At 38.3% G+C, this 288358-nt stretch overlaps 5 protein-coding genes and 7 long non-coding RNA genes across 22 annotated transcripts; 6 read left to right on the plus strand and 6 right to left on the minus strand.

Moving 5' to 3' along the window:
- Nucleotides 1-29822: 29822 nt before the first annotated feature.
- LOC116411066 lies at nucleotides 29823-30793 on the minus strand. Its single transcript, XR_004222800.1, has 4 exons — nucleotides 30662-30793; nucleotides 30548-30579; nucleotides 30280-30345; nucleotides 29823-30048 (listed from the first exon to the last, which is right to left on the minus strand). It is a non-coding gene; the product is annotated as an uncharacterized LOC116411066 (long non-coding RNA).
- A 514-nt stretch (nucleotides 30794-31307) lies between these two features.
- On the minus strand, nucleotides 31308-33233 carry LOC116411067 (location of vulva defective 1-like). Its single transcript, XM_031902879.1, has 5 exons — nucleotides 33173-33233; nucleotides 32848-32916; nucleotides 32167-32235; nucleotides 31965-32027; nucleotides 31308-31443 (listed from the first exon to the last, which is right to left on the minus strand). Exons 2-5 carry the CDS (start codon nucleotides 32873-32875, stop codon nucleotides 31376-31378), a joined length of 228 nt encoding a protein of 75 aa, XP_031758739.1. The 5' UTR covers nucleotides 32876-32916; nucleotides 33173-33233; the 3' UTR covers nucleotides 31308-31375.
- A 520-nt stretch (nucleotides 33234-33753) lies between these two features.
- On the minus strand, nucleotides 33754-34418 carry LOC116410790. Its single transcript, XR_004222633.1, has 3 exons — nucleotides 34321-34418; nucleotides 34053-34118; nucleotides 33754-33821 (listed from the first exon to the last, which is right to left on the minus strand). It is a non-coding gene; the product is annotated as an uncharacterized LOC116410790 (long non-coding RNA).
- A 564-nt stretch (nucleotides 34419-34982) lies between these two features.
- Nucleotides 34983-36693, minus strand: LOC116410842. The gene is made up of 5 exons (XR_004222669.1): nucleotides 36620-36693; nucleotides 35941-36009; nucleotides 35739-35801; nucleotides 35158-35217; nucleotides 34983-35069 (listed from the first exon to the last, which is right to left on the minus strand). It is a non-coding gene; the product is annotated as an uncharacterized LOC116410842 (long non-coding RNA).
- A 15217-nt stretch (nucleotides 36694-51910) lies between these two features.
- LOC116410880 lies at nucleotides 51911-72469 on the plus strand. Its single transcript, XM_031902267.1, has 7 exons — nucleotides 51911-51966; nucleotides 70222-70304; nucleotides 70562-70630; nucleotides 71306-71374; nucleotides 71514-71576; nucleotides 72098-72157; nucleotides 72246-72469. The coding sequence occupies exons 1-7, from the start codon at nucleotides 51911-51913 to the stop codon at nucleotides 72467-72469; spliced, it is 624 nt and encodes a 207-aa protein (XP_031758127.1).
- Nucleotides 72470-72730: 261 nt separating this feature from the next.
- LOC116411096 lies at nucleotides 72731-74127 on the plus strand. Of its 2 annotated transcripts, none has more exons than XR_004222840.1 (4): nucleotides 72731-72865; nucleotides 72948-72979; nucleotides 73182-73247; nucleotides 74068-74127. It is a non-coding gene; the product is annotated as an uncharacterized LOC116411096 (long non-coding RNA). The 2 variants fall into 2 exon arrangements; XR_004222839.1 differs by lacking the exon at nucleotides 74068-74127 and adding an exon at nucleotides 73479-73546.
- Nucleotides 74128-74417: 290 nt separating this feature from the next.
- On the plus strand, nucleotides 74418-76703 carry LOC116410906. The gene is made up of 5 exons (XR_004222727.1): nucleotides 74418-74452; nucleotides 75389-75457; nucleotides 75591-75653; nucleotides 76469-76528; nucleotides 76617-76703. It is a non-coding gene; the product is annotated as an uncharacterized LOC116410906 (long non-coding RNA).
- Nucleotides 76704-77118: 415 nt separating this feature from the next.
- Nucleotides 77119-78168, plus strand: LOC116410905. Its single transcript, XR_004222726.1, has 4 exons — nucleotides 77119-77253; nucleotides 77336-77367; nucleotides 77570-77635; nucleotides 77937-78168. It is a non-coding gene; the product is annotated as an uncharacterized LOC116410905 (long non-coding RNA).
- Nucleotides 78169-81629: 3461 nt separating this feature from the next.
- kif16b (kinesin family member 16B) lies at nucleotides 81630-213572 on the minus strand. 4 transcript variants are annotated; one of them, XM_002931754.4, is made up of 26 exons: nucleotides 213036-213459; nucleotides 197482-197551; nucleotides 195693-195806; nucleotides 194755-194871; nucleotides 193927-194024; nucleotides 191591-191700; nucleotides 190548-190690; nucleotides 187912-188080; nucleotides 187546-187677; nucleotides 183024-183199; nucleotides 177972-178037; nucleotides 177459-177518; nucleotides 145828-145947; nucleotides 144799-144850; nucleotides 143087-143224; nucleotides 134058-134140; nucleotides 133175-133263; nucleotides 126375-126428; nucleotides 121730-123085; nucleotides 119963-120121; nucleotides 118382-118490; nucleotides 117896-117946; nucleotides 107229-107351; nucleotides 104859-104948; nucleotides 96338-96421; nucleotides 81630-85582 (listed from the first exon to the last, which is right to left on the minus strand). In XM_002931754.4, exons 1-26 carry the CDS (start codon nucleotides 213080-213082, stop codon nucleotides 85424-85426), a joined length of 3969 nt encoding a protein of 1322 aa, XP_002931800.1. In that variant the 5' UTR covers nucleotides 213083-213459; the 3' UTR covers nucleotides 81630-85423. The 4 variants fall into 4 exon arrangements, with proteins under 4 accessions (XP_002931800.1, XP_012819299.1, XP_012819298.1 ...); XM_012963845.3 differs by lacking the exons at nucleotides 81630-85582; nucleotides 96338-96421 and adding an exon at nucleotides 102620-103118; XM_012963844.3 differs by lacking the exons at nucleotides 81630-85582; nucleotides 96338-96421; nucleotides 104859-104948; nucleotides 107229-107351 and adding exons at nucleotides 113212-115791; nucleotides 213466-213572 and having other exon boundaries at nucleotides 213036-213174.
- A 10384-nt stretch (nucleotides 213573-223956) lies between these two features.
- Nucleotides 223957-227179, minus strand: LOC116410888. Its single transcript, XR_004222711.1, has 2 exons — nucleotides 227059-227179; nucleotides 223957-224140 (listed from the first exon to the last, which is right to left on the minus strand). It is a non-coding gene; the product is annotated as an uncharacterized LOC116410888 (long non-coding RNA).
- Nucleotides 227180-230213: 3034 nt separating this feature from the next.
- On the plus strand, nucleotides 230214-239243 carry snrpb2 (small nuclear ribonucleoprotein polypeptide B). 7 transcript variants are annotated; one of them, NM_001011120.1, is given in 7 exon segments: nucleotides 230214-230252; nucleotides 232134-232216; nucleotides 232970-233142; nucleotides 233823-233963; nucleotides 235804-235848; nucleotides 237231-237319; nucleotides 238757-239241. In NM_001011120.1, coding segments are annotated over 6 exon segments (672 nt in total). In that variant the 5' UTR covers nucleotides 230214-230252; nucleotides 232134-232152; the 3' UTR covers nucleotides 238917-239241.
- A 5815-nt stretch (nucleotides 239244-245058) lies between these two features.
- On the plus strand, nucleotides 245059-252432 carry otor (otoraplin). The gene is made up of 4 exons (XM_002931743.5): nucleotides 245059-245259; nucleotides 247041-247180; nucleotides 248827-248937; nucleotides 252023-252432. The coding sequence occupies exons 1-4, from the start codon at nucleotides 245136-245138 to the stop codon at nucleotides 252044-252046; spliced, it is 399 nt and encodes a 132-aa protein (XP_002931789.1). The 5' UTR covers nucleotides 245059-245135; the 3' UTR covers nucleotides 252047-252432.
- Nucleotides 252433-288358: the final 35926 nt, after the last annotated feature.

Here is a 288358-nt window from a genome sequence, read left to right on the forward strand (position 1 = left end):
TTAAAACACGTGTAGACTTATGTATAAACTTCCGTCACTTGCCTAGAAACTTACATAAGTTACATAGTTACGCTTCAGTAATTTAGGCATCAAGCTATGGCAATGCAGAACAGTGTGACGGGGCAGGCAGATGTGTAGGGTTTGAAAACACTGACACTGACAAACAATATACTGACTGACTTATTAGCACATTAATAAATGAAATTATTTATATTAACTACTTATTATAGACTATAGAGTATTATCAACTGTTTTCTGAGTTATTACCTAACATGAAGTTTTTAGCAGTGGGCCCCTAAACTTTGGGAACAAGGCATTTTCCATTAACCTACACATATATAACAGCTGCTTATCAGTCAAAGTCCTATAGAAGTCTCTTTCTATGATGCGTGCTAGCTTTTTACCTTTTCTTTAAATATACAGTGGCTTGCAAAAGTATTCGGCCCCCTTGAACTTTTCCACATTTTGTCACATTACAGCCACAAACATGAATCAATTTTATTGGAATTCCATGTGAAAGACCAATACAAAGTGGTGTACACGTGAGAAGTGGAACGAAAATCATACATGATTCCAAACATTTTTTACAAAAAAATAACTGCAAAGTGGGGTGTGCGTAATTATTCAGCCCCCTTTGGTCTGAGTGCAGTCAGTTGCCCATAGACATTGCCTGATGAGTGCTAATGACTAAATAGAGTGCACCTGTGTGTAATCTAATGTCAGTACAAATACAGCTGCTCTGTGACGGCCTCAGAGATTGTCTAAGAGAATATTGGGAGCAACAACACCATGAAGTCCAAAGAACACACCAGACAGGTCAGGGATAAAGTTATTGAGAAATTTAAAGCAGGCTTAGGCTACAAAAAGATTTCCAAAGCCTTGAACATCCCACAGAGCACTGTTCAAGCGTTCAGAAATGGAAGGAGTATGGCACAACTGTAAACCTACCAAGACAAGGCCGTCCACCTAAACTCACAGGCCGAACAAGGAGAGCGCTGATCAGAAATGCAGCCAAGAGGCCCATGGTGACTCTGGACGAAGCTGCAGAGATCTACAGCTCAGGTGGGGGAATCTGTCCATAGGACAACTATTAGTCGTGCATTGCACAAAGTTGGCCTTTATGGAAGAGTGGCAAGAAGAAAGCCATTGTTAACAGAAAACCATAAGACGTCCCGTTTGCAGTTTGCCACAAGCCATGTGGGGGACACAGCAAACATGTGGAAGAAGGTGCTCTGGTCAGATGAGACCAAAATGGAACTTTTTGGCCAAAATGCAAAACGCTATGTGTGGCGGAAAACTAACACTGCACATCACTCTGAACACATCATCCCCACTGTCAAATATGGTGGGGGCAGCATCATGCTCTGGGGGTGCTTCTCTTTAGCAGGGACAGGGAAGTTGGTCAGAGTTGATGGGAAGATGGATGGAGCCAAATACAGGGCAATCTTGGAAGAAAACCTCTTGGAGTCTGCAAAAGACTTGAGACTGGGGCGGAGGTTCACCTTCCAGCAGGACAACGACCCTAACATAAAGCCAGGGCAACAATGGAATGGTTTAAAACAAAACATATCCATGTGTTAGAATGGCCCAGTCAAAGTCCAGATCTATATCCAATCGAGAATCTGTGGCAAGATCTGAAAACTGCTGTTCACAAACGCTGTCCATCTAATCTGACTGAGCTGGAGCTGTTTTGCAAAGAAGAATGGGCAAGGATTTCAGTCTCTAGATGTGCAAAGCTGGTAGAGACATACCCTAAAAGACTGGCAGCTGTAATTGCAGCAAGAGGTGGTTCTACAAAGTATTGACTCAGGGGGCTGAATAATTACGCACACCCCACTTTGCAGTTATTTATTTGTAAAAAAATGTTTGGAATCATATATGATTTTTGTTCCACTTCTCACGTGTACACCACTTTGTATTGGTCTTTCACGTGGAATTCCAATAAAATTGATTTATGTTTGTGGCTGTAATGTGACAAAATGTGGAAAAGTTCAAGGGGGCCGAATACTTTTGCAAGCCACTGTAGGTGCAAGCATCTGGCTTCCAAACCAAAATTTATTAAAGTGCCCCACAGAACACAGAAACCCCTAATATACCTATCACAGTAATCTTTTCCTTCAAAAAGTATAAATAAATGCAATTATTATATGCTGAAACCCGGAAAACGGTTCTTCTCTTTCTGCATCATTTGAAATCCTGGCAGGAGAGGAGGGGCTAAAACATTGATGTTATAAATTGTAACAATTTCTCAACATTTTACAGACGGTATACAGGAACTACATAACCCACAGAGCACTGCACTGGGATGTTCCTTTCCTACATGTGTGGGGGATTTGGAGGATGCAGGCTGAAGGAAGTCTGAGGACAATTTACTACTGTTACATTTTTTTCGAGTCTCAAATTAGTAGCCACATCAGCAGGGGAACAAGGGCCAGGCTTAGGGAACTGTTCCAAACCATATACTATTACATATTATTAAATTAAACATCATGAAAAGGCTGCAGTTTCTTTAATTTATGTATATTGTAAAGTTGCTTTAAATTATGTTTACTTTTCGAAAAGGCAGAGTTGTGTTTGGTTGGAGTTCACCTTTAATAAGCACTGCATTATTGTGCAGTGTGTTTTCCAATTGTCTCCTTTTCATTTAGCATTCCTTTTTATTTTCTCTACACACCTCTTTCCTCTGGCTGCACAAGTGAGCTGGAGCCTGAATGAGAATTAGTAAATGAATCCCCTTAGGTTGAGATTGCCCTGTGTGGATAATGGAAAGTATCAAGCGCCTACTGTAAAGAAGAACAGCACTGGCAGTTTTATTTGAAAAGAATGAAGAAGGGAAGGTGGAATTACTGGGGGTGTCAATTTAGTTAGGCACCACCAATTATTCTAGTCACTTACCTCCAACCCTGGGCCACAAATAGCTGAAAGTCTAAACCATGATTTTTGCTGAAGCTTTAATGAGATTTTCCTCCAATACAGCATCAGGACATTTTTATGTTGAAGAGGAGACAACTGTGAAGACGGAAGTTGTGACAGGTAAAAGTCGGATCAGTTTAGTGTGTAGGGAGCACCTTAGTGTTACCATGCAGTATATTAAACACGGTTTAGAATGTATGTTTAGCAAATCATATTCCTATATCCCCTATATGTAGCTCTATGTCTGCTCTTAAGATTTGACAGAAACTATACATAGATCTCTATAACACTGACCCATGCAAATACACAGAACCTACCTTAATGAATGGATTTACATACGAATAAATGTTATAATGAAAAATAAGCAGAATATTTATTCTGTAACTAAGATTACAGGAGAAGTATATATAACGATACAAGCCCAGTATGTAAGAATTGATAAACATTAATATTAAATAAATATTAGTTTGGTTTTTTTTACATCATTAGAGATATCTCCATCTGCCTTTTGTTATTTAAAAAAATATATATATGTATTTTTTTGCAATTACTTTTTTTTACAGAATCAAGAGTTACCTTAGACATTAGATACAAGAGTATAGAGAACCTCAACATTGCAGCAGTTTCAGGCTTTTCAACATTTTAAATTATTGTTTATCAATAAAATATACTTGGAGGCCTATTTGTTAAAATTCAGATTTGTGTAATTTTCTGCCACAAATTAAAATTTAAACAGCACAAATGTTGACATTTACATTCCTGGTTACTTAAAATATACCTTGTTTTGACATCTTTAGAGATCTCTGCATAGAATATTTTTTTACAATAAATACTTAATTTGCATTATTTTTAATAGAAACAAATGTAACATCTGAGACATCTACTGTATCTTCGACAAGTACATTAGTGCCTGGTAGGTACAATCAGATGTTAAATACACTAGTGTGGAGAATCTCAGCATGGCAGCAGTTTTCAACTTACAGTATGTGTTTATTAATCCAATTTTCTACTCCTTTGCACTAATCTAATAGAATGGGCCCTATGTTCCATTTGGGATATCTAATCCAGAAGCCCAATATCCAGAAGTTTTGGAATTACAATAAGGCCCTGTCCCATAGAATTCATTTTATGCAAATAATTCTGATGTTTTTTGTTCCCCTTTGCTCTGTAAAAATAAAACTGTTCCTTGGTAAACATGCTAGATAAAACCATATTTTTTGCAAAACAATCCCTTTAAATCCCATTAAAATGTTTTTAGTAGCCTTAAGGTATTGTTATCTAAGAAACATAAATACCCAAGTCCCAAGCAATTAAAATAATAAATCCCATACCTGTATTGCAAATTCGCTTCAGCCAGTATCAAGTTAATTCAAAATTATTTTGATATTGAGAACATTAAAAATATCTGCATCTGCTTTTATTATTTTTGGGAATTTTTTTTACAATAAAATTTTAATTTTGCATTAATTTTTGTAGAAACAAGTGTTGCCTCTGAAACCAGTGTGGGACTGGCCCACCAGGATACCAGGAAAACTCCCGGTGGGCCCAGGTGTCAGTGGGCCCTCCTGTTCCTGACCAAGGCCTGTTTCATGGTCATTCACTATTTCTGAATGGGAACAAAGGAGAAATAGATGGAAAAATAGATAATAAATATAAATAAAAGAGACTAGGAGAATAAAGATGTTGGGTGGGGAAAGGAGGAAAAATAGTTTGGAGAGTGAGCCTATGGTCTAAGGTTTTCTGGTGGGCCCTGGGGTCCCAGTCCGACACTGTCTGAAACATTGACTGCATCCTCAACAATGGCAACATTATTAAAATCAGAGCCTGGTAAGTTAGAAATTCTATACACTAGTATGATGAAAAGTAGAACTATTACCATCATATTAAAGACAAATTTCACAACTTTGTACTGATCATCCCTCTTACATATAGAGGCAGATTAATCAAAATTTAATTTTATATCATAATATGTAGTTTTGTAAATTGTGATTCCATTATAGTTAACAAAATGTTTATTATAAATACAAAGTGATCAATGTAATTATAATTGGTGTATAATAAATTACTAGTAATTATACAAAAATTTAGCATAAAGGAGCAATATAAATTTCTATAAAAGGCCAATAGCTAAGGTTTAATACATATTACCTACTTTTTAAATTGTTTTTTTAAATCAAATTATGTGAGGAAGCATGGTTACAGTTTTTTTTTATCTAAAATTGAATTTGCCACAAACAGTCTGCAGATACTTAGCAACATAGTTTTACAAATGTTAAAGCTAAACATATTTTATTACATGTAGCCACCCCAGAAATACTCCATACTTTTAGTATGTTGATAATTAAGTTCAATTAGAATGAAATTTGAAAGACATGAAAGATATACACAAAAGGGACAAATCCCCTAAAGCACTAAGGGGCACAAAATGCATTGTTAGAAGAACACATACGAATAATGTGAACAGTGTTCCATATAAAATGTACTGTATAAGGATTTTGTTATTAGTAACTTTTGTTACACTCAAGTAAAGTAATAGACTTTAAAGACAGAAGTTTCCCCTTGGGCACTAGTGTATCTAATCCAGTTGACCTTATTCTTAACAAATAAGCCAAATGGTCTCTTTTAGAGTGTTCAGCAACTGGTCTCATTGTACTCTTCATCCTATAACACCTACCGTTAAACTCATGTCTGACCAGGTTAATCATAAAGGCAAACTAAAAGTCAACAAGAAATTAGGGGACAATCTGTGCACAATAATGTGATCTTGTGTAACTCCCCATTTATTTTTGCGCTTAGACACATTTAATACACTGCTTCAGGGCTGTTGAAAATTGTTAACTGCAATGGTTTTAGGGCAACTGTACAAAACTAAGCTGACTGCCAAATATCCTGCAGTTTGTGGGGGTTTTTTGGTTGTTAGGGATATAGGGATTTCCTAATGTAAAAGTGCTAAACTTAAGGGCAGATTTAATAACGTTCATATTTTCTGCGATTTGGATTTTTTGCACTTAGACTTACCAACTTGAATTATACATTCAGCTCAAGTATTTTTTAAGCTAAAAAAAACCTCAAATATAAAACTTTGTCATCTAAAAAGCTTTTGAGGTCATGTAGAAGTCAATGGGAGTTGTCCTAGGCAAAATGTAAACTATTCAATTAGAGTTTATCAAGGTTTTTTCCAAAATTTTGTTTTTTTTAGATTCATAATTCTTAATAAATGTGTGGAGTTCAATTACAAGCTTTTTGTGCTTATACACAACAGTGCTAATTTCATGCGATTTGTGATATTTGTAATACATGTTATATGCAATGTAAAGTCATACAAAAATGAAGAGTTGCAAGTGCAGTTGTATTTTTAGCATTTAACACACAATTTTCTTTAAGTTTGACACAATCATTAATTGTTGGGTCTATGTGAGTTTAAGAACATACCATTTATATAAATACAGTGGTAAAGAGTATATAAATACATTAGTGTTTGCTTTAATGATATTCACATACATGATAGACATGCAGACATTTTTCAGTTGGAAAACACATGTACACCTTCCATGTATTTATCCTAAATCAGCCACAGTACAGCATAATTGCTGATCAACAAGAGGCTGATTCATTCATTTTCAAGAGCACAGGAGATTAGGGGAGAGTGCTTATTTGCTTCACTTTTGTGGGTAGTGTTTTAACCCCATACATATAACTAGAGGAATTAGAGAGCACAAATACCTTAGCTTGCAGTCCTAAAAGTCGTTACATTCCTTGTAAGAGGTAAACACTTACAGGGAATGTAATAAGATTCTTTAATGGAAAAATAATAGAATGTCAATAATTTTTCTTTTGTGCAGTTTTTTTATGCTCATGCGAAACCTCATCGCACTTGATGCACCAAGAGAGAAAATTATGCTCATTTTATAGTTTGTGCCAGTGTACTGTGTATGTTATAAACCCCCCCTAGTGCAAAACGTATTTTAGCACCATCAATGTCCAGCATCTTCATGAAGGTCTTCAGAAATTAGCTATGTGCAATTTAAATTGTTAAAGTAAGAACTGTGTAATAATGCAAATTTCTTTTTTGTAATTGTTTTAAAACTTCTATTAAATATCACTTTTAAATCTCTTACATCTCAATTCAACTATATTCAATAACAACTCTCAGATCAGTGGACCATGGTCCTACCAAGGTAAATTTTAAGGGCAGGAACTATGTGAATGTGCTTTTCTCTTTTTACTAAACATTCTTCACAGTGCTATGATATCCTGTCTAAAATGTACTGGAGTTAGCACCTCTCCTCTACATTAAAGTCATATTATTTAAAGACCACTAGAGAACTAGGGTAATACAATATTATATATATATATATATAAATACACCAATAGGTCCGCACTCCCTTTAATTAATCCTTTAGGCAAAATGAGCGGGTGCTACATAGGGTTGTACCTTGTATATTTCTCCAAAAGTTATGTGCACTCCAGCGTAGATCAATTAGCTTTATTGATAACTTACATCATAGCTCAAACATCAACGTTTCGGTCCGGGTCTAGGACCTTGTTCACGATGTCAAACCCCACTAATGAATTCACTTCAATACATCCCATTTATACAAAACAAACCCACCCCCCTCCAAACATTTCGTAACCACCCGTTAGCTCCACCTCCCCCAACCACCACCCACTGGTTATAGTTAAAGGGACGTGGACTACTATATACACAAATGGAAGTATATTACAAGCATATTAAAAAACAATCTTAAAACATTATTAAAATTCATTATTTTCCCAGGTGCCCTCAGCCATTTGATGTGATTTGTGTTCTTATAAACTGCAGTCACTCTTTACTGTTGCATTGTAAATTGGAGTGATGACATCCCTCTTGTATTCCTCCTTAGCAGCAGCAGATTGGGAGAACAAAAGGAAGATAACAAAATAACAACTTTATGACACCTGCTTTGCTAAGAATGCGTCCATGCCCCAACTAGTGGTAGATATGAGAACACCACTCAAAACACAAGTCCAGCCATGACTCCTCCAGTTACATTGTGCAGGAGAAACAATAGCTTATCTGGAAGCAGTTCCATTGTAAAGTGCTGGCTCTTTCCAAAAGCCCAGAATCAGGCACAAAAACCTGAGACAGCTGCCTACACACCAGTATTGCAACTACATAAATACATTTATTGAATGAAGTATAAAATGCTAAATAGTAGAATGAATTGTTTGCAATGTACACAGTGTAACTTAGTAGTAAAAACACTATAAAATCATGACAGAATCCCTTTAATGTTAAATTGTCTTAAAAAGTGCTATTGACACACAAGGTGGGACTCTACACCATGGTATTTTCACAGATTGTGCCAGAAATTATTCAGTGAGAATCCTGGTTTAACACTAACCTACATAGAGTTAGTTATGGGTAGGGGTGCACCAAATCCACTATTTTAGGATCTGAGCGAATCCTAATTTGCATAGGAAAGGTTAAAGAGAACTGGCGGGTGAAAATTTTTCAACTTCTCTGTTTATATGACAAAAAGGATTCGGTTTAGCCAGAGACATGGATTCGGGCGAATCCAAATCCTGCTGATAAAGGCAGAATATTGGCCGAATCCTGGATTCAGTGCGTCATTAGTTATAGGGAATGGTTGCGTTTACTCTGAGCAAGGTAAAGGAGTAAAGTAAAGTAAAGTAAAAGTCAGAATTGGACAGGAGATTCAGTGTCCATCCCTCATTCTATGAAATCTCTTTTACACTTTCCTTAGACAATCTTCACATAAGTGATACTGACCTGTTAGATCTACTAAGGTAATATGTTATTAAACCAGCACAAAGTTCATTCCTTTTTCCTATTTGATTGGTGGGGCCCACATACTTGAGTATGGATTTTAAGTGTTGTATAGCTGCCTATGAGTTCTAGGAGTTTCTGAAGTATCTCCATTCAGGAGTATTTAGCAGGCTTGTTGGAAACAAACTAATCGGCCATTCTACATACATGATATACAGTGGTTGCCTTACTAACATTAAGTTTTTGGTGTATTGTCGGATTCGGTTTAGGGCATTTCACAACAGAATTAGTAAATGAGGCCTCTCTGAAAAGAAGAGCTCACGCGTGCTTATAGATATTATAACACTAAGCCTCACCAAATACAGAGGGTAAGATGGTCACACATCAGAGGCAGTATATACCAAGGCTTATTCAAAAGCATGTGACTGGATTTTAGGAACAGTGTAAAAGTGGTAATTGCAAACTATTAATAATATACAAATAGAGGTTGGAGACCGTAAAGGAATGGATTAAGTCCAATAGTAAAATAGAGCAGTGGTAAATAGATAAGAGAATCAGGATTAAAAAGGAACCAGGTAGAGAAAATGAATAAGGCAATAACAGTGAGAATATATCCCGAAACAGTAATGATAATATCAATTACATATGGAATTGCAATCCTTATAGCAAGGCAAATAATAGGATTTCAGTATCAATATAAAGAATCTTTATATAAGTTTCTAGCCTGGATAATAGAAGTGGATTTGAATTGAACCATAGCAAGACAGGCAACTGTAGTTTATTATTAAAGGAGAAGGAAAGGCTAAGTCACTTGTGGGTGCTAAAATGTTAGGCACCCCCAAGTGATTTTAATCGCTTACCTTGTACCCCAGGCTGGTGCCCCTGTTAGGAGAAAACAGCACCAGCCCGGGGCACCTGGAGCGATGCGCTTACTCCTTCCGGCTTCGTTTTGCTGCGACTACACAATAGGCGCATGCGCAGTAGAGTGAAAAGCCGACTTCTCTGTTAAAGTTCGGCTTTTCACTCTACTGTGCATGTGCGCGCGCAATACAGGAAGGAGGAAGCGCTGCAGGTACCCCGGGCTGGTGCTGTTCTCTCTGAACAGGGGCACCTGAATCTATGGGAAAACCTGGAATTTTATTAGATAAAATATGTCTATGAAGATTTTCATTCATCCAGGTCATGGTATATCTAGTATAAATAAATTTAAAGCAACTGGACTTGTTTGGTAATCATTGAATTGGTGGAGGAAATTAGCAAATTGCTAATTTCCTCCACCAATTCAATGATTACCAAACAAGTCCAGTTGCTTTAAATTTATTTATACTAGATTTATTAGATAAACTTTTCTAATTGAATTTAGCCCAATATAAGACTTTTCTGCTGCATCTACCTATAGGGCTATGGCCCATATGAAGATTAGTCACCAGTGGTTAAATCTCAGCTGCCACGGCCAACTATTTTCCCTGAAATGCCTTCCCACCAGCAATATAACGAATCACCAGTGGGAACAGGCCCGGATTTGTGGCAAAGCACAAATTTAGGGGCAGCATGCCGCACTGAAATTTTGCACATACAGAGCAATGTGGATCGGAACTTCAGCGCATCCTCTCCCCACTGCCCTGTATGTGAGTTAAATGGGTGTACATGAGTGGGGAGATGGGTGGTTGGGAGAAAGGGGGTGCGGTCTTATGAAATCCTGGGTGGGAAGGCATATGCAGTGCTTGATTTTCCAAAGTCGCCCGAAGTTTCCTCCTGTAGGAAACTTTAGAAAATGCCCCGTGGGCCATGGCCTTTACTATTTCATGGAATATTAAATGGTAAATACCGTATATACTCGAGTATAAGCCAATCCGAATATAAGCTGATCCGAATATAAGCCGAGGTACCTGATTTTACCTAAGAAAACTGGAAAAACTTGACTCGAGTATAAGCCTAGCGTGGGAAATGCAGCAGCTACTGATAAGTTTCAATAATCAATAAAATATTTAATAAAAGGACACTCAGCGTGACCCCCTGTGAATTCTACATAAATATATAATGTTGGCAGCTGCAGATTAATTCCTCTGTGCCTTTCCCTTTGCATGATGGGTAATGTCCCTTGCCCTGGTAGATGGATCCTTCCAGCTTTGTGTCTGCTTGTCAGGTACATTAAAGCTGGTCACAGAGCGTAGTCCTGTGTGTTAGGTCACAAGGGAAGCACATGCAGACCCATCAGATGAGAATCATCTGTGGCCTTATTAGGCCTTCACCAACACTAATCTCTTTGTGGCTTGCCCACCTATTGTATGCTGTAAATTTGTTACTATTTATGCTGACAAGCGATAATGTGGAGATGCAAGCAAGTAAAAAATGCAAAAAGTGACTGATAGATTTATCTGACTCTATGCAAAGGTTTCTCACAGAAAGTATATACTTGGCTGATTACCTGTCCCACCGGCGCATTTGATCTTTTGCAGAGATTCCGACTTGGATTCATTATCAGGACGTTGCTTTTATTAATGCTCCCCCTTACCTTTTCTCTCCGTGACTTGTAACAGCAATTAGAAGCTCCATCAGATCCACTGCTTGTTAGACATTTCAGTGCTATGAATAAATACCATAGCAATGTCTATAAATGTATACTATGATTAAGTGCCCTGAATTCGACATAATAGAAAGGACATTGGCTGATTACCTGTCCCACCGGCGCATCCGTAACGCGCGATGTGTGTGCGTGCTCGCGCTACGGATGCGCTGGTGGGACAGGTAATCAGCCAATGTCCTTTCTATCATGTCGAACAAGCAGTAGATCTGATTGAGCTTCTAATTGCTGGTACAAGTCACGGAGAGAAAAGCTAAGGGGGGGAACATTAATAAAAGCAACGTCCTGAGAATGAATCCAAGTCGGAATCTCTGCAAAAGATCAAATGCGCCGGTAGGACAGGTACTGCACTTACTACTTGACTCGAGTATAAGCCGAGGATTATACTCGGCTTATACTCGAGTATATAAGGTACCAATAGAATCACATTAATTGAGGCATCAGTTGGGTATATGTTTTTAAATATTTATTAAGAAAACCAGTTCAACTCCACTGTAAGTGGAGAAGAGCGTCAACAAAAACAATATGGTATCAACAATGACAGGAGCCTGATATATACCAGTACTGTATGTGTGCTGTAACTTTAAATTATGGTAATAAATAATAATTAACAGTATTCACCCATATTAGCAACGCTGATCACATGATATGGATATACCTGATCAGCATTGCTAATAATGAGAAATACTGTAATTAGGCACTAATTATAGGTAATTATTGATTAAATTAAGTTTAACACACATATGTGTTTAACTTCAGGCAATTATGATTAACTATAATTAGGATATATAGGCATCTAATATAAAGGAAAACTATACTGTAGATATATATCCTTATGGCAAGTAATGCAAGATTGCAACTTAGTTTTGCAGGAGATTGTGACTGTTCGTGCAGCACACGTTTGTGGGGCTTTATAGATGCTTGAGGGTAGCCTGCCGGGTTGTTGGGGGCAGTGAAAATCACCAGCAGAAGGTCTGGAGGGTCCGTGACTCAGGTATAAGCCGAGGGTAAGTTTTTCACCACATTTTGTGTGCCGAAAAACTCGGCTTATACTCGAGTATATACGGTATATATATTCTGTAATGTTAGGCCATATTTTGGTGAGAAGCGTGCTCAGCTCTCTATATGTTGTTTTTCCTCAACAGAAGTATATACATTTACAAGTAGATACAATTGCACTACATAATACCAACCCACATTTTGCTAGTAATACTCACGAGCTATAATGCTTGCTTCTTCTCCCACACAAATGACGTGAGTCATTGTAAAACAAAGCTTCTATATAAATCTTTTACTTCACTTGGTGCAACATTGTATTCAGCTGGAGAAATCAAGGAGAAAGAGGAATCTATCAATAGTAAATAAAATAATAGATTCATATTTTTTTAGGCTTTTTTTTTTTTAAAATAGAGATACGCTAGTGCTAGAGTACATACAGCGTGATTTATTTATACTTGAGCAATCAGTTATAGTGCGAATGAGTGCATTTTAAAAGAAACTAACAGGTTTCTTACATGGGTTGGGGAACACAGGTTTTAGGTGCCATCTTTTAATTTAATTCCAAAAAATGTAAAAATTCCAAAAAAAAATTAAAAATCCAGTTGGTAGCAAGCCAAAGTAATTATTATAAAAAATGCTAATAAGTTCAGGAATTAACTTGAGCTTCTATAACAAATCAGGCCCGAAGTGTAACAAATGCATTGTGGTAGTAACACACTTTAATAATGTGAAAGGTTCTATACCAGAACAAAATGGATCAAGTTTTCTTACTTGTAAATTACACTCAGCTAAGTAACAATAGGCTTTAAAGGCAGAGGTTTACCCTTTGGCACTTGTGTATCTATATAGAAAAACCAGTGGGCCTCAATCCTTAACAAATAAAACAAACATAAGGCAAGATTCAGTTTCATGAAAAAAACATTATTCTATGAATTATCAATCTGGTCTCATTGTATGTTCTTTCTATCGCTAACACCTACTTTTGGGACCCCTAAAGTAATCAGGTTAGTCTTAAACGCAAATCTAAAGGTCAAAAAGAAATAAGGCTAAAATCCCTACATTTGAATGTATTCAGATAAAGCTCCCCCTTTATTTTTGTGCTTATGCAAATCAATGCTTCCTCTGCTCTGGGGCAGCTCAACTAGGTGTAGTGTGCAACTTGCAATGCACAAATAAGTAAATGTTCTAAATCTGATCAGTTATTAATGTGCAGCTGATAATTTTAGGAGATAGCTATTATGCAGTATACTTTTGTGGTGATGCAAACTCTCAACTGCAATGGTTTTAAAGCAACTAACTGCTAATAAGCCCAGCAGTAGCTGTACTAGCTGGGGCTAGACAGGTTTATTTACTATCATATGTGCTATATGTAATTTGTTTAGTTGGCAGCATTTAGTTTTGCAACTGCAAATTTAGTGCATTTAGCAATAGATTTAATGCACCTTAAATGCAACATAAACGCTTGCAAACACAAGCACTGTTAAGTACAGTTTTATGTAGAAACAGATAAGCCCTGTCTACAGCCAATAAAGTAACTCCTCTGATAGCCAATATAGGTATCATTTCTACAATACTCTTGTATTTGTGTTTTGTTGTTTTTTTTTATTATTATTTTCCTCTGTTACTACACACTAAAAGGAACTTCCTGCTCTGACTTTCAGATTAATATTTGTTTGATGGGTATGGTTCAGTGTTGTAAATTTAGGCTGATGGCAGACATGGCATAGGGCTGATATTTTCGGCAAGCAGAAAAACGCTTGGCGAAAATACAGCCCTAGGCCTGCTACTTGTGCCTGCACCCGAATGAATGAGATACGCTCGGGTGCAGGCACATGTAGCCGATATACGCATGAAAACGCGAGAGAATGCAAAGAATGAGAGAATTCTTTTGTTTTAGAGCCTACATATATAAACAATCTTAACTATGACTCCTCGACTCTGATTTCCAAATTCTGTCTTCAGAGCAAAAAGAGCCTATTAATCCTAAATAAAATTACTAGAAACATATTTTCATTTTTTGTTTGGTTTTTGTAATTGAGGTATATAGTGAAAACAGGAAAAGTAATTTAATTTTTCAGGAGATTTATAACTCAGAGGCCTGCAGAACAAAAAGTTTAATGATTCAAAACTTACAAAAAAAAATACCTAATTGCCAACTGCTGCATAATAATGCAGTGATTTAACTTTTGGAGATTTAGACAGAGACTATCCATCAGATAATGGAGGGTAAACTAGAGAATTTCAGGTTTTAAGCAAGGAAAATAATCCTTTACAGCAAATCGGCATGGAAGAAATGTAAACTAAATCAAAGTACCCTGAATCCCAAAGATAAATATAGAATATAGCAATGGAAGCTCTTAGATCAGGACCAGACAAAAGATAAAGTTATTGTAAGATCTTGCACATATTTTTATTCTAGGATGGTATGGCTGTTGTTGTCCCTTAGAAAATAATTAGAAAGGAAAAAGGTGGAATTCTGATGGCATCTAAGTTGGATATACTTCTGCCAGAGATCTGCCCTGCAAAATAAAAAGTTCTCTGCTCCTCCCTGTGCAACCATGTGATACATTCACACTTCTGGAATAAGGGTCCTTATAGCAGTTTGTAGAGGAAAAAAAATATCACTGTGCATCAAAGAAAGAGGGAAACAAAATGTATAAATTTAAAATGCTTTGATTATTAAGTATCTTGAAAAATACAGAACATTACAGATAGCAAAAATAAAGAAACTGTGTGCTTAAAGCTTCCGAGGAAGTAGCCTCGGGGTATAAAAAAGAAAAAAAAGGTAAGAAAATGCAATTCCTTTTTTACTTCCCATGTAATGTGACATGTCTTTAAAGGGGATCAGTTAAAGCGTGTTTGAAATATATTTTTCTCTTACACATCATGATGTTTTTCTCCTGGGGACCTTCGTGTACTAGTCATGAACTAGGTCCTCAACTTAGGGTGACATAGGGTAACCAGATCACTTAAAAATTCAGGGACACATCTAAAAAATCCAGTTTGCAGGGCTGATCTGATTGCAGTATATTTTAAAATATATTAGCCATGTCCCTGAATTTATTAAATTTGGTCACCCTACCTAGATAAGATTGGTAGACTGAGGTGGGGCAATAAATTAAATCATACCTAAAGTGAAAACCAGTTACCACACTGGCCGCATAGAAAAGGGTACTAATTTTTGTATATTTCCCCTATATTTTCCAAGGCTTCATAGGTACATCAGGAAGAGGGGAATTATTCCTTAAAGTAACAATTAGCAGAAAAGACTAAATTAGAATATTAGGTAAAGATACAACATAGACTGGAGAAAGTCCCCACCAAACAGCAGGCCTCATTAATTTAAAATTAGATCAGTCCCTGTATCAACAAATCTCTGCACTTAGTAGAAACACTAGTTAGTAGCCTAATGTCACACGCTGCATCTCCAGTAAAAATAGAAAAACCGCTCCCTGACAACTGCAAACACTTGTGACAGGATGTATTTTCAACCTGTAAAAAATATGGTATATGTGCCATTCTGCTTCCACTGAGTTCCTTTCATCGTATAAAATGTAAAGCAATATGGTAGTTAGTACAGTGTGGCAGAGTACTAGGTTTTCAGCGAATAACCGCTACCACGTAATAAAAAAAATACTGAGCCTGCCTCTTTCTCTCTCGGGCGAATGCCTAATTTAGTTTAAGTCAAAACTAAACTAAATCAAAACTAAGCTAAATGAAATGCGCAGCTTATGCGAACAAAACCGCGCACTACCCATTTCAGTACGACGCACAAATAAAATGGCCGCTCTCCGCGCCTGTTGCTTAGAGCAACTACATACTGCGGCTTGTCAGCCAATCAGACGACGGCTTTTCATTAAGAGGAAAAAAAGGGGAAAGCCCGCCAATAACTGCGGCTGCTTCGTATCGGAGAGTTATATGCAAAGGCGGGAAAACACAGTATAGCGTTGCATAGGGGGGCGGGAGCTGGAATACTTGCACTTTCTCTGGCTTATCGTACTGTAAGCCCGCAATTATCAGAAGCGCCCGCCATGATGTAAATCCTGATATTGATTGGCAGGATGGTGTAGGCGCTGAGGGTAAAAAAAAACGGGAGCCGACGGGAGGTGGTTGTGTCATGACTCCTGCTTTGAAGAAAGTAAATGGGGCTATTGCATGTTAAAGTGCGACTGGTATACGGCAAATGGCGGGACGGGCAGTGCGGCAGAAAAGCAGGAGGAGAAATGAAGCCTGGAGCGCTGGGCTCACTCTGGCCGGGGGGTAGCATTATAGGCTCGGCGGGCTGAGGGCAGTCTGTGACACGATGAGCACTGCAGTGAAATCAAAGCGGACAGGCTACTCTCCTCGTAGACGTTTCGTCCTTGTAATTCAGCAGCCTCACCGTTTCCTGATCTGTTGGCTTTTAGCTTTACAGTGATCCGCCTATGGAGGATGCTTTTGGGTCGCCGTGTATATGAATTGCAGTGTTTGCGCTGGGGTTTTGTCCGACTGATTGTTGGGAGGGTTCCATATTTTTTACTGTCCCTCTTCATTAACCTGTAAAATCTCCACCCGTATTGCAATACATTCCCTCAGACCTTCCCTTAAGGACAATATACAAAGTGTGCCACAAATAGGGAGAGTAGGAAGCACATATAGATGTAAGTGCAGTAATAAAGTGAGAATAATGGCATTTTTATTACAAAATGTCTCGGCAAAAACTTCCCATTGGATTGTTCCCATGTCCACGCTATGATAATAAACAGTGGGAGGAAGACCTGGGTGCTGTTTCCTGAGCAGTTTGTGTTGTGCCGGGCATACTCCAAAGTACAAAGCTGCAAAGCTCTCCTAAAATTGGGGATTTTGATGAGATTTACAAAAATTACCTCAAAGCTTTTATTTTGCAGCATACTACCTCCAACATACTATTAGGTACCAAGATAAAACACCATAATTATGTACCCCAGGGGTCCACTGAACAGTTTAATGCCCAATGTGCATAGGTTTACCTAAGTATGTGGTATGTAGAGGTCCCTGAGGTGAAGATACTCCATACAGTCCATCATTTCTGTCTGTAATTTACTGGAAAAGCAACACATTTACTGCACTTAGGGGGGGCTATAAAAAGTACACATTCCCCCAAATCTAAAATAGGTTCCCATGTGTTACTCCAAAGTACAGTTTTATGCCCAATGTGCTTATGTTTACCTAGGTATGTGGCATGTAGGGGCCTCAAGCTGAAGATACCCCATATGATCTATCATTTTAGTCATTTCAGCTATTGCAAACCCAACACATTTGCTGCATTTTATGTTGGGTTAGGCTATGAAAAAGTACACTCGCCTCAGAAAAAATATATTTGGAAAGTACAAATTCCCCTGAATCTAAAATGGGTACCCATGTGTTTCTACTCCAAAGTACAGTTTGATGCCCAATGTACTTATGTTTACCTAAGTATGTGGCATGTAGGGGCCTCAAGCTGAGGATACCCCATATGATCTATCATTTTTGTCAATTCAGCTATTGCAAACCCAACATACTTGCTGCATTTTATGTTGGGTAAAGCTATAAAAAAAAAGTACACTCACCTCAGAAAAATAAATAGTTTTGGAAAATACACATTCCCCCAAATCTAAAATGGGTACCCATTTCTTTCTACTCCAAAGTACCGAACCGCCAAGCTTTCCTAAAATTGGCAATTTTGATGAGATTTCCAAAAGTCACCTCAAAGCTTTTACTTTGCAACATCTGATCTCCCACATACTATTAGGTACCAAGACTAAACATCCTAATTATGTACCCCAGGGGTCCACTGAACAGTTTGATGCCCAATGTGCATAGGTTTACCTAAGTATGTGGCATGTAGGGGCCCCAAGGTGAACATACCCCATAAGATCTACCCCATAAGATCTACCATTTCTATCATTTCAGATATTGCAAAATCAACATATTTACTGACTTTTATGTGAGGTAAAGCTATAAAAAAGTACATTCACTCCAGAAAACCATCTATGTTTTGGAAAGTAAAGTCCTAAAATCACATATGTTGCACATGTGATTGCAATTTGCCACATTTATCGCGCATAATTTTTTTACATACAATGGCAAATCACCCTAAATATGAACGTCTACTGAACACATTGATGCCAATATGCATAGATATACCAAAGTATGTGGATATGTACAGACCCCAAATTAAAGTAGTACATATGAATTTTTTCAACTGCCAACTCAGCCCGACTGCATATTATATGCTGTAACTTTCTGTAACTGTACAGAGACCTCCAGAAAACCATATATTTTTGGAAAGTACACATTCTGACAAATCTAACATGGTTAAGGACATCTTTCTTCACCAAACAACATAGCTTTCCTAAACTTGGCGGTTTTGATAACAGTTTTGAAAATCTTCTTAAAATGTTGCAATTTGCTGCATTTATCTCACAATTTTTTTACATGCAATAGCAAATCATCCTAAATATAAACGGCAGAGGTCTACTAAACAGTTTGAGGCAAATATGCATACATTTAACTTTTCACCTACCAATTCAGCTTTTGCAAACAAATCCCCTGACTGCATATTATGTGCCATAAGATCCCTTAACACATTCTGACAAATCCAAAATAGGTAAAGATGTCTTGCTACACCAGATGGCAAAGTTAAGCTAAAAGAAATGCAACAAACAACAATGCAAGTGTAAAACTGCAATAAAACCACAAAAATGAAATACAGTATTTTAAAGGGGGGGGGGGCATTAACAAAAAAAAATATACTCACCACAGAAAACAATATATTTTTGGATTAGGCTACTACCTCAGCATACTACCTCCAACATACTATTAAGTACAAAGATAAAACATCCTAATTATGTACCCCAGAGGTCAACTGAACAGTTTGATGCCCAATGTGCATAGGTTTACCTAAGTATGTGGCATGTAGGGGCCTGGAGCTAAAGATACCCCATATGATCTATCATTTCGGTCATTTCAGCTCTTGCAAACGCAACACATTTGCTGCATTTTATGTTGGGTAAAGCTATAAAAAAAAAAGTACGCTCACTGCAGAAAAATATATATTTTTTGGGAAAGTTCACATTCCCCCAAATCTAAAATGGGTACCCATGTCTTTCTACTCCAAAGCTGCAAAGCTTTCCTAAAATTGGGGATTTTGATTAGATTTCCGAAAATCACCTCACTTTTAATTTGCGGCTTACTACCTCTAACATACTATTGAGTACCAAGATAAAACATCCTAATTATGTACCCCAGAGGTCAACTGAACAGTTTGATGCCCAATGTGCATAGGTTTACCTAAGTAGGTGGTATGTAGGGGCCTCGAGCTGAAGATAAACCATATGATCTATGATTTTTGTTATTTCAGCTATTGCAAACTCAATACATTTGCTGCGTTTTATGTTGGGTATATATTTTTGGAAAGTACACATTCCCCCAAATCTAAAATGGGTACCCATGTCTTTCTACTCCAAAGTACAAAACTCCCCTAAAATTGGGGATTTTGATGAGATTTCCGAAAATCACCTCAAAGCTTTTATTTTGCAGCATACTACCTCCCACATACTAATAGGTACCAAGATAAAACACCATAATTATGTACCCCAGGGGTCCACTGAACAGTTAGCATGGTGGGTTTTATATTGATTTTGCAATGATTTACAATATATACATCTGCTTTTACATATGAATCAAAGCATGTTGCAGTTAGGGGCCTAAGGTGAAGATACCCCATAAAATCCATCATTTCTATCATTTAATTTACTGCAAAATCAACACATTTTATGGGGGGGGGGGTATAAAAAAAAAGTACACTAACCACAGGAAACAATATATTTTTGGAAAGTACACATTCCCCCAAATCTAAAATGGGTACTCATGTCTTTCTACTCCAAAGTACAAAGCTGCAAAAATTGTGAATCTTGATGAGCTTTCCGAAAATCACCTCAAAGTTTTTACTTTGCAGCATCCTACCTCCCACATATTATTAGGCACCAAGATAAAAAAAAAATCTTTATGTACCCCAGGGGTCCACTGAACAGTTTGATGCCCAATGTGCTTAGGTTTACCTATTTATGTTGCATGTAGGGGCCCCAAGTTGAAGATACCCCATAAGATTTACCATTTCTGTCAATTCAGATATTGCAAAATCAACACATTTACTGACTTTTATGTGAGGTAAAGCTATAAAAAAGAACATTCACTCCAGAAAACCATATATTTTTTGGAAAGTACACATTCTAACAAATCAAACATGGATAAGGCATCTTTCTGTAACAAAGGTTTCCTAAACATAGCAGTTTTGATTTCCATTTTTTTTTTTAATTTCATTTTGAAATCACGTAAAAATGTTGCAATTTGCTGCATTTATCTCACACATTTTTTTACATACAATGGCAAATCACCCTAAATATGAACGCCAGAGGTCTACTAAACAGTTTGATGCAAATATGCATACATATAAAAGAAGTGCATATGAACATTTCACCTACCAACTTAGCTTCTGCAAACACTAACATTCTGACAAACCCAAAATAGGTAAAGATGTCTTCCTACACCAGACGGCAAAGTTAAGCTAAAAGAAATGCAACAAACAACAATGCAAGTGTAAATTGCAATTAAATCACAAAAATAAATACAATTGGGCAAATCAATGAAATAACAAATTTAATTATTTTACAGCATGTGTGTATACTTGTGTGTAAACTCTAAAAAGTGTGTGAACGTGTATGTAAGTGTAAATATCTACAAAAGAAAAAAACAGAAAAATAAAAAAGGCAAAAAAGCTACATATAACAAAACATGTGTTGTGTGTGTATAAATGTAGGTTAAAAAGGCCACTTACCTTTTTTGTGAACAGGAGTGTCCTTGGCTGCACAGAGGGTCTCAGGATCGCTGAGTCTCTGCAGCAGGAAGTGGGAAAGGAAGTTCTAACAGCAGACACAATTGCAATCATGTCTGCTGTTAGAAGGTGGACCCTGTGACAATCGAGTGATAAAACACCTTTGGTAACAAAGATTTAGCGCAGGCGACTAATCTCCCCATGGGACATTAGCCTGAAGCATTTTTGCCTTTCTGTGCATTGCATCTATCACTGAAATATATAGAAATGTTTATATAATGATGGATTATGTAATAAAACGCTACACATAACCGAGTAATAGAACACTAAAAGGCATTTGTAAATACACTGCAGCTTCTTTAGGAGATGTTTTTTTCAGGTGCTTTTGGAATATAACTAGGGTTCTCACACCTCTATAGAAAGTGGTTGAACAATGGAGATTCATTTCCTGATAAAATTCATAATCTGATCAAATATATAAGCACTTTCTTTGATCTTATAGAAGCTGAATGAAGGAAAATATAAAGTTGGCCTGGGACTATTTCACAAAACTCAGTATTGCCTCTGGCTATATAAGGTTTATTCTATTCCGATGTCAATCTATTTCTCCTTACATAATATGCAATAATTTATTTGTATTTGTTTTTACAGCATGGAGAAGGGAAAAAAGCAATGTTTATTGTATTCTTTAATTATATTTGCATTGAAGAATAACAAAATGAGCGCCCATGAGCTAGCAGATGTCTTCACAGACATTTTTAACCTTTCCCTGCTCCAGTCTGCTGTTCCAACATGTTTTAAGAGGACCACCATCATCCCTGTCCCTAAGAAAATGAATGTGAGCTGCCTAAATGACTATCGCCCAGTAGCACTCACCTCCATTGCCATGAAGTGCTTTGAGCGTATAGTCAAGGCTCACATCACATCTTTACTCCCTGCTTCACTTGATCCACTCCAGTTTGCCTACAGGTCAAATAGATCTACAGACGATTCAATAGCAATTGCATTTCATACTGCTCTCTCCCACCTGGACCAGAGAAACACATAAGTGCGGATGCTGTTCATTGACTACAGCTCTGCTTTCAACACCATCGTACCATCCAGACTTGTCGCTTACAGGGCAGAGGTGAGAGCCCTGAAATCATGGTGCCGGGACAACAACCTGCTGCTCAACGTCAGCATAACTAAGGAAATCATTGTGGATTACAGGAGACTGCAGGGAGGAGGCCATACCCCCATTCACATTGAGGGAGCAGAGGTGGAGAGAGTCAGCGGCTTCAGATTCCTGGGCATCAATATCAGTGAGGATCTGAGTTGGTCTCACCATGTTGGTGTGATCACAAAAGCTGCAAGACAGCGGCTCTTCTTTCTGCGGCGCCTGCGAAGGTTCGGCATGGACTCCAGAATACTCACAAACTTCTATCGATGCACCATTGAGAATATTCTGTCTGGCTGTATCATGACCTGGTATGGCAGCTGTAATGCCTTGGACCGCAAAGCTCTGCAGAGGGTGGTGAGATCAGCAGAGCGCATCACCAGAACTTAACTGCCGGCCATGCAGGACCTGTACAGACAGCGCTGTAGGAGGAAGATGCAGCAGATCCTCTCTGACCCCAGCCACCCCAGCCACAGACTTTTCACGCTACTACCATCAGGCAGGCGGTACAGGCGCATCCAGACCCACACCAGCAGATACAGAGACAGTTTCTACCCACAAGCCATCAGGCTTCTGAACTGCTGACATTCTACCCAAACCAACACACACTCCCCATAACTACTGGACTCTTCCCAGTGTCACTTTAAGCAAAGTCACTTTAAATCCTCACTGCACAATTTCAAATATTGCATTGCATTTTATTATTGTAAATACTTGTACCTTTATTGCACACTTTTATTATATTTAATATTTGTATTTTTTTTTATTTTGTTTGTCTATCTAAAGTTGGGAGGAACACGGGTCAAAAAAATTTCATTACAGTAATGATGCTTCATTGTTATTTGTATATGACAATAAACTTGAAACTTGAAATTTGAACTTGAAAAGAAAAAAACAAAAACCTAAACACTTAGGGGCAGATTTATCAGTATGTAGTAGAAAGTGGGTAAGTTGTACTGTGGTGAGCTTGAATCTCACATTTTGAAAAATCTGTCCCTAAGTGATGACATTATGTGCTTGAGATGAAGCCAAATATTTCTTGTCTCAGGCCACATTGTGTGGTTCAGTGTTTGGTCATCTAAAACAAGGTTAGAACCAGACAAAGCCTTTGTTGTGACAGCCATCCTACTTGTCTTAGGAGTTATCTGAACAGCTAATACAACCCAACTCTTGCCTGTCTTTACATTGCCCCCATACACTGCTTTGGGTGCACCTAGGGAGGGCAGCCCTGCAGGTTGGGAACAATAGTGTAAGAGCTTCTGCATAACCTTGGGGTACAACCCTCTGAAACGGAATCCTTAGAACCAGGGACTCTTTATATCTCTTTGCTGATCCCTGCTCTGTATATATCTGCCCTGTACTGTACCTACTCCATATGGCCTGGAACATAAATGTTATAAAGTGAGGTTAAAGGAACAGTAACACCAAAAAACGAAAGAGCTTTAAAGTAATAAAAATTTAATGCACTGTTGCCCTGCACTGGTAAAACTGGTGTGTTTGCTACAGTAACACTACTATAATTTATATAATAAGCTGCTGTGTAGCCACGGGGGCAGCCATTCAAGCTGGAAAAAGGAGAAAAGGCACAGGTTACATAGCAGATAACAGATAAGTTCTGTAGAATACAATAGTGTTTTATCTGTTATCTGCTATGTGCCTGTGCCTTTTCTCCTTTGAATGGCTGCCTCCATGGCTACATAGCAGCTTATTTATATAAATTATAGTAGACTTTCTGAAGTAAACACACAACTTTTACCAGTGCGGGGCAGCAGTACATTATATTTGAGTTACTTTTATACACTTTCATTTTTTGGTGTTACTGTCCCTTTAATGGCCGAGATGTATTGTAAGGGTATGAGTATGGTAAAATAAAATATTGTGGGAGAACATAGAACTCCACTTCCATTTTTGCTTCATAAATCCTTGAAATAGAAAATTTGGCAAACCTAAACATAATTTGGAGACAAACAATGATCTGGTAATAACATTTGTTGATTTCCAAAATCAGTTCATATACTGGAGGTTTGCTAAAAATATTTCTACATTTTAATGGTGCAGTTGCATCATGCTTGCCCAAACCAGAAAATCAATTTAGCCGGGGACTGTAAAGATTTCTATAGGGTCTTCATCAAACTAGAAATAGACCATAGTAATCAGATCTATATTTGCCCATTCACAAAGTGCACAACTGATCTGCTAGAATATTGGTAGACTGTACTGAAAACTATCAATGAACAACTTTAGTCTCAAGTTTGCCTTGCACTGGCCACAGTGTCGGACTGGCCCACCAGGATACCAGGAAAACTCCCGGTGGGCCCAGGTGTCAGTGGGCCCTCCTGCTCCTGACCATTTGGCCTGTTTCATGGTCATTCCTTATTTCTGAATGGGAAGAAAGAGGAGAAATAGATGGAAGGATAGATACAAGCATGTAAATATAAGAGACTAGGAGAATAAAGAGGTTGGGTGAGGAAAGGAGGAAAAATAGTTTGGAACATTGGCCTAGGGTCTAAGGTTTTCTGGTGGGCCCCTTGGGTCCCAGTCCGACACTGACTGGCCAACTCTCAAGGTATCTGGCTTTCTACTCATGGGCCCATCCCATTGATACAGTATGATTAACCCTATACTTGGATGTTTATTCTTCTGAGCTATCCAGCAGGACAGTCGAATCTGCAGGAAGTGAAGGGGAGCTGGAATTCCTCAAATTCCTTGCCTGTTAAAGCACCATCCCCACCGATATGGCGTACAGCAAACTTGACCTTATCTGTGCATTAGTGGCCAGCAGTTAAAGTGAAAAGTAAAACCCAACTATGTAGCAGTTACTTAATGCAAAGGGATATTATTAATGTGACTAATAGATGAAAGAAGGCACTCAAATGACTGCACCTTCAAACTGACAATATTTAAATTGTGCTACGAGACCTACAGTTCATGGGCTACCAATAATAAATTATAAATGTGTCTCCATCCACTTACACCACCTCTCTCCATCCTTTGCCAACCACATCTCCTAATATAAGGAAAGGCAGAACTCCCACTTGCCCCTATGTGGTCACAAGGCAGAAATAAATGTGGAAGGGAAACAAATGCCAATAGGACTAATCTGCACAGACACTGAGCATTGTTTCAACAAACCATTTTATTTGTGTTTTCCCTTAATGTTCAACCAGTTGATTTTGTTATATTAAACCATCATAATAAGAAAAATGAAACAAAGTTGTCCCATCAAACACTACTGATATCTGCAAACTTAAGTGCCGAAGCAGAAAACCAAGAGAGAGTCAGCAGTTCTCTTGATAGATTTATATAAGAGACTGGTACCACTGGGCACGGACCATCAACCTTGGAGAAATGCTCATAAAACCATTTTTATGCCTGTTGTAATATAAAACTCGCTTGACACTTTTTAAAACCGCAATTAACTCTCACTACGATATTGACTCAAGCACATGTTGCCAATATCAAAAGTGGAACATCAAGCACTCCGGACTTAGAGAATCTGCTAAAAAACTCAGTCTTTATTTCTTCATGTTAAAACCAAAAATGCCTGATGCGTTTCGTGCGTTCACGCACTTAATCATTCAAGCACATGTTGGATCTCTATACACAAGGAATAACGGCAGCATTCGTCAACCACTAAAAACCCCAAAGCAGTCATAACCACCCGTCTATGGTTTCTCTAGTCCTGACATCATTAATGTTGCCCATTTATCTGCTTTGGCTTCTGAGCTACTGACACGATCCATGCAAGGACACGCTCCACCTCTGAAAGGTTTATATGCAAGTGAAACAGCGCTGCCAATAATCAGCCAACTCAACGCTTCCACATCTTACCTCAAATCCTAACGAATTGTGCCCTGACGTAGCTGCTCCATAGTAGGTTTTCTAATTTGTAAATAGTAAATGTGGTTTAAATCTGCTCACGGTGCAAATGAGATTTCTGTTTCTTTTTGCTTCAGCATTTTAGCATGTAATTAAAAACAAGAGTTTGTAACATATGTCTTTCGTGTAAATATCACAATATGAATGCAGATGTACGCATCGGGTACTATTGATCATCAAATCTATTTATAGCGATGTATGACTGCTTTTTTTTGACAATCAGTTTTCACTATATTTATATTACACATTTTACACTGCTTATGTACATGGGACTATTACAATAATGTATGCACCCGTTAATAATAGAGGAATATATATATTTCACTGTACTTTCAAAAAAAATAATAAATTATCTAAATCTATTTTAGTTTGTTCTTATTTATAACTTTAGAAGGAAAATAATAAAGGGCATTGATGTTCAAGAATTGCCTATGTAACATGGCATATCCCTGATTTGTTCCCCTTATGGTACAGGTATTGAATTATTATCCGGAATGCTTTTTTGGATAACAGGTCTCTGTAGTATGGAATGCCTTATTACAAATGGAATGTGCATTTATGCATAATGAGCTCATTTACAATGCCCCATGCCATCACTCACTTTTTGCAGTTCACCCACTGCATGGGGCATCGTGCAGAGTCGCAGGTTTCTGTGTTCTGTTTCTGCATCCCCCCCTCCCACCCTGTACCTTGCATGTCTATCTGGAGCGGAACAATGCAGAGCTTGCCTTGGGGCTCTATCCTTACCTCCTACCCAAGGGCAGGTCCTGACACTGTGTTTTTTATGGGGTTAGGGGTAGGCAGACAAGAGGTACATGCCTAGCGCCCCCCATTATTGTGCACGTGCCTCTTGTTCCTACCCCTAGTTCCGGCCCAAGGATATCTCAGCACTGTGACAGAATGTTTCATAGAAGAGAGACACCTGCACAGGCTTCCTTCCTATCAAACTGAAAGCTCAACAGGAGAAGGCAGGTAATTAAAAATGGAGATGAAAATAAACTTGCATTTCATAATGTAATATTCTTAATTACACAGTTATTACTTTGCCAATTTTAATTGCACATAACTCATTTTTTAGGACCTTTGTGAATAACTTTTTCACTAAGAGGTTGAACACACCCCGCGCGCACCATAATACGCTCCTTGCTTTTTTCCTGCTGGTGCATGAGGTGGCAATGAGGTTCCCAAAACAGAAGTGCATGTAGCCGATATCCACATAAAAACGTGAGAGAATGCAAAGTCTCACGTTTTTATGCGTATTTCAGCTACATGTGCCTGCACTTGAGCATATTCCATTCATTCCGGTGCAGGCACAAGTAGGAGGCGTAGGATGATTGTATTTTCGGCAAGCGCTTTTCTGCTTGCCGAAAATATCTGCCATCAGCCTAAAGCAATTATTGTGCAAATCCATGGCTGATTTAGGATAAATACACATAGAAGGGGAACCTGGTTCATTTGCTTTAATGTAAAAATGCCTGCATGGGGGGGAGGGGTATGATATTTCTCTTGGTTGTGCTTCCCATGTATTTGTGCTGCATTATAGGGATGCACTGCATCCAGGATTCAGTTTGGGATTTGGACGAATCCATGGTCCTGGCCAAACGGAATCCAAATTCTTAAAATCATGTGACTTTTTGTCACATAAAAACGGAAGTGGAACATTTGTCACTGCGCCTTACACGCAGTTGTTTTTACACCTTTTGTGGGTATGAGCACTAACATTGGTGCTAAATCACAAAACTTAAGGGCCGAAAACACATGGGGCGATTAGTCGCCGTGACTTTTTGAAAAATCTGTGCTGTGAAAACTCGCAAGTGATTAGTTGCAGCGGCTGCTATTGTAGTCTATGGAAGCAAAGTTGCTGCGACTGATTAAAAGTCGTGGCGACTAATCGCCCCTTGTGTCTTTGGCCTAAATCTGCTAATGGTAACTGCACAGATTCAGTTTAGCACATAGATATATATTAGGAAATGAACCCCTACTATCCCTTACAACAAGAAAACACACATTCTGCTGGCTAATTGGCGGTTGGTTTAGTTTTGTATTGAATTGTTGCACTAAAACCATTGCAGTTAATAGTTTGCAACGGCCCTGGAGCGTAACATATGGTATGTGTCTGCTTCTAATATAATCACTTGAATTAATGATCAGATATTTACTTATTTGTGCATTGCAAGTTGCATACACTGGGTCCTGGGTCATCTTGTGTCCTAATTCTACTTAATTATATAAATTCTAAATGTTAACTCAAAGGTGAATGTCTCCTTTAATAAACTTAGCATGAAACCTAGAGTTTGTCCAGATGAGTCTGGAGACTTTTTACATACATATTTATTAGTGGGTCAGGTCGTTAGGTTTAGCGAAATCTACCATCAGGCCCACTGGTAGTGACAACATAAAAAATGAATTGGATTAATATACTAAAAACTGAATAATCACTATACCCATAAATCTATTAGTGTTTAATGAATTACATACATTTTTTAAATATTGTATGTGGCCATACATTATGAAATATATTAATTATTGATGTATTTAAAGTTATATAGAATATTTGGTTTGGAGACATGTAGGGTAGGTGCCGTTAAGTATAAGTAAACCTGTGTTTGTTTTTCAAAATCCCCAATAGTACTCTGACATGCCTCTCTCCCTGCAATAAGTCTGATATTATTTAAAAGTTGAAATCGGTCACTTTCTTAAATGTCACAAAGCTAATCAACTTTTCAGTTGGTCATCATTATTTATAGTTTTTAAAATAGTTGCCTTTTTTTTTTCTAACTCTTTGCAGCTTTCAAATGGGGGTCACTGACCCCAACAGCCAGAACACTACTGCTCTGTGAGGCTACAGTATTATTGTTATTGTAACATTTTATAGATTATATTACTATTTAGAGCCTCTGTCATTCAAACCACCACCTGGTTGCTAATGTAATTTAGACCTTAGCAACCAGATAGCTGCTAAACAAAAAGTTAAATACCTAACAAACTACAAATAATAAAAAATGAAGACCAATTGCAAATTGTCTCAGAATTACTCTCTGCGTCATACTAAAAGGTGTCGGGAGGCGGGCCAAATTGAGTAACTCCTGATAAAATAGGGGTTGACAGCTCTTGGGCTGTTTGGGCCTTTGTGTACTTAAAAGGCCAAGGCCTATGTTGGATCCCAGTGCAGACCTGTGCCCCTTTAGTATACTGATCCTTCCTTCTCATTTGTATAGGCAGCAAATAAAGTGCAGCCTTCTGTGCATGCCTGATTGTTTCCTATTGGAGCAAACGCCATCAAGCATGCACAGTAGGCTGCACTTTCACCAACTTCCTATTTAAAAAAGAAGGTTCTGTATACTATAGGGGGTGCTTTATACTAGATAAGGAAGTGACTGATTTCTGCACAATGGTTTACATTCTGTTCCCAGAAGGCGGTCTCCTCAACCCTTTTGATTTATCTTAGAAAGGACTCAATGTAGGGAGAGAGGTATGTCACTTATAGGACTGTTTAGATAAAGATAAAAGGGACGTTCTTATCTTTTAAGAGAAATCTTGAGGACCAGCTGTGTATTTAATAAGGTAAGAAGTGGCAAATGTCTCTGCAATAACCTGAGTAATTTCATTGCGTTTCTGTTCTCTATGGATAACTCAATTGCAAAAACTCACAAAAACTAAAAAAAAATAAAAATATCTTCTAGTAATTTTATTTAGAATTGATAGATTATCTTCTAGTTGACCCAGAGAAAGGCGAAAAAACCCCTCTTAAGCTAAAGGGGAAAAATTCCTTCCTGACTCCAAAATGGCAGTCGGACTAGGCCCTGGATCAACATTATACTAAGAGCATTAACAGACTGCTGAAAAAGGTGATGTTAGGTTGACGGAAGTAGTGCAGTCATTGGTAGAGTAGCCAACAGGAACCCTGGAGAGGTCTATAAATTGGGCAAAAAAGAAAATGGTTTAATACTTAATCTACACAAATTGCAATAGTGAGCAAAATGAAAACAATATGCGAATCATTATACACACCAAGCAAATTTGACTATGAAGGTTGGGGGATGGCAGTAGTAATATAGTACAAGGAAGGGGGCAAAATATTTACTTGTACTCAAATCGTCATCAATTATGGCTTCTACGTCTTTAAACATATAATTGACACTTACCTTGATTCCAGGGTCTGTTTTACTTTGGTGCTGCAGGTTTAATCTTATTTTTCTTCAGTATTCTCCCTGTGGAAGGACACTTGGTTAGTTACACCATGAATTACTCCTGTTGAATGTAACATACACACTGTTCCCTATTTATTACAATATATCCCTCTCAAAAAACATCAGATGAACATATTGAGTGGTGAGTAAATACACGGATAGATTTAGGGCATGTCTGCAGGGTTAATGTTTACATACAATAATAATTTCATAAGACATTTACCTTCCTCTATTGCTACAGCTTCATCTTTCTCTCTGTAGTAAATACAAAAGTACAGTTATACATCTGATAGAGACAATAGATAATACAAAAAGACACAACTATAGCAATACTTACCCTTTTTTCCTAGTGGTACAAATGATGATAATGAGAGCTATAATGAAGAATACTAGGATGGCTGCGCAAATAATAATTGTTCTTTTCATCTCAAGATTTTTCATTCTATGGAATCCTTCCTCCATGATCTCTGCAAAAAGAAAAGAAATGTATATGTGATAATGTGAAGTAGAAACTTTTTGTGCAATATCTATGTCTGACACTGTATCTATTGTAAGGATATAACAGTCGGTTCATGTTTTTCATTGTAATCCCCCCCCAGGAAATGTCATATCAGGAGTTTTACTGTTTTTTTTAAAGCAGCATTAATAATATCACCTCCTCTACTGTCAATTATATTTGTGGTCATCAATAATGATCATTTTGGGTTTAAAGATGTTCAACTCCCAATAAATAAGAGTTGGATACTTTCATCCTTTCAGTAGAACCAAACTAACTGGATGGATGTGTGTAATGTGAATGAGAGCTAAGCAGTGTTGCTTTAGTAGGCAAACATTACAGCTGAGTAGATTACATGAGGGCAGTATTACATGTAGTAAATAGTACTTGCCTTCCATTTCTGCAAATTGATCAGATGGAACCAAGGTCTTCTTAATGGTGTCCTCATTCAAGTCACCATCATCTGTATTTGCTTCTGTTGAGGAAAAGCAACATTATAGAGAGCTCAGCAGGCTACTTGCCAAAATGTGGTGTAACGTCACAAAATATATATATTTACTTACCAGCAACTGATACCGTGGTTTTTTCTAAAACAGCTGGTCCTTCAGTTATAGTAGTTGTATCTATGGGAGATAATGCAAAAGGATTAACCTTTTTGAATGTGCCATGAAATTATATTGCAAACATGATTCCTGATTTGATTGAAAAGAAAAAAACTGAAAAGGCACATCAAGCAGAAATAGAAATATATATTGTCCTTTTATGGTAAATTGCATTATCATTACTGGCAAAATAGGGCACATCGAGGCCGCTCCCTTTCGCCACCCTCCCTACCTCGACCCCCCCTTCCCGCATGCATGCGTGCCACTTAACTCATACTGAGCATTGGGGAGAGGACGCACTAAAGTTTCTGCACGTCCGGTCCCCATTGTTCCGTATGCAAGCACAATGTCAGTGCATGCTGCCCCTAAATTTCTGCCACCCTAGGCCCGGGCCTGATTACTGGGGATTAATTTCATAATTGTTGTTTAAGGGATGAGCAGAAAGAAAGTTTATAAATCATTAGCGGATACCAGTTCTGAGTGCTCAGGTTATTTACAATTGGAGCAGTATTCTAGTTTATCCAGCGTCTGACTGTACTTACCAGGCACTGATGTCACTGATTCTGCTGTTGTCGATGATAGAGTGGATGTCTCAGATGTTGTTTCTATTAAAATAATGCAAAATAAAGGATTTATTGTAAAACTTGTTTACAAATTGATGAATGAAATAATAATAAAAATGATGAAACTGCTGTTATGCTGATGTTCCCCATACTAGTGTATCTAACATCTGTCTGTACTTACCGGGCACTGATGTCACTAACTCTGCTGTTGTTGATGACACAGTGGATGTTTCAAATGTAACACTTGTTTCTATAAGAAATAGAAAGCAAAATAAAGGATTAAACGTCAGATTAAAAATAATGTGACGTCTCAGTCCTCAACAGGACATTAAGAAAGGTCTTGTTGAGGACCAATACAGTGGGTTATTTTTATACAATGTGTTCGCAATAAACTTGTGATAATTTTACAGGTCGTGAAATATTTACTGTGAATAGTCAAACTTGGCTGTGCACCCCGTGAGGTATATATTTTTGCATTAGGTGCAGATACTGCAAGGACTGATATATATATATAGAGTAATGTCAATCAGCAGTATCAACTGTAAGAATGCTTCACTGCATGGATCGACTGAATAAACAAATCACAAATAAAAGTAGCATATCAAGTCTTACATCCTTGGCTTGTATGGGTATATATATATATTGCTCTCATAAGCTAATTTGCAGTATAATAATTGGGGACTTCTTTATTCTGCTTATTTATTATTATAATATTTATTCTTGTTGGGTTCTGGGTACAGCTAAATTGGATGGGTGAGTGTTATATAGATCAATGCATAGTTCAAGTGAAAGCATAGGTGTGTAATGTACTGCATGGTAACACTGAGGTGCTCTCTACACGCTAAACTGATTTGAATTTTACCTGTTACAACTTCCGGCACAAATTCCATTTTCGCAGTTGTCTCCTCTTCAACATAGAAATGTCTCGGTGCTGTATTGGGAAAAACATCTCATCAGAGATTCAGCAAAAACCATGGTTTAGACTTACAGCTATTTGTTGTCATGTGAAATAAATCCCATTATAAGTCTTTAAATACTTATTAGGGGAAGAGAGGGCGCTACATAGAGCGAGTGTTGGAACAGAATTTGCTCAACATCCGTTTTAAAATGTGTTTGATACCCAAGTGCCAGCTAGCAACACACAAATTAAATCTACACACACTGAACTGGCGCTAAAAAAATCTTACCTGTAACCTTTTCTACCTGTCTTTTATTGGTATCTTCTTCTGTATAGAAATTGCTTGCTCCTGTATTGGGGAAAATAGAAAATCTCTTTAGAACATGTAATATATACTACATATGTTATATATAGTAGTTTAGATTCTGTTCCCAGAAGGCAGTCTCCTCAACCCTTTTGATTTAATTTAGAAAGGACTCAATGTAGGGAGAGAGGTATGTCACTTATAGGACTGTTTAGATAAAGATAAAAGGGACTTTCTTATCTTTTAAGAGAAATCTTGAGGACCAGCTGTGTATTTAATAAGGTAAGAAGTGGCAAATGTCTCTGCAATAACCTGAGTAATTTCATTGCGTTTCTGTTCTCTATGGATAACTCAATTGCAAAAACTCTCACAAAAACTAAAAAAAAATAGAAATATCTTCTAGTAATTTTATTTAGAATTGATAGATTATCTTCTAGTTGACCCAGAGAAAGGCGAAAAAACCCCTCTTAAGCTAAAAGGAAAAGATTCCTTCCTGACTCCAAAATGGCAGTCGGACTAGGCCCTGGATCAACATTATACTAAGAGCATTAACAGACTGCTGAAAAAGGTGATGTTAGGTGGACGGAAGTAGTGCAGTCATTGGTAGAGTAGCCAACAGGAACCCTGGAGAGGTCTATAAATTGGGCAAAAAAGAAAATGGTTTAATACTTAATCTACACAAATTGCAATAGTGAGCAAAATGAAAACAATATGCGAATCATTATACACACCAAGCAAATTTGACTATGAAGGTTGGGGGATGGCAGTAGTAATATAGTACAAGGAAGGGGGCAAAGCATTTACTTGTACTCAAATCATCATCAATTATGGCTTCTACGTCTTTAAACATATAATTGACACTTACCTTGATTCCAGGGTCTGTTTTACTTTGGTGCTGCAGGTTTAATCTTATTTTTCTTCAGTATTCTCCCTGTGGAAGGACACTTGGTTAGTTACACCATGAATTACTCCTGTTGAATGTAACATACACACTGTTCCCTATTTATTACAATATGTCCCTCTCAAAAAACATCAGATGAACATATTGAGTGGTGAGTAAATACACGGATAGATTTAGGGCATGTCTGCAGGGTTAATGTTTACGTACAATAATAATTTCATAAGACATTTACCTTCCTCTATTGCTACAGCTTCATCTTTCTCTCTGTAGTAAATACAAAAGTACAGTTATACATCTGATAGAGACAATAGATAATACAAAAAGACACAACTATAGCAATACTTACCCTTTTTTCCTAGTGGTACAAATGATGGTAATGAGAGCTATAATGAAGAATACTAGGATGGCTGCGCAAATAATAATTGTTCTTTTCATCTCAAGATTTTTCATTCTATGGAATCCTTCCTCCATGATCTCTGCAAAAAGAAAAGAAATGTATATGTGAAAATGTGAAGTAGAAACTTTTTGTGCAATATCTATGTCTGACACTGTATCTATTGTAAGGATATAACAGTCGGTTCATGTTTTTCATTGTAATCCCCCCCAGGAAATGTCAGATCAGGGGTTTTACTGTTTTTTTAAAGCAGCATTAATAATATCACCTCCTCTACTGTCAATTATATTTGTGGTCATCAATAATGATCATTTTGGGTTTAAAGATGTTAAACTCCCAATAAATAAGAGTTGGATACTTTCATCCTTTCAGTAGAACCAAACTAACTGGATGGACGTGTGTAATGTGAATGAGAGCTAAGTAGTGTTGCTTTATTAGGCAAACATTACAGCTGAGTAGATTACATGAGGGCAGTATTACATGTAGTAAATAGTACTTGCCTTCCATTTCTGCAAATTGATCAGATGGAACCAAGGTCTTCTTAATGGTGTCCTCATTCAAGTCACCATCATCATCTGTATTTGCTTCTGTTGAGGAAAAGCAACATTATAGAGAGCTCAGCAGACTACTTGCCAAAATGTGGTGTAACGTCACAAAATATATATATTTACTTACCAGCAACTGATACCGTGGTTTTTTCTAAAACAGCTGGTCCTTCAGTTATAGTAGTTGTATCTATGGGAGATAATGCAAAAGGATTAACCTTTTTGAATGTGCCATGAAATTATATTGCAAACATGATTCCTGATTTGATTGAAAAGAAAAAAACTGAAAAGGCACATCAAGCAGAAATAGAAATATATATTGTCCTTTTATGGTAAATTGCATTATCATTACTGGCAAAATAGGGCACATCGAGGCCGCTCCCTTTCGCCACCCTCCCTACCTCGACCCCCCCTTCCCGCATGCATGCGTGCCACTTAACTCATACTGAGCATTGGGGAGAGGACGCACTAAAGTTTCTGCACGTCCGGTCCCCATTGTTCCGTATGCAAGCACAATGTCAGTGCATGCTGCCCCTAAATTTCTGCCACCCTAGGCCCGGGCCTGATTACTGGGGATTAATTTCATAATTGTTGTTTAAGGGATGATCAGAAAGAAAGTTTATAAATCATTAGCGGATACCAGTTCTGAGTGCTCAGGTTATTTACAATTGGAGCAGTATTCTAGTTTATCCAGCGTCTGACTGTACTTACCAGGCACTGATGTCACTGATTCTGCTGTTGTCGATGATAGAGTGGATGTCTCAGATGTTGTTTCTATTAAAATAATACAAAATAAAGGATTTATTGTAAAAATTGTTTACAAATTGATGAATGAAATAATAATAAAAATGATGAAACTGCTGTTATGCTGATGTTCCCCATACTAGTGTATCTAACATCTGTCTGTACTTACCGGGCACTGATGTCACTAACTCTGCTGTTGTTGATGACACAGTGGATGTTTCAAATGTAACACTTGTTTCTATAAGAAATAGAAAGCAAAATAAAGGATTAAACGTCAGATTAAAAATAATGTGACGTCTCAGTCCTCAACAGGACATTAAGAAAGGTCTTGTTGAGGACCAATACAGTGGGTTATTTTTATACAATGTGTTCGCAATAAACTTGTGATAATTTTACAGGTCGTGAAATATATACTGTGAATAGTCAAACTTGGCTGTGCACCCCGTGAGGTATATATTTTTGCATTAGGTGCAGATACTGCAAGGACTGATATATATATAGAGTAATGTCAATCAGCAGTATCAACTGTAAGAATGCTTCACTGCATGGATCGACTGAATAAACAAATCACAAATAAAAGTAGCATATCAAGTCTTACATCCTTGGCTTGTATGGGTATATATATATATTGCTCTCATAAGCTAATTTGCAGTATAATAATTGGGGACTTCTTTATTCTGCTTATTTATTATTATAATATTTATTCTTGTTGGGTTCTGGGTACAGCTAAATTGGATGGGTGAGTGTTATATAGATCAATGCATAGTTCAAGTGAAAGCATAGGTGTGTAATGTACTGCATGGTAACACTGAGGTGCTCTCTACACGCTAAACTGATTTGAATTTTACCTGTTACAACTTCCGGCACAAATTCCGTTTTCGTAGTTGTCTCCTCTTCAACATAGAAATGTCTCGATGCTGTATTGGGAAAAACATCTCATCAGAGATTCAGCAAAAACCATGGTTTAGACTTACAGCTATTTGTTGTCATGTGAAATAAATCCCATTATAAGTCTTTAAATACTTATTAGGGGAAGAGAGGGCGCTACATAGAGCGAGTTTTGGAACAGAATTTGCTCAACATCCATTTTAAAATGTGTTTGATACCCAAGTGCCAGCTAGCAACACACAAATTAAATCTACACACACTGAACTGGCGCTAAAAAAATCTTACCTGTAACCTTTTCTACCTGTCTTTTATTGGTATCTTCTTCTGTATAGAAATTGCTTGCTCCTGTATTGGGGAAAAAAGAAAATCTCTTTAGAACATGTAATATATTTTACAAATACTTTGCAAATAATAGCTTTAAATAGGGATAAAAATAAAGTAAATCAATTCTATTTTTATCTAAAATAAAGTAAAATAATATCAGTACCTGATTGTTTAGATATTAATAATAAAAAAATTAATACTGAGATAAAACAAGTCATGGATATCTCCATGGCTTGTCGTTCTCTAAATGAGCAGATCTCTGGGAAGCCCAGATAACCTTATCTCATAATCACACCATACACTGTGATGTCATAATGGTCGAATTCATTGTTGTGCCACTCACTGTAAGCTCCCCTCAAGATTCATTGTGATGTCATCCACTGTGAATTCATCAGTGTCACATGACCAGCTCAAGGTTCTTTGTGATTTCATTCACAATCATATTATTATGTTGGGTTGAAAACCCAACCTCCTGTTCTTTGACTTCAGCTTATCCTTCCGCTTGTTCTTATTATTCTTAGCGCCCCCCATTTTCTAAACGCTAGTCCTCCTACAGTTTTAGGGGTACAACACCCAAACTCTTAACACTTCTTCGCCCTATAGCGGAGCAGGTTGCTTGTGCTTTTCTAAGCGAGCCCACCCCCTGTATTTTTGTGGCGCCGCTCCGAACACCCCAATTCTCCCATTGACTTTGACAGGGAACATTTTCAAACTGCTGCCACCCTTACAGCTTTGAAGCTACACCCCCCAAACTTGAACAACATAACCATGGGGTCACCCCAAATGAAACAGCAACATTTGTTGGATGACCCCAACGTGGGAGGGGCCAACAACAGCAAATCAAATTTCACCCATTGACTTTTATGGGGAAATTGGAACTGTTGCTAATCTTACAGCTTTGAGGCTACACTCCCCAAACTTGAATTACATAGTCATGGGGTCAGCCTGAATTAAAATATGATGATTGTTGGATGCCCAAAAGTGGGCGGAGCTGTGAACAGCCAATCAGATTTTACCTATTGATGTGGCAGAAATTCAGCCTGCTGCCATTCTCACAGTAATAAAACCGGGGTCCCCAAACTTTGCAGGGTTAGGCACCAGGTAACTGCAGTTCAAGGTTACAAAAAGTGGGCGGAGCCACCAACAGCCAATCAGATTTTACCTATTGAATTCAACCTGCTGCCATTCTCACAGTATTAACACCAGGGTCCCCAAACTTTTCACAGTTGGTCACTAGGAGACTGCAGGTTTAGTTTTTAAAAGTGGGCGGAGCCAACAGCCAAACAAATTTTACCTATTGATTTTTATTGGTTTGATGCCAGAGTTCCAAAACTTTGCACAGTCCCCTATTTACTTTCAATGGCGAATTGTAAAATGCTGTCAGTCTCACAAACTTTGCAAAGTTGGTCACTGGGGGACTGCAGTTCAAAAATAGGAAAAGTGGGTTGGGCCAGTAACAGCAATCAGATTCCATCCATTGAATTTTATTGGTTTAAATATAAAATGCTGTCATTCTCACACTATGCCAGGGTGCCCACTGTTTGTCACAAAAGTGGACACACCAACCAACCACCAATCACAATTTACTTATTGACTTTTTTTGGTTTAAATCTAAACTGCTGCCATTCTTCAACTATTAATCCTAGGGTCCCTAAACTTTGCAGAGTTAGCCACTGGGTAACTGCAGTTTCAGGTTAGAAAAAGGGGCGGGGCCACTAACTACCAATCAGATATCACTCGTTGACTTTCAGTGGGGAAATTTAAATTGCTGCCATTCAGACACTATTAAAACCAGGGTCACCAAACTTTGCACAGTGGTTTTTACTATATAACTGTGGTCCAAGCTTAGAAAAAGTGGGTGGAGCCAACAACAGATCAGATTTCATTCAGTGACTTCACGTTTTTCAACCCAACATGAAGTTTGTTCTCAAACTTCCCTTTCTAGTTAGTACTGTACTCAAAGGGGGCATTTCTATAGACAGATCAGAGACCCATATAAAAATCTTTTTGACCATCTGATACTTCCTTTGGTGTGCCGTAACATTGCAAGAAGGAAGATCACCTATTACCACTCTGTGGAATATGTTGGTGCATTATAAATATGTGATGTAAAATAATAAAAATAACTTATTAAGGTATGAAAAGAGGTTGTCATGCGAAAGTAGCCAAAGCGGTCCCCGATCCGATTAGATTTTCTAATCTGCCCGATCGAGATCAGGCCAGATATCGGTAGGGCAGGCCCTTCGGAAGGGACCGATATCGGCAGCTACTATCGGCCTGTGTATGGGGACCTTAATGTGGTTCGGCCCCTCCACAGTTTTTTTTTTTTATTTGGTTTCCCACCTTTTTTTTACCCCTGAACATATAAACTCCAATCATCCTATGACCCTCTAGTTACTGACACGTGCCATCAGCCATGGGTTGGTGGGTGACCAGTGTACTCCCTTGCAAATGTATTGACTGTAGTTCCCTTGCTCTGGTCTGGATCTTTACTTTGTTCCTTTATTAACAGGTTTTTGTCTAGCAGTAAATAAAATGCTGGATTTGTATTATTCTACAGGTATAGGACCTGATATAAATAATGCTCGGATAAGGGAGCATTCTGTATATTAGGTCATAAGTCTACTAAAAAAATATTATTTAAACAATTAAACCAAATATGAGTGCTTTGCCACCAGTAAGGATTAATTATATCTTAGTTGGGATAAAGTACAAAGTACTGTTTTATTATTATAGGAATAAAGAAAATCATCTGCTAAAAATTAGAATTATTTGCTTAAAATAGAGTCTAAGAGGGATGGCCTTCCCATAATTTAGAACTTTCTGGATACTGCGTTTCCGGATAATGAATCCGATACCTCGGTACATCATGGAATCCATGTGAGTCCCATCAATATTTCTGTATTTTTATCCTTTGTTAAATATGCCCCTAAATATCCTACACAAGTCAAAAGAGCTCTGAAATTTCCCCCTCTTTTTTATCTCATTAATAAATAGGCCCTGTAGACAAGTATAAGCCATTCCATTACTAACCTATATAATCAGAATTAATGCAACCATGTAATTTTTTTCCACTCTCTTAAGGGTAAATGTTACACCAGATGGATTTTCACAGACAAATATCTGACACAATTTAGTACCTCTCATGAAAAACATGGTGCTATCAGATCTTGGCCTGAAAATGCACAAAAACATTTTTGGGCCAAACAACACAACGTTGCTGCTATTGTTGTTTGCCCCCAAAATTTTTTTTGCAATAAAGGCATCTTAATCTACAAAGACAAGAGGTGCTGTTCCTGTTCTTCTGTACCAGGATATGCCGATGGAAAGTGGCCAATGGGGAACCTGCACTACTTCTAACTAATCACAAGGCTTGGTGCTGACTACTACTCTCCAAACAACACCTTTGCCAAAGGTGACAATGTCCATTAAAATCTAAGGGACATGGCACGAATGGTTTCCCTCTCTGCCCACCCAGGCAGCCACCTCGCCCCACCCCTGCCCCCAGCATGAGTTCACACAAAGCAACAGGGTGGGGGTTGGAGAGATTAGCAAGCAGGAGCGTGAGGATTCAGGCGGGATGGGGATCTTGAGCAGGACTGGAGTGCTTGAGTTAGGGGTAGGCAGACAAGAGGTACATGCCTGGCGCCCCCCATAACTGTTTTATTACTATAGAGAAAAAGGAAATCAGTTTTAAAATTCTGAATTATTTGATTAAAATGGAGTCTATAAGGGGAAACTCTCCGTAATTCGGAGCTTTCTGGATAAAGGGTTACCGGATAAGGGATCCCATACCTGTACTGTATCTTGTATATATGCATTTCTGGACCTACATTTATTAGGTGTGGGTGCAAGTATATATGTGATGGGCTCCCTTACTTATATGGCAAAATGACCATTGGCTCACATCTCGACTACTCTCGGACTTAGGGGCCCATTTATCAATGTTCTTCGATGTTCAATCAATACACCGAATCCAGGATTCAGTTTGGGATTTGGACGAATCCATGGTCCTGGCCGAACTGAATCCAAATTCTTAAAAGCATTTGACTTTTTACCACATAAACACGGAAGTTGAAAATTTGTCACTGCGCATTACACACAGTTGTTTTTACACCTTTTGTGGGTATAAGCACTAACATTGGTGCAAAATCACAAATCTTAAAGCTGCTAATGGTAACTGCACAGATTCAGTTTAGAACATACTGTATATATATATATATAATAGGAAATCAACCCCTACTATCCCTTACAACAAGAAAACACACATACTGCTGGCTAATTGGCGGTTAGTTTAGTTTTGTATTGTACTGTTGCATTAAAACAGCCCTGGAGCGTAGCATATGGTGTATGTCTGCTTCTAATATAATCACTTTAATTAAAGGAGAAGGAAAGGCTAAGTCATTTGGGGGTGCCAAAATGTTAGACACCCCCAAGTGACTTAGATCACTTAACTTTTACCCCGGGCTGGTGCCCCTGTACAGAGAGAACAGCACCAGCCCGGGGTAGCAGCGAGCGCTTTCTACTTCCTATTCCCTTGCGTGCGCATGCGCAGTAGAGTGAAAAGCCGAACTTAAACAAGAAAGTCGGCTTTTCACTCTGCTGCGCATGCACCGGCCCACGGATTTCGCCGGCAGAAGAGAAAGGAAGGAGGAAGCGCATCGCTGCAGGTACCCAGGGCTGGTGCTGTTTTCTCCTAACAGGGGCACCAGCCCGGGGTACAAGGTAGGCGATTAAAGTCACTTGGGGGTGCCTAACATTTGGCACCCCCAAGTGACTTAGCCTTTCCTTCTCCTTTAATGATCAGACATTACTTATTTGTGCATTGCAAGTTGCATACACTTAGCTAAATAGCATCAACCGAGAGCTGGGTTCTGGGTCATCTTGTGTCCTAATTCTACTTAATCATAGAAATAATAAACGTTAACTCAAAGTTGAACTTCCCCTTTAATAAACTTAGCATGAAATCTAGAGTTTGTCCAGATGAGTCTGGAGACTTTTTACATAAATATTTATTAATGGTCAGGTCGTTCGGTTTAGAGAAATCTACCATCAGGCCCACTGGTATTGACAATATCAAAAGTTAATTTGATTAATATACTAAAAACTGAATAATCACTATACCTATAAATTAGTGTTTAATGAATTACATACTTTTTTTTAAAATTGTATGTGGCCATACATTATGAAATTTATTAATTATTGATGTATTTAAAGTTATATATAATATTTGGTTTGGAGACATGTAGGGTAGGTGCAGTTAAAAATAAGTAAACCTGTGTTTGTTTTTTAAAATCCCCAATAGTACTCTGACATGCCTCTCTCCCTGCACTAAGTCTTATATTATTAAAAAGCTGAAATCTGTCACTTTCTTAAATGTCACAAAGCTAATCAACTTTTCAGTTGGTCTTCATTATTTATAGTTTTTGAAATATTTGCCTTTTTTATTCTAACTCTTTGCAGCTATCAAATGGGGGTCACTGACCCCAACAGCCAGAACACTATTGCTCTGTGAGGCTACAGTGTTATTGTTATATTTTATAGATCAGGGATCCCCAAGCTTTCTTACTCATGAGCCAGTCAAATGTAAAAAGACTTGGAGAGAAACACAAGCACCATAACAGTTCATGGAGGTGCCAAATAAGGGCTACAACTGGCAGCCTCTATGCACACTATCAGCTTACAGGGGCTTTATTTGTAGTAAATCTTGTTTTTATTCAACCAAAACTTGCCCCCAAGTCAGGAATTCAAAAATAACTACCTGGTTTGGGGGCACTGAGAGCAACATCCAAGGGGTTCCACTGGTTGGGGATCGCTGTTATAGATTATTTTACTATTCAGGTCCTTCCCAATTCAAATACCAGTCTCTCATTCAAACCACTCCCTGGTTGCTAATGTAATTTAGACTCTAGCAACCAGATAGCTGCTAAAAGTATAAACTAGAGACCTCCTGAACAAAAAATTAAATACCTAACAAACTACAAATAATAAAAAATGAAGACCAATTGCAAATTGTCTCAGAATAGCTCTCTACGTCATACTAAAACTTACTCTAAGGCAAACAAACCCTTTAAGGTGTTGGGAGGCCAGGGGGAGGTGGGCCAAATCAAGTAACTCCTGATAAAATTGACAGCTCTTGGGCTGTTTGGGCCTTTGTGTACTTAAAAGGCCAAGGCCTATGTTGGCTTCCAGTGCAGACCTGTGCCCCTTTGGTATACTGATCCTTCCTTCTCATTTGTATAGGCTGCAAATAAAGTGCAGCCTACTGTGCATGCCTGATTGTTTCCTATTGGAGCAAACGCCATCAAGCATGCACAGTAAGCTGCACTTTCACCAACTTCCTATTTAAAGAAAAAGGTTCTGTATACTATAGGGGGTGCTTTAAACTAGATAAGGAAGTGACTGATTTCTGCACAATGGTTTAGATTCTGTTCCCAGAAGGCGGTCTCCTCAACCCTTTTGATTTATCTTTAAAAGGACTCAATGTAGGGAGGGAGGTATGTCACTTATAGGACTGTTTAGAGATTTCAAGATACAAAGGCTTTCTTATCTTTTAAGAGAACTCTTGAGGACCAGCTGTGTATTTAATAAGGTAAGAAGTGGCAAAATGTCTCTGCAATAATTTCATTGCTTTTCTGTTCTCAATAGATAACTCAAAAACGCTCACAAAAACTAAAAAAAAATCTTCTAATAATTTTTTTTAGAATTGATAGATTGACCCTACATTACATTCTAGTTTACCCAGAGAAAGGCGAAAAAACCCCTCTTAAGCTAAAAGGAAAAGATTCCTTCCTGACTCCAAAATGGCAGTCGGACTAGGCCCTGGATCAACATTATACTAAGAGCATTAACAGATGGCTGAAAAAGGTGATGTTAGGTGGACGGAAGTAGTGCAGTCATTGGTAGAGTAGCCAACAGGAACCCTGGAGAGGTCTATAAATTGGGCAAAAAAGAAAATGGTTTAATACTTATTCTACACATATTGCAATAGTGAGCAAAATGAAGACAATCTGTGAATCATTATACACACCAAGCAAATTTGACTATATAGGTTGGGGGATGGCAGAACAGTTATATAGGTGGACATGATATGTGAGTGCACTTGTAATTAGTGCTAGGGGCTTGTATTTATCCTGATAGCAAAAGGGGGCAAAGCATTTACTTGTACTCAATTCATCATCAATTATGGCTTCTAGGTCTTTAAACATATAATTGACACTTACCTTGATTCCAGGGTCTGTTTTACTTTGGTGCTGCAGGTTTAATCTTATTTTTCTTCAGTATTCTCCCTGTGGAAGGACACGTGGTTAGTTACACCATGAATTACTCCTGTTGAATGTAACATACACTGTTCCCTATTTATTACAATATGTCCCTCTAAATAAAAATCAGATGAACATATTAAGTGGTGAGTAAATACACAAATAGATTTAGGGCATGTCTGCAGGGTTAATGTTTACATTAAATTAAATAATATTGTCATATGACATTTACCTTCCTCTATTGCGGCAGCTTCATCTTTCTCTCTGTAGTAAATACTTAAGAACAGTTATACATCTGATAGAGACAAAAGATAATAAAAAAGACAAAACTATAGTAATACTTCCCCTTTTTACAATTATTTGTACAAATAATGATAATAAGAGCTATAACGAAAAGCACTATCTTTTCATCTCCAAATTTTTCAGTGTATGGAATCCTTCCTCCATGATCTCTGCAAAAAGAAAAGAAATGTATATGTGAAAATGTGAAGTAGAAACTTTTTGTGCAGCGTCTATGTCTGACACTGTATCTATTGTAAGGATATAACAGTCGGTTCACGTTTTGCATATTTTTCATTGTACAGGTATAGGACCCATTATCCAGAATACTCATATTGTAACATACTACATGAGGTGTAGTCCCACTACATACATAGGTGAAGAAAATGTTTTTGCTGTCATACATTTGTTCTCAAACTTCCCTTGTTATCTTGTATTACTGCACTTACATCTATATGTGCTTTCTACTTCTCTCCCTATTTTTGGCACACTTTGTTTTGCTACTAGCCTGCTAGTATTATTAACTTTTATTGGATGTATAAATTGAGAGCATAGTTCTTCACAATGATAACAATCCACACTGAAATGTCACATATATAGATGCACAAGAACTGATTCAAATGATTTAGATTTTTGCCTTAAGGATGCATTTTTTTAAATAGGGGTTATCTAGTGTCTATGTACATATTTTCTTAATGAAAAATATGACATAATTCTGAGTATTTTCCCCAAACAGTAGAGAAATGAACAAACGTTCAAAATTTATACAACTTTATGTGACTGCCGAGAACCATTGAGTCCTATAGAGGCTTAAAATAGTAATAGTACAAAAAAATAGTAATAGTACCAAAATGGGCGTGTGTCTACTTTTAATGAACAGCGCATGCGCACCAGCGTTTAATAGAACAGCACAATGTCACATAGTCATCAGCCCAACAGACAAGTAAGAAACGGGCAAAAGATGGAAAGGGGCACCTGAATGCTCATCAGGTCATTGCACACAAATGTTAAGGTGGTTTCAGTTCTAGAATAGAAATTTGCTCATCCCGCACTGGATGCGCATACACAGAACCATCTAAAGTGGAATGTCCAGTTGAAAGAGCCTTAATTGGTGCGTAAATAGCCGCATAGCCTTGAATGCGACCCAATATCTCTTGCCCCATAATACTCTTCCAAAAACATTGTTATACAGGTACAGGTATGGGATCCCTTATCCGGAAATCCGTTATCCAGAAAGCTCCGAATTACGGAATGCCCATCTCCCATAGACTCCATTTTAATCAAATAATTCAGAATTTTAAAACTGATTTCCTTTTTCTCTGTAGTAATAAAACAGTACCTTGTAATTGATCCCAACTAAGATATAAATAATCCTTATTGGATGCAAAACAATCCTATTGGATTTAATTACTGTTTTATTGATTCTTTTGTAGACTTAAGGTATAGAGATCCAAATTACAGAAAGACCCCTTATCCGGAATACCCTTGGTCCCGAGCATTCTGGATAACGGGTCCTATACCTGTACGATCATCAATGCAGTAATAGCAAGCCCACATACAAAAAAAATTACATGTATCCCATATATGAAAAACATATCTGTATATAAGTATATGCACGTTATATACATGCATAAACCTCATAATAATATGCATTACACAAAAATAAAAAATGGGGACCTTAGGTGGCATTAAAAATAAAAAAAACCCAGATAAAAATAACACATCATATAACTTCAAAATCTGAAATTCATATAGGCCAAATGGAGACAAAGATTGTAATCTGTAGATCCAAAAACTTTGTTTTCTTTGTAATTCTTTAATTAACTGCACTCACTTTGACAGGGTTTTATAAGTTCAGTACCCAATACCTGTATTTCTCTGGGAAATGCAAAAAAATGTTTAGTTAAACCTTGTGTTTTATCATCTTTTAAAAATCTTTAATATACGTTCTCTAAAATGATCTTCCTTTTTGTTTGTCCTACATATTGGAGTCCACATCTACACGTTAATAAGACCTTTCGACATGCATGACATGTGCTGTTTAATGAAGAACTTTTCTCCTGTTACTGAAGAGACAAAAACATCTTTTGTATGTGGAATATACTCACATGTAAGGCACCTCTGTTTTCCACATTTGAAAATTCTGCCTTTTGGCTGTAATAAAGGCGGCATACGTGTCGAGAAATTCCTCAGTTTACTCAGTGCTAACATATTCCACAAATTTTGAGTTTTCCGAAATATAACCTGGGGTCTAACATCTAAAATTGGTTTTAGATAGGGATCAGATCGAAGGATATTCCAATGTTTATTAAGACAAGCATTAATATCCTTATGCCAGGGATTGTAGGTGGAACAAAAGATGGGATTATTTCCTACCCCATCTACCCTAGTACCTCTGTTATATTGCAGTGTCTGTTTCAAAACCATATATGTTGTACATATCTTTGGGGTAAACTTTTCCCCATGTTTTTCTTTCAAGGGTGGATTGTAATCTCCGATTTTACTTTTCAAAAGTTGTTCCCTATCTCTTTTCCTAGACATAACTAGCTTTCCGGATAACTCAATCCTCATAGCCTTTAGCTTCTTTATCATATGCCTTTAATCCAGAACAATTTATCCTCACAACTGGCTTTAGGGAATATTTAGAAGCCATTTGGGATGATGGTTGCTGGCTATTCAAATAACTGTTAACAGCCACATCCTCGAGGTAAGTATACTACCATTTTCACCTCTCAGAATTAAGTCTAAGAAGTTGTACCCATTGCTGTATGGCAGACCTGAAGATAAATTTTGTCCATAAACTCAAAATAATTGTGCTTAAGTATATGTTTCATATAATAAATTAGAAACCAATTTTGTTCCAGGGACATATAAAAATCCTGATCAAGAAAAAATTTAACTGCACGAAGACCAAAATCATGACAAATATTCATATGTTAAGATTGGGCATCTACAGTTGCCCGCCAAAAATCAGTTTTCCATATGAATTAAGATTAATAATGTGTTTTTGTAAGTGAAGATCAATATAATGGGATAGGCGCACTGGGATAGAGTCCACACCTGCTATAATTGGACAACCAGGTGGCTCTATAACATTTTTGAGAATTTTTGGTAATTAATAGAAATACGGAATCTGAAAAGTAGTATCCATAATAAAGTCCCATTCTCCCTTAGAAATGGCCTCTTCTATAAACCCATTATGTACAAGCATTTTGAAAGACAAAATATTTCTTGTGGGATTGTGCTTTAAAACCAAATGATATGTGGTGTCTCCAAACAAGCGTAAAGACTCCTTCATATATGCTTCTCTATTTAATAACATAATACCCCCACCCTTGTCTGCAGCTTTAATAACAGTATCTGGATTCCTAGAGAAGTCTGCTAAAGCCATTTTCTCCCCTTTAGTCATATTAGATGGTACTTTTGTTAAACCCCTTGATTGTTTGGAATTTGCTGAGGATTTATTATTACCCAAAGTTTTAAAATCAGATACTACATTATTATAGAATGGATCTATCAAATCTCCCCTATCTTTCTTCAAAGGTTGTGTATGTTTACCTCATAAATCAGTGTGGATACTTTCCTCATATAATTTATGTAAAAAATCCTGAATTGATTGGAAACTCTTCATAAGATTATAGGCTGTTAAGATATTAATTTTGTCATGTGGGGTATCTAAAAGTGCAGGTACATTACCTACCATATTACACTGTTTCACTATAGCTGTTCCTTCTTACTGGTTAAATGCCTAATGTATCAAAAACCAATCAAAACCAATCATTTTATTTATGGGAGCATAATTTAAACCCATTTTCAAACATCTGATATGGTTGGTATTTAATTTAACATTACAGAGATTAAAAATATCTGCTTCTTTTTATAATTATCTCCTATTCTCAGCTTTTTTGGAGTTATACAATCTACCACCCCTGTTGCCCTGTCCAGTCCCCCCCCCCCCCCCCCCCCCTTTCCCTCTTTCTTGGGCCCTTTTCCTTTTTTCCAGATTCCCACCTCTAAAAAAGTATTATTACCACTATTAGACACTTTAGGTTTGGGTCCCAGTTTGATAAGATCTCATCTGACCCTCTCAAGGAGAGAAATGGACGTGGGAATAGAGGATATGTCCTCAGTATCTGAAAGTGGTGAATATCTGTTAGTACAATTAACCTCACCAGTATTCAACAAGGATGGACGTTCTTCACCAAAAGGCGTCCTCTCATTACAATTTCGCAAACCCACTCTTTCCACTGTATCTTTCAATGTATTTGAACGACGATTGGTGCTTATGAATAGGATGTTTATACATGTGGTATTATTAGCTACAAGTATTCTTTCTATCTGATTACTCATTCTGTCATTATACACATTCATCCCTTTCTGTCTAAATTTGTCTGTGGTTTTACTCCCTGTTCTTTTCTATTCCCTGTTCTTTTCCATACTCCACTTATATATTCTTCCTTTTTGGAAATCTGAATGGTCTCGTTCCAAGTTCTTCCTCTTATTCTCTACTAGATAACGTTCATATTTCTCCAGTCTCATATTCATATTATTTTCCCACTCTGCCACCTCAGTAGATCCACTTATTTTGGCTAGACATTCTCTAAGGGTTCTGGCTCTGCTTTGGCTCCATTTGAAGTGACAGCACCTCTGGTTAACTACTATGTTCCTGGACTTTTATTCTTTATCTGCTGAAGGACATTGTCCACAAGCCTGTTATTTTGGGATCTGCATATATAATATCATGAGCATTTAATGTGTTTTTTTTTTCTCTCTTCCTGTTTTTGAGTGCCCCATTTATTATAGAATTCTCACCAAATCTTCCTGACTCCCTGAGTGAGAACCAATGCTCCAAGTGTGTGACACTAGTGCAGCATTCACTTCGCCTCCCGCCTCTCTGACCTACTTGCTGTTCTGCAATCTGCCACATACCAATCACACTTCTTACCTACAACTACCCCATTCCCCCTCCTTACAGTTGGGAGTCATATATGCACTTCCTGCCGAGTTATGGGTTTGTTATTCAATGCCTGCATTCTGCCAATCAGTGCCAGGGAGAAGGAGGCAGAGCAGCGTACTTAAGTGTGGGCGAAGTGCATAATGACAGGCTTAAAGTAACATGATGAGGCAGAGAAACTGCTGGGGTATGCCAGCTCCCTACCCCTTTGTGATACTGTACTCATTTTTTCCCGCCTTAATGTATCACTCTCCAGTAATTTACATGCAGCAGCCGCATTATTATTGGCATTTCTGAAAGTCACCTAAAAATGCTGCTATTTGCCACATTTTCTTGCATATTTATTACTTACAAAGGAAACCACCTCAAATATGAACACCAGAGGTATACTGAACAGTTTTATGCCCCAAATCACAGATATACCAAAGAACTTGGTATGCACGGACCCTAAAAAAAAGTAGTGCATATGAATTTTTTTACCTGCTAACGTAACTTCTCCAAACAGAGCCCCCGGACTGTGTATTATAAGACCCCCTAACTGTACTAAGACCCCCAGAAAACATATACTTTTGGAAAGTACACATTCTGATGAATCGAACATGGGTAAAGGTGCCTTTCTACATCAAACTGTAAAGCTATGCTAAAAACACACAATGAACAATAATGCAGGGATACAAATGCAATAAAACAACAACAATTGTGCAAATCAACAAAATAAAAAATAATTGATCCAACTGCATAACTAGTGGTCAAAATATTTTATAAAATATATCACAATGCATTTTGTTACACATTTGCTAGAGCCCCTAGGCTCAAGCAATTGGTTACAGAAATGCCAGTGAGCAACTGAACTTACTTGCATTTTCTATAATTAATTACTTACGGATTGCTGCCGACAGAATCTTTATGAGTGGATTTTTGGAATTAAATAACAAATAATAAGTTTTTCTGATTTCCTATTAAACTTGGGATAACATTATTGAATTATACAAAATTAGTACACTGTCCCATTCCACCAGTGTGACCATATAGCTTAACTTGAATTTAAACCACTTTAGATTATTCCCCCCAACACGATCAATAAATCCAGTTGGAAACTGCACTTATGACTATTACATGAGGGTCCAAAATGAAGATTTATGTAAGCTAAATATTAATATTAGTTCTCTTTAGAAATAATTTTTACTGTGATGTAGATGTGAAATTCTAAGGGAAATTACAATTGGTCTGCATTTGATAATTGCAAAGAAGCAGAATTGGAAGACAAGTAAAATATAAAAAAAATAACTATAAAACAAAAATATGATCAATCTATGACATGCTAAAATTTAACTTAAAGGTGAACATTTAATGAAACTTAAAGGGGTGGTTATTTTATTACTTTATAGAATGCTTATTCCCTAGCTAATTTATAATTGGTTTCTAGTATTTTTTTTAAAAAATTTCTGAATTATTTGCCTCCATCTTCTGCCTCTTTCTGCTTTAAAATGAGGGTCATTGACCCCAGCAGCCAAATACTAAAGCTCTGTGAGTCTACATGTTTATTGCTATCATTATTTTTTTACTACTTCTTTTTCTATGCAGATCCTCACTATTCATATTTGTCTCTCATTCAATCCGCTGCCTGGTTGCTAGGACAATTAAGACACTAGCAAAAAAATAGCTGCTGATTTACCAAACTGGATAGATGTTGAACAAAAAGCTAAATAGCTGAAAAACCATAACAAATAAATATTGAAGACAAACTGCAAATTATCTAAGAATATCAATGTCTGCCTCATACTAAACATCAATTTAAAGCTGGACAACCCCTTTAAGTTTTCAGTCTAGAGTTTGTCCTGATAGGGGACATCTAGGGTATGTGACTTAGTACTTTTGGTGTCCACATTCAGTTGCATTTCTGTTTTCTATACAGCGTAAAAACCTCAATTAAAAAATATTATTCTAATAAATTAATTTAGTACTGATATATTCCTCATTAACTCCTTCCACCGATTATGATGTTGCACCAAGTAAAATTATAGATTTATAAAGAAGGTTTGTTTTACAAAGGCTTGCCTCCATCATATTCAGATCTGTACTCCAGTAAATGCTACTTCTATTTGTACTGGACATCACAGGATTAAATAAGATGTAATCCATGAAAAGTTGATTGGAGATGCCCATCTGGGACAGAGAGTGCCAGTGTGGAGTAGCAACAAAGTACAGAGTATGAAGAGAAGAGAGTGTGGTAGCATTGGGTACAGTGGTAGTGTGCAAAGCAATGTGAAAAGGACATTCAGTGTAGTAGCCACAGTATAGATGTGTTGGTCGCTGTGTGAAATTTAAAAAGTGTGAGTGAGGAAGAGTGTACTAAGGTGAAGAGCAGTCGTGTGCAGCAGTCTGATACTAGTATATAGAGCAAGGCGCTTTGTTCAGTGGGGAAGAGAGCGATGGAGGAATCACAGAATGATGGGAACAATGATAATCTAGACGAGGGAGCAGGAAAGTACAAAGCTGGGCATGATGAGCAGCAATTGATAGGGAAAAATAGAACATGGAACGGCAGAAAAGGTTTTATGTTACATATAATATGTTATTGTGTGGGACAGATGCCTCCAACACACACTGGAGTTTAGCGCTTTTACAATTGAGCAGATTGTCTCCCAATATGCCTACCTACAGTGGACGACATCAGGTTAATTCGATCGTTAAGCCCTCAGGTAAATAGTCGTAAACAGCAGGTATATGGGCCATCAGGCCGCATTAGTGAGCCAATGAGGTCCCCAATCCAACAGAAAAAACAAACTGCCCAATCAAAATTTGGATATTTTTAAAGGAGAAGGAAAGGCAAAGTCACTTAAGGGTGCCAAAATGTTAGGCACCCCCAAGTAACTTAGATCGCTTACCTTGTACCCCGGGCTGGTGCCCCTGTTAGGAAAAAACAGCCCCAGCCCGGGGTACCTGCAGCGCTTTCTTCTTCCTGCTTTGCGAGCGCTTCCTCCTTCCTGATCGCGCGCCCATGCGCAGTAGAGTGAAAAGTGTAGCTTTAACAGAGAAGTCGGCTTTTCACTCTACTGCGCATGCGCCTGTCCCGGACAATTGGCTGCAGCGCGAATAGGGAAGAAGGAAGCGCTCGCTCCAGGTGCCCTGGGCTGGTGCGGTTTTCTCCTAACAGGGGCACCAGCCTGGGGTACAAGGTAAGCGATTATAGTCACTTGGGGGTGCCTAACATTTTGGCTCCCCCGAATGACTTAGACTTTCCTTGTCCTTTAAATTTACATAATATACAAATAAACATCCCCCCAGGTCAGGTTATTAAGTTAATAAATTTGTGGGTACGGCTACCGTCCACTTATTCTGTATGATTAGTGCACTGCATGAAAGCTCAGTAATACCTGACAATGATTGTACATTGCTTGAGTTGGGTGATGAGTTTGGTAATATTTGCATATACATGTATAGTTCTTGTACAAGTGGCAGGAGTACCAAATATATGGATTCAGTTTCGCTGCATGCATGATAATTGCTTTGCTCTGAAGTAAATCCACTATGTTTTGTGCAACTTTGCTTCTTGTCCTGCAGACTGAAGAATCGCCACAAGTCTCTAATTTCTGTTTCAGAGTATAGAAACCTATGCCCAATTACTACAGAGATGCCCATGTTCAGCAGTGATGTATCCAGGAGGGGACAGACACGTAGTAACCCCCATGCCCTAACTCCTGCCCCATCCAGATGTGCAAGTTCTGGAGTAGTGACAGACACATGCTACCACCAGTGCTTGCTTATGTCTGCCAACACTTTCATCTGGTGCCAGGTTCAGAGTGCAGTTTGACCACAGCAGAGAGAAGTGTTGTTTGAGCTAGTAGGGAAGCCTTAGTGCTCATTCACTTACCTGGAATGTCCATAAGCTTCTATTGCTGTCCATAGTGGGCTGAGTCTTGTCATGCCAATATACAGAATGCTCCCTTATCTGAGCATTCCAAGCATAAGCTTCTATTGCTGTCCATAGTGGGCTGAGTCTTGTCATGCCAATATACAGAATGCTCCCTTATCTGAGCATTCCAAGCATAAGCTTCTATTGCTGTCCATAGTGGGCTGAGGCTTGTCATGCTGTATTTAGTGTCTAAATGAGGCAGTCTCCTCAACTCTAATGATTTGTTTGTGAATCCCCACTCTTGGCTCTACCAAAGCTGATCAGAAAACCCTGCGCTACACTGATGAGCCCCAAGAAGGGCGAAACCCGTCTGTAGTTGGGAATCTGATTGGCTATTATCCTGGCTTCTGCTTTAAAAACCCAGTGGGCGAGCATTAGCTATAGGATAAATCCATGTAAATGGGAATTTCTTAGAGTCCTTTGGAATTCATTCCCAGAATTCCTTTTGTTTAAAGTAATGACAGGAATTATATGATGCCAGAGAATGATTTGTGAAATTCAATGTTGAAATGTAAAATGGACTGAAACACTTTAAATCCATGTGAGCGCCATTCCTGTGTTGCTCAAAGACAGCGTTACATGATGATGCCCAGCCAGACACAGAAGTTGTAAGAGCAACACTAAAATTTTGGATAAATGATTGCAGTTAATTTTTTTCTACCTGCTGTATTCAGTGCATCCAGTTTGGTTGGATTACACAGGCGGATACTTAATTCTGTGACACTCACTGATTGCTATGCTAGGCTTTTGAGGAGTAAAGGAGAAGCCAGTAAAACATTGTGGAACAAGCAATGGACTAATACACCAATACAAAGTGCCCTTCTTGAAGTGACATGTTCTTGCTAGATTACACTCCATCACCTTCAGTCTCTCTGAAGTAACCTCAGAGAATATCATATTTTTATAATGTGCAGGTCTCTCTACTTGACCCAAGTGCTCAGAAACTGCCTTCATGTTTTGCATATCATGGTGGTAAAAAATGTAGGTGCTGCTGGGAACGATAGGGAGGCTCCTGGCTGTTAAATACGATTAAGGTACCAGCAGGTAAGCTGTGTGGCTAGAATGCTTACAAAGCAAAAGCTGGCTTGTTAGCCATTTACGAGGCCCATCATCATCAGAACACCACAGGGTGTCCTGCTCTTTTTTCTAATACTAATCCTAACATTACAGCATCTAGCAAGGGAAATCAGGCAAAGCTATTACTGGCATCAGAACAGATCCAGATATTATTGTACTGACATTTGTAGGCCCAGAAATATCCTTACAAACCATAACTGTATTCAGTGAAATATCCTACCAAGTGAACCAAAAGCAATCACAAGTATTACTGATTAAGAATTTGCCTTTTCTTCGGGAATCAAAACACCTACCTCTAATAACCTACCTTGGAGTGGAACAAGGAGATTCGTCTCAAAAAGCATTCAAAGTGACCTAGCCCAAACTGCTACATTAAAATACATTATATACATGGCATTTCAGTGTGGATTGTTATCATCGTGAAGAACTATGCTCTCAATTTATACATCCAATAAAAGTTAATAATACTAGCAGGCTAGGAGCAATACAAAGTGTGCCACAAATAGGGAGAGAAGTAGAAAGCACATATAGATGTAAGTGCAATAATACAAGATAACTAGAAAGGGAAGTTTGAGAACAAACTTCAAGTTGGTTTGAAAAAAAAAATCACTGAATGAAATCTGATCTGTTGTTGGCTCTGCCCAGTTTTTCTAACCTTGGACCACAGTTATATAGTAAAAATCACTGTGCAAATTTTGGGTTCCCTGGTTTAATAATGTGTCTGAATGGCAGCAATTTAAATTTCCCCACTGAAAGTCAATGAGTGACATCTGGTTGGTGGCTCTGCCCACTTTTTCTAACCTGGAACTGCAGTTACCCAGTGATTAACTCTGCAAAGTTTAGGGACCCTAGGATTAATAGTTGAAGAATGGCAGCAGTTTAATTTAAACCAATAAAAGTCAAAGTCAGCCAGTGACAAAAGTTTGGGCTCCCTGGCATAAATAGTGTGAGAATGACCTGAATGAAAATTTAATTGTTGAAATCTGATTGGCTGTTAGTGGCCCAACCCACTTTTTCTATTTGTTTTACTGCAGCCCCCCAGTGGCCAGCTGTAAAAAGTTTGGGGACATGTGTTTTGGAATGGTAGCAGTTAAAATGTCCCCACCGAAAGAAATGCAATTGACTGTTGGTGGCTCCGCCCATTTTGTTTAACCTTGAATAGGTAGTCACCCAGTGACTGACTGTGAAAAGTTTGGGAACCCTGACATAAATATTGTGAGAAAGGCAGCATTTTAAATTTAAACAAAAAAAAACCAATAGTTGAAGTCTGATTGGCTGTTGGTGGCTCCACCCACTTTTTCAAACCTAAAAATGCAGTTCCCTAGTGACACTGGTGTTAATACTGTTAAAATGGCAGGTTGAATTTCCCCCATTGAAAGTAGGTCAAATCTGATTGGCTGTTGGTGGCACCGCCCACGTTTTCTAACCACAGTTACCTGGTGACTAGCTTTGCAAAGTTTGTTGACCATAGTATTAATATTAAAAAAAATGTCAGCAGTTTACATTTAAATGAACGAGGCTATGGGTGAAATCTGATTGGCTATTGTTGGTTCTGCACACTTTTCTAAATGTGGAACATAGTCACCCAGTGACAAACTGCAAAGTTTGGGGACCCTGACATTAAGCAAGAATGGAAGCAGTTACAATTTCCCCATTTTTCAACAGTGACTGACTGTGCAAAGTTTGGGAACCCTGGCATCAAACCAATACAATTCAATAGGTGAAATCTGACCCCATGACTGTGTAATTCAAGTTTGGGGAGTGTAGCCTCAAAGCTGTAAGATTGGCAGCAGTTTCAATTTCCCCATTAAAGTCAATGGGTGAAATTTGATGTTGTTGATTGGTGTTGTACCCCTAAAACTGCAGGAGGAGTAGCGTTTAGAAAATGGGGGGCACTAAGAAGTTTAGAAAATGGGGGGCACTAAGAAGCGGAAGAATAAGCTGAAGTCGAAGAACAGTATGTAGGGTTTTTCAAACTAACATAATATGGTGAGAATAACAGCAGTTCTTAGAAAATCTCAGTTGTTCCCATGTACACGCTATGATAATAACAAACAATGGAGGGAGACCTGGGTGCTGTTCCCTGAGCAGTTTGTGCTGTGCCGGGCATAAAGATTTCCGCTATATACATTTTGCAGCCTTGAAAACACTTTACTAATTTTTGTGTATATGTGTTTTTTATTATTAACAAAATAAATTGTGATTTTACACTAGAACAATGGTGGTTTCTAGTTTTGGATAGTTTATAGTCAGTGAGCCAGTCACTATTGAACTCCAGTGTGTGTTGCAGGCACTCTGTCCCACACTATATAACATATTATATTATATGTTACATAAATCCTTTTCTGCTGTTCCATGTTCTTTTCTTCCCTACCAATTGCTGCTCATCATGCCCAGCTTTGTGCTTCCCTGTGACACTACCTCATCTACATTCACATTCTTCCCCCCATTCTGTGATCCCTCCATCGCACATGTCTGCTCTTCGCCTGGGCACACTCAACACTGGCTGCTACACTGAATGGCTTTTCCACATTGTTTTGCACTGTACCCAATGGTATCACTCCCTTCCCTTCATACTCTGTACTTTGTTGCTAATTCACACTGGCACTCTCTGTCCCGGATGGGCATCTCCAATCATCTTTTCATCTTATTTAATGCTGTGATGCCCGCTCTCTGCCCTACACTGTAACATTCTGCTTTACAACATTACTGTTTACCCCACAACCCTACTGCACCTCTTTCACACACTGCTTCACTCTGTATTACCCATCCACATACTCTCCAGTGCTACTGCAGTCTATGCCTTTTACACTCTCCCCATCACATTGTCCAACCCTTTGGCAAATTCTGATCCAGGCTGCCACACTTTGCACCATGTTCACACTTTGCTCATGCTTTCTGCTCCATGTTTAACACTTCTGTATCTGTTGCTGCATTCCTTATGGTAACATACCCTGTACTCTGCTCCACTTTTTTCTTTATGTTACCAAACTACTGTTTTCACATCACACTTAAATATTTGACTGCACCCCCTTTCTTTTTGTTTCTTCTCTCATAACCTGCTCTTCTGTTCTTGTGCCATCCTCTGCTCTCAGCTAGTTACTGATGCCTTTTGCCTCACACACTGTCCCTCCCTTGCACTATGTTATAGTAGGAAAAGTTATGCAGCCATGTAAATCCTCTGGTAATGAGGGATGGAACTGTTCTAGCCTATATAATGGAGGGATGATAATCACAAGCACTTTTAAGACCATACCCACAATGGTTGGTGCTCACTGCAGGGATATCACCTATCACTCACATGCAAAATGATGTCAGATTAAGCCACACTCTGAAATCCATATGGCTCCTCCTTCCCTGTGGATAGCACAGCAACTCCCAGCACACCTTAGGGACCATATAATGACTATTTACAAATGCTAACAAACTCCCAGAACAAACCCCTGCCAGGTTCATTTCCTACAAGCAGCATAAGTCAGGCAGAGTATGGCATACACAGGCAGCACAGGGTAGGCAAAGTATGGCACACACAGGCAGCGTAGGGCAGGCAGAGTATGGCACACACAGGCAGCATAGGGCAGGCAGAGTATGGCACACACAGGCAGCGTAGGGCAGGCAGAGTATTGCACACACAGGCAGCATAGGGCAGGCTGTTAGTGGCCCAACCCACTTTTTCTATTTTTGAACTGCAGCCCCCCAATGACCAACATTGCAAAGTTTGTGGACGCAGGAATAAAAATCGTGGGATTGACAGCATTTTTCATTTCACCATTGAAAGTAAATATGTGAGATGTGATTGGCTATTTCTAACGTTGAACCACAAATACCCGGTGACTAAATTTGCAGGGTTTAAACCCCTGGATTTCATACTTAAATAATGGCATCACTTTAAATATAAACCAATGAAATTTAATGGGTGGAAATGGATTGGCTGTTGGTGGCTCCACCCACTTTTTCTAACCTTTAACCTTAGTAACCTTATTAATATTTAAAGAATATCAGCAGTTTAAATTTAAACCAATGAAAGTCTATAGGTGAAATCTGATTTTCTGTTGTTGGCGCCGGCCACTTTTCTAAATTTGGGACATAGTCACCCAGTGACAAACTGTGCAAAGTTTGGGGACCCTGGCATTAAACCAGTAAAATTCAATAGGTAAAATCGGATTGGCTGTTGGTGGCTCCGCCCACTTTTTCTAACCTTGAACCGCAGTTACCTGGTGCCTAACTCTACAAGGTTTGGAGACCCCGGTGTTATTATTGTGAGAATGGCAGCAGGTTGAATTTCCGCCACTGAAAGTCAAAAGGTCAAAAATCTGAATGGCTGTTCATAGCTCCACCCACTTTTGGGCATGCAACAATCATCATATATTCATTCAGGCTGACCCCATGAGTAGGTGATTTAAGTTTGGGGAGTGTAGCCTCAAAGCTGTAAGATTGGCAGCACTTTTAATTTCCCCATAAAAGTCAATGGGTGAAATTTCATTGGCTGTTCACAGCTCCGCCCACTTTTGGGTATCCAACAATCATCATATTTTCATTCAGGCTGACCCCATGACTATGTGATTTAAGTTTGGGGAGTGTGGCCTCAAAGCTGTAAGATTTGCATCAGTTTCAATTTCCCCATTAAAGTCAATGGGTGACATTTGATTGGCTGTTGTTGGCCCCTCCCACTTTGGGTCATCCAATAAATGTCGCTGTTTCATTTGGGGTGACCCCATGATTATGTTATTCAAGTTTGGGGGGTGTAGCTTCTAAGCTATAAGTGTGGCAGCAGTTTGAAAACCTTCCCTGTCAAAGTCAATGGGAAAATTGGGGGGTTCAGAGCGGCGCCACAAAAATACGGGGGGGCCGGATTCCTTAGAAAAGCACAAGCAACCTGCTCCGCTATAGGGTGAAGATGTGTGGGGAGACAGCTAACACATTCTCTTCACCTTTGTATGTAGTGGGACTACACCTCATGTAGTAAGTTACAATATGTGCTATTAATACACAGTGATGCCAACCATGAGGGAGAACAGATAATCCTGTTCCCCATAAACCATTTTTTCCTAACCAGGGTACAGGGTAACCTTGATGGTATCATTAGGAAGCATATGCTTTTCTCATAGCAAATATAAAGGCTCATTTAAGAAAGTAGCAAATGGTGCACAGAGCATTTTTGTGACACTAATTGTGGGGTTTTTTGCTGATATTTTTTCACAAAATATTGCAGCCATGAAAGGGCACATTTGCATGTGTTCCACAATACTCACACTAATAAGCCACTAATCGGCCAACCTTTTCAATGGGTATGGTGTCGCTTCTGGCACCAATGTACTCTTGTGTGACGTGCAAACTACTTGGGGCAAGTCAGTAGTGGCTACCCTCAGTGAACCCTGAAACTACAGATAATGGCCCTGTTATCCAGAATGCTTGGGACCTGAGGGTTTCTGGATAAGGGATCTTTCTGTACAAGCTGTTTTATTATTACAGGGAAAAAAGGAAATCTTTTTTAATAATTAGAATTATTTGCTTATAATGGAGTCAATGGGAGATGGGCTTCCTTTAAATAGGAATGGGTTTCCGCAAAATGGATCCCATACTGGTACTGCCACATCCATGCTGACTGTAATTCCAGGGTTCCCTAGAGCAAATGCACACTATTCCCTATATATTCTGGTTTTATGGATCTGGTTTTGTAATCCATGCATTATGGGATGGTCCCTAAATGATCTCCCTGTACATCTTTATGTCTTCATCCCCTTCCATTGAACACAACCTCAAAGTCCTAGAAACTGTTATTTGTACCTTTGTACTCAGTACCCTGCTGGTATCTCTGAAAAGTTTCTTTGGCGTAAAGGTGCCCCATTAACCCTTTCAATGCTACAACATTGCTAATGTAGGGACCCATAGGGTTAAATGCCCTATGGAGTGAATCCCTACTTCTCACATAGCTTCCCTTTTTACTGGGCAGAAGCCTTTGTAACAATTTATAGTTTGCCTTATGCCCATAGGGTTAGGTAGGATGACCGCTCCCCTTGCAGACTGATAAAGTGTCTAGCAAGGAGGAGTGGCTCCCTGTTTGGCTGCCTTCTGACTCTCAAGGAACAACTCCATTGAGCCTGGGATCAGAATAGGCCCCAGTAAAGCCACCTGCCCTAAAGTAGCCCCTTGGTGCTCTAGTGAAGTCGGGGACAGGGCCCCGTGAATGAGGTGAAGTTAGTGATAGGATTAATCCTGTTATAGCATGCGCTAGGAAGTGTGATATAGTTAAGGTTATCTAGTAAGAGCAGCTGTGGCTCCAACATAGGAGAAAGTAAGGGTTTAGCATACCCCAGGCTCTGTTGCCTTGCTGTAGGGACCGCAGTTCAGACACAGGTATCAGGCTATTATCTACCCCTGAACCACCATTGGCTGTAGGGATCCGGCCCAGTAAAAGGTATTCATCCGTGGGATTCCAAGCTATCAGTCTTACCTATCTCCGCTGTGTTGCTGCACTGTTTCTGTGTTTCACAACTGCCACTAACCACTGTGATAATCTACCTCAACTATTGTGAGTATAACCCTGCTTCAACCTTGTCTGTGATAATAAACTGTTCTACAGTTATTCATTAAGAACCTTCTGGCATCCTATTTGACACATCTGCACCACACAGCCCTTGTGAGTTGTAGTTACACCACAACCTCAGCTCCATTACTATCTATTCTCTGCAGAATATATACCCTTCCTGCGAAAGAGAGTCCCAATGTGCCCCATACTCTATCCATAGCCTGGGATATAAGTGCTTTTTAGCCAAAAAGGGGTTACACTACTTTCGCATTACAACCTCTTTTCATACCTTAATAAGTTATTTTTATTATTATTACATCACATATTTATAATGCACCAACATATTCCACAGAGTGGTACGATAGGTGATCTTCCTTCTTGCAATGTTACGGCACACCAAAGGAAGTATCAGATGGTCAAAAAGATTTTTGTATGGGTCTCTGATCTGTCTATAGAAATGTCCCCTTTGAGTACAGTACTAACTAGAAAGGGAAGTTTGAGAACAAACTTCATGTCGGGTTGAAAAACGTGAAGTCACTGAATGAAATCTGATCTGTTGTTGGCTCCGCCTACTTTTTCTAACCTTGGACCACAGTTATATAGTAAAAAAACACTGCAAATTTGGTGACCCTGGTTTTAATAGTGTCTGAATAACAACATTTAACTTATATTTGCCTATTTGTGTCTGTAAGTTACCCATATAGATTGTAAGCTCTACGGGGCAGGGACCTCCATCCTCTTGTGCCTTTGACTCTTAACTTATTGCAACTGTATCTTGTATTTATTTGTATTTATTGTTATACTTTGTATTTATCTATTATCTTATTAACCCCCTGTTTGTATTAATGTATTCTACTGTATAGTGCTGCATACATAAGTAGCGCATTATAAATAAAAATATACATACATACATTTTAAATTTCCCCACTGAAAGTCAACAAGTGGCATCTGATTGGTAGTTAGTGGAACTGCAGTTACCCAGTGACTAACTCTGCAAAGTTCAGGGACCCTAGGATTAATAGTTTAAGAATGGCAGCAGTTTAGATTTAAACCAATAATAGTCAATAAGTAAATTGTGGTTGGTGGGTGTGCCCACTTTTGTGACAAACAGTGGGCACCGTGACATAGTGTGAGAATGACAGCATTTTATATTTAAACCAATAAAATTCAATGGATGGAATCTGATTGGCTGTTACTGGCCCAACCCACTTTTCCTATTTTTGAACTGCAGTCCCCCAGTGACCAGCTTTGCAAAGTTTGGGGACTCAGGCATAAAAGTTGTGAGACTGACTGCATTTTACACTTCACCATTGAAAGTAAATAGGTGAAATGTGATTGGTTGATGGTGGCAATGCCCACTTTTGTCTAGCTTTGAACGGCAAATACCCAGTGACTAACTCTGGAAAGTTTAACAACCCTGGAATTAATACTTAAATAAAGGCATCAGTTTAAATATAAACCAATGAAATGTAATGGGTGGAAATGGATTGGCTGTTGGTGGCTCCACCCACTTGTTATAACCCTGAATATGTAGTCATCCAGTGACTGACTGTGCAAAGTTTGGGAACCCTGACATAAATAGTGTGAGAAAGGCAGCAATTTAAATTTAAACAAAAAAAAATTCAATAGGTGAAGTTTGATTGGCTGTTGGTCTCTCCACCCACTTTTTAAAACCCAAAAATGCAGTCCCCTAGTGACCCTGGTGTTAATACTGTGAGAATGGCAGCAGGTTGAATTTTCCCATTGAAAATCTGTAACTCTGAAAATCTGTAACTCTGAATCGCAGTTACCTGGTGAGTAGTTCTGCAAAGTTTGGGGACCTTAGTATTAATATTTAAACAATGGCAGCAGAGTAAATGTAAACATATGAAGTCTATAGATGAGATCTGATTGGCTGTTGTTGGCCCCGCCCACTTTTCTAAACTTGGAACATAGTCACCCAGTGACAAACTGTGCAAAGGTTGGGGACCCTTACATTTGACTTTTGGTGGCCCTGCCCACTTTTTCTAACCTTGAGTACGAAATCACCCAGTTACTGACTGTGCAAAGTTTGGGAACCCCTGGCATCAAACCAATAAAATTCAGTAGGTGAAATCTGATTGGCTGTTGAAGGCTCCACCCACTTTTTAAAACCCAAAAATGCAGTCCTCTAGAGACCCTGGTGTTAATACTGTGAGAATGGCAGCAGCTTGAATTTTCCCAGTAAAAATCAATAGTTAAAATCTGATTGGCTGTTGGTGGCTTCACCTGCTTTAAAAAAATAAACAAAAAAAAAACTTGGATGTGTAGTCACCCAGTGACTGACTGTGCAAAGTTTTGGAACTCTGGCATCAAACCAATTAAAATCAATAGGTGAAATTTGTTTGGCTGTTGGCGCCGCCCACTTTTCAAACCTAAAATTGCAGTCCCCTAGTGACCAAGTGTGAAAAGTTTGGGGACCCTGGTGTTAATACTGGGAGAACGGCAGCAGTTTGAATTCAATAGGTAAAATCTGATTGGCTGTTGGTGGCTCCGCCCACTTTTTGTAACCTTGAACTGCAGTTACCTGGTGCCTAACCCTGCAAAGTTTGGGGACCCCAGTGTTATTACTGTGAGAATGGCAGCAGGCTGAATTTCTGCCAAGTCAATAGGTAAAATCTGATTGGCTGTTCACAGCTCCTCCCACTTTTGGGCATCCAACAATCATCATATTTTCATTTAGGCTGACGCCATGACTGTGTGATTCAAGTTTGGGGAGCGTAGCCTCAAAGCTATAAGATTGGCAGCAGTTTCAATTTGGGTGAAATTTGATTGGCCCCTCCCACGTTGGGGGTCATCAAAAAAATGTCGCTGTTTCATTCGGGGTGACCCCATGATTATGTTATTCAAGTTTGGGGGCTGTAGCTTCAAAGCTGTAAGTGTGGCAGCAGTTTGAAAATCTTCCCTGTCAAAGTTACCTGGCTCCGCCCACTTTCTCTAACCTTGGACCACAGTTATACAGTAAAAACCACTGTGCAAAGTTTGGGGACCCTGGTTTTAATAGTGTCTGAATGGCAGCAACTTAAATTTCCCCACTGAAAGTCAATGAGTGATATCTGATTGGCGGTTGGTGGCTCCACCCCCTTTTTCTAACCTGGAACTGCAGTTACCCAGTGACTAATTCTGCAAAGTTTAGGGACCCTAGGATTAATAGTTAAAGAACAGCAGCAGTTAAAATTTAAACCAATAAAAGTCAATAGGTGAATTGTGATTGGTGGTTTCGCCCCCTTTTTCTAACCTTGAGTGGAAGTCACCCAGTGACAAACAGTGGGCACTCTGGCATAAATAGTGTGAGAATGAGAGCATTTTAAATTTAAACCAATAAAATTCAATGGATGAAATCTTATTCGCTGTTAGTGGCCCAACCCACTTTTCCTATTTTTGAACTGCAGTTCCTTAGTGACCAACCCTGCAAAATTTGGGGATTCAGGCATAAAAATTGTGAGACTGACAGCATTTAACACTTCACCATTGAAAGTAAATAGGTGAAATGTGATTGGCTGTTGGTGGCTCCGCCCACTTTTTTTTTTTTTCCCCCCTCCAAACTTTGAACGGCAAATACCCAATGACTCTGGAAACTTTAACAACCCTGGAATTAATATTTAAATAATGGCATCAGTTTAAATATAAACCAATGAAATATAATAGGTGGAAATGGATTTGCTATTGGTGGCTCCTCCCACTTGTTCTAACCTTGAATATGTAGTCATCCAGTGAAGTTTGGGAACCCTGACATAAATAGTGTGAGAAAAGCAGCATTTTAAATTTAAACCAAAAAAATTCAATAGGTGAAGTCTGATTGGCTGTTGGTGGCTCCACCCACTTTTTAAAACCTAAAAATGCAGTCCCCTACTGACCCTGGTGTTAATACTGTCAGAATGCAGTAGGTTGAATTTCCGCATTGAAAATCAATAGTTAAAATCTGATTGACTGTTGGTGGCTCCACCCACTTTTTCTAACTCTGAACTGCAGTTACCAGGTGACTAGCTCTGCAACGTTTGGAGACATTAGTATTTAAGAATGGCAGCAGTTTAAATTTAAACATATGAAGTCTATAGGTGAAATCTAATTGGCTGTTGTTGGCCCCGCCCACTTTTTTAAACTTGGAACATAGTCACCCAGTGACAAACTGTGCAAAGTTTGGGGACCCTGACATTAAAGATGTGAGAATGGCAGCAGTTAAAATTTCCTTACTGAAATCAATGAAAGAAATGTGATTGGCTTTTTGGCGGCCCCTCCCACTTTTTCTAGCCTTGAGTACGAAGTCACGCAGTGAGTGTGCAAATTTTGCGAACCCTAGCATCAAACCAATAAAATTCAATAGGTGAAATCTGATTGGCTATTGGTGGCCCCGCCCACCTTTTCAAAACTAAAACTGCAGTCCCCTAGTGACCAACTGTGAAAAGTTTGGGGACCCTGGTGTTAATACTGTGAGAATGGCAGCAGGTTGATTTTCCCCATTTAGAGTCAATAGGCAAAATCTGATTGGCTGTTGGTGGCTCCACCCACTTACAAAAATACAAAAAACCTTAAATGCGTAGTCACCCAGTGTCTGACTATGCAAAGTTTGGGAACCCTGGCAACAAACCAATAAAAATCAGTAGGTAAAATCTGATTGGTTGTTGGTGGCTCTGCCCACTTTTCAAAACTAAAGCTGCAGTCCCCTAGTGACCAACTGTGAAAAGTTTGGGGACCCTGGTGTTAATTCTGTCAGAATGGTAGAAGATTGAATTTCCCCATTGAAAGTCAATAGGTAAACTCTGATTGGCTGTTGGTGGCTCCGCCCACTTTTGAGGATCCAGCACTCATCATATTTTCATTCAGGCTGAACCCATGACTGTGTGATTCAAGTTTGGGGAGTGTAGCCTCAAAGCTGTAAGATTGGCAGAAGTTTCAATTTCCCCATAAAAGTCAATGGGTAAAATTTGATTGGCTGTTGTTGGCCCCTCCCACTTTGTGGGTTTTTTTTGTTTTTTTTTTTAAACTTGAATGCGTAGTCACCCAGTGACTGACTGTGCAAAGTTTGGAAACCCTGGCATCAAACCAATAATAATCAATAAGTGAAATTTGATAGGCTGTTGGTGGCTCCGCCCACTTTTCAAAACTAAAACTGCAGTCCCCTAGTGACCAAGTGTAAAAAGTTTGGGGACCCTGGTGTTAATACTGTGAGACTGGCAGCAGGTTAAATTTCTGCCAAATCAATAGGTAAAATCTGATTGGCTGTTCACAGCCCCGCCCACTTTTGGGCATCCAATAATCATCCTATTTTCATTCAGGCTGAGCCCATGACTATGTGATTCAAGTTTGGGGAGTGTAGCCTCAAAGCTGTAAGTGCGGCAGCAGTTTCAATTTCCCCATTAAAGTCAATGATTAAAATTTGATTGGCTGTTGTTGGCCCCTCCCACTTTGGGGTCATCCAACAAATGTTGCTGCTTCATTCGGGGTGACCCCATGATTATGTTATTCAAGTTTGGGGGGTGTAGCTTTAAAGCTTTGAGTGTGGCAGTAGTTTGAAAATCTTCCCTGTCAAAGTCAATGGGAAAATTGGGGTGTTCGGAGGGGCGCCACAAAAAGACGGGGGGCGCAATCGCTTAGAAAAGCACAAGCAACCTGCTCCGCTATAGGGCGAAGAAGTGTGGGGAGTTTGGGTGTTGTACCCATAAACTGTAGGAGGAGTAGTGTTTAGAAAATGGGGGGCGCTAAGAAGAAGAAGAAGAAGCGGAAGAATAAGCTAAAGTCGAAGAACAGTCTGTTGGGGTTTTCAACCCAACATAACTAGAAAGGGAAGTTTGAGAACAAACTTCATGTTGGGTTGAAAAACATGAAGTCACTGAATGGGCTCTGCCCACTTTCTCTAGCCTTGGACCTTGGTTATACAGTAAAAACCACTGTGCAAAGTTTTGGGACTCTGGTTTTAATAGTGTCTGAATGGCAGCAACTTAAATTTCCCCACTGAAAGTCAACAACATCTGATTGGCGGTAGTGGCGGTGGTAACTCCACCCCCTTTTTCTAACCTGGAACTGCAGTTACCCAGTGACTAATTCTGCGAAGTTTAGGGGCCCTAGGATTAATAGTTACAGAACGGCACCAATTAAAATTTAAACCAATAAAAGTCAATAGGTGAATTGTGATTGGTGGTTCCGCCCACTTTTTCTAACCTTGAGTCAAAGTCACCCAGTGGCAAACAGTGGGCACCCTGGCATAAATAGTTTGAGAATGACAGCATTTTAAATTTAAACCAATAAAATTCAATGGATGAAATCTGATTGGCTGTTAGTGGCCCAACCCACTTTTCCTATTTTTGAACTGCAGTACCCCAGTGACCAACATTGCAAATTTTGGGGACTCAGGCATTCATTGTGAGACTGACAGCATTTTACACTTCACCATTGAAAGTAAATAGGTGAAATGTTATTGGCTGTTGGTGGCTCCGCCCACTTTTTTCTAACTTTGAATGGAAAATACCCAGTGACTAACTCTGGAAACTTTAACAACCCTGGAATTAATATTTAAATAACAGCATCAGTTTAAATATCAACCAATGAAATATAATGGGTGGAAATGGATTGGCTGTTGGTGGCTCCTCCCACTTGTTTGGGAACCCTGACATAAATAGTGTGAGCAAAGCAACATTTTAAATATAAACCAAAACAATTCAATAGGTGAAGTCTGATTGGCTGTTGGTGGCTCCACCCACTTTTTAAAACCTACAAATGCAGTTCCCTAGTAACCCTGGTGTTAATACTGTGAGAATGGCAGCAGGTTGAATTTCCCATTGAAAATCAATAGGTAAAATCTGATTGGCTGTTGTTGGCTCCACCCACTTTTTCTAACTCTGAACTGCAGTTACCAGGTGACTAGCTCTGCAAAGTTTGAAGACATTAGTATTAATATTAAAAGAATGGCCGCAGTTTAAATTTAAACATATGAAGTCTATAGGTGAAATCTAATTGGTTGTTGTTGGCCCCACCCACTTTTCTCAACTTGGAACATAGTCACCTAGTGACAAACTGTGCAAAGTTTGGGGACCCTGACATTAAACATGTGAGAATGGCAGCAGTTAAAGTTTTCCCACTGAAAACAATGAAAGAAATGTGATTGGCTTTTGGCGGCCCCGCCCACTTTTTCTAACCTTGAGTACAAAGTCCCGCAGTGACTGACTGTGCAAAGTTTGCGAACTCTGGCATCAAACCAATAAAATTCAATAGGTGAAATCTGATTGGCTGTTGGTGGCCCCGCCCACTTTTTCAAAACTAAAACTGTAGTACTCTAGCGACCAACTGGGGACCCTGGTGTTAATACTGTGAGAATGGCAGCAGGTTGAATTTCCCCATTTAGAGTCAATAGGTAAAATCTGATTGGCTGTTGGTGGCTCCACCCACTTACAAAAATACAAAAAACCTTAAATGCATAGTCACCCAGTGTCTGACTATGCAAAGTTTGGGAAGCCTGGCAACAAACCAATAAAAATCAGTAGGTGAAATCTGATTGGTTGTTGGTGGCTCCGCCCACTTTTCAAAACTAAAATTGCAGTCCCCTAGTGACCAACTGTGAAAAGTTTGGGGACCCTGGGGTTAATACTGTGAGAATGGCAGCAGGTTGGATTTCCCCATTGAAAGTCAATAGATAAACTCTGATTGGCTTTTGGTGGCTCCGCCCACTTTTTCTTACCTTGAACCACAGTTACCTGGTGCCTAACTCTGCAAAGTTTTGGGACCCCAGTGTTATTACTGTGAGAATGGCAGCAGGTTGGATTTCTGCCAAGTCAATAGGTAAAATCTGATTGGCTGTTCACATCTCCGCCCACTTTTGGGCATCCAACAATCATCATATTTTCATACAGGCTGAGCCCATGACTATGTGATTCAAGTTTGGGGAGTGTAGCCTCAAAGCTGTAAGTTTGGCAGCAGTTTCAATTTCCCCATAAAAGTCAATGGGTACAATATGATTGGCTGCTGTTGGCCCCTCCCACTTTGCAGGTTTAAAAAAAAAAACCTGAATGCGTAGTCACCCAGTGACTGACTGTGCAAAGTTTGGAAAATCTGGCATCAAACCAATAAAAATCAATAGGTGAAATTTGATTGGCTGTTGGTGGCTCCGCCCACTTTCCAAAACTTAAACTGCAGTCCCCTAGTGACCAAGTGTAAAAAGTTTGGGGTGAGAATGGCAGCAGGTTGAATTTCCGTCAAATCAATAGGTAAAATCTGATTGGTGGTTCACAGCTCCGCCCACTTTTGGGCATCCAATAATCATCCTATTTTCATTCAGGCTGACCCCATGACTATGTGATTCAAGTTTGGGGAGTGTCGCCTCAAAGCTGTAAGATTGGCAGCAGTTTCAATTTCCCCATTAAAGTCAATGATTAAAATTTGATTGGCTGTTGTTGGCCCCTCCCACATTGGGGTCATCAACAAATGTTGCTGCTTCATTCGGGGTGACCCCATGATTATGTTATTCAAGTTTGGGGGGTGTAGCTTTAAAGCTTTGAGTGTGGCAGCAGTTTGAAAATCTTCCCTGTCAAAGTCAATGGGAAAATTGTGGGGTTCGGAGCGGCGCCACAAAAAGACGGGGGGCCGGATCGCTTAGAAAAGCACAAGCAACCTGCTCCGCTATAGGGCGAAGATGTGTGGGGAGTTTGGGTGTTGTACCCCTAAAACTGTAGGAGGAGTAGCGTTTAGAAAATGGGGGGCGCTAAGAAGAAGAAGAAGAAGAAGCGGAAGGATAAGCTGAAGTCAAAGAACAGGAGGTTGGGTTTTCAACCCAACATAATAATATGATTGTGAATGAAATCACAAAGAACCTTGAGCTGGTCATGTGACACTGATGAATTCACAGTGGATGACATCACAATGAATCTTGAGGGGAGCTTACAGTGAGTGGCACAACAATGAATTCGACCATTATGACATCACAGTGTATGGTGTGATTATGAGATAAGGTTATCTGGGCTTCCCAGAGATCTGCTCATTTAGAGAACGACAAGCCATGGAGATATCCATGACTTGTTTTATCTCAGTATTAATTTTTTTATTATTAATATCTAAACAATCAGGTACTGATATTATTTTACTTTATTTTAGATAAAAATAGAATTGATTTACTGGTTATTTTTATCCTTATTTGTAAATGATGTTACACTGGGGTTGAATCATTCAATTTTAAAGGCAATGATGAATTTTTTAACCCTTGCCAAATTCTAAAGACATTTTTTTTTTCCCAATACAGGAGCTAGTAAATTTTATACAGAAGAGGATACCGATAAAAGACAGGTAGAAAAAGTTACAGGTAAGATTTATTTAGCGCCAGTTCAGTGTGTGTCGATTTACGTTGGTGTGTTGCTAGGTGGCACGTGTGTATCAAGCACATTTTAAAATGGATGTTGAGCAAATTCTGTTCCAACACTCGCTCTATGTAGCGCCCTCTCTTCCCCTAATGAGTATTTAAAGACTGATAATGGGATTTATTTCACATGACAACAAATAGCTGTAAGTCTAAACCATGGTTTTTGCTGAATCTCTGATGAGATGTTTTTCCCAATACAGAATCGAGACATTTCTATGTTGAGGAGGAGACAACTGTGAAAACGGAATTTGTGCCGGAAGTTGTGACAGGTAAAATTCAAATCAGTTTAGCGTGTAGAGAGCACCTCAGTGTTACCATGCAGTACATTACACACGTTTCAGATTGTGTGTTGAGCAAATCATAATCCTTTATTCACTACATGTAGATCTATGTCTGCTCCTATGCTTTCACTTGAACTATGCATTGATCTATATAACACTCACCCATCCAATTTAGCTGTACCCAGAACCCAACAAGAATAAATATTATAATAATAAATAAGCAGAATAAAGAATTCCCCAATTATTATACTGCAAATTAGCTTATGAGAGCAATATATATATATACCCATACAAGCCAAGGATGTAAGACTTGATATGCTACTTTTATTTGTGATTTGTTTATTCAGTCGATCCATGCAGTGAAGCATTCTTACAGTTGATACTGCTGATTGACATTACTCTATATATATATCAGTCCTTGCAGTATCTGCACCTAATGCAAAAATATATACCTCACGGGGTGCACAGCCAAGTTTGACTATTCACAGTAAATATTTCACGACCTGTAAAATTATCACAAGTTTATTGCGAACACATTGTATAAAAATAACCCACTGTATTGGTCCTCAACAAGACCTTTCTTAATGTCCTGTTGAGGACTGAGACGTCACATTATTTTTAATCTGACGTTTAATCCTTTATTTTGCTTTCTATTTCTTATAGAAACAAGTGTTACATTTGAAACATCCACTGTGTCATCAACAACAGCAGAGTTAGTGACATCAGTGCCCGGTAAGTACAGACAGATGTTAGATACACTAGTATGGGGAACATCAGCATAACAGCAGTTTCATCATTTTTATTATTATTTCATTCATCAATTTGTAAACAAGTTTTACAATAAATCCTTTATTTTGCATTATTTTAATAGAAACAACATCTGAGACATCCACTCTATCATCGACAACAGCAGAATCAGTGACATCAGTGCCTGGTAAGTACAGTCAGACGCTGGATAAACTAGAATACTGCTCCAATTGTAAATAACCTGAGCACTCAGAACTGGTATCCGCTAATGATTTATAAACTTTCTTTCTGCTCATCCCTTAAACAACAATTATGAAATTAATCCCCAGTAATCAGGCCCGGGCCTAGGGTGGCAGAAATTTAGGGGCAGCATGCACTGACATTGTGCTTGCATACGGAACAATGGGGACCGGACGTGCAGAAACTTTAGTGCGTCCTCTCCCCAATGCTCAGTATGAGTTAAGTGGCACGCATGCATGCGGGAAGGGGGGGTCGAGGTGGGGAGGGTGGCGAAAGGGAGCGGCCTCGATGTGCCCTATTTTGCCAGTAATGATAATGCAATTTACCATAAAAGGACAATATATATTTCTATTTCTGCTTGATGTGCCTTTTCAGTTTTTTTCTTTTCAATCAAATCAGGAATCATGTTTGCAATATAATTTCATGGCACATTCAAAAAGGTTAATCCTTTTGCATTATCTCCCATAGATACAACTACTATAACTGAAGGACCAGCTGTTTTAGAAAAAACCACGGTATCAGTTGCTGGTAAGTAAATATATATATTTTGTGACGTTACACCACATTTTGGCAAGTAGCCTGCTGAGCTCTCTATAATGTTGCTTTTCCTCAACAGAAGCAAATACAGATGATGGTGACTTGAATGAGGACACCATTAAGAAGACCTTGGTTCCATCTGATCAATTTGCAGAAATGGAAGGCAAGTACTATTTACTACATGTAATACTGCCCTCATGTAATCTACTCAGCTGTAATGTTTGCCTACTAAAGCAACACTACTTAGCTCTCATTCACATTACACACGTCCATCCAGTTAGTTTGGTTCTACTGAAAGGATGAAAGTATCCAACTCTTATTTATTGGGAGTTTAACATCTTTAAACCCAAAATGATCATTATTGATGACCACAAATATAATTGACAGTAGAGGAGGTGATATTATTAATGCTGCTTTAAAAAAACAGTAAAACCCCTGATCTGACATTTCCTGGGGGGGGATTACAATGAAAAACATGATCCTTACAATAGATACAGTGTCAGACATAGATATTGCACAAAAAGTTTCTACTTCACATTTTCACATATACATTTCTTTTCTTTTTGCAGAGATCATGGAGGAAGGATTCCATAGAATGAAAAATCTTGAGATGAAAAGAACAATTATTATTTGCGCAGCCATCCTAGTATTCTTCATTATAGCTCTCATTATCATCATTTGTACCACTAGGAAAAAAGGGTAAGTATTGCTATAGTTGTGTCTTTTTGTATTATCTATTGTCTCTATCAGATGTATAACTGTACTTTTGTATTTACTACAGAGAGAAAGATGAAGCTGTAGCAATAGAGGAAGGTAAATGTCTTATGAAATTATTATTGTACGTAAACATTAACCCTGCAGACATGCCCTAAATCTATCCGTGTATTTACTCACCACTCAATATGTTCATCTGATGTTTTTTGAGAGGGATATATTGTAATAAATAGGGAACAGTGTGTATGTTACATTCAACAGGAGTAATTCATGGTGTAACTAACCAAGTGTCCTTCCACAGGGAGAATACTGAAGAAAAATAAGATTAAACCTGCAGCACCAAAGTAAAACAGACCCTGGAATCAAGGTAAGTGTCAATTATATGTTTAAAGACGTAGAAGCCATAATTGATGACGATTTGAGTACAAGTAAATGCTTTGCCCCCTTCCTTGTACTATATTACTACTGCCATCCCCCAACCTTCATAGTCAAATTTGCTTGGTGTGTATAATGATTCGCATATTGTTTTCATTTTGCTCACTATTGCAATTTGTGTAGATTAAGTATTAAACCATTTTCTTTGTTGCCCAATTTATAGACCTCTCCAGGGTTCCTGTTGGCTACTCTACCAATGACTGCACTACTTCCGTCCACCTAACATCACCTTTTTCAGCAGTCTGTTAATGCTCTTAGTATAATGTTGATCCAGGGCCTAGTCCGACTGCCATTTTGGAGTCAGGAAGGAATCTTTTCCTTTTAGCTTAAGAGGGGTTTTTTCGCCTTTCTCTGGGTCAACTAGAAGATAATCTATCAATTCTAAATAAAATTACTAGAAGATATTTCTATTTTTTTTTAGTTTTTGTGAGAGTTTTTGCAATTGAGTTATCCATAGAGAACAGAAACGCAATGAAATTACTCAGGTTATTGCAGAGACATTTGCCACTTCTTACCTTATTAAATACACAGCTGGTCCTCAAGATTTCTCTTAAAAGATAAGAAAGTCCCTTTTATCTTTATCTAAACAGTCCTATAAGTGACATACCTCTCTCCCTACATTGAGTCCTTTCTAAGATAAATCAAAAGGGTTGAGAAGACCGCCTTCTGGGAACAGAATCTAAACTACTATATATAACATATGTAGTATATATTACATGTTCTAAAGAGATTTTCTATTTTCCCCAATACAGGAGCAAGCAATTTCTATACAGAAGAAGATACCAATAAAAGACAGGTAGAAAAGGTTACAGGTAAGATTTTTTTTAGCGCCAGTTCAGTGTGTGTAGATTTAATTTGTGTGTTGCTAGCTGGCACTTGGGTATCAAACACATTTTAAAATGGATGTTGAGCAAATTCTGTTCCAACACTCGCTCTATGTAGCGCCCTCTCTTCCCCTAATAAGTATTTAAAGACTTATAATGGGATTTATTTCACATGACAACAAATAGCTGTAAGTCTAAACCATGGTTTTTGCTGAATCTCTGATGAGATGTTTTTCCCAATACAGCATTGAGACATTTCTATGTTAAGAGGAGACAACTGCGAAAACGGAATTTGTGCCGGAAGTTGTAACAGGTAAAATTCAAATCAGTTTAGCGTGTAGAGAGCACCTCAGTGTTACCATGCAGTACATTACACACCTATGCTTTCACTTGAACTATGCATTGATCTATATAACACTCACCCATCCAATTTAGCTGTACCCAGAACCCAACAAGAAGAAATATTATAATAATAAATAAGCAGAATAAAGAAGTCCCCAATTATTATACAGGTATAGGACCCATTATCCAGAATGCTCGGGACCAAGGGTATCCCGGATAAGGGGTCTTTCTGTAATTTGGATCTCCATACCTTAAGTCTACTAAAAAATCAATAAAACATTAATTAAACCCAATAGGATTGTTTTGCATCCAATAAGGATTATTTATATCTTAGTTGGGATCAATTACAAGGTACTGTTTTATTTCTACATAAAGAAAATCAGTTTTAAAATTCTGAATTATTTGATTATAATGGAGTCTATGGGAGACGGGCTTTCCGTAATTCGGAGCTTTCTGGATAACGGGTTTCCGGATAAGGGGTCCGATACCTGTACTGCAAATTAGCTTATGAGAGCAATGTATATATATATCCATACAAGCCAAGGATGTAAGACTTGATATGCTACTTTTATTTGTGATTTGTTTATTCAGTCGATCCATGCAGTGAAGCATTCTTACAGTTGATACTGCTGATTGACATTACTCTATATATATATCAGTCCTTGCAGTATCTGCACCTAATGCAAAAATATATACCTCGCAGGGTGCACAGCCAAGTTTGACTATTCACAGTAAATATTTCATGACCTGTAAAATTATCACAAGTTTATTACGAACACATTGTATAAAAATAACCCACCGTTTTGGTCCTCAACAAGACCTTTCTTAATGTCCTGTTGAGGACTGAGACATCACATTATTTTTAATCTGACATTTAATCCTTTATTTTGCTTTCTATTTCTTATAGAAACAAGTGTTACATTTGAAACATCCACTGTGTCATCAACAACAGCAGAGTTAGTGACATCAGTGCCCGGTAAGTACAGACAGATGTTAGATACACTAGTATGGGGAACATCAGCATAACAGCAGTTTCATCATTTTTATTATTATTTCATTCATCATTTTGTAAACAATTTTTACAATAAATCCTTCTATTATTTTAATAGAAACAACATCTGAGACATCCACTCTATCATCAACAACAGCAGAATCAGTGACATCAGTGCCTGGTAAGTACAGTCAGACGCTGGATAAACTAGAATACTGCTCCAATTGCAAATAACCTGAGCACTCAGAACTGGTATCCGCTAATGATTTATAAACTTTCTTTCTGATCATCCCTTAAACAACAATTATGAAATTAATCCCCAGTAATTAGGCCCGGATTCGTGGCTAGGTCACAGAGTCTCAGGCCTAGGGTGGCAGAAATTTAGGGGCAGCATGCACTGACATCTTGCTTGTATACCCACTGTGACCTACAGCACTTATACTGCATTTGCCTATTTGTGTCTGTAAGTTACCCTCCCATATAGATTGTAAGCTCTACGGGGCAGGGACCTCCATCCTCTTGTGTCTTTGACTCTTAACTTATTGCAACTGTATTTATCTTGTATCTATCTGTATTTATTGTTGTACTTTGTATTTATCTATTATTATCTTAATAACCCCCTGTTTGTATTAATGTATTCTACTGTACAGCGCTGCATACATAAGTAGCACTTTATAAATAAAGATATACATACATACAGAACAATGAACAACTGCTTCGTATGAACTAAGTGGCACGCACACACGGGAAGGGGGGGGGGTCAAGGTGGGGAGGGTGGCGAAAGGGGGCGGCCTTGCTGTGCCCTATTCTGAAATCCGGCCCTGCCAGTAATGATAATGCAGTTTACCTTAAAAGGACAATATATATTTCTATATAAATCCAATACAAAGCTTGATGTGCCTTATCAACTTTTCAGTTTTTTTCTTTCCAATCAAATCAAGAATCATGGTTGCATCACATTCAAAAAGGTTAATCCTTTTGCATTATCTCCCATAGATACAACTACTATAACTGAAGGACCAGCTGTTTTAGAAAAAACCACGGTATCAGTTGCTGGTAAGTAAATATATATATTTTGTGACGTTACACCACATTTTGGCAAGTAGCCTGCTGAGCTCTCTATAATGTTGCTTTTCCTCAACAGAAGCAAATACAGATGATGATGGTGACTTGAATGAGGACACCATTAAGAAGACCTTGGTTCCATCTGATCAATTTGCAGAAATGGAAGGCAAGTACTATTTACTACATGTAATACTGCCCTCATGTAATCTACTCAGCTGTAATGTTTGCCTACTAAAGCAACACTACTTAGCTCTCATTCACATTACACACATCCATCCAGTTAGTTTGGTTCTACTGAAAGGATGAAAGTATCCAACTTTTATTTATTGGGAGTTTAACAACTTTAAACCCAAAATGATCATTATTGATGACCACAAATATAATTAACAGTAGAGGAGGTGATATTATTAATGCTGCTTTAAAAAAAACAGTAAAACCCCTGATCTGACATTTCCTGGGGGGGGATTACAATGAAAAACATGAACCGACTGTTATATCCTTACAATAGATACAGTGTCAGACATAGACGTTGCACAAAAAGTTTCTACTTCACATTTTCACATATACATTTCTTTTCTTTTTGCAGAGATCATGGAGGAAGGATTCCATAGAATGAAAAATCTTGAGATGAAAAGAACAATTATTATTTGCGCAGCCATCCTAGTATTCTTCATTATAGCTCTCATTATCATCATTTGTACCACTAGGAAAAAAGGGTAAGTATTGCTATAGTTGTGTCTTTTTGTATTATCTTTTGTCTCTATCAGATGTATAACTGTTCTTTTGTATTTACTACAGAGAGAAAGATGAAGCTGCAGCAATAGAGGAAGGTAAATGTCTTATGAAATTATTATTGTACGTAAACATTAACCCTGCAGACATGCCCTAAATCTATCCGTGTATTTACTCGCCACTCAGTATGTTCATCTGATGTTTTTTGAGAGGGACATATTGTAATAAATAGGGAACAGTGTGTATGTTACATTCAACAGGAGTAATTCATGGTGTAACTAACCAAGTGTCCTTCCACAGGGAGAATACTGAAGAAAAATAAGATTAAACCTGCAGCACCAAAGTAAAACAGACCCTGGAATCAAGGTAAGTGTCAATTATATGTTTAAAGACCTAGTAGCCATAATTGATGACGATTTGAGTACAAGTAAATGCTTTGCCCCCTTCCTTTTACTATCAGGATAAATACAAGCTACAAGCCCCTAGCGCTAATTACAAGTGCACTCACATATCATGTCCACCTATATAACTGTTCTGCCATCCCCCAACCTTCATAGTCAAATTTGCTTGGTGTGTATAATGATTCACAGATTGCTTTCATTTTGCTCACTATTGCAATATGTGTAGAATAAGTATTAATCCATTTTCTTTTTTGCCCAATTTATAGACCTCTCCAGGGTTCCTGTTGGCTACTCTACCAATGACTGCACTACTTCCGTCCACCTAACGTCACATGTTCCAGCAGTCTGTTAATGCTCTTAGTATAATGTTGATCCAGGGCCTAGTCCGACTGCCATTTTGGAGTCAGGAAGGAATTTTTCCCCTTTAGCTTAAGAGGGGTTTTTTCGCCTTTCTCTGGGTCAACTAGAAGATAATCTATCAATTCTAAATAAAATTACTAGAAGATATTTCTATTTTTTTTTAGTTTTTGTGAGAGTTTTTGCAATTGAGTTATCTATAGAGAACAGAAACACAATGAAATTACTCAGGTTATTGCAGAGACATTTGACACTTCTTACCTTATTAAATACACAGCTGGTCCTCAAGATTTCTCTTAAAAGATAAGAAAGTCCCTTTTATCTTTATCTAAACAGTCCTATGAGTGACATACCTCTCTCCCTACATTGAGTCCTTTCTAAGATAAATCAAAAGGGTTGAGGAGACTGCTTTCTGGGAACAGAATGTAAACCATTGTGCAGAAATCAGTCACTTCCTTCTCTAGTATAAAGCACCCCCTATAGTATACTGGACCTTCTTCTTCTTTAAATAGGAAGTTGGTGAAAGTGCAGCCTACTGTGCATGCTTGATGGCGTTTGCTCCAATAGGAAACAATCAGGCATGCACAGAAGGCTGCACTTTATTTGCTGCCTATACAAATGAGAAGGAAGGATCAGTATACTAAAGGGGCACAGGTCTGCACTGGGATCCAACATAGGCCTTGGCCTTTTAAGTACACAAAGGCCCAAACAGCCCAAGAGCTGTCAACCCCTATTTTATCAGGAGTTACTCAATTCGGCCCGCCTCCCGACACCTTTTAGTATGACGTAGAGAGTAATTCTGAGACAATTTGCAATTGGTCTTCATTTTTTATTATTTGTAGTTTGTTAGGTATTTAACTTTTTGTTTAGCAGCTATCTGGTTGCTAGGGTCTAAATTACATTAGCAACCAGGTGGTGGTTTGAATGACAGACTGGTATATGAATAGGGGAGGCTCTAAATAGTAAAATAAGCTATAAAATGTTACAATAACAATAATACTGTAGCCTCACAGAGCAGTAGTGTTCTGGCTGCTGGGGTCAGTGACCCCCATTTGAAAGCTGCAAAGAGTTAGAAAAAAAAGGCAAATATTTTAAAAACTATAAATAATGATGACCAACTGAAAAGTTGATTAGCTTTGTGACATTTAAGAAAGTGACCGATTTCAGCTTTTAAATAATATAAGACTTGGTGCAGGGAGAGAGGCATGTCAGAGTACTATTGGGGATTTTGAAAAACAAACACAGGTTTACACCTACCCTAGATATCTCCAAACTTAAAACCAAATATTCTATATAACTTTAAATACATCAATAATTAATTTATTTCATAATGTATGGCCACATACAATTAAAAAAAAAAATGTATGTAATTCATTAAACACTGATAGATTTATAGGTATAGTGATTATTCAGTTTTTAGTATATTAATCCAATTCATTTTTTATGTTGTCACTACCAGTGGGCCTGATGGTAGATTTCGCTAAACCGAACGACCTGACCCACTAATAAATATTTATGTAAAAAGTCTCCAGACTCATCTGGACAAACTCTAGGTTTCATGCTAAGTTTATTAAAGGGGAAGTTCACCTTTGAGTTAACGTTTAGAATTTCTATAATTAAATAGAATTAGGACACAAGATGACCCAGCTCTGGGTTGAAGCTGTTTAGCTAAGTGTATGCAACTTGCAATGCACAAATAAATAAATATCTGATCATTAATTAATGTGATTATTTTAGAAGCAGACACATAGGGCTGTTGCAAACTATTAACTGCAATGGTTTTAGTGCAACAATTCAATACAAAACTAAACCAACTGCCAATTAGGCAGCAATGTGTGTTTTCTTGTTGTAAGGGATAGTAGGGGTTGATTTCCTATTATATATATATATATATATATATATATATATATATATGTGCTAAACTGAATCTGTGCAGTTACCATTAGCAGCTTTAGGGCAAAGACACAAGGGGCAATTAGTCGCCACAACTTTAAATCAGTCACAGCGAGTTTTCTTCCATAGACTACAATAGTGGTCGCCATGACTAATCGCTCACGAGTTTTCGCAGCACAGATTAGTAGTCATGACTTTTCAAAAAGTCACGGCAACTAATCGCCCCATGTGTCTTCGCCCTTAAGTTTTGTGATTTAGCACCAATGATAGTGCTTATACCCACAAAAGGTGTAAAAACAACTGCGTGTAACGTGCAGGGAAAAATGTTCCACTTCCGTGTTTATGTGGCAAAAAGTCACATAATTTTAAGAATTTGGATTCAGTTCGGCCAGGACCATGGATTCATCCAAATCCCAAACTGAATCCTGGATGCGGTGCATCCCTATAATGCAGCACAAATACATGGGAAGCACAACCAAGAGAAATATCATACCCCTCCCCCCATGCAGGCATTTTTAAATTAAAGCAAATGAACCAGGTTCCCCTTCTATGTGTATTTATCCTAAATCAGCCATGGATTTGCAATAATGACAATAATTGCTTTAGGCTGATGCCAGACGAGGCGTAGGGGGATATTTTCGGCAAGCGGAAAAGCGCTTGCCGAAAATACCATCTTCCTACACCTCCTACTTGTGCATGCACCTGAATTAATGGAATATGCTCGGGTGCAGGCACATGTAGCTGAAATACGCATAAAAACGCAAGACTTTGCATTCTCTCACGTTTTTATGTGGATATCGGCTACATGCACTTCAGTTTTGGGAACCTCATTGCCACCTCATGCACCAGCAGGAAAAAAGCAATGAGCGTCTTATTGTGAGCGCAGGGTGTGTTCTAAAACCTTAGTGAAAAAGTTATTCACAAAGGTCCTAAACGAAATGAGTTATGTGCAATTAAAATTGGCAAAGTAATAACTGTGTAATTAAGAATATTACATTATGAAATGCAAGTTTCTTTTCTTAGTTTTTCAATATTTGATTCCATTTACAACTTTTATTAAACATCCCCATTAATCTCATCACATCTCCATTTTTAATTACCTGCCTTCTCCAGTTGAGCTTTCAGTTTGATGGGAAGGAAACCTGTGCAGGTGTCTCTCTTCTATGAAACATTCTGTCACAGTGCTGAGATATCCTTGGGCCGGAACTAGGGGTAGGCAGAAGAAACATGTGCACAATAATGGGGGGCGCTAGGCATGTATCTCTTGTCTGCCTACCCCTAACCCCATAAAAAACACAGTGTCAGGACCTGCCCTTGGGTAGGAGGCAAGGATAGAGCCCCAAGGCAAGCTCTGCATCCTTCCGCTCCAGATAGACACAAGGTACGGGGTGGGAGGGGGGGAAACTGAACACAGAAACCTGCGACTTTGCACAATGCCCCATGCAGTGGGTGAACTGATGGCATGGGGCATTGTAAATGAGCCCTGGTTCCTAAAGTGAACTCATTATGCATAAATGCACATTCCATTTGTAATAAGGCATTCCATACTACAGAGACCTGTTATCCAAAAAAGCATTCCGGAGAATAGATTCAATACCTGTACCATAAGGGGAACAAATCAGGGATATGCCATGTTACATAGGCAATTCTTGAACATCAATGCCCTTTATTATTTTCCTTCTAAAGTTATAAATAAGAACAAACTAAAATAGATTTAGATAATTTATTATTTTTTTTGAAAGTACAGTGAAATATATATATTCCTCTATTATTAACGGGTGCATACATTATTGTAATAGTCCTATGTACATAAGCAGTGTAAAATGTGTAATATAAATATAGTGATTGTCAAAAAAAAGCAGTCATACATCGCTATAAATAGATTCGATGATCAATAGCTACCCGACGCGTACATCTGCATTCATATTGTGATATTTACACGAAAGACATATGTTACAAACTCTTGTTTTTAATTACATGCTAAAATGCTGAAGCAAAAAGAAACCGAAATCTCATTTGCAATGTAAGCAGATTTTAATCAAATTTACTATTTACAAATTAGAAAACCTACTATTGAGCAGCTACGTCAGGGCACAATTCGTTAGGATTTGAGGTAAGATGTGGAAGCGATTAGTTGGCTGATTATTGGCAGCGCTGTTTCACTTGCATATAAACCTTTCAGAAAGGCAGAGGTGGAGCGTGTCCTTGCATGGAGCGTGTCAGTAGCACAGAAGCCAAAGCAGATAAATGGGCAACATTAATGATGTCAGGGCTAGAGAAACCATAGACGGGTGGTTATGACTGCTTTGGGGTTTTTAGTGGTTGACGAATGCTGCTGTTACTCCTTGTGTATAGAGATCCAACATGTGCTTGAGTCAATATCGTAGTGAGAGTTAATTGCGGTTTTAAAAAGTGTCAAGCGAGTTTTATATTACAACAGGCATAAAAATGGTTTTATGAGCATTTCTCCAGGGTTGATGGTCCGTGCCCAGTGGTACCAGACTTTTATATAAATCTATCAAGAGAACTGCTGACTCTCTCTTGGTTTTCTGCTTCGGCACTTAAGTTTGCAGATATCAGTAGTGTTTGATGGGACAACTTTGTTTCATTTTTCTTATTATGATGGTTTAATATAACAAACTCAACTGGTTGAACATTAAGGGAAATCACAAATAAATGGTTTGTTGAAACAATGCTCAGTGTCTGTGCAGATTAATCCTATTGGCATTTGTTTCCCTTCCACATTTATTTCTGCCTTGTGACCACATAGGGGCAAGTGGGAGTTCTGCCTTTCCTTATATTAGGAGATGGGGATGGCAAAGGATGGAGAGAGGTGGTGTAAGTGGATGGAGACATATCCTAGTAGGCTCATTCTAATTTATTATTTAGAAATGATTCCCAAACAATTTATTATTGGTAGCCCATGAACTGTAGCTCTCATAGCACAATCTGAATATTGTCAGTTAAAAGTTGCAGTCATTTGGGCAACTGTTTTTATTGCCTTGTTTCATCTATTGGTCACATTAATAATATCCCTCAGCATTAAGTAACTGCTACATAGTTGGGTTTTACTTTTCACTTTAACTGCTGAACGACTTCAGAAGCTCTTACATTTCCCAGCAAGATATTTTTCTATTGCAATGAATATGGAAGCAGACACCATATTGCTTCACCAGTGTAGAATACACAATTAAGGTGAATTCAGTGTTTCTGGCAGACATTTCAAGTTAAGCTGGCCACTAATGCACAGATTAGGTCAAGTTTGCTGTACACCATATTGGTGGGGATGGTGCTTTAACAGGCAAGGAAGTTGAGGAATTCCAGCTCCCCTTCACTTCCTGCAGATCCAACTGTCCCGCTGGATAGCTCAGAAGAGAAAACAACAGTATATTTGCCCATCCAGGTATAGGGTTAATCATACTGTATCAATGGGATGGGCCATGAGTAGACAGCCAGATACCTTGAGAGTTGGCCAGTGCAAGGCAAACTTGAGACTAAAGTTGTTCATTGATAGTTTTCAGTACGATCTACCAATATTCTAGCAGATCAGTTGTGCACTTTGTGAATGACCAACTATTGATCTGATTACTATGGTCTATTTCTAGTTTGATGAAGACTCTATATAAATCTTTACAGGCACCAGCTAAATTGATTTTCTGGTTTGGGCAAACATGATACAACTGCACCATTAGAATGTAGAAATATTTTTAGCAAACCTCCAGTATATGAACTGATTTTGGAAATCAACAAATGTTATTACCAGATCATTGTTTGTCTCCAAATTATGTTTAGGTTTGCCAAATTTTCTATTTCAAAGATGTATGAAGCAAAGATGGAATTGGAGTTCTATGTTCTCCCACAATATTTAATTTTACCATGCTCATACCCTTTTACTCATACCCTCTTACATTTTGGCCATTAACCTCACTTTATAAGTCCAGGCCATATGGAGTAGGTACAGTACAGGGCAGATATATACAGAGCAGGGATCAGCCAAGAGATATAAAGAGTCCCTGGTTCTAAGGATTCCGTTTCAGAGGGTTGTACCCCGAGGTTTTGCAAAAGCTATTACACTATTGTTTCCAAACTGCAGGGCTGCCCTCCCTAGGTGCACCCAAAGCAGTGTATGGGGGCAATGTAAAGACCTGTTAGGGAAGAGTTGGGGTATATTAGCTGTTCAGATAACTCCTAAGACAAGTAGGATGGCTGTCACAGCAATGGCTTTGCCTGGTTCTAACCTTGTTTTAGATGACCAAACACTGAACCACACAATGTGGCCTGAGACAAGAAATATTTGGCTTCATCTCAAGAACATAAAGTTTGAATGTGAGATTCAAGCTCACCACAGTACAACTTACCCAACTTACCCACTGATAAATATGCTTCAATAAATCCCCCAGGAATGAATAGAAAGTTGATGAGATTTGAGATTTTCTATGGTGAGCTCTAATTTCACATACTGATAAATCTGCCCCTAAGTGTTTAGGTTTTTTTCTTTCTGTTATTCTTCAATGCAAATATAATTAAAGAATGCAATAAACATTGCTTTTTTCCCTTCTCCATGCTGTAAAAACAAACACAAATAAATTATTGCATATTATGTAAGGAGAAATAGATTTGCTTGACATCAGAATAGAATAAACCTTATAGCCAGAGGCAATACTGAGTTTTGTGAAATAGTCCCAGGCTAACTTTATATTTTCCTTCATTCAGCTTCTATAAGATCAAAGAAAGTGCTTATGTATTTGATCAGATTATGAATTTTATCAGGAAATGAATCTCCATTGTTCAACCACTTTCTCTAGAGGTGTGAGAACCCAGAGCACCTGAAAAAACATCTCCTAAAGAAGCTGCAGTGTATTTACAAATGCCTTTTGGTGTTATATTACTCGGTTATGTGTAGCGTTTTATTACATAATCTATCATTATATAAACATTTCTATATATTTCAGTGATAGATGCAATGCACAGAAAGGCAAAAACGCTTCAGGCTAATGTCCCATGGGGAGATTAGTCGCCTGCGCTAAATCTTTGTTACCAAAGGTGTTTTATCACCCCGAGATTACTCACCCGTGGTAGCAAAGGAAACTTCGGGCGGCTTAGCGAGGCATACAGTATGCTGATGGGAAGGTATTTCGGGGAGATTTTCTGCCCACGGAAGCAGAGATTTAACTTCATTTTCCGGAGTATTGCCCTAAGGCTGACATGGATTTGGCTGAATCCGGGTCCTGCTGAAAAAGGCCGAATCTTGGCCAACTCCTGGATTCAGTGCATCCCTAACACAAACACAGAGATCAAATAGCTTCCCTTGTACTACAGCAATGACATTTGAATAACAGGGTAAATTGGTGACAATAACTAAGTTAGTTGGTGGCCAAACACATTTTGTTTGAAGTATTTAAATATATGCAGATTCAACTTCACTTGAGCCAAGGAAGAAATAGTTTTGTGAACTACACAGTAGTTTTAACTCCGTCCGTACATACACAAGGTAGGCCGTCCCTTAGCCAGTGCCGTGGCTGCTGTAGTCAAATACACCTTTCTTGAAGAAGGGAGAGAACTCGCAGATGGTGTGTTTGGAGAGGGTTTGGCCCACCTTATCGATGTGCAGAGGGGACGTAGGAGACTTCAGCATCACAGAGAAGAAGTTTCTAAGGTATTTCTAAAAAGGAAAAAAAAAAAAAAAGACATGAAGATCTGTTGTATTGGGAATAAATCAAAAGGAAAAATACTTTAACCTCTGTTTATACAGCAAGTTATGCTAAGACATGGAATCAGATAATTTTCCCACCGGAACTATTAAAGTTGTGGTTTTTCCATAGGTGAAGGTTTGGGGCTCTGCTCTAGAATTCTGCCATGCATTCTGTTTCACTGGAAAAAAGACAGCCACCATTATTATCCACTCATTGTCTTCCACATCAACCAATGGGATCTGAGTCCTCCAACTCTCCCCCATGAGTTCCTCTTCTTTATACCAGCCTCTGGCTTTAGGTTGCTACATTGCTGGAAGCAACGACTGATCAAGCAGAGCAATGATCTATTAATCTTTAGATATTTACACACTATAGCATCTACACATCTATAGCAAATGAACACTTTCATTCCCTATCTCTGCATATGCACGGCTGAACTAGTTTTTAAAATAAATGCCCATGGCAATACTCAGGGTGCAGTGGGGTTGCTGTACAGCAGACCAATAGAGGGTTACATACTCAAGGAGCTAATGCTTATATTGGCCAAGCTAAATAAAAAAAAAGCTACACAGGCAATAAATGTCATTATTTCATTTTGTAATAAAAATTCAGAGCCAAGTCCTATCAAAACCTATTCACCAACGACAACAAAAGACTTGGATTTCCCAAGCATTATGGCCCAGATGTGACAGCGTGTTATTCCTTGGAAGGGTTCTGGCAAGCAACAGCCAAAGTGTTTGATGTGAATTATCCTCATACTCGTCCCCAGGAACAAACCGTGGGATGAGTGATTAGCCTGCATTATAGCAGCACAGAGCTGAGCCACACAGGTATCTGGGGCTGGGGTGGCCTTTTTAGCGCACGGTCAGCCAGACATTAAATATGCCATTTGAGCACATTCTGAGAGAAGATCCAATGCCCAGTCCTAAGTAGGAACCAAACTCACATCAGCATGGAAAATATATAAACACAGACAGGGAGACTTTATCTCAGTGTTTATACTTAAAGGAGAACTAAAGCTTAGCTAAAAAAATAGGCTAGAAATGTTGTACATTATGTTTTGGGTTCTGTACCAGCCCAAGGCAATTACAGCCCTTTAGCAGGGAAGATCTGTGCCCCCAAAGATGCACCCAGTAGCCCCCCATCTTCTTTTCTGCTGATTCCCTGCACATGTCACAATATACTGTATATACAGAATATAAATGTCACAATATACTGTATATATATAATATAAATGTCACAATATTCTGTATATATAGAATATAAATGTCACAATATACTGTATATACAGAATATAAATGTCACAATATACTGTATATACAGAATATAAATGTCACAATATACTGTATGTATAGAATATAAATGGCACAATATACTGTATATATAGAATATAAATGGCACAATATACTGTATATATAGAATATAAATATCACAATATACTGTATATATAGAATATAAATGGCACACTATACTGTATATATAGAATATAAATGGCACAATATACTGTATATATAGAATATAAATGGCACAATATACTGTATAGAATATAAATGGCACACTATACTGTATATATAGAATATAAATGGCACAATATACTGTATATATAGAATATAAATATCACAATATACTGTATATATAGAATATAAATGGCACACTATACTGTATATATAGAATATAAATGGCACAATATACTGTATATATAGAATATAAATGGCACAATATACTGTATATACAGAATATAAATGGCACAATATACTGTATATATAGAATATAAATGGCACAATATACTGTATATACAGAATATAAATGGCACAATATACTGTATATATAGAATATAAATGTCACAATATTCTGTATATATAGAATATAAATGTCACAATATACTGTATATACAGAATATAAATGTCACAATATACTGTATATACAGAATATAAATGGCACAATATACTGTATATATAGAATATAAATGGCACAATATACTGTATATATAGAATATAAATGGCACAATATACTGTATATATAGAATATAAATGGCACAATATACTGTATATATAGAATATAAATATCACAATATACTGTATATATAGAATATAAATGGCACACTATACTGTATATATAGAATATAAATGGCACAATATACTGTATATATAGAATATAAATATCACAATATACTGTATATATAGAATATAAATGGCACACTATACTGTATATATAGAATATAAATGGCACAATATACTGTATATATAGAATATAAATGGCACAATATACTGTATATACAGAATATAAATGGCACAATATACTGTATATATAGAATATAAATGGCACAATATACTGTATATACAGAATATAAATGGCACAATATACTGTATATATAGAATATAAATGGCACAATATACTGTATATATAGAATATAAATGGCACAATATACTGTATATACAGAATATAAATGGCACAATATACTGTATATATAGAATATAAATGGCACACTATACTGTATATATAGAATATAAATCTCACAATATACTGTATATATAGAATATAAATCTCACAATATACTGTATATATAGAATATAAATGGCACAATATACTGTATATATAGAATATAAATGGCACACTATACTGTATATATAGAATATAAATCTCACAATATACTGTATATATAGAATATAAATCTCACAGTATAAGGCTGATTAGTAATTTATTTGGATTCACATAATGTGGCAGCTCTGAATCCATTGCAATTAGCATCAGAATTTAATAATCAGCCCTGTAGCATCAGCTTATACTACAGGCCAACCTAATTTTCTACTTGATATTTTGCCACAACCCCTAAGTTCAGCTTCTCACCCCACTGAGGATGTGCTCGAACAGAATCCAACATGGGAAGATAGTGTGACAACTATAAACACCTAAACCATTACTACTACAGAGATGCTGAAACTTTAGGCTGGTGCAGTCATTTCTAGCCATATTCAGCTTTTGGATTTAGTTCCCCTTTAATTATATGTTGCAATAAAAACATTCTCAACTTGGCATCTGTGGGAATTTTTGTCTGACATATTTATCGCACATGGGCACCTCCATGACAGCCAGAGAACATCGTGGACGTACTTTCTTCTCTAGTACAATCAATATTGCATCAATGCCCAGAGGATCCTCAACTGTTCCAAACACTGTCATCACTGCCATCATCCAGATGCTAGGTAAGGTATGTATTTTAGATAAAATATACGTAATTATATGTTCATTTGAATGCTGTAATATTAAGAAGCAAGACAATTTGCCTAGAGCAGTGATCCCCAACCAGTGGCTCGGGGGCAACATGTTGCTCACCAACCCCTTGGATGTTGCTCTCAGTGCCCCCAAACCAGGTAGTTTTTTTTTTGAATTCCTGACTTGGGGGCAAGTTTTGGTTGAATAAAAACAAGATTTCCTACCAAATAAAGCCCCTGTAAGCTGATAGTGTGCATAGAGACTGCCTAATAGCCAATCACAGCCCTTATTTGGCTCCTCCATGAACTTTTATGGTGCTTGTGTTGCTCTCCAAGTCTTTTGACTGTGGCTCACAAGTAAGAAAGGTTGGGGACCCCTGGTCTAGAGGGACCATCTCCCTCATGTCAGTAATAGTCAACTGTGGGCATGTGTTTATTTCCTCAGTTGTATTATGGAATCTAGAAGCCCCATCAAAAGATTCTCTGTATCAGTAACTGCTTATACAACTCTAGTTGTGCTACTAATGTAAACTGGATAACCCATCTATGTGATATCATGGGGTTAACAGAGCAGAATGATACACTTCTAAGGGGAGTCTAGGGGCACTTTACTGGGGCATATTACCATGGCTGAGGTACTGTCTATCTGCTGAGCATGTTATGCAATAAATATCTCTTAATTATGGAGCGCTGTAGAGTAGGGCAGACGCTGACACTAATTCTCTCGGTATAACACAGGTACTAATTAAGTATAATTGTGCTACTTGCAATAATCTTACACATGTAAAAAAGAAAATAAAGCCTCGGGCTCATCATGTTCCAGATGTCAAACTCTTCACTCTAAGCGGTGAGAGAACTAAACTATTCCTTATGGGTGAGCAGGATAAACACTGCTAAAAAATAACCATTAATGGCTATGCACCATGTCGTAGTGTAAAGGGGGTGGGGCAGATTTATTAAAACTGAAACTGGGGAATCCTAAAGAATCGGCAGCAATTAAAATTTAGCAACCTCATATATACTAAACACAGCCCTGACTGTCAGCAACACAAACATTATTAACAGATTGGACCCATTAAAGGGGTTGTTAACCTTTGAGTTAACTCTTAGTATGATGTAGAGAGTCATATTCTGAGACAATTTGCAGTTGGTCTTCATTTTCTATTATTTGGAGTTTTTTTTAATTATTTCATTTTCAGTTCAGGAGCCCTCCAGTTTGGAGTTTCAGCACCTGGTTGCTAGGGTCCAAGTTACCTTGGCAACCAGGGAGAGGTTTTGATGAGAGACTGGTATATGAATAGGAGAGGGCCTGAATAAAAATGAAAGTTACGAGACATAACAATAAAATTGTAGCCTCATGGAGCAATCAATTTTTCACTGTTGGAAGAAGAAGGCAAATAATTAAAAAACTAACCAATATTGAAGACCAATTGAAAAGTTGTTTAGAATAGGTCATTCTACAACAAACTAAAAGTTACCTTAAAGGTGAACCACCCCTTTAAGTGTCAGTTCATCAGAATGGGTTCATTGGCCTTGAGCAGCTAAATACTATTTGTTTTATATAGAGTTCTGCGGTGTCTCTGAGCTCTACCAATGGCCAAATCCCTAACCCCAGTCCAGACTGAGCTGCCATGAGCATTAATCCATATCTTGATCCTTAAATGGACCAATACCCCCTTTTTCAACATTGGTGCAATGAATCAAGCTTGTGCTGAACATATTCTTTTAATTAGGAAATATCTACAATGTATGTTAACAGGACAAAATTTTAAAATAAAACATTTTACTTCCTGGTGCCAAAGAGCAAAGTCAAACAAGCCAGCAGCCCTCTGAGAAGCCTCTCTATTGTAAGCTGCTGTTTAACTAAAAAGATAACAGGCTGTAGCTGGGGGAAGGGAGGGGTTTAATATACAAAGACTTCTCAGTGAAGAAACAGCCTCTCCCACTGTCAAAATGGCCTCTACTGCCCCCCGCAACTACATCACATTTATGCTTAGCCCTATTTACTGCACCAATGTTGAAAAAGAGGGTATTCTGTCCCTTGATTAATCTTGATTGATCTGTCCATGATTAATTTACCAGATGATAGGATTCAGCCAATTCTTTTCCGAACCACAACACAATTCCCAGTGTGGAAAAAAAAATATTACATTCAAAAACTAGAGTTAATAAATTAGGCCCTCAGGCCCATTACCTAGCAGCCAAGTATACATTGAGATAATGAGGCTGAACCATCCCAGTGCTTTTTTTGAGGCTTATGGCATATTCGGTTTCCTGAGAGCGCCATTGCCATATGCCTATGGCAGACTATAGAAGGCAGGGCAACAAAAAGCAAAGGCACTCAGGGCTACAAGGGAACAACCCTTTAAAAATTTATTGTGGAGGTGCAACGTTTTCGGAGCAAACCTAGCCCCTTTATTGCCTTTGCTTTTTGTTGCCTTGCAGTTTTGGGAGGGTGCTGATCCCTCTAGCAGTGTGCACCGGGCGTTCAAGTTTGGAGAGCCAGGGTGTGCGGAAACAGTCTCTGTTGTGCTAGACTATAGAAGGCAGACCATGGAAGTAACCGGTGAGCTTGCTTCAGCTTTCCCAAGTGGCGCCCCGTCAGTGCCAGTTCCTGCTATAGGCAAGGCGTTAACATTGATTTGACTTCCATTAGAGCATGGAGGTCGTGAAAGAACACCTTGTGCCATAGCTATAACACTGCTTCTCTAACAGCTTATCTGTATCATATTTTATGTCCAAAGCAGTGGAATGAATTCCATATCCTGGGAAGCTATGGGTTAACAATATAAGTAGATTATGGCTTTATAGATATCCAAGGTTTTTTTACTTGACTTTTGTTACAAAATCAACATATTTCCTTGTCAGTAGGAAATACATTTAAGGTGAGGAGTTCTTCTCTCAGCACGCAGATATAGATTGGTGGATAATCTTTTGTACTTTTCCAGTTCTTTTGGATTAAATGCAAGTCAATTTAGCCAGCACACTTAACATTTCATTTATGTGGATCCAAGGCTTTCCACCCTTCTGTGTAAATTTCACAAGAAGACAAATTGAACATTTTTTAAAGATATAAATTGTTCAATGTAACTCACTTTCTGAATTCCAAAACAACTTCCAAACAAACCAGGGTTTTGATGCTTTACTGGGATATGGTATATGTGAATTTGGTACAGTCCTCAAAGATTTTGCACTGCATAACCTCAGTCCAATGTGGGCTCCAGTCCTTAAGAAGGATATTAATGAGCTGGAGAGAGTGCAGAGACGTGCAACTAAACTGGTTAAGGGGATGGAAGATTTAAACTATGAGGTGAGACTGTCGAGGTTGGGGTAGTTTTCTCTGGAAAAGAGGCGCTTGCGAGGGGACATGATTACTCTGTACAAATACATGAGAGGGGATTATAGGCAGATAGCGGGGTTGTATTTATTTATAAAAAAAAAAAAAGTTCAAAAGGAACTTGAGAAACAGATTTTCTGCCTAAAAAAGCACAAATGAAGGGGGGGGGGGGGGGGTGATTCCATTACAGCCTTTAAAAGTTGCTTTTATGACTCTGGATAAGCACAAAATGCCGGGCTGTAGCGCTCTAAAGGGCGACAGTTAATTTTGTGTATGTATTTGTATGCGGTTATACATATATTGTACCAGACTATGGGGCACATTTACTAATGCATGAACTCTCCGGGTGTATTCTTGCCGTTTTTATTTTGCGCGGATACGCGACTTTTTCGTGTGAAAAATTCGGAAAGGCTCTGCCGTTGTTTACAACGGTTCGGTACGAAAATTTCGTGACTTTCGGATCGTCAATACAATATTATCGTGACTAATGTGATTTTTTCGTAAGAATTTTCGGGATATTTGCGATCTTTAGAAATTTTCGTTTCCAATCTGAATTTTTCCCATTCGGGATTCGGATTCATGGATTAGTAAATGTGCCCCTATGTTTTACACTGATACATTTAGGAGAATCAGTTCAAACTAGGATAGCAGAAAATTGACTTAAGTACAGGTATATCCAGAATGCTCGGGACCTGGGGTCTTTCTGTAATTCAGATCTCCTACCTTAAGTCCGGTAATAAAATTATTTAAACAGTAATTAAACCCAATAGGACAGTTCTGCCCCCAATAAGGATTAATTATATCTTAGTTGGGATCAAGTACAGGTACTGTTTTATTATTACAGAGAAAAGGGAATCATTTAACCATGAAATAAACCCAATAGGGCTGTTCTGCCCCCAATAAGGGGTAATTATATCTTAGTTGGGATTAAGTACAAGGTACTGTTTTATTATTACAGAGAAAAGGGAATCATTTAACCATTAAATAAACCCAATAGGGCTGTTCTGCCCCAATAAGGGGTAATTATATCTTAGTTGGGATCAAGTACAGGTACTGTTTTATTATTACAGAGAAAAGGGAATCATTTAACCATGAAATAAACCCAATAGGGCTGTTCTGCCTCCAATAAGGGGTAATTATATCTTAGTTGGGATCAAGTACAGGTACTGTTTTATTATTACAGAGAAAAGGGAATCATTTAACCATTAAATAAACCCAATAGGGCTGTTCTGCCCCCAATAAGGGGTAATTATATCTTAGTTGGGATCAAGTACAGGTACTGTTTTATTATTACAGAGAAAAGGGAATCATTTAACCATTAAATAAACCCAATAGGGCTGTTCTGCCCCCAATAAGGGGTAATTATATCTTAGTTGGGATCAAGTACAGGTACTGTTTTATTATTACAGAGAAAAGGGATATAATTCTTGATTAAAATGGAGCCTATGGCCATTCTAAGCAAAAAAAAAAAAAATAGTTTTTAAAAATATTTCCTTTATCTCTGTAATAATAAAACAGTGCCTTGTACTTAATCCCAGCTAAAATGAATACATCTATATTGGGTTTATTTAATGTTTAAAAGGTCTGTCAGTAGAATTAAGGTATGGCGATCCAAATTAGGTAAAGGCCCCTTATTCAGAAAATTGCAGGCTTTAATCTCTGCAATGTATGCTATGTATTCCACTACTGCAACTGCACATATCTAGCAATATATTGGCTTTCTGATTTATTTGTAATAAAAATTTGACTGCTTTTCACATACATTTCATATAGAGAGAAATATACAAATTACAGCAAGCAAATATACATTTCCCACCGTACCCAAGGGCACGCCTCTGTCCTACAATTATTATATGGGCAAGATAGAAAACTGCTAGATAGAAAATGATCTTGAAAAAAAATTGGTTGGAAATGGATGTGATAAATGCCTGTTTGAACTTGAAACATAAATGCCCTATTGATTAATCACTAAATGCCCCGTAACACGCAAGAGTAGAATCAGTGAAGAATTGCAGATGAAGCGGGTTCTGCCGTCACCATCATTAACAAATTCCCATTTTACAACTAGAATGCCATTCTGTCTGAACTCATTCCATTTCATCTTTAATGCATTAAGTCTCATATAAATAACCAGACCCACATTTCACAGTGTGGGCAAGAAATAACTACAGCACATCTGTACTACAACCTTTGCCTCAAATGAGTTTTTATTAGCGAGCGTTAATCAGCGGAACTCCAGTCTGATTAAGTGAACGTCAGATTTAATCAAACAAAGCTATCGCTAAACGAAATTACAGTCTTTACGTCTACTTCTGAATTAATACAAGGTCTCACCTTTTAGATCTGCCCTGACATCTTAATTGTACCAGGCTTTGCTTGTTGCCTTAAAGATTGCTGCTAATTTTAGTTTTTAAAATGTAAGTAATAAAATGGATTTTTCAGGTTTACACCCTCAAGATGATGGCAGTTACATTGCTTGGTATACTACTGGGAGTTGATATTGTTGATTTGTGGGAAGGCCAAAAAGGCCCAGGCCTAGGGTGGCAGGACCCAGACAAATCTAAAATTGGTTCCGGAGCACTAAGAACATGCAGGAGATTTCATAACTTATTTAGTCTCCTACATATTAACTCTCCAGTGACCCAATGAGAGGAAACTTGTGGGTGTGGCACCAGGGTGAGGAGTTTGTACAGGGTCCATCTTGCCTAGGGGTGTGCAATTTTTAAATCAGCGCCTATTTGCTAGGTTAAGTGAGTCTGAACTGTACTGGGACCTGCCTCAAACACCCAGCAGCCTTCACTACAGTTGACTTTGTTAAAAAGCAATAGGCAATGTGTAAATGATCCCTGCCCTGGTTTCAAAGATAAGTTGAAACTTGCAAGTTGCCTTAGCTAGCAGAAAAGTTTAGTAAAAATCATGCAGTTGCGACAATTATATTGTGATAACTGCAATTTCAATTTTTTTCTAATCTGACCTTAATAAAAAAAATGCGAAAGTGTTAATCACGATCACAGTCATTTTCATGAATCAGAGCACTTCATGCACTTTCAAGACATTGGAAAAGTAGGATATTCAAGTAGGAAAAAATAATATCCAGATAGCATCCACTTCCCATTTCTATAGTAGCTGACGACAAAACTGATCATTTTATATCCATTGTACGAATAGAAATCTCAAAAACTGCAATTACCTTGCATTAGCCTACATTATATATGATTAACTATGATTATAACTCAAGTATTAATAGATGCACATGAAAACATCATATATAAATAGCGAGTTTACAGAATATTTATCCTACCCTTGGTTACAGTAATGTTAACAGCCACACCAAAGTTAAAATGGTATTAGAATTAGAAATGAGCTGAATCCATAGTTTTTGGATTAGGCTGAATGCCAAATCCACCAAGAAACTGAACCCTAATGTTTATATTCAAATTCCTGAACATGTATGTTGCAATAACTCATGCAATTTAAATTCTGTTTGGCTGAACACTGAATTGTGCAAAAATGTGTAGGGTTTGGCCAAATCTGGAACCAAATACAGGTATAGGACCGGTTATCCAGAATGCCCGGGACCAAGGGTATTCCAGATAAGGGGTCTTTCCGTAATTTGGATCTTCATATCTTAAGTCTACTAAGAAATCAATAAAACATTAATTAAACCCAATAGGATTATTTTACATACAGTAAGGATTAATTATATCTTAGTTGAGATCAAATACAAAGCACTTATCTTATTTTTACAGTGAAAAAGGAAATCAATTAAAAAAATCTGAATTAATTGATTAAAATGGGGTCTATGGGAGACAGGCTTTCCGTAATTCGGAGCTTTCTGGATATCGGGTTTCTGGATAAGGGATCCCATACCTGTACTGGATTAGGTCAGACATTTACAGTTTGTCTAATTCAGATTTTGGTTCGAGATTTGACCAAATCCTGCAAATTCTAAACACAGAAAAACTTTCTACAGACCAGATCAATCAGATTATAATAGTCAACTAAATGTTATAGTTTTCTATAGCAGAGATCTTTATTTATGCTACACTCGTGTTCTATGGTATCTCTTTGTACAGGAAATGTGCCAACACAGAATATTTAAGGCTTTGCTTAGTACTGCCTATGACTGGTTGCTGTTTGCCAGAATGTAAGTGAAACTCTTGGCAATAGCTTACCTCTAAGTGAGTTCTACGTTCAGCAATAACTCGTTCATCTTTGTTTCCAAACAGCTTCTTTGGGGGAAATTCTAAGGCAATGAGCTGGAAAAGACAAAGAGTAAATGAATCACTTAGCAGCACTTGCTACCATTCGACAGAGAGATAACGGTGCTTCAGTACATGAAAGTACTCCTTTGTTACACAATTTGAGTTATTTCAATAACCCGATATCACATTTTTTAAATGCATCAATCAAAAAAATTGAAACATTTTACTTGAACAATTTGGCATTTAAAAGTTCTTATGTAGAAGCTTTCAATTTTTTTTAGAATTTAAACGCTTTTCAACATTGACCTTTTAAAAAAAAAAATAAATTGTGATTTTAGTGCAGTCAAGTTTTTTTTCCGTGATAACACAATTCAAGGTTTTTCTTTGAATTTCAGAAAATCTACCCCCCAAGACTGAAATATTATGGATCTCACTAGAGAATCCAGAAGGATTTCCAGCAGGACAATCTATTTTACATTTTAGCAAAATGAAACATTTTAAAGTCTTAAATTGGTCTGAATGGGGCGTCAGAATGTGGTGGTAATGCTGATTAACTATCTGAATATTTGCTCCCCGATGCAGATCACATGAGAAATTCAGACAATGATTTTCCTGTGCAGAAGCTAAAGGTGGCCATACACGGGCCGATTGTAGCTGCCGATATCGGTCCCTTGGACCGATTCGGCAACTTATCGCCCCGTGTAGGGGCATTAACAACTGGCCTGCCCGACCGACATCTGGCCTGAAATCAGACAGATATCGATCGGGCAGGTTAAAAGATTTAGTCAGATTGGGGACCGCATTGGCTCGTTGATGCAGTCCCCGAACAGACTGCCCCCTGGGGCCAAACGATTGAATTAGCCTACATTTTCCCCAATATTGCCCACCCGTAGGTGGGGATATAGGGAGAAGATCCGCTTGCTTGGCGACCTTCACGTGTATGGACACCTCAACTCCTAAACAAGTGGGTAATGATTTACTGAGCAGTAACTATGACAAGATTTCCAACACAAACTTTTTTTTGGTCGGCCTGACATATATATTTATATTTCACAAAGCTGATGATAATCTACTTTATAAGTAGTGCAGAAATCAAATTCCATGTCATTTCCCTTCTAATGATGAAGTGAGGCTACATTTCATGTACTGTAAAAGAACAAAAGCAACCAAACGAAAGGGTAAAAAAATTAACGTTTCAGACTAAGGAGCATTAAGTCAATTAAATGCATTTGTGATGGGTCTGTAATCTAGAACAAATAAAATTAATACCAGAAAATGTGAAATTCTGACTTTCGCACAAAATAATTAGAAATGGAAACAAAGAGGCGCCCGAAATACCTTTAAGCCATAAAATATGAATTGCTAATTAAATCTTCAAATAAGCCAGAGGTACGCATCACTACTCAGCACTGCTAATAGAGCACAAATTATATACCTCCTTATTGTTTTAAATGCAAATGGCTCATAAATGCCGACAGATAAGAACAGGACCAAGCGTTACCTGTGAAACATCATTTTAAATAAGGAACACAGAAATAAAAATGTACAGTAAATGTGATACAGTGCCTCGGTTCATAAGGGCTTGTGGCTGCTGACAATTAGAACAGATAATATATTACCTTTAGGCAGGGATCCCCAACCAGTGCCTCGGGGGTAACCTGTTGCTCACCAACCCCTTGGATGTTGCTCTCAGTGCCCCCAAACCAGGTAGTTATTTTTGAATTCCTGACTTGGGGGCAAGTTTTGGTTGAATAAAATCAAGATTTCCTACCAAATAAAGCCCCCTGTAAGCTGATAGTGTGCATAGAGGCTGCCTAATAAATTTAATTTACATTAAATCGAAACAAAAGGGGAGCACTCACCAGGATAGCAGACTGTAAAAAGTTTAACCGTGCTACCACGCTTCTTGCTGCCCCCGATCAGGCCAAAAACTTCCAGCAAAAGAATACAATACATTTGCATATCTGTAATCTGATAGGCTGGCGTGAATCAGCCAATTACATTAATTAAGCATTAAGGGGCGTGCACAGTGGTGAGCATTGCCTGCCCCTACCTGCAATATGAGTCCCCTGGCTGGCGCAGTAACAATACTTTATGCAGCACAAACTTTGCAGGTAGCTATTTTGAAAACAATCCATTATTTTTTTTTTTTGTTTGATTAAAACTAATTGTAAATATGATTTAAATGACTGTATGTATTTATATATTTCCAAACTTTAATGAAGGTGAACCATCCCAGTTATCAGTCTGTCTTCCTTTGATAAAACTGATAAAGAGCACTCTTTATTTTAAAGAGCAATTTCAGTAAAATGGCCTTTGCAGGAAGTTAATAAAATCTGTAAAAATATCTTTTGAAAAATTATTGTAACTATAAGGATTCTTCTAAATCAGTGTCCCAATTGTGGGGCTGGCCCACCAAGAACAGCTCAATATAGTGGATAGGGGACCAGCCTGAAGGCTAATTAGAGATTTAGGGATAAGTGCTTATTTCCAGTCTTGGATATCCTTGGAACTATGCAAGAGTTCCACACTTGGTGGATTGACCAATGGGGCCTGACCAACGAAAGGAGGCATGAAGACCTTCCTGTCCGACGTATAAGTTGCCAATAAACTGATTATCAAGAAAAAAAATACCCACGCTGTTAATAATACAGGTTTACCATATATAAAATGGACCTTAACGATCACTGTCATTATTATACACCGCTCAGTTAAATTGCAGATAACTATGTGGGAGAACAATTAAATATCACTAATTCTACAATCCCAGGAGGGTTAATTAAATTTTGAAGATACAGTATTGCTTCGCATTTATAAAGCACTGCAAATATGGGGAAAGAACTGAGAAAGAATGCATGCTATGCTTGCCTTGTAGAACTTTACCACAATGACAGATAAGAAATACCTCAGTGGTGATGAGCTGCCTGTGGCAATACGACAGAATGATGACAAGTATAAAAATAAATTAAAACTGGGAAAGAAGGGTCAGCACTTTAACTCCCAAAATAACTACTATCATTTATTCAGATAAGGATGGCCTCACACGTAAATTTCATTAACCCGATAATGGACCCATAGGTATTTGAGTAGGCTATCCAATGGATGTGCTCTTCCAATGCATTTATATGGCCCTTCCCTGGCTAAAGACTGCATAGACTGCTGTGTACAACATAGTCATTTTGATATACTCTGGCCTATAAATATGCCCATGAATTGGCCCACTACAAAAGAAAAGTGAATTGTGCTGTGTAGGGGCATGGAAGTTTAGTAAGTATAAACACAAACAGTGTTGCTTGAGTTTAAATGCACTTTTTCATATACAGGTATGGGAACAGTTATCAAGAACACTTGGGACCTGGGCTTTTTTGGATAAGGGGTCTTTCTTTAATTTGGATTGTCATACCTGAAGTCCGCTAAAAATAATTTAAAAATTAAATAAACCCAGTAGAATTGATAATAAGGATAATAATCTTTTAGCTGGGATGAAGTACAAGGTACTGTTTTATTATTAAAGAGAAAAAGGATAGCATTCTGAATTATTTGCTTAAAATGGAGTCTATGATTTGGAGCTTTCTAGATAATGGGTTTCCAGATAATGGATCCCATATCTGTATCTACCTTCCAGCAATGTATGTTATGTTACATTTTGCCTCAATGTTCTCCATAGTAGAGGTGAGAGTGTGTGTCCTAACATTTCCAGCTGGTGGATCTACTAAACCTCATGTCTACTAAGATGGAGTTTATCATCACCTTGACTAGGTAAAGAAAATTATTTGAATGAGAAGTAAAGGTAAAAAGTAAGTGAACTTTATAAAAAAAAAAAAGTCTATTTAAATACAGCCTAAAGCACTGCACTCTCCTCTATCAAAAGAAACACAGGGTTTCTTGTCTTCTTTTATGTAAACATGTTCCTCAGTATCAGACTTCCTTTCCTTTAGGGCTCGTTTACGTTTGGGGCAGGAGGCAGCTCTCTTTCTCTCCCCTCTGCCTTTTTTTGTTCCACCTCCCATAAGAACTCACTCCCCTTCCCATTAGAATGTGTGATCTGAGCTACCAACGACTAGAGCTGTAGCAGGAAGCTACGGAGACCAAGCTAAAATGGCATCTGCTATCTTAAACAAATGGAGGGAGCTACTAGGGCTGTTTACTCAGGTATGGTAAAGACTTCTGCAGAATAAATATAGTGTTCTAAATGGTACTAATGTGGCGAATCTATTGGCAGTAAAATGCCTTTCCTACTTTAAATTCCACAAACCCCAAACTGCATTGCATTGCATGTTCTGTTTTTGGGCAATACAGAATTATTTTCAAGTATTTCAAGATATTTGCTTGCAGCAATTCATATGTGAATATATTTTATGCCAGATTAAGTTTTAGCCAGCTTCTGGATCGCTTTGTTAAAATATTATTCAGAATTATTAAAGAACATGATTCAAAGTGAAAATAAAAAGGAGAAAAAAGTAAAGACTATTTCTTATAAAGCCATAATGGTATCATAAGCCATGAGTTTCCTAGCTTAGCCTACACAACCAGCAAAGGCCTCTGTTTCTCTATACTGATTCAGTCTCATTAAAAAGAAAAATATAGGTAAAACATGACTTGAAATAACGAGAATATGTAACTTTTCTTCAGAAAGCGATGCCATCTTATATTCAGTTAATTACTTCACCTTCAAGGCTGCAATGGATTACAAGCCTTTTGTCACCTGTTTTTGACAAGGTGTTTAAATGTAGCTAAAAGAATAAAGTCAAGCAGGCTTCGTCTACAGCCGTAGGAAATGTCTGGCTCTGCTTTCTTGTGAGAAATGAAAGAAGGAGCCTGGTTTTACTTACTGAAGACTTGACAAAAGCAATTCCCCATAACCTTTCCATAGAAAATGCTTAAAACGTTTCAAAAATAAAAATGCCAACAAATGTCATATAAGCTTGAGCAATGTCAAAGGAATGTTTGGTATGAAGTTCAAAATGGTACTATCAGGATAACAAATCAGGGACATATTGACAAAATGCAAGTTGAGGTCGATGCTCTACAAGGCAATGACCAAAGAGTATGCTCTGGGCTTGGTACTAGATTTTCGACACTGAATTTAGTTGTGTTTTTCCTGCATATTTTCTTGTGTTTCTAGGTGTTTTGGGATCATGTATAAGTATGGGTTATGTACTTGTCAACTGGAAAGTAAATAGGCCATTCATTTTAATTGATAGTGAGGTCTCTGAATTCATATCAGCATTGGATTAAGTGCTAGGCACAGCATGAAACGCATAACTTAATGCCTGGTTTTCAAAAAACGTACTTTGATCTGATAAACCTGGATCTGAGTGATTCTTTGAAGTGCCAGCAAACTCTCTCTATAGAGCACTGGATTCCTATAATAAAATGAACTATATTTTTCCATTAACTGTCCTTACTCTGTTATTTAGGTATCAGATAAACCAAAATGAATTTGTTGCTCAAATGGCTAGACAATATAGTAGTAATACTAGCAAAATAGTAGTCTAGGGGAGGGCATTTTCCGGTAGCTTAATGCACAGAATGCCTTATTGTCATATATATATATATATATATATATATATTTTTTTTTTTTTTTTAATAGTGGGTGAGTGCAGAGGACCTCTTGTCTTTGACTTCTGTAGTCACAGCCTCACCCCCCCCCCCCACACCTATTGGTTGAAAATTTCGTGGTGAGCATTTTTTGCTGTAGATTATACAGGAGCAGTGGCCAGCTCCATGTTGTAGCTTCTATCATTCCCAACTACAGTCAGGTGATCCTAGTGGTGACCAATAAAAGGGTAACTACTTGGGAGTTTCAACCTTCAAAGCACGCAAGTTGCAGGTTAAACTCCCTGTGATAAAAGTGAGTGCAGGACTGGCCAGAAGGGATGACTTTGACGTAGTTGGCCAGCTTGAATATATTGCAATATATGGACAAACAATCCATTTTTAAGTAGCTTAATGCACACAATGCATTAATGTCCTATATATATTGAGAGTGTGTTAGTACAGAGTACACTTGTTCCTGTGTATTTGAATTTTGTGTCACAGCCTCATTTCACTCCGCCTAATGGTTTTAAAATGTAGAGGTGTCTGTGGGCATTCCATGTACTGTATGCTCAATGCATTTGGCTATGAGTAGGTAAACCGGTTGACAATGCTACTGCTGGACCCACAAGGAGACTTTCTTGCAGTTATCTTACCTCACAATATACTCAAAACTTTTTGTATATAACAAAACTAAAAATAATATGAATTTATTGTACAACAAATACAGCGCTTTCTTTCCATAGGTAAAATCTGATATAATACTAATGTGTTACTATGCTGCACAGGAAATCATTATGCTTGTGAGGGCGGCGGGGGTAGTGCTCCTTCCTGATAGGAATTTGATATGCTTTCATAGTCATCAGTCTTTTAAGGATGGCAGCTTAAAGGTTGAGTGTTTGAGTCACTAATTTTTCATGATGATAAACCGTTTCATCCTTATTCATGATTTAGAATATGAACACACCGTCACTTTTCATCTAAGCTGTCAGCAGCCCTTTTTCACTGGAGTATAATTTCACACATATTATAAGGAAAACGTAAGGGTCATGACTGAGATAGATACAGATCACTGCATCATATAACAAACATGTCACTGACTGCAATAAAAGAGACAACTGATTTGTCAATCCTGGCCTTTATATATCACAGATGTCATTGGATTGTCATAAACATATAAAGGATACCAACAAAGATCTTCAACCTAAGCTTCCTGTATAAAGAGAAGAACACACAACTTCACTGAATAATCAAGGTCTTACCTCTACAAGAAAAAGAGATGGTTCTAAGCAGAATAGATGAAATTATTTCATAAGGAGCTAAGCAGCAATCACTATATATATTTTAGGAGGCAGCTAAAAACATTGCACCTTAAATAGGGGAAATATGTGGCATATGTCTGTTCCTATTTTGAGGAAACATTTTTATTTTCAGTCTTTTATCACACGATAAAAGAGAAAAGGGGATTTTTTTTGCAATTTAAAGAGCTTATTTCTGCTCATAGGATAGTTCTACCAACTCTTAAAGGGATTTTCTCACTGACACATGTTTTTTACAAAATGCATCAGTTTATAACACTCTTCAAACAGAATCCTGCATTGGAATCCATTTTTCAAAAGAACAAACAGATGTTTTTATTCTTAATTTTAAAATCTGGCATTATTTTAGTTTCCCAGGTGCCCTCAGCCATGTGATTTGTTCTCTATTATTTATTTACTTATATTGCTGTTACTTATATTGCTGTTACTTATATTGTGGTTATTTATATAGCGCTTTGACTCCCCCCAGCAGAACAATGGGAAGGTAACAAGATAACAGATACCAGACACACGTATTTCTAAAAAATGCATCCATGCCCCACCTAGTTGTAGATATATGAATATCACTCAATCGTAAAACACCGTAGTCTGGCCATGAATGCTCCAATTACACTGAGTAAGAGAAACAATAGCTTATCTGAAAGCAGTTCCATCGTGCAGTGCTAGATCTTTCTGACAGCTTGGAAACAGGCACAATGCACTGAGATGGCTGCCTACACACCAATATTACAGCTAAAAAAATTAATTTACTGGTTCAAGAATACAATTTTAAACAGTAGAATTATTTATTTGCAATGTACAAAGTGCCATCTAGTAATAAAACCTACACCATTAAATAAAGTGGCCTTGATACAGATCTCTGAAAAAACATTATACAGTTAAACCATTATGAAATAAACTGTGGCTAACTATCATTGAGCAAAGTGTCAGGGCATATTCACTGAGATTCAATATAATTATTTGATGCCACCCTCAACTGTAACCACTTACAGGTTATGGAGTATTGTGCTGCAATACAAAGGATAAAATGTTAAATTGCCTAACTTCACGACTTTGGATGTCTCAGCTACGTTTTTCTTCCTGTTCATTCATACTGATCAGTACAATCCATTGATTGTTTTTTCTAGATGTTTGATCTGAATTTGATATATTCTTATCTTTATTTATTGTTATTGCAAATGATAAATTCAAAGATTATCATGAATTAGTTGAATCCATATGTTTAGTGAATCTGGCTCATACAGTGTAGCATTTACTATGGCTTTTATTTTCTCATCTTATAAAACAGCACATAAGGTGAAGGTATTCCCAATAAGAAAACAGCCCAGTGTTAAATGTTATTGACTGGATACTGTAATTTAAAGTTAAGCACTGTATGTACTAGAAGTCATTTACAAATCATATCAGCCAAGATAGGTTCTGAAGCCATTACCTATCAACCTGTGAGGAAAATCTGCATTTATGGCATGTAAGAAGTATCCAACTAATAACAAATAACATTTATAAAACATATACTGACAAACTCAAATATGTCAAGAGTCAAATTCAGTGAATGACACCGTGATGCCAGCTTGAGTGTGCAGGTAATTAAATATAAATGAATAATCAAAACATTTCTGATGAATTTTACACACCTCTGGGTATTTTAATCTGAATGTTTTATGCATTTCTCTAAAACGGCTGTAGCGTCTGAACACCGTCCATGTTTCTTCCAAGACGGTTATCTGAGGAGAGAGGAAATAAACATTATTTGAATAGACATGACAACATATGTTATGTTGAAAAAAATGCCATTCCTGCAAAGTCTAGGACGTGGTCTAACATTGATAAAAGCATTTAATTGTTTAAAATTAGTGCTATATGTTTAATAACATAATAACTACAGCAGCAATAAACATACTGTAAGTCAGTGTTCCCCAACCAGTAGCTCATGAGTAACATGTTGCTCTCCAACCCCTTGGATGTTGCTCCCTGTGGCCTAAAAGCAGGTGCTTGTTTTTGAATTTCTGGTAAAGAGGCAAGTTCTGGTTGCATTAAAAACCAAGTATAAAGCCAAACTGAGCCTTCTGTAGGCTGCCAGTCCACATAGGGGTTATTAAGTAGCCAATAATAACTCTTATGGGCACCCTAAGAACCATTTTCATGCTTGTGCTGCTCCCCAACACTTTTTCCATTTAAATGTGGCTCATGGGTATAAAAGGTTGGGGATCCCTGCTGTAAGTGATACAAAGCCTTGTTAGGATGCATGTCAGCACATGTACAATCCAAGGCAATACACGCTTACACCCAAACCCAACACAGAACCTACCTTTCCTTTCATTCATGCCTACACTGTGATTGTCAAAAAGACAATCTCAACAGTGACTTCAGCAAGGTTCTTTATGCCTACATTTATATATGTATGGTTATTTCAAATACATTTCAGTCTGATTTTTCCATCTTTCGGGTGTAAGTATGTACCATTTATTGAGTTATATTTCCCCATTTGGCTGCTATATTAATGGCAGGATATGGTGATTTTATTAAAACATAAAAAAAGAATGGATGGTGCAAAATATAAGCAAATACTGTTTTAGTCTGCTAAACAACTGCAAGTCCTTTTAGAAAGACAATGATCCCAAACAGAAGGCTCAGATATGCTCTGGTAGTAATAGACTACACATCAATGTAAAAGTTTCAATTCTGTTTTCAACTTTAGGGTAAAGCTCTAGGATACATCGGAAAAAGTAGCAGCAGTCCTATCTCTTCTTGGGAGTCCATGAGACTATGGAGAAGTGGTAGTAGAAAGCAGAAAGCAGTGGGATAGTTTGGTTTTCCCATCAATATGCTTATAAATTCAAATGTACAATTCATGGAGCTTGGAGGATGCTGGGAATCGCTTCCTATCACATCCAGGTTGTGTCACACACTGGTCCTGGATATTTATAAATGTTTAGAAGGAAAAATGTATTTTCAGATTACAATTAGATACCCCTATTCAGTATTTAGAAATGTGCTAATAAAAAAACAATAAATAAAAAGAAGCCATGTATTATTATCTGTGTGTTATTAATCTCAAATCTGCCAACACTGACTGGTCTGGGATTCAAATCCAACAGAAGGCTAAGGGCAATCGATGAATATTAAATTCTAGGCTGATCATTCCAAACTGACCTATACTGATATTTGCTTGAATAAAATCCAATAATTGTTATGAACTGATCCTTCCGTAAAAGTTTTTTTGTAAAACTACCACCAAACATTTACATAAACAGAGATCTAGACAGGTCATTTACTACAAACTGAGGGGGAGAAGTGCATAAGTTTGCCCCTTGGTGCTCCTTCAGCAAGCATTTCTTCTTCCTCCGGTCTGGCAGTGAGCCCTAAAGGTGGCCATACACGGGCCGACTATAGCTGGCGATATCGGTCCCTTGGACCGATTCAGCAGCTAATCGGCCCGTGTATGGGGAGAGCAGAGCGGCCTGGCCGACCGATATCTGGCCTGAAATTGGCCAGATCTCGATCGGCCAGGTTAGAAAATCTGGTCGGATCGGGGACCGCATCGGCTCGTTGATGTGGTCCCCGATCCGACTGCCCCATTGCCGCCCACATAATCCGATCGTTTGGCCCCAGGGCCAAACGATCGGATTATTATTTTTTTTACCTAAATGCTCCCCGATATCGCCCACCCGTAGGTGGGGATATCGGGGGAAGATCCGCTCGCTTGGCGACATCGCCAAGCGAGCGGATCTGCTCGTGTATGGCCACCTTTAGCCGCACTATGAATGGAGCACATACTAGGGGACAAGTAGGGCATGGGAGGGGTTATGTCTAGGTGCCTCCTCCCACCTGCCCCTGTTGCATACACACTTCTGAATGCAGGCAGTGTTGCACTCAAGGGGGTAGGGCAGAGGAAGGCAACGTGTAATGTGTATTTTCTGCTGTTATAGTGCTTTTATTTCAAATACAAGTATAACAAAAGTATATATACATATATATGCAAAGTCCCGAAAGATTATCTTTACCTTTATTTCAAACTCATAATGTTCATCTTTTCCTTGTCCACAAAGTGCATAGCGAGGAATGCTTATTCTGACTGGATCGGTGAGATCATCTGGATTCACTCCTAATGATCGTGATATTAACCGCTAATAAACAAGGGGGAAATATTTAAGTTAATTGATCTGGAGCTATAGGAAAACTGCATAATAAACAGCACCAAATTCTCTCCCATGTAGAATATTTTTCTGTAAAGATGAGCATGGGTTTCAATGCAGCGGTGCCTTTGCCACACCTCATATGACTATACTGTAGCAAAAAGCAAGGAATCCTGGTGTCTGTGCCACACCTCATATGACTATACTGTAGCAAAAAGCAAGGAATCCTGGTGTCTGTGCCACACCTCATATGACTATACTGTAGCAAAAAGCAAGGAATCCATAGAAAAGCAGCCGCAGTCATTTAAACTGCAGGTATTTATTAAAGCAGTGAAGGTACACTATAAGTTTCTTGCAGTCTGATTTCTTGCTTTTGCTCCAATTTCCTAACATCTTCTGGCTTACATATTCAATAAAACATTAAATAAAACACATGGGTATTTTTACCAAAGCCAAAAATTGAAGCATGAATGCAGTTGGCAAAGCACCTGAAATCTCCCTGTGCGCCATTGCCCTAAATCAGTGATCCCCAAGCAGTGGCTCGTTAGCAACATTTTGCTCCCCAACCCCTTGGATGTTGCCCCAGTGGCCTCAAAGCAGGTGCTTGTTTTTGAATTCCTGGTTTGGAGGCAAGTTTTGGTTGCATAAAAACCATGTGTACTGTCAAGCAGAACCTCCTGTGGGCTGCCAGTCCATATAGGGGCTACCAAATAGCCAATAACAGCCTTTATTTGGTACCCCAGGAAGTATTTCCAAGCTTATGCTGCTCCCCAGCTCTTTTTACATTTGAATGTGGCTCACAAGTCAAAAGGGTTGGGGACCCCTGCCCTAAATCTTAAAGTGCTTGAGATCAAATGCAACCTAATCTCATGACCAGCGCTATGAATTGCTCTACTGGAAAAATTAGCATCTTAGAACAGAAAATGTAATACTGGGACTGTGGTCAGTGTGTCTAATGCACAGAAGTCACATTTTCAATGCTTATTTATTCCCTCATTTTGGTTAGGCAATCCAATAGTTTGGATCACACATATAAACCAATATTGGCCCCTTTTGATTGTAAATAAAGGAAAAAAAACACTTCCAATGACTGCAGCTTGTATGTAACTGGGGAATTATATTTACTTATAAATTGGGGAGGAGGGGGAGAAAGAAGCTGTGAGGAGGCTGTTCTGGTGAAGACACATTTATAGTTGTTCATAGCGCAAGCTTATAAAAGGAGAGTGAAACATCACACATGGTAATTCATTAGAACCAGAGTTTAATAATAATAATAATAAAATCTATGTTGCATTGCATTTAGTGAAGAGAGTAAACATGTATATAAATGCATATAAATACCAGCTATATAGGTTGATCATTAACTAATGTTCATATGTTTATAAATCCACAAGATTTGTGGAAAAACATAAAAACCACAAAAATTTGTGGTTTTCTTGTTCTTTTTGTTTTCCTTCCACACTTTAATTTGTTTGTGCTATTTCAGTTTAGTTTTTTTAATAAATGACTAAACATTTGTGGTTTTAATGAAAATCAGAATGTTAAATCTACCTCTTAAACTTGAATTAAATTTCTAATGAAATAATAATTTGACTTAACAATATGTTAAACCTTTTTTTTGGGGGGGGGGGGGTCCTTAAAAAGTTAATTAAGTACAACTGAGAAAGCTAGCATTATAATAAGATAAAAGAGAGTGGCTGAATAAGAGTGCATTTTTACCAATTCAAAGGAAATAGTGAGCATAAAATGTAAAGAGTTAACAAAACCAAAACAGACAGGGATGTTATTAAGCATTTATAACAATGTAACACAATCCTTTAAAAGAAAATGATGTTAGCAAAGACAAATATTAAATAAACTGTTGCTAAAAAGAGTAAAACAAATACCCCCGGTACAAAATAAAACTGAAAAATGCTACTAAAGGATCAGTAGGGCAAGTTAATGGGGATAAAGAGAAGCTTGAATTTTATAAGGGTTTTTAAAGTATAAAAGATAGCAATAAATAGCAGGATATATTTGTTCCCTGGGACATTAATACTAATTACCTGCCGGAATATTGAGAGAAAAGAATAAATAGGATTTAGGCTTGCCCGTCACCCCTCCCAGGCCCATGACAACTATAAAGATGTCCAAAGTATTGCCCCAGTGTTACACTGAGCAGATCAAGTTCCTTATTGACCATCATTATTTTTAATGTGTCTTCACTCCGTTTTGTGAAGATCAGTGACACAAGACTGCTGTAAAGCTAATATAATCTCTTTTACAAAGGGAATAATTCAACAACCGTGACATTAGCTGCTGTTAATCCCTCAGGTAGCAATGATATTCAGGGAGCGCCACTGCACACTAACACTATTTTATGAGGTCAAATAAACCCAAATCTAAGAAAAGGAGGCAGTAAACTAAACAAACTCAGATGCTGGATGACAGACTCAGTTTTGATTAAAAGGCCCTTATCTTAACGTTTTACCTTTCACAAGATAAGTGCAATATATTAAACATTTTCTTATATTAAACATTTTCTTCTTCAAGTATATTCTAGAATCTATATTAAGGATATTGAATTAGACAAGTCAGGTTGCTATCCATCATCTACCTCTATAGATATATATTAGAATACAAATGTATTCCCACCAAATGAAGATTTCTAATCTAATTTCTAATATAATGTACATTAAGTGATATGGTTGGGTTGCTTAGGTTACATGAATAGGTTATGTAAAAATATCTACTTCAAACACTAAGATCAAAAATACACATTTAAAAACAAATGTAGATAAAGTAATAAGAGCTGCAAAGTTTTTAGTAGCTGCTACTAAGTAGCTCTGTGTGTCTTCACCCTAAACGTAACATGTTTGGAAATAAACATCCACTGCTGTGGGTTACTAATCATGGGGCAAACACTGAATTGATTGCATTACCTTAAAAATCTTGATAAAGTATGCTGCTGTGCTTTAGTTGTACTTTGTTATTATTCTGAGTAGGGTGTTTTTTCCCATATTCGTTTTATGATAAAACAATCCACATAAATACAAATATGGGACCTGTTATCCAGAATGCTGGGACCCTTTATCCAGAACGCTCGGAGCATGGGGATAATTTGGTGTTTCATACGTTAAGTGAATTAAAAGAAATCCCTTAAAGGAACAGTAACACCAAAAAATGAAAATGTGTTCAATTAATGGCAAATGTACTGTTGCCCTGCACTGCTACAACTGGGGTGTTTGTTTCAGAAACTCTACTAGAGTTTAAATAAAAAAGCTGCTGTGTATCTATGGGGGCAGCCATTCAAGCACAGGATACATAGAAGATAAGATAAGCTCTAAAGAATCCCTCTATACACTACACAGCTTTCCTGTTATCTGTTCTGTAACCTGTGCATTTTCTCCTTTCTTCCATCTTGAATGGCTGCCCCCATGGCTACACAGCAGCTTATTTATATAAACTATAGCAGGGTTACTGTAGAAGACACACACGTTTTACCAGTGCAAGCAACAGTATATTATATTTTAATTACTTTAAAACACTTTTATCTTTTGGTGTTACTGTTCTTTTAAACATTAATTAAACTCAATAGGATTGTTTTGCCTCAGATAAGGATTATTGATAAGGATTAATTACATAGTTGGGATCAAGTACACAGTGCTGTTTAATAATTACAAAGAAAAAATGTTTAAACATTTTTAAATTATTAGCTTAAAACAGAGCCTATGGCAGATGACCTTCCCATAATTCAAAGTTTTTTAGATAACGGGTTTTCAGATCACAGATCCCATACCTAGACATCTGTTTCAAAAATAGGTTTTGTTAGTTCTTCAACCTAACCAATCGCTTCTACTTGCAAACAACACTCGTGCATTGAGCCACTGACAGATTTGATCTGTCTGATTTAAAGGAGAAGGAAAGGCTAATAAAGAGTTAATCTCAAGCTGCAGGCATACCTTCAGTTCTCTCAATAGTGCCCTTAAGTCTCCCCATATTTCACCTGTTCAGATGATCAGAAGCCAAACAGGAAAAAAAAAAGCTGAGCTGTGTAAAGAACGTTCCCATAATGCCTCACTCCTGCACCGAGACCAAGACCAGTGTACATGCTCAGTTAGTAAGACTATGGGGCACAATTACAAATCCACGAACGTCTGAAAGCGGCCGAATGCGTTTTTTTGTAATGATCGGTATTTTTTGAGATTTTTTTCGTCGCCGTCGCGATTTTTTCGTATTTTGCACAATTTTTTTTGTCGCCATTACGACTTTATCGTATATTTTCTGCAAGTTTTTCGTCGCCGTCACGAAAAATTCGGATTGGTTTTTCCGCTCAATACGAAAAAATTACGTCGCCGATGAAAAAATTGCGCAAAATACGATAAAATCGCGACAGCGACGAAAAAAATCGCAAAATTTTAGTTTCCAATCCGATTTTTTCCCATTCGGATTCGAGGATTAGTAAATATGCCCCTATGAGTCAGCTTCCTGCTGATTGGCTCAGATCCACATTCCTAAGGGGGGAGTAAGTTCTTAGCATTCTTGAGGGGGGGGGAGAGAGCTGTGTGTCTCTGGCAGAGGAAAACAGACAAAAGAAATCTTTTGACAGAGCACTCAGTGCAGCGTTTCTGTGAGTGCTTATGGCTGTATTTACATTTCTGATAAAGCTTACTGAGTTTTTACCTTTCTTTGTGATTTAAACACAAGTCAGCCATTTGTAAAGCCCATCTGCCAAACAGCACAGCTGGGGTTCCTCAACATGAAATAATTGTTAGATTGATAAACCACACCAATAAACCATTCATATCACACAAACTATAAAAAAAAAAAAAATTTGAAAACACTAATTCGTAGAAAAATATTAACATGACTCATTAGGTGAGTGCATGGTTATTGCAATGAGGGTTCCCTATTATGGAATATTGGCTTAAGAGTATCCCGCATTATGGCACTTATTACATTCAAATTCAATATAAACCTCTTGCAGTTTAGGCAGTGCATTCATAATCAAATTGGATATGAAATTATAAAAACAACCAGTAATTCTCCTTGTGTTGTGGGATAATGTGAGAAAACAAAAAGATGTGCAATGTTTACAGCAGCAGCTCTAAAAAGGAAGAGAAAGATTAGTATGTTCAAGAGTCATCGTCAAAGTCATTTACTATGCCAAGAAGTACTCCGACGAGGGAATACAGTTTGCGCATGAGTTGGAAATGCTTGCTTTAATTATACGTGCTTTTATCACAATGTGTCAGACTGAGCCAGAGGAATAGAAACAGTACACAAATATATTAGGATAGAAAGGGATAAGCACTTTTTTTTTTTTAACTTATCAAGCTTGAAGTACAGCAACACGACTGGAGATTAGGATGAGCTACTGCTGGAATACACCAACAACTTGCTGACTGTATAATTTGCCAGATCAGCATTCCCTAAATTCCATTTATTTTTACTTCTTGATGAGGATGTTGGGCACTATTGAGCATTATTTGAAAGGCAAAGAGAGACTTTTTATATAAACTTTGTTGTAACTGCAGGGCAATTAAATGTTGGGAAACCTTATGTAGCATGTCTGTGTAAATAAGCTGAGGGATATAGTACAGTAGAAACAGTAGAGTGATTTTGGGAGAAAATTATTTGCTTCAACTCCTTTTTTAGTAGTGGGAACAGTTAAGTATAACTGAAGGGGTTGTTTTGTTGCTCTCTGTCCAAGTTTCTTTCTAGCTTGAAAAAAAAAAACCTTTTTTTTGGAAGAAAGATGAGATCCTATGTGAAACTGAGTATAAACACCCATGCAGGACTCTAAGACCCAAATAGATTTAGCAACGTGAGTGATAAGATTAGCACAAGGCAAACAAACAAAACACTCCGCAAAAGTTTCAAAATATGCAATTTTATGAAAACGGTTTATATTTATAGTTACTTTACAACAAGAATAAGAAGCACATAAAAATGAAATAGCATTATTTAAAAATAGGACTGAGAAGTGGTTATCCCTTAAACACAGACAGAGACAGTACTCTTTTTGTTGTGTGTTCTACCTGGGTGCTCAAAGCTGTTTGATTGCTGCACTTTGTTCCAAATAACCCACCGTGATAAAAAAATGTAGATAAATGTAAAAAATGTACATGAATGGCTATATTATCTTGTAGTACGTGCTCCCATGTGCCACTGGCGGATCAATTTTAACAGTGCTGGCAGTCCAGATTCCTAAAGTGCATATACTTAACTTAAAAGTAAAAGGCTTTGGTTGTTCTGTACATCTAAGGATAACATGAGAATGTATTAGCCTGATTATCCATGTAGAAAGCCTTGTGGACTGTCTCATTGCTACTCTTTGGACATATTAATGGAAACTAAATAATCATGAAATTCAAATGATACTGCCTATCTTGCTAACCTGAAAACTTTGTCTAGTACTACACCTATACTAGCCCTTCCATATACTTTCCTACTCAGTTATGTGCCTAATGAGTAGAATGGCTTCTTTAGAGGAGCTCAGTTGAACTGACCACATATCCGTTTCCAAAGCCAAAAGGTTTTGGATGGCTGAATGAGAAAAAGCTGGCAGCAGATCACTATACTGGGTATTTGGATTTAGACCCTGATTAGTATTTTTAGAAAACACAACTTTCATTTTGGTTAAATCTCCTTTATCTGCTAGAATAATGCACTTGAGATCAGGTAAAGCGTGCAACCTAACTTTTTCCCAACAAGCTCCTTCCTGAAAACTAGGGTTTTCTGTCACTAGAGCAACTGAAGTATCAGTGAGAGCTAAAGATCTGTAGGTGTATCTGCCCGCAGACTCTACCTTTACTGTTGTGTAGAACAGAAGATTAATATCTCCCAATGATGGCTTCAGGCCTTCCATGTTTTCATGGAGCAGGTACACCAAATCTGCTAATGCTACCCTGAAATTGCTTGTCAATTTTAAACCATTTGAGCAAACAATGTCTGAGAGTTCAACATTCCAGTCAAGTGACAATTGCATTAAGTCTTTTATTAAAAGCGAATGATTTTTATACTTGTCGTAATCCGATTCAGAAATGATCGATTGCATTATATCCCCACACATTTTCTGAGTGTATACACCACTGAAGGTATAAACCATAAAACCAGGCTCTTGATCATATCCAATAAAAAGGACACTCTGGCCCCCAAAGCAAATCCTAATCTCTTGCAAAGTGGACAGTGGTAAGGTGATCAACAACGATGGAACTGTGTTGGAAAAATCTATAACATGTATATGGCTGCTAAAAAGAAGCATGCACGAGGGCTGAGGCTCAGACTGTGGACAGTTAGCGACACAAAGCCAATAAGCACTTTTAAATGTTTTCTTGTCTATTTGCATATCGGGCAAAGTATGCGATAAGTATTCTAATAATTCTATTGGGAGAGAATTCTGAAGCTTTAAATGCTCTTTCAAAAATTGCACAAATGGGTGACTAAATACTTTAGTGTTTGCACAAAGTTCTTGCCCATTGTCTTCATCCGAAGCAGTGATCCCTTGCCTAGTAGAGAGCTCACAAAGCAGTGGCTGGCCTGGTTCTGCTGAGCCCATATTTGATGGGACAAAGGTGTAGAGTTTAACATGTTTCACTGGAGGGCTTTCTGTTGAAGCACATGGATCATCATTGATTGTTACAGACAGGGGCAAATATTTTGAAACCTGGATGTCTTTAATTAGAGAGAGTACTTGACTGAACTTTACTCTGCTGTCCTGCTTATTGCAAAACTGCTTTGCCTGGTCTACAACCCCCTTTATTGTTGCCAAATGTGTTTTTTTGTAAAGATAGGATAACTTATTAGAAAAGGTGCTGAACACTGTATTGTCTGGTATGAACGTATCTGCTTCCTCTGAGTTAACTTTGTTACCATCAAATTCTTCTTGATCTGTATGCTGGTAACCAGGAGTTTTAGGTAGGATACTTGAATGACTTTGGTAAAGAGATACATTTTCCTTCAAATTGGTTTCACAATGACCTATTTCCTTAAGTTTGGACTGCATTGTATCAGGAGTTACTCTTACAAGGGATGGCATTTGGTGCATAGAAGTCCAATCAGATTCTGTTTTCAAGAAATCCTGGTGACAAAGTGCACTTTCTGAAAGCTTTACTTGGCTCTGTTGAGGAAGTTGAAAAGAAGCACATGGGGCACATTCATGAGAGCCCTTACTGCTGGAAATATTGTTACTAAAGAGTTGACTTAGTTCACATTTTGTGTCAGCCAGAACATCAAAATATTCACTAATGGATGATCCGTATATTCCTTTCTCATTTCCTTTACTGAAATATTTCTCTTGAGAGCCTGAAAATATTTTTGAAGGGTCAGAGAGTGCATCAGTCACTGGAGCTAGGTGCCGACACTCGGGTCTTTCCAGATCATGCAACACTGAAGTGGTTTTAGTTCCAGGCATAGGTACATTGCAGAATTTCTCAGGATGTTGTACGTTCTGTTTAAAAGTCAGAAAAGGAAACAATCCAATCTGCTCCCCTAGTTAATGATCTGAGTTTATTCATAAAGCGCTCAGTTCCAGACAAGAAGTCACCAAGTGATTAAACAGATTAAGAAAACATTGTCCCCATTGCTTTATTTGTAAACAGTGTAAATCACCAGCCTGCAATGTCAAAGTTGTGTGACAAAGTAATATGTTCCCTAGCTCTAATAAAAATAATCATTCAGGATTAATACACTGTCAAACATTTGGTGCCTTTACAGTGTGTTAGTGATGTGTGGGTCAATAAGTCGACCCAGCCTTAACTCACCTATTTCTTATACGCACCCGACCCTAACCTAAATCTTGGTATTTCTAGGCCTGCGTCAGCCCGGCCCCTCTCTGACAACAGAGTCAGGACACACAGGTGCAAATCTATAAATTGCAACGTCTGGAGGGAGAAGCAGGGCATAGTGAAGTTGCAGGCAGGGTGGATGCATGGTAAAGTTCAGCCCAAACCCCCCCCCACAAAAGTTGTGTGAATGTCAACCTAAAACAACCTGACCTGTGGTTTTGGGCCAGCCCACACATCCCTACAGTGTATGTCAAAGTTTCTTGAGTGTCCACTACTGTGTATAATCCAGTACATAACAAATACTCCACAGGCCCTTAAAATATGACACAATTTTATTCTACACACTGTCTCTCTTTCTAGGTCCTCTTGTTTTCAGCTGCTATAAATCTGGGACAGCATAACTTCATAGTTGGAAAACTCAAATACGTTTACTCCATTCTTCTGCTACACCTCTATTGCTCCACAGATGGTCTTAACGCAGTTCAGTGTAAAAATTAAACTAGGTAAAACAGACAATAAAAAATGTTTTCAATATAGTTAGTTAGCCAAAAACATCTGTAAGGGCTGGAGCGGGCAGATGTCTAACATAATGTCCAGAACACTACTTTCTCCTTTACAGGTTTTTAAGCTGTTAGCAGTCATTAACCAATCAGTGACTTGGGGGTGGGGGGCATATGGAACACAGCTGTTCAGTTAGTTTGCTTTTGAATCTGACCTGCATGCTCACAAACGAACTGAACGGTTATGTCCCATGTGGCCCCCCCTAAAGTCCCTGACTAACTAAGAGGTTAGAGAGCTGAAAGCAGGAAGTAGCGTTGTGGCTATTATGTTAGACATCTGCTCACTCCAGCCTTTATATATTAAATTTTTGGCTAACTATATTGCAAACATTTTTTATTTTGTGCAGTCTATTTTACCCAGTTTCATTTTTACACTGAACTGTTCCTTTAATGCATACATTTTGGGTTCAGGCAGCCTTTATGGTCCTTCTGCATGACCCCCCGAGCTCACAATACAGTTGAAGAGACAGTTGTAACAGTATATAATATATTAAATGGGTATTCATCTCCAAACTTCATAATTCAATATTATCTTATAAAGTAATCATCCACTGACCCCGCATAAGACCCAAAAAGTGGATTTAAACTGCAAGTTTCTGCAATGCTTTCTCTAAGCAGACCACACACTGTTACATGCACTACAAATACACTCATACATCCCTCTATAAAAACTGGAATGGCAACCTTTAATAAACATGTAACAAGGCACTGTAGAAATAACTAATCTAAACAACTTGAAGCACTATTTGAATTTAAATGGGATAATATAATAAAATGTGCAATGTTTGCTACTGGTCTAGACGCCCATAGCAACCAATAAGCAAGTAGTTGGTCACCTGTTTGAAAACAGCATTGGTTAACTTATACTAAATCTCCCCACATGTTTTGGGGAGAAGAGTTAATAACAAATATCTTTACACCTGCTTCATCTAATTTTCACCAATAAACGCTGTTTTTTGTGTGTGTTTGTACAATTTCATTTTGATCATTTGTTATGTGCCAAGCATTAAAGGTGTAGAATGGAATCTGTTTCAAATAAAGAATGGTGAAAATGCAAACCTCCACCACAGCAGGTCACAAATCAGATATTCTAGTAGAATTTTGGCAGTAATTTAGAATGATTAGTATATAAACACTGGAGCGGGATAATGAAATCAATCATCATGCAATTATGTAAAAAAGAAATGGATATCGCCATTAAACTTACCTCATATTTAAGTTTTCTTTGTGTGGCGCCATTCAGGAATGCATCGGAACTCTACCGGCAATAAACAACAATTGTATTTTTACTAAATTCTATTTAAAAATAACCAAACTCTGTATTTTATACAGAGTACATTGAAAAATACTTCCCCCCAAGAAATACTGTACATACAAATCGATCTTCCTTTTTTTTTTTTTTTTTTTTTTAATAAATAAATCCTGATTGCTCATATAAGCACATTAATTACTGCACCATTTTCATCACTCAGTCAAACATAGTTGTCCCATAAATAACTGCAACTTAATTTGTTGCTTCTACAGCTGTAAAATAACCTGCAAACTTAAGGACTAAAGGGGAACTTTTTTGAAGGACACCAATTTTTTATCCCTTTTTTTATTTTATGATAGACAAGATATGCAAGACCAAGAATGTAGCGCCACTAGTATGTAAGAGGAATTAGGTAACACTGCAGCAGGTGATGCTACTTACCATTCCAAAGTCTGCAGACGAAGTCAGGCTAAGGCCATTAAGGTTGTCACAGGACATATTGATATTCTGAAGCCGTCTTTGCACTTCCTCTTCTATATAAGCATGGATCCTGCACACAGGCAATAAAATTGATGTGATTGTTTCAAACCACTTTTGAGTTAACTAACGTAGTCAAGTTTTGCAGTTATTAAACAAATAGAAAGAAAACTTGAAAGAGGGCCCTATATAAGTAACTGCAACCATATAAATAAGTCCAATACCTAATCAAAAATTATTTAAGGAAGTAGTCTGCTACTTTTGGCTTAAAGCAGATTTATTGTGTGAAAAACAAGAATGTGCCAGTGCATTATACTCCACTAAATATAGAAGGATTGTGCTTAAATGAGAAGGAAAGGTAAAAACTAAGTAAGCTTTATCATAAAGGTCTATGCAAAACTGCACTGAGTTCTCTATCAACAGAAACACAGGATTTCTGGTCTCCTTTTTTGTAAACATGTTCTTCAGTATCAGACTTTTTCTCTCCCTCCCATAAGAATTTGGAAGAATTCATGCCCCCTCTCATAAGAATGTGTGATCTATGCTTCCAATGGCTAGAGCTGCAACAGGAAGCTACAGAGCCCAAGCTAAAATGGCAGCTGCTATCTTAAACAAACAGAGGGAGTTTCTAGGGCTGTTTATTCAGGTATGGTAAAGCTTTCTGCAGAATAAATATAGTGTTCTAGGTGGCACTAATGTGGCTAATCTATTGGCAGGGAAGTGCCAAAATGACTTTCCTTCTCCTTTAAAAAAAGATGTGTTACAAAGGTTGATTTATTGACAAATTCCCCCAAATCCCTACTAGTCTCACCCACCTGTTCCTCTTCCGGCCTCCTCCTTTCCTACACTTTGCAGAGGGGCCAACAGCACACTGCACTGTAGGTTAGGAACCAATCAGCAGCTAGTCTGACCTGATAGGGAACTGAAGCCTGTCTTTGCTTCTGTGACTGTAGGGATATGATTGGCTACCCCCTAATGTGCTTCAAACAGGTACTGTTAGGACACACCCACCCCTTAAAAACACAGAGACACAAGAGGCTTCATAGGGAGCTCCAAGTAAGGGGCCATTTTTAAAGATAATATTAAATTTCAGCCCAAAGTAAAGCCAGTACCATATGTAATTCATTATTGCCTACAAGATTAGAGGGGCGGGGTTAATTTGTGCTATAGATCTCTTTCAATAGTTGTACAAACACATTTACATTTGCGCATAATTATACAGTATCTTACATTTAAAAGGAAACTATACAAGTTAACGCTGCAAGTCTCTATAAAAACACAAAACATTAAACTGCCTATATTTATTTTTTTTTTTATATCATTTTGTTTCACTCACATGTGCCTCTATGATAGAAGAGGCTATTACTTGTCAGGTGCTCTGTGACTGAGCATGCAGAAAAACAAAATGGTGGCTCAAAGTGAAGAATGAAAATATTTTCTGATTTTCTTGCATATGCCAACTTGAAATTATCTATCTGTTGCTACATTTTAAAACATATTAAAAAAAGTGTTTTACTAAATACAGCAAAAAACATATAATCATACCTGTCATCATTCAATGTAAGTAAATGCGACTGAGATTTTACTGGACTTGCAGGTGAGTTGACAAGGGAAGGTTTTTCTTCGACACTTCCTGAAAGACTTTTTGAAAGTGGATCAGCCACATGTATCTTCTGTTTCAGCTGTTGAATTTCATGAGCTAATCTGTGCAGATTGAAAAAGAAAAAAAAAACTGAAAAAATACCCTACCAGATGTATTAAGGTGATATATAGGTACAATATTTAGTATCTAAAATGGAGAGGTATTATAGGGAAGTGTTCCAATCCTTTAGCCACTGAAATCCTCCAGTACACCCAAAATATTTGTAAAAGTATGTTTAAAAATAAAATGTACACAATATGCCTTCAGGGTGTATATAGTCCCGGTTATTCCGGTTATTTCACTTTACTAAATAAAAAATCATATACCTAAAGTGGACCTGTCACACAGACATAAAAAGCTGTATAATAAAAGTCTTTTTCAAGTTAAACATGAAACCCAAACTCATTTTTTTATTAACACATCCATACCCATTATAAAAGCATTTAAAAATCCCAGCTGTCAATCATATATTGCCTGCCCCGCCTCTATGCCTAAGGCATAGATGTGGGGCAGACAGTTACTTTCACTTTGAATTCAGAACTTCTTAAATGTTGCTGCTGTCCTCACATTCCCCCTCCCTCCTAACCATGTAATTGTGTAACCAGTGCATAGGCATGAGCATCAGGTCCCCCCATACTGGCACAGAAACAAGATTTTGGCAAGATACAAAGCTTGCCTAAATAACAGTGTCCACAAAATGGCGACTGCCTTCTTGCTGCAATTGTGAATTCCAAGGCTAAAGAAAATAAGATTAATATAATTTTTATAGTGTAAGTGAAGTTTATTTTACTTGACAAACACAATAGAAAACAATTTGGAATTATTTGTGGTGACAGGTCCCCTTTAAATGTCGTTCTCTCAAGTCAAAATTATTTTTTTATGTGACATTTTTTTATTTTAGTGTTTTATGTTCAACAAAATAATAATATATTTATGTAAAATGGGGGCAGGACTCATTAGAACAGGGATGGATCAATTGATAAATTCTTAAAATTTACACCAAAGATCGAGCGGCTAAGATTCCTACAGGATTCCTCATTTGATCACTGATAAATTTTCCTCTCAGTTTCTTTATGTAGTCACACCCTTGTTGCATCTCTACATTGTAAGTATATTCTGGGGGTGGCACACTAGTTTTTCTGGAGAGAACCAGCCTCTGGAAATGCCGCCGCCATTTTACTTGTGTGCATTCCTGTTTGAGCATGTGCAGTAGAGAATACCTTTAATGATTTACTGTACAGCACATGTACAGAATGCCAAGCAATATGAAAGTAAGGTAAAGAGACGCTGGTGAGGCGCTCAGACCATTTTTTCCACAGGCTGAACCGGTTCTCTCGTAACAAGAGAACTGGCCTGGGGAAAAAACTCAGTGATCTATTTCAATGGGGGATGCCTAACATTTTGCCCCCCCCCCCCCAGTAAAATAGACATTACATGTCCTTTAATACTGTGTACACAAGATAATGCAATAGGTTCCCCTATGCAAGTATCCAACTTAAAAATTGCCACTTTATATAAAAGGAAGGCAGTGACCGTTTACTGCTAAGAACCAATTTATGTGATTCTGCAGAAATATGACAAAGAGTTATCCAATGCATTAGCGACCATTTCACGTAATTTAGGTTAGAAGTGAGAGAACAAAAGTAACCATTTGATGGAATACTGCTGACCTCTCTCTGTCTTGCTCCAGAGCCTTTTGTTCTGCTTCTAATGTAGCCTGCAGACCGGCTTGTTCCTTGCTGTTGTTCAAAGCAGCAAGTTTGCATTTTTGTTCCTCAATTTCCACATCTATAGTTGAATGTCGCTGAAGTGCAGAATGCCTTCTCTCTAGTTTAGCAACCGCTTGTTCTAGGGCTTCTCGCTGCTGTTTTTCTCTTGATTCAAGGATTTCTTTTTCCTTCCTCCTAACTTTCTCCTCTTGCCGGGCAATGTTAGTTGTAAATTCAAAGGTTTCTTGTAGTTGTTGTAACTGGTCACTGCTTGCCCTAAACTGGGCAAGTTGATCAGCTTTTTCTTCAATCTCCTTTTCAATTTGATATAATGTTTTATCCAACCCAAGCAAACCACTGTTAAGTATCTCAGATGCCCTCTGCTTTTCATCGAATAAGGCCGGCAAATGAGTTTGATTTATGTATTTAAGCTGCCTTTCTTTACAATGAATTTTGTTTTCTGTCTGTTTTATCATTTCCAGTTCTTCTGCTATTTGTGGTGTGACCAAGGAAGACTCATCTTCTGTCTTGTGCAGTTCTGTGTTTTCTACATTTGAAAGGCATAATCTTGAAAGAGTATCATGATCAGCTTTGATTTCCTTTTCTAAACAATCAGTTTGCCTGTGTAGATCTCCTTCTAAGACCGAGAGCTTATCCACCTGCATTCTTTTAAATTCTGTATATTTGTTTGTTGCTTTTTCAACTTCTTCTGGATCTCCTTCCCCCTCTGACCTGGCTTCCTTAGCCCGCAATAGATCCTCTCTAACATCCTCTAAAACACCAATCTCTTCTTCCAACCTTGACACATCCCCTCTCTCGAAGAGTAGAATCATTTCTTGTTTTTCCCGAAGCTGCTCTTCAAGACGGAACACAAGCTTAAGTTGCTCTCTTTCTTGTTCTTCTAACCTTTTCTTTTCCGCTTCTAATTTCAAGTATTGATCATCCTTCTCCTTTTTTAGTTTTTCCAGTTCCCGGAATATTTCCATTTTCTCACCCTTTTCTGTATTATGAAGTTCCTGAAGTCTTTGAAGTTCTTCTTGAACTTTGATAAAACTTTCTTCTTGCTGTTTCTTTTTTTGCAGTTCAATCTCTTGTTGTTCTCTCAACCTTTCTTCTTCAAATTTTATTTTTTCGGCTAGTAAATCTTGGAGCCTGGATTCAATGTCTAAACTACGACGTTTTAAACTTTCTTCTTGTTTACGAATATGCAACTGAACAATTTCTGTTTCTTTACGCTGAGATTCAACTTCTTGTTGCATTTTCTCCAGTTCGGCTTTTTCATATTTCTGCTTTTCTTCCATTTCTTTAATTAACTTTCTGTAGTAAAAAACAGGATGATGTTACTTCCTGTGATGTAAACTAAAAGTACTTTATGTTAATAGAAAGTTAGATATATACAAAAAAAATGTAGTAATTATGGATTAGTAATAACAGAGAAGTAGACTCCAATTCCCACATTGTCATGCACCTCTGATTAATAGACCTGTGTGTGTGAATATGCAAATGTGACTATAATCATAGTAATCACAGAGAATCTTAGTGTAGTACAAGGCATTGTGGGAAATAAAGCATTGCTGTATGAGACCTAACAGATATGTCTTTGGTTCAATGGGTTTAGAACATATCTAGATGCAAGACTAAGTAATGTGCAGAGAATGAAGGGATTAAAGGGATATTTGACAATGGGATTTTTTAACATGAGGTTGGTGCAATATACTGTATTACTCACAAAACAAAATTGCCAGATTTCATATATTATTGCCCCCGTGGAATAGTAAGTCTCAGTAAAAGCCTCCATATGTTTAGCATCATACTCTCAATATTTTTTTCTCAACATTATACTGTAGATTATATTGGCTGTTGAATGACTGATAATACCAATCTACATTAATTTCTGCATCATTTTATGTTCCTTTCCCTCATTGCTGGCAGTATCTAATTTTACTTGTGCTTCCATTTATTAGCCCTTAGGCTGATGCCACACCAGGCGTAGGGCTGATTTTTTCGGCAAGCGGAAAAACGCTTGCCGAAAAAATCAGCCCTACGCCTGGTGTGGCATCAGCCTAACCACTGGCTACGAACAGTTTCAGTGTAGTTATATTGTGATCTTGAGATGAACAAGCAGTTTGATAAACTATGTATTTTATTAGTTAATTTGTTCTTTTTCCTTTTTGTTGAGGATGATACATAAATATTTTTGTTTTATTTTTAATTGGTGTATTTTTATATATAAAAGGGTGTAAGAAGGCCAGTAACTATATATACCTCTGGAATATTTAATAGTGTAATATTTAATAGTCAGTCAGTATAACAAGATATTTTTCAAGGCTATGTATCTGATATATTATGCAACTTTTTAAGAGGCACAAGGCAATGTAATGTTTATTCCAGTTGAAATAAATATTTTGTTATAATAAACAGTATTTCAATTAATGGAGATACTGTTGTAAGTGAATTACTTGCAAAAAAGTAAATTCATCTAAAATGTGCTTTATATTATATCTAAATGGGAAAAAAACAGGTGCAGAGGTTTTGCACCCTTTGCATGATAATTTAGCAGTCTCTTGCCTGACATACCATGCTAATATGTTAAATGCATCTGTGCTGACTTTTTACCACCTCTTACAGAAGGACCATACATACAGTGGAGGAAATAATTATTTGACCCCTCACTGATTTTGTAAGTTTGTCCAATGACAAAGAAATGAAAAGTCTCAGAACAGTATCATTTCAATGGTAGGTTTATTTTAACAGTGGCAGATAGCACATCAAAAGGAAAATCGAAAAAATAACTTTAAATAAAAGATAGCAACTGATTTGCATTTCATTGAGTGAAATAAGTTTTTGAACCCTCTAACAAAAAAAGACTTAATACTTAGTGGAAAAACCCTTGTTTGCAAGCACAGAGGTCAAACGTTTCTTGTAATTGATGACCAAGTTTGCGCACATTTTAGGAGGAATGTTGGTCCACTCCTCTTTGCAGATCATCTCTAAATCCCTAAGGTTTCGAGGCTGTCTCTGTGCAACTCTGAGCTTGAGCTCCCTCCATAGGTTTTCTATTGGATTAAGGTCCGGAGACTGACTAGGCCACTCCATGACCTTAATGTGCTTCTTCTTGAGCCACTCCTTTGTTGCCTTTGCTGTATGTTTTGGGTCATTGTCGTGCTGGAACACCCATCCACGACCCATTTTCAGTTTCCTGGCAGAGGGAAGGAGGTTGTCGTTCATGGCTCCGTCCATTTTCCCGTTAATGCGAATAAGTTGTCCTGTGCCCTTAGCAGAAAAACACCCCCAAAGCAAAATGTTTCCACCCCCATGCTTGATGGTGGGGACGGTGTTTTGGGGGTCATAGGCAGCATTTTTCTTCCTCCAAACACAGCGAGTTGAGTTAATGCCAAAGAGCTCTATTTTGGTCTCATCAGACCACAGCTCCTTCTCCCAGTCACTCACAGAATCATTCAGGTGTTCATTGGCAAACTTCAGACGGGCCTGCACATGTGCCTTCTTGAGCAGGGGGACCTTGCGAGCCCTGCAGGATTTTAATCCATTGCGGTGTAATGTGTTTCCAATGGTTTTCTTGGTTCATTAACTAACTCCTCCCGTGTAGTTCTAGGATGCTTTTTCACCTTTCTCAGAATCATTGACACCCCACGAGGTGAGATCTTGCGTGGAGCCCCAGAGCGAGGTCGATTGATGGTCATTTTGTGCTCCTTCCATTTTCGAACAATCGCACCAACAGTTGTCACCTTCTCTCCCAGCTTCTTGCTAATGGTTTTGTAGCCCATTCCAGCCTTGTGCAGGTCTACAATTTTGTCTCTGACATCCTTGGACAGCTCTTTGGTCTTTCCCATGTTGGAGAGTTTGGAGTCTGCTTGATTGATTGATTCTGTGGACAGGTGTCTTTTATACAGGTGACTAGTTAAGACAGGTGTCCTTAATGAGGTTGACTAATTGAGTAGAAGTGTCTAACCACTCTGTGGGAGCCAGAACTCTTAATGGTTGGTAGGGGTTCAAAAACTTATTTCACTCAATGAAATGCAAATCAGTTGCTATCTTTTATTTAAAGTTATTTTTTCGATTTTCCTTTTGATGTGCTATCTGCCACTGTTAAAATAAACCTACCATTGAAATGATACTGTTCTGAGACTTTTCATTTCTTTGTCATTGGACAAACTTACAAAATCAGTGAGGGGTCAAATAATTATTTCCTCCACTGTATACCTATGCAAACTCAAATTAATTACAACCTGCACTATCACCTCAGGTACGGTATCCAGTATACAGGTACGGGACCTGTTACCCAGAATGCTCGACCTCGGGTTTTCTATATAAAGGTTCTTTCCATAATTTGGCTTTCCATACCTTAAGTTTACTAAAATCATTTAAACATTATTAAACCCAATAGAATTGCTTTACCATCAATATGGATTAATTATGCCTTAGTTGAGATTAAGTACAAGGTACTGTTAGTGTGTAAATAAAATAGCCAATAGCTATTAGCTTTAATAGTTCCCTCACTAGTCTCATGCTGGTGCCTTGACCTTAACTTGCCTTGATTTGAATACTTTCAACCTTGAGGTTTTATATTTATATAGCTGAAATGTACCTTTTATTTTCCAGTTTTTCTAGCTCTTCTCTTTGTTGCCTTTCAAACTCCAGTCTAGGAACAAAAGGGAACACATATAATTACAACAGAAAATATGCATTAAAGACCATGAAATGAATGAAGACCATGGAAAATGTATTCATGGAAAGTTAAAAACAAGTGGTTCTGTTTCTGTTTCAAAGAAATGAAAAATGGTTTGACCATGGTTACTAATTGGGTTTCCAGCTGCTGGGCACATCTATTAGAAAGTTTAAATGTAAATGAATTTCTTAGAGGAAACTATTTAAGTGGTAATGTTAAATAAGACAGATAAATGATTAGCACAGTCTTTGCAAGTTCACAACATTCAGACATGGCAATCAATACAAAGAAATTGAATTTCTCTACCTTAAACAAATTGGTCCTTTTACAGGGAAAAGGCTGCCACCAGAGGTAGAGAGAAAGCAAAGTGGTCAATTAAATAAATTAATAAATAAATAAGAAAAGAAAGAAAGAAAATAACATTTGAAAACAAATTATCATCACCCGCAGTAGGATAAGGAACATTATAGCAAAAGCCATGTATAGCAATTATTAGGGAAAGCATGTATGCATATGAAAGGTTTCACTGTAAAGGTACAAAAAGGCCTTCAGATTCTCCTACTGACTGATGTACATATTAGAACTTGCATGGATCAGTCTGGTAATATCTGCTCTTGAAGATAATCACAATCCTTACTGCATCTTTTAATCCATATTTGTTTTACTACTGGTTTCTGCTACTGACATGACTAAATCACACAGGCAAAAAGAGATCCCACAGCCAGATATTTAGAAACAACTAGCCATTATCTGCTCCCTAATGCTGTATTTCACCCAAAGAACCTCTGTGTACTTGGGGTGTTTCACTTACGTATGACAGTAACTCATGAACCCCAATCGACTGCATCAGAACCAATTAGTTGAGTAAAGAATGTTTTGTTTTTTCTAGTACAGGTATGGGACCCATTATCCAGAATGCTTGGGACCTGGGGTTTTCCGGATAAGGGGATCTCCTACCTTAAGTTTATAAAAAAAAAAAAAATATATTTAAACGGTAATTAAACCCAATAGGATTGGGTTTATAAAGTCTATAAAGATTAATTATATCTTAGTTTGAATCATGTACAAGGTACTGTTTTATTATTCCTGAGAAAAAGGAAACCATTTTAAAAAATGTGAATTATTTCCATAAATCGATTATGGGTTTCTGGATAAGGGGTCCAATACCTGTACTAGCTTCTGTAGTAAAAAACAAGACCATTTCCTATTCATAAATTCTTTTGTACATTGCCAACAATTCACAGGATCATGTTTGTTTTTTCCTTAAGTAGGTGACAGTAGTAGTTTTTTGTGATTAAGGGATACCGTGTATTGGCTAACTGGCATATGGTTTTTTGAATAAGGGTACCAATATATAGCATAAAAAATCAGTAGTAACATTTGCTATGGTCATTTGATGCTATCAGGCCCTTTAAAATGCCCATGGTTAATATGGAGAAGGGAGTCTGGTGGTTAAAGGAGAAGGAAAAGTTGAAATGTCCAAATAAGGACATTTCTCCTTAATATAACAGGAATATAGATACTGTACTACTTGTTGGAGGGTTCGTGCAAGGTGTAAATCAATTGTTCAACAATATTATAACACTGGGCCATGAGTGTACTGAGTCCATGTAGCTTGTGAGGGGCCACTTACTTCCATATGGTGGAGCTGTAACATCTGTCAGAGTAGATGTCAATATTGGAAGAGTGTTCACTGAAAAGGGTTGTGAAGTGGTGGAAAAGAAAATTGTGCGACCTTGGACTGGGATTCAAAAAAGGCCCTGGCATTTCAAGTACACAGAGGTCCAAACACACACACATCCCCCCATGAAAACACAGGTGGAAGTGGGGAAGACACATACATTACACTGTTTGGGAGAAGCTTAGTAATGTTTACTGATAATACTGATAACACTGATAACACACTAGGAAACATATATATCCTAATAAATGATTTTTTTTTTTTTAGTTTTTTAACATCAAATTTCTACATATGTGGTTTTACAAAAGAGTGAAATATACTGGGACCCTTGGCTGAGCCTATTCAGAAAAAGAAGCACTAGGAGTTGTCATAAAGAGTCAGTAAAGCTATAATTGTTGCTTAGGAAAATGACTAGCCTAGACTATATGGTAACTTCACTTTTTATTTATATGTGGGTATGGAAATACATAGCACGCAGTAGACTATGGTTTTATGTTCTAATTAAATAAAGAAATGCTAAATTATTGTAGAAACTTAACCTATAGCTTTTAAGTTAAATATAAACTACCTCTTGTTCTGAAAACTGGTAACTTACTGATGCCCCTCCTTCCCCATCAAAATGAATTCTTATTTTTTTACAAAACACCTACATTTATAAAAATAGCTTGAAAACCACAAACTCAAAATCACCAAAGCACTAACAACAATGCTTTAATGTATTCTTCTAATGCACAAATATGCAATAATCCATAATAACCACATTTATGATAACATTTCTGTTTGTGCTGGGAGATTGAAATCCAATTTGTGCAATTAACCTTAATAAATGCAGAGTGGGCAGCTTTATAAGGTATTCGGTCTTTAGCTTTGGATAAACAATATGACCTGCTGGATAAATAATATGACCTACTCTTAGAAACCCATCCTAAGGGCTGCACTACGTATTTGAAATAGCAAAATAAACACAATGAAGGGCTGAAATCAGCTTTGCGAAGATGTTCCAATTTTTATTAAATGTGCACATCTACCAATTCCAGCCTTTCTCATTATTTAGTGAAATGCAGCGATTAAAGTTTTAAACCAAATGTTAGAAACTCATACAAACATTTCTCTGTGTAATTACCTGTAACAGGCAACAGAGGAACAATCAGTTTGCAGAATTATTTACCTTTACTGGCTCATAATCATGAATATAAATGAAATAATGTAATCAGAACTTACTTTATATTGCACTGTGTCGTTTTTCACTATTAAGACACCCAGAATATAGGGCTTGATGTATTTTCCCCACAAACATGATGCTGCCAAAGACCTTTTCTTTGACAAGAACCTCATATTACAGCGTTATGCTGCTATAAGCACTTTTAGCAAATTAACTGGTGTCCATTATGGCTGAAAAATCGGTTGGTGAGAATCCGCCCCTACGCTTAACAAATCTTCTACATGCGCCTGCACCCAAAAGTAATTGAAACCATACGGGTGCTGGCATGCACAGCCAATATCCGCCAATAAATGTAAAGTCTTGCATTAGTTGGCGGATACTGGCTGTGTGTGCAGTGGCATCAATTGGACGTGCCGGGCCCCCTGCAAAGAAATCCTTCGGTGCAAACAGTTTCTATTGTTCTTTTTTCCTTTCAATTATTTACCTTGCTGCATACTTCCAGTGTGAATAATTGTAAGAGCTGCAGAGTGAATTACTCCGAAAATATTGAATTACCCATAAACTTTTAAGCCCTAAGTTAGTGCAAAGAACACAAATATTTCTTATCTTTTCAATAGACATTTACATGGACACAAATTCTTACATGCTACATGTATTTTGACACATTAGACAAAACTGTGTCAGGTGCAACTCCCCCTTGTGACTTAAATGACACTGGAATTCTAGGGAAAAGAGCTGCATTATCAGGAAAAAACTGCCAATTGCAGTCAAAAGTGCACTTAGCTCACTGTAATTGCAAACTAAAATGTGCCCTTATGTGTACTTATTGTTACACACAATTTCAGCTTTTTGAAAAATAAACATGATTTCAAGTAACTTTGCAATATACATCAATTATCAAATATGCAGATTTTTCATTATTTTTTTATGTAATAATATGGTTTCGAACAGCTATCTAAGCCCCGCCCCCTGTTCTCCTGCTGATCTGGCTGACTACTTTGAGATTCAAATAAAATGTAACAGTAGTTGACTGTCCCCAGCCTGCCTTCAGCCTGCATCCTCCCATTCCCACAATTCCCTGCACATGTGGTGTCAATAAGGAACAGCACAGTACAATGCATTGTGGGATATCTAGATCCTGCATGCTGTCTGTAAGCTGTGGAGAAGTTGTTACAATTTGTAACATCAGTGTTTTAGTCCCTTCTTCCCTGCCAGGATTTCAAATGATACAGAAAGAGAAGAACTGTTTTGGAGATGGATTTCAGCATATAAAAATTGTATTTTTTCATACTTTTTGAAGGAACAGATTACAGCGATAGGTATATTAGAGGTTTCTGTGTGTTGCGGGGCCCTTTTTTCGTCCGCAAGGCAGAGTTGCCCTTTAACAAGGTAATAAGGTCTACTTCATGTGTAATACAATGAAATAAAAATGTATCAGTTGGTACTGTTAAGATGGCAATTGGTCTAAATTATTGTGACAATGTGACCTTATAAGGGCCTTCGTTTTCAGATTGTATTCAAATTGGCCCTTGTATGGGTAAACTTAGTTACCAGTTCCATTACTCTCATCTGAGTTCAGTATTGATGTTAAGTATGCATACAAACAATGTTTTACTAAAACAGTATTATCTGAAAACGTCTTACAAATAAAGCCCTAACACCAATGGATTAAGAATGCACCAATCATTCAGACAGAAGAACTTCATAAGATGTGTCTATCTGAAACAATATAAGTTTGAGGGTTTTTGCAGCATTATTGCATTAGCTTTCCTACTACAGGCCCTAGATTGATCTGTTTGTTCCCTGTAGCTGTCGTGACATATTACACACTGCCTTTAACTCTCGCTTGAAAATATTTATTCATATTCTTTTGGATGCTCCTGGCTTTTCGCTGGGATGTTTTTAGCTATAGATCTTGCTGAGATTTATTTCTCTGCCAAAGTCAAGTCTGATAAAAGTAGCTTTTTTTCCCCAGTGTTTCAGGGGACAGAGAGAGAAATCGTTTCTTAAGGGTTTATTCACTCTGGATTAGAGGGCCTGCCTGATTTTATCAGAACATTTAAGAAGAAAAACAATGAAAGTCCTCTGACCAGTGATGAAATCTGATGGTATTCAGTGAAAGCTTAAGAACAGGATGAGGTTGAGCTGGAAAGATGTGACAAAGCTGAATGTTAAACATAAAGCTGTATGTTAAACTGAATAAGGCGTTCTTCCTGAATAAGGGAATCTTACTGGTTTCACCCTTCCATTAAGCTTACACACTACAAACTGTACTTCTGACTGTACTTCCTGCTGGAGCATGGACCTGCTTCGTTGCCTTTCTCTTTCCCTTACAGGCATGTTTTACCGACCAATTATGGATTTGATGCAATAACTGTTTTGTATTGCTTATCTTACAAGGTTACATGTTTTACATTTGCCTGTGGATGAGGCTTCCAGCTCTGACAATTATATAATGTAGGTTTTGAATAAACAAAAACCCAAAGAATGAAATAAAACTCTAGAAAACATCTATGCCAATGTTAAATGGACCATCTATAGAAAAACAAAGGGAATGCAGACTGCTTCCATTATTCATTTTTCCCTACCCACTCAACAATGTTGTCTATTCCCAGGACTGGACCAGACAAGATATGTTCTAGAGCTCCCAAAGTTAGAATTTTGTTTCTTTTAAAAGACTGAATGTTCCCTACAGAGGTTCTCTCTTAGGAAAGACCAAAAGGGTTCTAGAAGCAGAGTTAAAGATTAATTGCAGGGGAGAAAGGTGGGAGCATTGGGGGACCACATAATAAGAGAATGCAGTAATCTAAATGGGATAGAATAAGAGCATGGATTAGTGTTTACCTGTTACTGGGGAAACAAAGGGCAATTTAAAATAGGAAGGAAGTGGCAGGTTGGCAGTAGTACATAGGTTTTGGCAGTAGCATTAATATGGTTAGTTCAGGGAAAGGGAGTGGTCCAAGATAACCCCTAGTGAGGTTTAGTTCAGGTAGATTCAAAATGAGCTTGTTTCTAGGATTGCTTCAATGCTTCCTGCTGGTTTATTCTGACTGATATATCATCTATCATCTTGCAGTATGACATTACAATTAAGCAGGTAACTGTCTACCATAAATCTTTACTTAACATAATTCGTATCAGTAGTCTTTCAGGTAATTTTGATAGCAGTTTTTAATTCAGATAATCAGTAAACAATTATTTAGCACATCAAACATAAGGAAAAGTAATTAAGTTAACACTGCCAAAGAGCAACAAATGAGAATGCCAGCTATCTAATCACATCCAGCCGTATTCCTTCCATACAGGAAGGCCCATTTATCAGTATTATCATTATTTTACAAAACTGAAATGTTTGCTCATTCATTAAAAAAGCCAAATATAAAAAAATTGATTGAATAAAATGTTGGGGAAAAAAAAACTTGAAAGTATTGAATTTGTATTCTACTTCTCATTCAAAATGGGTCTGGCTTCTGCATGAACGTGCAAACTTTTAGATGCCAAAGTTTTACATTCAAGTTATTATCAGTTTTTTGTGCTTTATAAACACTGAACATTTGAGTTTTTGAAAGTATAGTTTGAACAATTCAATTCAAATTCAGATGTTGATAAATTAGCCCCTTTGTGTCAAGCACACTAGACCACTAAAAACAATGGAAAGTGCTTCGAAACGCACTTCACCCTTATAACATATTAACCCCTGAGACTTTAGGTGACCATACATGCACAGATTTTATATATTATATATATATATATCAGTCAGTTGCTGCCGTGGCCTAGTGGCTGTCTCTCATTCTGCCACCATATATATATTATTTATATAGTTATATTCTTAGTAAAGACTATTGAAAAAACAAATGCCACTTTAACTTCTCTTACCCAGGATTATAAAGCATTACAGCTGAAAGGTTCTCACAAGACTTGGAAAGATCTGTCATTGATAAACTGAAAGAAGAGAGCAGGCCACTCTGAAAAAAAGAGAAAAAAAATTTGAAGGCGTCTATCCTTGTTTCAAATGAGGGGTGGGTGTGAGTCAAATGAGTGGAACAGATGGGTGGGACTAGAAGGGTTTTGGGTGAATTTCTCAATAAATCCTTACACACATCTTTTTTTTTTTTTAAGCACAATCCTTTTAGTGGAATATAATGCACTGGCTTTCTCACAATATGTCTCCATTAATATTTCTATAATGCAGGTATGGGATTCATTACTGGGAAACCTGTTATCCAGAAAGCTCTGAATTAAGAGAAGACCCTCTTCTATATACTTCAATTGTAATCCTTTTCATTTTTCGCTTTAATAATAAAACAGTGGCTTGTATTTGATGGTAACTAAGAGCAGGAATCCATATTGGTGGCAAAACAATCCTATAGGGTTTATTTACCATTGAAATTGTTTTTAGTAGGCTTAGAATATGTTGATCCAAATTATGGAGAGGCCCCTTTATCTGGAAAATCTGGAGCATTCTGGAGAACAGGTCCCATACCTATATTTTACTTACACTTTTGCTAAGGTATAACAAAGTATATCTGTTTTTGTGGGTGAGAAGATTATATATTTGTATTTATGTCTTCATACATTCCATAGGTTTAATTACCATCAGTTTAATACATTAACAAATAAACTCGTAATATGATCTAGTAACAGAATGGCTGAATTGTAATTTTAAAACTTAACATTCCATTCCTGTTCCTAATCTGTTCACTACAGAGTAAAAATAAGATTAGCATTAAGGCCATTCAGTATAATTACTGTTTCTTACCTTTCTTTTTTCTCTCAATTTAGCAGCTTCTTTCGGATGATTGAAACGAAACATATTGGTCCTACCCAGTAATATTACGGCACCTGCCGAAAAGATGTAAATTAAAACATTTGTATGCTGATATTGCAATATGTGGGATTAAAAAGGTTTTATGACAGCTATTTTCACATTACTTCGACAATTTCAAAGAAAAAGCTGTTGTCTACTGTGCAGCAGGGAAAACAAGTATTAAACACGTCAACGTTTTTCCCAGTAAATATATTTCTAATGGGGCTGTTGACATGAAATTTACACCAGATGTCGTTAACAACCCAAGTAATCCACACATACAAAGAAATCAAAATAAATAAGTCCATAAATTAAGTTATGTGTAGTAAAGTGGAATGACATGTCAATATCCCCATTAGAAATATAGTTACTGAGAAGGTTGACATGTTCAATACTTATTTTGCCTGCTGTATATCATAATAAAATCTATTCTCTGTACCAGTGGATCGTAATTGAGATAGATAATTGAGACCAGTGATCACATCTGCATAAGTTAGCCGTTCTAATCTTGTAGCTACAGTAAAACATACTCAGTAATGTAGTTCTATTATTGGATGTTCCAAACACTACTTTCATTGAATAATATTCAATACAGATGAACAAACTTTATCGCCCAGCACAGTTTAGCAGGAAAATCTGTGGTCACGCAGAGCAAATATTTTTTTTCGCAAATAATTGGTAGAATTTCAGCATGTGGTCTGTTTTACCAAAACCCGGCTTGTTGCCCTGGAAAAAAAAAAACAAAAGCGGATGCTATTCCACATCAACCAAAGGGATAGTCATCACCCCTCTATATATCTTTGAAGATGTCAGGGTGCCATGTTTGGAAGAAAAAAGAAAATGGCAACACGGGAGGTTTCATTTCTATGAAGAACAGTTGCGGCATAGTAGAAATGAGCTTCTCCAACAAAGTAGGCGAGGTGAAAGCTGTTGCAAATATGTGTAAGTTTGCCTTCCCATTGAATGTATTTTGTCAGAATTTCATGGTTTTGCTATTTTTTCCATGGACAATGTAATTAATGATCTGCCTCATCGCTGTATTCAGCCATCAACAATACATTTCATAATGTTAACAACTTCCCCATCACACTATACTTCCACTTCTGCTGCCATTGAGGTTATTTTAAAATTCAATTAAGAATCATGTTGACTTCTGCATCGGATTATCTCTAAAACTGACCCACTACTTATACACACAATACAACAAATGTCTCTATCACTCCTTGACAGCCATTTATCGTCCACTTTACCACTCCATATGAACCTGAAGGGGGGGGGAGTAATAAAATTTGTAAATGGAAAAAATTGCACACAAAGAAGAATAATTCACATATTGCAATGTAATATTTTTCATTAGACTGTTGTTGCATTTAGACTTTTAATTGTGAATGTTTACAATGTGCTAGAAGGTAGCGTAATTGTTAGCGCAAAAATAACTTTTTCATTAAGAAGCTTTATTACTAATACCCTTCAAGTTAAAAATATGTAAAATCTCTATCCTACCATCACATAAGGGGCAAAGGGTTCACAACAGGTATATTACATTCGCACAACGGCAAAATTGTAAACAATATGAATATTTATTCGCATTGTAAACATGTTTCCCCATTAGTGACCCATTTAGGTATGGGATCTGTTATCCGGAAACTTATTATCCAAAAAGCTCCAAATTAAAATCAAATAATTGCATTTTTTTAATGTAATTATGCCTCCTTATTGAGGGAAAAACAATCCTATTGGCTTTATTTAATGTTTAAATGATTTTTAGTAGACTTAAGCTAAAGAGATCCCAATTAAGGAATGATTCCATATCGGGAAAATGCCAGGTCCCGAGCATTCCGGATAACAGGTGCCATACCTGTTTTTCATTCCCCCAGAAAAGAGCTATCACACCAATACACCTTAATAAAAGGATATTCTTTGGCAGCCCGATTAGTGCCTTTATTGCCAAGCAAGCAATGCACCGATTGTGCAAATGCCAAGTGAGATCTTGCTGTGGCTTAGGGGAACACTGGTGTGCAGAGTGCCTCCAACTGAGCAAAGGAGCTGGCAGAAATGTATGGGTCCTTGTGACAAAGTTCAAAGCAGTAAAAGATACTTTAAGGAGCTTCATACTATTATATGTACAAGTTCGGACTGGGCCACCAGACCCCAACCCTGCAGGACGCTCCACAGATCCTCCGGTGGAGGGGGGTGGGGGTTGGACAGTGGTGGGGGCCCTGGGGGCAGTGTGAAGGCTGCGGGGGGCCATTGGGGGTGCAGGGACCTCTGAGGCAGAAGCTGTGGATGCATAAAATAATGTAAGGCTCCTTAAAGAATGTTCTATTACTGAACAGACTGTGCTGGTTGTACAAGGAGATCTGCACCACCAGTGCAGAATAGTGAGAAGTGTGGTTAGTGTGGCAGTGAACTGTTTTGGATGAAAGTTCGGAGCAGCACATCTCATTTACAGTACAGTAGCCCGATAAGAATATTGTGTTATTTATACAATTGATCATGGGGTTTAAGTTTTATTTACCATGGCTGAAACTGAAGAGCACTTTTGTGGAATTTAGAAAGAACAGAGGGCATCAATCTGGAACAATACAGAGTATTTTTTTTCTTTTACCAAAAGGGCAACAAGATTAGAAATATATGAGCTATTTCAGAAACAGGCAAGAAAGCAATTTATCACGAGTAGGTGTATTAAACAATTTAGGCTTATCTGCAGAAGCCAAATGAAACATCAATCCCAAAACAATAAAATAAAGTCTGTGAAATCGCACATAAATATAAACCAGTCACTCCCAAATAAGAAATGCATTTTCTAAGTTTTCTTATATATATTTGATAAAATGTGTGCTCAGATACGAACCCAGAATAATAATCAAGTATGTGAAATGGAAAATGGGAACCAGCAGATGAACGTAGAAATAAATAGTGTAAACAGAGAGCTTAATTCCATTCTTGCATATGTAACACACCATCGTTCACACAGGACTTGTTCAACCAATTTGAAGCAATTACCCTGTAGCAGAGGCCCAGGGACCAGTAACGCAAAACAAGTTGCAATATTAGCTACCAATTTTACAATTCAGGTATTTCTATAACATACTGTATGTGTCTCACACTAACATAGAAAAACTATGACGTGTTTTGCCTGCCCAAAAGCCCTCAGAGACTACTGGGTTTAACAGAGCTTAAAGTAATAGCACACAATGTAGGACTAAAAGCCCTACAAAACAAAATATATATTTGTGATTGTTATCATACTTTAATAGTCTTCTATGGGGATCAACATTCCCAAAAAGTTGTTAATTTGGTTATTTTGGCATCAAATCCTGATGGCTCTGACAAGTATTAATATTGATTAAACAGGCCTATAAGATCTACAAACCATTTGGATTGATTTGGAACTCCCAAAAACATTGAATGAAACCCAGAATGAACTGATAAATCCATGCGACCAGTGCATGTAACAGCATTTTTATATATATTAGTGGCCATTTAAATGACAATTGAACCATAGAAATATAGTATGTAAGTTTCTTTAAATGTGTGGGGTTATTTAAACCATGTATTCACTTAGAATTGACTACTTGTATTTAGAAAAACAACATATATAGGCTTCTGCAAACTGATTTTTTCCATGTGTAAAAGGCATTGAAAGAATATTGTATTATGCCTTATTTTTTTAAAGGCTAGTTTGGCAATACATACTCTTTCTGAGGTTGGGCTTTCATGGAAGTTATAAAAAATGACTTGGCATGCAACAGTGCATTCCCCCTACCTCTATTCTACTTAACCACACCTACCTGTGAGCCAGTCCATATAAATTACAATAGAAAACATAATTTACATCAGTAAGGTTATACAGGCATGGGACCTGTTATTCAGAATGCTGGGGACCTGGGGTTTTCCGGATAAGGGATCTTTCCGTAATTTGGGTCTCCATAACTTAAGTCTGCTAAAAATGATTTAAATACTGAATAAACCCAGTAGGATTGTTTTGCCTCCGATAAGGATCAATTATATCTTAGTTAAAATCAAGTACAACGTACTGTTTTATAATTACAGAGAAAAAGGAAATCATTTTTAAAAATTAGAATTATTTGCTTATAATGGAGTCTATGAGAGATGGCCTTTCTGTAATTAGGAACTTTCTGCATAATGGGTTTCCGGATAAGGGATCCCATACCTGTACTGGATCAGTGAAAAAGGGAAACAGTAACCATTTCTTTTCACCATATGTATTATTGCTCTCTCAGTTCTAGCCCCATTCAAAGTAAATCTAGGTTGAGAACAAACTTCATTCTCTGATATTTTCTTAATTGTATATGCAAAAGAAAAAAACAAACAAACAAACAGCATAATGGTATACAGGGTAGTTTACTAATGTCAAATTCAAAACTTGTCCAAAGGGCAACTAAGGTTGTGATAGAAGGCAGATTTGAAAATGTATAAACGGGAGTGTATGGCTCAACAAACACACTCAATGGTAACAGTAGATATTCCAAATAACCTAATATTCACTTGTTGATTTTCCACGCTACTAAACTCCAAGCAACTGAAATCTTTTGTCAGTCATACACCAATTATAGCTTAAGCCTGGGGAAGTGCCGTTAAGCTATCTGTGCTTTCAAACGTTCCAAGAAAGACCTAATATCAGTTTAGATAAATGTCATATTAAAAGACTTTCTTAGATAGGGAAGAAAAAATGCCCAAGGGCAGGTATCAGAATTACAAATGTAAAACAGCTAGCTGACTAAAACAATTAAATATATCCCTAAAGGTAGAAAAATAGCCTGATTATTAACCTTGCATGATAGTTCTCGAATCTATTTTTAAGGCAGGCTTCAATTTTTTTGTTGCAAAGAATCTAAATGCACAGCATAATGTTCATACTTTATTATGGGGTATATTTATCATGCTGTGTAAAAAGTGGAGTGAAGCATTACCGGTGATGTTGCCCAGGGCAACCAATCAGCAATTAGATTTCAACAGTTAGAAAATCAAAGCAAAGCATCTGATTGGCTGCTATAAACAACATCACCAGTAATGTTTTACTCCAGTTTTTACACAGCATGATAAATATACCCCATAAGTGTACAGCTTTACAAAAGTTGGTACAGTTAGGGGAAAATGATCAAGATGTACTGGTGGCAAAACATCACAAGAACTTGTTGCAGTCATGCTGTAGGCAGGGGTCAAGCACTGCTGCTGGGATATTGTACCCAAATGCTTATAACATTTTTCTTGCATTGCCTTTCAACTACTTTATCCTTGTTTCTGGAATAAAATGTTTATATAAAACCACCGATAATGCCTTCATGAGTACTCACAGAGCACAATCAGAATTGTGTTCTTGATGGATATAAAAACATTGCTGCTCCAATAAGCATTAAGAACCTAGTAAGGGTATTTTTTTTGTTTTGTTTTTTTTAAATGAAAACACTATTTCATATGTAGTTACAATCTGCTATTTATTTTCATTTGAATATGGGCACAGAGAAAACATTTGTTCTCGTATTTGCATTTCATTTGGAGCTGGAGTTGCAATACAGCTTTCCATGGCTGAACCAGTCTAAAAATGTATTGGCAATAAAATGAGCACTCATTTTGGGCAGGTCAATGCAACATGAAGATTCCCAATCGCATACGCAGAACGACCAAGTTATCAGTCACCCCAGGTTCATTTATAAATGCATCGCTATGTGCAAAGTGCAATTTTCAGGGAAAATCACAAGGTAGAGGGGTTTCTTTCAAGAATCCGAGCATACATGCAGGCTCCCGCTTCCATCAATCAGTGCACAATTTCAGAGAACATATAGTGTAAGGTGGCCATACACGGACCGATTTTTTACTTACAAACGACCGATTCCCGAACGATCCGATGCTATCGTTAAGTTATCGTATAGTTGGTGGTGTACGAACGATCGTCGGCCCACCAAACGAGCCGACATTATCGTCCCCAAAATCGATCGGCCAGGTTTAAAAATTTTGGTCGTTTAACGATAAAATCTGCCAGTTGGTGTGAGTGTCAGACATTTGTCTTTCAACGATTGTTCTCTGCGCATGTCACGATTGCCAGCAGCAGAAGTCAACGACATCGATCGTACGTAGATGTACGATCGTAGGTATTTTACGATAATGATGCGACAAAATCTTTCCCGAATTATCGTTGCCCGTGGATGGCATATCGTATGGGAACTCGATCGCCATACGATCGTTTGTCGATATAATCGTTCATCGCACAACGAGCGAAATCGCCTCGTGTATGGCCACCTTAACTTCTGGCAGGCCAATGTGCACTGCAACAATATTGGCTCTGATTTACCTTGCTGCAAAGTAAAGGGGAACTATCATGGAAATTATAATGTAATAGAAACTTTATCCCATGGAAAAATAAAACTTTTGAAATATAATCGATTAAATTCTCTATTATTTCTGAAGTTACTCTTCAGAACCCACCCCAAAGGACATATTAGACCTAACTGTCAGTTAAAATCTCACTCCAGAGAAGAGTAAATTGATTATTTACTATTTCATACAGAATTTTTAATTGATTATATTTAGAAAGTTCTTATTTCAGTGATATTAATTTATATTAACTTTTTATTTTCGCAATAGACCCTAGAGGTCCAGGCTGGCAGCAATTTCTAGGTTCCATAGCATACAAACATGCAATTTATCAGATTACAATAGAGGGGTGCACAACACAAATTGTTAGCAACATGTTTGGGTGCAATTACGGTTATTCTAGCACTTCACACTTGCACTCGAGCTGGTAAACAAACCCTCTTTGGTGATACATGTTTCAGGTAAGCTTGCTAAATTAATACTGAAACACATAAATGCCATTCAACCCAGTTATGCTGTTTTAAGAAGTTACCATGCCCATTTTGTGACATTAGAGTACGTCACAAAGAAAAATAATTGTAAGGCTGATAATGAATAACATATATTATTATACAGAGATTACAGCATTAATCCACTTATTGATTTATACTGTATAAGTCATAATCGGAAAATGAATAACTGGGTTGCCATAGCAGTTTATATACAAATAAATGGATTGCCACAAATCTACCAGATCGAGTAATTAAAAACAATTATGACATGTTTGTTATTGAAGAAAGAAAATTGCACCCTACTGAATTCTAACAGCAGAGGGAAATAAATCAACAATTGCATGTATGGCTAATTATAAATCTCCAGTGGGAAAAATTGTAAACTAATGTTCTACTCAAAGGGGGGAACAGAAAAGTACTAGGTTAGATGCAGAGTGATTCCCCAAAATATTATTCATAATTTGCAGATATTAAAAGGCCATTACATCTTTAGTTAGTTTCCCATATGGATTTGTCCAATTGCAACATTAACATATTTCTTTTGTTTCATTTCCTGGGTGAAAAGAGGACATTTTTAGCACCTGAAATCGACCGATATTGCTTCCCACTGTATTCCATACTAGTGATTATCAAGCCAGGTTTGTCTAGAAATGCACACTTGAGTGTTTTCAGGTGGCAAACAACTGAAAACCACAACGGAAGGGGTATTTTGTGTGCTCTGACAATGTATTGTTAAGGAACCAAATAACATGGTGGGCAAAACATACAAAGATCTCCTTGTGTGCCATAGGCCTTAGCCTTAAGCTTTCTTATAACATCCCAAAGGCCACCCTATTAGGTTCTAATCCCAATACTAGATACCAGAATGGAGCATATTTATAAGTGTATGTGTGATCAGCAGTCAATGCTGGGTCTATAAACTTGTGTGTAACAATAATCCATTCCAAATTTCATTGAACACCATACTTTAGACACTTATACACCATCCTATTTAAATAGCTTAAATAATTATAGCAAAACCAGTGCCAGGCCAAAAGGCCAAGCACTCTACCCCACACTTTGCTCACAACACTGCTTGTCACACCATTATACTCACCACACTGCTGCACCCAAGAATATACCTACACCTAGTCCTAAGTAAAACTCCTAGATATAACACCTCATATAAAACAACTTAGCTTTTAGGTGCCTCTATAACCTAGGCATTCTCTATCCCTGTGCACCCTTCTGCAGGACACTTCAATAGTCTGAGGTAATATGTCGTAAAAGTTGGAATGATTTGGTAACCTATAGTAACATACGAGATCTTTACAAGTGAGAAATAATGGTTACAGGTTACTAGACCTGGTGTATCTATTGCTTTTACTGCACGAAGGGAACTGAAATTTACTGGGGGTTCCAATCTGTAAGGAACAGAATCACTAACCTTGTAACCTGGGTTGGTGCTCCTCTTCACTATAAATGGCACCTGCCCAGGTTATATCCTTAGGTGCCCTGTGTCGCCATCTTCCTTTTCCTCCCAGCAGTGCTTTCGGCATGCAGAGCAGATTAGCATTTCTGTTTTTACTCTACTGCACATGTGCAGTGCCCAGGACACCAAATGACGATGGTGGAGCAAGGCTCCTATACATGTACCCTGGCCAGGTTGCGTTTTTAGTAAAGGGGAGCCCAGGGTTCAAGCTTATGAGTTCTGTTTACTGGAGGGTGCCAGATCGGCACTTCACCAGTGAATTTAGGTTTCCTTGTCTTTTATTTTTCCTGTGCCTTAGGATCTAGCACTTAATACAACTAAGCAAGTCTTTGTACACCATCATGTAGGACAGTACAAATTTAAAAGAACATTTTATTTCATGTCAAGGAGAGGAATGCTGAACGCTTGTTACAGTAATCTCTAAATTCCACGTGTCAGCTCTTTTTCAAAAGCTGAAAGTTCAGGCTGCTAAAGATCAGATCAAATCAAGTAATAAAGACTAACTGGAAATGCATTGTTATTTCCCATAATATAGTAAATGTTAATCCTTGTGTCAGTTCTCCTTAAAACCCTTAAATGGCAAAAAGCATCAGCAAAATAAATGATATACTGAAGGCCCTGCATGTCTAATAAAGTGTAATAAAGATTTACTGTAAATATACTGCGCCTTTAGCTCCCACCTTGATTCAGCTGAGTTGATTCCTGTATCTGAACTCCGTTTACTGAGCACTGAGAGCCATTCAGAGGAATTAACGTCACTGTGCCGCTGAGGTTCTCAAAGATGCAGTGCTCGCTTTCTAAATCAAGCCCATGTAGAACTACGATAAGAAATCAGGGTGGATTAAAGACAGGAATTTGGAAAAAATTGGGGGAGAGGTAAAAGAGGTAAAAGGGTATTTACTGACTTACTGCCGAATGACCAGAATTCTTACTGCTTTGGTTACAGAGGAACTAGATTTTGCAGAAATAACATACTTTTTTAGAAACTGTTAGTGCATTAAGATGGAGCAAACTTTGACTTATATAATTCACCATGGTACTGCATTAACAAAAAAAACATCATACCATTATAACCTTTTCAATGAAATCAATGCATATTTATATTAAAATAATAACTGATTTGAATGTAAAAAAAAAAAAAAATCTGGGTAAGTAAGTTGGGCTTAACCATGCCTGGGGTGGGATTCAAAATAGGCCCTGGCATTTTAAGAACACAGAGGCCCAAACAGCCCCCACCAGCCCACTAAGTAGTGACTGTCTATGGCATCTTACAGCAGCCCCTCTGGCTTTTGCCAGAATCCACAGACTGCAAGTCTGGGCCTGGGTCTGCCAATTTTATCTTTATCATCCATGGCAGAAGTTTGCAGTAAGTAAGGATGGCAAACTAGCCACAAAAAGTCTGGAAAAACTACTGCTGTAAGGCCTAATGCTGTCTGGGAGTTTTAAAGCCAAAGCTTTAGCAGTAAAATGGGAAAATGGTTGAGATACCTGGCCATGCTAGTAGTCTATGCACAAGATGGTATATACACAAGCCTAATAGGTGGATAAAACCAACATAAGATCCTTTAGAAGACTGTACTCCCATTTCATCCACTATTTACATATACTTTGCTTTTTGGGGGAACCAATACGTTTAGTGTTTCCTTCTGAAAATACAGGAGCTTATTTGTGCAGTGTATCTCTTGCTCAGTTATATCTCACAGATGGTATAGCTTTATTCATACTGCCCAAAATACTCAATCTGCACTAGTAAAAATGGTGTCATGCTTCAGAGAGTCTAATATCTTTAAAAGAGATGAGTTTCTTTATAGGTGTACAGGTTGATAGAAAGGCTCATTTGAAGTAGTAAAGAACTGAAAAGATATTCTGAGCAGCCATTTTAAGGTAAATAACATCATGAAAGCACATAAAGTGTTTTGACGTTTTGTTGATATTACTGGCCAGTTAAGTATCCTGTTAAGTAATGCAGTCTATATAAAAACATTGCGTTGGCCATAAAGTCATATTTTCCGCTTTCATTGTGTAAGCAGCCAAGTAATACACTGCTTGCTTATAAAGGTTTTCAATCACTATCTCAGAACAAGTATCTGTGTTTGGTGTAAATTGGAGTGAAATTACACTTTGTATCGTACTTTCATGTGACACATAACCCGGGGAGAGAACTGCTAACCAGTTATTGGGAAATCCATGAATATGACTTCCCAGAGACTCATCTGAAAATATTTACGGTCACATTTCAGTACGTAAAGTTCCTGCGTGATTCATGCTAAAATGAAATTCCATCAGAAAGTTTACATGCTATATCTGCAACATATTCTATATTTATTTATACATATAAGGTTGTTACTGGCATGTTGAATATCCTGCTGTGGCAAAGTCTGGTTTATATTACCTATGTCTTGATCTGCCGCAGCATCTTCTCTTCCAACGTATGTACGTCCTTCCTAGAAAAAAAAAAACAATAAAACTAAAAAATAGTTTGAAAAACTAATGCTGTTTTCATCCCATTAAGGCCAAGACTACTGTTGGCATTAAAGGCAAACTATACCCCTGAACAACGTGGGTCTCTTTAAAAAATATTGCATAAAACAACTCATATGTAAAGCCTTGTTTCATCTAAAAAAGCCATTTTCATAAAAATATACTTTTTTTTTTTTTTTTAAAGTAAGTGCCATTGGATATCCTAAAATGTGGCAAATTGCCACAATAAAATTGGAAAAAAAAATTCATGTTCATTACCATTTTACAAGCCATGTACAGGTATGGGATCCATTATCTGGAAACCTGTTATCCAGAAAGCTCTAAATTGTTGGAAAGGTATCTCCCTTAGAGTCTATTTTAATAAAATTATCCAAAATTTTAAAACATGAATAATGAAACGGTACCTTGTACTTGATCCCAACTAAGATATAATTAATCCTTATTGGAGGCAAAACAATACTAATGGCTTTAATTAAAGTTTAAATTATTTTAGTAGATTTAAATTATAGAGATCCAAATTACAGAAAAACTCCTTATCTGGAAAACCTAAGGTACTGAGCATTCTGGATAACAGGTCCCATACCTGTACAGAATAGGAAAGGAATACAAAATATGTTCTAAAATCAAATTGGTTAAAATCATGAGAAATCATATTTTTCTCCAAAATAAAGTAATTATTAGACTAATATGGTACAGAATTATATCCACATTGCTGTCAATAAACACAGTCAGTAAGCAGAAGGTAATCTTCCCTGGGCAGTAGAAAAGGTATTCTCTGTGGGCTTCTTTGATGAAAGATTTTTAATCTGTGCACTCAGAACAAAGGACGAATTGAATGATTTATATTGGTTATGGCATAAAGACAAAAGCAAGTTCAGATGACAGATTCAAACAGATCTGAAATTGATAAATTAGCAATAAGAAATGTTACAATTTGTACCTTCAAATGATACAAAATAATTCCAGTACTCAGAAGATCATCATCAATGCCAATGAGATGAGGCAGTTCTGAATCCAAGACAACACCAATACCTTCTTTTCTTAGAGCCAGAGTCTGTTCCTGAAATCAAAGCCAGACATTAATAGAATTAGTAGCCTGTCTCTTGGCCCAGGGAAAACATAATAATGGAAACCAGGACAACTGCATATAATAGAGTTTTACTGGACTGATAATGTAATTATATATCTATACTGTAATATTAATACTCCATAAATAAATAAGTTAACAATCCTTCTTTTATTTCATAATATAAATTCAATAGGAGGAATGTCAGAACTGTGTAATTGCACACTTGTGTCATGACATGTATTAGTGCTGTGTCCCTGTAACAAGTGGTTGGGGAGATGTATTTGCCACCAGCAGAGCCCCTTTCTGACCTTGCCTGCCCTATCTGAACCCCATTTTTGGCAAGAGCACTGCTGTTATTTATATACTTGCACCCAGCCACTGCTCCAGTGATGTCAGAGATTGGCAGGTCAGGCATGGGTATATATATCATCACAATATGGTGGGCCAGGTCAGGCTTTGGTTAGGTTATTGTTGGGCCCACTATCATATATTATGTGCTGCAAATCTACAACTCACAACATTACCTGAGGGTGATAATCACCGTTATGACATTACTCTTGAATTAAATTGAAGATTAAAGGAAAACTATACCCCCCATAATGAATACGACCAACAGATTGTTAAGTGATGTGTGTTTATGTAATTATTGGCTTAGGCACACACTTATTCAGCAATATGCCTGGGTGCAAGCAGACGGTATATACAAAAATATAAAAAAGACCAAGACTTTACACAAAACTCAAGATATTTTATATCTTTCATAATAATGTAGCTCTAACTGTAACAGGAAGAGGAAAAAGACAGGATCTTGTATGTGTGCCCTTGGTTTGTTTGTGGACCAAATCAACAGCCAACCCGATATCTGGCCGGTTCAAAAGCCTATCAGAAAAGGACCAGGTCTTTGATGTGGCCCTCTCCCAACAGGTTGGCATAGTCCCCCTTTATGACCCCATCATTAGCCCAGGGTGAAATGATTGGTTCATTCTAATTAAGCCCATCTGGGTGGACAAATTCAGCAAATATCAGCTCATTGGGCTACTTCACTAAACAAGTAGATCTTTATTTGTATTGCAAGCTTTAGAGCAAAGTAGAGAAGCCAATATCTGTCACTGCCGATTTATGTTCTATATCCTGTTCCTACATGTGCCTTCATCGAGCCTCCCTATTCCCCCTCTTCCTCTTTTCAACTTGCTCTACTTAGCCTCTCTCAGAAATTTCATTGTGTGCGCTGCAAGCTTATTTTTTTTTTTTTTTTAACACAAATTTGTAGAAGATTAGAAAATCTAGTTCTCCAAATAAAAAAGTGAACTGGGGAACAGAGGAACACCTGAAAGCTGTCTATAAATCACTACTTGGCCTGTCACAGTCAGCGTCTCCGTAGCCCCACCGGATCGATTACTTGCTCTATCTCAATGCTCTGAGAAGCAATGAAATTTGTCATTCTGAGCAACAGAACAACATATATCCAGGCAGAGCTTTATTCACCAGTAAAGTACCCCCCAGTGCAGATTATCACGATACGAAAGTTACAAACTATAATAATGAGCTAAAAACAAAAAAATCTTCTTTGATTTTGTTCACTTACAAAGTTTCAAAATGAAAAGACCAAAAATAAATTAAGAAAGGAAATTTGGGGAAAGCATTTGCTGAAGCTGCGGCAAGGAGAAATTGAATAGTTAACACCTTCAACGATTCAGTCTGCCAAGCACAGGAGATATTGCATTATCCACATGATTGGGCATGATAGATTTTTCGCAGAAGCATTGTCGCATCAGATTTTAAATGCTTTCCTACTATGTCTTCAGAAAGAAGCAAAATCAAGAATATTTCAGTGTCGGAGGAGGTAACAGAATCAAACAATATAGCGTGTACGTGAAAAACAATTATTTTACTTACTATGGATGAGATTTGTTTAATAAAAACACCTTGAATTGATTATTTTCAACTGTGATATTAGACAGCTGAATTATTACCTTCTTGGTCAACTATGGCTGCAGGAATAAAGACTGGCATAAACCACTGAGGTCCCACCTGTAGCTTTCCAACTGTGATTGAGCTACAAATTCCAGCATCCCTAAATAATCTGGAGGCCCACAGGTAAGATATATATTAGAGAATGAACATACATTTAATATATCAGTAGTTCAGCTAGAAGGGATGATTTGAACAGTGATAAACGTGATATCAGCCTAATGAATCATTTGTTTTAAAGGTATGGGACCTGGGGTTTTCAAGATAAGGGGTCTTTCCATAATTTTGATTTCCACACATATAAGGTGGTATTTTATAAAAGGCAGCCCAGGAGCAGTAACCTATAGCAACCAGTCAGGAAGTAGCATTAACACGTCACCTGTTTAAAAGCAAGTATCTTATTGGTTGCTATGGGTTACTGTTCCTGGGCAAACTTAGAGATTTTTATTGCATATAGGGGAAAGTCTGCTAAAAAAAAAATGTAAACACTAAATAAAACCAATAAGGATTAATTATATCTTAGTTGGGATAAAGTAAAAGCTACTGTTTTATTATTAAAGAGAAAAACCTCTTTAAAACTTTCAATTATTTGATGGCACTCTTTTATTAAGAGCTATCTGAATACCAGTTTTCCAGGTAACAGTTCCCATACCTGTATTTGGCATTATAACCTAATCTGAGCAACATGTTTGTTATGTAACTACCCCCTATCTTACTGCAGAACAAGGAAAGGAAGAAAAGTCATGGAAGTCAAGGAAAGGGAAGTCATGGGCATGACCCTTTAGATTAGAATGGCCATCTCCAATTTTGACAGCAGCAATGAAGCGTTACAATTAAACGGACACTTTGCATCTTAAAAAAAATTCCCAGAGTTGTTCCCTAAAGGAACTTTATGAGTTCACTCAATGCCACAAAGTAGAAAAAGTGGATAACCTTAAAAAAATGATTTCGCATGATGAAAGCTGTAATTCTCTCCATTATTTTCTGTACTTTTGTATTATTCTACATCTCTACTGCCTAAACATTAAACTGCTTGTTGACCCCAGAAATCAGAAGTGTAGCAACACACAGCAAGGCAAGATCAAAAGCACATAGCACATAGAAGTGTTTAAGGTGGCCACATATGGACCTATAATAGCTACTGACAGACTGCATCGGCAGCTTATTGGTCTGTGTATGGGCCCCTCAGATGGGCATACCCAACAAATGTCTGGCTGAAAATTGGCCTCATGTCGATCAGGCAGGTTTTAAAAATCCCATTGGGGAAAAGAGTGCATCAGCTCATTCAAGCAGTCCTCATCCAGGTGGCCTGCATCCCAATGGCCAAATGATCAGATCAATCCAACATCACCCACATGGGCATATCCAGGAAAGAATCCTTTGTTTGGTGACCATGCCAAACGAGCTGATCTTTCAGTATATAGCCAGCTTTCATCTGTTTCATACCAATGCAACACCCACCCATCCTTAGGCTCATTCTTTTCATATCAGCTTTAGGTTTAACAGTATTCAAATCTTAACACATTAAGCACTAAAAGATGACGGCCATTTTAAATTAAAATATCATCCTTTCTAGTAGTTCTGAGGCATGTTTTTGGTGCACACCAAGGGCACATTAAGTAAAAATGCATAAACAGCATTAGGGTTGATTCACTAAAGTGTGATAAAACGAGCATTATTTATAGCATGCGTTAAAAATTTTATCGCGTCATTTTTCGTGTCTTAACGCACAATTCACTAAAAGGCTATTTGCGCTAATTTAGACACGATGCTGTTTGCGTTATTTAAGTCGCGTAGACTATTTTTGTGTGGTATTCGCCACAACGCACGCTAAATATCGCAGCGCGCTACTTGTTGCGGCGCTAATTACCGCACGTGCACTACTTATTGCACGCCCGCCATATTAGCCATACACACCATTATGTTCGTGAAATTACTTTTTTGAAAAATGACCATTTCCCTGCAAACTGGAGGCTGCTTCACTCTAGGGCCAACACAGACTTGAATAAATCCCACTGCAAAGTCCATATTGTGTTGCCAAAAGCTCGTCTAAGTGTTTGTGAATCATGCGTTAGTATTATTTCTGCGCGAGAATTAACGCAATGCGGTAAAATTAACGCATGTGGTTGCGCGCTATTTAACGCACGCGTTATGCCACTTAATGCATGCGGTAATACTTTAGCGAATCGTGCATTTTTTTGCGTCAATTTTAACGCAAAAAAGCATGCGATAACGTTTATCGCACTTTAGTGAATCAACCCTGTTGTTTCTTATCTTATACTTGCTATAATCGGATGAAGTGAAGTATGGTATTTAAGAAAACATACAATAGGTAGGGCAATATATTGTATAATATAAAAACAAACCCTACTGTAGAATGTGTGACATTTACAAATGTTTGGACTAAAAAAATGAAATGTCTGTGGTTGACTATATCCTGGGGCAATTACGTTATTTACACAACATTATAGGAACTCTTGAAAAGTATCCTGCCTTGAAACAAATTTACACCTGTTGCTGTGATCACCTATTAATTTTAGAGATTGAAATGAAGGTCAGAAACTAATTCATGTTGTCAGGTGCATGTACTTCTAAAGCTTGAGTTCCATGATCTCTGGAACAATTTCAGGAGAATAATTACAGCATAATTACAGAATGTTTTGTTCATTTGCTGTGCCTAAGACTTCTAACTGAAATTATAAAACAGTACAATTAAACTAAAGCAGGTAAAGTCACACATTTATCCTTGTCACGTTTGTAATTACTAATGAAAAGAAAATATTAATATTAAAAAGTTCAAAACAATGGATTATCTCTCTATTTTTCTATTTCTCACACAGTGTGAAATAAGCTTTCTGCAGGCCGTATCTATTCTTTAGCAGGGTGTATAAATTATAAAAGCAATATATTTTTGGGCATCTACGCATATACTGTATATCTTACAGTATCAACTAGTGACTTTATTAAGATAAACGGTAGGATGTGATATGCCATTCTGCCAATGCAGCAAAATTGTTGGATTCCATGACGATGGAACTAGGGTTCAGCTAATACAATTTGCTTTATCTATGCACCTATATAGCTTTTTACTTTCTGCAAGTACAGCTGACACCTACTAATCAATCACTAAAAGTGGAAAAGTCAGGGAGAGACATCAATAAAACCTTTGATCCATAGTTTTGCATTACAATGCATTATGGAACCTCTGCAGAGTTTTCATCATTATACCCTTAAATACATCTACTCCAAATGTACAAGTTACCCTGACTTTTGTGTAAAATGTATATTTTTCTCCTTACCCCATTAATAAAGCATCTGCTATGAATTATTATGATTCAATATTTTAACTTTGTCCATTACACTACAATTTTCATAACATTTTAAATAATAGTGATGTTTTGCTTGTCCAGATGCAGAGACTTATTTTCCCCACGGTTATGATTAGGTTACTCCACATCCAAGCATGACTACTCCTTAAGAGTACTGTACTTTTAGTGAAAGTGCAGAGTAGCCCATTTGTAGTATTACATATCTATTTGCATATCAGTAGTATGACAGCACACGAGTCCAGTCTGAAATTGCAGCTGAAAATTAATCAAAACCTTTCTTCATGTTCCAAAAACGATTTTATCCAAAGTCTTACAAAATACTTCAAAATCCACAGACGATAACGTGAAATGTCACCTTCTAATCAGGAGAGGTTGGGGAGATAGAAAACTTGTATTACAACAAAGTGTGCCTTCATGGTCTTTCCAAATAGGTTTCATTTTGACAAAGTATTATCTCACCACCGCCACTTCTGAGACTATGCAAGCAAAAGGCAGCCCAATGAACTTGAGTTAACAATCATGGCTTAAGTTCAAAACTGAAAGAAAATAGAGGCTAAACTAGTTGAGCAACAGGTCTAGCATGAGTAACAGAAACAGGATTACCCAGGCATAAGTAGTTTTTGACTATAAAGAGATAACTATAAAGGCCCACCAGGCAAAATCAGACAACGGGCAGTAAAAAGTACAAAAAAAGAAGACAAAAATATTACAGAAGAGGGACAGATAATCCAGAAGCACTCACAAATTAGATTTACAATGGGCAAGGGTAAGTACAGAGCTAAGGTGCATATGTAGAGGGTAAACTGCTAGGGGTTTGGGAAAGAGCTGCCCCTGCTGTGAGAGAACTATGTATTTCCCTGACCAACTTGATGCTATAAAACCATTAGTATGTTTCTATCGTAGATGCAGGAAAAGGTGATGTACCGTGTTAGCCAGTCAAACATGTTTACAGGGTAACCCTTTTGAAATAAATAAATAATAAAAAAAAATAACAAAAGTGGTATAAAGGTGATACCTTTATTGGCTAACTAAGATAATCATAGCAAGCTTTCAGAACATTTTAGTTAATCAGCTTTAAAAAGGAATTAAAATGTTCTGAAAGCTTGCTATGGTTGTCTTAGTTAGCCAGTAAAGGTATCACCTTTATACCACTTTTGTTATTTTTATTATTATTTATTTATTTCAAAAGGGTTACCCTGTAAATATGTTTCTATCCATTTACATTTCTAAATGACAAATGCATTTGAGAAGCCATAAAGCACTCACCATTCAGTTATTATCTGAAACGAGCAATAGATGAGAACACATACGGGGTTAATTGCTTTTCAAGTTGCATGGGTATGTCCAAAACTTCACTACGCATAATTATATTTATTGAACTTGGCTTAACGTGGCTTAAAGTGAACAGGACACCTTGTTCAGAGTTCAATAGGTGTATATTTTTTTTTTTATATTATGCTCTGAAAATTTGCTTTTAATTTCAAATGACCAGTAAAACATGAACAGGGGCTAGCTAAATGAAAATGTATTAGTTGTTTATTGGCCTAGGCAGCAGCGTCACGCCCCTTTTCAATATTATTTGTCTTTATGCTAATAGGCTACTGCAGAAGAGTGCATGACAATGCCGTTTTTGCTTAGAAATACATCCAGCCCAAAATTCTAAGATATTATCGGTTGTCTGAAAGAGTAATAAAATGATTAATTGCACTGATCCACTGTGAAGCAAAGCAGTTAATTAACTTTCTGCCTTAGGACACTAATACAAAATGGTAAATGACAGATCTGATACCAGAGTTTTTTGGGTTTTTTTTTTAGTAGTAGCTGACATTGTTTTAAGCTAAGAATTAAAGTCAATGCTACTTCTAACCCACAAACACTGAAAGCAAACAATAAATCAAATAATAAATCAAAATCTTACTCAAAATCTATCTAAAGAAAATTAATATAAATGATAAAATTCGTACCAAATTAAACAATAAGGTCCGGGTGTGAACACCCCGAACCTAGCACAAGTATTAAGAGCTAAGGCTCGTGAAGTCCAATGGTAATCAATTCCACTCACCCAGGTCCCAAAGTGGTCCGGGTGCTCAGGGCCCCGAACCCGTAGCCAAGGTAGTGATTCCAATGTTCAAACGAAAGAAGCTCCAAGCTTTATTAGTCCATTAAGATGCGGGTACCTAACGCGTTTCGTGCTCGTGCGCACTTAATCATAGGCATACCCGTATCAATACTACTTCTACCAGCCCAGACTTTGTCCCACCCTTTTATGCCAAGTGCAAGTTTTGCAATGTATGAAGTCTAAAACTAGACGACTCTACCTAATCTAGGTTTCATAACTATAGCTATTATGGAGAATGCCCGTATACCATTATTGCCTACATAAACCCACTCACTATACATTCTATGGTGTGAGATATTATCAGATAATTCAATTCCAACTGTATAATCAGGGTTTTAAGAGCCATAGTGAAGCAACTGGGATAATACAAGCAATCTCAAGAATTAGTCTTGGGCCAATTCTTGGACCAGGAAAGCCATATATTTCTCATATCATCGAATATCTCTATCACTAAGACTTTATCATCATCATAATTAAAGGAGAATGAAACAGAAATGCTGCACACTATGTTTTGGGATTCTGTACCAGCCCAAGGAAACCATAACGCTTCAGCAGGGAAGGTCTGTGCCTCCAAAGATGCCCCAGTAGCTCCCCATCTTCTTTTCAGCTGATTCCCTGAACATGCTCTGTGCTGCTGTCACTTACTGAGCTTAGGGATCCACTCACAATATACTGTATATATAGAATATAAATGGCACAATATACTGTATATATACAATATAAATGTCACAATATACTGTATATATAGAATATAAATGTCACAATATAATATATTAGTAATTTATTCAAATTATATTGCAGCTCTTAAACCAGTGCAATTAGCATCATAATTTAAAGCCTAAGCCTTTCCTTCTCCTTTAATAATCAGCAATGTAGCATCAGCTTATATAACAGGTCAGCATTTGCTTTATAATTTGCCACAACCCCTAAGCTTAGCTTCTCAACAGCTGCTCAGAGCGCATTGAGCATGTGCAGTGTCATTGACACTCCTAACAGAACATGGGGAGCTCCAATGAATAACATTGTATGCCAAAATAATTTCTGCTACAGAGATGTTGAACCTTTATGCTGGTGTGCTAAGTTCATAAAATATAAAATATGGCATTTCTAGTCAGTCATTTTTAGGGTTTAGTTCTCCTTTAATTTATATACCCCAAGCAAATTATGAAGAGCTTTACAATAACTTATATCAAACAGGGATCTTAATACAATTTAACAAAGGTTACAAAATATAAATGTGTTCATAGAGTCTTGCATATAAGAGCTTACAATCTACGGTTTCTGTAAAACAACCACTTAACAGATCATTTTCCTGGACCTTACTGAAATTACTCTGTTAGGACATATTGGCCTTGAAGAACTCAAAGCAATTATGTGATGCACATCAGTGGCCTCATTTTGGCGTTATGTTGAAAAAAAATTGTGATAAATTGAATGAATCTGACATTCAGATTCCATCACCTGTTTCACAGAAGCCATGATGATTTTTAAGCAATTTTTAAAAGAATGAGAAATGTCTGTTGCAGAGATTTGTTACTAAGAAGTGCTTTTCAGTCACAATTTTAAATGATAAATAGTTAAGATATGATTCTCTGTCCAAGAAAGAATAATGAAAATCAGAAGTATACTTTGGAAGTCTTGATTGCAGTTATATCACTTTCTAAAACTCATTTTTAAATGCCACAAAATCTAATTGTCTCAGTGAACTTCTTCATCACAGCCACTCCTAAATCAAGCTTTAGTGAAATTGCCATCGCTGTGATCTTTTATATCATGCACACGGACAGAACGTGATACCATTATTAAACCACTGTTCTGCAAAAGTTTAGTTCAAGACCAATATAGCAGCACAGGAGAAAAATGACTCTGAGGAGCATTGACAGCAGGTATGGTAGAACAAGATACAAAAGGCAGATTGTGGACATGCCCCAAAGCTAAATGAAGTATAAATTTGTATACCCATCTAGAATATGCAGTTCAGCTTTTGTCTCCAGTGCTCAAACGGGACATTATTGAGTTAGAGAGGGTCCAGAGAAGGCCAACTAAACTTGTAAGGGGTATTAAAGGTCTCAGTTATGAAGAAAGACTGGCCACGTTAGGGTTATTCAGACTGGAGAAGAGGCACTTAAAAGGTGGCATGATAACTATGTATAAATCTATAAGGGGATCATATATTAACCTCTCTAAGACTTTATTTACCAGTAGGTCCTTCCAACTGACACAAGGGCACCCACTCCGATTAGAAGAAGGAAGGTTCCGTTTAAATATTCAGAAAAGATTTTTTACTGTGAGAGCTGTGAAGTTGTGGAATTCCCTCCCTGCACCAGTGGCACTGGCTGATACATTATATAGCTTTAAGAAGGGGCTGGATGGCATGTTAGCAAGTGAGGGAATACAGGGTTATGGGAGATAGCTCTCAGTACAAGTGAGGGAATACAGGGGTATGGGAGATAGCTCTCAGTACAAGTGAGGGAATACAGGGTTATGGGAGATAGCTCTCAGTACAAGTGAGGGAATACAGGGGTATGGGAGATAGCTCTCAGTACAAGTGAGGGAATACAGGGGTATGGGAGATAGCTCTCAGTACAAGTGAGGGAATACAGGGGTAGGGGAGATAGCTCTCAGTACAAGTGAGGGAATACAGGGGTATGGGAGATAGCTCTCAGTACAAGTGAGGGAATACAGGGGTAGGGGAGATAGCTCTCAGTACAAGTGAGGGAATACAGGGGTATGGGAGATAGCTCTCAGTACAAGTGAGGGAATACAGGGGTAGGGGAGATAGCTCTCAGTACAAGTGAGGGAATACAGGGGTAGGGGAGATAGCTCTCAGTACAAGTGAGGGAATACAGGGGTAGGGGAGATAGCTCTCAGTACAAGTGAGGGAATACAGGGGTATGGGAGATAGCTCTCAGTACAAGTGAGGGAATACAGGGGTATGGGAGATAGCTCTCAGTACAAGTGAGGGAATACAGGGTATGGGGGATAGCTCTCAGTACAAGTGAGGGAATACAGGGTTATGGGAGATAGCTCTTAGTACAAGTTGATGCAGGGACTGGTCCGACTGCCATCTTGGAGTCAGGAAGGAATTTTTTCCCCTCAGATAGTTTTTTTTTTTTTGCCTTACTCTGGATCAACTAGCAGGTAGGCAGGTTATATAGGCATTATGGTTGAACTTGATAGACATATGTCTTGTTTTCGACCTAACTTACTATGTTACTTGCATTAGTATTGGGGTGCTTGCAATGGTTTGGTCCCAAAAGATGAAGCAAGACCATGTCAGAGCCAGGTTATGTGTTCAAAGTACCCCCCCCCCCCCCATTTTTTTTATTGTATTTGTAGTATGTGTGTATGTGTGTTTTTTTATTTTATACAAGGACCCACTTCTTATGTTTACAAATAAAATACAAAGTAAAAGAAAGAAAATCAAATGTCTATGAAGATTCTCATTCATTCAGGTCATGATATACATTATCTAGTCAAATAACGTCTAAAACAACTTTTAGATTTTTACAAGTTTTCTCGAAATACGTTTTACAGCGGTGAAATGTTTTCAAGAAAACTCTGAAATGTCCAGTTGTTTTAGACTTAATTCTACTAGATAAAAAATTCAATAATTAGTTTGCATAAATCATAAGATCCTGTTAAATAACAATTAAAATAATCCTGCATTAACACGAATGACTATACGTCAAGCACTCATTTTAAAGCTACAATTACAGTGTTTTGGCAGCTGCCTAGAAAATGGTGCATATCGGTTTTAAGTACGACACTGTTCACAAGGTAGGTAAAAGATGAACAGAAGAGGTTAATAGGGGACAAATGTGCAAGAAGTGGAAGGCAAAAAGCAGGAAAGAAATATGTTAAAGAAATATGCATCTGGGCTTAAAACATCTTGATACTATAAGGTTCACAAAATTAAAAATGATTATTTTTCCTCAAAAACTGTACTTTGTCTACCCCCCCCCCTCCAAATTCCCCATAACATTTTGCAGAATATATTCTAAAAAAATTAAAATAATTCATAAAAAGTGACTGTACGGTAAAACACAAACCACAGATTTTATATTTTTGACCAGGAAAGATATACAGGTATAGGACCTTTTATTTACAATGCTCAGGATCTGGTGTTTTTCCAGATAAGTCTTTCCATAATTTGAATCTCCATACTTTAGGTCAACTAAAAAAAAAATAATTTAAACATTACATAAACCCAATAGGATTGTTTTCTATCCTATAAGGATTAATTATATCTTAGTTGGGATCAAGTACAGGTACTGTTTTATTATTACAGAGAAAAGGGAATCATTTAACCATTAAATAAACCCAATAGGGCTGTTCTGCCCCCAATAAGGATTAATTATATCTTAGTTGGGATCAAGTACAGGTACTGTTTTATTATTACAGAGAAAAGGGAATCATTTAACCATTAAATAAACCCAATAAGGCTGTTCTGCCCCCAATAAGGGGTAATTATATCTTAGTTGGGATCAAGTACAAGGTACTGTTTTATTATTACAGAGAAAAGAGAATCATTTAACCATTAAATAAACCCAATAGGACTGTTCTGCCCCCAATAAGGGGTAATTATATCTTAGTTGGGATCAAGTACAGGTACTGTTTTATTATTAAAGAGAAAAGGGGATCATTTAACCATTAAATAAACCCAATAGGACTGTTCTGCCCCCAATAAGGGGTAATTATATCTTAGTTGGGATCAAGTACAAGGTACTGTTTTATTATTACAGAGAAAAGAGAATCATTTAACCATTAAATAAACCCAATAGGACTGTTCTCCCCCCAATAAGGGGTAATTATATCTTAGTTGGGATCAAGTACAGGTACTGTTTTATTATTACAGAGAAAAGGGAATCATTTAACCATTAAATAAACCCAATAAGGCTGTTCTGCCCCCAATAAGGGGTAATTATATCTTAGTTGGGATCAAGTACAGGTACTGTTTTATTATTACAGAGAAAAGAGAAATCATTTTTAAAAATATAAATTGAGGAAAATGGAGACTATAGATGCTGACTTTTTTCTTTAATTCAGAGCTTTCTAGATAATGGGCTTCCACATAACAAATTCTATACCTGTGTCACATTTTGACTGATATCCAACAAGCTGAACATACTGTAAGTTCAAAATTAAATTGGCAGTTCATAGTAATGGTATTTTAAAACAGTGTAAATGTCTTTTTCTTATTGTTCCTGCTTTTTTGTTTAAATAAATAGAAAGATAAGTATTACAATATAGTAATATAAAAAAAAAACTATAACATTCAGGCCAGAAAAATGCAAAAGAAACACAAAAGATATGAAAAATTGCAAAATTGTCTCTTAATATCATTGTTGGTATCATACAAAGGGCTGATATCAAAATTTAAAATTTATCATATCTTTCCTGACTGTCAGGAAATGTATGAGTTTAACAAATGGACACACTAATCAATGCAGAATGTTTCAGTCCAACAAAATGAGTTTCTTTGAGCAGTCAAATCTCATTCTCTTCTACGGGGTGTTAGCACTCCAAATTGTTGAATCCTGATTAAAATTAATATTGGGATTTTTTTCATTATGCAAGTTGCTTTTAATTCATTAAGGATAGGGTAAGGGTACAGAAAAGAAAGAATGGGGATAGGGACTACAATTTAAGGCAAGCTACATTATTCTGCATGCACAGTTACAATGTTCTAGTATAAGCACAATTTGAGTTTCATGATACTTTTCATTGTTCTTTAGTCTGTTCTTGGTTATCATCTTAAAGCTACTCCATGTTTGGTCCTTACGAGGTAGATAAATAGATTATCAGTGCATAGATAATGACTTTGCATTATGAGCCTCTGCTAACAAAACAAAGGGTGAAGGGAGGGAGTTGTATTCTGGTAAACTAAATATCTACCTTGCAAGGACCAAGCATGGAGTAACTGCATTTTCCCTGTTTAACCAGAAAAAACATTATTCCGTGATTAAAACAATATGCAAAAAGGGGGTATACTGCACTTTTAGTTTATATACCCCATATATATGGGTTCAATCTGATACCAGTTACCAAAATGGCCATCCCTGTCTAGTGCCATTTAATACAGTGATATTTGCTAAGATGCAATTTACTTTTGCAGTATAGGTTTTGGCATATTGACACTATTATTGCCAATTATGATATTTTCCCAGCGTTGTCTCCTTAAAGTCTAAGAATACTCTACTAAAGGAGATAATTAAAGCCTCCGTTTTTCATTGTTTCTGCTAAATGTAGGATTCTAGTGGTGTCCCACTTTCTTTTCTCTACCTGGCACAAAATCAGCCCCTAGGATTTTTTATTAAGAACTTCTCCTTTAAGTCAGACTGGTATGGTTCAGACTCGCCACTCTCTATGTGGCCAATCACTGGCATTTTGGCAGCTTGTTTGGAAAGAGAGGAATGGAAGGGAATGGAAAGAAGAAGGGAGCCATGCGCCTAGGTGTTTGAAATGCCAAAATTAGGGTAAAAGTAATATAAATTCATTTTATTTCACATGTACTGTTGGTAAGGTCTATAAATAGTTTAAAGAATCTATTTTATTTGATTCTTCTGAACTGCATGGGAAGCACCACCACCTCTAAAGGGCTTAATGGGCTATTTATAAAGTTGTTGTTAATTTAAAATAACAAACAAAAAAACTGTACAAAAATCAAGACTGATCATATATTTCTAAAGTGGTGCTGGCTTCTATTATGCATATGTATATATGCATAACGAAGTCACCCTCCTGACTTAAACTCACTATATAAAGAGGCAAAGACTGATGTGAATGATAAACAATATCTGTAAAGCTCTCTCAAAGGGCTCATACACACAAGCATTTCGCCCTGAGTTCCCCTGCAGAAGAGTTCTCATGTGTTCCAACGTAGAGGAATGCAGGACAAAATGCAATTCATTCTTTCTTTATGTTGCTTTCCACCTGTGTGTCAAAATGAATGCAATTGTGCTTGCACTGTATTGGAAACTGGACACAATCGCACCAATGTTCGCTTATTGCCATGTCCTGTGTTTGGTGTGTGATTGACGTGTATGCCATATTCTTTAGGCACAAGGGCACTGCACTCATTGACTCAGGGCACTTAGTAAACCCCTGGAGCTAATGCCTAAGAGTCCTGCGTCAAACACATGCAACTACACTTAAGTCAGAGTAGGAGGGAGGAAGTAGTGATGCCAACTTCTACTGACAGAACAGCAAGGAATGCATTTTGATGCAGGTACCTTTAAAGGAGAAGGAAAGGCTAAGTCACTTGGGGGTGGCAAAATTTTATGCACCCCCCAGTGACTTTAATCGTTTACCTTTTACCCCGGGCTGGTGCCCCTGTTAGGAGAAAACCACACCAGCCCGTGGTACCTGCAGTGAGCGCTTCCTTCTGTGTCAAAATCCCTGGGCCGGTGCATGCGCAGTAGAGGGAAAAGCCAACTTTTTTGTTAAAGTTTCACTCTACTGCGCATGCACACAAAAAAGGAAGAAGAAAGAGGAAACCACGCTCGCAGGTACCCTGGGCTGGTGGGGTTTTCTCCTAACAGGGGCACCAGCCCGGGGTAATAGGTAAGCGATTAAAGTAACTTGGGGGTGCCTAACATTTTACACACACAAGTGACTTAGCCTTTCCTTCTCCTTTAAGAATGGGGTTTATTACAAGCAAGTAACTGTAGGTGAGATTGCAACTGCACTTGCTCTCATAAATGACCCCTCAATTCTTTCAGTTCTCATTATCCTATTACAAGGAAATTGTTATATATACTTCAAAAAGTGCTGCAATGTTATCTGTTTTCATTAAAATAACTGTATGATCAACGCAAGGTATAGTAAAAACAAATAGCATGTAGTGGGTTTATTTAAATTTCAGTGAATGAACACAAGGTTGAAACAAACAGAAATAAGTAGTTTGTTTGCTTTTCTACCTTGCTATTTATGCAAGTACTGTATTTCAGTACAGTGTTGGGAACAGGTTCCTGGACTTCTCATCAAATTCAAAATCAGGTGAGCCAAGAAGATGTTTTAAAGCTCTGTATAAACCTGCTTTGCAGTTCAGTGCAGCAGACCACAGAAAAGAGGTCTATATATCCAATAGAAAGCCCTCCTACTTAAAAGGTCACCTTTTTATCCCATTCCTTTTGACAACCGCAATCATTCTCATTTAATACAGTAAGACAGTTGATCGACATGAGAGGATATGCTTTGGACCCAAAGTGCTATCAGTTCTGGTAGGTTGTTACAGTGTCTTCTCTCATAATTACATTCCACTTGGATTTGTCTCTGTGGGAATTGGATGATAAGACTTCAATTAAGGCTAGTAGATCTCTGGCAAGGTAATTTCTATATTATGTCAAAAAGTCCATCTTTCTATCCTGTGTATGGGCCGTGCTCCTTATCATTAAAGCCCTACAAACTGCCCTGTGCCTTGTTTATATCACATTAGCTAAATAAATTGCTAGCAACTTCTTTTCTTGTACTCCCTTCTCTTTCCGTTCTGTTCCTCGTTTCCAATTATCAAAAGGACACAACTAATAAGCAAAATATAAGAAAATAAATAATGAAATATAGTATACTGTTGTATACTTGTATTGTTCGGTTTAGTTGGGGTTGGTTGCTATTATATGGTGTATTTTTTCTTTTGAATTTGTCACAGATTTGGCAAAAATACCAAAAAGAACATATTTCCCTTTCCTAACAAAAATTTAGTTTTGCTAAAAAAAAAAAAATGAAATCGTGGGGGAGAAAAAATTACCTTTAGTAAGTACCTGCCCTCTTTGGCTGCAATCTGCTAGTAATTATATTCCAGCCTATTGACAGAAGACAAACGTGCCTATACTATACAGGTGCACTACTCAGGCTGGTGACAAATTCAGCGGTTAAAGAAGTGGTCTGGGCTTAAAACAGGCAGGTGTGGTATGGGACTGTTTTCTGTATCTATGTATGAGTAACATAATGCATCATTATTATTTATGTTATGAGCAACGTCTCTTTCTAACACTCCCTTTTAGAGAACTGGAGCATTTGTTGAATTTCATTTACATCTTAATACATTAATTTAAATCTTTCACAGTTTATTATGCAAACAAAAGTTGAGGCATTAGCGTTTTTTATCCAGTTTAGGCATGTATATTAAAATAATAAAAAAAAAATCAACCTGCCCAATGTGCAGCAAACATACCCTAGGGAATGGCAAGCTTGGCCGTTCTAGTGTTAAAGCACTTTGATGTAATTTGTCAAGAATGTATTTATCATGCTGCTTCTGATGTAGTATTTCCCGTTCAATGGCCTAAAAATCCTAATTATACATTAGACATTATTGCATTGTGTACAGTATGCTGATTGGACTATATGCATATTCATGAAACTCTGACCTATATGTGTTTAAAATTAATTGTGCACAAACGCTTATAAATTACAGCTGACAATGTGGTTCAGAGCTAGAGGTGCGGGTACGCCTGCTACGTGGGTTAGAAGTGCAGAGGATCTAAATATCATTATATGAAATAGAAGCACAATTCTAAACAATTTCAGGCAATAATGTAACAGCATGCCTTGTTGGGAAATATAAAGAGTTCCCAATTCTTGAGCAGTCTATATGTACATTTCTCTATCTCTATCTCTCTCTCTCTATATCATCTCTATCTATCTATATATATATATATATATATATATATATATATATATATATCTATATATATCTATATCTATATATATCTATATCTATATATATCTATATATATCTATATCTATATATATATATATATATAAATATGGCAAGAAAAAAAAATCTTCTACAGGTACAATGCTTTATTGCAATTAAATAGGGTGTTTGACTAGCTTTGCCCCATTTGTTGCAGGCAGAAAGGATCCATACGAATATGTTATTTAAGAGAAACTAACTCCTGTCTTTATGCCTGCTTGGGGCAAGGGGCAAGGGGCAAGGGGCAATGGGCAATGGCAAAACATTTCTAACCACAAACTTTTCTGTTAAAAATGTGACAACTGATAAAAAGGAAGGATGTTTCCATACAGAAGGCTATTCTTTTCCCATAAGTTATTTAATAAGAAGCTTGGGGTAGGAGACCACTGGAACTCTACTACCAAAGGGCTGCTCTTTGTTGGGAATATAAACATTACTACATAGAGATTAGGGGTTTCTGGACAGATTTTTCCCAAATCTTTTAATTTGTGGCTGTATAAACTCTGTACATTATTTCTTAGAATTACTTTTCAGATCTCAAAATAATCCCCTATTTGTGTTTGACATGCTCTACTTTTTAATGTTAGATGCACTATCTATACAAAGAGTGACGGCAAGTCCCTTCTTGTCACGTTCAATCAATGAAAAACAGTTAGGGTTACATTTTCAAAGAAGCCAATTCCAATTCAGTCCTAGACATACTAGTGTATATTTAAAACATACTGCTTGGTAAAAAGTTGAAAACACTGCACCACTTTAAGTGTTTGCACACTTCATTGTAACTCAGCAGCTTCAACCCAGGGCTCATTTATGAATGCAAGTTCAGTGTGCAAAGTGAATGCCAGACAGAAATTGCCATGTTTTTTACCCAGAAGGCAATTTTCCCATAATTCCAGTGCCTTTGATGCTGTAAGGGGGAACTGCACTTGGAGCCGCTTTCAATGCTTCAAAGCAAATGCAATTGTCTGTATGCATTCTGATTTGGGATTTCTACCAATTGTTATCAAGATTCTGCCTGCACGTTGAATTTTTCAGCACAAGTGTGCTGTGTGTATTGATGCAAGCCCAGAGCTACTGTAACCTTTGAGGTTTCCTAGCGTCAACAAATGGATTTGTGTGTGATTCATACGGAGAGACTGGTGAGGAGCAAGGGTGCAAGAGCAAAGAGCTGCTTTGGACTTCTAATGAATAACACTGACTCACACAACGACTGCAGGGATATTTTGCACAACTGCAACAGTGGCTGCGGCTTTAAATGAGCCCTACAAAGAGAAGTGAGTCATGGTAGCTAAAGCTTGCCACAGTATAACATATACTTATATCCTTGACACAGGAATAGAAGCCTAGCTAGGTGCCCCAGAGTACTTGCCCCACACAGCAGGTGTCACATGGCTACATATAACTACCAGTGGAACCCTTTGATGTGAAAGGGTTAATCCAAATTGTACTTTCTTAGTTCTCTGATCTACTGACATCTTCATTAGTACAAGATGCCCTAGCAATGCAAGCTTTCAGGATACCCGCAAAAGCATTATGACAGGCTAATCTCACCACTGCTGAGAATATCTAGAATCTTGCAGACTGTAACGGCAGGAGCTATGCCAGCTCTAGACACTCAGAAGCATGAAGCTTTTGAATAAATCTACATAAACAAGCAAACAGTATAGGCAACTGCCATCACACCACTGGCCTATTATTGCTCTGTGTAAATTGTAGTGAAGAAATAAACTTTTATTTGCCTCTGGTCAGTGCTTATTTTATTATTGTTTAGAAATGCATATATTATGTGATATTTATCCATACTGCCGTTTGAAATGCATACAAGTTAAACGGCCATCGAGAAGTTCAGCTCTATAGCTGGCGTGTAAGTGCCACCTAGCGTTCAGGCAGGGGAAATGATTCCACAAGCACAATATGGTTGGGAGTGAAATTGTACATCTGTTGTCTCACATTATATAGGTCTACAATAACCGAAATTGCTCTCCATAAAACAAAAGATGCATAATATTGTGCAAAATGGGCCGTTTTGCCTTTCACATCACGGCTTCCCGGCCAGCCACGAGCCTATGATTGTTCCTCTGTCTGTTTCTCTGCCATCTGGTGATTTGTCTTTTTTTTTTTTTTTTAGACTATTTAATACAATATTAATAGAAAACTTTCAAAAATGTTTTTCTTGCATTGTAAGGATTTAGAAGAACCCTAAATAATGGGGTGTACTGGGATATCTATAAAATGTATTTAAACTGTAATAAATGTTAAAATGAACATCCTTTTTACTAGTTTTAATGATTTTGAAATATAATAGTTTTTTATTGCTTCACACTAGCCAGCCATATTGTTTGGCAGCTGGGCAGGTCCTGCTGGAATCAGATGTTAGACCAAGGAAATACCTACAGCAGTAACTGGTGCATATGCTTCCTTTGCCCAGCAATGTATCTGGTGCAACCAGCTGCTACTCTATAAGCTGTTCTATTAGTCTGGGACTCACAGCATGAGTGGATTTTTTTGCAGTAGGAAAACTTCTTGAGGAAACTCACTAAAACCCATTAAAGGCAGTACCGGTATCAGACCCCTTATCCAGAAACCCATTATCCAGAAAGTTCCAAATTACAGAAATGCCATTTCCCATAGACTCCATTTTAATCAAATAATTCACATTTTTAAAAACAATTCCGTTTTTCTCTATAATAATAATAAAAAGCACCTTGTACTTAATCCCAACTAAGATATAATTAATCCTTATTAGAGCTAAAACAATATATTGGGTTTAAATACTGTTTAAATTAATTTTTGAGTAGACTTAAGGTAGGAGATCTGAATTATTACAGAAAGTTCCACAAGCAGATTGATTAAATGTGATCTAGCTTATTTACAGAAAGAGGGGCATATGTAGGAAACACATGGAAATGATTCTGATCTGTACTTATAAGTACAAAACAGAAATACTTCTAATAAATGTGTGTAGTTTCTATAATATTAGCAGAGAAGCTCTGGAATGGTAATCCCTAACCAAGGCAAAAAGAAAGCTAGTTACATTACTCAGCTCCACAAGCTACGCATGATACATTTGGCAAGAATTTATTTTTGCCTTCAATAAATGTAAATCAGGAAAATAAATGTAAGTGAATGAGCCCTCATATCTTGCCCCTCTGTCAGTGCAAGCTGTGCACTCATGATGAAACCTCCAGTAACTTCCTTGTAAATTCTCTGAAGTGTGTATTGGAATACAGTATGTGAGACTCTGCATGTATCATGTATTACCCACATGTACATGGATTTTTATAAATATTTAAAAAAATGCATATATGCATAAACTTATAGAAATGAGCATGGCCAGTTTAACAGAATTCCGTGGATATTTCCGAGATATTTTTCCAGAATTCCGAGATATTTTTAGAGACATTAGTGGAAGTATATGGTCAATGTGTGACCCACTAATGCTAGTCAAAAATAAGCACAGATTCTGGGGTACAATGTACACAATTTCTGACTTTGCTGTACAATGATCTGTGAACTTGCTTAATAAGCCTTGGTGCAGTTAAAGTAACTATGATTGGCCAAAACTAAGCTGGCCAACCACTGAGCCAATTGTCATGGGCTTGTTATCACAATTTATCTTGTACTTATAACTTGATTTAAAGTGAGTGATTCAGTACCATGTGTACTATACAGGGCTGGTATCGGTTAGGCAGGCCCATCAGGGGCCCACATACCCAGGTCAATAAGCTGCCAACTCGGTCTGGCGGGAACTAAATTGGTCAAAAGCTTTTATCGGCCTGTGTATACCCACCTTAATACTATTTTATAACTGCAATGACTTTTTGTATTTTGTGCGCAAAGCATTCTTTTTCTATGCACATATTCACTTTTTAACTACACAGTCAAAGAAGATATGAAAGGAGCATTCACTACCCACAACATACCCATAAACAGATAATGATGCTATTTATGATATATGAGAGCACTAGATCACATATGGTAATAAAAATATAAAGCTTATTTTCCTTTATTATTTTAATAAAATTAACAACATTAAAGAGGATATCAGGAACAACAATATGGGACTCCTATCAAAAGAAGTAATGTGTAAAATTCAAACATTAGTAAAAAAATCTCATTAGGAGTTCAAAATGAAGGATTGCCAACATTGTCCTCAATGCATGGCTGAAGTTCATTTAGGATTAGCGTTTAATGCAGGAGAAGACTGTCGGTACAGTGTGACAGAAGGCTTAATAATCCAACACTATCAAACTATTCAACAAGAAGTTAAACTTGCCTACTAATTTCAGACTTTTCATCACAGCTAACAAACTAGGATTAGGGAAATTGGTTGGAGACAAAGAAGCCAGAAAGTAATTTTAGCTTCCTAGTGGAAAAAGAATGCTCGGATACTTTTTTCATTATCTCGAAGAAATTGGGTTCATGTATCGCCACAAACTGGAAAAAGCTTTCTGAAATGGAGATGGTTTTGTACTTTATTATAACAACCAAACTGAAACTGACTGTACCTTAATCTATGTTTAGAATGGAAAATGTGCTAGCTGCTTTATACTGAATAGACTATGACTGACAGTGGCATCATCTATCTTCAGGGCTGGGGGGGGGGAACTAAATTATGGTGTTTGTCTTTATAAGCTAAAAATGGCAAATCAGTATGCTTGTTAGAATGGAAGAAAAATTATATTCTGATTATAACCTGTAAACATCCCTTTGTATTTTCTTGGGATGAGCTTTCTGCTAATTGCTATTATACCTCTCTGAACTAAGAAGCAATCTACATTTGCTTGTCTGCATTTATCATACTTGGGTTTCAGCTGAATAACTTGTTTTGTTTTTTCCATGAGAAATTTGCCAATAGGATTTCGTACAATCAGTGTATCTTTTGTAAGGTAAAAAAAGGTTGAAAAAAAAAAATGAAAAACCAGTGGATGAGAGTGTTTACAATCAGAATCCAAAACTCTAACATCTGTCTCACATCTGTCGAGCCAACAGGAAAGAAGTGCTCTCTGCCCCATTCATCTGATGCTCCATTATGAGGCATTTACAGGAACTCCAGAGCCTCAGGAATCTGGCTTACAGAACAGACTCTCTGGAGCGTTATAACACAGAGCCAGGTATGCTACAAAAATTAATGGAGTATGAGAAATGTAGAGAGATAACATGTAAAAAGAGACTAAGTTCTGAGAGAACAATACATAAAATAATATACCTGCATAAACAGCAAGAACACATAGGGCCTTTATACATAAACTCAATATCTATGTCATATTTAAACTACCCTATGTCCCCATTCACTGGCTTTAGCACATAGTGCCCACTATTAAAATATAAAAAAAAAAATATTTTTTAGATTAAGGAATAGGGAATTTAAAAATTCATAATATAGCTATTTGTACTTAGCCATTTTATAAATCTGTTCTCTAAATGCAAAGCAATGTTATTTGACTTGTCTTTCTTCTGTCTTGTTTCCATAAATATGTTCTGGTTATTTGTACACTTTTTATAGCAGTAACATTTCTACAAAACTGATCAAATATACTCTGCTGTTCTCCTTTATGAATGCTCATGCTTTCTTTTTTTAAGTCGCATGTTGTCCTTACAGGGGTGGTGCAAATATCCAACAGGCCAGACAGAATTTTATCCCCTAAGAGGTAATATTATGCTTGTGACAGGGCTGTAAGAAAAGGTGTTTGTGATCAACAAAAATAGGGTCGGTTAACTGGGTAATGTTTTAAACGCATTGTATTATATAAGTGCAGGGTAGCATTTTAAAGGCCTTCCCTGCATGTTTCTTGAATGGATCAGTGTCTTTGTATGATGTACCTCTACAATGAACAAGAAGCCACAGTCAAGAAAAAGAATATTCACACTGGTTCAGGACTGACAGACAAGGTGGCATACTATGCTCTTACTTCAACCTGTACGCTGACCATAAAATGAAAGAAGCCTCATTGCTTATATGCAAATAGTAAAAGATAATTGAAGATCCTTAAAATAAAGTTACAGAACAACACAATAAGGAACATGGAAGGATGCGTGGAATGTGAGGTCAGGCTGCTAACCACAGAGGTGATGCCAAAGACAAGGAGATACCTTTTGCCTCCTCGGCATTGACAATAATCTATTTGTCAAGAAGTACAACACGGACTGCAACTAGGTAAAACCAGGAAAAGGTGATCAAATTAATGGTACAGGTGTGTCTATAAAAAATAACATCAGAATTGTCCAGGCTATGATATTCTCTGTTATTCTTTATGAATGTAATAGGTGGACAATGAAGTTCCAAATTACAGAAAGGCCGTCTCTCATAGACTCCATTATAAGCAAATAATTCTAATTTTTAAAAATGATTTCCTTTTTCTCTGTAATAATAAAACAGTACCTTGTACTTGATCCCAACTAAGATACAGTTAATCCTTATTGGGGGCAGAACAGCCCTATTGGGTTTATTTAATGGTTAAATGATTCCCTTTTCTCTGTAATAATAAAACAGTACCTGTACTTGATCCCAACTAAGATATAATTACCCCTTATTGGGGGCAGAACAGCCCTATTGGGTTTATTTAATGGTTAAATGATTCCCTTTTCTCTGTAATAATAAAACAGTACCTTGTACTTGATCCCAACTAAGATACAGTTAATCCTTACTGGAGGCAAAACAATCCTATTGGGTTTCATCAATAATTATATGATTTTTAGCAGACTTAAGTTATGGAAATTACGGAAAGACCCAGGTCCCGAGCATTCTGGATAACAGGTCCCATACCTGTACTTTAGTGACTTTTGATATACAGTGGAAAGCAAGGTAAACAAACAAAGGGAGCGTGGACTTCCACTTGAAGCACACATGATGTTTCTTCCACTTAGTGGGTTAACATGGAGTCTTTTTCATGCATTCGTTTCTACCAGACAAAATGTTTATTGTTCAATTTTCTTGATTTGATTAGTTGTGTTTATGTTTTAAACCTGTCATATTCATTAAAGTGCTTGCCATTTGCTGTGTGTAACCCTGTGTAGCAGTTTGTATATAAATCACCTGCACCATGAAAGCCATGAATAATGTCAGTAAATAAATGCTTCTGTATGCACAGTCACACCATAACAAACAGCATTTAGCATTCAGCACTCCACAGCATCAATATACTAATTCTTGCTTGTGGACTCCAATTGGATTGTATTTGGAGCTTATTTTTTGCTTATTTTCTCTTAAGTTTTATTTTGCTTTAGTGCAAATTATCAGTCGAATACGAATTGTTTGACGTGCATATAAATGAATGCAAAATGCACAGATGTCAACATGAAAACAACTGCAGACTAACACAAAAAAAAAAAATGTGAATAACACTAAAAACATCTTCATCATATGAATACCTATACGGATTGAAACATACCACTTGAAAGTTCTACTCGCAGGGGCTGATTTATTAACATTCAGATTTAAATTTAGACCCATTATAAATGATGAGACTTTTCATTTTTGAATATTCGAGTTTAGTGAAATTTCAAGTTTATTCGAATTGAAATAATATATAATGCATTTCCTTGATATTCCTACATTTTGTTCTGGTCCTCTGAAAAAAAACTTACAATGGCGGTTCTACTGTAGTTTGATATCCAGGATTTAATGTAAGGTACCTATACTCGAGTATAAGCCGATCCGAATACAAGCCAAGGTACCTAATTTTACCTAAGAAAACTGGAAAAACGTATTGACTTGAGTATAAGCCTAGGGTGGGAAATGCAGCAGCAACTGCTAAGTTTCAATAATCAAAATAAATACCAATAAAATTACATTACATGAGGCATCAGTGGGGTATATGGTTTTAAATATTTATTTCAAAGAAAAACAGTAAACTAGCTCTGTAAGTGGAGAAGAGGGTCAACAAAAACAATATGGTATCAACGATGATACCTTAAGTGTACTACCCACTTAACTCAATCAGCAACCAAGCTAAAACACAAAGAGTTAAAATCCTTCAAAACTATATATAGTTTATATAGAATATAATGTGCAATGTCTAGTGCAGAATGGGACAGGTGAGGATGGTAGATGAATTTGGGAGCAGGCCAGAGCACAGAAGGGTCTGGTTGCGGGTGGCCTAATTTGCACAAAAAGGACAGAGGGTGCTGGTCTGGAGGGACCCATGGCACCCGACTCGAGTATAAGCCGAGGGTGACTTTTTCAGCACATTTTGGGTGCTGAAAAACTAGGCTTATACTCGAGTATATACAGTAACTTTACACTAACAAAGCTGTGGGTGCTAAATGTATAAATGGGGTGTACTAATTACACTTGCTAAACCATAGAAATAGTGGAAGATGTTGGCCTCTGCATTCACAATGAAGACATATCTGCATATCTGGGTATTTATAAGGGGGAAAAAAGTGGAGTGAACTAGTGAACCCCACAGTTTGTTTAAATCAGACTAAACAGTATATTTAAGTGTTGTCCATAAAACAATCAATTAGACTGATCAAACTATATATTATATATATATGGGTTACATGGGCAACAGATCCCCTAAAATTAAATTGCAACATTACAGTTTATAGACTGTGATTATTGTTATTTATTTGGCCTTTTACCAAACAGATTCCTTGGCAATTTTCTGTTTTTGCTACACTGCAAATTTGCAAAGAGCAGTTTATGGTTGGTCTATTGCACCTTAAAGGGGTTGTTACCTTAAGATTAAACATTAGTATGATGTAGAGGTTGATATTCTGAGATAATTCGCAATTGGTCTTCACTTTTTTTTTTATTTAGGGTTTTGTTCAGCAGCTCTCCAGTTCGGTATTTTAGTAGGTATCTGGTTGCTAGGGTTCAAATTACCCTAGCAACCAAGCCGTTGTTTGAATGAAAAACTGGAGTATGAACTGGAGACTACAATATTTTTTGGCGGCTGGGGCCAGTGACCTCCCTTTTGAAAGCTGGAAAGAATCTGAAAAAAAGGTAAATGATTAAACAACTACAGTATAAGTAAAAAAAAAAAAAAAAAAAGACCAACTGAGAAAACCAACCTTTAAGAAAAAAATTGTCATAAGTGGTGATTTGTAGACTGAGAAATTTTCAATATGGTCACTACATGACAAAACATGTCTCAAATTACTTTTTTTTTTACTTATACAGGTATGGAACCTGTTATCCAGAATGCTCAGGACCTGGGGTTTTCCGGCTAAGTCTGCTGAAAATAATTTAAACATTAAATTAACCCAATAGGATTGTTTTGGCTCAAATAAGGATTAATTATATCTTAGTTGGGATCAAGTACAAGGTACTGTTTTATTATTACAGAGAAAAGGAAATTATTTTCAAAAATTAGATTTGCTTATAATGGAGTCTATGGAAGAGGGGCTTTCCTTAATTTGGAACTTTCTGAATAACGGGCTTCCGGATAACTGATCTCATACCTGTAATAAAAATAGTTGATATGGCTTAGATCTGCACCCCAAAAGCCCCCTTATAGTGTGATTACGGCACCAATGAAACGTGAGGATGAATGTTGCTGCCATTGACTTTTATTGATGTTCTCCCTACAATTGCACCTAATGCTGTATAATCACAGGAACAGATAAATTATCTGAGCAGTGTGTGTGCATATATGGTTCATATTTTGGGGGGGGGGGGGGAATGACAATCCCAGTCAGGGTGTATAACATTTCTTTACCCAACTGGGACGGCAGGTACAGAATAAAAGAGACAGGAGACCAAGTAGCCATTGGGAAACTGTTCCTGATATATAACTGTCTGTTAAACAGCTATTATGGTAAAATAACTTAACAATAAGTATTGCATTTCTAAAAAGTATTTATTTCCCCTTTAATTCACAACTGCTTGGTATTTGTAACATATGTCTAGGAAATAAGGAATAAGTCTCATCAAAATGTTTCTCAATTTCCTATGCAAATTTCCTATGAACTTGGTAGGCATACTTCATAATAAATCATTTTTTATCTCTCTCCAAGCAGTCGTTTATAAAATGCTGAACCTTCGTAAATAGAGCCATAAATTTTTCAAGATACAGTGGATCCAATAATGTTTGCTCAAACTGAGAAATATTTAATTAAGCATTTAGAAAGTTTCATCTCCAGTATCTACTCAAGAGATTTACCCTGTATGTGCCGAGGGGGTCTCCAACATGCTGAAGTCTTCCCTAGAAGCTGTGCTTTAAGATGACTGCACTTTCACAGTACAAAAAGGGGCAACTGATAACTAATACAATTGTGAAAAAAAAACAAATTAAAGGAAAATATCTTCTTTAAAAATGTAGTTTAATTTCATTTTGCTAATATCTGAAATACTGCTCAGGCTGGCAATGCAACACAACAAGCTATGTACAGGCTCTAAAGAAACAGCAATTACAGAATGGCCAATTTTAAGAAACTTTTCAATTATTCTACATTTTTTATATTTTATAGTTTTTGAATTACAGGTATAGGACCCGTTATCCAGAATGCTCAGGAATCTGGGTTTTCTGGATAAGGGAGCTTTTCATAATTTGGATCTCCATACCTTAAGTCTGCTTAAAAATCATTTAAACCTGAAATAAACCCAGTAGGATTGTTTTGCCTCCAATTAGGGTTAATTATAGCTTAGTTGGGATCAAATACAATGTACTGTTTTATTACTACAGATAAAAATTAAATCTGTTTTAAAATTTAGAATTATTTGATTAAAATGGAGTCTATGGGAGATGACCTTTCTGTAATTTGGAACTTTCTGGATAATGGGTTTCCGGATAAGGGATTTTCAAATGGGGGTCCCTGACCCCAGCAGCCTATTGCTCTGTGAGGCTACATTTTTTTTTGTTATTGTTACTTTTTATTATTTGTCTTTTTATTCAGACCCTCTCCTATTCATATATCAATCTCTCATTTAAACTACTTCCTGGTTGTTAAATATGGACCTTAGCAACCAGATAGCTGCTGAAATTCCAAACTGGTGAGCTCCTGAACAAAAAGTGAAAAAACACAGATAACAAAAAAACTACAAATTGTCTCCAAATATTACTCTCTACATCATACTAAAAGTTAACGCAAGATGAACAACCAATTTAAGTATTTTCCTATGCCAAATGGAAATAGTATCTGGACACATTTTCTGCTCTTGTTTTGTTTCCAGTAGCTACTATGAATGTGTTACTGGCTCCGTTTGCAGTAAATGGTTTTAAACCATTCACAAGAAGCTAGCAGGGGTGTCACCTAGTATCAAGTGGAACATAGTGTTTTTTCACTGGGGGCATGGAAGGGTTAAATAGGGTTTACATATCCCATACACTGAAACAGTAGAACCCCATAAGCCCTGTCTATAAAGCTGAGAAGTAAAAATATGCTGATTTTTCTAATACAATTGTAAATTTTACTTTTTAAAGGAACTTAAACAATGGCTTTCCCTTCCAAAATCACATTTGGAGTGTGAGCGGTGCTCCCTGTGTATACCTATGTGCAGTATTTTTTCCCAGAATTGTGCTGCAAACTGCAAGTTAGGACTGCACCATTTGTGCATTGGTATTAAAAGGGCATTAGCATGGGGTTAGTTTGGCACAAATGCTATTTACCCAACCTGTATTCAGAGACCTGGAATTACTACCACATTAAATACATACTGACACCAGAAATTAAACCTTTTTTACATCTATCAAAAAATTATCTTTGTATTCTCTTTATAATTATGTCTTGAAAGTACAGTATTTCCTGATGCTTTCACATTCCCTGTCTGATCCCCCATGTTCCCCTATGAGGGGGATGCCATATTTGTGCAGCAGTAGGCCGTTAGCATTAGAAGCTGTAACTGACAGCTTGAGAAGGGATAGTCAGGTTGGCAAAACAGTCAGGTTTAGGAACTTCAAGTAACAATTATTTACAGAATCAGTCCTGTCAGTGAAAAATGATCAACATGACCTATAGTTAACTTTTTATGTTCATTAATATTTTGAAAAGTAGTTTTTAGTGTCAGTTTCACTTTAAGGGTGTCAAAAGCTTCAAGGGAAGCTCTTTGTGCAACTATAAAGCAGTGTAAAAAGTCTTGATGCAAGTATCTGTGATAAAAGGTATCAGTAAGTTCAACATTGGTGTCCATTGTAGTCTGACCGTACTTCTGGCTGTGTTCTTAAATGGCCCTTCATGACGTATATATTTTTTTACATTCTGTCAACAAACAGTTTTGTGAAGTAAGTAGAATAGAAATAATTCAGACCCTGAAGTGCCCTTTCTCTATCAAACATGGAATATGTACAGAATAGTTATGGTTTACAGATCCTTGTGCTCTGCACCTTACACTAGATTTTTCATCTGGCTAAAACTATGTATGCCACTGTATGTGCAGCTTCTTTGGGACGGTAAATTTCCTTCGCATTTTAAAATAAAGTACAAAACAAGTGAAAGTGAAAAAGGCAAGGAAGACTGGTCCACTTTAGCATTAATGTTTACTGAGCCTGGCATGTAAGTAAAAAATAAAAAGAAAGGATTATCTCATTATTGAAGGCAGCATCTCTAAGGAATATGCCTCGCTTTCTTCTCAGTTCAATCCCTTCCCAGACATTAAACACAATCAGATCATCCTGTCAGCCATCTGCCAGGTAGTTACACTTTCTTCTCTCTTTAAAGTGTGAATGCTTTCTGAGAACTAGCCTGTTAAGTCATTTGGAAATCACATAAAGATACACTTGTGGTTCCTAGTCAAGAAGGTGACAGATATCTGGCATAAAAATCATGGTGGGCTAGAAGAGAGCTATAATGTAGAATACTCATGAGTTTCAGTAACAGAAGAAGCAAGTGCTGTGTGTGTCATTGTGTATGTGAAGATATCCACTAATGAACACAATAACTTTATACAGGTATGGGATCGGTTATCCGGAAACTCGTAATTCAAAAAGCTCCTCTCCCATAGACTCTATTTTAATAAAATAATTCAAAATTTTAAAATATATTTCCTTTTTCTCTGTAATAATATAACACTACCTTGTACTTGATCCTAACCAAGATGTAATGAATCCTAACTGGTCCCATACCTGTATTTTTATATCAAGCAATGGTATACTGGAATGGCATGAATAGAGAATTTAGTGTGAGATGTGTCTGATTTTCAACAGGATTTGGATAAACCACATCCAAACCTTTAATTTCATGTGACCTTTGAACACTGCATAACTGAAGTGAAAGTCTAAAGTCACATCCAAAGTTTCTTCCTAAACATCTGTCTGTACTTTGTTTCTGTATCCTCCAAAAGAGACAAACTCACATGTTTTGTTGTAAATACTTTTTCTGTGTCTTGTTAAACAAAAAATACTAGATATATATCTTCTATACAAGCATTTTCTGGAATTTATTTTTATTTTTATCTGGAATTTATTAATTATTTATTTATTTTTATAGGTGAGAGTAATAGTTACTAAAAGGTTCAACTCACCTGAACAAAACCATTAACACTATGGGGCTGATTTACTTACCCACGAACGGGTCGAATGGAGTCCGATTGCATTTTTTTCGTAATGATCGGTATTTTGCGATTTTTTCGTATGCTTTGCGATTTTTTCGGATTCTTTACGAATTTTTCGTTACCAATACGATTTTTGCGTAAAAACGCGAGTTTTCGTATCCATTACGAAAGTTGCGTAAAAAGTTGCGCATTTTTCGTAGCGTTAAAACTTACGCGAAAAGTTGCGCATTTTTCGTAGCGTTAAGTTTTAAAAAACTCGCAAAACATACGAAAAAGTCGCAAAATGTTCGTTTTCAAGTCGGAACTTTTCCAATTCGGGTCGGATTCGTGGGTTAGTAAATCAGCCCCTATGTATTAAACCACAACAGTTAAGAAAACCAGCGATGTGGCTTACTGTGCCGGCACTGGCAAATATGGTAGATGAAAATAAAACCGATGCATTTTTAAAACTTACATTTAAGAAAAACTGTAGTAAATAAATAGAAAGCAACTGAAAATGTGTGGTACTTTTGGAAAGGAAAGAACCACTAGCGGCTTCTTACTGTATAATTACTCAGTAAAACATTTGTAGCACCCCCTTTACATTCCAGGGCCAAATTCAAGCTCTCCTTTCCCTGGTTTGCATCTGGTTGTGATCCCAAGCTATGGGGTGATGCAAAGACCCCCAACCGACTTTAGCACAAAAAAGAAGTATTTATGGTGAACTCTAACTTTCATCCATTGATAAATATGCTTAAAAAAATCCATAGGAATAAATAGAAAGTGGGTGTGTTTTTCTGTGGTGTGCTCTAATATCACACTTTGATAAATCTGCCCCTAGAATATAACATGCGAAAGAGGCTTAGGGAGAAAAGAACTTCCCTTTAAACTAAACAAACATGACTAGGAAGGTTTTTTATATGCTGCCTTGAACAGAGACTCCCACACCAAAACAGCACAGTAAATTCTTACTTTGAGTATGTTTTGGGTCTCATTCCATTTGTTGGTCCACTCCTTGGTCAGTTCTTCAACCTAAAAAAAGACATATGCAAACATTTAAACTGTCTTGCTTTTCTTTCATTAATAAAACTACTAGATCAGTCAATAGAGAAATAATGTAATAAACCAAATCCATTTTAAAATGCTGTAGATCATTTAAAGGAACCCTAGTTAATATTTATAGGCTGGTAGTAACAGTGCTATTTTGTGTGATAAAGGTTTCCATCCTACATGTTCATAGAGAGAAGAGTATTTACACATGCATACCTTTATATTTTATGCTTATACTAAATATATATTTATGGAACATCAGTACACCAGTATGAATAAAGAACATCTAAAAATAACAGCCAGTGCTGACTTTAGGTGTTCATTTTACTGCCAGTGCCAATCATAAAACACTGAATATGTTGAAATAAATTATCTGTGGGGCGCAATAAAGGATGAATAAAGGATGGTTATAAAAGACAAACGGTTGACACTTACGCGTGCTTCATTTTGCTGGAGTTTCTCTTCCATGCTCAAAGCTGTGGGAGAATCCAAAAGTGCAATCTACAAGGAGGGAAGCAGAAAAAAGGTGAGAAAGAAGGTAAGATTAGAAATAAAAACCTTCATTGTAAAGCTATATACTGGAAAGCTTCTGATTCTGCGGATTATCTTCCCATATATGGGGCCCTCCAAAAAGTCGATCTGTACCCGACCCTAACCAATCTGCGCCCAACCCAACCCAGTAATGCCCCTTTATTTATAGACCCGTGCTCTTCCCATCTCTGAAGTCAAAAGGGGGGGGCAGGGCAGAGACGCACCTCCACATAGAGGCTGCTAGATGCAGAAGCTGGACACAGACAAGAACTTTAGAAGGAAGAGCTCAGCCCAAACTCGCCCACCAACCACAAATCTTCTGCGACTGTTGACATCAAACCAATGAGTTTCAAGTTGGCCCACACATCCAGGGTCGGACTAGGGCAGTGATCCCCAACCAGTTGCTCGGGGCAACATGTTGCTCACAAACCCCTCAGATGTTGCTCTCAGTGCCCCCAAACCAAGTAGATATTTTTAAATTCCTGACTTGATGGCAAGTTTTGGTTGAAAAAAACAAGATTTACTACCAAATAAAGCCTCCTGTAAGCTGATAGCCCTTATTTGGCACCTCCAGGAACTTTTTTGATGCTTGTGTTGCTCTCCAAGTTTTTTTTACATTGGACTGTGGCTCACAAGTAAGAAAGGTTGGGGATCCCTGGACTAGGGGGCCCACAGGACTGCTGCATGGGGGCCCCCCCACCCCAGTCAAGACATCAAACTCCCTCCCCCCCACCACATACCAAACTCCTAATTGTGGCCGCGATAGGAGGGAGATGCCCAGTGCTGCCAGCAGTTGGCAGAGGAAATGGGGTTTTTTTTTTGGTGCCCCGCCAGCCCAGTCCGAACCAGCACTCATCACTAGAGCAAAGTATACTTAGCTGGCAGGAAATATCTTTACAGAGAAATTAAAATAACAATTCAATCCAGTTTTCAAACATTATATTGATACTATTGTACAGATAGTACAAAGAGATACTATAGTGCAGTATAAGTGTAGATAAATCATGGCAAAGAAGCCAATGGCTATTTCAAGGAATAGGCTGGTAGACTCCCTTTAATAGCACCGCACTGTTTATTAAACATAACATCCTTCTTTATGTTGTTATTTTTGCAGCAAGCCTGAAAGAGAACAGTTGATTACTGTTCAAAATATAATGAATCATCTCTTTAGGGAACTTCACAGCACATTTCACGTAAATAAACAAACAATGCGGCCAATTACATCTCTGCACCCTAAGTAAAGTAAGCTATTTTTCATAAATTATATTGGTGCTGTCAGTATTTTTTTAAAGCATCCTGCAATAATCATTGTAATAAATAACAATACATTTTCTAAAGCGGAAGGAATGTGTAAATATACCTTGAGTATATATGAAAGAAATGTTTCTGGTGGTGCAGAGGTTTGGGCTACAGCCTGCACTCCATTTTATGAGGGTGGGAGGGGGAATAACTTGCTTTGATCTACTGAGTTATGGTTTTGTCATGACAGATTACTTCTTCTTTACACAGACAGTTGTAAGTTTTAACCAGTAGGCATTTACAAGGCAGTCATTCAGGATCATTAATATTATAATTATTAAAGCAGAAGGAAAGATTAAATCACTGGGGGGTGGCAAAATATTAGGCACCCCACATTGATTGAGATCGATTACCTGGCACCCTGGGCCAGGGCTCCTGTTCTCTAAAAACTGCACCGGCCCAGGGTATTTCTGCAGAAGATCCTCGTCACCTTCCCCTTCTGAGTTTTCTCTCTTTTTTTTTTTTTTTGTTACAGGAGCAGGAGCATGCGCAGTGGAGTGAAGGCGGAACTTGGAAATGAAAAGACAGCTCTTTCACTCTAGTGAGCATGTGCAAGCCCCCCCCCCCCCCCAAGAAAAGGAGGAAAGATCACATTGAAGAACTTCTGCAGAAACACCCAGGGTCGTGCAGTTTTCTGCTAACATAAGCACTTGCCCAAGGAATTAGGTAAGCTATAACATTAATGTGAGTGTGCCTAGCATTTGGTACCCCACCCCCAGTGATTTAGACTTTCCAACCATTTCCTCTGTACTGTGCAATAAATGTATGTAAACACTGAACATACAAATAACCGATACAAAAGGTAAAGAAGAAAGTTTTATCTTTTTGTGTAAATATACGTGCAATAACTGGGGGGCTCAAGTACAAGAGCACTATGGGAAGCAAGAGCGCCTATGTGCCTCCCCCTGCCCGCCCCACACTAATACAGCCCTGACTAACACAGTCAGCAATGAAGCATAAAAAAGTCAGAAATGGGGATTTTTAAATGGGTTGTATATATCATGAAATCTGTCTGCTTTATCAACATATTATGTACTTCATTTGTTGGGAAAAGCTGCAAGTTAAAGAATATACTTGCTGTGCTCTGCTAGCATGCATGTCCTATATAATTTACTTCCTATAAACCACTGGTTGATGTTATCTTAAAAGTTTATAAATGAAAAAAGAGTATACAGTATTTCCCTGTTCCATCTATGCTTTTTTTTAAAAATGCACAATCTTTGCTAAAAAAAAAAGCAGCCCACAGCAGTATGCTATCACCACCATACCGCCAATACCAACAACCTAATACTGCCCACACCTAAAAAAAACATCATGCAGGTATGTGATCCGTTATCCAGAATGCTCAGGACCTGGGGTATTCGGGATAAGGGGTCTTTCCGTTATTTGGATCTCCTACCTTAAGTCTACTAAAAAAATGATTTAAACGGTAATAAAATCCAATAGGATTGTTTTGGTTCCAAGGTACAAGGTACTGTTTTATTATTACAGAGAAAAAGGAAATCATTTTTAAGAAAATGTGACTTATTTAATTAAAATGGAGTCTATGGGAGATGGCCTTTCTGTAATTAGGAACTTTCTGGATAATGGGTCTGATACCTGTATCTACAATAAGATGGTAGCAGTGTGCCATGCTGGCAATATTTTTTTTGTAAGCTTGTAGTCTCTCCCTATGAATGCATAGTATAGCTCAATATAAAAGCACAGATTGTGCTCATGTACTCCCAGCTATTTCTAATAAAGTGTCATGTTTTTAATCTTTTATCCCTGCTGGCCCTTCCACCTGCAGAGTAGTCACAAATAACCACACGTCAGCAATCTTTGACTTGATGGCTCTTCACAAACCAAATGACCTTTAATTATCAAGCTGTTAAATGCAATCGGAGGGAACATTTTGTTCTAGAGGACACAGTTGTCAAACTACCTGAGAACTGTTGTCAAAAGCATAAGTACAGTCCAAAGTGTGTGTCTTTTTACTATAAAAATTAAATCAACTGCAATGGGCGTTTAAAGGAGAAGGAAAGGAATTTTGGCATTTTATTGCCAATAGATTAGTTACAACAGTGCAAGCTAGAACACTATATTTATTCTGTAGAAAGCTTTAGCATATCTGAGTAAACAGCCCTAGAAGCTACCTCTGTTTAAGATGCCATTTTAGCTTGGTCTCAGAAGCTCCCATGCTGCAGCTTCTGGCTGCTGGTAGCTCAGATTACACAACACAGTAAGGAGGGGGAAAGAGTTGAGATGGGAGGGGGAGGAGAAGAGGGGTAAACTGAGCAGACTCATGCCATGCCCTGAAGGATTTTTCTGAGAGCAGGAAGTCTGACACAGATGAAGATGTATACACAAAAGAAAAGAAATCCCCTGTTTCTTTTGATAAAGGGCAGCTTTTCTGCGAGTGTTTATGGCTGTATTTACATAGACTTAGTTTTTAACTTTCTTTCTACTTTAATGAATAAGCTTTTCAAATTGTTTTTTACTTCTTAGAATTTATTGATAGAGTCAATGATTCATCTGTGAGTTCCTCAACCTAACATTTCCCTGGATGCAACCAACACACTCATGCTATGAGACACTGTCAGATTTCACTTCTTCTAACTGGCTGATTCCATCATAAGTGAGCCACTTGCAATGCACTACAGACAATGGGTTGATCTGTTTGCACCTTGGGTTAATGAAGCACACTAATAATCTTTTATAAACCTTTGTTCCCTAGCATTCCAGGATTATAGCACTACTTCAATACAAAGCTTTTGTGAACATAAATGACTCCTTAAAAAAAGCAACACTACTACTTTTTTCTTTTTGCTGTTTAGAGTGTTATTTATGAATACATAACTGAATCAAACCCTCTACTGAACTAGGCAGAGAATACAGGGAAAGTTAATATAATATAAAACCTTCAAAACTGGCATTGGTGCAAAGAACCAGTCATCAATTAAAGTAGCTCTCTAATCATAACTTCCAGCAGATTGCTTCCACTGACTTTTTAAGGTCAGATACTGTCCGAAAGGAACTTTATGGCAGGCAAATTTTGATAAATGAGACCTACAGCATCTGCTGTGTTACAGACTGCTTTTCTACTGACAAACCTATCCCACTAAATTAAAATACAGCTTTTTAAACAGAATAGGAGTTATATATATGGATCAAGAACTCTAACAAGATTTTTAAACCTGTCCGATCAATATCTGGCAGATTTTCAGTTTGCTATCACTGGGGCAGTTCAATTGGAGTGCCCCATACATGGGCAGATACGCTATTGGTAGATATTAGCTGCTGATTTGGCTACTTCAGTCAACAGCTTATATATGGCCACCTTTACAACAGCTCTCATGGCACAAGGCAGCACATAGGCAGTGTAAGTTTACAGCAAACTGTTGAAATGGCAACTTGTGTACTTCTTTGTGTCTAGATTTTAAAAAATTGCAGATGCATCAAAAATAGCATCTCTTTAAACAATAGGGCTTTCTGTCAGCTTGCAACTGGATATGAACAACAGAAAGTGGCTTATTAGAGTCTTGTCACTTTCTTATTTCTCAAAGAGGCATGTGCTCCTTCTAACTCAAATAAGTGATAATGATCATATTAAGACCCTGAAATAGATGCCATTACTCAAAGAAAGTTAATTATAAGTTGAGAATTAAAAGCACTAACCTGATTCCCTTGAGCAAGCAGAGCTTTCAAGCGAGCTATTTCAGCTCGAAGCTCACGAATTAGCTTGACATTAGCATCCTCATTAATGGTGGGCTTGTTGATGATGTTTTTGGCTCGATTTGCATAGCGAAGTGTACTTAAGGTTTCTCCATAATTGATATCAGCAGGCGAAATAGCTGTGAAGAAAGAATTCAAAGACAAATTATTCAGTACCTCAGGCTTCAATGAGCAGGAACGTGGTTTGTAATTTAAAAGTCAAATAACTTATTTGAATGTGTAACCTAGAAACATAGAAAAGTTTGATGGTAGATAAGAACCCCACTGGCCTCTTTAGCCTGCCCGTTGCTTATCTGAACAGTTCAGCCTTTATAGAAGCTTGACCTAATTTCACTCTCAGGATTGTCTTCTGTCTACTCAAGGCATTATTGTTCCTCTACGGAATTCTCTTCAACAACTTGAATAAAGGGACACAAAATACAAAATGCGTGCTTATATATACAGGTATAGGATTTTTTATTAAGAATGCTCGGGACCTGGGGTTTTCCAGGTAAGGGATCTTTCTGTAATTTGGACCTCCATACCTTAAGCTTGATAAAAATAATTTGAACATTAAATGAACCCAATAGGATTGTTTTGCCACTCATGTCATTTAGTTTGGATCAAATATTAAGTACTGTTTTATTTTTACAGGGTCTTTGGGCCTTGTCATAATTTGGCGCTTTCAGGATAATGAGTTTTCGGATATTGTATCCCATACCATACAGGGCCTTCTAACACCTCTGTGCCTTCTATAACCTCTACCTTGCTACTTAATTAGAGGCACATTTTATTGGTGCTTCTCATTTTTGTTAGTAAATATACCTAATTTTTATTAATTATCAAATGTTCATTTACATATACAATGTAATGGACAGAATCCCTTTAAAACAACCGTTTCCCTGTTAATATTCATGTCGCTGTGTTGCCCTTTGAGAGACGGGACAAGACAGTTTGTTATGATTTATGGCTATCTTTGTAATACAGCACGCTGACAGATATCTCAGCTCATATGTGAGCTTCAACGGTGTAGCTTTTAGGGATTCTGTCATGATTTTTATTGCTATATTCTTACATAACAAGTTCCCCTTTATTACTAAGAAAGTAAACTTAAACAATCAAGGTCAACATATTCTCTAAGGAACACTTTATGATTTACCATACATTATACGCTACACGTATCCACCAACAGACTTTCCCGTCTCTTTATTGAAACTATAGCAAATAAACTTGCACAGAACCCCAGAGCAAGGACTGCCGGGGTGGGGACTTCAATTTATCCTTTAACCATGCCCTAAATAGATCCACACCCATTTTCACAAGGAAACATAGAAAACTAACAAAGCAAATAGAACAACTCCAACAAGTGAAACACAATACACAAAATCAGACAAGATGGACATATCTCTTCTAATCTTAACATGATAGCATCAACATTTATTACCTACTATCAACATCTCTATAGCTCCACGAATAAAGAAAACACCATGGCTATAGACTCATTCCTTGAAAAAAAATATAAATTGACCCCATTAACTCCAGAAATGAAACAAACAATAGAAAATGATATTATGCATCAAGAGATAGAAAATACAATTAAAAAACTAAAATTAAATAAAGTCTCAGGCTGCGGTGGCTTCTCCTCTCTTTACTATAAAAATGTTTAAGGCCAACTAACTTCCCATTTATACAAACTCTTTCAACACATTACTAAGCTCCACCCAGTTTCACCATAAATGAATGAAGAAAGGGCATCAGTAATCCCAAAACCAAATAAAGACCCACTATCCCCAAAAAATTATAGACCGATTTCACTCAACCTAGATATAAAAATACTAGCAACCATATTAGCCTCTCGACTGAACAATGTTTCTGCATTTACTGACCAAACATGGTAAAACCCTCACTCTACTGCAAATATAAATACCAACCTTCTCCACAAGAAAAGTTCAGCGCCACGCAATTGGCTCACTACATACAACATCAAGCAAAGCTCTATGAACACAATACCCTAAGGGGCTCATTTATCAAAGTACAATTGCTTCCGAATACAAAAGAATTGTTTGTTAGTTTTTTTAAATTTTTGTACTGTGCATATTTTTTGTGAATTTTTCGTTAATTTGCGCAACTTTTTTGTACTTTGTGACAAAAAGCACACCAATTTGTGTGACAAATTTCGTTTTTGTTGCGCCGAGTACAAAAGTTTCGGATTCATTCACGCTTCGGTATCATGACTTTCCTTGGGCCAGGTTGGAGCTGCAGAGTGCCATTGAGTCCTATGGGAGACTTTCCTTGGGCCGGGTTGGAGCTGCAGAGTGCCATTGAGTCCTATGGGAGGCTTCCAAAACCATACACAGAAGGATCAAAGTCGGAAAGGTTTTCCCGCCGTTTACGATCGTTCGGATACAAAATTTTGTGACTTATTTTTCGGGATATTTGCGATCATCAGAAATTATCGTATCTAATCCGAACTTCGATGTATCAGCCCCTAAGAGTATCAAGCCTGGAAGCCATATTCCGACAATCCCTGTTATAACCGCAAGCTCTTAGTTTAGTGTATAAAATCCTTATTTAACCCTCCCCGAACAAAGTATGGCACACACAGCCAGCATAGGGCAGGCAGAGTATGGCACACAGAGGCAGCATAGGGCAGGCAGAGTACGGCACACACAGGCAGCATTGGGCAAGCAGTACATACAGGCACACACAGGCAGCATTGGGCAAGCAATAAATACAGGCACACACAGGCAGCATTTGGCAAGCAGTACAAACAGTGACACAATGCTGGCTCTGCTCCTACAGTCTGTCTGAGGTGTGAACAGGTGAACAATGTGGGCGTCTACAGTCTTAAAGGTGTGAACATTACAAGGGTTTACATCCTGAATCTGAGGTGTAAACAATGCAGGGGGCCAGTTAATCTCAGTACTGATACCACTTAAATCTTACACAAAGGTAAGCAGCCACAGCTGCCAGAAAGGTGGCAGGCCACCAGTTGGACAGCACTAACCTAAAGAGCTCTAATCTGTAAATTTTTCCTACAGTTTTCCTATCATGCTTTGAACAGAGAGATATTTGTGCTGGCATAGTTTCTCTTTCTGCAGGCTATGAGATGACAAAATACTACATTATTTGATTCCTAGGCTAAACCCCTGTCTAGCTTCTTATTAGGACTAAGGAACAAATGGGGGAGTATGGGACCTGAAAAAAAAGCTTTAGCAAACCAGTCTAGATGGGGGAAAAGATAAAAACAAACCAATAAATGAAAACAAAGGGATTTTAAAAAAAAAAAAGTTATAGGGACCTTTAATTGCTGTGAAATTAAATACAGCAATACAACAATTAAATATTGAATGACTAACGTTTTAAAATAACCACATGGTTAACCAGTTATGGGTAGGTTGTACTGAGGATATTATGGGACAGCAGTATTGTTGCTGAACCTGGGTTGAAAGCCTTGCTAACAAACTCACTTTGACAGCAGTGTGCTCCATTGGCTTTAGTGATTAATGCGTATGCGCCAATTAGAGTCTATCTTACAGCAGCCTCTAACAATTTGCAAAAGAGATATCAAATGTTTCAGTATGCTTCAGAAAAAAAAGTAGATTACCTCCACTGCATCCTCACTGTCTAGGTTCCTGCTTCCCTTCTCATAGAAGAAGATAAAAAGGTGGAGAACCACCACTTTAACGAAGACCATTTTCTGCTAATCTGGTCGGTATCACTAATGAATGAGTACGTAGGAAAGCTCCATAATAAACTGAAGGAAATTTTGCACACATGTAGTGCCTAGACCAGTGCAATGTTTCCAACACAAAAGTCTATGTTGCCATAAAATAAAACATGCCCCATCCAACCCATGGGTCGTCTTTAGGCAGCCCAAGTAGTCCAAATCCTGTTCACTGAGGTTAAGTTCAGAAGCTAAAGCTTATTACATCGAAAAGATGCCTTACCATCTAGTAAGATACTGCCTCACTGGTGTCTAATGAAGATAGTTCGTATGTGCAGTTTAAATGCACAGGTGTTTGTACTGTGCCACACTGTTCTATATCATTTATGCTGATAAATATGACTCTCTGTGCAGAAAAACTTATCCCAACACTATGCTAAATGTTTTTTAAAAAAATAAATGAAAGTGTATTAATGTAATTGATAAAATGTATTATTTAAAAGCACCTTAATACCACTGAAATTGAATGGGGAAAAAAGTCTGGATACCAATTGGGACCTTTTTGTTTGCAGATCCTTAAACTGATTGTGTGATATATTATTATCATTATTAGTATTATTATTATTTATTAGGACATTTCAGCTGTTTGCAAGTAAGCAAAATAACCTAAGATCACACCATGAAGGAATGGACAAAGAAGCATTATTGAATGTTTTCAGCCAACATTTTTAAAGGGAAGTAAACAAATCTGTCATTGGGTGAATTCAGCAGTAAGCCTCCAAAAGTTAGATAAGAACTAGAGGAAATTGAAATGCTTACTGGCAATCATTATGGTCTTGGAGTTTCCTCCCAGGCTATCTTTTAAGAGCCAAGTCAGAACAGAATCTCGGTAAGGCACGAAGACTTGCTTTTTCTTAGCAAGATGGTTGGCTGCATCCTGAGATAAATCAGCTGAAAAAGAGAGCAAGAAAATGAAATGATTGCAAATATTTCTCTTCCCTTTTCGTTGAAAGAGGACGCCCTAGGGGTATTTTTATAGTTTTAAATGGAGAAATAAGATATTAACCGTGAAGCTGCACAGAGAAGAGAGCTGTGCCTACTGAATGCAATGCAAAGAGAAGGGAACAGTTAATGTCAACCACACACATAAATGGAAGAATTACAGCAGTGAATGTAGGTGCATACCTAAGGCAGAAATGACATTTCCCAGAGTGACTAAGGATTTATTAATGTTTCCTCCTTCCTTCAGCCGCACACCTGTAGCACCAGTGGCATCGGCTCTCTCACTTCCAGCAAGATCCACTAAATGAATCTTGCTAACTGTTTCGCAAGGCATTTCAGCATCAAATTTAGCCTGGTGAAAGAAAGAAGAGAAACAGTAAATGACATTAGCACACCATGCTGCCGTAGTCAAAGAAGTGGAGCTAATAGCAGTGAATAGGAACAAAAAAGCATTGCCAGAATAGACTAAGCTGGGTGGGTAATAAGTTAAAGGAAAAGTTGACCAAAATATTTCTATCTATTTATCTATCTGTGTAGAAGAAACAAGATTGTTAATGGCCACAAGGTGCTCTCTTGCCTAATCAGACAGCTAAAAAAAAATAGTGCCCTATGGAAAAAAGTTGATCAGGAGTTGTTCAGTTATTTGCCAGGCAAAAAAATCACAATGGGTCCACATCAACCAATGGATAAGGGCCATGGACAATCTGTTCAAATTAGCCTAGTCTGATTCAATACGTATTTGTTCAAATTGGAAAAAATTCCAACTATTACATGTGTGGCCAGATTGATCCTCACATTCACTTACTTGCCCTCAGACATAATTCTGCAATAATCATTTTACTTATAGATTCTCCCAAGTACACAAGCATTCACTGTCTAACATGGTCGCACTGACACTAAAACATGTGCTTGTTTGAGAAGGTGACCAAACAAGCTGATCTTTGGCCGATATGCCCACCTTGAGGTGCCAAACGTTCAAATCACATTTATGGGATGCAGGTGATCGGGACAAGAACCGGATCAATGTGCCAATGCACTCTTCTTCCCATCGGTATTTTTAAACCTGTCTGATCAGCACCTGGACAATTTTCGGCCTGATATCAGTTATGTAGGCCTTTGGAGCTGATAAGCTGACGGCAGCTTTTATTGGCCGGTGTATGGCCACCTAAACTCATACACTGCCAGGTGAGCATGTATAAGCACAAACAATTCATTTTCAGACTGTCAGAGGTAAATTTATTTGAGATAGTTACTAACGCTATTAATTGCTGGCACAGTTCTCTGTGCAGGCATAAGGGCAGATAGTGCTTTCCCAATGGGCTACTGCATAAAAAAAAAGGATCCCATTACAAAAGCAAAGTTATTATCATGTTATTAAGGAATTGAATGAACAATTTTTTTGCCTGGATACAAGCTGCAGATTCATTTTCCCCTCACACCACTCTCTGTTGGACCCTTTCCAATCTGGCCTTGGCCCAGACAGACACATTTTTAAAATTAATTTGATTGTTTTGTAGGTTTTCTGCAGAGTCCAAGGATTGTGTCTGGCTGCTCATCCTCAGCGGCCCTACAAAGATTCACTTATATGCATCTCTTGTGTCTGTAACACTCTGAGCAACATCTCAACAGTTTATTTGTTCTTTGTCTCCTGGGATGGTTATGAGTTTATGAGTTTAAGTCGTTCAAACTTCTGGCTTTAAAAGCCAGCAAATATCCTTTCTGCGGATGGAAGTAAATTAGACTAAAATTAACATATTCTGTAGTACTGCATTAAAGAAAGAAAAAAAAAAGCAACAGGGGCAAAATACGCAAGGTGTGATTGAGAGGTTAAAAACTACCTATACAAATACACTTCTATAAATACTGACATTATTAACTTGGGTCCAAATGGCTTCTGAAGCCACATACTCAAAGACTATCTTTTGGAGCACTCACCCAGCACCTGATCTGGGAATCAGCACTTATAATATAGTGTCACCCACTGTGACCTACAGCACTTATACTGCATTTGCCTATTTGTGTCTGTAAGTTACCCTCCCATATAGATTGTAAGCTCTATGGGGCAGGGACCTCCAACTTTTTGTGTCTTTGACTCTTACCTTATTGCAACTGTATCTTGTATTTATTGTTATACTGTGTATTTATCTATTATTATCTTAATAATCCCCTGTTTGTATTAATATATTCTACTGTACAGCGCTGTGTTGCAACTGTATTTATCTTGTATCTATCTGTATTTATTGTTGTATGCATACCTATTGGCACAACATAACATACAGTTGCTCAGTGATTTTTGAGCACTTGTGCTAAATATTATTTTATTCTATTTATTTACATGATATCACAAGCACAACCCCTTATTGTTACTGATGGTCCTCTGCTTAGTTCTATTCAATGTCACAAAAGTGAGCAGTGAAGCATTAAAAAAAAAAAAAACCAATATGTCAAATAAATCGCAAAAGTGCTTGTAAAAGCCCTCTGGGCAATCTTGTAACTTTGTGCCAAAAATCCATGTAAGCCATAAGCAGCCTCCAGTGTGTCAGGAACCTATAATATCAGCTTCTCATTTGAACACCCGATCCAGAATACTTCTGGGAGTTGGAATCCTTGAGCTCCTAGAGTGCAGAAGGATAACTAAGCTGTATCTGCACTTTATATCAATATACATAAGTATGTATACATTATCTGTTAATATACTTAAAAAGTCCACAGTAATTATTCAGTCGTAGATAAAGTAATAAAAAAAATGTTCTGCATAAAGTTCAAAGGCTACAAAGGAGTGGGTCTCAAAATCAATACAAAACACTTTGTTGCTATACCTGAGTAAAGTTGATTGTAAAAATGGCATGGGATCTGCTGCTCACATCATTCATCCCTGTGGCAGCAGTGGTCCTGTTGATATTTCCCGCATCCATTAGTTCTTCCACATCACCATAATTCTGAACTAAATGCTTTGACAAATCTGTATTATTAAAATAAAAATAGTAATGCATTTTATTTAAAGACACAACACTGGAAGGCCTTTTTTGAGAGATGAATTCACTCTATAAAAAGGGCAGATGGGTTTTATACATATTCCTAAAAAGGAACACTAAGCCATTAAAGTGTATATACTGCAAACCCAAAAATAAAACTTACATAATGAAAGAAATGACACATATTTGAAAGTTTTAAAGTTATTTATAAATAAAATGGATATGACAGCAGTATAAGTTTGTCAACTCCTATTCTCTGCCCTGGAGGTTCTGACCGTTAAACAATGTAGGAGAGACCAATCAGGACAAGAACAGAAGGAACCAGTAATACCAAAAAGCAGTCAAAGGACAGAATGCGCAACACATATGTTTGTACAATAACTGCAGCATAATTTGCTTGATCATTTTAATACAAATAGGTGGTGGTAGCTTTAGGGTTTTCCTGTGTCAATAGGCGCCCTGCATGTGATTCACCAGAGAAGGTGAATCACAATGGAAAAATTTGTGTGGCCATTTTAATACAAAAAAAAGAAAACTAGTGTTTTTAATAAATAAAATAAATGGGCTGCTCAGAACAGCATAAATAAAAAAATGCCTTTATTAATTATACTGAATGTTTAGTGTCCCTCATATCTATAAACAGGATTCAGCAAGTTAATTAGATAACCACCAATTAGCAACTACTGTGAGAAAAGTTGCAAATTTTAACCCATCTACCAACCCATACCGATCCACCAGCAGGTTGTATTTAGTTGTCCGCTATTTAAAAGCAAACCTCTGATTGGTTGCTATGGGTTAATAGACCACTTGCAAACACAACATTACACATTATTTGATAAATTCAAATGTACTGTTTGAAAATGAAAAAGGAAAAAAAATGTACCCACCTTCAACATAAGGGCCCTCTTTGGGATGCTCTCGAACTCTCAGATTAAATGTTTTTGATGACTTCCTTCTAAGCAGGTCTCTAACTCGCTCATTATATATTTCTAAATAACTGGAGAAACAGCATCAGAGTTAAAACACGTTAAAAAACGTATATATATAATGCAGTAATCGTTATGTGTAAAGCACATCTGTGGGCCAAATAGATGGGAACTGTATAACTGGTCAATGCCTCAGTAGCCAAATTATATTGTTCTGTTAGTTCAAAACTAAAAGGTGTTAGAGGGAGTTGCAGCTCCTCTTCATTTCCCAAGCATCATGCACCAAATTTTCAAGTAGTATGGCAGAATCAGCAAACTGAATGTGGCAATATATGGTATGATTGGGATGATTAGCACAAACATGATACCTAACCAAGAACTGAGCAGGTCATTTCAGAACTAATAGTAAGTGACTTAAAGGGGTAGTCCACTTTTAAATTAACTTTTAGTATAATGTGTAGAGAGCTATTCTAAGACAATTAACAACTGGCCTTCATTTTTTGTTCAGCAGCTCTCCAGTTTGGAATTTCAGTAGCTATCTGGTTGCTAGGGTCCAATTTAACCTAGCAACCAGGCAGTGGCTCAAAAGAGATATAGAAATATGAACAGGAGAGGGCCTATTTAGAAAGATAAGTTATAAAAAGTAATGATGACAATAAAATTGTAGCCTCAGAGAGCAACAGTTTTTTTTGCATTTAGGGCAGTTACCCCCATTTGAAAACTGTAAAGACTCCATAGACAATGACAATTCATAAACTATATAAAAAATAAAGGCCAATTGGAAAGTTGTGAAGAGTATGTCATTCTATAACATACTAAAAGTTATCCTAAAGGTGAAACACCCCTTTAAAAGGGCCAGTGATGTAACTATAGAAAAAGCAGACCATGGGGGGAGTGGCAGTTGAACAGAGACCCATTGTGGGGGTGATCTTGGAAACTTAAAGACTACCTTTTGGAGCACTCGCCCAGAACCTGATCTGGGAACTAGCACTCATATTGTAATGACACCCACTGTGACCTACAGCACTTATTTTTCCTATTTGTGTCTGTAAGTTACCCTCCCATATAGATTGTAAGCTCTACGGGGCAGGGACCTCCATCCTTGTGTCTTTAACTCTTACCTTATTGCAACTGTATCTTGTATTTATTGTTATACTGTGTATTTATCTATTATTATCTTAATAATCCCCTGTTTATATTAATATATTCTACTGTACAGCGCTGTGTACATAAGTAGCACTTTATAAATAAAGATATACATACATACATACATACATACAATACACTAAGGTTAATTTAAGTCATGCATAATACACCATGCATGACCAGTCATTTGTTCACTTTTATAATTAAGTGTTTGGACAGAACCTCCTTTCCAGTCTCCCATTATTAGTAAGGTTTGTTATAGCCTTGTCTGCTTAGAATATTGTTTCCACCTGACTTTATTCTCCCTTATTACTTTATCACTTCAAAGGAGCAATGTACATGTGTCAGACATGAGCTAGCTATCCATATCAGGGAGAATCTATTTGGCTTGCCTGTCCTTTTCTGGCGTATTTAGTACTCAGGCTGCCTCTCTGTTACAGAGTTTTATTTCAACTGACAGAAGCAGATAGTTGCACAACTCCATGTGACATAGCAAAAGATAGGGTCTGACCAATGTAATTTGCCTTGATGGATTTTCTGACCAACTACAGAATAAAACAATGACACAACATAAGAAATTTCAATTGGCATTTGCAAATATCTTGCTTTTATGTCTTCTTTTCCAAAATTGTTGCTCTAGATCTGTGTTCCCCAACCAGTGGCTCGTGAGCAACATGTTGCTCACCAACCCCTTGGATGTTGCTCCCTGTGGCCTTAAAGCAGGTGATTATTTTTGAATTCCTGGTAAGTTTTGGTTGCATAAAAACCTAATATAATGGCAAACAGAGCCTTCTGTAGGCTGCCAGTCCACATAGGGGCTATTAAGTAGCCAATTATAGCCCTTATTGGAATCCCTAAGAACCTTTTTCATGCTTGTGTTGCTCCCCAACACTTTTTCCATTTAAATGTGGCTCACGGATATAAAAGGTTGGGGATCCCTGATCTATAGGACAGTCACAATCTTCACTTTTTTGCAAATGAACACCATAAAAAGCCATCCCATCTAGCTTTAGAATAAGACTCCTCAGTCTATGTAAAGGTGATGTCATCAATGGCCAAATTATAAAGATCATTAATGCCTGAACACACAGCTACATTCTCCTGGTATCATTAACTTAAAATTCTATCCCACTCCCAAAATTCAAGTATACCTGACTTCTGTACGAAAAGATGCATCACCCCATCGTGTTGTTTCAGCGATTCTGCTGAATAGGCCTTCACATATCCTGGGGATTAATCCAGAATCACCCTAGAAAAGCAGAAAATATAGAAATATTACAATTTGGACTATATATGTATACTTAGAAACATACTATTTTAAAAACACAGATTACACTTGATGCTTTGTAAATTAAACATTTTGAGTTCCAAGACAGATAACATAACATATACTGGAAGTTTGTCATCTGCCTGGGTGCTGATAAAAGGAATCATAAATTGTTTGTTTTCCCTTGAGAAAGGTCACCAAGTGTGACCAAAACGTTGGAAATGTAGATAAAAGCCTTGAATAAGCTTGTTCAGGAAATCAGCCAAGTAAGTTTTGAAGGCATGCTATTACAACCTAGCTGCGCTCACTGTGAAGAATATGAAGAATAGGAATACTTTGTAAAACCGCTTTAAGGTACCTGTACCAGTGAGCCCAGGGCAAAAATCTCACTGATGGGTCACCACAGCTAAGAAATCTGTGATAGAAATACTTTAATGCAGGTGAACTTAAATATATTGTAAGCAGGAAAAAAAAGTATGTGCTTACTGAAGTAAACATAAGGACCAGACAAGCCACTTTGGCTGGGCAAACCATAATCACACAGCAAAAAAAAAAAAAAAAAAGCCTGTTTGAATCAAAAGGGGGTACCTTTAGTCAAAAGTTATACCAGACAATGGTCTGATAATGGGCTCTGGGCAAATGTCTGGGCAAATGTCCCAATTTTATGAGCCCCCATTGAAAACAGCTGTCTGCAACCAAAGCTCACACATACCGGGTTACCCATCATGGTGTAAGACTTTCCAGAGCCTGTCTGTCCATAGGCAAAGATACAGGCATTGTATCCTTCAAATGCTGATTGGAGGACATCTGTGCCAAGGTCTTTGAAAACCTTTAAAATAACAACACACATCTGCTTATACTTGTTTAAAAACATATTTTTGTAAGAATTACTTTTACCGTGGAACATCATAGAAACACTGAATAACTTACAATTAGAGTTTCATCTGCGAATACATTTTTAAAGGGGTTGTTAACCTTGAAGTTAACTTTTAGTATGACAAAGAGAGTGCTATTCTGAGCAAATTTCCAATATGTCTTTATTTGTTATTATTAGTGTTTTTTGAAATATTTAGCTAGGTTCCTAGGGCCCAAATTAATTTAGCAACCAGGCACTACGTTAAAATAGAGACAAGATTGTAGCCTCGCACAGTAACAGTTTTTTGGATGCCGGGGTTAGTGATACACATTTGAAAGCTGGAAGGAGTAATAAGAAGGCAAATAATTCAAAAACTATAAAAAATGAAGATCAACTGAAAAGCTGCCAAAAAAGACTATTTTATAACATACTGAAGTTAACCTGAAGGTGCTTTTTAGTTGACACAGTCCTCTGAAATAAGCTGTGTTCCATAGACATAAAATCTAATTAAAATGTAAAAAATCATAATAAAAAATAAATCAAAGGTATCTGCCATCCATAATAATGGACTTTGCTAGTTAGCTCTTTGATCTGCTAAGCCCTGTGTTACCATGAAAACACTGCTGCAGCATAAATTAACAGGAAAAGTAGAATATAAGCCACTGGTGCTATTATGCCATAAATTCTACAACCCACGGCCCTAAGGGTTTATCTCTAAGTTAACTTTCATTGTGCACATTAGTTACTCTTTCATTAATAAATTCCCAGTGTAACTGTAGCAATACTATACGTACCCTTTCTTGTGATGCATAATCAATATTTTTACTATCTACAGAAAAATAGGAAAAGTCATATGTGAAAGTTTTGGTCCGCTCCCTTCCCAAATCTCCAGAGATTCCATCTGGCATCTGAAAAAAGACAAATATATCAATAATCTATACACTTTTACTATGGTGTATTCATGTCTTATCACAACAGGGTCTCCACTACACTTGAAAATTGGCCTGTATACCGTAACTAGTAATTTATAATTATAATTTGACTTTTTTGGGTGCATGGCAGGTGGGTGGCACTAGGTGTATTGCTTATAAAAATTCCTTTTCTAAACACCGAGCATTTTGACCTTTTGGAAAGGTTTACTCATTGGGGAGCTGGCCCCTGATAGCTACAGATTGGTCCAAGAGCTGCACAATATACGATTAAATTTACTTATAGTCTATCGACAATGTTATTACTATTTTGTATTGAACGTGTGTGCTGGAGTTTTCTTGTAATTTACAGGAAACACAATAAGCTTCATTTATAAACCCAAGTGCAAGTGTTTATAAGTGCTACAAACAAGTTGCAAAAGAAAGCCTGTTCTACTTAATTACCTGCATATAGTGACTCAAGGGAAGACTGGAGTTACCAACAGCCTAAAGGTGGCGGATATTCCAGAGCTTCCCTAGCAAGTTGCAATAAATAGCTGCATCCTTTGGAACCTGCATCCAACTTGCAATTTGCCAAATGAACAATAATTTGTTTCAAAATTGGTGAATTGTACACAAAACACATTGCATTGTGGGAAAAAACATGGAGATGTGCATCCAAAAAATTGTTAATAAGGCTTAATATTTAACAAAAAAAAGAAAAAAAAAAAACTTAAAAAGATTAGACACACTTATACATTTCCAACTCATTCATTATTTGATTTACATAATTTAGCATCAAGTTTTGCATGCATTTTGATTTTTTAGAATGTGTTTATCAATATGACACCAGTTATTAATGTATATAATGGATTCCTCACTCAAAGGGTCCTTAATTTCTTGCATTCCAGTCCATCTATAGACCACATATTCATGCTCTGAGTGCTTAAAGAAGAAGGAAAGTCATTTTGGCATTTTACTGCCAATAGAATTGCCACATTAGTGCCACCTAGAATGCTATATTTATTCTGCAATAAACTTTATCACACCTGAGTAAAGAGCCCTAGAAGCTTTCTCTGATTGCAGCTGCCATTTTAGCTTGGTGTTCATAGCTTCCTGTTTGCAGTCTAGCTCAGATCACACATTCCTATGGGTGTGGGATGGAGTTTTATGAATTCTTATGGGAGAAGGGAGCAGGAAAGGGGAGAGAGGAGAGCTGCAGGAATGAAGGATTTTTCTGAGATACCCTAACAACATGTTTACAAAAAAGGAGACAAGAAATCCTGTGTTTCTTTTGATAGAGGACTAGAGTGCAGGTTTTTTTATGAGTGCTCATGGCATTTATATAGACCTTTCTGATAAAGCTTACTTAGTTTTACCTGATCCTTTAAGGTATAAATCTCTTCTCAGTCTGTTAATGGATTCTTTATAAACTATTTCAAATATTCCAACACCAGCTGTTTGATCAGCAAACTATACTTTTGTGTTGCTTTTTCTTTTTTGATCAGATAAGCATGAAATAGTATGAAAATGGACAAATAATGGGTAAGGATAGGAGCACCAAAGATGCCACCTGTTCTGTGCACTAAGAACAAAGTGGGCAAGATGCTTGCCTTAGCCATACTATTGCATTATTTTGAGACGGACTGAAACAGAAACATTTCATTACACTTGCCTTAATATTAGTGATTGTTGTCTTCTTTCCTTCCATCTCAATAATAAATTTAGCCTCCAGATCCTTCTCCCTAAAGAAAAAAACAATATCAAATAATGTTGTAGAAATAAACCAAACAGACAGCATGTAATACAATTTGTATATGCATACAGTATGTCTGGACTATCAATTATTTTACATTGCACTATATAAATATAACAATGTATAAATCAATAATAACAAACAGCTTGTGCTGATTTGCATCAGCCATGCACTGTGAGCTGATAAACTAATGTTACTCAAGTACCTGTTCATTTCAATGATGATGCTAAGCTTCATAATAACCCATTGCGCAGTTGCCTGGAAGGTCACATTGTCTATCTCTGATTTAGGCACATCTGTTCAGAAAATTTGTTTCAGATAATCTCTAAAGGTGGCCATACAATGGCTAATACCCCTTGGTATTTGACTGATCAACGATAGGCTAATTGGAAAGATACTAAGGCCATACACAGAATGGGCAACTTTCTATTGGGCTGTTCATTCAGGCCAAAAGCCTGAACAATTAGAACAGCAGGAATTTGAACTTGGCCATTATTATCTGCACCATTTACTGGATGGCATGTTGAATCGGTAGAAAAAATTAAACCAACGGATATACATGGCACAGAAATATTAGCTGGAACATCCTCCCTACATACTTGTACAATGGCAGTACATGGCCATCTTAAATGAACTGAAATTTAGGCAACCTTTTTATCAGATAAATAGGAAAACAATAAATACCTGTGAAAAAATTAGTACATTTAATACTTTTTTTCATCAAACCAAAAAGCCAAATGATTATTATAATTTATTAGTTTTTTAGTATTGGTTGTCAGCAAAATGCTTCATGTGCCACAGTCCAAGTGCATGAGATTCCACTGGTGCAGGAAGAGTGACAGTGAAAATCTGTCAAGACTCTGGCTTAGACTACAAGTATTTACACTAATAACCCCAAAAAGAAACAAAAAAAACTTGAATGCAGTAGCCACTAGAGGTCAGGCTTCTTAAACATACATAAGAAAAAAGGATATGTTGAAATTAACTCTCTACAACAGTGCTGTCCAACTGGCGGCCCCCCTCTGTGTGGCCCCCCCACCTGGCTGGCTGCTTTGATGGCTTACTCTTGTGTAAGCTTTAAATGGTATCAGTACTGTGATTAACTGCCCCCCTCTGCATGGTTCTCACCTCAGATTCAGGCTGTAATCAGGCTGTATTGTTTAAATATGTAATCCCCTGTACTGTTCACACCTTTTAATCTCTGCATTGTTCACCCCCTGCAGGGTTCACACCTCAGGCTCAGGCTGTAATTACCCCCATTATTCCCCTGTTCACACCTCAGGAGCAGTAGAAACCCACAAATAATCCCTGCATACTACAAAAAGAACATATACTGAGGTGGTACTGCAATTAAAAAGTTTTTTAATATATAGTTATTGTGCAGACTGTAGGAGCAGTGCCAGCATTGTGTCACTGTAGGCTGCCTGTGTGTGCCATACACACAGGCAGCATAGGGCAAGCAGAGTATGGCACACACAGGCCAAGTTTGGCACAAACCAGCCAAGAATGGCACACACAGTGAAAGTATGGCACACGCAGGCAGGGTAGGGAAGGCAGAGTATGGCACACACAGACAGGGTAGGGAAGGCAGAGTATGGCACACACAGGCAAGGTAGGGCAGGCAGAGTATGGCACACATAGTGAAAGTAAGGCACGCAGGCAGGGTAGGGCAGGCAGAGTATGGCACACACAGGCAGGGTAGGGAAGGCAGAGTATGGCACACACAGGCAGGGTAGGGCAGGCAGAGTATGGCACACACAGGCCAAGTATGGCACAAACCAGCCAAGAATGGCACACACAGGGAAAGTATGGCACGCAGGCAGGGTAGGGCAGGCAGAGTATGGTACACACAGGCAGGGTAGGGAAGGCAGAGTATGGCACACACAAAGGCAGGGTAGGGCAGGCAGAGTATGGCACACAGGCAGGGTAGGGCAGGCAGAGCATGGCAGGTTTTTGCTGTACTACAACCATTAATATGGGTATGATCATGTGATAACATGGGTGTGGTTTCAAGTGGGTGTGGTTTCAAGTGGGTGTGGTTTCAAAAAGGGGAGTGGTCAAAACTGGCTTCCATTATCTGCCCTCCACCACGTAGGTCGGAAAAATTCCGGCCCTCGGTACCACAGAAGTTGGACAGCACTGCTCTACAACATTAGCATCAAAAACATTTTTGTACATACATATATGTGTGTGTGTGTGTAAGCATTCAATATTTAAAGTAACTTTCACAGTTCTGTTTTTGAAAAATATTTAATACAGGTATCGGACCCCTTATCCGGAAACCCGTTATCTAGAAAGCTCCGAATTACGGAAAGCCCGTCTCCCATAGACTCCATTTTAATCAAATAATTCAGAATTTTAAAACTGATTTCCTTTTTCTATGTAGAAATAAAACAGAACCTTTTAATTGATCCCAACTAAGATATAATTAATCCTTATTGGATGCAAAACAATCCTATTGGGTTTAATTAATGTTTTATTGATTTTTTAGTAGACTTAAGGTACTGAGATCCAAATTACGGAAAGACCCCTTATGCGGAATACCCTTGGTCCCGAGCATTCTGGATAATGGGTCCCATACCTGTATTATGGAAAGTTATACAAAGAATGGCTGTTAATAATGATATCTACCACATTGTAGTCACTGTTAAATCAGTAAAATGCAGATTTAAAGAGTTGCATGAATGAAACAAATTCACTGTAACAGCATGATGTGGGCAAAGAATGAATCTTCCTGATTAAACCTACGGGTAATGATCAAGAGCCAACATGCATTTTTTGCATGAAGACAAATAACTAACAACGGTAGTTGGGTGAATAAAGGGATATCGGATCATGCTTTAAAAAAAAACAGAAAGACTATATTGTGAGTCCCTTAGATATCATAAGAGGAAAGAATATTCATATGTCTTTTTCATTGCCCAACTGTCACAGCTAAAACTTGTCTTCTTGTTAAATATGTCTTCTATTTTCTGTACTCCTGGAGAAACCGAAGAGCTAATGGCCGACAGTTACAGAATAATATAATATTACTGGGGTTAAACTTTTTATTGTCACTAAATTAGATATGCAGTGTGCATGCTGGTTTACAGTATAATTATTTATAAGAAAGCAACTACCCAGTTTAAAGAGATTCTGTCATGATTTTTATGGTGTACTTTTTATTTCTAAATTACACTGTTTACATAGCAAATAATTTACTCTACCATTTAAATTTGTATTCTTGAACCAACAAATGTATTTTTTTTTAACTGTAATATTGGTGTGTAGGTGCCATCTCAGTGCATTGTGCCCAAGTCTGAGCTTTCAGAAGGAGCCAGCGCTACACATTAGAACTGTTTTCAGGTAACCTATTGTTTCTCCTACCCATAAAACTGGAGGAGTCCCAAGTCAGACTTGGATTTCTTACTATCGAGTGTTATTCTGATATCTACTGGGAGCTGCTATCTTGCTCCCTTCCCATTGTTCTGCTGATCAGCTGCTGGAAGGGGGGTGATATCACTCCAACTTGCAGCTCAGCAGTAAAGTGTGACTGACGTTTATAAGAGCACGTTTATAAGGTCGCATGACTGTGGCACCCTGGGAAATGAAGAATATAGCTAGCCCATTGTGAAATTTCAAAATTAAAAAATATAAAAAAAATCTGTTTGTGCTTTTAAAAAACAGATTTCAATGCAGGATTCTGCTGGAGAAGCTCTATTAACTGATGGGGTTTGAAAAAAAAAAAACATATTTTCCCATGACAGTATTCCTTAAATAACTTTTACACCTGATGTTGAGTTATTCAATAAATATAAAACTAATAATAAATATATATAGTTGCTCATGTTCTCCTCCATGATGTGCATTCTGCTTGTAGGGTAAACCGTGTAAATACCTGACAACTTTTGAAGCTGTTTCCAGCAACTGTTCTGGTGAATTATATGAGATTTGGCCTAAAAGATATGATCTATCACATCCACCATATACATCATCTCAAGCAACTCTTTCATTTAAAAAAAACAGGTTTTATGAGGGATTTTTTTTTATTTAAAAAAAAAAACAAACAACTCATAATGTATTGCTTTCTTAAAGGAAAAGTAACACTAAAAATTTTTAACTAAAAAATCTATTCTACCCTGCCCCAATAATTGCCCTATCCTACAAACCATTTATTATTTTGAATGCTTTAGTACAAAATACCTGTTAAAAGTTGGCTTCCGGTCATTTGAAGGAAGGAAATATGGCGATGCAGGTGAAGTATCAGGGAAAGCGACCACTATGCGGCAATCAATTGATCGAGTCTAGCCTTGTTTCTGTATAGGAAGGAGTCAGGCTAGGCTCGATCAATCGATCGCCGCATAGTGGACGCTTCCCCTGGTACTTCCCCTGCATCGCCATATCGCCTTTCTTGAAATGACCGGAAGCCAACTTTTAACAGGTATTTTGTACTAAAGCATTCAAAATAATAAATGGTTTGTAGGATAGGGCAATTATTGGGGCAGGGTAGAATAGATTTTTTAGTTAAAAATTTTTAGTGTTACTTTTCCTTTAAAGAAAAGCAATAAATCTCAGTGATTTAAGCATTACTTTTTGAGCTTTGGTTAAAAAGGACAAAAAAATGTATAATCTAATGTAAAATTGCTCAGATTTCATGATATTCTCAGTTTTTACACTCCTAATATCATGAATGTAAGTGCCCCTGTTGCGGGTGGGGTGTCTAGATGGGGTTGAGAAACCCATAGCTTAATTTACAAATTCAAGATGCATCTTCTCTGCCCAGTTTTAACACAGAGTTTGAAAACCATTTAACATACATGTCAGTGCTTATACTTGCTGTCTCACCAATCCAAATTTAAGGCTGCCTGCTTTAAATTGGTAATTTCTGTTCAAGGCCAATAGATCAAGCAGTGTGCATCCATGATATATGATAGAGACAGCTAATTATCTTCTTGGAACTTTCAGTAAAACACATCTCATTTCCCAAGTAGCATGTACAGCTAGCAAATTGTAGCTTCAGTCTCTGCAACATCCAGCACAGTTCTGTTGACCCACTTGTTTATACAAAGACTACAGTAGAGAGTCCAAGGAACTAACCAGGGAATTCCCAGAAGAAACACTTTAGGAAAAGCAAGGTCACATCTCTTTATATATACATGTCCATTCATCTTTAGCTGTTCAATACAGAGTAATGAAAGGTTTCTGTTTAAATGATCACATGCATATTCATCAACATTCCCCTTCTATTTGCAGTACTTCATATGTTCAAGACACTGTAATCTCCCACTGTGGTACAGTGCCTTGCTGCTCTATAAGTACTAATAATAATCTGACATATCTAATGAAGCTTAATGGAAACTAGAAACCATTAGTTTATGCACAGTGAGGTTTGTTAAGTCTACAGAGTTCATTTATTAACAGATTGATTAGAATTTATATTCAGTAACATATTTACATTGAGAAAGAGTGTTCCTCTAATTGGTTCACAGCTATGATAGCTTATCAATGGAATCAATAAGATGGGAAGAATTCCCATTAATTCACTGACTGTCTTTTGCATGTTAATAGACCAGTAAGGAGCTTATAAGGATAAAGACAAACATAACTAGCTTTTAAGAGTATGGCTAGAGTTGACAGCAATCTTAAAGGAACAGTAACACCAAAAAATGAAAGTGTATAAAAGTAACTAAAATATAATGTGCTGCTGCCCTGCACTGGTAAAAGTTGTGTGTTTACTTCAGAAAGTCTACTATAATTTATATAAATACGCTGCTATGTAGCCATGGAGGCAGCCATTCAAAGGAGAAAAGGCACAGGCACATAGCAGATAACAGATAAAACACTATTGTATTCTATAGAACTTATCTGTTATCTGCTATGTAACCTGTGCCTTTTCTCCTTTTTTCCAGCTTGAATGGCTGCCCCCGTGGCTACACAGCAGCTTATTATATAAATTATAGTAGTGTTACTGTAGCAAACACACCAGTTTTACCAGTGCAGGGCAACAGTGCATTATATTTTTATTACTTTAAAGCGCTTTCATTTTTTGGTGTTACTGTTCCTTTAAGAAACCTCAAAGCGATAGTTAGCTTTATTACAGAGACTGTAAAGGTCCCCATACACGGTAAGATCCGCTCGCTTGGCGAGATCGCCAAGCGAGCGGATCTTCCCCCAATATCCCCACCTACGGGTTAGCGATATCGGGGAGCTTGAAGTTAAAAAAAAAATAATCCGATCGTTTGGCCCTGGGGCCAAACGTTTGGATTATGTAGGTGGCAATGGGACAGTCGGTTCGGGGACCGCATCAACGAGCCGATGCGGTCCCCGATCCGACTGGATTTTCTAACCTGGCCGACCGATAGCTAGCCAATATCAGGCCAGATATCGGTCAGCCAGCCCGCTCGTTTCTGCCCCAACATGGGCAGATAAGCTGCCGAGTCGATCCAAGGGACCGATATCGGCAGCTTCTATCGGCCCGTGTATGTGGGCCGTTAGTCTTCTGAAGCCATAACTTGCAGCAGATTCTCCATCAGTCATAACCATTGGCCTTCGAATAATTAGAAAATTAGAGGAATCAAATTCTCTTCATTTATATTCTACACATTTAGCTGTGATTTGAATCCAACTTAATCAGGTGCAATTTTGATCCAATCTATTTGATAAGAATCACATCTTAATACTTTACTGCAAAACTGTACCCAAGCTTATACAATTCCTTTTTTTGAGGGGGCATTTTTTGGTGCCAATAATGGAGACCAGCAATTCATCGATAGTCAGGCAGATTTGGGAGAAGATTGTTTATTATTTAGCGTGTTTTTAAGGCAATGACAGACGAGAACATTAGTCACCTCTACCGTGGGTGACTAATTTTCCTGCAAATGCTCTCCCACCGGCGATTTACATTATTGCCAAAGGGAAAGCATTTGCTTATGCATCGCTTCAGCTTTGCAAGGTAGCCCAAAGTTATCTCTCAAGGAAACTTAAGGCTACTTCTGAAAGTGGCCGCAACACGTATGTTTCCCCATGTTCATACTTTTAATGTACTTTAAAACATGTAAAGTATTGCATCCACAAATAAAGACATACAGTATATACCAGTTCTATGAAAAAAAGTAAAGTAGGAGCACAGTTCAGAATAAAGTATACATAATATCTGTTTCTCTTTGTCCACTTCAACATTTCTATGGCTTTCTCCTCTCAAAGTCTTTTCAACTCTACTGGCAAAGACTCTTTTAATCTTGCCTTCTCTCATTCTTGTTTAATCACGTGTGTGTTGCTCATTCCTCACCTTTTTTTTCCCAAAAACATAATTCATATTCCCTATAACAACTATTCTCATAAGAACCTTCTGCTTCCAGATCTAAGTAGGGAAAACATGGTATGGAAGCTTTCCTGTAACCATGTTCCTTTATTCAAACGTCCAAATCACTTCATTAAATCCGGTTCCCCTTGATTGCTTAGACAATAGCACCATACAGCACACACACTGATTCTGAAAGACAGTACACACAAAAAAAAATAACTAACCAAGCTGAACCCATGGTGCTAAAAAAATGGTAATGCTAATACAGAAGTTTGTTGGCATGTTGATCTATCATGAGACTTCAAAAGGAAAATTAAAAGCTGAAAGGATTAACCATTAACCAAAGTTTACAGAACAAGGCCATGTGAAATGATATAATTTTATGGCCAGCTCCAAGCAAACTGTTGCGGTTTTGTCAGTTATCTATATAAAATGAGTGACGATTGTAGCAGTCCAATATGTTTATTTTTCACTGCATTATACCACTTTCCCCACTGTGCAAGTACAGTATATATCTGCCCCACCATGATTTTCTTGATAAACAGTGTCCTAGTATTTAACATTTACAAGAAGATAAAATATTGTCTACTATACTTCAATCAAACTTAGGAAACATCTTAGGGGCTGATTTACTTACCCACGAACGGGTCGAATGGAGTCCGATTGCGTTTTTTTCGTAATGATCGGTACTTTGCGATTTTTTCGTATGTTTTACGCGAAAAGTTGCGCATTTTTCGCGTAAGTTTTAACGCTACGAAAAATGCGCAACTTTTTACGCAACTTTCGTAATGGATACGAAAAACTCGCGTTTTTACGCAAAAATCGTATTGGTAACGAAAAATTCGTACAGAATCCGAAAAAATCGCAAAACATACGAAAAAGTCGCAAAATGTTCGTTTTCAAGTCGGAACTTTTCCAATTCGGGTCGGATTCGTGGGTTAGTAAATCAGCCCCTTAGTGTTTTTTTTTCCCTAAATCCTTGTTAGATGGTGCACAACTATAAAAGATAACTGTAGAGATACATTTCTACCCACAAAAGCCACTTGCTGCTGCTAGGAGTAAAAAAGGTACACCAAGAACATTCATTCAGTGAAAACTAATTCAAGCAAGTGGCCCTTTCTAAAGGTAGCAAGGTAGCAATTCTGATCTTTTCCCCCACTGACGTTCAGGGCTGAATTGTCAGATGTGGAGGTAGAAACAATATAAATTCTACCTCCACCTGCCGATTCAGCCCTGAACGTAGATTGTGTTTGGGCGTTTAACCCGGCCAATCGACGAGACGACCGATATCCGCAGCCTTTGTGATATTAGTCGTCTCGGCGATTCGCCATACACGCACCAAATATCGTAGTCATAGGTGCGTGTATTGCCTGCTTAACAGTGGCTTGTGTACATTATGGCCTGAGGAGCCAAAAGCGAGACATTTTTAAAATAAAAAAAAGGGAGAAATTTTAACATGAGCACCAGGAAACAGATTCCTCCATGCTAGCATAGACAATATGGTTTATGTTTCTATTAATTAAGACAACAAGGTTTATTTTTCTATTAATTAAGACAATAAGGTTTATTTTTCTATTCATTTTATTAAAACATTTTTATCAAAACTTTACTATTTTACACAATATTACATACTGTTTTCAGTCAACAGTAAAACTCAACTCTGACAACAGTATTACCTAAAAGGGATAGTGGCACATTCCAGGATTTTACAGGAACATGTCACTATGCTTACATAAACCCTTATGCTGTTATTCTTTTGTAATGTGTGTGTGCCATCCCCAGCTCACCCCTTCCTAACCTGTGTCAGGCTCTGACATGGCTTGAAGCTCAACAACTTTATGAGTGACAGCTTGCTTGGGGGCGCGACAACATTCTGATAGGCTGAAGGACAAATGTTCACAGTGCCCCAGCCTATGAGAACATAAGCCCGCCCCCACAGGCTGATATAAACAAGGAAGCTGCTCAGCTTCAACTGGGCTGGAGACTGACACATGTCAGTAAGGAGAGAGCAGGGGGCCATACATTACAACAGAATAGCAGGGATAGAGTTTATGCAGGCAGGCATAGTGACACATTTCTGTTACTGGAACATGTAACTATCACTTTAAGAGAAATCTTTCTTAAACATGCTGCCAGTGTGTGCCAGGGAGCTCTTCCTTCTTTTTTATTTGCTTATTAGGAGTCGTCTGTTTTCACAATGTTCTGCCATTATATATAGCATACAGAAAGTTCAGAAGGACATCTCTTACAGATTCCATTTAAAACAAATTCTCTTTTTTCATCTTTCCTTTTAATTTTACTCTTCTAAAATTAAAAGAGTACCTTTCTCTTATAAAAATAAAACAGTACCTTGTACTTGATGGTAACTGCAAAAATCTATAATGGTGGCAAAACAATCCTATTCGGTTTATAAAATATTTATTTATTTATTTTAGCAGAAATAAGGTTGATGTTGATCCTAATTACAGAAAACCCCTTATCCAGAAGCACCCAGGTCCTAAGTATTTTGGAAATAGATCCCATACCTGCAACTAAGTATTTATAAAGTATCCATATCTAATGACTGACAGCAACCATTTTTGCATTATGCCAAAAATCTCAGTCACATTGCTTGTACAAGAATAAATTCAAATCCAAACAGGTAAACAAGTACTTTGTATGCAGAGAATAAACGGATCTAAAACTATGTGGCACATGATACATAGGGCATTTTTACCCAAGATTTTAGATTAAAGGAATACCATCAAAACGTATCAGCTAATAGAGTTTCCCAAGAAGAATCCTGCATTGAAATCTGTTTTTCATATTTAATTTTTAAATTTCACATGGGGCTAGCTATATTATTTATTTCCCAGGGTGCCACAGCCATGTGACCTGTGCTCTGATAAATTTCAGTCACACTTTACTGCTGAGCTGCAAGGTGGAATGATATCATCCCCCTCCAAGCAGCCGATCAGCAGAACAATGGGAAGGTAGCAAGATAGCAGCTCCCGGTAGATATCAGAATAGCACTCAATAGTAACAAATCCAAGTCCAGCTTGGGACTCCTCCAGTTACATGGGAGTAGGAGAAACAATAGGTTACCTGAAAGCAGTTCTAATGTGTAGTGCTGGCTCCTTCTGAAAGCTCAGACTCAGGCACAATGCACTGAGATGGCTCCTACACACCATTACAACTAAAAAAAATACATTTGTTGGTTCAAGAATAACATTTTAAATGGCAGAGTGAATTATTTGCTATGTAAACAGTGTAATTTAGAAATAAAAAGTATACCATAAAAATCATGACAGTATCCCTTTAAAGAGTAAATGTGCCTTTGTCATTCACTTTATTTTTCTAGAAACGTTCAGATATTAGCAGAATGTTTTCATACATATATAAATTGTGATTTATTTATAGAGTGAAATTTCATCCTCTAGAGTAGTCCTGTCCAACTGGCATGCGGCCTATGGCCCCCCCACCTGTCTGGCTGCTTTGATGGCTTACCTTTGTGTAACCTTTAAATTATATCAGTACTTAGATTAACCCTCCCCCTGCATGGTTCACACCTGAGATTCAGGCTGTAAACCCCTGTATTGTTTAAACATGCAATCCCCTGTACTGTTCACACCTTTTACTCCCTGCACTGTTCACACCTCAGGCTCAGACTGTAAGCACACACATTGTTCACTTGTTCACACCTCAGACAAACTGTAGGAACAGTGTCAGCATTGTGTCACTGTATGCTGGCACACAGGCAGCATAGGGCAGGCATAGTATGGCACACACAGGCAGGGAAGGGCAGGCAGAGTATGGCACACACAGGCAGCATATGGCAGGCAGAGTATGGCACACATAGGCAGGTTGGGACAGGGAGAGTATGGCACACATAGGCAGGGCAGGGCGAGTATGGCACACATAGGCAGGGTAGGGCAGGGAGAGTGTGGCACACAAAGGCAGTACTCTGCCTGCCCTATGATGCCTGTGTGCCATACTCTGACTGCCCTACCCTGCCTGTGTGTCATGTTTCTGACTGCTCTAGAGGGACAGTTAATCTCAGTACTGCCAGTTGGACAAAACTGCTCTAAAGGTTCACACCTCAGATTCAGGCTGAAAACCCCTGTATTATTCACACCTCTAATATCAATATTAAGCCCCTATATTGTTCACACCATTAAGCTCATGTATTGTTCACACCATTAAGCTCATGTATTGTTCACACCCTTAAGTCTCTGTATTGTTCACACCCTTAAGTCCCTGTATTGTTCACACCCTTAAGTCCCTCCATTGTTTGTTCCCTGCATTGCTCAAAACTCAGACTGCAAGCGCCTACACTGCTCACACCAAAGACAGACTGTAGGTGCAATGTCAGAATTGTGTAATTGTATGTACTGCCTACCCTATGTTGCCTGTGTGTGTCATACTCGGCCTACCCTACACTGCCTGTGTGTGCTATACTCTGCTTGCGTTATGCTTCCTGTATTTGCCATACTCTGCATGCCCTATGCTGCCTGTGTCTGCCATACTCTGCATTCCCTATGCTGCCTGTATGTGCCATATTCTGCATGTCCTATGTTGCCTGTGTGTGCCATAACCTACCTTCCCTATGATGCCTATGTGTGCCATACTCTGCCTGCCCTATGCTGCCTGTGTGTGCCATACTCTGCCTGCCCTATGCTGCCTGTGTGTGGCATACTCTGCCTGCCCTATGCTGCCTGTGTGTGGCATACTCTGCCTGCCCTATGCTGCCTGTGTGTGCCATACTCTGCCTGCCCTGTGCTCCCTGTGTGCGCCATACTCTGCCTGCCCTATGCTGCCTATGTGTGACACTAGTTTCAAGTCTAGTTTACTAGACTTAAGGTATGGAGATCCAAATTACAGAAAGATCCCTTACCCAGAAAACCCCGGGTCCTGAGCATTCTGGATAATGGGTCCCATACCTGTACTTTCTTTATAGTGTGCAAGTTGCATAGCAACCTAGCTGATTATCTGACTGTCCATAAGATATTTATAGCTGTTAAACAATAAGCATACTCTGCACAGCTGAACAGCTGCCATACTACTTGGATACATGCAGAGTGAAGTCTGTTCTTTAAATTGCTGGGATTAGTTGGAATTAAAGGATATGGCCTAGGTATTCATTAGCCTTTAACTCCCTTTACGTGGATGAAAATAAAAACTTTAATGTCTTAAAAGACATGTTTTTGTTCTTATGTAAGATTAATCTAATGATAGGCTGAAGCTCATTCATTGAGGTTTATAGCGAAACCAGGACGGTTGCTGATCAGATCCCAGAATCAGCAATGACTCTAATGTGTTTTAAATCCCAGTGGGAGAGATTCAGCCTGAAAAAATGGGGAAGTGGATACGCTTACCTGGTTCTACGTATGCTGAACAGAAAACCCTGCACTACACTAATAAGCCCCGATAAGAACAAAACCGCTCTGTTGTTGGGGTCTGATCAGCAACTGCTCCAGTTGCTGTGTGTGAGCTTCAGCCAATACCTTTAGTGCTCTGGCACACGGGGAGATTAGTCGCCCGCGACAAATCTCCCTGTTCGCGGGCGACTAATCTCCCCGAAATGCCATCCCACCGGCGAAAATGTAAATCGCTGGTGGGATGGCATATGCGGCGGCGCGATTTTACTGAAATTGTGGAAGTTTCCTCTCAAGGATTTACATTTTCGCCGGTGGGATGGCATTTCGGGGAGATTAGTCGCCCGCAAACAGGGAGATTTGTCGCAATCGACTAATCTCCCCGTGTGCCAGAGCCCTTAGGCTACTGCCACACCAGGCTGATTATTGGCCTGTGGATAAACGCAGGCTGAGAATCAGCCCCTACGCATGCCTCATCCTACCGTTGTGACTGCACCCAAAGTCACCTTGTTGGGCCGGATGCAGGTACATAGAGCATATTTTGGCACTGAAATACATGAATATGCATCTTGCCACCAAAATTCACTCTGTGTGCCTGCACAAAGGCCAACACAAGCTTAGGAGCTGAATCATGGCCTCCGCAGGCCTAAAATCAGCCTAGTGTCGCAGTAGCCTTAAGCTAATGCCAGACGTGGCGTAGGGTTGATATTTTCGGCAAGCGGAAAAACGCTTGGCGAAAATACAGCCCTATGCCTGCTACTTGTGCCTGCACCCGAATGAATGAGATACGCTCGGGTGCAGGCACATCTAGCCGATATACGCAAAAAAACGTGAGAGAATGCAAAGTCTCGTGTTTTTTGTGTATATCGGCTACATGTGCCTGCACCCGAGCGTATCTCATTCATTCGGGTGCAGGCACAAGTAGCAGGCGTAGGGCTGTATTTTCGCCAAGTGTTTTTCCGCTTGCCGAAAATATCAGCCCTACGCCACGTCTGCCATCAGCCTTAGTCTAGTTGATTATACTTAAATACAAAACAATTGTTCACGGGGAGAAGAATAAAAACTGTTCATATTAGCTTGCATGTATATCTCTGATTTAGATTTAAAGAGCTGGTGTTTTCTCCACTAGCAAAAAATTGATTCTACAGGTGGAATCCGCATTTTTCTGCCAGCGGATAAAACAATAGGTGTAATAGTAGCCCAAGTTCCTACAGGTGTGTAACTAACAAGACTCCTATGATAGTGTTCCAGAAAAAACAAATAATAAGATAATGCATCATCACAGGATGTGTACTATGTTTTTGTTTTCATTTACATACTGGTAAGCCTGCAGTCCTTCACCTTAAAGTGATAATGACACTAAAAATCTACTCTTCAAAATATTAATGTACATTAAGTTACCTATAGGTCATGTTGACCATTTTTCACTGATAGGACTGCTTTTGTAAACAATTGGTAGTTCAAGTTCCTAAACCTGGCTGTCTTGCCAACCTGACTGTCCCTTCTCAGCCTGTCAGTTATAGATACTAATGCTAACAGGCTCCTGCTGCAGCCTCCTCGTACATGGGGGATCAGATAGGTAATGTAACATCATCAGGCAAATACTTTTAAGGCAAAATTATAAACACCATGCAAAGACAATGTTATGATAGATGTTAAAAAAAAAAGATTTAATTTCTGGTGTCAGTATCTCTTCAATCAACCTTAGAACTCAATATGATGTCACACGGAGCTGCGGCCTGGGCAGGGACACCTACCTTTGTTTAAGGTAAGGATATTAAAACACCTGCGGGATACCCTTAGTTCAGGCAGGTTAGGGTTGAAATTTGGGCAACCAATACGGGTCTGGGTTGGGTGCAGGTCATACTGAGGAAGTACACTCTCCCTATTCTCCTAAAGTTTCCCTGTTTTAAAACCTAAGGGGTGCACAGAAGTAGTGTACAGAGTGGAAAGACTTGGGTGTGGGTCCTACAATGGCAACATTTTGCAGGTTAGTTTTGGGAGAGTTGAGTTTTTTTCTAACCAGTACATCACTAATATATAATATATAATATATAATATATCAATCCAAATAGTGTCAGCACTCCAAGGCTCAATATCCTGCGGGGTGCACAGCCAAAATGTGAGTATGCAAAAAGTAATAATCATCCGTGGCCGGCACTCCCTTCAATACTTTGTCAAAAATTTATTGAAACCATATGTTTGTTTTCAATAAATTTTTGACAAAGTATTGAAGGGGGTGCCGGCCACGGATGATTTAGTTGACAACAGCTGGAAGCCGCAGGTAGGACAGCCCTGGTACAAAGTATTACCGACACCTTCTTGCCTTTACACATTACACCACAAATGCAGCCCTTTCCCACCACAAGATATCTATGTAGTGCAACAGAGCTTTCCAGTTCACAAGGCTGCTACTCAGCTAGGCCCACATTTCAGCCTCAGTATAACAGTTATCATCCAAAATCTGCTCTACCCCAACGAGTGGCCCCCTGGCAATGCAATATGACAGCGGGGGCAACCAATCTAAGTGGCGATTTATATAAAGCCCCCTGCTGCACCTCAAGCTACTGCTGAACTACAACAGCTGCTGACAGCATTCTGTTGCAGTTCAATAAGAGTTGTAGGGTGACAGGTGGGGTGTCACTGGTGTATAAAAATATATCAAACAACAGATACTCTATATAAGATGTGTATCCTTCTAGCACTTTATAATAAAGTTATATATACATAATATTTCCTTACCCTCTAAAATGCCCCATAGCCAACCCTTTCTGCTGTCCCCTAAGGGGTTAGCTCAGGTTGGGCTTTGTTGTGTTTGCCCCAGTGCCATCTCTTACCTTCGGTTCATCGGCCGGACTCTCACTGCTACTTTGACAGATGCCATGGCTCATGCCTGTGACGCTCCGGGGCTCACTGCGAGCAGTCCTTCAACTGATGCCCCAATCAGGGCAATGGAGGCAGCTGGCTAGTAGGAGTCTGTGTGCAACAAGGCAGGGAACATAATGAGCGGCGGCAGAGCCCAGTGTCCCACAACTCTCCGCATCCCCAGCCTTCCCACACCTGCACAGGGAACACTGCACAGACAAGGCTTGCCTGGGACACACAATACCCCTGCTACAAGTTCAACAACTGATTCTGTGTGTAACTTGTGTTGTCATCTCAAGCTAAAGACATTAAACAAATCCAGTGACAACAGGTGTTTAATGTGCAGAGTCACCCCTCCTGAACTGGGAAACAGCCCGCACGTCACGCTGTAATGAGCAATACCTCTAGTTCTGGGACTAAGTAGGAAGTAAAGGCAGGGAATTGGAAAGCCGACAGCTCCTCCTCCGAACCTCACTCCGATGCAGGCATGCAGCCGATTGGCCCAGGCTTCGCAAGTGACGTACTACGAACAGCTGAACAGCATTATGGGAGATGTAGTTTTTCTGCTCTGAAAATGAATGAAAGGCAAAGCGCGGATGAACTACAAGTTTTAGACTGCTAGGAGGTTTCAATTTCCCTTTAGCAATTTCAAGGCAAGTGTCTGCGTTGCTGGAAGCGTATGATTTATATTTATATAATAGTGCCTTTGTTTAATTATCATATGCCTGTTATCAGAGGCAGATGGATAAAATACTTCATTTGTTAGTTAGGGATTAAAGCAATACAGTAATCATACATTTACCACTTTCCTCAGTTTTTTCTCTAGTTTAAATAGTGCTGTGCTGAGATTTATACCGTGTTATATTGTGCTTTTATTGTTTAAGGGGGTTACTTTTTATTTCTAAATTGCACTGTTTACATAGCAAATAATTCACTCTACCATTTAGTTTTATTTTTTTAGTTGTAATATTGGTGTGTAGGAGTCCCAAGCCAGACTTGGATTTCTTACTATTGAGTACTATTCTGATACCTACTGGTGATATCTTGCTAGCCCCATGTGAAATTACAAAATTAAATCTAAAAAAATCTGTTTGCATTTTTTTAAAAAAGGATTTTAATGCAGGATTCTGCTGGGGAAGCTCTATTAACTCATACAGTGGATATAAAAAGTCTACACACCCCTGATAAAATGTCAGGTTTCTGTGCTGTACAAAAATGAGACAAAGATAAATCATTTCAGAACTTGAAACACTCAATTGAAAAACAAACTGAAATCTTTTAGGTGGAGGGAAGAAAACCAAAAAAACTAAAATAATGTGGGTGCATAAGTGTGCACACCCTTAAACTAATACTTTGTTAAAGCACCTTTTGACTTTATTACAGCACTCAGTCTTTTTGGGTATGAGTCTATCAGCATGGCACATTTTGACTTTGCAAGATTTGCCCACTCTTCTTTGCAGAAACACTCCAAATCTGTCAGATTGTGAGGGCATCTCCTGGGCACAGCCCTCTTCAGATCAGCCCACAGATTTTCAATCAGATTCAGGTCTGGGCTCTGGCTGGGCCATTACAAAACTTTAATCTTCTTCCGGTGAAGCCATTTCTTTGTTGATTTGCAAGTATGCTTTGGGTCGTTGTCATGCTGAAATATGAAGTTCCTCCTCATGTTCAGCTTTCTAGCAGAAGCCTGAAGGTTTTGTCCCTTCCCTGGCCCTTTTAACTAGAAACCTGCATCTGCCCCATCCATTTTCCACCCAGCCCATTCATATCCTTACCCCATTACATCATCAACCCACCCCCAAGTGCCTCCAGCCTGCCTGCCCACCCTTTAGTATCAAGCTGCACTTAGTTTTAGCTGTAGGACTCTGAATGAAATGTGCCCTAATGTGTAATAGATCCTGCCATAAATCTTTTTAAAAAGATTTTGTATGTAGAGTTCCAGCCATAAATCATTAAAGTGTATGAAGTCTAAACGTCTTTGTCTTGCCAGGAAAGAAATTGACATACTTACCTGGGTAAGAGTAAGTTCCTCCACATGCAAACACAAAAGGCTATTTTGTTTTTCTTTTCAACAAAAAACAAATTTTACCAAAATTACATCATTTTACTAATCTGCCTTCAAGATAACCTTATTTTTTTAAATTCTCATGTCATACAGTTTGTAGGGGATCAGGATGAAGATAATTGTTTTGATTGCTGTATCCTTTTCATGATACATTTCAATCTACAGTTGTGTTGTATTAATCTGAGGTCATATTATTGTATTTACTGGCATTCCTCAAATGAACTCTAGTGTTACCAAATGATTTAAAATGTCAGCTTTGTAAGTAATCCTGCTTAAATGAAACAAACCAGATGAACCTGTTTAGAATGTTCCAAGAGGCAGGAGAGAAATTGTGTTATTTCTGCTAATACTGACTGGCTAAGACTGAGTTGAGCCATCAGTGTCCTGATTTTATAGGGACATTTATATTTATGTTTGTAAATATATATATATATATTTCTGGCTAGGGTATATATTGTGTATATGGGTTTTCGGTTTGTTTGTTTGTCCCCTCAAATGTTGGATTTCTTTTGTTCCCAGCGAGTGCAGTACTCTCTCTCTCAATATATATATATATATATATATATATATATATATATATATATATATATATATATATATTATTTATTTATTTATTTATTTTTTTATGATTCATTTATTTATTTATTTTAAAACGGATTATTACTAGTCTTTCTATTCAGACTCTCCCCTATTCATATTCCAGTCTCTCATTCAGACCACTTCCTCTTGCTAGGGTAATTTGCACCCTAGCAGCTCATAGCTGCTAAAATTACAAACTAGATAGCTACTGAACGAAAAGCTAAATTTTTCAAAAACCACCAAGAATAAAAAAAACTAAGACCAATTGCAGATTACTAATTTACAGATTTACTAATCTTAGTAAAAGGAACATGTAAGTCGCCGGCGGGATGGCAGACGCGAGGCGCGATTTCGCGTAAATCGCCGAAAAAGACTTGCGAGTCTTTTTTGCCGATTTCCTGAAATCACCCCGCCGCGTCTGCCATCCCGCTGACGACTTACATGTTCGCCGGTGGGATGGCAGGGGGAAGGCAACTCGGGGAGATTAGTCGCCTGTGAACAGGGAGTTTTGCCGCGGGCGACTAATCTCCCCGTGTGCCAGAGCCCTAACAGGAACAGGACATGTTTGCAGCAGATTAAAGCCGACCATACACGCACTGATATTATCATACAAAACCTGGTTTCATATGATATTCAGTGCGTGTATGGCGGCTCGAAAAGGCGATCGATATTGCAGAAAGGCTGCGAATATCGGTCGACTCATTAATCGGCCAGGTTAAAAGATTTTGATGGCGCCCGAGCAAAATCTACATTCAGGGCTGAATCGCCAGGTGAAGGTATTGTTTCTGCCTCCATATCTGATGATTCAGCTCTGAACGTCAGTGGAGGGTGGGAACGATCTTTTGTGCGACCATTGGTCGCATGAAAGATCGTAATTGCTATGTGTATGGCCACCTTTAGTCAGTGGTGCGCTCCTCAAAGCAGATCTCAAAGGCGTATCTGTATCCACAGGGACCTATTTTGTAATAACAGGAAATATACTGTACATTTACCTGAACCAGCGTAGCACAGCTAGCAGGTGCAGAAATTAATGCTGCACTGGTGTAAAACTGGCCTAACGCTTCCATCTTTATGTTTAACTTTTTTAACTGCAACTGTTGCACTACTACACTGATTAAATACTGATCTAACACCTATTGCATTGTGACCTTATACAGTTGAATTGATCTTCTCGAACCATAGGGTTGTGGCAACTAGGCCCAGACTGGGTTTCAAAACAGGCCCTGGCATTTCAAGTACACAGAGGCACAAACAGCCCCCCCAGCACAATAAATAGTGACTGTCTCTGGCTACTTACAGCAGCCCTTCTATTCACAAGATTGCCAGTCCAGGCCTGGTGGAAAATGTCCCAAATACTGCAAGACATGGCAAATGGTAATTGTCACAATTCTCCAAATTGCTTTTGCTCTGTTATAATAAGACATTACTTTGTACTTGATTAGATTAAGCCAGAGTAAATCCACATTGATGACAGAAAAATTTAGATTTTTCTTTTTAACCTTTCAGTGTTGGAAAGTTTCAGTAGCTTTAATGCAAGGAGATCCACATTACAAGTCCTACAAGTAATAGATCTCAAACCTTTACAAGCGTAAAGATTTATTCTTACTACTTTGTATTCTCCTTGCTTACCCTATTCAAGTGCTGTATTTCAAATCTTCTGCTGTATATCAAATTGGGTGTTCCCCCTTAGGCATAAACAGATACTGGGCAAATGGGCACATTCCCTGGCTTCCAGCAAAGCTCATCAGAGTGGACAGTTTGCTGTGCCATGACTGGAAATGCCTAGTGAACAAGTTTTGCAAGTTACAGGCTATTGTCACTGTATAAATGTGTGCAGCAGTATTCACAATAGAAAAGCTTAACTGACACTTGCTTACATGGGTTTTCCCCTTTAATCCCCAAGCGTAAATCACGCAATCTAGCTGGGTTCTTGTTGGCTTAGCCAAGAGCCCTAGACTGCGTCAAACTTTTCCGGGCAGCCTGGTCCAGGTATATCAGTTTTTGTTAAGGTAGGGATTTGTTGACTAGTTTACTCCAGAATACCAGAGAAGGTAGGATGGTTGGTTTCCATTTCAGCGGGATAGCTTTTTTGGCATAGAAAAAAGTTGAAGGTAATAGTTTCTCATGACTATCCATGGTTAGCTGTCCAGTAATGCTCAATAGACAAAACCTTTTTCTTACTAGGGTGTCTAGGTGCTTAATGAAGGAAGGGTGGGAGTGGGGGGGGGTGCAGGGCCCACCAGGGCTGGTTCCACAGGGGCCCCCACACCCTACTATGGGCCCCCACCACAGCCCCCACACACCCCCAGTGGCCCCTGAAACCCGTGCAACACCCCTGACCACCCCACCCTGAGCGCATGTACATTATACGTTAAATATTATACAGCTGGGGTTTATACTTGTACCTTTAAAGACATGCGCCAAGACACAAAGTTATCTGAACACAGACTTGCACCCACAATATAAATATTCATATCAGCCCGCCCCAGGGACAGCAGTTTGGGGACAGCCCAATGCTTCAGATTTTATATTTTTCACATTTTTGGACAGTCCCTAGTTTTTTAGCTTTTCCAGTTAATAGGAAGCGTTTATTACAGGTATGGCATCCATTATCCGGAAACCCATTATCCAGAAAGCTCCAAATTACAGGAAGGACATCTCCCACAGACTCCATTTTAATCAAATAATTAAAATTTCAAATTCAATTCTTATTGGAGGCAAAATAATCCTATTGGGTTTAATTTTTTTTTAGTAAGGAGAAGGAAAGGCTACCAAAGAGTTAATTTCAAGCTGCAGGCATACCTTCAGTTCTCTCAATAGTGCCCTGAGGTCTCCCCATATTTCACCTGTTCAGAAGATCTGAAGCCAAACAGGAAGAAAAAACACTGAGCTGGGTAAAGAGGATTCCCATAATGCATTGCTCCTGCTCAGACCCTACGACCAGGACACTGTAGGCGGCGCATGCACATTGCTCTTTTCAGTGACACAAGCAGGCGCGCTCCCCTCCTCTCCCCTACCCTGGCCCCTATGAGTGCGCACCATTAGCTAGTGCAGCCAGACACAGAAGGACCAGGCGAGTGCTGCGGGGAGCACAGGGGGGTTTGGTCGCACGGGGGGTTTGGTTTTGCTGGGGGGAGCTGGTGGATGCGCATTTAGGTGCACAAAAAATCCAAGATGGCGAACAGAGTGCAAATAAAGCAAAAGCAAAGTTAGAAGGCACATTTTGGGAGAAGGGAGCATTATTTTAAAAAATAAAGTTGGCGATCTGCTACAGGCAAGGGGGCTCTACAGTATATTAAGGGCTATAGTAGAAGCCTTTCCTTGCTCTTTAAGGTACGGAGATCCATATCATGGAAAGAACCCCTTATCCAGAACACAAGGTCCCATGGCTGTATAACATTTATTTGAAGTAGAAGGAATACTAGCGAAATGCAAGTTGCATTTGCCTAAATGAGTATAGTTAGATGCAGAATGGCCTTTATTCTTGCTCTGTTCCCCTGGGATGAAACGCAGGGTGAAATGCTCTCGTGTAAAGCCCTTTGAGTTTTCACAAGAGGCACATGTCAGTGTACACATGGGGCAGATTATAGATTGTGCTGCCAAATTTGCCCTATGCTTGCACTGAGGTGCCAGTCAGCGACTGTAAATGTTTTACTTCACTTTAGGGGTTAAAGAGTAAAGTCTGTAGTGAGCATGATGGAACATTTTGATCATTAAACTAAAGACCTCCATGTAATTTGTTGCATTTTATGTAATTTGTACTCTGCTCCAAAATAACTGATTATTTTAAGAAAGTAGAAGATTCTACAAGCAAAAAGATAAATGTGTCATTTGTGTGCAATTTCATAAAAGATTTGGGGCAGATAGATTAAGCTGCAGTGATGGATAAATGCCTGATATAACTTTTCTAACAAAGAGATGCCATCTCAGTGCTCAGTATATGTCACTGATAAGTCACAAGAGCTTTTTACCTTGTGTAATGGCATGACAAGTATATGGTTCCCTTTGAGGAGCTAATGGAAAGTAATTTCCTCACCTGAAAAGTTATATAAGTCTCACAGCAAAAATAGGAGGGAGAAAACTGGCGTACATTGGTTGGAAAGAGATGAAGTAGAGCTTTGATGGCTCTCAGAGGAAATTTAAGACATTGTAATTTTGAGAAGAAATGCAAAACCCTTATTGCGTGTGTTTAATAATGATAATGGTTTTAAAATAACTTAATGAAAATAAAGAATGCTTTTCTTTGGTAGAATGGTATTTAATGTAGTTTCCATGTGCTATGGATAAAGATAAATATATTAAGATAATATCTTAAAAAGCATTATTTGTAGGTGTTATTTGAGAAGTAGGCTGCCAGAACCAGTATGTAAATACAAATTCAAATATATTTAAGGATTTTTACACTAAAGGTTGGGTTACGTTTAAGGGTTTTGGCTTACAGGTACAGTAAAAGGAGGGACTAAAAGTCAGGAACAAGATAGACAGGATTGGGATGGAGAGGACAAAGAGCCAGGGACAGGCAGTATGGAGTGGGTGATGAGCCAGGAATGGGCAAAGAATCAGGGACAGGCAGGAACAACCAGAACTGAGGCAAAGTCAATGCTCAGGCAAGAAAGTGAAGAAGGTCTAGGTTTAAATAGGGCACATTTGGCCCTTATGGCTGACAATAATGCTGCCAGATTGTGATGGGAGGGCCAGATGAAAATATAGGAATAGATGCAGGATGAGAGCGAATAAGAAAGAAATAGGAACTCATGAGCTGCTCTCCTGGCCTAGTAACCTGAAGGTTTCTGGCTTGATTTCCAGTAGTCTTATACTTACAAAATGCACATGGAAAGTGAAATGTTAGTTGAATATATTGGTCCAAGTCAGCATTGACCCATCATCCCTAAGGCATCCTGACTTGCTTATGTAAGTGATTATGAGTTTATTTTATTTAAGCTTTTTATATTTTTGTACCTGACCAATTCCATCTATTATCAGAAGTGCTATACATGGAGTAGGGAATGGTTATGTTTTGCACTTTCTAAACCTACAAACATTTACAGATCTTTCTGCTTGTCACACCAAGAACAATAAGCATTTAATTGAGAGCTGCAGCAGAACCCACTATCATTTATCATCCATACTTCTTACTCTGTTTTCATCATCAGAACTTTCAATCAGCAGTGCTCAGAATGATTTCGCATTCTTGAAAATATCAGAGTTTATTTATCAGGTTCTGGCAGATGTGCATGTCGGGTCAGTACCCTTTTAATACACTCTCCTGCTAGGAGCAACCAATGTTACCTTTGTTTTAGGCCCTCTGGTGCTCAGATGCCACAAAGACTTAGGGGCTGATTTACTTACCCACGAACGGGTCGAATGGAGTCCGATTGCGTTTTTTTCGTAATGATCGGTACTTTGCGATTTTTTCGTTTGTTTTGCGATTTTTTCGGATTCTTTACGAATTTTTCGGATCCAATACGATTTTTGCGTAAAAACGCGAGTTTTCCTATCCATTACGAAAGTTGCGTAAAAAGTTGCGCATTTTGCGTAGCGTTAAAACTTACGCGAAAAGTTGCGCATTTTTCGTAGCGTTAAGTTTTAACGCTACGAAAAATGCGCAACTTTTCGCGTAAGTTTTAACGCTACGAAAAATGCGCAACTTTTTACGCAACTTTCGTAATGGATACGAAAAACTCGCGTTTTTACGCAAAAATCGTATTGGTAACGAAAAATTCGTACAGAATCCGAAAAAATCGCAAAACATACGAAAAAGTCGCAAAATGTTCGTTTTCAAGTCGGAACTTTTCCAATTCGGGTCGGATTCGTGGGTTAGTAAATCAGCCCCTTAGTGTGAGGCAATTAGACACTTCCCCTAAGGCTAGCAAGTGTCAGGTTCTGGTAATTGGACTACGATTGCAGGTCTAGGTAAAAGGTAACCTGGCTGGGACAGAGCAGTAAATGTCTTAGGAACTGGTATAACAGGAAGCTCAGTGGGCAGAGTGAACATTGGTGTAATAATGTTATTTGAAGGCTTATACAAATTTTTCTATCAAGATTTTAGGGGTAATTTATGATTGCAAATTTCTTCACAGTAAGTCAATTTTAAAATGCTCTCCTTGCACTTCCGTATAGTTTCACATGGCATCACCCATTCCTTCCTGCCTTGCATTCTAAATCTATTTTAGCCTAAATTACTGCCCCATGGCTGAACAGCAGTTTATGTAACTTGCAATAGTTCTTCTAAAGCAAATGCATGTTAGCAGTGATTCTATATTATATCTAAATGCATATAAAATTATTTTATTGATTTGTTTTACTAATTTAAAGAAATTTAAACTGGTTAAAAAAGCATTAAATTAATGAATATCCCTTTTTAAGATTAACATTTCAGGAAAAGGGGGAATGGGGAAAGAAGAAATTCTCTTATCCAATAAATTTCCCCAAAAGTAGTTTTTTCTTGGGGGAATAAAATTCAAAATATTAGATGAAGAAGAAAAAGATAACCCCCTTCATTAGAAAACACTTTTTGATTCAGCTCAAAATACCAATCAGGAGTTTATTAATTGATTCAGTAAAGTGATTTGTGCTAAATAAATGTGAAAAGTGCAATTATTTGAAAGTACTAGCTTTTTCAATACTGTCACTTAAAAAAGCCTTTTTCTAAAAAACAATTCAATTCAACAAAGTGCATGTGCTATACTGTAGTGTTGCATTCTCACAATTTCTCTTCAAAACCATCAATTGGTGACTGAATAAATTAGATTAAAAAATGCAGGTTTTCTAAAATGCCAATTTTTTATAATCTCACTTAAAAAAGACCTTTAGAAATCATCTAATCAAATGCATGTGCTATTCCTTCAAAACCATTAATTAGTTATTTATTATTACTTATTAGTTACTTTAATACTTATTAGAGGACTAAAATATCCTATAAAACCGCAAACCTCAAGGATCAGGGAGGGAAAACAGGGTTAAGATAAATGTTAAGGAGAAAGAGTATTAAAAATGACAATTAGAAAATACGGTCAGCTGAAGCTGCACCTTTTTTTCAATTAAGCCACCCAGCAGCCACCCACACAACCTCAAGATCATTTTAGCATTCCAATAGTAAAATGTTCATACATTAAAATCAAAAAGACTATGAAATGTTAAAAAAATCTGCTCCACAGTAAACAGCTCACTGATATAAAGTTAAAATAAAAAATCTCCTTTATTCTGAATTATCATAATTATTTTAGTAGTTGGAAAGTACCTGTGAAACATCAGGAACAGCCAGTTCCTATCAAGGTCTTTTTGTATTCAAAAAGGGAAATTCACCTGTAGAACAAAAGCAAAGGGGCAGGTTATACAGTTCAAAGAACACAGTGAAGTTGGCAAAATGCAATTTCCAAATGGCAATGTTTTTTTTACCCACAATGAAGCATTTTTACAGTATAATTGTTGCCAATACTGTAGTTTTTGCATGCGTGTACTTTGTAGGGTTTTTAAATTTCATTTTCGGGAAAAATCCTGCTGGGCCCTGCTAACCCAGACCCGATCCCCACAAGAGAGTATTGGTGCTCCCTCCCCCATGATTGCGGTATATAGTATGCGTGGGGGTTGTGTGTGTGCGGCGAGTTGAAGCATTAGCTTAGGACTTGATGGCCCTTGAGGTGGTGTTCGGGCCCCTGAGGTGGCCGCTCCGGTGGGCCCTGGACACTTCAGTTCTACACTGGATGCATTACACCTGATGCGAAACTGCAAAAATTCACAAAAGATGTTGAATTCAATGGCTGATTTTTTGCTGCGTTTTTCTCACACAAAGTGCATTAAAGTCGGGGGGCATTTTTTTATGCATTGAAGTCAGTGGGAGTTTTTCGCTAATGGCAAAACATGGAATTTCACTAAAAATCCATGCCTGGCCAAAAAACTGGCTTCTTAGAAATGGTTAGTAGTTAAACACCCCCACCTAATCTTATATCATGTATCCTAATATGTGTTATACAGGATCCTGCAGGGAATCTTCATGCAAAGATTTTTTTAAGTACAAAAGTAAATGTCCAGCTTTAGAGACCAATAGCTGATCTGTAGGAAACAGCTTTCACCAAGAAATCTTTTACTCGGATCATTTCTTAAGCCTACCAAGGGCTTCTCCTGTTAACTACAGTGGAATATATAGTGATGGAAAGTGATCTAACTGAGCAATGTAAAAAGTCTCAGACTACACAATTATATCTTAATTACAGCCCCCAAAAGAAATATTTGGCAAACTACCACAGAACTATTCTCATAAAGCCATCACACATTTATTTTAGCAGGCTGATAGAAGCCATCATTCCATGTGAAATACTCAGGCTTTTAATGTTTCTGTATTTCCTGCCAAAGTGATTCTTCTCATCCAGACACTGAATCTTATTCCATGCTAACAGTGCATTACCAACGCAGTCAGGGAAGCTTTTCGGTGGCCTAAAATAGAAGCATAAAAGGACATTAAATACAGTAGGCAGTCTCTTATAGGGCATAATATGTGAAAAATGTATAAATGAGGGTCATTGTGAATAATTAATATTCGTATTAAGCATACGAAGCAGATTCATTTAATTGGTTTTAGCAAGGTCGACTAAAAAATCCATGATAGTTTTAAAATAAGTGTGTTTGTGCTGACATTTTTGCTTTTTGGTGTAAACCATCCATCTTCCATGGAGTTCTGCCTTCTGGTTGTTTAAACCTGTCATTGCCTAGGGACATGAATAACACAGGTGAATGAGCACCCTAAAACTTTCCCTCATCCCCTGAATTAAATTAGGATCATGATATGGGAGGGTGTGTTTGTGACTTATGGGTGTGGGGCTGTAAAATTAGAGGGGATATTAGCCAGATTTTTCTTTGGTTTCCCAGTGCTGGAACCCAAAAAGACAGTTCCAAGCTGAACTTACCCAAGAAAAACAGAACAGATGATGATTATGATTTTCTTAATAATTGGCATCCATAAAACTGTCGGGATGAGAAATAGGCAGTCGCTGCGTTGTGTACATATGCATTCACACCACACTTCCGCATTCGTCCGGTCGATCGCGACCGCAAAAAGTGTGGCCACCCCTGCTCTATAGTATAGAGGAAGCAGACCCCGCTGTTGCTTGGGGGGCGGGGAGAGGGGCAACTTTCTCTACAGTATAGAAGTCCCCACCTGCTCCTACCCAGGGAGCTGGGGATGCGAGTGGGCAGGAGGACAGGGAGTAGGGTAGTGGATCCAAATAGGATTGACGCCAAAGATTTATTTTGCAGGGAAGGCCCGCAAGTTTGCCCACAAATCCTTGATCCATGCATTCAACTTGCAGCGTAAATAAATGTCCCCTTTTAAAGGGGTGAGATGGTAACCCTAAGGGGCCCATTCATCAATGTATGAATCCGAATCACGAAATACGATCATCTCTGATGATCGAAAATGTCACAAAAATTCTTTTCGTTTCAATACAAAAATTTTGGAACTTTCGGATCATAAGTATGAAATTTTCATATCTCAGCGATCGTAAACGGCTCAAAACCCTTTCTGACTTTGAAAGTTCAATGTATGAACTTTAGGGGCCCCCTGTAGGGGCACATTTACTAATCCACGAATCTGAATCCCGAATGGGAAAAATCGGATTGGAAACGAAAATTTTGCGACTTTTTGTGTCGGCGTCACGGTTTTTCGTATTTTGCGCAGTTTTTTCATCGCCGTCACGACTTTATCGTATTTTGCGCTACTTTTTCGTCACCGCCGCAATTTTTTCGTATTGAGCAATTGTAAACGGCGTAAAAACCAACCCAAATTTTTCGCAATGGCGACGGAAAAGTCGCAAAAACGTCGTGACGCTGACGAAAAAGTCGTGAAAAAAAATCGCAAAAATACCGATCATTACAGAAAAACGCATTCAGACGCTTTTCGGACGTTCGTGGATTAGTAAATGTGCCCCTATGTGTTGCTATGCTGGCACTTTTGAGTCTTCATAGTATTCGCCATGATCACATATGGTAGGAGTAATAGATGCAGATTACGAGTTTGACATCACTGGCCACAAAATGTGCAACAATCCCAGAAGAGACAATTCTACGGGCGGTATCTGGGGCATACAACAGATACAGGTATGGGACCTGTTATACACAATTATAGGATTGGTTATGCACAATGCTCTTGACCTGGGGTTTTCTGGATAAGTGGTCTTTCCATAATTTGAATAACCATACTTTAATTCTACTAAAAAATAATTCAAACATTAAATAAACCCAATAGGATTGTTTTGCCACCGATAAGGATTAATTATATCTTAGTTGGGATCAAGTACAGGTATTGTTTTATTATTACAGAGAAAAGGGAATCATTTAACCATTAAATAAACACAATAGGGCTGTTCTGCCCCCAATAAGGGGTAATTATATCTTAGTTGGGATCAAGTACAGGTACTGTTTTATTATTACAAAGAAAAGGGAATCATTTAATCATTAAATAAACCCAATAGGGCTGTTCTGCCCCCAATAAGGGGTAATTATATCTTAGTTGGGATCAAGTACAGGTACTGTTTTATTATTACAGAGAAAAGGGAATCATTTAACCATTAAATAAACCCAATAGGGCTGTTCTGCCCCCAATAAGGGGTAATTGTATCTTAGTTGGGATCAAGTACAGGTACTGTTTTATTATTACAGAGAAAAGGGAATCATTTAACCATTAAATAAACCCAATAGGGCTGTTCTGCCCCAATAAGGGGTAATTATATCTTAGTTGGGATCAAGTACAGGTACTGTTTTATTATTACAGAGAAAGGGAATCATTTAACCATTAAATAAACCCAATAGGGCTGTTCTGCCCCAATAAGGGGTAATTATATCTTAGTTGGGATCAAGTACAAGGTACTGTTTTAATATTACAGAAAAGAAGGAAATATTTTTTTAAAATGTGAATTATTTGAATGGGAGACGGCCTTCCACTAATTCAGAGCATTCTGGACAAGGGGTTTCCAGATAACAGATCCCATAACTGTAATTAGGATCTCACAATAAAAAGTGAAAAAATTACATTAGCATATGCAAAACACAGTATTACCATAATCTAATTATGGGACCAAATAACATCTCTGTCTTTTGCTTTTTTCTAAACAAAGGTTTAACAATAGGGGCACAAAACAAAGGGAGGTAGCAGTATCCCAGGTTATAACACTGTGCCCTCCCAACTAACAAGCCCATCTCTGCTGGAATTAAATTACTAGTGTTGCATAAAATTTGCATAACTATATTAAAATATTAACATTTAAAATAAAAGAGGAGGTGGCAGCATAAGAGAACGGCAATTTTATTATATGCTTGCTATAGAACTGGAGAGATATGATTGATCTACTCATAATCACCTTTAATGCCCTTAATGAAAAGATGTCTTAAAAGCAAATTCTTTCATCGGTGGTGGTAGACACGATTTGTCATTTAGCGCAGTGTTGATAATCCTACCTCGGAACCTCTGCTCAACTTATAAATGCTTCATAAAACAGGGAGATAAAAAGGGAATTATTTTACATTTATGGCTGCTATAACTAATTCCTCACAAATGTCAAGTAGTTACAACTTAATTAATTCCAGCTCATTTAACCACATTAATTACATATTCATATTTTAACAACAAAGCAGTTATGTGTGCTTGATTTTTTTTTTTTTTCAAGACAAAAGTCAGTGGTTTCATTGAAATGATGAAGAATAGGGTATATACATCAGATCATTTATTTATATGGTGCTATCATTTCTTGTTATGGAGCATACCTGGAAAAAGAAAAACTGAAAATGGTGGGCTAGGCAGAAACTTAAGGGGAACTTAAGCCGAACACTCTGACAGAAATACAGCTTTAGATAAGAAAGTCAACTTTCCGATGTATATTAATTAAGAAGGTCAATGATATTAAAGTTTATTTGATAAACTAATTTTTTAGCGAAAGCAGTATCTTTGTGCCTTACTTACAAGCACTGCTAGTCCTGACAACATGCAGGTTAATAAGCTTTTTTGCTGAAGTTTGGAATTTCAGTAGCTATCTGGTTGCTAGGGTCTTATTTACCTTAGCAACTAGGCAGTTGTTTAAATGAGAAACTGGACTTTGAATAAAAAAGGGCCTGAATAGAAAGATAAGTAACAAAAATAATAAAATTGTAAGCTTACAAAGCAACAGATTTTAGCTGCCTGGGTCAGTAACCCCTATTTGAAAGCTGGAAAGACTTAGAAGAGCAAGACGAATAATTGGAAAACAATAAAAAATAACTAATGAAGACAAATTGCAAAGCTGCTAGGAATAGGACATTTTGTAACATATTTAAAGATAGCTTGAAAATAAACCACACCTTTACCCACAAATCCTTGCATGTTTGATCATTGATGAAGAGACTTGTGCAGAGCGAGTATTACAGAAGTGTGAGGCATTGCGGGAATAAAGTATTGGCTGGAGGAGATCTGACTCTTGCTGCATTATTTTAGTGGTACAAAATTGTATATGTAGTCAGGATTAGCAATGCAAAATATATATATGTATAGGTATAGATACTGCTTTTAACAGCAACTACATTTACAAATATTGTAACTGAGTTCTCAATGATGGTGCCCCTGGCCACCCTCCTAACCAGTAACAATACCCAATAAACATAGTAATATGCTGCTGAGATGTATAATACAACATTATTGTACCAAGTTCAGGTGGTGCATGGTATTTTCCCCTTCTCAATAACCTGAGTAAGGGAAGGGGGGGGAAGGACACAACAAAATGTTGGGCTTCACCAAGTGTGTGCAAAAACGGTTGTATTAGAGATCTCAGCAGCATGTGGTCTTCTTTATATCATTTATCAGGCAGAAAACCTGCTGTGAGGACCCTGAATCTAGATGACCGCTGTGGGAGATACAAACACATACTGGAGATTGCAGAACTACAAAATGCAATGGGTGTTAAAGTGAAAACTGATTGGGTGTAGTTAAAAAGCGCAAAGGAATTTTAATGTGCAACATTTGTTATCTCTCTATAGGTCAGGCCCTCCAGCCTTTTTTAAATTGCAAAATCTATACTGGCACCCCCAGTGGTGTAAATATATAGGAAGCAGACCCCACAGTTGCAGGGGTGGGTCCAGGAGACAAGGGCCCCAGACCACATGGTCTACTTTCTCTTTAGGTGTAAGGAGATCCCCACTCACTGGCTGCTCTCCTACGTGAGAGTGAGTGGTGGAGAGTGGGGGATGTATGCAGGTGAGTGGGGGATCAGTATGGGGTTAAAGTGTGGACTAGGCCCCTCCAAAGTGCTGTGTAGTTACACTGTATATATTTTTAGAGCTAGAGTAGACTCTAAAATACAGTAGATATTGGTAAAAGAATTGTCACTTGTATTGGGGTCAAAAAAGAACTAAAGCTTAACAAAGATGTGGGGTGCAAATGCTGATAAAAGCCATAATACAATGCTGATAAGTTGTTAAACCAGATTTTTATTACATGAAAGGAATACAGTTTGCTCCAGAATTTAATAATAAACCCTGTAGCATCAGCTTCAATAACAGGAGAACCTTATTTTCTGCTTTCTGATTTCTGACAACCCCTAAGCTTTGCTTCTCAACAGCTGCCCAGAGCCCACTGAGTATGTGCAATGTCACTGACACATCTAACAAAATATTGTGGTTGCATTACGAAAGTCACAAAATTTTCGGATCCGAACGTTCATAAATGGCGTGAAAACCTTTCTGGCTTTGTAACCTTCAATGCATGATTTTGGGAAGCCTTCCATAAGACTCAATGGCACTCTGCAGCTCCAACCTGGCCAAAAGATAGTCACGATACCAAAGGTTGAATGAATCCCGAAATGGTTGTAGTCTTTGCGAAAAATACGAAGTTAGTGCAAATCACAAAAAAGTCGTGGAATGTGAGCGAAATTATTGTGGACATTCCGAAATGTTCTATAGAAAAATGCTATTTTTTTTTCTAAAAAAATGAATGGGCCCCTATATGATAACATGAAATAAGGACTCAAAAAGGCATGGAGTGGATCATTATCATGGGGTTGGTTAACAGCTCTGGTGTGCTTGTTTTGTGCACCTCTTCTCAAGATGTAATATAAAGGACATTTACCCAGCTGCAGTAACCTAGAGAGCAAGCAATACATGTTTGATTTTATACAGGTGAAATGGTGCCATAAGTTACTATAGATGAGGTAAAATTTGTACTATTGTTGCTTCCCAAATGAATTTAAAACAGCCCTGACCCCCACGTATTGCCCTAACGTTCCCTGCCATAATTTAATAATGAATACCGCCGTTCCACTGTATTACACAGGTGCTTAAAATTTTGGCGGAAAGACAAAAACAGTTGTTTATTATATGACACTCTAGTCGCAACCTGGGAATGTACAAAACGTCAAAGAAAATAACTTTATGATCAATTATGCGAAGGCGGTTTTGCCCTTACGAAAGATGGCCGAAGTGACCTCGGAGCCGTGACGTACGTCTCTTTCCTGTTCTAATGCGCGTTTGCTGGAAATCAACGTGCGACGCCAGCTTGGAGCCGTAAGGCGCACGGAAGCGTGTGTGAGCGGTAAGGAAGGAGCTTGTATGGGTGATTGCCGGGCTTGTTTGTCATTGTACGAGGGTTTCTTTTGGTAATAGTTCTATACGTTCCGCTCCTTCGCTTGGTGAGAAGCTGGCAGCGGGTAATGAGCAACAACTTCCCCAGCAGCCACGTCCAACTCCTGCCCGTTCTGTTGCTATTGGAATAAAACGCGCCTGTAGTGCGGGTTTATATGTAGCTGTAACTCGGTTAAGGGGCAACTTCGTGTGGTAATTAATGGTATTGATTGATTTGTAACTGCAATCAGTTTCCATACATTGCAACCAATCAATAGAGCTGTCCCTGATCTGTGTGCGACTGGGGGTCGCCAGTGTATGGCTGGGAAAGAGCTGCACTAAAGCTTATAATTGTGTATTATACACACACTAATATACACAGGGGCAGGCTAGTTTGCCTGTATATTGTTGGGTATGGGAGAAAAGTGCAGTGACTAAATCATAATACTACAGGTATGGGATCCATTATCCAGAAAGTTCTGAATTACGGAAAGGCCATCTCACTTAGACCCCATTATAAGCAAATCATTTTAATTTTATAAAATGATTTCCTTTTTCTCTGTAATAATAAAACAGTACCTTGTACTTGATCCCAACTAAGATATAATTACCCCTTATTGGGGCAGAACAGCCCTATTGGGTTTATTTAATGGTTAAATGATTCCCTTTTCTCTGTAATAATAAAACAGTACCTGTACTTGATCCCAACTAAGATATAATTAATCCTTATTGGAGGCAAAAAATCTTATTGGGTTTATTCAATATTAAAATGACTTTTAACAGAGTTAAGTGATGGAGATCCAAATTACGGAAATATCCCTTATCCAGAAAACCCCAGGTCCCGAGCATTCTGGATAACAGGTCCCATACCTGTACTACTAAATCCAGCAGTTACATGTTTTTAATAATGGGATGTTATTTTGTAGTAGTCTGTATATTTCATATTTATTGAAAAATATGCCGGGCTATGCCTTATAGTCTTATCTGTGTTGCTGAAATTGTAGGCTATAAAAAGAAATTCAATTTAAAAGCATGCATTATACTATTACAGGCATGGGACCCCTGGGCTTTTCCAGATAAGGGGTCTTTATATAATTTGGATCTCCATGCCTTAAGTCTACTAAAAAAATAATTTAGTTGGGAACAAGTACAAGGTACTGTTTTATTACAACAGAGAACAATTTAGTATATTTTCAAATAGTGAATTATTTTAATAAACTGGATAATGGGTTTCCAGATAACAGATCTCATACCTGTACAAGCATGTATTTGGTTTTATGTATAGATTTATGTAGGTTGAATTCAGTTGGAATTTCATGGCACATGTTATATACAATAATAATATTCTGATCTGAAAGTGGGTCTGACAGATGTGGTTCGCAGGCTTGTCTAATGTGCAATATCATGGCGGGTTAGTTTTGGTAATATTACAGTGTGCCTGGCTTTTGAAAATTATTGCTTTACTCTAGGGAAGTGATTCCCAATGAGTGGCTCATAAGCAACATGTTGCTCCCAATGGCCCCAAAGCAGGTGCTTATTTTTGAATTCCTGGCTTGGAGTTTTGGTTGCATAAAAACCAGATGTACTGCCCAACAGAGTCCCTTTAGGCTGCCAGTCCACGTAAGGAATACCAAAGAGGTAATAACAGCCTTTTTTTGGCACCAGAAGGAATTTTTTTTTTTTTTTCATGCTTGTGTTGTTCCCCAGCTCTTTTTACATTTGGATGTGGCTCACTGGTAAAAATGTGTGTGTGGCACAGTAGTCCATCTCCAAGGAGAAAAGAACCTTGAGTAATACTGTACTTTTTTTCTATATCTAAGGTCCTTTTTTTTTTTTTTAACATCTCTTTCAGTATTTAGAATATACAAGCCATGGATATTCGGCCAAATCACACTGTCTACATCAACAACCTCTGTGATAAAGTAAAAAAACCGGGTAAGTGTGAGGAGCGTTTAAATGTTGAATATTATACACTCTCAGTCTACACTCTATACAGTCTTTCCTGGCAGAGTACACTTTACATCTAGACAGCAGCATTGGTATTGCAACTCCTTATGCTGTTATCTGTGAAGGCATTTTTTACTCTCCTATATCCTTTGTATTCCCCTAAATAGTAAAAACTGCAGAGAAATGAAGAAAAACAAACAAACTTAAATATCCTTCAAGCTTTAAAAGTGTAAAACTAACTTAAAAAAAAATCTGCTCAGAAGTCTACTTTTTCCATTTCATATACTACTATTCTTCTGCTATTTATTATGCTTCTTGCCCTAGATATTATTGCTGTTTATTGATCTAGTGCTCACCAGTGCTTAGCATTTGATGGCAGCAAGTAGGTAAAAAGGCCATCAGTAACGATTTCTTATCATTTTAGATGTTTTTTTTTTATTGAGGATGGTGCCTGCCTAGGTGCTTCAGTTAAAATGTGCACCACTGCAATCAGCAAGCAATACGAAAGGAGAGAGTGTCGGCAACATGTGCAATCACGGCCGCACCCAGTCATTTGTATAATCACTAATATGCACAGAAAAGCTTCTTGTGCAGAATATCCCATGGCACTGGTTTTAGTAATAAATGTAATAACTAATACTGATATTCTATTTTCACCTTATCAAAATCCGTGCAAGAGATTTAACCATACATGTTTTTATACTTATACTGTGAAGTTTTTTTTTTTTTTTTTCTTTTCAGAACTAAAGCGATCATTGTATGCGCTATTCTCCCAGTTTGGCCATGTTGTAGACATTGTGGCATTAAAGACCATGAAAATGAGAGGACAAGCGTTTGTAATCTTCAAAGAGCTGAGTTCTGCTACAAATGCTCTGCGGCAGTTGCAGGGTTTCCCTTTTTATAATAAACCAATGGTAAGTTATTCCTCATCCAGGAATTTTTATGATTTACCTCACTCTGTATAGAAAACTTTATATAACTGTTCTAAACTTACTGAAAGATGTATATATATTTTTTTTTATAATTAAGCATAAAACTGTAGTTTAACTAGGGACAAATGAAGGTTTGGATAATAGAAATTGCTCCACTCTGCCAGCCCTTGCACAGTAAACCTGCTCAGAATAACTAATTGAGACAAAATAACAGATATATGGCTCAAATTCCAACCTTCTGGTTCTTTTCTTGGGGTACACAATTAAAGGTTTTATTGCCTGTTGCCATAGGCCAGCCAAAGTCTAGAGTCCCTTGGAATTGTGTGGAGTGGTTGTTGGTAGAAACACCTTAATTTAAATTGATTCCAAATATTTACTGTTAGACTCTGCTGTTTGATTATTAAAGAACTGCAGAAGTGAATTAAATTAGAATTTAGCCCTTAAGCATTTTAGTGACATGTTTATATCTGCTTTAGCTAGAAGTGATCTCAACGCTAATTTAATGTAATAGCAATTTTAAGTTTCCACCAGGAGCGATACCTACAGGTTTTGCACTGTAATAAGCAATGACACTTTTGCCAATGATCCTTGGCGGAAAGTGATTCTCAGAGATTACGTTTCCAGGCTGTTTGCTCTAATAATGCTTTTATTCTTGTTTCTAGCGCATCCAGTATGCAAAGAGCGACTCTGATGTGATACTAAAGATGAAAGGTACATTTGCTGATAAAGAGAAGAAAAAAGAGAAGAAGAAAGCCAAAGCACAAGAACAGGCAGCTAATGCTGCAAATAAAAAGCCTGCTCTGGTAAGATACAAAGTAATGCTTTCTCTGGACTATTTAAGGAAAGGTCAGCAAAATATCTAGAAATTTTTAGGTACAAGAACGCCCCTTTCCTTTTATCTGGGCTTATTTCTGTTGACTGAGTAGGCTGCCAAGGGCTGCATTGTGCTGTAAATGCAGGCTCAGTGAGCCCTCTCTGTAAGCAGCGCACATATAAGGTGTCTTAAGGTGGCCATACACGGACCGATTTTTTACTTACAAACGACCGATTCCCGAACGATCCGATGCTATCGTTAAGTTATCGTATAGTTGGTGGTGTACGAACGATCGTCGGCCCACTAAACGAGCCGACATTATCGTCCCCAAAATCGATCGGCCAGGTTTAAAAATTTTGGTCGTTTAACGATAAAATCTGCCAGTTGGTGTGAGTGTCAGACATTTGTCTTTCAACGATTGTTCTCTGCGCATGTCACGATTGCCAGCAACGACATCGATCGTACGTAGATGTACGATCGTAGGTATTTTACGATAATGATGCGACAAAATCTTTCCCGAATTATCGTTGCTCGTGGATGGCATATCGTATGGGAACTCGATCGCCATACGATCGTTTGTCGATATAATCGTTCATCGCACAACGAGCGAAATCGCCTCGTGTATGGCCACCTTAAGTCAGACTAAGTCAGATTATTTGATGACCTTAACTACAGAACTGCAGCACAGTTAGATGGCACAGTGTATAATCCTGCAGAACTGAAATCTTTTATAGAGCAAAGTTTTCCCATTGAGGTATCTCTTCCTTTAGCCAAACTGTGTTTTTTTTTTTTTTTTTTAAATGAAAGACTTAAAAATAGTTTATACTTGCTCTATAAACAATTTATTTTAGAAAGACTTTAAAACCACTCTTACTTTACTTGCCTTTTAAGAATCCTCTTTTTTTTTATATATATATATATATATATATATATATATATATATATATATATATATATATATATATATATATATATATATATATATAAAATCAGTCCTGATGGTTTTTAAACAATGAGTTTTCAATAAAAAAATTTTTTTGAATTTTAAGGGTGTGCCGGCCATGGATTATTTCATGATATATATATATATATATATATATATATATATATATATATATATATATATATATAATATATATTTTACTAGGAAAACAATAAATCCACAATACGTGGATTGTTTATTATTCATATTTGCTTAGTAAAAATTTGTACAAATATGTTGCCCAGTTCTGGGTTTGGTGCTTCCCTAATTTTTCAATGAAAGCAGTGTGCACTTCTGTTACAACGGGAATACAATAATTAAAAATGTATATTCTGCTTTGTCTTTTCATCTTTCCCTTTATCATTTTGTTTATGTACCCTAAATGTTATTCCTCCATTTCATTTTTACTTTGCTACTGTTACTCCTCCTTTTCAGTTCAGTGTTTTAAACTGTTATGAATGCACATACAGATGTTTCCCATAATTATTTGCTTATGGATAACCACTACTTGCCTTACACTAATTTCCTCTGACTTAGATTTTTGTATTATGTATTTAACACACACAGATCAGTAGCAGTTCTGTGAAAGTGCACTGGGCTACGTGTCCCACAGAAAACAAGGAAATCTATTTGCAAAAGTTTATAAGTTACAGCTACAAATAAAGATTCCCCTCTATTTCTTTCTTTCTGTATAAGCTTTGCTTCATTATTTGCAACTTAATACTTGTAACAGAGACTGAGGTTATTTAATGGTACCTCTGCTAGGATTGGCGATTTAGTGTTTTTTTGTTTTTTTTTACATTATTTTGTAGTAATTGTAAATGTTGTATTTTCATTTTAATTTCAGGCATCAAATGCAAATAATGCACCAGGAGCATCACAGAATCAGCAGGTGAATGGATTTGAAATCTTTGTAAATGTTATATCATTTTTGCTAAAATCATTTTTTGTTTAATTTTGCGTGAGCTTAATGAACAGGGTAACTGATATTGGAAATTATAGGATTTGACTTGCTGCATTAGTGTTACACTGGGAAATGTTTTTAACGTATCCGTATATCATCTGAATGTATGATCCCACAGCATTTTTCAATTAAGAGGGGTGGGGTAGAAACTAACTTTAATTTTAGTCTGTTACCCCAGCAAGAGCCATGCTTCTGCCCACATTTAAGTGATCATTTATGTGGGCCATAGCTTTATACCTTATATGTATTTTTAGTTAAAGGAGAACTAAACCCTAAAAATGAATCTTGACTATACATGCAATATTATAGACTGTACTTTCTGCACCAGCCTGAAGTTTCAGCATCTCAATAGCAGCAATGCAGGACTGTCTGCGACTCACATGTTCAGTGTACTCGAAGCAGCTGCTGAGAAGCTAAGCTTAGGGGTTGTGACAAATGATCAAGCAGAAAATTAGGTTTGTCATATAAGCTAATGTTATAGGGCTAATTATTATATTCTGATACAAATTGCACTGGTTTCAGAGGTGCCATGTACTAATAATCTGTATTATTTACTAATCAGCTTTATATTCTATATATACAGTATATTGTGAGTGGGTCCCTAAGCTCAGTAAGTGACAGCAGCACAGAGCATGTGCAGGGAATCAGCAGAAAAGAAGATGGGGGGCTACTGGGGCATCTTTGGGGGCACAGAACCCCAAAACATAATGTACAACATTTCCAGCCTACTTCTTTAGTTTTTAGTTCTCCTTTAAAATGTTAAGAGGGGATAGACTTGTCTGGGGAAATGCTTAGACAAAAGGTTTAATATATTAGAATGTTAGCTACAAACATCTCTTATTTGCAGTTGGTTATAAACATTACATGTTTTGGGTCTTGCCATTTGTAAAATAGTTTTTTTTGTCTCCTACCTGCTCTGCCATAAGAGTTTGCTGATATACTGTGCTCAGCTTCATTCCGTCAGCTTTTGGCTGTGTTTGCCAGGTGAAGCAGTGGGCAACATGAAGGAAGGGGCTGATGTACATTGAGTGGACTGTATTGTGGGAAAGACTAGTAATGGTACTAGGAATTTAGTGTATGGGAGAAGACTTAATCACAAGCTAGGAGTATAGGAGAAGAGGAATGAAGGATTTGATGCTGTTTAAATATTGGGTTTGTATCAAACCCAATAAACCATGGGTTTCTTATATCTGCTGTTGGATCTCCTCTAAAAGCTTGGGGTAAATTTGACTGCAACAATTTGGTAAACCCTAAAAATCCCAGAGTTTGTTACATATAGGTAACTGTACACTATCTTTCTTTTAATTTAGGTGCCGGACAACCCGCCAAATTACATCCTCTTTCTTAATAATTTGCCTGAGGAGACCAATGAGATGATGCTTTCTATGTTATTTAACCAGTAAGTCAATATTTACCTATATACACCAATATTTACCTTTCTAACTTTTCTAAAAAGCACAACAAGAAATCTTGATACTTCACTAACAGAGATATTGGAATTTGGGTACACAATGCTGTACATTTTTTTCCTTATAATACATTAAGGGGGTGATTTATCAATGCTCGAATTAGAATTTTTTTTACGAATCATGGGAGTTGGCATTTTTTCAGTTTGAGATTTTCATGTTTTTTGAGTCACATTTTTCAAGGTATTCAAGTTTTTTTCCCACAATATTATTAAGATGAGTAATAATAATAAGCAAATATTTGTTTGAGTTTATTTAAAGTAGAGCGAAACGGTAAAATTTGAAAATTGATAAGTAAGCCCATAAGATTACAGACAGGAACAACAGGCCAATAACTAACCTTTGATGTGTAATAAAGAGTTAATCTCAAGCTGCAGGCATACCTTCAGTTCTCTCAATAGTGCCCTTAAGTCTCCCCATATTTCACCTGTTCAGATGATCAGAAGCCACCGAGACCGAGACCAAATGAACATGCTCAGTTAGTAAGCATTGGCTCAGATCCACATCTGGGGAGTGAGTTCTTAGCATTCTTTAGGGAGGGGGGAGCAGGAGAGAGCAGAGAACAGAAAGCTGTGTGTCTGGCATAGGAAAATAGACACAACAAACCTTTTGACAGAGAACTCAGTGCAGCATTTCTGTGAGTGCTTATGGCTGTATTTACATAGACCTTTCTGATAAAGCTTACTTAGTTTTTACCTTTCCTTCTCATTTAAGCACCAAGTGTTAAGTCACAGTCCTTGCAGGCTTCCTGTTAATGTGTGGGTAACTTTGTTGCCCTCTAATTTGTCCCCTGCAACAAATCTGCCAATGTGCCATCATCCTATGTGGTTTGAGTATAAAGGGAAGGGGTTAGAAGGCAAACTTTTCCCAGATAAACTGCTTTAGTCCATTCAGATGTGCGTCCTTGACTTTCATCTTACACCAACCTTTGAGGGGTACAGATGGTTTCCTGTGAGCAGTGGGGCGCTAACCAAACACCACCCGGCATGTTAAATATTTGGTATTTGTTTTTTTTTGTTTTTTTTAGATACTCCTTTCAGCCCCAAACCTCACTTTAATTGATTTGGAGGCTTTAATGTAGTCTGTATTCTATATTTTGGCATTTTTAGTTTAGCAGTGGGCTATCCCACAGTTTGCAAACTACTACCTTTATCCCAATTCAGCGGAGCTAAGCACTTGCATTATTTCCACTGCGGAACAGAGTCCATCTCTGTCATGGCAGCTTCCAGGAGCAGGCTTTGAAAAGGATGTTCAAAATTAGTGTATTTTGCAGAAGCATTTGAAAAAAAATGTTTAATAACCTTTCTATGCATAATGTTCATAATACATGATTGGGCTTCATTGTCTTCGTATTCTCACCTCCTTTCCAGATTCCCTGGCTTCAAAGAAGTGCGTTTGGTCCCCGGGAGGCACGATATTGCGTTTGTGGAGTTTGAGAATGAAACGGAGGCAGGAGCTGCTCGAGATGCACTTCAGGGATTTAAGATCACACCATCTCATGCTATGAAAATTACCTACGCTAATAAATAGAGCAGAAGCGCGACACTGATGGACTTATATGTTTTTGTTCTGCCCCACTGCCCCCTATGAACTACTTTAAGAAGTCCTTTTTATTGGTGAAGAAGAAAAGGCTGTTTTATTCCTGAACACCCTATTTTGTATGAATAAATGTTATTTTTTTGTCTACTAAGCAAATTTTGCATTGCATTTCAGCCCTAAAAAAGCAAAGGGTTTTGGGTAATACAGAGATACAGAGTTGGTTCTGTTGTATTATAATCTGTTAAGTACTGTACACTGAATTAGCAGTGCATTTAATTCTTCCCTCGCAATAAAAGCAAAGTTGCATTTTTTTTTATATCTGCATGCTTGTTATCTGAAAGCAAATAGTTTGTGTGTCTTCTGGCCAAGTTGGCAATTTAATGGTCTCTGTGTTCAGTGATATCGGTCAGGAAAGCTGTAAAATCCTGCCAGACCATAACTATGTGTCTGTGCTCTCCTGGCATGGATTCGCTGATCTGTTTAATTCAGTTGATGGCCCAAGGGACAAAATCTGATTGGCCAGTTTGACGTGCCACCTTTGGCCGATGCTGGTCAGCTTATGTCCCAACCATTACTGTGCTGCATTATTGTTCACCACACATACCTGTTTCATTATATACTAACCCAGAAATGATATTGGCAAAGGAAAGATGCTCATCCATCCCTCCAATACCCAGGTCAGTGGAGGGAAACAGAGCATCCTATACATGAATGCTTCTAACTGGAGAAACCTCTAATATTGTACTTCCTATAAAAATGGAGGAGAAATAAAATGATAGGTTCCCCTGAGCATTCTTGCACACTTATGTATATTTGTGTGTCCGCTGTGCTGTTTAGTGTGCAGGACACAATCACTGTCCATCACCTCCACACCACCATTTTCTTCTATGGAATAACTAAAATCACTGGGAGGTATGTAAACATTTGGCCTCCTTCTTTCTCCTTTAAGGAATCAGAATGACACCTAGAGGAAAAAGGTGGACACAGCACTGCATATCTACTTTTACAAAAATAACCATCCAACTCTACATGCCCAACCAGGACTCCATTTACCAAATGCCTCAGATGTTCTTATATGTTGCTGATTATCCATCCCCTCAGTCCTTATCCCTTTTCCTGTGCCCCTACTATATACAAAAAAATTTGTTCATTCCCTTCTGAGTTGGTAACACAGATGTCGGCTAACCCCAAGTATGAAGGGTGCTAATGATCTGGTACTACATTCTTCGATTTTTTACGTTACTCTGTGCGTGTATGGTGGATTGATGAAACGACCAATTTAACAAAATCCTTGGATATCGCTTGTCTTGTTGTTCGGGTGGGACAAAAGTTCCTGATTGGGTGCAGTCAAAGGCACCTGAGTAAAGGCAAGCCTTTAGGGCTGAATCGTCAGATAGGGGTAGAATTCCTATTGTTTCTACCTCCATATCTGAATATTCAGCCCTGAACATTAGTTTGACAGGAACTAACATTTCCAGATCACAGGAAAGATAATTGTAACTTGTATAATGCCTGGAGTGGAACCCCACTCTCCCCACCCCTTTTAATCTGTGTTTTGACAGACTATTCATTGTTTAAATGTGCATAGGTTTTATTTAGGGCTAATGAGTCAGGCAGCGCTGTATCTATGCTCCCCGCTGCCTAGACGCCAACACTCGTCTTACCCCCTTCCTAATTAATGTGTACCCCCCCACCCCAGCCATTGAATTCAGGTTGCTTTAGGAGATCTTTCTATGTAGGCTGCCTATCTGAAGCTGCCATTTTAGGCATGGGCTCTCAGGTGGCCAAATTGAAAATATGTCCATAAGTCTAGTAATAGTGGCTGACATTCAGCAGACTTGGGGGGGGGGGGGGCTGAATGGAAAGCAGCAGTAATTAAACAATTAGCAACATTGCTTTCTATTTGCATACATTAATTTTTGTTTATAACTCTCATTACCGATTTCTCATTAAAAATATTCTAGGCATCAGAATGTTTTTCTTCTTTTTTCACGACCGACGCCACCTAGAATCTTTGGAACGTGCTGCAAATAAAAACATTAGAGACGTAACCTGCCCTCTGGGACAAAGTGACAGTGTTTGATGGATATTTTTCTATTCTCCATAATTTTATGCATTATCTTATGGCTAGCAGGCATGGGGGGGGGTTATGTCTCGCCTCTCCATTTAGAAGCCTATTTTGTCGAATACCTTATTAAAATGTTCTACAACACTGCTTTTAAAATGTGTAGTCTGACGGCTGCCAGCGTTTCCTCACATTCTGACACATGTCAGCATTAGCGCTCCCTCTTCCTGTGCGAATCAACATCACGCTGCCATGTTTCTGATTTTAGATAGCAACTGCATTTTCCCTTTCCGATTCAATGCTTCCTTGCTTTCTTATTTAAACTATTTTTTTTTTAAATCACTTTCGGAAGTTGGTTGTGCGAGGATTTTATTGTATGTGCAAAAATGTGCATGGAATGCAGAATTAAAGGGCAACAGTTCAACTTATGTGTGATGTTGGCATGTACAGTGTAAAGTAAAGTGTAGTGAAAAAAGGGTTTTACTTTCAGACATTACAGATAATCTCATTAGGTAATAGTAAAGATTTGTATTGCACAAAAAAATAAAAACAAAGCATAAAATCGAAATGTAATAAAAGTAACAACAATTATTAGGGCTGCGGTCTATAGTTAAAGGACACAAATTGCACTGCTTTCTCTGGCATGTCTGGGGTTAATGGAGTGCTCATTGGCCATTTCTGCAATGATCTTACTGGCATGTCTGGGGTTAATGGTGTGCTCATTGGCCATTTCTGCAATGATCTTACTGGCATGTCTGGGGTTAATGGCGTGCTCATTGGCCATTTCTGCAGTGATCTTACTGGCATGTCTGGGGATAATGGAGTGCTCATTGGCCATTTTTGCAGTGAACTTACTGGCAAGTTTGGCGTTTCATTGGCCATTTCTACCGTCTTACAGTGCAGCTAGCTGGATTGTGGGGTCTGCTGCATGGTCACTCCCCTTCCCTCAGCCACTATAAACTTACCCTTTGGTTGCTTTTATGCTGCAGGCAGTGGAGAGAGTGGTTGGTCGGTTTGAAATCCTGTTGCTGTGTACCAGGCCCCCCTCTTAAATGTATTTTTTGATGGGGGCCACCCCTTTGAAGGAACACCAGTGCCAGGTGCTCTTCTTAAACAGGGGCTAACAAGTAATTTTATTGGTGCTTCTGTAGATTAGGGCCTAGTTTGCTATTGGCAGGGGAAACCGTTTCATGATTCTGTGTAAATGTATGTTCCTAGCAGTTCCACAACTGTCCAGAAGGGGTCATGGTTGCTTTGTATAAAAGGGCGAAGCTGAAAGAGCTTACTCTCTTCTTGGAGTCCACCAGAACAGGAAGATGGAAGAAAGTTAGAAAAGGTAGGCCAGCGGAAAAAATTCGTTGTGAGAATATCAATTTTATAACTTGCTCTTACGAGGAAAGTAGAAGGATTATAGAGCCTAGTGTACTTCCCCTTAGAATAGAGATGCAAGTGTACATGCTTAGGGGTAAATGTGTTCCTGACTGGGTTTCACTTGTCGACCAAACACAGACTGGTTACTAGCCCCTCATGGGAAAACACTTCTGGAGGTTCTATTTGCTAGTGAGTATTTGCTAAAAAACATTACTGTATCATCTGTGCCTATTCCCCAAGAGTTTAAAATACACCCCTGCCAGTAAAGAAGTTATTGTTTGTTTTTAAGAACCATTAGTGCATTTTATTGATTCCGCCTGAGATTTGCAGTTCTGCATCACCCTTCCTCCAACACTACGGGAGGGCCCACCTGAGATAAAGAGTCACATGTAATGTATTATACAGGAATTGCTGTAGCCAGCCAGGGGCAGGCCAAGCCGGCCCTTCTCCCCCATCCGCATGCGTCTGCACACACGGGGGGTCATTGCAATGATGCACAATGACAAGCAGCGGGGGCAATGGGAAGGGAGCGCAGACTAGGGGTAGGTAGGAGAGGTACCTGCCCGGCACCCCCCCATAGTTGTGCCCTAGGCACGTGCCCCTTCTGCCTACCCCTAGTTCCGGCCTTGTAGCCAGTACTTCTATTTATCTATCTATTATATATCTGGCTCCCTGTTCTTTGTTCCTGCAATTGGATTTGGGAGCAATAAGCACAGTCTCCCAGCACTGAACAAGTCTGTTCTTTATCCCCATGTCCGATTCCAGTGCCATATAATGAAGGGAAACATGGCATAATTATCTCTATATGTAAGATAACAGCAAGATGCCTGACATATTCCTGGGAATCACTGGTCACTTCTCTTGCATTTAAAATTAGATTTTTGGTCAGTAGAATGCTTAGTGGTAAATTTCCTTGCATCTATAATTATGTATTGCCATCCGGGTGTCAACTCTACTGACATGCAATCAGTGGTTCTCTCCATAGTTCAGCCACAAACTACAGAGTAATAGGTTGCAGATTCCTAAACCTCCTAGCTACTGGGATTTTTAGATTGCTTTAACCTATAACATGCCAGCAGTGCAGTCAATGAAATGGCCGGTGTGAATGCCAAGTATCCCACACTCCCCAGCAATATGTTGTTGGAAACAGACTGTATGCATTTCTTTAACCCCACTATGGCATGAGTGCACTGTAGAAAATGGCAGTGCTTTACAGCTACAACACAGATTCCACTTAATCGGCCAACCAGAACCCTACATGTTTAATAAGTACAAGGAAAACCACACTAGTTTATGAAAAGGACAACTTGGCCAGGTGTAGATCAGACAAATGGGTCCCCCCTCCATATGTGTTTTTTTTTTATCTCCTGTAATGTATCATTGAAACAGCACTTATTATATCTGGTCCTGCAATAGATTGACATATGTTTTCTGTCAAACACATGTAATGGGTAGGCAAGCTAGTACATTTCTTCTATTATCACCAGCAACACCATCAAAGCACAATGTCCCCCCCTGTCCCATGAAATGGACACCTACTTTCACTCTGCAGCCCCTGTAATAGTTTAATACAAATTATTTCCTTGGCATTTCAAAATAATAGATTTATGAGCCTATAATCCCCCAGCAATTAATATAATATATTCTCTCACCCAACACATTCTTTTGGGAAAAACAATAAGGTTACCCTCAATCCTAGCTTTGCCCCTCCCACAAATATATCTCCACTGTAGAGGATGCCTAATAGAAAACCAAATCTCCCTCCCTGGTGCTTTCAATTAACTTTTGTGATCTAGTTCTATGATTTGCCGATATAATGGGCCAATCTCCGCTCTCAAAAGCTAGTAGTCAAAATGTAAATTAATAAAAACCTTAGATCTGTTGTATTAAAAATAAAACAATGAATATAAAAAAGGCAGAGGAGGATTTTATTTTACTTTGTACTTACAAATAGTGGACCCTTACAACACGTTGTTATATAGAATAGGAGCTGACTATCAGGGAACAGAAAAAGCTTTCCTGTTATTGGCTCTCATTTTATTGTATTTCCATATTTCCAGAAACTACCCCACCCCTAAGATTTACTATAGAAAGAAAGAAATGAGTCCTAAAAATGTTCCCATATGTCCCAAAAGTAGTTCTGTTGTGGGCCGTTTGGCAGAGGAGAAGGTCTGATTCGTGGGCCACAAAGGTGTGGTGCTTGTGGGGAGTGGGCAAGGTTTGGGCAGATCTTGAGTGCTTTTAGACATAATGAGGAATATTGAAGCATGTTGAGGATTTGGCCAGATTGGAATTTAGTTGGCCAGTTTTCTTTATGTGGGTCCCATTCTACTAATTTAGTGAGGCCCTGTGGAGCATAGAGTGCAAATGTTTCTTTAAGCCCATGTCCTTTTTCTATTAAGTTTCAAGTTGCTAATTTGTTATTTGATAGCTAATAAAATAATACGGAACACTGAAAGATTTGGTAATTAAGTAAAAAAAGAAATCATTATTTACTATACTCTAAAAATAGTGAAAAGTTCCATCATGCAATGAATAATCATGAAGGAACTTGCAGAGTTTGTGAGCCCCGGGTAAACACCTCTACAGGAAGCCCTCTGTGTCCAGCAGCCCATGGAATGAACGTTGGAATGCTATTTTGCTCAGTTTGAATTGGCCGGGGGTCATTTATCCAGATGTTCAACTTCTGCACAAAGAGAAGTGATTAAAGTTGCACTCAGACACTCGGCTTAGCTCTGGGCTGCAGCAGAGAGGCTGGAATACAAAAAAAGAAGATGGCACAAATTGTTTATGTCGTGGCCGTCTTTGTATATCTTGGATTCCTGCACAGTGAAGTCAATGGGATATACATGGACAAGTTGGCAGAGAAGAAACTTTGTGCTGATGATGAATGCGTGTGTGAGTATGCCCCATACCTCTTTACTGAGGCTCTTTTTATTGCATGCAATTCACCAACATGAAATATATCAATGTGTCCTTGGTTTCAATAGTACAGTATATAATGGTATTCAATAGTACTTTGGCTCATTTGGGAGTGCATTTAGTCACAGAAAAACTGCAGGTCCCTCAAAAAAGTAAAATAAAAGCTGGGGTTATGATTTCCTTGGGTTTAGCAGCTGCTGTTGGGGAAATAAAATAACTGCTGGTGGCTGCCAACAAGGACTGGGATTCAAAATAGGCCCTGAGATTTCAAGTACACAGAAGCCCAAACAGCCCCCCCCCCCCAGCTCAATAAATATTGATTGTCTATGGCATCTTACAGCAGCCCCTCTGGAATCAACTTACCTTTTCATTTGACCAAGACCTACAAAGCTAAATTAGTAAACAGAGGTTCAAACATTTACTATTGCAGCAACCAGCAGCCAGTGGACGTTCCTTAAATGAATTGTACTAGATTAATAAACTGAATTTAAATTAAATGTAATTTTTTTTATTTTAAATGGTTTTTTTTTTTTTTTTTTTTTTTTTTTAAATTTGACAATTTTTATTTTTTCCTAAGAAAGGAAAATAAACAACATATCAGTAGCCATTACACATGTTTTAACAGTACAAATGTAAGTTTCAGGCTATACATGTTCAGCAAACCGTAACTTATGCTCTACCTAAATAATAGGTAGGGAGTAAGAAGGAAGAAGGAGAGAGGGAGAGAAGGATAGAGAGGAGAGAAGGGGAAAGAAAGATAAAAAAAAAAAAAAAGTAGGTTAGGAAGAAGAGAAAAAGGCACCAGGGGATTATTTTAAATGGTTTTATCATTTACACACAATCATGATTACAGGTTTCCTTCTTCCTTAAGTAAAAACTACACAGAGAATGATACAAAAGACAGGATATTGCATGTAGAATGGATAGATTGTTAACATCTATATAGCCACAGATCAAGAGAAGATTAATGAGAGATTATTGCTGATTTGTTGCTGTGGGTTACTACACTGGAGCAGATTTGCACTGTTAGATAACATTAGTCTCAATGCTTGCTTGGGGGCAAAGGTATCTCAAATAGTAAGGGTACCATGCCAAACTCTGATGGAGGCCAGGGCTGTTAGATTGAAATACAGTTTGTAGATGGAATTCTTGGTATTAAAGGAGATCTATACCACCAAACGAATTAGGTCTTATATTGCATAAACAGCTCATATGTAACACCCTGCTTCATCTATATAAACCATTTTTTATAAAAATGTACTTTTTTGTAGTATGTGTCATTGGGTACTCCTAAATAGAAAACTGCCATTTTAAGTACCAAGAACTGCTTCCTGGTATTCAAAATGCAAACAAACAAACCAAGGGCACACATACATTTTAGGTCACATCAGCCAATTAATGAAGTTCTGTCTTTTACTCCCACACTACTTCCTGTTACAGTTAGAGCTGCATTATTTCCTGTCAGCTGATCTCCGAGGGAGCACACAGACCTTAACAAAATGGTGGCTCAAGGGAAAAGATGTGAAAGAGCAATTTACTGATATATATATATTCCAGTTTGGTAAGATTCTTTAGCAGGCCACTTATCTGTTGATTACGTATTCATTCTGGTGTATAGTTTTCCTTTAATACAAATCCATGCTGAATTTATGCCAGCATGGCACACAACTGTATTTGTCCTCCTACTCATTATGATCCGCGTGGATGAAACTGCAAGCGTTAGGCATTTCACTGACCCCTCATGTTTTTCCCATTAGATGCGCTGTCTCTTGCTAAAGCGGAAGATGATTACAATGCTCCAGACTGCAGATTTATTAACATCAAAAAAGGAGATCTGGTGTTCGTGTATTCCAAGCTAATAAAGCAGGAGGACGGTGGAGAGTTCTGGGCTGGAAGTGTAAGATCACATTGAATAACAGGCTTCATCTATAGAGATAACATTGTTTCTTTGTTGGACAGCATTTGACCTCTGTATTTCCTCATGCATGAGAAATAAACCCAAATTGGTGATACAGAGATAATTTAATGAAAATCCATTTCATGGTGTCGATGAATATACTGTGTTAATTCAGTGTCAGATCTGGGAAACAGTAGGCTGGATCTTCTGTTCTAGCTGAATGCAGATAATCTTTTTTGGTCTAGTTTTAGAAGCTTCGCTTTAATCTATGCAATTTGGCACCACACCAATGTCTTCAGTGTATTCCAAAAATGTGACGGCTATTATTACCTTAACAAAGCAGCGGAACTAGAATTTACTTGGCTACCCCAAAAACTGGGAAATATAATCAGTGCTGTACATATAAGCATATAGTAAAACTGTGCCACTTTTTTTCTGCGACAATACTGTTGGCAGGGACAGTGTCGGACTGGGGTGCCAAGCGCCCACCCGAAAAACTTTGGCCCACTCTACCTTTCTCTGTTCACTCACTAGTCTCTTAATTACTTCTTTTTACATACTTTACATACTATTATCTATCCTTTCCATCCTCCATTTCTTCTGTTTCTTCTCGTATAGAATTGAGTTAATGGCCATGGTATAGGCATAAAAGGCAAATGGTTGGGTGAGCAGAAGGGCCCACTGACACCTGGGCCCACCGGGAGTTTTCATGGTATACCGGTGGGCCAGTCCGACACTGGGCAGGGAGATGAAGTAACAGTGTTGGGAAATGGACATGCTGTGTGGGAAATGGGTGGATGGGAGAAAAATGGGTGGAGCAGAGGAGGGACCCTGCAGTGACAGATGGGACGACAAATCTCCCCGCAATGCCATCCCACCAGCAAGAATGTTAATTTGCTGGTGGGATGACATACATATCGCTACGATTTCCAGAAGTCGCCCGAAGTTACCTTGAGAGGAAACTTCGGGCGACATCCAGAAATCGTAGCGACTAATCTCCTCGTCTGCCACTGCCCTTAGGGGTCATATGCAGTGGAGAGGGAAGGGTGGGATTTATAGGTAGGGTTGCTACCTTTACAAATTTACTGCTATTTACTGGTAATAGTGGCACTGAGCCAGCTGGTGATTTTCTGGCTAAGGTGGAAAATACCACCATAGTCAATGTTGCCCCAGTGGACTATCTGGCCCTCTAGCAACTGTTGAGCCATCTAGCACTATATTTGGACAACAGAGCCTTAAGATATAGAACAGAAACATCACGCTTTATATAGATAAACATGACTGGATTTGTTTTTACTTATTGTTATAAAATATGACTGGGTGTTATTAATGCCATTTCAAATAATAACATACAGTTTTTTGAAGCTTATTCACATTTTCCAAACAAAAGCAGCAGCAGCCCCTGATAAATGATCTGGAATTATAAAGGAATTGCACGCATGATTTCACCGACACCGTGAGCACAAGCGGTCCATCTGGTGGGTTAGCAAACCAATTTGCAGGATTAATTTGACTTTTCATGTGAGCAAACATTCAGAGGAGTTAGGTGGGTGCGCAGAACTGACAGCTGTTTAGTTCCATTCAGGTATGAACTTGTTCGATGGGGAGTTGGCCTGTTAATATTTAATTTGAAATTTTCTTGACAGGTTTACAGTGACCAATACCGGGACCAGATGGGGCATGTTGGTTATTTCCCTAGCAGCCTAGTTACAGAGCTTCACGTCTACCAGGATTTAACCCAAGAATTACCTACAACAGTAAGTGGTATATATACCTATCATGTTCTGAAAAGGTATATACTGTATAAAATATATGTTACACTATGTAGCATAAGTATTACTTATTTTCTATTATAATAGAAAGCTGACCTTCATTATAGGTTCTACTCATCTATGCTTGTAGTTGCTTATACGTGGAACTCTCAACCTTGGGATAATCTTGCTGACCTGTATGTGAGCTCACTGTGTTCAGTCCCCCAACCTCCTTAGGCTCACAGTGTTAAGCAGCCCCTCCCATTAGGAAATGATGCATTCTGGGGCTGGAAGTCTCTCTTCTATAGGGTGGTGTATGCATTCTCTGGAAAGCAGAGGGACTTTGTTGCACTGTCAGTAGTCTGAGATAGATATACAACTTTTTAAAGCCAACTGATTCCTATTCCACCTTGATTTCCCTCAGCCACTGAACATCTCCCATACTGCATGTTTAAATTAAATGGCCATGTAACCCCTTCCCTTCTATCAGGCATCCTGCTAAATTGTAACCAGTGAAGTAGCATTGAGCAGCACCTAGAAGCACCCATAGGCCAGTGCTTGGTCTAACCGAGCTGACCAGCCAATAGAAATGATGTGCAGCTATTATTTGCACACAAAGAAAGCGACAATTGTAGCAAGCACACATTTGAGTCTGTGTTAATATATAAATGATAAAAAAATATGAGGTGTTGGTACCGTACTTGGCCCAAAATATTGAAGCTCATATGCCTTATCATCATACCTGAGTCGCACACTGCCTATAATGTTTCTAGTAGAACACAGGATAATAAACTGCAGGACTCTCTTTATAGGATAAATATTCTTATGTTTCTTCACATCTAATATTACATCTCTGACAGTTCTAAACTATAAAAATCATTGCTATTTTATTCTAAAATATGTTACAAGAGCAGTCTTTGGCTTGCCCAAAATTCTTTTTGTAGAAAGTGTCAGTGGAATTCTGCAATACCAGAATGCAGAAAGGACCTGTATCACTTTCAGAGCTAGATTTTCTTTTATCATCATCATAATTAAGGGAATTCACAAAAGCAGAGGAAGTAAATGTGGTGTTAAGAGTGGTGTAAAAACAATCTCCATATTCAGAAAGAGAAATCGCCAAAATACAGACTCAACTGGCATTTTTCATTTTTTGGTGAAAGAAAGACAGTTTACAGACACATTTTTAAGAATTCTATTAACCTGCGTAAAGCTGCTCAATGCATCATACATTTCTGCTGTAACCTTGCAGCTAATCTGGATGCCTAGCGCTTACATATGTTTAAAAATTCTGAACCATCTGCCAGTTGAGATCAAAAAGCCATTTGAGAACAAGTGTGATGGTTTACCTCCCTGTAGTCAGATTTGGTATATTCCAGATATCGTCTTCTCCTTATATTAAAATATGCACATATCTATCTATCATCTATCTATCTGTCTGTCTACCAATCATCTATTATTTAGATGAAGTGAGGGATCAAGTAATTCTCTTGCAGTCGATCTCTAGCAAATGAGTAGTTTTATGACAATGCTCCCCTTGGAGGGTTTAGGGTTGAATGCTAGAGTATAGTTCCTCTCTAACAGAAGGCTCTGTATATCTGTGGGGAACCCTTCTATGTAGCTAAGGATGTCTCAACCCACTTCCACCCTCCTAGGGTGCTAAAGCTCAAGTAACTGACTGCAGCCCAGAGCATGTACTGTGCATTGGCAGAAAGAAAAGCGGAATTACTTTGGGCAAATTTGGAGGAACTGATTTTTATTAAAGGGGTGTGGTGACTGTGGGCTGGTTCAGAAGCCCAAAATATTTACAGAAATATTTCTAGCCCAATGCATTCAATGCATTATTCTAATAATAATAATAAAATAAGTGCATCAAACACACCATGGAAGGGCCCTATGTACTAATATGCACTATTACAGACCCCAAAGGTTCTTTTCTCACTCTTCACATCTGTTCTGTATGGTCATATTTTAAAAATGACTTTGGCCTACAGTGAAACCAAGCCATGCTCTTTTGGGCAGGAATTTATGCCATTTAAGTAATTTCTCATATAAGGTTACCTTGTCCGCCCATTAATGAAAAACCAGCATGGTTCTCTTTATCAGGTTATTTAGTTGAGTTAAAAGAAAAGAAAAGGTACAATCACTGGGGGGTGCCAAAAAGTTAGGTAAGTTAGTCATTGTAATCACTTACCTGATAACTGGGCCAGTGCCCCTATTAGCAGAAAACTGCACCAGGGTGACTGCGAGCAAGTGATCCTCTTCCTTCACGCTGCTTCCACAGTGAAAAGCCAAACTTTAACCAAACACTGGCTTTTTCATTCTACTGTGCATGCGTCAGCCCCAGGATTGCGACAAAAAGAAGATGGAAGGAAGAGGATCGCTCGCAGGTAACTCAGGCCGGTGCAATTTTCTGCTAACAGGAGCACCGGCCTGGGTACCAGGTAAGTGATTACATTCAATGGGGGTAGTGTAACATTTGGCACCTCCCCAGTGTTTGCACCTTTCCTTGTTCTTTAAAATGACCACAACACGTGTGTTACTGCACGAAAAGCAGCTGCTGTTTGGCTCCATTATATCCCTGAATGAGCAAATGGTCATATTCATAGTTTAATTGCACAATTCGTCTTCAGTTTTCTACAGCTCAGCAGAATGGGTTGGATGCTTTTTTTATCATTATATAACGGTGTCAAACTTTAAAAAAAAAAAAAAAAAAAAAAAAGAAAAAACAATCATATTCAGTCACTGTCCCTTCAGGTGTTGGGGAAGTACAGCTCGGTTTCTCCTCATTTTGGCTGATGATCGGAGTTGTAGTACAACAATAGCTTGCAGGCTGCAGGAAAGACCATCCTTCTAAAGAGCAGGAGAAGCTGATGGCAGTAACTGTGCTTACCTAAGACAGCTGGAGAGCCCCCGTGTTACCGATACCTGTTGTGGCCGCTGTATTGTTATTAATCAAATGCACATCAGCCTGATGTTTTATGGCAGCCAATGAATGATTGCTTGTTTTTTTTTATATGAAATAATGGATTTTACATTATGGGACTAAACTACATTGTCATTTATCATTAACATTCATTTCATCTCTTTGTAGGATATTGACTTCTACTGTGACTGATATGAGTGGCAAGTGGACGTGAAGATCCTTAAAAGAAATCTCTCTTGATGCATTTTCCAGTGAATACCCAGATGAACAGATTATCCACATAGGAGAGGAGTGTGGTACTTTGTGAAACCAATTTATGAAATTAAATATGTAGGGGTGATTTAGTACAAGTACATGCAAGGTAGGGTGCACAATGCAAAAAAGGCCATTTTTTTGTTTTTTGCAATCTGCACCTTGCCCTGATGTAGATTATAGCGCTCTAAAATGGAATCCAAGGACCTGTATCTACCCCTGCATATAGTGCTGCTTGCATTTGGCAGCTTTGTATTTAAAGGAAAACTATACCCCTGAACAACATACTGTAGGTCTCTATAAAAATATATCACATAAAATAGCTCATATCTAAAACCCTGCTTCATCTAAATAAACCATTTTCATAAAAATATACTTTTTTTAGTAGTACAGGTATGGGATCCCTTATCCGGAAACCCCATATCCAGAAAGCTCCGAATTACGGAAAGCCCGTCTCCCATAGACTCCATTTTAATCAAATAATTTAGAATTTTAAAACTGATTTCCTTTTTCTCTGTAATAATAAAACAGTACCTTGTACTTGATCCCAACTAAGATATAATTAATCCTTATTGGAGGCAAAACTATTGGGTTTGATTAATGTTTTATTGATTTTTTAGTAGACTTAAGGTATGGAGATCCACATTACGGAAAGACCCCTTATCCAGAATACCCTTGGTCCCAAGCATTCTGGATACCGGATCCTATACCTGTATATGCTATTTGGTACTCCTAAATAGAAAATTGCTATTTTAAGTACTAAAGAACCATACGATTCACAAGACACACAAACAAAGGGCACACATACATGTTAGGTCACATCAACCAATAAATGAACAAAGTTCTGCCTTTTACTCCCACACTACTTCCTGTTACAGTTAGAGCTGCATTATTTCCTGTCAGTTGATCTCTGAGGGAGCACACAGCCCATCACTAAATGGCGGCTCAAGGGAAAGGATGTAAAAGGGCAATATTTACTGATATATATTTCAGTTTGGTAAGATTTTTTAATAGGTCACTTAATATGATATAAACTGTCTGTTGGTTAAATATTCATTCTGGGGGTATAGTTTTCCTTTAATAAGGGATGGTGGGGCCCAGACTATTTAAAAATCCAGCTTTTCCATTGAATGCAACTATTTTACACAATACTAACATATACAGTAAACTGAGTTAACATAATATTTCATGTAATATGTTATAATATGTTAAACATATGATTTAAACCATAGCTTAGAAAGTGACACTAAATCCATCATATATTGTGTAGCATTTATATATTTTATACTCAAATTACTCTGCTGTGTTCGCTTTTTCTAAACATTATATCTCAATATATAAGTCTGAAGGCAGTTTTATAATAAGGGTGACAAATATAGCTAAAATGACACTTATTTCCCTCGTGTCTGTATGCCACTTACCCTAATGGGTATATATCTTCCTCTTCTTAGTTCTGCATCATACCGCCAAACATTCGAAATGGAAAGCAGGACAGCTGTTCCGCACAGAAAACCACGCCCACTCTGTAGCCATGCCCCCTTGATTAACTTGCCTGTCCTCAAAAACATGCCCCTTTTTGTGTACAAATTCTGCTGATCTGGCCGACTACTTTGAGACTCAAAAAAAATGTAACAGTAGTCGACTGTCCTCAGCCTGCATCCTCCATATCCCACAATTCCCTGCACACATGATATCAATAAAAAAAGGGACATCACAGTGCAATGCATTATGGGTTATGTAGTTCTTGCATGCTGTCTGTAAACTGGAGAAATTGTTACATTAATGTTTTAATCCCTCCTCCCCTGCCAGGATATAATGATGCAGAAAGAGAAGAGCAGTTTTGCAGCTGGATTTCAGCATATAAAAATGGTATTTATTTATACATTTTGAAGGAACAGATTATATACAGGTATGGGATCCCTTATCCAGAAACCTGTTATCCATAAAGTTCCACATTACGGAAAGGCCATCTCCCATAGACTCCATTATAAGCAAATAATTCTAATTTTTAAAAATGGTTTCGTTTTTCTATGTAATAATAAAACAGTTCCTTGTACTTGATCCCAACTAAGATATAATTAATCCTTATTGGAGGCAAAACAAGCCAGTTGGGTTTATTCAATATTTAAATGTTTTTTAGCAGACATAGGTTATGGAGATCCAAATTACAGAAAGATCCCTTATCCAAAAAATGCCAGGTCCCGAGCATTCTGGATAACAGGTCCCATACCTGTATTTGTGTTTCTGTGTGGGCCTTTTTAACAAATTTTGGTTTGGAACCCGGAATGCTCCTTTAAGGTGCCTGCTGCAAAGGAAAGATGCATGCAGAGAAACTCTTTCCCCTTTGTAAGACAACTGCTGCCCATTTTTGGAGGGTTCCAGTCGTTCCCATTTAAAATAAACAGTATAACAATAAATATCTTATATTATCTTGCGTATGAAGCTGTTAATCATCCTTTCAAAATATTGTGTTAAGTTTGTAAACATTTATTGCATGTGAACAATAAATATAAACTGAATATGAAAAAGCATAGATTTATTTAAAGAAAAAACCCAATAAAGAAAATAAAAATACATTTTTGCTTACTCCAACATTGCCTTGCCTGGGGCGGAGCTACTGTATCTGCTGGAACAGAGTAACATGTTGAGACTGAAAATCAATTCTCAAACTGATGAAAGTTAGAATCTTCACTAATACAATTCCTATTTCACTGCTGGATTATACAGATTCAAATAAACAATGCCCTTTCTTAATACGATCTATACTATCGTTTGTGTTCAGGGATAAAATCCCCGTTCCTCTAGTAAAAATACCCTTATTTCTATGCCCATCTCTGTATATGGCTGGTAAGGCTGCACAGCGTTCATGGGAAACTATATATAGAAACAGCAAATTACATGGAACATATTCTCGACTGTAGATTAACAGTTCCTATTCAGTGAACTGTAAATATGTCTTACTATAGTTCTAACACATAGCAATAACATACTAAAAGATAACTGAAAGGTGAACCATCCCTTTAAAAGAGAAGGAAAGTTAAAAACTAAGTAAGCTTTATCAGAAAGGTCTATGTAAATACAGCCATACGCACTCACAGAAAAGCTATCAAAAGATGGATTTCTTGTCTTCTTTTGTGTATACATGTACTTTGGTATCTGACTTCCTCTCTCAGAAAAATCCTTATTTCTCAGGGCCACAGCTCTCTCCTCTCTCCCTTCTCCTGCTCCCCTCTCCCATAATAATTTACAAGAATTCATTCCCCTTCCCATCATCAGAATGTGTGATTTGAGCTACCAGGCTAGAGCTGCAGTAGGAAGCTACTGAGACTGAGCTAAAATGGCAGCTGCTATCTTAAACAAACTGAGGGAGCTTCTAGAGCTGTTTACTCAGGTCTGGTAAAGCTTTCTACAAAATAAATATTGTGTTCTAGCTTGCACTAATGTGGCAAATCTATTGGCAGTAAAATGGAGAGCCTTGTGCGCATGCCTGGAGGCAGCAGGAGCCAGGCTGTGCATAAACAGCAGTTTTTTTTGGTTTTTTTTATGAGAGACCTGAACAGGAAGTGGGGGCGGGGCTTCACTCTTATACACAATTTCCATAACTTTGGAGAAACAGTTGCCCCTTCTCCCCCCTGATGGCAACCCTGGCTCTCCCACTAAAACTTCTTATCTTGCTTGCTTTCATATTAGCTTTGACCAAATTTCCCACATGCTATTTTCTTGTCTTTATCTATGTGATACGGGAATTCTCCATGGGTTGGTTATTTTCATTAATGCGTTCGACTAAAAGAGAAAGGCTGAGCGATAGTGTTACTCTATAAAAGTTAGATACAATTATGGTGTTTAACTGCACAATGCTTACAGTGTTTTGATTCATGATGCGGTAGATTAAATAATTAGATGATAGATACAGTAGATAGACAGATAATAGATAGAAAGATGGATAGATAGATAGATAGATAGATAGATAGATTTGTGAAGCTACTTTCTTGTTGGTTATTCCTGCTAGGTTCACCTCCCAAACTCAGCATAGGGCAGGCAGAGTATAGCACAAACAGGCAGCATAGGGCAGGCAGAGTATGGTACACACAGGCAGCATAGGGTAGGCAGAGTATGGCAAATGCAGCATTGGGCAGGCAGAGTATGACAAACACAGGCAGCATAGGGCAGGCAGAGTATGGTACACACAGGCAGCATAAGGCAGGCAGAGTATAGCACACACAGGCAGCATAGGGCAGGCAGAGTATAGCAAATGCAGCATAGGACAGGCAGAGTATGGCACACACAGGCAGCATAGGGCAAACAAAGTATGTCACACACAGGCAGCATAGGGCAGGCAGAGTATGGCAAATGCAGCATAGGTCAGACATAGTATGGCACACAGGCAGCATAGGTCAAGCAATGTATGGCACAGATAGGAAGGGTAGAGCAGGACAGGCAGAGTATGGCACACACAGCCAGGGTAGAACAGGGCACGCAGAGTAGGTAAGTAGACAGGGAAATCTATCATGGCAGGTAACTGATCATGAACAAGCAAATAGCAATGGCACTCAAGAGCTACATATGGGCCTTGCCCTTAAAAAATCCTTTATTGCGGAAATGCAACGTTTCGAGGCTAGGACAGCCCCTTTGTCCTAGCCTCGAAACGTTGCATTTCCGCAATAAAGGATTTTTTAAGGGCAAGGCCCGTATGTAGCTCTTGAGTGCTGTTGCTATTTGCTTGTTTGGAATCTGTGGGGAGGGTGGCGATCCCTCTCTAGCATTGTGCACCGAGCGGTGAGTTTTCGTTGGAGGGCTGAGGGAGTGCGGGTTTGGATTTGTTGCTTGCAGGTAACTGATCATGATCACTCCAACATGAACAGTTTGTACTGCAGTACATACAGTCACACAATGCTGGCACTGCTCCTACAGTCTGTGTAAACAGGTGGATGCCTACAGTCTGAGGTGCTACATGTGTGAATAATACAGGGGCATACAGCCTGAATTTGAGGTGTGAATAATGCAGGGGGCAGGTAATCTCAGTACTGATACAATTTAAAGGTTATAGAAAGGTAAGCAGTCAAAGGAGCCAGACAGGCGGGGGGCCACTCGGGGGGGACTGTGAGCCGCCAGTTAAAAAAGTGCTGCTATAAGGGATTAATATTATTGTGTTGGGTTGAAAACCCCAGCATACTGTTCTTCTACTTTGGCTTCCACGTCTTCTTCTTCTTAGCGCCCCCCATTTTCTAAACGCTACTCCTCCAACAGTTTTAGGGGTACAACAACCAAACTCTCCACACTTCTTCGCCCTATAGCAGAGCAGGTTGCTTGTGCTTTTATAAGCGATCCTGTCCCCCATCTTTTTGTGGCGCCCCTCTGAACACCCCAATTTTTCCATTGACTTTGACAGGGAAGATTTTCAAACTGCTGCCACACTTACAGCTTTGAAGCTACAGCCCCCAAACTTGAATAATATAATAATGGGGTAACCCCGAATGAAACAGCGACATTTGTTGTATGACCCCAAAGTGGGAGGGGCAACAACAGCCAATCAAATGTCACCCATTGACTTTAATGGGGAAGTTGAAACTGCTGCCAATCTTACAGCTTTGAGGCTACACACCCCAAACTTGAATCACACAGTCATGAGGTCAGCCTGAATGAAAATATGATGATTGTTGGATGCCTGAAAGTGGGCGGAGTTGTGAACAGCCAATCAGATTTTATCTATTGATTTGGCAGAAATCCAACCTGCTGCCATTCTCACAGTAATAACACCGGGGTCCACAAACTCTTTACACTTGGTCACTAGGGGAAAAGTGGGTGGAGCCACCAACAGCCAATCAAATTTCAACTATTGATTTTTATTGGTTTGATGCCAGAGTTCCCAAACTTTGCACATTCAGTCACTGGGTGACTACGCATTCAAGTTTTTGTTTTTTTTTTAAATGCAAAGTGGGATGCCAACAACAGCCAATCAAATTTCATGGGGTTGGCCTGAATGAAAATGTGATGATTGTTAGATGCCCAAAAGTGGGCGGAGCGGTGAACAGCCAATCAGATTTTACCTATTGACGTTCAATGGGGAAATTCAACCTGCTGCCAGTCTCACAGTATTAACACCAGTGTCCCCAAACTTTTCACAGTTTCTCACTAGGGGAACGCAGTTTTAGTTTTGAAAAGTGGGTGGAGCCACTGGGTGACTATGTATTCAAGTTTAAAAAAAAAAAAAAAAAAAAAAAAAGCAAAGTGGGAGTGGCCAACAACAGCCAATCAAATTTCACCCATTGACTTTTATGGGGCAATTGAAACTGCTGCCAATCTTATAGCTTTGAGTCTACATTCCCCAAACTTGAATCACACAGTCATGGGGTCAGCCTGAATGAAAATATGATGTGAACAGCCAATCAGATTTTACCTATTGACTTGGTTGAAATTCAACCTGCTGCCATTCTCACAGTAATAACACCGGGGTCCCCAAACTTTTCACAGTTGGTCACTAGGGGACTACAGTGGGCGGAGCCACCAACTGCCAATCAGATTTCACTTATTGAATTTTATTGGTTTGATGCCAGAGTTCACAAACTTTGCACAGTCAGTCACTGGGTGACTTCATACTCAAGATTAGGAAAAGTGGGCGGGGCCACCAAAAGCCAATCACATTTCTTTCATTGTTTTCAGTGGGGAAATTTTAACTGCTGCCATTCTCACATGCTTAATGTCAGGGTCCCCAAACTTTGCACAGTTTGTCACTGGGTGACTATGTTCCAAGTTTAGAAAAGTGGGCAGGGCCAATAACAGCCAATCAGATTTCACCTACAGACTTCTTATGTTTAAATTTAAACTGCTGCCATTCTTTAAATATTAATACTAAGGTCCCCAAACTTTGCAAAACTAGTCACCAGGTAACTGTGGTTCAGCGGTAGAAAAAATGGGTGGAGCCACCAACAGCCAATCAGATTTTAACTATTGGTTTTCAATTGGGAAATTCAGCCTGCTGCCATTCTCACAGTATTAACACCAAGGTCACTAGGGGACTACATTTTTAGGTTTTAAAAAGTGGGTGGAGCCACCAACAGCCAATCTATCTTCACCTACTGAATTTTTTTTTTTGTTTAAATTTAAATTGCTGCTTTTCTCACACTATTTATGTCAGGGTTCCTAAACTTTGCACTGACTGACTACATATTCAGGGTTAGACAAGTGGGCGGAGCCACCAACAGCCAATCCATTTCCACCCATTAAATTTCATTGGTTTATATTTAATTATTTCAGTATTAATTCCAGGGTCGTTAAACTTTCCAGAGTTAGTCACTGGGTATTTGCCGTTCAAAGTTAGAAAAATGTGGGTGGAGCCACCAACAGCCAACATTTCACCTATTTACTTTCAATGGTGAAGTGTAAAAAAAAAAAGTTGGTCACTGGGTAACTGCAGTTCCAAAAAGTGGGCGGAGCCACTGACCGCCTTTCAGATGTCACTCGTTGACTTTCAGACACTATTAAAACCAGGGCCCCCAAACTTTGCACAGTGGTTTTTACTATATAACTGTGGTCAAAGGTTAGAAAAAGTGGGCGGAGCCAACAACAGATCAGAGTTCCCGTTTTGCAACCCAACATGAAGTTTGTTCTCAAACTTTCCTTTCTAGTTAAGATTGCTTTATGAAGTTTACATTTGGATGCATTTTTACAGGAATTGCCATGATGCATTTTAATAAAGTTTATATGATGTGGACAAAACATTTGTGTTTACAAAAAGAGGGACCAATTTGCTGCCCTTATGTAAATTGATGAGGGGAAGGAGTGTTGCGTGTGCCAGTATTTAGGCCCTTTTCTTTCCTCAATTGCTTATTATCACCTTACAAATGGGCACCCCCCCAAAATGTTGTGTGGTTTTGGCATAATAAAATGTTAGGGGCAAGTCCCCTATAGATCGGCTTTGTGTGCCAACTCCAGAAGCCACAAAAGTAAGAGTAATGCACAGAGCCTTTAGAAAAAAAGTGATATATAATTAGAAACCTACATGTATGGTCTGCCAAACAGTCTGTGCCAACAAAGCAATAACTGGAATAAAACCCTTGTATTGAACACAAAGCAATAAATAAGATGGCAATTGGCTAAATGACAGGGACACTCAGTGGTGTGTAGCAGTGGTGTGTAAGGTGTAATCAAGTTGTGCCATTGGGAGTCCCTGTTGGTCAAGGATAGAGCAATGCACCTAAGCTGGGGCTCATCTAGGAGTTGTTCATGCTCAAAAATAGGACAGTAACATCCACAAACTGAGGGGGTTTTGCTGCGCTTGTGCTGTAGGTAACAGAGAACAGCCCTAAGGTACAAGACACAATGAAAAGGGTCTGTGTTCTGGCCTGTAGGTAAGAGGACAACACCAGCAGGAGCTAAAACACTTGCGCAGGGTGAATACAAGCGCTGCAGAGCCTGCTGGGAACTTCCCATGCTCGCGGCTTAAATGGGCGCTTCACCTTTTGCTATGTGACAGAATGTCCTATTTCTTGCAACTTTGCAATTGCGCTTTATTGCTAAGTTTCTGAACTAAGTCTTCTTCTTTGGACTATTTTCAGTTTTCAAATTGCAGTCACTCACTGACCCCCAACATCCAAAACACAATTGTTCTGCGAGGCTACAATTTTACTGTTATTGTAAATTTTTGTTACATAACTTTTAATTTTTGTTCATTACCTCGCCTATATATATAGATACCAGTTTCTCATTCAAGCCACTGCCTGGTTGCTAGGGTAAATAGCAACCGGATAGCTGTTGAAAACCAAACTGTAGAAGTGCAAAACAGAAACCTAAATAAATGAAAAAATAAAATAAATGAAGACAAGTTGCAAATTGTGTCAGAATATCTATGTCTACACCAATCAGGAAGATCAGTACAACATGACACAGCCAGGTGGAAGCAGGAAAACACTGAGGAGGCCTAATTATTATGCTGTGTAAAAAAAACGGTGACAAAGTGCATCACTTTGAAAAATAAGGTGCACTTAGGAAGCAGTAAAAAAGTTGGTGTAGTTAAAAAAAAAAATGAAAAAATGTTGCCATGCTTCATGCAGCAGGATAATAGGGCCCCACTATTTGGGGGGAGGATTTACCGTTACTGTAGAGACACTTGGATTCTTTGCTGGATCAAACACAAGTGTTTAGGGAGGACCCTTCTGTCGGGTTTTTTGTTTTTTTTTCCCCAAATGTTGACTTCTAGTTTTTACTCAGTATAGCTTGTACGATCTGCCAAACAGCTAAAGACAGTCTGTGCCAACGAAGTAATAACTGGAATAAAACCTTTGTATTGTATTGAACACAAAGCAATAAATAAGATATCAAGATCAGGTTGTGTCAATGGGAGTCCCTGGTGGTCAAAGATAGAGCCTGCTTGGATTGGCTCCTGTATTGGGCAATTTTTGGTACAATTTTTTCCCAAGAATCCCGCCAAGTGTGCACAGGAAGGCAGTGGGGAGACAGCCCATAAGCTTTTTCTGCCTGTGTTTCTGTGGAGGAGCCTAGGGTAACCAAAATGCCCAAAAATATTGGTTAAATGTTATTGATAGGGAAAAACCATAAACATATAGGGATGTATTTAAAAAAAAAAGAGTGAGAGGATTGTTGCAGCAGGGGGTGATTGAGCTGCACACAGTTAGGGGCATTTCCACAGAGAATTTGGAGTGCACCTTTTATACAGTGATTTCCATTCCCTTTGAATATGGGGTGTTTTCAAGTGTTTTATCCAGGACTGCCATCATAACTCATGGGGCCCCATACAACACAATTGGCAGGGCCCCTGGAAACTTGGTAAGTGGTTTAAAAACAAAACACACATTGGTTGACAGGGGACCTAATAGTCCCAGGTGCTCCTTAAAAAGAGAAAAACATTTCTAATATACATCTATTAAAAAATCCATACAATTTTAATAAAAAATGTCATCCCTTTTGCCTGCGATTCCCCCCTTCACTCCATTTGTTCTGATTACTGAGCGCATAAAGCTTTACATGGTACTAACTTCACTACATCCAAACCATTATCCTTACCTGATAGTAAGGATGGTCTGATGGCCTGGATGGCAGGGAAGCAGCTTGCAGGGTTGTTTCTGACCAAGGTTGGATATGGTGAGAGGTAAAGGCATAAAACAATCGTGTCCTGCTGCCCCGCGTGAAGAATTAGGAGCAGCGCCAATTGTTTTACTGCTGTCCAGCCAGTGGGCTCCTAAGCATTTGTGCAATCAGTAATCAGAGCTAGTGAAGTGAAGGGGGGAACCACAGGCAAGGGATTTCATTTTTTGTTAAACAAAAAAACCCCAAAACAGTATGGATTTTTTTAAATAAATGTATATTTAAAAAATGTCTTTTTAATAAAGAACCTGGTACCATAAGGGCTCTTAGGTTTTCACTTTACTTCCACTTAAAAAATGTACTGCAATTCCCATTCTCTGATAACTTAAGGGGGGGCCCTGGGGGGTAGGTATGTAGGTGGGTACCTAAGCATATCCTAAAATTGTACTGATCACACCAGTCACATTTCTGGCACTAGGATTGGCTTCTGTGCGAGTTATAATCAAAGCTTTGGGATTTAGCTCCGTCACTATTCCTCATCTCAATACTGTTGCCTGAAAACTAACCCTGAAATGTAAGCAAGAGACACTGAGCTACTATAAGTTCACTGAACTGATGTAATGAAGTAAGTTATTCTGATCAGTGCAAGATACATGACAGTGGCAGTGTCAATGCTGTGCCCTCTCTATACCACCCTCAACCATCCCACAATTAGAAATTCCACTGTTTCTCTGTTTGGGTGAAAAGGCCACAGCCATTTCATTAACAACCATGAAAACCATGACTTTATTTATAATAATATAAAACACCGTAACATGTTAACATCATCAAATAACTTATAAACACAATAACACTAAGCCACTGAAGGCTGCAATTTAGTGGGAGCTATCCCTGCCCCCAGCCACATTCGGGTCCCTGAGGTTAGCCATCCCCTTTAATCTGGCCACCAAACCCTACGTTGGCCATCGCCCAATGGCCCAAACTCCCTAGCCTCAGGCCCAACCTTCTGCCTATCCTAGCTGCGACTAGCTCTCCCATCAACCCTCCTCAAGGCCACTTTACCTTGCTCCCTTTCTAATTAGGGCGGGAGCTTCCGAGGTAAACTGATGCCTTCCCCCCTAGACCATCCCCCATTCAAGGCTACCCCTCGCTCCCCTGGCCAATCGGGTTACTCCTGCATTTCTCCCTCCCCTACACTAGGCAGACAGTTGTCCTGGTATGTTATAGGTTAATATGGGGGCGGCCACACTGCACTTGGATTAGCAGGGCCCCCTGCGCTCAGTGACCAGCAGCCTTCATAACACAGGGCTAGGGCGCCTGCTTCTTATTATCTCTAACAGCTTTCTGTGAGCTCATTTGTCAATAAAGTTTGAGTCCCGGGAAAAGTGCATGGTGATTGGATGGGCTAGAAGGGACCCAATCCAATCCCCATGCAGAATTACCGGGATTTCGATTTCTGCGGCAAATGAGCAGTATGGGAGAGGCAGGCACCCAGGTTCCTGTCCTTTGCTGTGTGATTCTGCAGTAACAGCTTCCCTGTGGGTTTTGAGGCTTAAGGAGGGCCTGGCCATGCTGCACTTACTTAGCCTCAAAACCCACAGGGCCCGGGACAACTGCCCCCCCCCCCCTGCCCCTGGACACAGTGCTGCAGAGTGAAGAAGCAATCCAATGGTACAATAGGAGAAAAGTAAGGGCAAAGGGTGGGCATGATGATGTAAGCATATAGGAAGTTCTCAGTGTGTCAGGTTCAAAATAAGCCACTCCCACCCCTTCAGAAAACTCATCAGAGAGACAGAAGAACTGATTTAACCATACCTCCCAACATTTGAAAAATGAAAAGATGGACAAAAAGACTTGGCGTGCGCAGCGTGCCAAATTTTTTGACCACGCCCACTTCTGTGGCCACGCCCCAATTACCACACCCCATTTTTAAAATTCATTTTTTTTGCCCCAATGGCCCAATAGACAGTACCCCCCATACACAGTGCCCCATTTACCCCCATAGACAATGCCCTCCATAGACAGTGCCCCCAATTGACCCCATAGACAGACAGTAGCCCCCATACACAGTGCCCCATAGAAAGTACCCCCCATACACAATGCCCCCATACACAGTGCCCCCAATTTCACTCATAGAAAGTACCCCCCCATACACAATGCCCCCATACACAGTGCCCCCAATTTCCCCTATATACAGTACCCCCCCATACACAGTAGCCCCTAATTGCCCCCATAGAGAGTACCTCCAATACACAGTGCCCCCCATACACAGTAGCCCCTAATTGCCCCCATAGAGAGTACCTCCAATACACAGTGCCCCCTATACACAGTAGCCCCTAATTGCCCCCATAGAGAGTACCTCCAATACACAGTGCCCCCTATACACAGTAGCCTCTAATTGCCCCCATAGAGAGTACCTCCAATACACAGTGCTCCCCCCCATAGATGCTGCTTCTTAAGACTCCTGCCGCTTATGCGGCTCCTTCTACAGTGGCGACAGGCCCTTTTATAAGGTTGCGCCCGTGCGTACGTGTGACGTCACACGTACACACGGGTGCAACATTATAAAAGGGCCTGTCGCTGCAGTTAGAGGAGCCGCATAAGGAGCAGGAGCCACGGAACGAGCCGGAGCCCGAGCGCTCGGCTCCAGCGAGCGCATCCCGCTGTCCCTGGGTTGTTCAATGAATGTTCTGCATTTTCGTAATGCGGGACATTCATTCAACTATCCGGGACAGCGGGACGCGCTTTAAAAACCGAGCGGGACAGTTGGGGGGTATGGATTTAACAGATATAAAAAATAGCTTCTACAGTGGCCTTTTTACTTTTTTAAGGAGAAAATTGTTGGTGGTTTAATAAGATTTGGACATTGAAGTTAAACAAACCCTTTATCACCTGATTTGAGCAGGCAGCTTACAAGCCCTTAATGCTCTACGAGATGCATTACAGAGAAATAAAGGCAAATAGCCACACCCAAGTCCCACACAAGTTGGACCGATTTGCATGCAATTTACAAACAAGTGCTAATCTTTACACCTAATTGCAGTAGTACAATTATACTGGAATGTGTTGCATTGTGGGTAAAACATTGTGTCTGAATTGCAAATGATTTTGTAGGCTATGAGCGCCGTAATGTTCTCCCTCTGCAATTAGTGAGCCTTGCAGTGTTCTCCGTAATTATAAAGTAAATGGCTGTAGATGACTGCGTATCAGAGGACACAATCCAAGCATAGACAGTTTCACAAATTGATTCCAAATTCTCATTCCTAGACAGGCAAATATTCTGCTAATTGAATACCTGCAAAGTAACCTTTCTGTTTCCCGGGAGAATTACAATTTTACACAATCCGGCTAATGTGGTCTTTGTTGACAAAGGTAATATTTTATAGATTTAAAGGTGGCGGTAACCCAGGCTAAAATAATGTTGGGTATAGCGGTTGGTGGATCTCTACTGGCATCTGCTGGACATGTATATAACTTGTTTTGTATACATACATTTTATCATTCTATCAGTAGCTCCTTTATTTATTCATTTATTTTATCATTCTATTGGGGCTGCAGGAATAAAATTAGGACTTCATATATGTGCAGAGAGATCTTCATTATCTATAGCTCCTTTATTTAATGCCATTGACCTGCCAAATTATACAGTACCACCAGAGGCTACTAGCCCCACCAGGATACCATGGGCTTACTTACTAAATCATTGTTCTGAAATTCAGCCTCTCTTTCCCCTGATTTCTTCTGCCTCTTCCATTTCCCCTTTTGTGTTCTAGGCCAGTGCTGTCCAACTTCTACGGTGCCGAGGGCTGGAATTTCTCTAGCATACATGGTGGAGGGCCGCTAATGGAAGCCAGTTTTGACAACTCCCATTTTTGAAACCATCAACCATCATTCATATGTGAAAGAATTATGTCATATTAAGATATACCCTTAAATTCCATATGCCTCCTCCTCCCCTGTGGATAGCAGAGCAACCCCCAGTACATAATTACACACCTTAGGGACCATTTAATGGCTATTTCCAACTGCTAACAAACTCCCACAACAAACCCCTGCCAGGTTCACCTCCCACAAGCAGCATAGGGCAAGCAGAGTATGGCACACACAGGCAGCACTCTGCCTGTCCTATGCTGTCTGTGTGTGCCATACTCTGCCTGTCCTACCCTGCCTGTGTGTGCCATACTCTGCCTTCTCTATGCTGCCTCTGTGTGCCATACTCTGCCTGCCCTACCCTGCCTGTGTGTGCCATACTCTGCCTGCCCTACCCTGCCTGTGTGTTCCATACTCTGCCTGCCCTACCCTGCCTGTGTGTGCCATACTCTGCCTGCCCTACCCTGACTGTGTGTGCCATACTCTGCCTGCCCTACCCTTCCTGTGTGTGCCATACCCTCCCTGACCTATGCTGCCTGTGTGTGCCATACTCTACCTGCCCTATGCTGGCTGTATGTGCCATACTCTGCCTACAGTACCTATGTCTGAGGTGTGAAGAAGTGAACAATGGGGGTGATTACAGCCTGAGCCTGAGGTGTGAACACTGCAGGGGGGAACAATGCAGAGATTAAAAGGTGTGAACAACACAGGGGATTACATTTTTAAACAATACAGCCTGATTACAGCCTGAATCTGAGGTGAGAACTATGCAGGGGGCCAGTTAATCTCAGTACTGATACCATTTAATGCTTACTCAAAGGTAAGCCATCAAAGCAGCCAGACAGGTGGGGGGCCACACAGAGGGGGGTTCCAGTTGTACAGCACTGTTCTAGGCTATTCAGAGCTCATTTACAATGGGCCAAGGTGCAATGTTTGCATATTTCTCAGTAATTTTCACTTTGAGGAGCGCTGAATGGGAAGCAGTCACACCTTGCTCTGCGTATGTCAACCCCACAGCCAGAGAGGGAGAGCAGCACACGTGTAACATGGTGTTACCAGGGACAGAGTATATAACTTTTATATGAAGGCCAAGTTAACCCTTTAGCTCATTCAACAATTTCAGGGAGGCTTTAAATGAACACAAGTACTGAATAGACTGGACAGTTCTTCACATACCCAGGGGGGTCAATACTTGCAATAAAACAATATAAAGTTTCTGATCCCACCCTCCCAAGTTTCTCCTTCCATTAGGGGCCCTCTTGATTGCTTGGGCCAGGATAAGGAAAACATCTAGAGGTGCTGCTGACTTCAGACTGAAAAGCCCTACCTATCTCTGCCCCATGGCTTTGTATGCTGATTGGCGAGTTACTGCCGGGGTGCTAACCCCTTCTTTCCCCTTGGGTGGAACCGTAGCTGCTCAGCTAGTAAGCCTACACCTATCTGTTGCCAGTTAAGGCAATTTTCATGGAATCTGGAGCCCAGTAGCTGACCTACATAATCAGTGCTGATAACAAGAACTATCTCCTGGAAACCCTTGTCCTCATTAGCTAACCCCTTAACATTAGCCAAATTGACCTGGACAGTCTCCACCCTCCCTGATATTAGGGTGACCATATCACTTAAAAATGTAGACATATGTCTAAAAATTCAGCTAGAATGGAAGTACTGATTGCCGTTTTTTTTAATGCAATCAGTGCTGCCCTGCAACATGTATTTATCAGACAGGTCTCTGAACTTTCAAGTGATCTGGTCACCCAACCTGATATTGAGTTGGTAAAGCAAACCACACTGAGCTACCACTCCTATGAGAACCTTCCACTAAAGGAGATTCCCTGTCCTACACCGCCCTCTATTGACTGAAATATGCAATAACAACAAACCTTATAAAATAAATTTGAACCCTTCTTACACCTCCCAGCTTCTTAACATAACAACATTATCACTGCTAACATTTAACTCCCCTGGAAAGAGTGCTTCTTTTTGTGTCATTCAAACCACAAGGCACAGGAGAGCACTGTATTTAGCATCTCCAACAATAACATTTTGTTTAATAAAAGAATATGTCATAAACACATTTCTGATATTTATTTCTAACTTTAATATGGTTGTAAAGTGATCTGTAAATACAGTTCCCAAAGCATTGCTATTGTACTGGTTGTTCTGACTAGGTCTGGACTGGGATTCAAAATAGGCCTTGTCACTTCCAGTACACAGAGGCCCAAACAGCCCCCACCAGCCCAATAAATAGTAACTGTCTATGGCATCTTACAGCAGCCCGTCTGGCATTTGCCAGAATCCACAAAACCCCACATAAACCCTGCACACCAGAAAAAAACTTCCCCAGGGAGGTGTTTATAATTAAGAAAGCATTTTATTCATCTAAACACGATACAGAAAAAAGTATCAAACTTTAAACATTGTACATCCATCAAAAAGCAAATAAATACATACCCCCAGTGTAATAACTGAAAAACAAGATATGAAGGCAGATACTATGGATGAGGGAATACCCCAACGTTTCGGCTCAAACGCCTTTGTCAAGGGAGCTCTCCTTGACAAAGACGTTTGAGCCGAAAGGTTTATTTGCTTTTTGATGGATATACAATGTTTAAAGTTTGATACTTTTTTCTGTATCATGTTTAGATGAATAAAATGCTTTCTTAATTATAAACACCTCCCAGGGGAAGTTTTTTTCTGGTGTGCAGGGTTTATGTGGGGTTTTGTTGATGTGTATAGTCCTCTTATGGGGGGATTATTAAAACCCTAGCACCTGGATACTTTACACTATTGTTTTTTTGTATATATATTTTTTGGCAAGGATATTCTAGCCAGGAGTGCCCTCCATTTCTCTAAATTGTATTTGCCAGAATCCACAAATTGCCAGTTCAGGCCTTGTTCTGAGTAGTGATGAGTGAATCTGTCTTGAAATATTAACCAAATGGTTGAAAATGGCGAAATGTGAAAAATGACGCACGTCAAAAGAATTGGCAAAAAATGTTGCGCACTTCAAAAGATTTACGCACTCAAAATTTGTTTTCGATGTGCACCATTTTTTATTTCTTGCGGCAAATTTTTTCTGCTGCGAATTTTTGCGAAAAGCAGAATTTCGCCGCAAATCCATGCTTGCCAAAAAATTTCACTCATTGCTAGTCGCGAGTACTGAAACAATGTAGCGGAAGTCAGTTGAGTAACAGAACTAGATTATGCCAAATTTTTTGGGACAGGAAAAACAATAGAAAGGGTCAGACAAATACTTTCATTTATGGAATAACTTTAAAACCACTGAAAACTTTAAAAATAACATACACTGAAAAATTAGCTTAGAATGATATTTTTTACATTATAGTATGTAATTATTCACATTATTTACATCCCCTTTAGACATATGGCCTATGTTAGTGCTAAAAATGAGCCCCACTGTATATAAAAGCATAACATGATGAAATAAATAATGCTGATGTGTAGGGGGTTCTTATCATTACAAACTGGAAATATACAGTGAGTGGCCAAAAGGTGGTGTTAGAAAATGTTTAAAAAAAATGTTTGAAAAACAAGGCCAGGTTTTAAAGGTCAAGTAATACCAATAAATACAATGAAAAAACTAAGTGCATTTCCTGTGTTTACTGCGGCTGCAGTTGTGAAAGCCTGATATCATTTTGCTGGCAACATGTATGTCTATTATACAAAGCTACTTTGGCTATAGTGACTTAGAGACTGAGTGGTGGGTGCTTATTCCTAGATGAAAGGTATTTGCAGACATTCAGGCACATACACAATACAGCAGAGAGCAGCAAAAGGGGTCCCACTTCAAAGAAAACATTGCACATAAATAGTTTAGTCAATTCAAAGAAATCATTTGCGTTAGTGTCAGATAGAACTACAATACACCTGGGCAACAAAATGCTTGTTCTCGCCCCATATGCGGTGCCCTAGGGTTAATGGCGTGTAGGGCTACTTCAGGTGCATAAAGTGCTGCGTTGTTTAGTAGCCCCTGATGCAGCCCCCTCCATACACTTTAATGTAAAGAGCCTGACAAGCTCTAGAATCAGCGCGTGCCGAGCATGCAGGAATGAGTTTTTATATGAATGTTCTTACATACTACTATCACCTGGCATCATGGCTTGGGCTTCTGTCTGTGGATTTACACTAATATCTATGTGGGGCTGATCCAGGCGCTCCCTTTATAACTGCGCCATCAACTTGCTGCTTGTATCTGCTTTGCATACCTGCCAACATTTGAAAAATGGTAAGAAGGACAAAAAGAAATGCCACGTGTAGTGCACAAAATTTTGACCCCATTTTTGAGACCACACTCCCTAAATACCACTCCTATGTTTACAAAATTTGGCAGGTTATTTAAAGTATGAACACATTTCTGGGGGTTTTGGGGTGTTTTTATATGTGTTATTATAGTTTTGCAAAAAAGGTGAAATTGCCCTTTAAGCTGCAAGTCTCTCTTCCCCCCAAGAGGCCTATTTAGCTTATTAGTTACAATTGTATCTAAATGCAAGTGTAGCTTGTTAACTTTTCTGGGCTGTCTGCCAAAAGCTACTTTTTTAATTAAGTTTGAGAAACATTGTATCTTTTTAAGCATTCAGTGCAGGAGATCAAAGAGAAATGAGAAAAGAGACTTTCGGTAAGAATCGGGGACTGCTGGCTGAGCTGTTAAAATCGGGACTGTGCTGCAAAAAGTTGCAGTAGAAGTAGTTGAAGTAGAGAGTGCATGGGGACATGGGCCTGGAATTATTATGGACAAGGAATGGTAAAAGCTAAGTAAGCTTTATCAGAAAGGTCTATGTAAATATAGCCATAAGCACTTACAGTAATGCAGCACTGAGTTCTCTATCAAAAGAAACACAGGATTTCTCCCCCCCCCTTAGGAATGTGGATCTGAGCCAATCAGCAGGAAGCTTCCTCATAGGGGCACATTTACAAAAGCACAAACGCTCGAGCGTATTTTTGCCGATTTTTTCGTACGCCGCACGACTTTTTCGGACGTTTACACGAAAAAATCGGAAAGGTTTTACCGCTGTTTACAATTGTTCGGTATGAAAATTTTGTGACTTTCGGATCGCCAATACGATATTATCGTGACTAATATGATTTTTTCGTAAGCATTTTCGTGATATTTGCGATCTTCCGAAATTTTCGTTTCCAATACGATTTTTTCCCATTCGTGATTCGGATTCGTGGATTAGTAAATGTGCCCCCTTGTCTTACAAACTGAGCATGTACATCGGTCTTGGTGCAGGAGAGAGGCATTATGGGAATTTAGTTTACAGAGCTAAGCGGTTTTTTTTTTCCTTAGGCTTCTGATCATCTAACAGGCGAAATATGGGGAGACTTAAGGGCACTATTGAGAGAACTGAAGGTATGCCTGCAGCTTGAGATTAACTCTTTATTAGCCTTTCCTTCTCCTGTAAGGACCTGTTACTCCCAGGCTTGCTGTAGGCCTCATTAGCAATGCCCCACGCAGAGTGCAAAGTGGAAAAATAAAAGCTGCAATTTGACCATTTTTTGCACTTTGCAGACTGTGTGTGTTATGTAAAGAATGGCTGCAGGCCCATGCCCCATGGATTGTGCACTGACTGCGTTAGTCAGAGTATGATCTAAGGGGGGAGGCACGGAAGTGTTAGTGCCCCTAAGGAGGCAGTAAGGACAGGGCTGCACTGCACCTCCTGATGCTGCTCTCTGCACCCAGCCACAAATGTTTGATCCGGTGCTTTTTTGCACGTGTTCCACCAGGGGGAGTAAATGACCCCTTGTGTGTTGCACCTACACATGCAACTGACTCGCAGCTCATGAACTGCAGGCTAATGCTGTTACCTGTGCCATTCCCCAAGCAGCCTCGGGCCTGGCACAATTTAACAGTAAAGACACATACTAGTTAAGGGGAAAGCAGCTATGAGGGTGCATCATGGGTAAAACACTTTGAAAATACCCTTGTATTTTTAATTTGCATCAGTCTCAATGGCTGATTCAGATCTGCAGTAATGACATGATAACAAATAAAATAATATTAAACTTAAATACAGCGTTTGCCTTCTTTGTGTTCAGCCATAGGTGTAACAATAGGTGGAACTAGATCCTATGACCATTTTAATGTCCATTTATATAAAAACTCCTTTTCCAAGCAGGCAAAATAGCAGCTGGAAGCAGATAGCAATAGAGCAGCATGGAATATACTCTGCAAGCAGAAAAAACTGCAATAGCATCAGCTAAGTCTTATTATTTGGAAGATTTTATGATTTTAAGACTGATGGGAGTGAATGTGTAGCTGAACATGATAAAACTGCATTTGTTAGCAATCATCGAGTTTGGCAGCAAGGGTCCTCCCAGGGTAAATTGCCGAGGTCAAACGATCCGTACTGCTGATATGGGAAATGTTTTGCAGGATGGGTAGGTGCCTTGGCAGCTGAAATTTGCCCATAAAATCTCATTTACAACTGTGTGCCAGGGGTTCCTTTTCATGTCTTTATTGTTGACTCTTCCAGGCTGCTCAGAAAAGGTCATTTCTCAGAATTTTTATTTCAAATAAAGGAAGATTACAGATTTGTCTGAAGCCTGCCTGTGGCCTGGAAGGGAAATTTCTGGACTTTACTGTAAATTCCACTGAGCTCTGAGTAGAGCCGCTAGAAGATTTAGGAACATTGCTCTTTGAAGAAGCTGAAGAAGTGCACTTGCCCCTGACCTGAAAGGGCTGTGTTTTGCCCTAAAACGACGGTGAATCTCAATTACTTTAGCCGCTCATTGAAGAGGATTCTGTTTGTGGTGGAATACATTCTAAAACTCTGTTGTGCCAAGGCTACTGAATGTCACATTTCTTTCCATTCCTCTGTGCTTTGTAATGTACTAATGAAACTACTGTAGCACTAGCTGCCCCGCACTGGGAATAATGATCTCTTAGCTTCAGAGACACTTCTTACACTGCACTTGTGCATTCATGATTGGTTAAAAAATAGCATAAAGGCAATAGCACAACGCACACTGCTGTTCCAGGCATTTGTCTAATATTGGTTTCAGGGGGTTATTTTGGGCATTTTTTTTTAGCATTTTTATTGTCTTTTCCCTTTTTTCTTAATTTAATTTTGTAGAACTTTCTGCCTCAAATCAGGAGTAGATATTATCTACAGTACAGCTGAAGTGATAAGTTGGGGCTTTGTTAAGCTAAAGGATGGCTGCCTATCAACATGTCCATTATTGCCCCTACCTGAAAAGCAAAAACTTTCCAACAATGCTTCTCTCCATTTAAACCTTTCTCCCTATCTGAGGCTGAATTATTAATAGCTGGCCTAGAAAAGCAAAGAGACAAAGTGGTGTTAACATTTTATATAGTGGCCCAAGCAAATTATGACATTGGCTGGACCAATGTTTGAGTTGTAACCCCATTGTTACAAGAGTGACCCCAGCATTTGACATGTTAAGAGAGCTCATACAATCTTACCTGACCATTGTTACATGGTACAGTGGTATAGTCTTCATTATATGCCAGCAAACACCCAGCCAGCACTATGGTTCACTTGACAGTAGTTGAACTAAGCAGAACAGGAAGATTAATTCAGCTCAATTGAACCTCAGTGCTGGCAGGGGGTTGCCATCTTCTTTTTCAAAAACAGAAAAACTGGGGTCAAATGCCATTCATGGCTCTCTATAGGACTATGGAATATCATATATCATATAAAACAGGATATTGTTGCAAAGAAATAGTTTAATGGTGATACTTGAACAAGAAATAGATACTTAAGATGCATTTATATTTACTGTTGTTGATGTTACTGGTCTTTTTAGCCTATGGTTTTGCTATGCAGTACCCTAGAACTACCACAAGATGGCTAAGAATAGTACAAGATTTTTCTTTAGGTTTTGTGTATAGTAAAGCAAGTGAGTGAGCCTATTCCCTTTCAGCTCTTCAGCTGATCACTTGAATACTGTAGGGGTCACTTACAAACCCAGGGGGCACAAGTGCAAGAGCACTAGCGCTTGCTGCTCAGGAGGCACAACTCAGCCCTGCCTGCCTCAGGAGGAAATGGCACAACGTGGGCTGCACCTTTAAATGATGTACAAAGCAGGGGATGGAGGGGGACACCTACATATCGTTGCCCACCCCTCAATAATACAGAGCTGAATAATGCAATGAGGGCTTTATTAGGGAAACACAGGTATAATTTGCATGACGTGCCACACAGTATTAAACAGTTGATGATTATGTGCCTTTTTGCACTTGCACACAAATGTAATCTTTGTAAAAATATAGGTTGCCCCTAGAGGGGGCTATTGTATTACAAATACGGCATTATCTACAGCATACATACACAACATGTGCATCTTTGATGATTGGGAAAAGCTCCAAAAATTCCCAAACCTGCCTTTGTTCCTTTTTGTATTAAACATTTCCATTTAAAATATTTTTATTTGTTCAATCTGCTGCTAGTAATTACAGCAATAATGGAAGCCTGCATATTGTTTATATATAAAATACCAGATATAAAGCATTGGAGCATCCTTATTATCGTTCTTCTATTGCTTTACACTTTCCAGTGGTGTAACTAGAAGCAAAATTATTTATCCTGGTTTGGCCAGAAATTAGCAGGATGGATGAAGTCTCTGAGCTATAGATTAGAGGGCCGTTGATAATATTTGTCCAAAACCCATATAAACGTGTATGCCTCTGCTCTGTTGCCTTGTTGGAAGTAGAATGGGCATTATTAATAAACAAGCACAGGGTTTGTTATAGATTTGTGTTACCTTTAGTTACCTTATAAATTAGGACGCATGTAGTTATGGAAGGTAAATATACATGTGCCATCTGAACCCTTCCCTTTACCTAGGGGTCATTAAATATAGGGGAAGTCAAGCTATTGATGTCACCTCACCAACCAAAAAGTATATAAGTGATCCAGTCCGTGCGTAAGACCCCTTCTTTGATGCTTGTGTTGCACAAGTAAACAAAAAAGTTGCTTTATGTTTTATTGACCTCCTCGCAAATTTGCTGGTTATTGGTGGTCAGAGATGTGTCATAGTAAAGACGACCTGGAAAGACCATCTGTACAAGGAAATCAGGACTTAAGAGAGGGCTTTGATGAGGGACAGACCATAGAACTGACAACTGAAGGAGGGATAAAGGAGGGTTTATGGAGGAGGGCAGATAGAGGATTAGGGGATTGTACAGGTTGGAGAGTGGGAGCAAGAGGCAGGAGTTTTGATAGAGGGAGGGAGCATGTGGTGTGCTGCTCCAAAGCTACCCCCCCACCAAAGAAAAATAGAAAAAGCTCCAGTGTTCCGAAACCTTGCATCCCATCAAAGAGAATTCAGTTTAGTGAAAAAAAGAAGTGGCGGGATGCTATCATGTTGCAGGGTAGGCATTGGCTAAGTAATTCCAAGCAAAGACTATAACAACCTACGCTACATGTATATGAGATGCTGAGATCCTTTTATATAATTATTCCTCCCATTCATTTTTTTATAAGAACTTATCATTAATATTTACAGGCGCATTAAGCTTAATATTTACACTTGCTCATGAACACATGAAGGATAAGGAGGATCTGTGACGAATTTTAAAAACTCGTTGCTATGATCAGATATAGGTAATTTTTAATAATCCCAGCATTATATTTTGTGAGCCCTAAGTATATTATAAAAAATATATAAAATACAAAATCATTAACTTGTAAGTACAGGTATAGGACCCATTATCCAGAATGCCCGGGACCAAGGGTATTCCGGATAAGGGGTCTTTCCGTAATTTGGATCTTCATACCTTAAGTCTATTAAAAAATCAATAAAACATTAATTTAACTCAATAAGATTATTTTGCATCCAGTAAGGATTAATTATATCTTAGTTTGGATCAAATACAAAGCACTGTTTTATTTTTACAGAGAAAAAGGAAATACATTTTTAAAATCTGAATTATTTGCTTATAATGGAGTCTATGGGAGACAGGCTTTCCGTAATTCGGAGCTTTCTGGATATCGGGTTTCCGGATAAGGGATCCCATACCTGTATGTCCCTTGCCCCAGAAAAAATATATTCAGTCTGGGAAATGCTATGCTACCCATTACCCAATAGTTTACCAATTACTTTTGTTTAATATGATATAAAGACTGTCTTAGGGGCAGATTTATCAAAATGTGAGTTTAGAGCTTAATACATAAAAACTCACCAATGTTCTATTCGTTCCTATGGGATTTTTAGAAGTGCATTTATCAATGGGTGAAAGTTAGAACTCACCATTTCGTAAATTGGCTTCTGAAAATTCCATAGGAATGAATAGAACATTGGTGAGTTATGTATTAAGCTCTAAACTCACATTTTGATAAATCTGCCCCTTAGTGTATGAATAAATACCATTTGTATAGGCTGTAAAAAAGCAGTCAGCCAGATCAGCAGGAGAACAGGAGGCGGGCATTAGGGAACTGTTCCAAACCATATTATTACATTAAAAAATTGTGATATATTGTGATAAGTTGCTTGAAATGATGTTTACTTTTCACAATGATTATGTTGTGTTTGGGTGACGTTTCCCTTTAGTATTCATATTATTTTATATAACTGTTCTATTCATCACCTTCAGATTCATCACAGAATCCTTCATTTGCAGCAAATCCAGCTTTATGAACCTTTTAGCATTCTAGCTGTGAGTTTTTAAAGCTCATTAATGGAAGTTTCAACCCACACATCTGTAGCTCTTCCGGGAGGTGGGACTGGCATGTAGGGCATTGTTCTTTAACTTCAATGTGCAGCTCTTCCCTGAAAGCTTCAATAGGACTGAAATAAGGTGGGTGTCCATGAAACACAGTACCCCAGCTTCCCGTTTCCTCATTAAGTATGGTTTGCATAGTGTAGCAATTTGCTTCAGATCCCTGCTCTGCTGTCTTTCCCACCAACTAAATGTGTACCACAAATGTTTCCCACAATCCCCTGGGTAGAATTTCGTATACTATAGAAAGCACCAAGGCCTGTATAAATAAACACAGGGAAGCAAATGAAGAATGGATTGATATATCTGCATGTATGTAGCACTAAGAGAAATCTATTCTACATATTTTAGATCTCATTATATAGGAGAGTAAGGAATAAGTGGTCTTTTGTAGTACAGGTATGGGACCCCTTATCCGGAAACCTGTTATCCAGAAAGCTCCAAATTACGGAAAGCCTGTCTCCCATAGACTCCATTTTAATCAAATAATTCAGAATTTTTAAACTGATTTCCTTTTTCTCTGTAATAATAAAACATTACCTGTAATTAATCCCAACCAAGATGCAAAACAATCCTATTGGGTTTATTTAATATTTTATTGATTTTTTAGTAGACTTAAGGTATGGAGATCCAAATTACGGAAAGACCCCTTATCCAGAATCCCATTGGTTCTGAGCATTCTGGATAATGAGTCCTATACCTGTATTGTGATGCAAATTTCTCCTTGTACTATAACCCATAGCAACCAATCGGCCCTGCATATAATTGCCCCTCATATAATGCATCATAAATCTAAAATGATTGTCCAAACATTTTAATAAGACAATATATAACGTCAATCCAACTGATTAAACTAATTACAACCTATATACAGTACTATGGGGGTATTAAAGCTGTGACTGCTACAAGACTGTGCTGTGAATAAGGATCTATAGGGACAAACAATTTTGAGCAGTAACATAATGTGCTGTGCTGAACAGGTCACATATTGTTTGGTAATATCGGTATATTATAGCTCATTTACAAACACAGGTTCTACATTTTTTCACCAATCAGGTCTTTCAGTTTCTAACGAATTGCTGATTAGTTGTTATTTGCAACAGTATTTGTGCAGTTAAGCACCTATGTTTGCAAAACAGTCCTTCTATACCAGTGGAATAGCCAAAATGATATTCAGTTCAGGATTTGATTGCCTAGAGTTTACATTTTGATGGAAACCATAATGAAGGAGAAATGCAGCCTTTAGCATTCTGGGTTGGCTTGTTAGATCCTACACATATTAATCGCTGAAAATGTTTATAGTTTTATGCAAATGCATTGTATTTTAATTATGAGGAAGGCCAGGGGTGCAGGAACAAATAGGCTGGGACACTACAGGGCAGAAAGGAGGATGGGGGACTGGGGTAAGAAAGGACACAAGCCTGTCAGGATCAGGCAAGGCTTAGGTAGAAAAAATTCCGACTGGGCCACCCAGGCTATGGTCATCATAGATTCCTGTGAGGAAGGGCACCACAGACTCCCTGCTGGAAAATATAGAGAAAGAAATGTGAGAAACACAAATTGGTAAGTCAAGAAGAAAGGACATGAGTGAAAACAAATCAGATCAGACAGGGAATAACTACTATATCCAGTGTCGGACTGGGACCCCAGGGGCCCACCAGAAAACCTTAGACCATGGGCCCACTCTCCAAACTATTTTTCCTCGCTCAAACGCTTAATTCTCCAAGTCTCTTGTATTTACATGGTAGCATCTATTCTTCCATCTATTTCTCCTCTTTGTTCCCATTCAGAAATAGGGAATGGCCATGAAGTAGGCCAAATGGTCAGGAGCAGGAGGGCCCACTACACCCTGGCCCACCGGGAGTTTTCCTGGTATCCTGGTGGGCCAGTCCGACACTGACTATATCTTCATATTCTGGGACAAGGCTTTGGACCCAGCAGTAGAATATGTTCTCAGGACTTTGGTTCCTGTGGTTCAATGTGTTTTTAATTGGAAGCTCTCAGCTCTGGGACATCAATCCACTGACTATTATCATTTCTACAGTTTATTTAAAAGGCAACATTTTCTACAGCACTAAGCAGAAAAGTGGACAAAAGAACAAACAATGCAGCAAACAAACAGAGCGAAACAAATGGCCAGAGAGCTGTAACAGCTTCCATTATAATAGACATAAACACTATCATTCTGCACGCACATTGTACTGCTCAGACTCTCAAAGAACTGCATTCTGTTGCCAGGGATCACGAAGGACTCCTTACCGCCTGGCATCTGTTTTCCGACAGCACCTCCTCTTATAATGGTTCAGCCAGAAACACTGGGGAAAAACATGTTTTAGATTTTCAATGAATTAGGGCTTACCTGCTGTAAGGGGTTCAGGACAAGCTAGTTATGTGTATAGCCTAACATTATCCATTCTGCTTAAAAGCAATGGCAATGCTTTCTGTTAGCTATTGCAGAATAAGCGGCAGCTGTGTGCGCTCAAGGCACTTCAGGGAACTAGGTGAGTCATCTAAAATGAGATAGTTGCTGCATACTTCCCAATGTGTTGTTGCGAGCGTGCTAATCTAGTTAGTGGAATGAGGGATGTAGTGAAGAAAATTGTACAGTAATGAGCCTCCACAAAGGATGCCTGGGAAGAAAGCCGTTAGCTTGTTCATCGGGGGAATTTCTTGCAAGACATAGACATCCTCAGAAATAAGCTTTTTTTCTTTTAAAGAGCATTTTCTGTGCTGCCGGTTTCAAGGGGTGTCGGTGCTGCATTTCCCTATAGGAAAGCCAATTATAAATGTCCTTTTCACATCAAAGCTTACAGATGTAAGAATGCTACTATAAATGGTTCATGAAAAGAAATATGTTTAGCTATGAAATTCATCAACAATGCTAATAGAGAATATGTTTGTGTAACAGGGTATGCTATCCAAGCCTTAACCAAGCCAGGGCAGAAATCGCCCATAAAACATTAAATGCCAGGAAGGCAGGCATAGTTTTATTTCAGTGACTCTTAAATTGATGATTCCCCTTCAGATTTAGTTTTAATATGTTTATATTTATGGTTATTGTCTTTTCAGTAGGACTTCATTTTTAATTTGGTATAGTTTTTGAATTATTTGCCTTTCAGCTTTCAAATGAGGGGGGTGAATGAATGCAGCCAAAAACTATTCCTATGTGAGGCTACAATTTATTTGTTACTTTGTATATCTTTCGATTCAGGCCCTCTTCTATTCATGTTCCTGTCTCTCTTTCTACCCACTGCCTGGTTGCTAGGTTAAACTGGACCCTAGCAACCAGATAGCTGCTAACATTCAAAACTAGAGAGCTGCTGAACAAAACGTGAAATAATTTAAAAAAACACAAATAATAAAAAATGAAGACCAGCTACAAATTATCTTAGAATAACACTCTCCACATCATACTAAACGCTAATTTAAAGGTGAACAACCCCTTTAATGAACACTGGAAATTGTATTCTCCATTGTCCATTTTATTCTCTTCTACATGAAACATTACTCTGCATCAGATCAAAGATCATTTAGTTTGGGCTGCACAGTTTAGCCCTTTGGTGCCAACAAACAACCACACTGACCCCTGCAGCAATGCTGCCTGCTCTTTTACTTCACCAAGAGATCTTCTACTTACCAAGAAACCCTAAAGGTGGCTAAACATGTCTGATGTCCTTCAGGACAGCGGTTACCAAACTATTGTAACATTAGCCAGCAATACATTTGGCCAATCTTGTTCTGAAAGGCCTGAAATCTGCCCATGTATGGCCACCTTTATTCTTTGTTTATGGCTTCTCTGACTGCCTGCTGATGGAGGAACCTACTGCTGTTCACTTTAGAAGTCCCAAAAAGTTGTCCCTGTTTGTCTTGAAACTTCATAGGACTGCGGGGATCATTTATAAAGTTTTCACAGCACAGAATTATTTGCACAGTAAACATATTTACCCTGCCTGTGTTCATATTTATAAAGCTGGACAAGATTGGTGCATTTAATGTGCAAACACTTCGTGGGTTTCTTTTTGTTGTGTCCACCTTGACCTTTTACAATGCAATGGGATTCTTTTTGGGATTCCAAGTACCACCTTTCTTTGTTGGTGGTTATCTGTAGGTTCTTATAACTGAAGCAGCTGGATTCTATTTTTAAGCCACTCCCTTTTATTGGTCCATTCTCAAGGCATTTGGGTGGTTCTCACATGACACTGACACCCACAAGGTCTCTTCCAACATTTGTTCTTCCATGTCCAGATCTTGCCCATCTTCTTGTAGAGATGTAGAGGTTGTACTCTACACAATGAGCACGATAACACACAAGGCCGTATTTACCATAAAGGCACTCGAGAGCCTGTGTCTCGAGCAGCAGCTTTAAGGGTGGCCCTCGGGTGCCTTCCCTGCCACCGGTGAATAGTTCCCCCGGTAAATCTGGTGGTGTAGGAGGGGGGGGGGGGTAACGTAAAATGCATGCAAATTACGGCACTTCCGTACTGTACATGCGCTGAGGTCCAGCATGGCCCATTTATGACTGCAAGTACAAAGCGCTGAAATGGATGCAAAGCTGAGCACATATTGGCTCTATTCACATACAGGTATGGGATCCCTTATCCAGAAACCCCTTATCACCCCTTATCCAGAAAGTTCCGAATTACGGAAAGACCCTCTCCCATAGACTCCATTATAAGCAAACAATTCTAATTTCCTTTTTCTCTGTAATAATAAAACAGAACATTGTACTTGGTCCCAACTAAGATATAATTAATCTTAACTGGAGGCAAAACTATCCTATTGGGTTTATTCAGTATTTAAATGATTTTTAGCAGACTTAAGTTGTGGAGATCCAAATTAAGGAAAGATCCCTTATCTGAAAAACCCCAGGTCCCAAGCATTCTGGATAACAGGTCCCATACCTGTACTTTTATTGATATGTTCTGCTTTGGAACCTGTGGCAGTACCAATGTGCCCCTTCAGCCTGCTCCGATGATGATGGCACGCATGTGAACACAGTGACCCAAAGGAAACCTGAAATTTCTCTCAGCCTGGTCACAGGGGTAACTCTAGGGCTCCGGTAGTAGTTTGCTTCAATAACAATAGCTGATATGAGGCAGTAGAATCGGATACTAATGCTAACGTTGTAAGTGACATTACTGTGTTTATACAAGCTCTTACAGGTATTACATTCATTTATATTAGATAATAGTTTGAAAACATCACCCTATGCAATATTTCTGTGAGACAGGCTGGATTCGACCTGTTTACGGAGTGTCTGTGAGACAGTCACAATAGAATTATGTGCGGTGGGCTATATAAAGAATCAGTACAGTCTCTGTACATCATCTCTCCAAAGCCCTATAGAATTACTCTAACAGGATATGACAGGCTGTGGTCACAAATGGAGCCTGGAAAGTAAATCTGACAGGTGCCGTGCTTGAAGATTTACTGATCTTGATCATTTATGATCACAATCAGAGCATGTCAGTATCAAATACTAATGATTCAAGCCAGAAACCATCTTTACACTAATGCTGAAAGAATTCATGTGCTTAATAAACGAACAAACGCCTCTTTTCTTTGTTATGCATTGTCCAGGGTAATGTTATGAGAATTCAGTGTCCAGGGTAGTGTTCCTGGGTAGTAGGTATTATACTGAGTACTCAATGTCCAGGGGAGTGTTCTAAATATTCAGTTTCCAAGGTGGTGTATTGAGTACTCAGTGCCCAGGGTATAGCCTGTCATTGGTGGCCAGCGGGAAATTTGATTGGTTGCGCCCTGTGTGTCCGTATGCATGGGGTGCACCCTTATAAAATGTGCAGATGCAGCAGAGGAAGCTGCAGGGGTCCCGGAGGGAGTCACTGGAGGGGGGAGATGAGGGGAGTTGGAGGAAGTTGCTGGGGGGAACTGGAGGAAGCCGCAGGGGAGCCAGAGGAAGTCGCTGGGGGGGGGGGGGCAGGAGCCGCAGGTGGACACAGGGGGGAGGTGTGCAGATGCAGGGGGAGCCGCAGCAAGTCGCTGGGGGGAGCTGGAGGATGCTGGTGGGAGCAGGGGGGGAGGCGGAGGATGCTTGGGGGGGTGGGAGCTGCAGCTCCTTCTACTAATGTGATGGGCATAGAAATGGTGGGAGGTTTTTATCCTTGAGATTTTAGGTTATACAACTCTTCCTAATTGACTGGATAAGTATGGTTTGGAGTGAAGCTGGAATGTGTATGGTGCCCTGCCAGCCTGACTGATATCCATGCACAGGTATAGGACCCGTTATCCAGAATGCTCAGGACCAAGGGTATTCTGGATAAGGGGTCTTTCTGTAATTTGGATCTCCATACCTTAAGTATACTAAAAAATCAATAAAACATTGGTAAAACCCAATAGGACTGTTTTGCCCCCAATAAGGATTCATTATATCTTAATTGGGATCAAGTACAGGTACAGTTTGTTATTACAGAGAAAAAGGAAATCTGAATTATTTGATTAAAATGGAGTCTATGGGAGACAGACTGTCCATAATTTGGAGCTTTCTGGATAATGAGTTTCTGGATAAAGGATTCCACACCTGTACAATGAATATTAGTTGGTTTTGAAATTGGGCAAGTTAGAAAAAATCTTCTTGCATCGAGAGAGTGAGAAAGAGCCGCAGCTCCTCTTCAGTTCCTGCTGTTCCAATCGGTTGCGCACTCTCCACGATTGGAACAATAGGAAGCGACCATGTTGTAAACTACGTTTTAACCTTGTAGAAGAAAATACACAGGTTTATATAATAGGTCAGGATTTCCGAGATTCCGCGGCAAAGTGTTATATCTATAACCTGGGTATATTGCTTTATAAATGATATAACATTTATCTGATAGCACTTTGTACACCATTTTCTGGTGGAACTCATTTTACACAGCTCTAGAACTATGCACAAGCTGAAAATTAAGCATGGAATTAAGTGCAATAAAAATCCTACTCTCTTGAATGCATGTCAAAAGATTTAATAAGCTTTTTTTTTTTTTTAAGTGTGTGATTTATAATAGCTTACGTATTACCTGCAGAATGGGGATTATTGAGTAGATATTAAATGCTTTGCATAATTTTCACCTAATAGCTTTTTAATCAAGTTTCCTATTATTGACATGCATTTTACTGGTAGAGATTTTTTTAACCTTTACTTGGCAATTTATTTTATGAAAGCAGAGCCAGAAGTTTTCCGCAGAAGCCAATTTTTTTTAATAATGAAAAAATCAGACTGGATTAAAATAAAATTAATCATAGCATTTGGTAAATATTCCATTTTGATTGCATAAAAAAATAAGTCTGGGTGATAATATATTCAGATTTATAAAATTGTGTATTAGAGTCTAATGAATCATATTCATATTGTGAATAGTTTTTTTTGTTCATACTGACATTTGTAGGGTTTCTTCATTTGCTGAATTAATTTTCTATCCTTATCTCTTGATGGTAATTCTAGACAAAGTTACATAGTTACATAGTTATATAGTTACATAGGGTTGAAAAAAGACCAGAGTCCATCAAGTTCAACCCATCCAAGTAAACCCAGCACCCACAACCCACACCTACCAATCTATACACTCACATACATAAACTATAAATACAACCACTAGTACTAACTGTAGATATTAGTATCACAATAACCTTGGATATTCTGATTGATCAAGAACTCATCCAGGCCCCTCTTAAAGGCATTAACAGAATCTGCCATTACCACCTCACTAGGAAGGGCATTCCCCAACCTCACTGCCCTCACCGTGAAAACCCCCTGCGCTGCTTCAAATGGAAGCTCTGTTCCTCTAATCTAAAGGGGTGACCTCTGGTGCGTTGATTGTTTTTATGGGAAAAAAGAACTAAAGAACTAAAGAAAGTATTACAGTAGAATAAAACTACAGTATATATCTAATACTTACCTATGTCTAAACCTAAAACAACAATCAAGCCAACTTGATATATTTGAGCATTAGCCCCTCTGCCTTTACATGATAATTCCTCTTAATCATTTATCTTAACCATTCTTATTCCATTATTCTTTTGGACCCTAAAGCTTCCTGGGAAGCACTGGGAAAACCAAGGTACTGTTGTTCCAAACCCAGCATTTGTTCCTTAACTTGCCCTGACACTGACCAAGTGTAAAGTCCTAGTTGCTGTCCCATACTTTTTTGCATTGACTAACTTCCACCCATGTAAGAAAACACCCATTCCCAGCACTCAGGATGCCATATGATTTGGGTGCAAGCATTGCACCTGTATGATAATATACCTTTCGAGAAGAAAAAAATCCCATTGCATTATGTCAGGTTGCACAAATGTTTGCATTTTGCTCCATGCCTGCTCCTAGAAAGTAAGGCCAAGGTGTTCTGTGGGTGAAGGAGAGACCATGGAATCCTTCCAGGGAAAGGGGGAAATGTAATGTTAGTACTGAAGCTTGCTCAGCTGCTTACAGTTACTTCTGTTCTTTTTCCTATATTATATCTCAGGCTTTGTATGTGTTTAGCATATAACTAGGATACTGTCTTTTGATCCATTCTGGGAAGCTGTTAATTGGTGCATACAAATATAACTATAACGGTTGAATGAAATATTGATTCCCCTTACAATAATTAAAGATGTTTCTTTCAAATTGCCATTCCTCAATCTGCCCAGCTAGACTGGCCAAGATGAGTCCTGGATTTTCTGCAGGTTTATTCAACTATTACCTTTCCACTCTATTGTTCTAATTTCAGTAAATGTATTGATTACTTGTTTGGCAAATAATCTCTGCAAAAGCTCAGTCTAATACAGTACGTCAATATCATTGGCCTCGTAGTAGAAACTCTTAAAAGGGAATTTGCCAAAAGCTCAGTTTAAACATGCTGAAAATGTGTCTTGTGTGGTTTTTTTAATGTAAATAAAATATTTATCAGTAAATAGGAAAGTGGACTTTCTTTGACCAAAACTGCTAATATGTGTTTGATGTATCTAGAGGGACAGTGGACAATATTATGGAACCAGCAACAAAGGATGAAAATTCAGCACATTATATACATGAACAAAGCTGGTTTTGGTCTAGATAAACACCTCTTTTAAAATAAACCCCGCTCTTAGGGCAGTTTAGTGTTCTTGATAACAAAGAAGGAGTTCAATAAGGGTGTGACCACAAAATCATACAGACAAAAAATAGATTTTCTGAATATGGCAAAGAACATTAATACCATATACCACATCACCACACCAACTTCTTTAAACCCTTTAAACCAGTGCTGTCCAACTTCTGGGGTACCGAGGGCTGGAATTTTTCTGGCCTGCGTGGTGGAGGGCCGATAATTTAAGCCAGTTTTGACCACTCCCCCTTTTAAACTACACCCACTTGAAACCAAACCCCTGTTATCACATGACCATACCCATATTAATGGTTGTAGTACAGCAAAAACCTACCATACTCTGCCTTCCCTACCCTGCCTGTGTGTGCCATACTCTGCCTGCCCTATGCTGCCTGTGTGTGCCATACTCCGCCTTCCCTACCCTGCCTGTGTGTGCCATACTCTGCCTGCCCTATGCTGTCTGTGTGTGCCATACTCTGCCTGCCCTACCCTGCCTGTGTGTGCCATACTCTGCCTGCCCTATGCTGCCTGTGTGTGCCATACTCTGCCTTCCCTACCCTGCCTGTGAGTGCCATACTCTGCCTGTCCTATGTTGCCTGTGTGTGCCATATTCTGCCTGCCCTATGTATGGCACACACAGGCAGCCTACAGTGACACAATGCTGGCACTGCTCTTACAGTCTGCACAATAAATATATATTAAAAAACTTTTTAATTGCAGTATCACCTCAGTATATGTTCTTTTTGTAGTGTGCAGGGTGTATTTGTGGGTTTCTACTGTTCCTACAGTCTGAGGTGTGAACAGGGGAACAATGTGGGTGATTACAGCCTGAGCCTGAGGTGTGAACACTGCAGGGGGTGAACAATGTAGGGATTAAAAGGTGTGAACAACACAGGGGATTATATTTTTAAACAATACAGGGGGGTAACAGCCTTAATCTGAGGTGTGAACCATGCAGGGGGGGCAGTTAATCACAGTACTGATACCATTTAAAGCTTACACAAAGGTAAGCCATCAAAGCAGCCAGACAGGTGGGGGGCCACACAGAGGGGGGTCGAGGGCCGCCAGTTGGACAGCACTGCTTTAAACAAAACGGGCTTATTTGTCCATATATTGTAAAGTGTAACTTTAAAGGGTATAAGGGTGCTGGAACCACATTTAAAAAGGCTTTAATTTAAATTGGCCATACACGGGCAGATTTAATCTGCTGATTTGAGTCCTTTAGACCGATTCAGCAGATTATCTGCCCATGTATGGGCACACCTTGGTGGCCCTACCTGACCGATATATGGCTGAAAATGGCCAGGTGTTGATTGGACAGGTTTCTAGTTAGATCGGGGATCATATTGGCTTATTGATTTGGCCCTTGCCCTAACTGCTCCTATCTCTGCCATTGTAAGTCAATCGCTTTACCTTAGGACCAAATGATAGAATTAGCCGGATATCAGCCACCTCAGGTGGGCATATTAGAGAAAGATTTGCTCGTTTGGCGATCTCACCAAATGAGCGAATCTGTATGGCCACCTTTACAGACTTAAAAGGACATCTGTATTGATTTGCCATCTCTGTCTGAACTCTATCAAGTCACAGAGGAGACTCTTCTCTACAAAAATTTTCCTTTAGTCTTAAACAGGTTCTGCAACTCAATGGCTCTTCTTCTGGCCTCTTTTCTGCTCATCTGTATATCTGTGGCACATTCATTATGGTCTTACTTCAGCACAAACTGTTCCAAGGGATACCTGAGTCAGGCTTGCATTGTTGCTATTATTAAGAATTCCTGTGCATTAAAATATTTGGAACTAAAACTTCACATCCTGTCCACTGAATGCAACTGCCCAAATACTAAATAGCTGAGAAGTTCTTCCCAATAGGAACCTTGGCTGCATGATCTCTGGACCTTACTCTTACAATTATTCCCATATTCTGATGGATGTGACCTTGTCTTAATTACATGGTCTGATGTCACTCAGAGTGGTCTTTACATAAGCATCATTATGCCTTCTCTTCACAATTTATAAGAATTAAAATAGGCCATCAATATATTTATCAATGAGATGAGAGTAACAATTCTTATATTATTTCATCCTTTATATTAGATCAGTCATAACCACTGGACTGAATGCTATGTCTGCTACAATTTATTGTAAAGATACAAGACGATTGCCAATATCCTGAAGCCTCTGCACTATAATAGACTTTTCTTGCATAATAAGCTATTTTAGAACATTGAATATAGGGCTTACTGCCATAAAAGCCACATTATCAAAAGAATAAAAATAGTTCTACCAGTTGAATGAATTTGTATAGTCAAGGACATAGTTGTTTCAGATCCTCAGTGCAACAGATTTATCTTCTTTAGGATGCTACAAATCTAGGGATATGGACTATTTATGGTGTCTAGTTTTTCTTCCTATCTTGGAGAGAAACTTGTGCATTATACATGTTTTTAGTCTTTCACAAAACAAGCAAATATAATCAAACAGTTCTGGTCCTGTTCGATTAGATTTGGACCTAGCCTGACCTTCTTAAAGAACTGGGGAATTTCCCCCTCTCTCAGCATAAAAGTGCTACCCTACT

Source organism: Xenopus tropicalis, chromosome 5, assembly GCF_000004195.4.
Source record: "Xenopus tropicalis strain Nigerian chromosome 5, UCB_Xtro_10.0, whole genome shotgun sequence".
Classification (NCBI taxonomy): Eukaryota; Metazoa; Chordata; class Amphibia; order Anura; family Pipidae; genus Xenopus; species Xenopus tropicalis.

What these genes read in the sequence shown, in the direction of transcription:
- LOC116411067 (XM_031902879.1), bottom strand. Translation starts at nt 32,875, where the DNA reads ATGGAATTTGTGCCGGAAGTTGTAACAG. An exon ending in TGTGCCGGAAGTTGTAACAG is followed by an intron (nt 32,236 to 32,847) that starts GTAAAATTCAAA and finishes TATTTCTTATAG; the next exon opens with AAACAAGTGTTACATTTGAA. An exon ending in ATCAGTGACATCAGTGCCTG is followed by an intron (nt 31,444 to 31,964) that starts GTAAGTACAGTC and finishes TATCTCCCATAG; the next exon opens with ATACAACTACTATAACTGAA.
- LOC116410880 (XM_031902267.1), top strand. Translation starts at nt 51,911, where the DNA reads ATGGAGGAATCACAGAATGATGGGAACAATGATAATCTAGACGAGGGA. An exon ending in TGTGCCGGAAGTTGTGACAG is followed by an intron (nt 70,631 to 71,305) that starts GTAAAATTCAAA and finishes TATTTCTTATAG; the next exon opens with AAACAAGTGTTACATTTGAA. An exon ending in GTTAGTGACATCAGTGCCCG is followed by an intron (nt 71,375 to 71,513) that starts GTAAGTACAGAC and finishes TTATTTTAATAG; the next exon opens with AAACAACATCTGAGACATCC.
- kif16b (XM_012963844.3), bottom strand. Translation starts at nt 213,082, where the DNA reads ATGGCATCTGTCAAAGTAGCAGTGAGAGTCCGGCCGATGAACCGAAG. An exon ending in CAACAATCACTAATATTAAG is followed by an intron (nt 195,807 to 197,481) that starts GCAAGTGTAATG and finishes GTCTTTTTTCAG; the next exon opens with ATGCCAGATGGAATCTCTGG. An exon ending in CAAGACCATAATGATTGCCA is followed by an intron (nt 183,200 to 187,545) that starts GTAAGCATTTCA and finishes CTTTCTTCACAG; the next exon opens with CTATTTCGCCTGCTGATATC.
- snrpb2 (XM_012962934.3), top strand. Translation starts at nt 232,153, where the DNA reads ATGGATATTCGGCCAAATCACACTGTCTACATCAACAACCTCTGTGAT. An exon ending in TGATAAAGTAAAAAAACCGG is followed by an intron (nt 232,217 to 232,969) that starts GTAAGTGTGAGG and finishes TTTTCTTTTCAG; the next exon opens with AACTAAAGCGATCATTGTAT. An exon ending in CTTTTTATAATAAACCAATG is followed by an intron (nt 233,143 to 233,822) that starts GTAAGTTATTCC and finishes TCTTGTTTCTAG; the next exon opens with CGCATCCAGTATGCAAAGAG.
- otor (XM_002931743.5), top strand. Translation starts at nt 245,136, where the DNA reads ATGGCACAAATTGTTTATGTCGTGGCCGTCTTTGTATATCTTGGATTC. An exon ending in GAGAGTTCTGGGCTGGAAGT is followed by an intron (nt 247,181 to 248,826) that starts GTAAGATCACAT and finishes TTTTCTTGACAG; the next exon opens with GTTTACAGTGACCAATACCG. An exon ending in CCCAAGAATTACCTACAACA is followed by an intron (nt 248,938 to 252,022) that starts GTAAGTGGTATA and finishes ATCTCTTTGTAG; the next exon opens with GATATTGACTTCTACTGTGA.